This window comes from Mustela putorius, unplaced genomic scaffold, assembly GCF_011764305.1.
Source record: "Mustela putorius furo isolate JIRA1106 unplaced genomic scaffold, ASM1176430v1.1 tig00000281_pilon_pilon_pilon, whole genome shotgun sequence".
NCBI lineage: Eukaryota > Metazoa > Chordata > Mammalia > Carnivora > Mustelidae > Mustela > Mustela putorius.
This window is the reverse complement of record NW_025421343.1, coordinates 19,482,533-19,770,890: the sequence shown is the minus strand read 5'-3', so window position 1 is coordinate 19,770,890 and position 288,358 is coordinate 19,482,533. Positions and strand designations below refer to the sequence as shown.

General features: G+C 41.4%; 2 protein-coding genes, 2 long non-coding RNA genes and 1 other non-coding gene across 14 annotated transcripts; all 5 read left to right on the top strand.

Moving 5' to 3' along the window:
• Window positions 1-20,749: 20,749 nt before the first annotated feature.
• On the top strand, window positions 20,750-31,095 carry PKDCC (protein kinase domain containing, cytoplasmic). The gene is made up of 7 exons (XM_004771002.3): window positions 20,750-21,589; window positions 25,973-26,095; window positions 26,764-27,035; window positions 27,706-27,785; window positions 28,037-28,144; window positions 29,733-29,906; window positions 30,133-31,095. The coding sequence occupies exons 1-7, from the start codon at window positions 20,951-20,953 to the stop codon at window positions 30,216-30,218; spliced, it is 1,482 nt and encodes a 493-aa protein (XP_004771059.2). The 5' UTR covers window positions 20,750-20,950; the 3' UTR covers window positions 30,219-31,095.
• A 5,439-nt stretch (window positions 31,096-36,534) lies between these two features.
• Window positions 36,535-47,418, top strand: LOC101671093. 5 transcript variants are annotated; one of them, XR_001176229.2, is made up of 4 exons: window positions 36,535-36,790; window positions 37,259-37,328; window positions 38,440-38,627; window positions 44,725-47,418. It is a non-coding gene; the product is annotated as an uncharacterized LOC101671093 (long non-coding RNA). The 5 variants fall into 5 exon arrangements; XR_001176230.2 differs by having other exon boundaries at window positions 36,536-36,790; window positions 38,443-38,627; XR_001176227.2 differs by lacking the exon at window positions 37,259-37,328 and having other exon boundaries at window positions 36,559-36,668; window positions 38,443-38,627.
• Window positions 47,419-102,977: 55,559 nt separating this feature from the next.
• LOC123391799 lies at window positions 102,978-116,689 on the top strand. Its single transcript, XR_006606528.1, has 3 exons — window positions 102,978-103,940; window positions 105,856-105,909; window positions 116,423-116,689. It is a non-coding gene; the product is annotated as an uncharacterized LOC123391799 (long non-coding RNA).
• Window positions 116,690-131,490: 14,801 nt separating this feature from the next.
• EML4 (EMAP like 4) lies at window positions 131,491-287,813 on the top strand. 6 transcript variants are annotated; one of them, XM_045079175.1, is made up of 25 exons: window positions 131,491-131,794; window positions 187,508-187,589; window positions 202,733-202,915; window positions 215,085-215,214; window positions 217,204-217,377; window positions 219,280-219,408; window positions 220,111-220,136; window positions 220,327-220,359; window positions 235,251-235,374; window positions 236,628-236,777; window positions 237,710-237,779; window positions 239,102-239,212; window positions 241,019-241,114; window positions 245,195-245,329; window positions 245,440-245,575; window positions 254,853-255,004; window positions 257,081-257,206; window positions 257,292-257,423; window positions 258,131-258,198; window positions 269,982-270,070; window positions 271,729-271,826; window positions 281,098-281,185; window positions 281,746-281,844; window positions 284,321-284,451; window positions 285,069-287,813. In XM_045079175.1, the coding sequence occupies exons 4-25, from the start codon at window positions 215,114-215,116 to the stop codon at window positions 285,540-285,542; spliced, it is 2,742 nt and encodes a 913-aa protein (XP_044935110.1). In that variant the 5' UTR covers window positions 131,491-131,794; window positions 187,508-187,589; window positions 202,733-202,915; window positions 215,085-215,113; the 3' UTR covers window positions 285,543-287,813. The 6 variants fall into 6 exon arrangements, with proteins under 6 accessions (XP_044935110.1, XP_004770975.1, XP_004770977.1 ...); XM_004770918.3 differs by lacking the exon at window positions 187,508-187,589; XM_004770920.3 differs by lacking the exons at window positions 187,508-187,589; window positions 217,204-217,377.
• Window positions 186,020-186,128, top strand: LOC123391826. Its single transcript, XR_006606541.1, has one exon. It is a non-coding gene; the product is annotated as a U6 spliceosomal RNA (small nuclear RNA).
• Window positions 287,814-288,358: the final 545 nt, after the last annotated feature.

The following is a 288,358-nucleotide window of genomic DNA, read 5'->3' as shown; positions in this document are numbered from 1 at the left end:
TGAGCAGGGCTCAGTGCCGCAACCCTGAGATTAGGACCTGAGCCAAAATTCAGGAGTCAGATGCTCACCCGACTGAGCCAGCCAGGTGCCCCCAGAGTAGGTTCTTGGTAAGTGTTAAGGCCAGAAAAGAAAGAGGGAAGGAGATGGAAAGAAAGAACACTTAGCTTCATGCTAAATGCCAGGACAGGCACTACCAAGAGGTAGATGGGCGAACTGGGACACCTGCCAAGCCGTCCTGTGGAGAATAATGCGCTCAGTCTTCTACCATCCCTCAGCATTCTCCCTGGAATTGCCTTCAGGTGCAGGGGAGTGATCACAAGACGTGCTAATCATAAAAGCTGTCACCTGTCAGATGTGTCTCTGTACCAGGCGCTACACTAAGTCCTTTACAAGCATTCCTGCGTTACCTGGCTTAATCCTCACAACATGATGCCCTACGCCGTAGCTGGAGTCATTATCCCCACTTCACACATAAGGTGGCCAGTGTCTTGCTCAAGCTTTCCCAGCTGCTGAGTGATGGAACGAGTATCCAGACCCAGGAAGTGTGACACCAGGGCCCATATGTTTAACTTCTGTCTGAGTCAACACAGCAGTAACTTGAAGAGAACCCAAGTTCTGGGCTGGGAAGCTGGGGAGGCCAAGTAAAGAAGAAAAGAAGAAGGACAGTTCGGTCCCCATAGAGAGGCCTGGTGTTGGAGAGAGAGGGTAGGTCTGTGGGATGGGATAGGCAGAGCATCAGGGCTTCAGATCCCCCACAGGCCTCCCAGAAGCTGAGGGGCTCTGCGACAAAGCCCTACCCAGAGCAGAGGAAATGAGGCTGAGAATCCCCTGAGGGCATTGGGGGAGGGTATCTGGACTTGAGACTTGATTAAACAAGGATCTGGAAATCAGGAAGTTCTGAAGAAGATGTGTCTCTTGAGCTGGCTGTAAACGGACCTGGGGTTGCTTGGCCCTCTAAAGCCACCGTGGGGAGGTCATCAAGGCTGCGCACTGGCCAGGGCCTCATTACTGCACAGGTCCAGTGACATCATCCTTCCTGGGCCTCAAGAGGAGCTGTTTCTACTGGGTCAGCAGGCCTGAAGGGAAGTGGATTTGGTCCCTGTGTCCGCAGGACTCCCTCACCCATCCTGAGTTCCATTCAGCCATCTGTCCCCACTCCACCCCTCTCTCATTCTATATGGCCCCTACTGCCGAATAAACCTTCCTTCCACTGGATTCTTCCACCACCTGAAGAACAAAATTTTACTACTAGGAGATTGGGAGACAGGGCCCTGGGCTGAGGGAGAAAAGATGTGAAAGAGGTGACACAGAGAGAGGTGAGGGGTCCAGCTGGAGCCCAGGCAGGGGCCTCTGATTCTAGAAACTCTGTGGAAACTTGACACCAAGGCCAGGTCCCCAGCCAGGGCGGGGGAGGGAGTAAACCATCTTCCCAGAGCAGGAAGTGAGGGAGAGAGTGAGAGTGAGCTGGGGCAGCGCTCTGTTTTCTTTGGCCTCTGCCAGCCCCAGCCCCCGGAGGGAGAAAGGCAAGGGAGGAGGATGGGGCTGGTGGAAAGATCCAGCCTTTGTATCCTACCTCCTGCCAGAGGTGGAGGCTGGAGGAAGGTGGGGTTTGGGGTGGGAGATGTGCAAGGGAATCCAAAGAACCCTGGACTCAGAGGTCAGTAGGTGAGCATGTGGGGATCAGGGAGGGGTTGGGGGACAGAGCTTACTTACTGTGTTGGAGGGATGGAACTAACCCAGAAGGCCCCAGTGCGTTCCCTACATTTCTCTCCAGCCTTGATCTCGCCAGGGTTCCCAAAAGGCCCTGGCCTTATGTATTGCTCTCTCCACCCAAGAGAGTCTGAGGGGGTTGAGGTCAGCCTGTGAAAACTCTGGGTCTCCGCAGGCCAAGGCACCCCCTCAGGAAGCTGGACTTACTGAGCCCTTCTGTGTCTCCTGAGCACACACTAGGGGGGTAGTCATTCTACTCTTGATAAAAAGGCTTCCATAAGGGCCACTCCATCCCCAACCCAAATTTTCCAGGGACTTTCATCCCAAATATTGTCCTAACCCAAAACTCAATTATAACACCCATCCCCTATGGGGACCCCAAGCCAACCTCAACCCAAACACTATTTAAAATCAATAAATTCAAGCCCACCCTGTATTCTTATCCCAAAGCCTACTGTAGCCCCAGCTCCACATTCTCACCCTGACCTATGTAAATCATAAGCCTCACCCACGCGGAGGAGTCAGTGGTAGGATGGGAATTAACAAACAGTAAGAGTTAACACTCTTTGATGAGGCTGAGTTGAGTTAACACTCTTTGATGAGCATTGATGAGGTACTAGGCACTGTAATAGGCTTTTTCTCTATTGCTGTATTTAATACCAACCCTATGAGTTAAGCATTCCTCTTACTTCCATCTTACAGATAAGAACCCTGAGGCTCAGAAAGATCAGTCTAGTAACCTAGTAGAGTGCCACCAGTCCTGAATGTGACTGGTGGAATCATGGCTCCCATCAGCAAGATTTCACAGGGTGACCTGTGAGAGGGTGACCTGTAGAGCCTCAGCAGAGATGTCCTCTGTCTGCTCGGAGACCATCACGGTTGCTGCAGAAGCCCAAACACACCCTATCAGATGAGATCCAAACGAGGGGCTCTGCTCCAATAGTAAGAGTCGGCTCTCGGGTCACAGAGCCTGGAAAGCCACTGCAGAGAATCATAGCAGGGCTGGGAGGCTTCCAATCCCGGAGAACAAGCCCACACCTGATGAACCCCCAGCAGAATCACTGAAGAATCCACCACGGCCTCCACCCCTCCACTTTGGGAGTGCACTTCCTGATCAGCCAACCCTAACCTGGGCTCAGCTGGTACTCCAATACATCCTGGGAACGTGCCAGGCAGACCACCATTCCAAGTCACAAGGTCCGGAGCCTTGCAGAACACAGTGAGGGGAGTCCTCAATCAGGACCAGGATGGCAACCTTCTAAACAAAGTGGTTTATTCCCACCTCCCCTCACGCACATACACACACACAGACACACACACACAAGCTTGTCCATACTCTTAACATACATTCCCATTCAAGACCCCTCCAGTTACTTTTCTCTGACCCGAACCCTAGTTTTCTCTAGGCCAGTAAGGGAGGTCCACAGGGGTCTACCTCCCACATCCTGGAGGACCTCACTCAGGGGACACTAACCTGCAAAGTTCCCAGAACACTAGCAGCTCCGGGCTAGTCCAGAGGAAATGTACCAGCTCTCTGGAGTCCTCTATTCCTTCCTGAGTCAGGCTTTGTGTCGGGGTTTCTATGGCCAGGGTATTTGTCCAACCACAAAAGACTACATCAAGAATTTTTCAGTACACTGCACCCCATATACACACACACACCCCACCACTTTCCTACAGTCTTGAGAGGGCAACCCAGCCAGGGAACTCTGGACACAAAGAAGCCAGATCAGAGGCTGGCTGGGAGAGCCAGCCTATAGCCCAAGGTGCTCTGGCTTAAAAGCCAGAAGTCCTCTCATGGGTCCTCCTAGCCTATAAATCCAGAACATGTTGGCCACACAAGCCTTGCCCCAAGCATTGCATGTTGACATTACCTGGAGCCTTTCTGAACCAGTCCAGGGACCCCTGTGATAGCCAGAGGTCACCTGTATCCAGTTCTATCTTGATCTCCCACGTCCCCCACCCCACATTTATCTCCCTCCCACATGCAGCAGGAGTGTGCTTTCTCTTCTCCCACCATCCCATTGGCCACTTGGGAGCCATAGCCTGGACTGAGTAGCAATAATAAATATATTAGCTCATGGAGGAGAGGCAAGAGGCATAGATAGAGTAAGACAAGGCGAGGGTTGGGGAGAGGGCCCGGGGAGTAAGGTGTGAGGCCCGGAATGCTCGGAAAGCTATCCCAGCTTTCTCTGCCTGGAACCCAAGAGCCAGGATTCCATGACTGCAGAGAGGTGGGAGCTGAGGCCCTCAAATGAAGTCCATCAGAGCAGCTCCTTCAAGCCTAGTGACATGGGGTCCTCCCCATCTTCCCCTAGAAACTGACAGCATCTGGGGCTGAGAACCCACCCTCCGCAGATCGCCTCCAGATTCCACAGATGCAGATAAAAGTCAATAGAAATAACCAGCTCTGAGAAGGGCAGATGCAGATGTGGCCATCAGAACCCCAGATGTGGCCCAGCCAAGGCTGCTGCCAGGGCTGCTGTGACTGGGAACAGGAATGTCGCCCCAGATGGGGATGGGGTGTGGGGGCAGGGTAAGAGGAGGAGGCAGTGCACAATTCTGAACATTCTAAGCTCCAGGAGGGGTGCGGCTCTGAAGAGGAGAGCGGTCTAGCATCTGACTTCGTGAAAAGGCTCAGCCTGATCCTGGGGAAACTAGATTCCTACAAATGAATACCTGCCTTCATCTATGCAAGATTCCTTATGCTCTCTGCCAAGTCCTGCTGCCCCCACCCTCCAGGCCTCCAGCCACAGAATCAGCTTCACTGGGACCCTTCTCCAGGGGTTACCCTGCAGTTCTCCTTGGGCACCTCCTGCTGTAGGGGGGAGGGCAGTAATGTGCCTCTGCCTCCAGAAAAATGGAGGTGAAATGCCAGTGTCAACCCTGCAGGTCAGCCTCCATCCTAAGCCCCGCTAATACCCAGCATTCCCGGCACCATAAAGATGAAGGGGCCCATGGCCCTCCTCGGGGGCCCCTGTGCATAAACACCCCCAGTGATACGGCTCCCTGCACCATCGCTCATGAGGCCCATTTACTTTCCACTTTGTTCTGAATTTTCATCTCAGGAGGCTTGCAAGTCGCTAACAGCAGGAACTTCCCAGAAGTTGCAGAATATAATCGGTGCATTCTCCGCCTTGCCTCTCTCAGAGCACGCCAGGCAGCTGCCTACCGGTGAGTGGAGGATGTGGGAGGCTGAGGGCGGCCAGCAGAGTCTAGGCGAGAGGAGGCCACGGAGGACCACCTTGACCAGCCTCTGCTTCTGGGTGAGGGTAGCCTACACCCCAGCCAGCCCCAATCCCAGTCCTATTTGTGAAAATAAATTCAGCCCACACTCAACTATTCTGGGAAGATTAGCTATCACAACACAGAACTTCTCTCCTGGGCAGGAAGTTTTCTTTAAATACACCCTGAACCCCTCCCGTTGCAGAATCAACATTGCCTCTGGTCAGGCCTCTGGAAGGGTGGGGGAGGGGCGATGGAGGAAGACAGCTGTCACTGGCCTCTCCTAAGGATCCCAAGCCACACAGGATTGCCAAGTCCCCTAACCATTGCACCTCTCTGGTGCAAATCCTAGGACCAGGTTTCTCAGGGTCACTCTGTCCCTTTGATGATCTCTAGGGGTGGCCTATTCCATTCCCACAGAAAACTAAACTTCTTGTAGTAAAAATCACCCCTTTCTTCAGTCTCCTCCAGAGTCAAAGTAATACCTTCCAAGCACCTACTATGCACTTCACAAAACTTATCACATCGAATTCTATCTTTATAACCCAACAAGTGTGGAAAAATCACCATTTTTTTAAAACACAACCTAACATGGGCACCTGAGTGGCTCGGTTGCTTAAGTGTCTGCCTTCAGCTCAGGTCATGATCCCAAGGTCCCGGGATCGAGCCCCACATCAGGTTCCCTGCTCAGCCGGGAGTCTGCTTCTCCCTCTCCCTCTGCCTGCTGCTCCCTTTGTTTGTGCGGTCTCTCTGTCAAATAAATCAATAAAATCTTGTTAAAAATAAATATGTAAAAATGACATAACAGCCTCAGAGAGGACAAAGAAATTCCGTTGAGGTCACACCAGGACCAGACCAGGGCTGAGTCTTCAACATTTCTCCTCCATGTCCCATTCCACCAGAGAAGACAGGAGTCTGGACGCGGAACAGGCGGGGGAAGTGCTCCAGCTGTGACTCACCTGGCTGCTTTCCCCCACATCTTCCCACAGCCTGGACGGCCTGGACGCGGGACTCCCAGCAGCCGCTGGAGGCCAAGGAGTAGCCGCCATCATTGCTTCTCCCTCTTCCATCAGAGGAGAGGGAAGACATTCTAGAGTTCCACCTGGAACCTAATCTCAGGTGGGTTTAAATCAAGGCAGACTCCTGGGAAGAAAGAAGATGGTGGCCAGTTTTACAAAGAAATGAAATTCTTTGCGCAGAAAGAAGGAAGAAAACCCCAGAGCAGGTTGGGGAAATGGACAGACCACCGTGGGGAGTGGGCTGTGGGGGCGGGGGGAGTGGGGAGCCCCAGGAATGACACGCTCTGTGGGGCTCAGCAGCCATCTGCATTTCTCCCACCCAGAGTTCAGAATCCCAGATCCCGGAGGGGGCTGCAGCAGCCCTCCTCATGCGGTCTACTCCACATTCTTCACATTCTTTACGCTCAATTAAGGAGAAATAATCAGGGGAGCAAGCAAGGCCACGGCAGGGCGGCATCACGTGTGCGGAAACAGCCCCCCTCGGTCCGGCCAGCCCAGACCTCGGATGGAGGGGCCTTAGGGGGATGAGGGAAGCCAGCGGCCAGGACAAGGGTGTCTCTCTGTGCTCCACAGAGACAAGAGAGTGTGGAGGAGATGCGGAGTGGCTGGGATCAGGAGAGAAGAGAGGAGAAGGCCAGGTCAGAACAGAGGGAAGACGTGCAGCCAGGAAGTCCACGGCATCCGTTTCTAAATCACGTTGGTGCTTTACCGACGTCGCAGCATTGTGTCGCCATTACCATCCTCCATCGTCATCAAATGCCCTTAGAGACCCTCTTGGGTGCTTAGAGAGTTCTCACCTTTCTCAGTTTAGTGGCATGTGTTGATTAAGAGAGTCATGGGACTAGCACCTCTCTGAGGAGGTCCAAATATCCCAGCCTGATCTGCAGGGGGATGCCATTCTTTGCCCCAGTGCAACGTGCTTGTCACTTCCTCCCTTTGGACCAAACAGGCCTGAGCATCCAAGCCAATTCCTACTCCCTCTAGACTCTATCCAAGGGCTGCCTCCACCCCTACCCCCAAACCTCAGCCCCACCAAAGCCTTCCCCGACATCCACAGCAGACCCAGAGTCTCCCCTGGGCTCCTTCTTCACCTGGTACCTGTAACCAGGACAGATCTTATACTGTTTTGTAATTTTTAGGTATATATGCCTATATCCTCCACTCCCAGAATGAGTTAACAACTAAATGAGCTATCATTATTTTTTTAAAGATTTTATTTATTTATTTGACAGAGAGATCACAAGTAGGCAGAGAGGCAGGCAGAGAGAGAGAGAGGAGGAAGCAGGCTTCCTGCTGAGCAGAGAGCCCGATGCGGGGCTCGATCTCAGGACCTCGGGACCATGACCCGAGCCGAAGGCAGAGGCCCAACCCACTGAGCCACCAGGCGCCCCAATGAGCTATCATTATTAAATGAGCACGTTTGATGTGCCAGGCACTGTGTTAGTACTTGGTATATGACCTCCTTTAATCCTTTTAACATCCCTAGAGATCATTATCATCATTTTTCCCAATTTACCTATGAGGAAGTCAAGATTTAGAAAGGTTAAGTAACAAATACCTGGTCCAAAGTAACCCAGCTAATAAATCAAGGCAGGGGGTAGGACTTGAACACAGGGTCATAAAATGCCAAAACCCAAAACCCAATTGAACAGAGATGTTTGAGGACAGGCCCCTATCTGGCCTTGCTCAACACTGTACTGCAAACAATAGGTGATGGATACAGGATGAATGGATAGCAGCAGAACTGAGCCAAAAGATCTCTCTTCCTACCTCCTTTTAAAAACGGATCAGATTTGTGAGATGATTAGTTAGACCGAAGACCCACTCCATGCTCTTTCTCAGGTCTACTGTTAGGACCCACCCTGCGGCCACTCTGGGGTCTCAGTCCGTGGTCATAGTCAGAGGTATGGGCCACTTTATTATCAGGGCGGGACTCAGTGTGGGCCTAGCATAGAGGATCAGTCTGGCTGATGTGTGGTGGAGGGAGGTGTGTGTCAGAGGAAGAGAACACCTCTCTGCCAAGCTGACAGGCAGCTGAATAGATAATGGATGGTTCTTGAACCAGAGTGCCTTGCCCTGCACTTATGAGAAGAACTGTGTGGGTGTGTGGGCTAGCGCAGGCTGGAGAGTCCTGGGAACGGGGGTGAGGAGGCGCGCCCCCTAAGTGAGTGCCGTGTAGGCTTTGTGAATCCCACATATGTGGGAGGGTGTGGTGTGGCACATGTGTGTGCTGTGTGTGGTGGGGCGACAGGGGCTGGGTAGGGTGTGGGAGAGATAAGCACACACACCTGTAATAACATTGGCTTCAGACGCTAGGAGAGAAGAAATTCCCCCAACTGTTTTATCAGAGCCGAAGTTCCTAAATTACGTTGTTGTTTTAAATTTGAGCTTCTCTGCCTGCAAACGAGGGGGATCTCAGGTTCACGAGCTTAATGCTTGGCTAGGCCTGGAGCTCCACTTCCCCACCCAACCCGGGTTCCCAGAGCTCCCAGGCCTGAAGAACAAAAGTCTTCTCTCCCAGGGCTTTGAAGTGGAAACACTAACTGCTCCCTTTAATTAGAAAGAAACCCCCTATTGTTCCTGCTTTATTACTGATGGATGAAGACATTGTTGGGGGGGGGGGTTCTGAAGAGCAGGGGTGGGGTGGGGGAGGAGTGGAGGGGACACAAAAATCTCTATTTAGAATAGACAATCTCTACACTCAGCCTCCATGCACCAAGGCAGACCTCTTTGTCCATACAATCAACCAAGACTTTACAGGGCCTCAGCCTTTGATTAGATGTTATGGGAAACGGGCAAGACAGGGTCTCAGCCCTCGAAGAGTTTATAATCTAGGTAAGGGAGGCAGGCAGGGGGACAAGAAATAAAAGAGAATCAGTACTGCACAATATAAAAAAGAAGAAATAAGGATACAAGGAACGGAGAGAAAGTCCCATGAGACAACCTCCTAAGAAACTTCTGGGGGATGGTGGCTAGCGTATGGAGAGAATGCAGAGAACTGACAGTGAGAAGGAGAAGCTAAAGGAGAAGGGGTTCCTACTCCAAGCAGGGTACATGGGTCCGGGCAAAGGCACAGAAGCAGAAACAGGGACAGCTTCTTTGGAGAACCGTATGGAAATGGGTCTCTTGGTAGAGTGGGGTGTGAGCAGGGGGACTATGGGAAATCAGGTGCATAGAGCAGACATAACAGAGGAGTGGAAGACTTTGACAGCCTGTAAGGGAGCAGGGCCTTGATGAGATCATTAGGGATCCATTGAGCTTTCTTGAACAGGGGAGTGGCCTGATAAAAAGTGGGGCCTTTGGGGAGATTAATCTGGCAGCCCCCCATGTAAGCAGGCATGGAGGGGAGGGGAGAAAAGGAGGGGAAGACAGCTGGGGAGCTCCTGAGGAAGCCCAGTAATGATGGCTTAGACGAAGGTGATGGCAGTAGGATCAGGAAAGAAAAGGTGAATCTGGGATAGATTTCAAAGGAAGAAGATGTGTTGACAGAATAGATATAAGAGGATAAAGGAGTGGGATGAGTTAAAGACACCTCTAAGATCTCCAGTCTGGGAGACTAGGAGGGTGGTGGAAGGGGAAGAGGGTAGAAGCCCTCCAGGGAAAGTGTGGGGCCAGAGGAGTTAATAAACAAAACCCCCAGGAGCTTCACGCTCCCTTCTAGAGCCCAGAGATGTCCAGAGCCTGGGCAACAAAAGAACCCTGTTCCCTGACAATGTGAACACCATTAATGAAAACAACAACTTTTATACAAACTTTTTTTCATGCACTTCAAAGTGATTCACACTGGCACCTTATTTGATCCTCAAAACAACCGCAGTCGGTATCATTATCCCCATTTTGCAGATGAAAAAACTGAGGCACAGAAAGACTAAACAACTTTCTCTAAGCCACACAACTAGTTAAGGGCAGAGCTGGAAGCAGAAGCCTTCTGGCTTTCAGCTCAGAACCCCTCCCAGTGCCTGTTGGCAGCCCAGGAGAGGGCGGGGCCTGGAGGGGCAGGTGCCCTGAGTCACTGGGGACAAGGAGTCTGGAGCTCAGAGACAGGGTCCACCCCAGACTTCAACAGCACCTCCAGCCTGCTCCTCACACTCACATAGGGCGTAAGTCGGGAGCCCAGGGTTGGAAATGCCAAGTCTAATCAGACCTCACAAGCCCACAGATGGTTTGAATCAATGTGCTACCTTGATAGGAATAATGAGGAGTCCTGAAGACAGTCTTATGCCAGCTCTATCCGTCTGGACAGAGAACCCTATCTTTCACAAGAATTTCCCCATCCAGGGTCCCATCACCAACCAAGCGGGGCAAATCCTTCAGGAGGATGTCCCCTAGACCCACATCACACCTGCTCCCCGGCCCCCACCAGCAGAACCACCCACAGATTTTCCAAAAATTTTGGCCTCAGGTCTGATTTGACATGCTCTTGACTTCTCGGGCTTTTCTCGAGGCTGAAAATGGTTCCTAGGGAGAAACAGGTGACCACAGGTTACAAGGCCGGGCAGGGATTGTGAGGCAAAATGGTATGGTAGATGGACCTAGAGCCAGAGAAACGAAGAACCAGAAAAATGTCCCACCCACTTCCTGACAGAGTATTCCCAATGTGCACTGATTCATTCAATCAACATGACAGATGTCACGATGACATTTCCTTTGATGGGATACCTGACCTCGGGCACCCAGATCTCATGAAGTTAATCAATCCATAAGGTCACAGACTCCCAGCAACAGAACTAGACCTACAATCTAAAAAAACCTCTCCTCTTACTGTGGGAACCTATCAGAACCAGGACCCCCAGAATGGCAGCAGTGGCCGTTCCCCAGGGAAAGCTCAGGCTTAGGATCTCAATCCCCCGCCCCCAAGGGTGGTCCTGTGGGCAGGGACCTACTTTAATGTAATTTGGTCCTGCTCCACTCCTTGCCTAGCAAAGCTTAATTTGAAGCTTAAAAAACAATGAAGTTAATTTTTGAAAACCTTTCATTGAGTTCCATGAGACCCCTATTAATTTTATTGTTTCAATAAAGCATTTATTTAATTGTCTCCAGAAGGGCCCTGTTAAATGCACAGATGTTACCTGAGTCAGAAGGGAGGGAGCTGGGAGCCTTTTTTCACCCTCTCCCATTAGCACATTAGCAGGATTCTGTTATTGGATTAACTGATTGTCACCTTAAAAGTCACAAAGTAGAGCCCTGATGGGATGAGACACAAGGCAGGTAAATTCTGGGGAGCCATTTGGGTCACAGTTGCAGAAAGCAACAACCCAGGCTCATGGTAAAGAGATTGGGTTTGTTTAAGACAAAAGGAGAGCTTCCCCCCCCTCCCCTGCTGATGAGGAAACACTTGCTCTTTAGCCGCTGCACAAGGTTGATGACCCTGAAAAAAATCAGAGAACAGGGACATCAGTAGATGTATGCTATCCAAACCATAGGAGTTTGAACTCAAGCCTCAGCTTGAGTTGACAGAGGATTGGGGAACATCACTTTCAGTCCTTTCACAATTATTTACTGAATACCTACTACATGTTGCCACGCTACAGCAGTGAACAAAACAGAGCCCCTGCTCTCATGGTGCATACATCCTAATGAGGGAACACACAGACAACAGAAAATATAACAGACATATCTAGATAATTTCAGATGATGAGTGCTCTGAGGACAAAACAGAGTGATTTGTAGGAGTGGTCAGAAGAGGCCTTTGATAAGACATTTGAGCCAAGACCTGACTATAGGGAGAAGGAACCAACCACAGGAAGATCTGAGAGAAGAGCTTTCCGGGCAGAGGGAACAGCAGTGCAAAGATCCTGAGGCTCCATTTTGAGAAGAGCATTATCAAATGACTAAGGAATCAAAGGAGCATTATCTGGGGAGAGACCCAAGAGACCCTCTAGTGTAAAAATATGTCAAGAAATAATCTTAGGACAGAGAGTCCTCATCCGTCTTTGTGTCCCTGGTTATTTGTTTGGTGTCTAGCACACAATAGGTGATCAATAAAAAAAGGATTGAAAGGGAAAGTAATGAGAGGAAGGGTAAGATTGAACATGTAGAGGGAACTTCATTTAGATTATTTTTTTAGTCAACAACCAATTAAAACAGAAAGAGGAGAGAAAAAACAGCTGAGTCTACACACTAGGTCATTTGTTACTGAGCCAAGAAATGCCCAAGGGAAGGGGTATACAACTGCCTCCATCTAGGAGATCAAAATGTAACTGAAGAAACAGTAATAGTAATCACACCTAAAATTATTATAGGCCCTGATTATAGCTTAAGCGATGCTTCTGCAGACATTTCCTGTTTCTCATGAAATAGAAAATAACACTATTACTCAATGTTAATGAATTGTCTATAGGCCCCGGCACCGTACTAAGGGATATACTGGGAACAGAAATCAAACAAGGCCCCACTTTCATAGACTATATAGCCCAGAGTTGACACACTTCAACCAAATGACACAAATGAAAGAAATTACAGTCACAATGAGTGTTGCGGTGAATAGGTACAAAGGACTGCAAGCACCCATACATACTGGGGGTGATCAGGAAAGGCTTCTCTGGGGAGGTGTCTTAGGAGCCAAGCTCTAAGGAAGAGTGGAGTCACTAGGTAAAGAGGGCACACAAGAGTGTTCCAAGCAAGGGGAACAGTACGTGGAAGGAGAGAGCAAGGTGCACATGAGAAGCAGGGGAGGATAAGTGGGTCCTGAGCAGAGACAGGGAGGCAGGGCACAGTGAAGGGGGTAGCGGGAGTGGATAAGGCTCTCATAGGGGGGCGGGGCTCAAGACAACACAGAAGAAAGTTTGCCTTTGGCCTACAGGAAATCAGAAGCCAATGGAGGTTTTAAGGTATCTTCAAAGACTTGAAGGGCTGTCTGGAGAAAGATGGTTTAGATTTATTACGATCAAATAATGTCTTGGTTCCCTGTAAGAGAGTAAGCTGTCCCCATGACAGCGGGGCCCTGGTTGGCTATTTAAATGCCAGGGAGAAGTACTGCCTAGGCAGCACCACTGACTTCAACTTTTTCACCATCAAGGGTCCCTTTTACTCATCCTGCTGCCCCCACAGACTCCAATTTTTTTAAAGTCTATTTCCTAGGATACATTAGCATCACAGAATTCCTCATTTTTCTTAATAAACAACGAATGTCATTCAGCAGGACAGGAAGCCCAATGCACGCAATTCTGGCCACAAGTAAAGAAATTCAATGTTTCCTGGGGTGCCTGGGTAGCTCAGTCAGTTAAACAGCTGCCTTTGGCTCAGATCATGGTCCCGGGATCCTGGGACCGAGACCCGCATCGGATTTCCTGCTCGGCAGGGAGCCTGCTTCTCCCTCTCCGTGCTGCTCTGCCTACTTGTGCTCTCTATCTCTCTGTTAAATAAATAAATAAAATCTTTAAAAGAAAGAAAGAAAGAAATTCAATGTTTCCTTTGGGCAAATTTATCACAAATACGTATAATTTCCTATAGGCTTTCTGAGATATTGACAACAGCTCCCCACTTCCCAGTACACTTACAGACTCTGGGACATCCTTCGGCTCCTGGCTGAGAACTACTCTTCTATGGCCCTACCCAAGGTTTCTTCCAACCAGGGTACCCTGAACCACAAGGTATAGCTTCCTTGTGTTCAAGCATTGGGGAAGCAGCAATAAATGGGAACTAAAACAATCGAAGAAGGGCTTGCTGAAACAAAGAAAGCCTTGAGATGGGCCTTGAAGTATGCACAAGCTTTGGATAGGTAGGGAAAGAGCGTTGTCAGGCAGGAGCAGCAGAATGTTCTCTAAGATTTGGTACAGAAACCAGCCAGGCAGCCCTGTGGAGTCAGGAAGTATCTGTGAATACAAGAATAGAAAAACTCAGTCGCAACTGACTTTAAACGCCAAGCTGAATTATCCTCTAAATGACGGGGAGTCATCAAAGATTTTAGAACAGGAAAATGATGTGTTGGAAGCAATGTTCTTGGCAGATGAATCTGGTGCCCATACATGCTTCGAGGTGGGACGGGAACTTCGAGGGGACCCAATCAACAGACCAGATGTGAGAGGAAGAGCCTGGCCGGAGGAGGATGGCAGCGAGCAAATAAAGGAGCAAATCCAAGAGACATTCTTTTTTAAAGCCCAGGACTTGAATTTGAGTTTAGAAGCAGCAGAGAGACAGTGAGGTGTCTTGGAGCCTGATGGTACAGAAATGAGACAATCACCAGAGGAAGCTCATGGAACTGGGGGAGAAGATAAATGCATGGGCCATCTTAGGGAGTTTTTACCCCATCGTTCATGGTGGCTACCTCTATAAGAGGGGTTGGAAGGGCAGGCAAGGTGGCTTTCCCATCTTATGATATATAATCTCCTTTAATGGAGGGATTTTGTGTAATTTCTACTTCCTTTTTTGTGCTTTTTCAGATTTCTCAAATAATTATTTTAATTTCATACAGACTCCCAGAGTCTCGTTAACCCTTTCACTTGTGATTTTATTCCCTCTCCCCTTGTGGGGAAGGGGAAGGACGGAATGATCCACAGGGTCTGCCGGGGTCTCTGAAAAACACATTGTTGGGGTTCAGTCTCTAGTCCTGAGTCTGTGGGTTTCGCCGTGAGTGAGCGGGGGAGGGCTCTTCAGTGTACCTCTTTCTGCATCTCCCTCCCTCTCTCCTCACCGGCTCAGATAGCATCAGACAGCCGTCTATCCCTGTCAGACAGCAATGCCAGGCTAGGAAAGACTGACCTTGGGATTTTTACAGCTGAGATCAGCCCAGCCCGGCCCAGTCCGGGGACTAAACCAACAGGCAGCAGGACCAAACCTGGAAGAGGACGAGCCTTGCACGCACAGGCATCTGTGTCCAAATCCCGGCTCTGTCACTGGTTACCTCACCTCTCAGTACGTCAATCTTCTCATCTTGAAAATTGGAGATAATAATAGTATTTATTTCCTAGAGGCATTAAGTGGAGCAAAGCATGATGAAAGGCATTTAATAAGCGTGCCCTATCATTAGTATTAATATGAACAATAAAATAATAAAACTTTATGACCAAACTCTGTTGCCTGGAGACAAAGATAACCTTAACACACTTCCATCTTGGTTCCCACTGGTGGCGTGGATTTGCCTCTCCCCATCTCCATGCTGACTGGAATTTCCTTATCCCAAACCGACAACGAACGGAGAGAAAAACCTAAATCGGGGCCCAAGTTGCACGGTGGTCTGCTCTGCCCCTTGAAGATGTGTGTGACATTCGACAGATTCCTTAATCTCATGAGCCCCAATTCCCTCCTGTATAAAACAGGTGTGACCATACTGACTTCACAGTGTGGGTCAAAAAACCAGAAAGTTCCTGGCACACAGCAGGCTTTCGGCTCAAGATGGTTCTCCGTCAGGGTGACCAGACCCTTCCTTGGTGTGAGTCCCTGATGGTATGGAGGGAATCTTCCCAATTACACCGTAAGCTCCTGAGGGCACAAGCAGAACCCAGGTCTCCTGAACAGTAAGGAGCCATCTTCTTCCCAGGCCTCGGTCCCAGCCAGCCTCCTGGGGCAGCCAAGAAGAGGGAGAGGACTGCCAGCCCTCTAGAGGTCCAGAACCAGATGCACAAACTCAACAGCCTCCCTTTCCTCCCCTTTTCTCTCCACTTTCCAAACCGCAGCCCTGAGGTTGCATGAAAAGAACTGGTCCTATCTGACAAGGGCCTAGAAGGAAAGTTGGCCCCATGTACCCTCAGGGTGCATTCGGCTTGGTCAAAGAAGGTATAATGTATCAGATCCAATCACCCAGCTCCTATGCTCCATTCCCATCCCTCTCCGATGCAAAGGCCTCTGGACAAAGGCAAAGGTCTCCCTTCACCACCACCACCACACACACACACACACACACACACACACACACACACCCCGCCCCGCCACCAGAGTCCATCCATCACCCAGTCGTGATCCAATGGTCAACTCTCCATTCACCTACGAGCCTCTCCAGCTGCCCCAGAACAGAGGTCCTGGAGTTCAGCTCTCACAGAATTTCAGTTCTGGGCTGGGTCCAACACGAAGGCAGGCCCCCACCCTTGTTCCTTCACCCAAGTAAGGGCTCTAAAGAGGTACCTCTCAGCCTTCTCTGTTGTTCCCCCTCCCCCACCCTCCACCTCCTCCAATCAAAGGAAGCAGTGTAAGAGGAGGACTCCCATCTCAGCCAATGAGGAAAGGGAGAGAAAGGGAAGCGCGGTGCAGCTATCTGGGCTGGTGGGTGAGGCTGAGCAGGAGGGGAGGATGGAAAAAGAAAGAGTTCTGCCCAGAAGGGAGACTAGAAGGACCCTTGGGACCCCAGACCCAGAGACAACAGTCTGGGCAGTGAGAGCTCTCAGAGGCTACAAAGCCTTAAGTTTGCTAGGGTCCTGGAGGGCCTCACCCACTGACAGGTTCATGGAGTCATAATGGCTCACGTTTGCATCTGGGAACCCACACAGTGGAACCAAGCTCTTTTCCAGAAACGAGTAGAAAGATCTCTCCTGAGTCACAGCTTTCTGTCTCTTTGTCTGACTATCTTTCTCGGGATTTGAGGCTTTGTCTCTATCTCCCTGTATCTGTGTCCTGTTGTCTTATCTTGTCTCTTCTCTTTCTCCCTCTGCCCCCATCTCTGTCTCAGATCGTTTCTTGGGGACTCTGCCTTGGGGCTCCCGCTCTCCAGTGTGTAGGAAACCTGACCTTCATCATCTGTTTTTTATATTTTGGAAAGTCAGCCTCACTTCCTACCTGAGGGAAGTGGGGGGTGGGGGAGCCAGCTGCCTGACTCCACCCCTTTCCCTCCCTCCTCCTCGCCTGAATCCATCCCCTCCCCCAGCTTCTTGCCCCAGAGAGGCCTATCCTGCTCTCAGTCACTTTGGCATCAGTCAGGCCCTGATTCCTTGTCTTCTCCCCACAGCTCACTGTGGGGCCGGCAAGACAGCGAGACCTCTTCTGATCAATTGACCACTGGTTTGCTGATTTGGAAAAAAGTGAAAACTCCAGGCACAATGAAAGCCCAGGAGGCTGAGGGATTACACCAGTGGAAGCCAGAATGGAAGTCAAGTCCTTTCTGCCTCTGGGCAGAGTTACAGCCAACCAGGCAATGTGGTCACAGATGTTTATTTGTTAGATATGACTATGAATTCTAGCAATAGATCACACATACTGAGGGCCTGCCTTGTGCCGGGCACTTTACATGTCTTTGCGTTTCATCATTCAACAACTTCACGTGGTAGGTACCAGAATTTTCTCCCATTTTCTTCATGAGAAAGCTCGACACAGAGAGGTCAACTGTCTTGCCCAAGGTAACTCAGCTACTGAGTTTGAACCCCGGTTTCTCTGACTCCAAGTCCCAAGTTCTTGACTCTACATCAAAGTTTCCAAGATTAGAGAGATGTATTTTGTACATTTCCTTTTAAAGGAAATAAATCCACAGAACTCTGAGGATACGCCGTCAAAGTCCCAGGGACCCAGGCACCACTGTTGCAGAAGTGTTGTAACTCGCTACTTTCTGGGAGGCCTAGAAGAACCAGCTAGCAAAGATACACGCAGTGGCTAGAAGAGAGCACTTCAGGAAGGAGGAGCTGGGAGGGCAACCTGGGAAAACACGGAGAATGGCTGCAAGTCAGGACACAGAGCAGGCACTGGGCTGGGGAAGTCTGGCTCTGAGCGGGGAAATGAAAAGGGTCCAACAGCACTGGAGGGAGGGCTGGGGAACCTCACAGAGGCCCAGCGGTCCAGTTCAGTGTATTCTCCAAGTTTTCAAGCAGGAGCAGAATACTCCAAAAGAGGTGTTTGAGATCCGGGCTGAAGGTTAAAGGGAGACAATGAAGAGGGCTTCTGAGAGGTTGGTATCACAATCCTGGCAGCCTGACAAAACATGCAGTTAGGAGGTATCTAAAAGACATTTCCAGAGAAATCTAGCCTTTCGGAGTCTGAACTCTCTGACTCCTTCCCAAGGATTGCTCTCCAAGTGAGTCTTTGGGTTGGGTAGGGGTGTGGCGGGCAGGAGAAATCAGGAAGACAGGGCCTGTCTGCAGCCCTGAGCCTTCACAAGAGCAGACACTCTGGGTGACTGTGGCCCTGAGCGACCGCTGGAGGAAGACTCTTGTAAAGATGGCATTCAGTGCTCAGAGTTGGACACTGGCCTGAGGAGGAGACTGGCCCTGCCAGGTCTCTGAGAGCAGGGGATCAGGGGGAGGGGGGGCGGAGACACACTATAGGTGCTGAGCTTGAAACAGTATTTTGTGCCTTTTTCAACTCTTTGAAAGGATGGTTCTTCTCCCTGGGTGGCGAAAAAGAAAAAAGAAAAAGAAAAAGCAAACAAGCAGATTTTGGTTAAGAACTCAAGAACTGCCAATTCAGAAATTCTAATCTGTCCAAAAGTGCAATCCCTTTTTTTCAGAGGCCAAAAACCTATTTCCATCAAAGATTGTATATGTCTGTGTGTCTGAGGGCTGGCAGGGAGACAGAGTGGGTGTGAGGAGAGAGCTGAAATGCCTTTGTTCCTGTGTATAGAGCTACTGCTCCATGGGCTTCTACATGTGTGTTGTATGTACGTTTGTGCCTGCTTCTCAGGCCCCTGTGTGCACTGAACTTTCAAACCGTGATAGAAACACTGAAGTTTGGCAAAGATATCATAGGAATAATTATCTAATTTCAGAACATGTTATTATAATACCTACTTGATGTGTAACAAACTTAACAATGTTCGCGTTATATGCACCAACTCTAAGTCAGAGACTCACGATGCCAAGTCTTATCTCAGGGGCTTCTCCAAGATCCTAGAGCAGAGCAGGCCCCAAAGAGAGCTCTTAGGAATATCTCTCCCCCCATCCCCCACCCCCCACTCCATGGTGTCCTCCTGGATGTAGAGGTTTGGCTGGGGAGATAGGAGGAGATGGCTGGAAGAGAGGCAGAGCCTATCTTGGGAGGCAACCCTATTCCTCCCAGAATCCCCAGTCTGCACCAGTAGAAGAGAACAGCCTGAACTGGGAAGAGAACAGCCATTTGGGGGTCACAGAGGCAGAAAGGCTTTCCCTGACTCAGCAGTGGGCGCCAGGGGGGCCTCAGGATCTGCAAGCCTCCCTTCTTCCCCAGGGGCTGGGTTGGATTGAGGCTGTGTGAGGAGAATGTTTGCTGTTTGCTGCTGCTCCCTGTTGACTTTAGCCAGTAGCTCTGTTTACAAACCCAGGTTGGTTTTCCCAGCACAGTTAATTAGAACAAAGACATCTGGTGTGAGGACTGGGGAGGGCATCTGCTCAGAGCATTCCCCCCACCCCCAGCAGCAGTGGGCCAGCAACAGGGCAGAGCAGCTAAACAGGACCAGACCGAACCGACCAAACCCAAGGTTCTCAGGAGAACCATGGCTTTTCTCACTCTGCCTTTCCCATGCTTGCCAAGTTAGACTGGGCCCCAGTGCTCCAGTCTTAGGGGACCCCAAGAGTCAGGGATGGATGCCCCTAAGCCGGTAGAATCGCAGATGGGAGCTCAGAGACTCAGTCCTCTCCTGTGCCCTTCCATGTCCAAAAGAATCAGGCAGAGATTCCTGTCCCCTCTCTCTTCACAGGGATTCCCCATTCTGTAGGAATGCCAGACGTCTTCAGCCCCCTGGAGGAAAATCTCCCCTTTCTGACACCCCCTCACGGAGGTGTCCTTTTGACACCTTCCTGACTCCTCTCCAGCCAATCTCTGACACTGCGGGGAGGAAAGAGATTAACCAGCCTAGAACCAGAGGGTGGCAGGAAGGTGCCCAGGAAGGTGAGACGTTCTGGGTGGACAGTTCCAGGGAGGTGGGAAGTGGAGGGCTGGGATGGGGAGGGGCAGCGGCTTATCTCTCCCAGGAGGGGGGAGCTCACTCCAAACAGCTAATGCACTGGCGTGTGAAAGCCCCTCAATTAGCACTAATGATGCAATCAGGGAGGGAGGAGGAGGGACCAGAAGTTCTGGCGGAGTCAGCAACAACTTACACACAGGGTACACGCTCCCTTCCCCCGCCACAGTGGCCCCTTCAGACACACCAATGCACACACTCCACAGACAGCCCGGACCACGCAAGTCCGTGGGTTACAAATGCACTCTTGCACAAACTACTAGCATGCATATGGTTCGCGATCCGCAGCTCACTGCGGGGACCCCGGGGAAAGGAGCTCGATCCGGGGCTTCAGGGTTAAGGAAAATGAGAAACCAGAAAGACTTGGTGGTTGAGGCTGAATAGGGCATCTTCGATCCTCTGATCCCAGAGTTCCAGACCCACACAGGCTCGCAGGTGCCAGCCTCTCTATGTCCACCTCCCCACATCACCCCCACCCCTTCGCCCCGGGATCCGGGACTGGGGCGAGGAGCCTCCATCCCCAACTCCACCAGAGGGAGGTCCTGGGCTCCCGGAGAGAGCTCTGAAATCCCACGGACCCCTAGCACCCCAGAGCCAGTGGCTCGTCCCCTCCGGAGCCCGTTACCCGCCGGCCTCACCCCTTTATCTTCCCCACCCCGCCCGGCCGGCTCCGTTATCCGCCTCCTGGTCCCGCTCTCCGGCAGCCCCGGCCCCGTTATGCGCCCTCGCGCCGGCACCGGAGCTCCCGCGCGTCGCCGGTCGCCGCCGCCCCCTCCCCCTCTCGCGGCCCGAGCCCGGGGGGGCCCGCGGGCTGGGCAGGGCCGGAGCCGCCTCCGCGCCGCTTCCCAGGCCCGGACGGCCGCGGGAGGAGGTCCCGCTGTCAGTCAGCGGGGAAGGCCGGGCCGGGCGGCCGGAGGGGGCGGCGCCGAGGACGGGCTCGGGCCGGGAGCTGGGAGGTGGAGGCGGAGGGGGCGGGGGCGGGGGCGGCTCCGGGCCTTATAAGCGGCGGGGGCAGGGCGGGAGGGAGGCAAGTGTCAGGCCGATGTGCGGCCCGCGAGGGGCCGGGGTCGGGGCAGCTGGGGCCATGCGCTCGGACTGGGCAGGGGGTCGGAGGGGCGCAGAGCGGAGCCGCCTCGGAGCCTGAGCCTCCCGGGGCCGGGGCCGGGGAGCCGCGCGGGGCCGGCCGGCTGGGGGGAGGGGAGCGATGCGGCGCCGGCGGGCGGCGGTCGCCGCGGGTTTCTGCGCCTCCTTCCTGCTGGGCTCCGTCCTCAACGTGCTCTTCGCACCGGGGTCGGAGCCTCCGCGGCCAGGCCAGTCCCCCGGGCCCTCGCCAGCCCCGGGCCCGGGCCGTCGCGGGGGCCGCGGGGAACTGGCCCGGCAGATCCGAGCGCGCTACGAGGAGGTGCAGCGCTATTCCCGCGGGGGCCCCGGCCCCGGGGCCGGCCGGCCGGAGCGGCGGCGCCTGATGGACCTGGCTCCGGGCGGGCCGGGCCTGCAGCGTCCCCGGCCCCCGCGGGCCCGGCCCCTGCCCGACGGCGCCCCGAGCTGGCCCCCGGCTCCCGGCCCGGGCTCCCCGGGCTCGGGCCCGCGCCTGGGCTGCGCCGCGCTCCGCAACGTGTCCGGCGCCCAGTACGTGGGCTCAGGCTACACCAAGGCCGTGTACCGGGTCCGCCTGCCCGGCGGCGCCGCGGTAGCGCTCAAGGCGGTGGACTTCAGCGGCCACGATCTGGGCAGCTGCGTGCGCGAGTTCGGGGCACGGAGGGGCTGCTACCGGCTGGCGGCCCACAAGCTGCTCAAGGAGATGGTGCTGCTGGAGCGGCTGCGGCACCCCAACGTGCTGCAGGTACGACGGCGGGGGTGAGGGGGTGAGGGTGCTGGCTGGACGTGCCCAGGCCCGGTCACTCTCACTGGAAGGGAACTCTCGGGCATACAGATAAAGAAACAGAGCCTGGGTGACTGTGCTCAGGTTAAGCTGGGGGCAGACCCCTGACCGCAGCCGCTTCCCACCACACTACCCCTACTCCTGAGTGAGCTGGCTCTTTACCTATGGAGGAACTCCTGGGTCTCTCAGCTTACACCCCCATATCCTTTGAAGACAGAGGCCAGGACAGAGGGTCCCAAAACTCGAGGCAGGAATGCGAGTCTTTAGTACTTAGGACCCTGCTTCTGGCTGGAGCTGGGGTGTTGAGCACCAGGGAAATGACCCCAAGCCAAGACACAGAGGTCATCCCTGAGTCAGGATTCCAACTGCAGTGATAGGGCCCCCTTTCTTGATGGAATCTCAACCCCCAACTTCTCTCAACTTCCAGTAGCTTGTCTGGCTTTGCAGATGGGAGGGGACAGCAACAAGGTTGGGAAGGGCCGGAAAGAGACCCTGTATCAGGCTTGATTCCCGGAGAGCATCCCCCATCCCCCATGCAGAAGCCTCTGGAAGGACTAGAGGGAATTGGGTAGTAGGCCAGAAAATGCACAGCCCTTCCCAGAAGTGACCCCGCCATTCTCCAGGCCTTGAAAACAGCCCTTGGATCATTGAGGAAACTTCAGGTTCTTAGCTCAGTGCTCAGAGGACAGACTACATGCCTGAGGGTCTCAGGGTCACATTTTCAGAGCAGATTTAGTCAGTGGCTGGAAGACTGAAAAGGCCAAATGCCCAGGTTCCTACTAAATGGGACTCTGTCTTTCCTGTTCACTGGGGTGCGGAGGGGAGAGATGAGACCCCACCTTGTCCCCTCCAGTCTAAACTAAGAGACTGGGCCTCTCACAGCCCCAGCACTGCCCTAACACACCCACTTCCACCTCTCCCCCAGCTCTCTGTCCTTGAGTCGGCCCTAGGATTAAACAAACTCTTCCCTTTGCACATGTCTGAGCAGACTGAGAGGGGAATCCCTGACTGGTCTTGGCCCGCTGAACAGAGGGTGCGGGCAGACTCCCCAGCAGAGGAACCTGCCAGCAGAACTGACCAGAAATCTGGGAGTCCCTCCCTCCCTTTGTGAAGACTGAGATAGACCCCCCAAGCCTGCCTGGGTATTGCAGAACAAGCCAGAGAGAGGCCAGGGAGCTATTTATATTCCTGCTGACTCCAGGTCTCCCCAGGCTCCCCCCAACTACTGTGGGACACTTGTGACCAGGTCCTAGGCCCTGAGCTGGTGGCAGGAGATCAGCCAGAGCCAACAGTTGCGGGCAGCTATGCCTGGTTGCACAGCTGACATTGTGCCTGGAGCTTCAGGGAGTGAGCGACTGGTTACGTGGCCATTCTCACTGGGAGGATCTTGTTCTCTTCGCTTCCTAGGGGCTCTTGGGAACTTTTTGGCAACCCTGGGGTATCAGCCAGACTCTGAGGCAGTGGAGAAGCAGGACCTTAAGTGTTAGTTAATTGACTCAAGCGTTCCCCCCCCCCCTTAGGACAGGTTTGAGGTTTTGATGTGCTCTCCTGTCTCTTAAGGGATTTCTCCCTCCTTCCCTCCCTCACCCACCCAAGCTTCCTGACCAGCATCTAGTTAACTGCCCCCATGCATCTCACAGAGCGGTCCTCCGCTTTCATGTCAGGCCCCCGCCCGATTCTGAAAGCACCCCCCCCAAATAATATCTTTATCACATAGGTAATACATACATATTACAGCTGAAGAGTTTTTACCCGTTCCCTCACTAGACCAAGACTGGGTCTGTCTGAGGTAGGCTGTGTGACTCTTACTGGGTCACACTAGGGGCAGTTGCCCTAGGGCACAAATGTTAAAAGGTGGGGAGAGTCCCAGGCCTTCCCATCTGGGGAAAGGTAAAAAGCTACCATCAGCGAGAAGAAAGGGTTCCTGAGTGTGACTTTAGGAATTGTTTCAGGGCAATGTTCCTCATGTTTCCTCTGACCGCCAGCTAGGGTCCCTCTGGCCTCTTCTGCAGGGCCGACTCTGCTGCCACAGAAGCCTGCTGTGGGGTCTTCTTGCTCAGGAGGCTGCAGTGAGGTTGTGCGAGGAACTAGAAATAATGTCTTAATACCTCTTACTCATGTAAAATTTCAAAACCATTTGACTGCCGAACCAGGGAGGAGACAAAGAATGCTTCTTAGAGTTCTGGCTCCCCCGGGCCACCTGAGGCCCCGTCCCCATCTCTGGCAACCCCAAAGTTGATTCTGTAAGTTCTAATTGAAAATGTCCAGGTAGATGTCCCACCGTGCACCTCCCAGCACTTTCTCTGGTCTCTGGGGACTGCCTGGGCAAGCTTGCTCTATCCTTCTTCCGTCAGCCCCCCCCTCTCTTTCACACACACACACACACACACACACACACACACTACTCACATGATAGATGCCTCTATAGCCCAGGGTCAAAGGGCAAAAGGGTCTTCCCTCCCCCCAACCTCCACAGTTCCAGGATCTCAGGCCTTAGAGGGGGCCCCATGCCTGCTTGGGCCCAGATTCTGGCCCTGCTAGAGTATATTTCTTCTCCCAAAAGAACAAAAGATGCAACTGAAATGCTCAGCCTCACGCTTCCTGGGGGGGTTAATGGTGTCTTTTTATTTTTTCCTGAGGGGTGTTGATTAATACCTCGTTAACAGCGCATTTAACGACCTCCGGGTGTTTAATAACCTTCAGAAGTTTCCCACAAAGGCTCAGACTCTGGGCAAGAAAATGAGAACCAGGCCCCAGGGCTGCTCCCCTTACCTACCCCCCCCACACACACACCGGGGCCTGGGGCCTCCCTGGGCTGATGCGAGGTGGGGGAGCAGAGACAGAAGGAAGAAGAGAGGGTGGCTGGGACTGTCCCCTGATCCCCCAGTTCACAGCCCCAATGATCTAATGGCGGCCCTGAGCTGGGCCTGCTCTCAGCTGGCTCCAGGAGCTGAAAGGGCACTCCTGGGACGGATGAGGGTCTGTGAGGGCCTGGAGTGGATCTGGGAGGGGTGTGAATGATGGTAAGGAGGGTGACAGTATGCAGGGACATCTAGCCTGTAGGCTTGACTGCCCCCTGCACCGCAACCCCCCCGCCACCCCAGCCCCCATATTGTGCAGCTCTCCCCTCTCCCTCCTGTGGCCTGGACAACTCGGCCTTTGTGTTCCTACCCCACATGGTGTTGGCTGTTTTGAGCAGCATCTGATCCCCGGCCGATGTGCAGTGTGGAGGAAGCAGGGCTCTCTCTGGATGCCAGTTTAGGTGTTAATGACAAAGTCAGGCTGTGCTTCCCAAAAGTCCCTGGCTAACTGAGCTATACCAAGCCCACTCTCCGGCCCTGACCCTTATGAGCATGCCCCCAAAGAACTGATCTTCCCCCAGAAACATCCCTTAACTATTACTGCCATTGGGGGGTATGACCACCCCCACCGACATATGCAAAGAACACCCAAGGCTGTGCTCCTTAGCTGCTTTGTTCTTATAAATGTTTGTTACCAGGCCTCGGGGAGCTTCTTTTTCTGCCCACAAGACCAGAGCTGAGAAAAAAATGAAGTTGCCAAAAGTCGAAATGATAAGGAATAGAGGACAGGGACGCCTGGGTGGCTCAGTTGGTTAAGTGTCCGCCTTTAGCTCAGGTTATATTCCCAAGATCCTGGGATGGAGTCTTGCATCAGGGTCCTTGCTCAGCAGGGAGCCTACTTCTCCCTCTGCCTACCTCTCCTGCTGCTTGGGCTTGCTGTCTTTCTCTCTGACAAATAAATAAATAAAATCTTAAAAAAAAAAAAAGTTGGGGGGATTGAGGACTGGAGCAGGGGAAGAGGTGTAATACCCATTTGCTGGCTTGTTGATTAACAAATGGTATTAGAAAGAACCAGGCTGTGGAATCCAAATGACATAAATTTGAATGCTAGCTCCTGCATTTATTAGCTGTGTGACATTATGCAAATTACGTAACTTCTCTGAGTTAGTTTCCTCACCTGTAAATTGGAGATTAATAATAGTACCTAGTATGTCTGCGTAAGGTTATAAGAATCAGGTTATACGTGTAGGACATTTAACACGGTGCCTGGTACATGGCTGATATGTGGTGTCCAGACCTGCCCATTTACCTGAGTGGCAGGAGGTAAGAGGCAGGTCCATCAGCAGGAGCTATGGCTGCAGGGGCAGAGGGCAGGCTTCCCTGGGCAGTGCTGCTCTTCTCTTCTGGCCAGAGCTGAAGCAACCATCTGGGGATGGGGGTGGGAGGCGGGTAGTGCAGAGGGAGGGGGACCTCTGACAGCCCAGCCCTTCTCTGTCCCCACCCCGACGCTGTGACCTAATGACCTGCCCTGGGCCTCCCCCAGCTCTATGGCTACTGCTACCAGGACAGCGAGGACATCCCGGACACCCTGACCACCATCACAGAGCTGGGTGCCCCTGTGGAGATGATCCAGCTGCTGCAGACTTCCTGGGAGGACCGCTTCCGAGTGAGCAGGAAGGAGGGCTGGGCCCTGGGCTCCTTGCTGGGATGGTTTTCCCTTAGAAGGCCTGTCCTCCAGAGTAGCTTGGACTCCTCCTCAGTCGGAAAAAAGAAGGAAAGATGGAGCAATGCTGACTCGGCTATCAGCCAAAGGGTTAAAAAAAAAAAAAGAAGCAAGACATAGAGGATCCTGGTGTTTTGGTGCTCCTGCTCCCCTTACACACACACACACACACACACACACACACACACTCACACCTGTACACATGTGTGCACGCATGCGCACACGCTCGTAGCCTCGCTCTAAGAGGACCAGTGTCGTAGGACTAGAAAAGACCTTAAGGTCATCTTGACCCTCCCTCTATTTCCACGCACTGGACTAAAACCCGCTCAAGATGCAGCTTCAAGGGAGGAAACCTGGTATCCCCAGACTTCCATGCTGCCTATTTCCTACCACATTACTCTCAGGCTAGGCCTGCCCAGGGTTAATAGAAAATCACTGGCTTGCTCTGTGAGGCCCCTGGCTCTCAGCCCTTAGTAAGCACTGGGGCCTTTAAGAGAAAAGCCAAAACCACCCCCTGCCCCTGCTCCCTGCCCCAAAGGGCTGAGCCCTGGAATCCCCCAGACCCACTCCCGGGAGACAAGCCTATGAGCAGCCTTGTGTCTGCCCCTCAGATCTGCCTGAGCCTGGGCCGGCTCCTTCACCACCTGGCCCACTCCCCCCTGGGCTCGGTCACTCTGCTGGACTTCCGCCCCCGACAGTTTGTGCTGGTGGACGGGGAGCTGAAGGTGACAGATCTGGACGACGCACGCGTGGAGGAGACGCCGTGTGCCAGCAGTGCTGATTGCATCCTGGAGTTTCCAGCCAGGAACTTCAGCCTGCCCTGCTCGGCCCAGGGCTGGTGTGAGGGCATGAATGAGAAGCGCAACCTCTACAATGCCTACAGGTGACCTCCGCCCCCCCCCGACCCCAACCCAGGAAGGCCAGGGAGAAAGAGTGGGCCCCAGGAGGGCATGGCAAGGGGAGAGCCCACATGAGGTTCAGGAAGCCAGCCAGGGTGGGGAGACTTGGCCTTGTCCAATGGAGTGGCAGGGGTGGGGAAAGTCTTCCACCCACTTAAGAAGGGAACTTCAGGCTCCTGACGATGATGCTAAAAATAGTCAGCTCCAAGGAGAATCTGGGGTGGGGGTGGCAGCTGGAGGCCTCTTAAAATAGTGTCAGATTCAGATGTAGGGCTGGTGGGACGGCACTACCTCTTCTTCTCCTGTCCTTCACCTCTGGAAGCTCTTCCCTGGGCCCCAGCTATGGGGCTGTTGTGACAAGGATCAGCTCAGGGGACAGGGTGATACTGGGTGGTGGGGGAGTCCTGGGGACGTATGGGGTAAATAGACCTCAGATTGTAGGGTGGTGTAAAGTTAAGGGGTGGCCTTAGGATGTGCCCTGATCCCCACCCTGAGTCAAAGTGGACTCCTTGTTATGCTCTGGGGCTATGCCTAGGTCGTAGGCCTGAGGGATCAGGCTCCTTGGCCAGAGTACGGTTCTGTCCCAAGTTGGGGCAGAGGAAGGATGTGTCCCCAAGGCCAGAGCACTGAGCCCCTGGTTTCTCTCTGCCCCAGGTTTTTCTTCACATACCTCCTGCCCCACAGTGCCCCACCCTCACTACGGCCCCTGCTGGACAGCATTGTCAACGCCACAGGTGAGCTCTCCGAGCCCCATCTGCATCCCGTCACCCTCCCGCAGCAGGCAGGGGGACAAGAATGACCCAGGACAGTGTATGGCCCAGAAGCCATCATTTCCCAAAGTGGCATTCTGTGGCAAAACCCCTTCCCAGTCCACTGGTCATCTAGGCCCAAGGTCCAGAGGAAGAGTGGGAAAGGCAGCTCGTTCCCAACCTCGGGGAGGGGTAGAAGCCCAGGCACCCACTCATAGCTACACTGTGCTGTGCAGGAGAGCTCAGCTGGGGAGTCGATGAGACGCTGGCCCAGCTGGAGAGGGTGCTGCACCTGTTCCGGAGCGGGCAGTATCTGCAGAACAGCACAGCAGGCCACAGAGCTGGTGAGTGGCTTCTGCAGGGCTCCAGAGGCCCGGAGCTGGGGAATGGGTGGGAGGGCGAGTGACCCCCTTGATTGGGCTAAGTGGCCTGCCCTCCTAAGCTTGACCATTTTTAGCCTCTACTTGGAGGCCTCTCCTCTGAGCCAGAATGACTATAATTTTGCCTTGACCTTGAGGAGGAGTAAGGGGGCACCGACGCCCCTTCTCTAATGGCTCTGGACCCCACTCTGTATTGACTGTGTGACTTTGAGAAGCTTCCCTACACCTTGAGCCTCCCTTTTCGCTCCTGTGAATTGGGTTTAGTATTTCCTGCCTCACAAAATGCTTATGGGGATTCAATGCCAGGCAAAGTGTGTGTGAGCAATTAACTTGGTTCCTGTTACACAGCTGGACTGCAATTTTTGTGTGGGCTTCTCTTTCCCTCCTCGGCCCTTCTGGGGCTAGGAGGGAGGCTGGCGGAGCCTGTGACTCCACTCGGAAACCAGCTGAGGAGCCCAAGAGCTGAGGGAGAATTCGAGCCCCTGCTGTCAGTCCCTCTGCTGAGGCCCTGGGGTTTATCCTGATTGGCAGGGGGGGCCAGGAGTGGGCAGCCTCTGTATTCAAGGAGCTCTGGCCAGTCTTAGGGGTGGGGGAGCCCTCGTTAGCCCTGTAAATAAAGTTTAACGAGGTGAACAATGGCTGGCTCTGTCCCTGAGGATGCCGTTTATGGGGCCATAAATCACAGCCAGCCCTGGACTTTGGTCTAGTCCCTGCTAGAAGAAGGAGGCAGGAGGGCGGGGTGGCCAGAGGCCCAGGGCTTCTGCATTATCAGTCCCGGAGCTGGGGCTCCCCAGGCGGCAGGAAGGACTCAGGTGACCGGCCAGCCACTGAGCAGCTTCCTGACTGAGGAGCTCACACAGCCTCTGAGGGCCCTTTCTGTGTAATGGGAAGAATTTTCCTCCAGCCTCCTCCCCCCAGACACCTGATCTGTGGGGTCCCCAGTGGTCATCTTTGTGTTTCACAGTCATTTGCATCCCTTTTGAGAAATCCCCAACTGCCTGCTCCCAGAGGAGCTTTCCTCATCTCTCTCCCTAGGGCCCGAAGGAAGCGGGACCCAGGGGTGCTCTAAACTCATGCTAAACTCAAGTGTGGTCTGCAGACCAGCAGCGCCAGAAGCTGGTTAGAAATGCCCACCCCCATCCCCACCCCAGACCCCCGAAACCGGGATCTGCAGCTTAGCAAGAATCCCTGGAAATTCACAGGCAACACTGAAGTTTGAGGAGCCTGGCCTTAAATGTAGAGAACGTCCTCCCCTCAAGCTCTGAGTGTGCGTTTATCCCACTCTGCGCCCGCTGTCACGTGCTGTCAGAACCCACTGGGAACCCTTAGATTTGGGAGCTGTGGGTCTCCCAAACCCCGAAGCTGAGCTTTGCCTTTCCTGGGTGCTCAGGCCAGTTCCACAGCGGTAGCTGCCTTCATCTCCACGCGAGGGTGACCGGGCTAGCGCTCAGCTCTCCACTAGGCAATGAGTCTTAGCCATCCCAGGAAGCAGCCCCAGAACCTCCTGCCTGGAAACAGGGTTCTCATTCGTGCTCCATCCCCAAACCCACAGAGTACCAGCGCCTCCCAGACAGCACCATCCTCCAGGAAGACTACCGCTGCTGGCCCTCCTACCACCACGGGAGCTGCCTCCTCTCCGTGTTCAACCTGGCTGAGGCCGTGGATGTCTGCGAGAGCCACGCCCAGTGCCAGGCCTTCGTGGTAACCAACCAGACCACCTGGACAGGTGAGCCCGCGGGAAGGGAAAGGACAACCTGAGGGAGGTGACAGGCGTTCCCTGGAAGAGACTGACAGGTAGTGGTCGCCTGTCAGAAGCCGGCTTTGATGAGAAGGCAAGAAGGTTGGAATGATGAGAGACAAGTCTCCCTGTCCTCTAGGCAGTCCTGTCGGGGAGAGCGGCCCCCACCTCCAGGGAGGGAAACAGCCCTGTTACCTCTCACCTCTGCCTCCAGGTCGGCAGCTGGTATTTTTCAAGACAGGATGGAGCCATGTGGTCCCTGATCCCAACAAGACGGCATATGTGAGGGCCTCAGGCTGACCTTTCTGGGGGCTCAGCTGCCAGCGGACCAGCCCCGCCCGCTGGGCTCGCCTGTGGAGGGAGGGTGTGCCTTGCACTAGCAGCACTGCATGTCGCCTGCAAGCCCCCACCCACCAGCGAGGCTGACATCCCAGACAGTGAGGTAACCAGGACAACGTGCAATAATGCCAAATGTTAAAATGTGAGTTTACCGGTCTAGGTATGGGACTGCTGGCCCCTGGGGCCAGGAATCACAGGAGCCGGGCGGGGGTCTGACTGCCTCTCCAACCCTCTGGGTGGCCAGCAAGGCTTAGGCAGATACCCACACTAGGGGCTTCGGCCCTCGCTGGGACAGTTCTGTGGGCAGCCCCACCACTGTGTTCATAGTGTGAGAATGTAGCCAGGGCTCCTGCTGCTGCTGCTGCTGCTGCTGCTGCTGCATGTCACGATCTGGTGGGGGCTGCGTGGGGACAATCGGTCATGGAGAGTTCTCTCAGCTGAGCTCCGGACAGAAGACTTGATGGGGATGCTCTGGGATGTGTAGGATTCCACACCTGGGGAGGCCGCCTCTGGCCACCCAACCCTGGGGCACCCACAGGCCAGCACAGGGGCAGGGACAGAGGAGCACACAAGGTATGAGCCAAGACATGGGGTCAAGGAGCAGGTTGCTGTTTGAGCCAGGACCTGGGGTGGGGGTGGGGCCGGGGCCTTTTCTGCCTCATTTGCTTTCAGTGAAAGCCACAAAGCAGCCAAAACCAGCCTCTCCCCGCTCCTTGGAGTTTGTATCTCCAGAAGCTTTTGTACTTCTTGTTCATTAAAATGTTTATTTTTGTAAAAAAAAGAAAAGAAAAAAAGAAAAAAAAAGGTCAATCAATTAATAAACAACATTTCACGGCAAGGACGCTTCCCAAGCCAGTTTCTTGGACTGACTGGTCCTCAGTTAATGTCTTTGGTGTTTGTTTGGGGAAGTGGGGGCAGGAGGTTATGGGGGATGACCTCTGGAGGAGTGAAATCTCCATGGCAAACACTGAAGTTGGCAAAATGTGTTGGCAGGCCCTGCTCCCATGGCGCCGCCTCCCTCCATGGCCCTCACATCCATCCGTCCGGATGATCTACAGGAGGGACTTTTATCCCCAAGGACGTTCTTGCTTTAACACACACCAGTTCTTTATATATGGAGCTTTTATCCAAAGGACTAGTATCCTCCTGTGGTATGTCAGCCACGTTGGGGGCCTCTGAGCAACCTATAGTCCGGTCAGCTTTGTCCCATATGGGGCTAGGCCTGGTCATCATCACCACTGCCCACCACAAGCTAACAGGCAATTTGTTTTACTGAGCCTTTCTCTGAACATGAAATATATGGAAAGTATGGAGAAAGGAACGTCTATAGAAAGACCAGTCCCCTCTACCTGGCTTTAGGAGGGAGGGTCTAGCAAGTATGTGGAAGCCCAGAGGAAAAATGAGGACCTAAGTGTTCAAGATCAATCACACTGAGGCCAGAGGGAGCCCAACCTGATACACATTTTCTAAGCTGAATCCTGCATCTTCTCTCCTGTGCCCTTATTCTGCTTCTAGAATATTTTCAAAGCACACGGACCTTTGAGGACTTAAAAAAGAATAGCCAAACTTTAACTCAGAACCTGATTTCTCCTTAACAAATGTGGTTGTTGTAAGCCCTCATGTCCTAGATGGCCCTGCGGTTCTAAGGGATTGAGGAGGCAATCTTAGTTCTGGAATCCTAATCACAGATGCTACTCAGACCCTCCAGGTTGCAACTCCCTACCATGGCCCACACCTACCACATCTTGCCCTTGGCTTCCTGAACTTGGTGACTGTGGGGAGGTCAGAGCCACCACAGCAGCTCACCCCATGACTCAGCCATGCTCACCCCCCTTCAGGCTCCACTCTTCCATGGAGGACCTCTGCTTTGTTCAGCCTCCAGACCCCTTTCCTCAGCTGAATTCACTCGTTACAACATGTGTAGCCTGCCCCATGCCGTCCAGTGTTAGATTTCCACTGCCCTCTGTTGTTCTCCAGCTGCCAACCAGCACATGGGGTCTTGAGGATAGGAGGACCCACATCACTACATTGAGACCAAGGTGGTGTCATGGGACTGGGGCAGGGAAGCCTGCGGGGTCTGTACAGCCCAGAGGGAAGCAAAGACCCTGATTACAGTTAGTAGATAGGCCTATAAGGCCCAGGAAGTGCATGGCTCAGGAAGGAAAGAGAAGGCTGAAGATGAACCCAGAACTGCCTTCTAGGCTCTAGAAGTTTCTAGAAGTGGCCCAAGGAGAGGGGCAGGTTCTGGCCTCAGCAAGGTATAATTGTCAATCCCATTTTACGGACCTGAAAACTGAAGCCTAGATGACAGCTAGTAAGGGATTTGGTAAGCATTCAAATCCCACCCCAACTTCCAAGCCTGTCCCAGAGGGGAGAGTCCCAGCAAGAGCAATCCACGTGAAACTTGGGGAGCCCTTGCTTACTTGGAGTGGGTGACAAACTGAAATGGAGGTCCAGGGGCTCCTGGGTGGCTCGATCAGTTACACATCTGCCTTCAGCTCTGGTCATGATTCTAGTGTCCTGGATTCGAAACCCTCAGGCTCCTTGCTCAGCAGGGAGCCTGCCTCTCCCTCTCCCTCTGCCCCACCCTCGCAACCCCCACAGTCTTTTGCTTTCTCTCACTTGTGCTCTCTCTCTCTCAAATAAAGAAAATCTAAATAAATAAATACATTTTTTTTTTTTAAACGGAGCTCCAGAGCACATTTAACTTTTTCAGAAAGACTTAGGCACAGGCGGCTGAGGTGGATCGCTTCTTCCTCGGCAAGTGAAACTTGCCTCAGAACCTAGAAATCTGGGGACAAAAATGGCCAGTTTCAGTCCTGCTGAGTAGAGAAAAGGGATTAGCAGGAGACCTAACAGAGTGCCCTGAAAAGGAGGGGGACAGTGAGTAAGAAGCCTGAGGCAAAATCATCCCTCCACCCAGATGGCCATTTACCATGTAGCCACCTGTCTCCCTGGAAAACGTTCAGTTCCTGGGTACATCTTGTCCCCTTCCTGTGGAAGCCAGAACCACACCCCCGTCCCCAAAGTCTATGTTCTTTCTGCTCTGCTGCGCAGCCAGTGATCCCCGGGGCCTCGTGTCTGAGAGAAATACACTCAGCCAAATGAAGCCTCAGGTGACATTTCCAGAAGAGGGAAGCCAGAGGTAGGTCCTTCCAAGGGTGGGCAAGTAGGAAACAACAAGAGAGGGGTCACATGGGACTGATCCCCCAAGAGGCTCTGGAGGAATGTGTTTTTTGCTCTCTGTGTCATCTGGGCTGTGACAACTCCCCAAGCCTCCATCTCCTCATCAGCAAATTTCAGATAAATAATATGTGCTTCACAGGAGTGTTATGGGAACCAAATGAAATCATGTAAGTAAACGTCTCCGTCAGTGTCTGCAAACACTCAGTGTTCAGGAAGTACTGGTTGATCTGTCGTTGCTTTGAGTGAGCTGAGCCTTCAGTGTTCACCTGTGACCTGGCCAGGAAGACTGTCCAGGTGGGCTGGGGAGGACTGAAGCACAGCTGGGCTGTCCCCATGCCCCACCTCCAGCACTCCCGATGGGGAGCACTGCGGTTGCTGGGAGGAGGTGGAGCTGGGCTCTCTGGGTCAGTGCCCTGGGAGTTGAGTGTGTGGCAGACAGGAGGAAGAGGATTAACATGAAAGCAGAAAATGGGATTAGGAGGCCTCAGGATAATGTGCCCACCCGCCCGCCATCCATGACAACGGCTTCCTGCTTTCACTCTCTGGCGTCTGGAGCCCAAGCATGTAAAGCTTGGTTGCCCCCTGCTCCCAGGGGCAGAGCCGGCAAAGGACTTGGTAGACTTGAAGCATGAGACTACTCAGTCTGCTAGGAAGAGGGCCAGGCTGCCTTTAGGTGCACTTTCTCATCTAATCCCCATGGCAGCTCTGAAGCAGGGGATGGCCCAGAAGATAAAGAACCAGGATGTTAGCCTCTGAAAACCTGTGTTCCTGCCCCTCTCCCCACTGTCTCACGTGGGAGCACAGGGTCCTCCGGAACCCAGATCAGTGATGTCTCAGAAGTGCACTTCCCTTAGGAAGGATTCCCAGACCGACATACACCTGCCTTTAATAGAAAACCCACAAGGCAATTTAAGGAAACAAGCTCTCCCTCTCTGGCTCATTCCGTAAGATCGAGGGTGTTCCCCAAAGAACTCGACATTTTTAAAGGGCGCCTTTGAGGCCTATCATACAGGACTTCCATTTCCCCTGGTAACTTCTTTGTGAATCCAGGCCAATGCTACACCATCAGGTGGAGAAAGTGCGAGATAAATCCCAACTATGGGAAAGACAGCGACCACACTATTTCCTAAAATTACCTCTCAAGTTCTAGAGGATCCCCAATGACCATATCCAAGAGTTCATTCTCTCACCCCACTCCATAAATCAGAACAAGGCCCCTCTCAGCCTCCTTTTTTAGGACTGTAACCCCTTGTCCTCCTGCCCAGTCCTACCTCACCTCCTACCCTCCATCACTCACCTACCTCTGCTGGCCTCCTCCCAGCTCCAGGGTCTTCTTCTGACGTATAGTGATAAGACCCCCCCATCTCTCATCCAGGGTCCCAACAGGAACAGGAAAGCACACTGAACATAAGATAGATTTATAAACATGTAGATACAGGGGAACCCCGAGGGATAGTGCCATAACTTGGGGCCAGTAGCAGTAGAGCCATTATGAACCCCTCCCAAGGAAAGGGAATATAATCTGTTACCAGAACCCAGAGAACCTAGGAGTCAAGTGACCAAAAAACACAGCCAGGCGGGGTGACCTCACAAGGCGGGAGCCAGATGACTATATTCTCTTGTGTTACTCTCCTCCCCACCCCTCTGCCCCATCCGCATCTCCTGTGGAGCTCTCCACTGGACAAACCCACCTGAAGCCAGAGGGACCTTGATGTGAGGTCCATAACCGTCAGGGAGTCCTCGACAGCCTGCATGCTTATGAGGGCTGTGATCGTCCCCAGGGAGACCAAACTGGGCTCTTGGGACATGAAGAAATCTTAGAAATCCCACTGGCTGGAGGCTCTCCAAAGGTCCACAGTATATAAACAGATACACGGTATATCCAAGCTATTAAAATTTCATGGGATGGTACAATTAGGATAAAAGTATCCACAAAAGGACTTGGTAAGGGAGGGGGCAATCATGAAAATAGGTTAAGCAGCACTGGATTATAGGGACCCAAAACTCTTCCTTGGGCTATCACTGAGAGCTTCTGTCACCCTCAATAGTACAGTTTATACTACTCTTCTCAAAAGTGATATAGACACCAACATACATCTATATGTATTCCATGTGTGATGTATAATAAAATGTATAATGTATAATATGTGCATATACACATATTATATATTATATACATATATATTACATAGGTATATGTATATATAATAAAATGTATAATGTATAATAAAACAATTATGTATGTATAATAAAAACAAAAAAGGTATCATAAAAACAAAGTGTATTTGAGTTATTTTTCATCTAATGCCTTTCTCAACTGGCCCTTGCCTGTGCTAAACATCAGACCACTCACCAGTCTCCCGAGTCTTCTGCAGATTACTTACAGCTTCTGGCTGAGATTTCTCCAGGGGGAGGACATCACTGGCAAGCCAGGCAATTTCAATGTACAGCTCCCCCCTTCTCGAGGGCTCAGGTCACAAAATGTTTCTTAAGTGCTAATCACTGCCATGAATACTGAATTATCAGACATGCCCCTGCCTTTCAGGACCTCACGATGTCACTAGAGATGTCACAAAAACGTCACTAGAGCTGTCACAAGCTCAACGAGGCGAGGGAGGAGCTATGAGGTTAGGGCAAGGAGGCTGATGCGCGCATATGGCTTCAGGAAAGCCGAGCGCCTGATGGTCCCATCTCAAGTCACTAGAGGCAAGTTAACTGGGTTAAATGGGACCTCAGGAGCATCGGTTCCCCCCCACCCCAGAGAAGCCCTACCATTAACACTTCTCCATTCAGAGAGAGGCTTATTTATCCTTACTCCGTATTTCTTATCTCTAAGCCAGTTCCTTATGGTCCCCAGACATTCCTTCCTTCCCATGGCAACTCAACAGGCTCTGGGGTGGAGGCTGTCAGAAGCTTCGTGAAAGTGTAAACAGAGTGTGTCTACTGTTTCCCCCTTCTCCATACACTTACTTGGCCCTTCAAAGGGCTCTAGTAGATTAGGGAGGCACGATTTCTCCTCACCGAAGACAGGCTGCCTTTCCACAGGAGGTGGGACTTGCTCAAGTGCTCCATAATCCCGCCCTGAGAGGTGCTGCCGACTGGCTTGGCATGGGAACAAAACCTAGGCGCCATTTCCCAGAAGCCCCTGGGGCACCCTGAGGCTCTTCTGCACGGAGGAGGCCAGTTGTGAGAAGAGACTCTCCTTTCGTCCTGCCCTTCCGTCAGGTCAGTCTCCTGAATTCCTTGGACACAGACATGTAGGCAAAATGAAAATACAGTGTGCTTGCTTTCCACGACTCAGAGATCTAAGGCGCCGTTAGTCGTCTGAACTCTTGCAGAAGACAGTGGTAAGGTTATCTGTATCACATTTCATTTTATGACGTATCACCTTGTTTACACCCCTCTTTAGGTTGTTTATAGGATATAAAATACCTTTAAACGCTCTGGTCCTGTTTAGCTTTTTTTTTTTTTTTTTCTCCCATCAATAAAAAATTTTAAAGGCAGCTATTGTTCTAAGAAATGACTCTCGTACTTAGGGCACAAAGATGCTTTAATGGGGAAAGACAGTTTGTCTTGTAGCTTGGCCTCCCCTATCGTTGTGAACCAGGCTTTCATGATCTGCGGAGTCTTCTGACTCCATCGTCGAGCTATGTGGCATTTTGCAACTATTAAGAGCAAATGAGTTTCTTCTTTAAACAAGGGCCTCTGCTTAGCACATTTAGTACTATTTGACTTGGGTCTCAAGATAGTGCTATTCCCGGAATGGACTTCACATGCTGAATTTTTTTTTTTAATTACCCACAATCCTATCACAGATGCTGAAATGAACTTTTTTTTCCCTACAACCTCTCCAATGATTTGCCGAGATGAAGAGACTCATGTAAGGTACTTGTGGGTTAGGAATTTCCAGGTTAACTCTTTAATTTGCAAGCTGTTTTTATATATAGATATAGATATAGATATAGATATATCCCATTCATGCTACTTCTGAAACTATATTCTGAGCAAATACTTCAAAATACAAAAAGATCCAAATGCAGGCAGATGTTATTTAGAATAACAAAAAATGCGGATTAGAAAGCAATGGGGTAAAATATGTAAATTACAGTGGTCAATGAAAAAAGCAGGATGCACACCCACATATGAAACTATGGAAAAATGTGTGTGAAAAAAAGACTGAAAGGAATGCACACGATGAAAAATTTTGCAAGGAGGACAATCCAATTAGCATTTTTTTAAACTTTCAAACTTTTCTTGCATGTTGTGATGTTGCTTAATAAAAAAAATTATTTTAATTAGGTAATTGTTTCAGTGGATTAAAGGAGTAGCTCAATCTTTTCACCTAAAGTAGGAGCAAAATCTCTCTTCCATTTTGTTATATAACCTTCGTTTAAATTGGACTTTTGGAAAGTCAGCCCTACTAACTCCCTGATCCATAAAGCGTGCTTGATGGCTTAATACTAGGGTTGAAATCACAAATGACTGTAGAAGCCAGAAGGGAGGAAAGGGAGTTGTGCTGCCTGGTGCCTGAGTGCATAGGTATTTGGGGGACTATGAGGGTTTTTTCTTCTTTTTTTGTTTTTGTTTTTTGTTTGGTGTGTGTGTGATTCTCCTGATTTGCACATTTTCACCTCTCATTCAAATTAAAAAATAAAGATATTTGTGGGCCTTCTAATACATGTCTACAAGCTGGATTCAGCCAGCTGGCAGCCAGTTTGTAACCTTTAGCATAAAACCCTTTTCTGAGGTTACAGCCAGCTGCCTGATCTCTGAGCATTCAGGCACCTGGACCTTCCCCGTGTGCTCCTGCTCACTCTTCTCCAGTGAGCCGTACACCACTTCTGGCTGTTTGATGGGGGTGATGAAGGATAGTAGTCCTCAGAATTCTGAAGGCTTGTGAGCCCATCCCTGGCTGGAAGCCTTTCTCTTGCCAGACCGTGAAAGTCGGTGACATTTGTGATATTAATTTGTTTTTCTGTCTGTCGCTTACACTTAGCAGGCGAGGAGGAGTGGATTCCATGCCATTTGAATATGGCCAGTTTCATCCCAGAGCCCCGTCAGAGCTGTCAGATGGCTGCCAGCCAGACCCAGGCTGCTTCCAGCTTGTCGATCAGACTTGAGGAGTCACTGTGTATATTGTCGTGTCTTCCAAGACGCATTACCAGCTTCAAAGGGTTGACCCAGGTAGGCTCTGCTTCCAGAAGATGGCCCTTTTCCCTGCAGTGACTGCACTGGTTTGCCACACTGTTCTCTCCCTCTTCCCAGGTCCTTGGGTAATTTGACCCCGGACGTGTAGCAAGGGGCAGCTAACTCCTCAGGACTGACCATCATTCCCAGTCCCTCCTGTGCCATGGACCAGCTGGCCCCACAAGGTTCATGTGATGTCCTTGGGAGCTGCCCTGAAAGCCATGGCAAATTGTACCAGCAGGCCCCTCTAGGAGCTCGTGCACTGATTGACTAATTAACCACCCGTCAAGAAACAAAGGAGTCGAGGCTCCGCAAGTAGCCAGCTTTGGCTTACACACAGTGAACCACCCCTTCCTTCCCTATCCAGGACCTGTTGTGGTTACAAAAGCCTCCTATTAGTTCTTGGTTTATTTTGAGCATGGCAGATGCTGCCAGATGTTTACTTGTAACGTGAGGAGAATTACGCTGTTCTTGTGGTTGAGGGGAAAGAAGGGGGAGCTCAGGGCTACGGGCAAAGCTGGCAAACCCCTCCACGGCCCGGCCACCGGGAGCTCCTTCCCTCCCCCTCCAGATGGGAACCAACCCCCACCCCCATTTTTGCCAAGTCAGCAGATCCAGACTATTCCAAGCACGGAGGACCCCGCAGGTTCCAGAACCCAGGCAGCCACACACACAGCCTACCATGTGGGGCACACCTGTGTAACTCAGATCCTGCCTGGGCTCCATGGGCCCTCATGGCACCCTCACAATGGGATTCTTCATCACAGGGGCCCCTTCAAAACAGCTCCCTAATTGGCAACACCAAAAGGCAGAATTTACTCTTGAATGTTTTGGACTATCTGAAAATGACAATTTGGGCAGTTGAGATGATGGTAGGACCCCAAGACTAACCATGGGAGCCCACAAAGCCTGATCCATTTTGCAGCTATAACCCTGTTGCTGGATCCCATCACAGCCTATAGAGTGCAGTAAGACATAGCGGATCTTGTGTTCCTAAGAGGAGCAAAAGCTGGTGGCAGAAGCCAGTGCAAATGCAGATTCTCCCCCACTGGGGGCCAAAGTCTTCCAAAAACAGGACAGGCAATTATTTACAATCCATACCTTTTGAAGGAAAGTTCCTGATCCCGTGTCACCTTGCCACCTTCATCTAGACAAGGAGGATGGTCTATTCATTTGCCTACCCTGTGCTACCCTATGTCCAGTCCATTCTCCTCTCTTCTGTTTCTTGGGTCTTAAGGCTAAAAACGTCCTCTCCTATTTTTTTTCTTCCTGGTGCCCAAAAAACAGAACCAAAAAGGAAAAGTGCCTAATCTTCACTTCATAAATTATGCCCTGTGGGACCTTCACATGGATTCATTCGTATCATGCAGCCTTGGTTTCTTCATCTGTGGGATGGGGACATAATAATCCTTATTTTACAGGGTAGTTGCAAGGTATACATCCAGTGGGTAAATCACTGAGCTTGTCACTTTGTAAGTCCTCAAAAAACATGAGCTGTCGTCACCATTATTGTCTTATACTGTTGGGTTCCACACCTGACCCTCTCCAAGAAGTCCTGAGTAAGGATGCCCATCTCTCTAGAGGTCAAGGTGGCCGGGCCCGTCCAGGCTACCCGAGCAGTGTGTTCAGCCAGATGCAGCTCAGCACACGCAGCAAGATGAGGCCAGCTGGGAGGGCCAGGACCGGACAGGACCACCCATCGGGCTGTGGAAGGTGCTGGCAGGACAGTCTCAGCTGCAGCTGCTGGGCAGCCATCCAGAGTGACAGGCAGAATGCAGTGTGCAAGGGTGTGGAAACACACAGCAGGTGGCAGCCCGGCAACCGTGGGCAGCTGGGGAGGGGAGTGGCAGATCTTCCCACATTTGGTAACAGGGTGTCCCGACCAGCAGATGGGCCACAGCAATGGGCAATTCCAGAGGAGTATTCTGAAATCTAAGCAGGCACGCAGCATCGTGAAGTTCCCTCCACAGATCCCAGCCCTACCAGAAGCTGGATCTAGTGGGGAAGAGGCCAGGGAGAATAAAGCAGGGCCCCAGACAGATTATTGAGACAAGGCTGCAGGCCCAGAAAAAGAAGGGAGAGGGGCATCGCCAGAGGTTGGTCTCCAGGCTTCAGAAGGAGAGAAGACCTGCATGGAGCAGGTCCTACCGTGGTCCAGCCGGACCCCTGACCCCTGACCCCTGAGCCCAGGCCAGGCTCCTCAGTACAGCCTTCAGGGCTGGCCTGAGATTGGGCTCTCCCCACAAGGGGAATGCAGGCGGGAGAAGCTGAAGGTCATCATGGGGCAACTTCTCTCTCTCTCTCTCTTTCTCTGTCCAGCTCCTGCACTGGTTTTCCTGATTCTTGCCCCTTTGTTTGTTGGTTTTCTGTCCCAAATCCTACTTGCTAATGAGGAAGAACCAAAATAGATAGGGTCAGGCTTTTTTTTTTTTTAATAGAAAGCCCAGCTCCCCCGTCATCTGGCAAATGACTTGGCCCCAGGCTTCTGCCATGTACTCAGTGGAGGGAGCTGAGTCATCAACACCGTTGGAGGGAGCTGGACCCCAAACAAGGAAGGAAAGGTCCCCATAGCTCCTGCCTTGGTTTCGGCTCCCATGTGTCTCTTTCTTAGGCCCAGCTAACAACTGCTTCCTCAACTCTGTTCTAGACCCATGTCTTACCAGTGACCCTAAAGACTTTGTCTTAGAGACCAAGTGACCTTGCGAACCATGCTTAAGGTTTGTCTGTGCTGGACTCATATCCCTACAGATACGGAAACCTAATTCGTATTCATCCATGTAGGCTAGACGGCCTCACACTGTGCATCTACATGGGTGCCTGAGCTAACTTTTATACTATTTCTCAACCCACACACATACTCTTAGTCACTAGCTACCAAAGCGTAAAAGCACAAAGAGTGAAAGTGGGCACCAGATGAGAGGACCTCATAAGGGTGGAAAGCAGTCACTGGAGCACACCTCACCCCCACCCCAGTCTCTGTGCGCATCAGCCATACTATGCCTTTCCCTGCCATGGCTGGGCCTCTTCAAACTGAGCCAGGTGGTCCAAGGAGCACTAGGGACCTGGACTTGGTGGAAACCGGCCAACTGCCTTCTCAGTTTGCTCTCAGGATTAGAACATGGTTACTGGTGTGCATAACATTTGGACTCACCTGGAGCTAAGGTTTGTAGACTCCATCCGGAGCCAGGGTCACAGGACCCTTCCTTGCCTCCAGGGATTAGATGACCAGAGATAGATGTTGGAGGAAACATAATCGATACCTAGTGATGAAGAGCTAAGAAGCCATGCAGGGATGATAAGACAATCCAGACAGGAGCAAGGGAGGAAGCCACTTCCACTCTAGGGCCAGAGAAAGAAAGAAAAGTGAGAAAGCCTGTCCAGTGGGAACTGCAACCACAGAGAGAGGGGTCATCTGATAAGAGCTGGAGCCATGAAAAGATCTAGATTCTCCTGAAGACACCAAAGGAAGCAGAGAGAAAGAAATGCCCCACCTTTCCCCCTCCTTCCTTCTTCTCATCTTCTGCCAAGGACCACCCCAACCACCCCAACCCCCGCATTGAATGAACTTCCCTGGAAGCTAAAAGGCAAAGAGACTGGGAAATGTAGATCCTGTAGAGCAGCCCACCAAGGTCAAGGGCAAATAGGCAGTTGACCAGCTAAGAACGATGACTGACCAGGCCTTGGATGGGCCAGTCGCATGTGTCTCTGTTTTAGGGAAATCCTGGAACCGCCTTCCCAGGGAGCAGTGCCCTCCTTAGACCTCCCAGTCTTACAAAGATAGAAATAAATCATTAGCCTCTGATGCCCTGTTAGTGTGTACACACAGAAGGTTATCTTGTACACTCATCACAGCAGGAAGATCCCCCTGGAGGAAACTGGGCAGTGTTTGTAAAGAGGTGGCACCCTCCCTCAGGGGCTGTTTGTCTTTGTGCCCTAATTAGGGGCTGGGCTGGGTCCAGGCCTCTGAGCCATTTCCTACCCTGGGGAAAAAAAAAAGAAAAAAAAAAAAAAGGAATGCCCTGTGCTTTGCTGAATGGTGAGGCATCTGCCTGAGGTCTAAGAGGGAGGTATTGTCCAGGGCACCAGAGAACGCACCATGCTCCCTAGAGGAGACCAGAGAGCTCCCTCTTCTCTTCCCTCCATCGCCTCCCCCAAAATCTAACCACCTTTGGCCCAGCTTCCATCTGGCATCTTCCAGTGACTCAAGATTTTAAGCTTGAGCTGGGCTTTAGGTTCATGTGCCTCTGCGTCTCCCCTTCTCCCTTATCCCCACCCTAGGAGCCGGTCCTCAGATGGAAAGCCCCTCCATGCAAAGCCTTTAACACAAGAGTCCTAGGAATAAGGGTAAGGGGCAAGGCCCAGCCCAGTGGGAAGAGTAAGAGGACATTTCTAAAATTCCTAGAAGAGAAGGAAGGCTTTACCCAACATGGGTTGAGAGTCTAAATATCACCCAAGACAATAAGCAAAATAAGAGGAACCTCCCTGGGATACCTGGGTCTCTCAGTTGGTTAAGCCAATGTCTTCGACTCAGGTCATGATCCCAGAGTCCTGGGATCGAATCCCACATCTGGCTCCTTGCTCAGCAGGGAGCTTGCTTCTCTCTCTGTCTCTGCCTACCTCTCTGCCTGCTTGTGCTCTCTCTTTCTCTCTCTGACAAATACGTAAATAAATAAAATCTTAAAAAGAAAAAAGAAGAAGAAGAAGAACATCCCCAATGCCATCTTGGCCCTCCTTCAGGAACCACAGCCTAATTTCTGCTCAGACATTGTCATTCACTAGCTTCAGTGTTTCCTGTAAGTCTCCTGTCCTCACCTAGTCTGCAAGTTCTCCATGGGCAGGAGCCCCATCTGCAGAGCACAGAGGCCCAGCACAAGCCTACCCCTCACCATGCTGCTCAAATACTTCACAATGTGACTTACACTGGACAAGCTACCTAATTTACAAGGCCTGTTGCAAAATGTAAAGAGGAGCTCCTTGTTAACAATGATTAAAAATTACAAGATGATGACAACAGAGCATTGGACCAAGCACAGGACTCTTCTAAGTGATCCTATGTAGTGGGAGTGGTAGCTTGCCTCCCAAGAGTCCACCATCAATTCCTTACCTCCCTGTTCCTGCATGTCACTCTCGCATTTAGAGGTGGAGTCTAATTCCCTTCTCTTGAACCTGGACTTGACCAATAGAACTCAGTAGAAATGACATTCTTAGACCTGCAAGACCACGTCATAATGCTGGGACCTCTTGAACACTTGCTTTTAGGACACTCCCTCCCTCTTCAGAGCCCAGTCAACATGCTGTGAGAAACTCGAGTCACACGGAGAAGCAATGTGTAAGTCCATGTTCCCTGGCTGAGTCCCAAGTGGACAGCCAGTCGCATGAGTGAACCACCTCAAACGCCCAGCCCCACTGAGCCTTCAGAGAACTGCAGTCCCAGAGACATCTGACTGAAACCAGATGAAAAACCCTCAGTGAGAACCACCCAACCAAGCCCCATCAATTCACAAGAATATGAGCAATTATCATAAATTGTTGCTTTTATAAAAGCTAAGTTTTGTGGTGGTTGGTCATGCAACAATAAATAACTGGGACACGCTCCAAGGAATGGCATTCACTTGGGATACGATGAGAACGGCCTAGGTTGTGTGCCACAACACACTCACCGAGCACACAGCAGGAGCTCAAGAAAGACTGACCGACCACCATTCCTGACCGCCGGTGTGTTGACACCAGACGTGGGAAGCCATGGCCCAGGACGTGCCCTTCCACTGACGGGTGTCCTTTGTCGTGACCTACTGGCCATCTGGTTTCAACCCAACATCCTGGCTGAGGAGGGCTTGGATACTGCTGTCTCCAGGGATTCATGACCACTTCCTCCCACCCCGTTCCTACCCTTCCTATCTCAGGAAATGAAAAGCAATTTTTCCCCAGGGCCTGTTTACCCATAGCAACAGAACAGGATTTCCAAAACCAATCTCACAGCCAGTTCCAATATCTGTCTTCACTGTAATAATAATACAGATGCCGCACCTGCCCCCAGATTCCATTTTCTGCTCTTACGTTGGTTTTTTTTTTTTTTTTTTATTTGTTTCTCTAGGCTCTTCAAACATCTGATTACACTTCATGCTTCAGATGAAAAGTTGTGAAGATGAAAGATTATCAGACTTTGTAATTTTCATCAGCCATCCTCTCTGCTCAGCAGTTTCTCACAACCCTCATTCTCTCTCTCCTCGCCCTCTGCCTCCCGTGAGTTCCTCTCGTGCCCAGTGAGTTCCTCTCCCAGTTGTGGGTCATACTGGCCTCTCCCCTGAAACCTATCATAGGCAGCAGCCCAAGGAGGATACCAAGTCAGCATGTGGCTCGAGACTGAATGAAAGTTGCTGTCTGGCTCGGGCTGGGATCCCTTCTGTGTCAGCTGGACACAACAGAGTCTGGGACCCCAGGCTAACATGACACTCCCTCTCTGTGAGGCCCCCGATCACATGGCCCCGCTTCTTAGGACACCAACTCCTCCAAAATTCATCCTTCCCTGAAATGGGCTGACAGTGCAGGCAAAACTAAATGACCAGAGACCCGAGGCACAGAGACAGGGACACGTAACCACAGTGGGGTCCTAAGTCAGAGTCTCCCACCAACTGCTCGAGAAAAACAAAAGGTTCTGTGAAACCCAGGCCATGCTTCGTCCACACAGCCTCATGCTTATTTTCATTTTGGGAATATAAATTGCCACCTTGGAGATCTCATTTGCAAGATGGGTCCCCAAATGATTTTCATTGACTACATTACTTGCAGGTAGCCTCTGAGCTACCATGTGGGTGGTGGACTCAGGACCAACTACTAAAACATAGCAGGAAACATTCTGGAGGTAATGACCAACGGGTTTCCTCCCAGAGCTCCCTGCTGCCCCCACACCCCACACTCAATCCCAACTAAACAGGCAAGTAGCTTCTGCCGCAAGGGAAGGATGTGATAGGGAGAAAAGGAAAAATACAAGCTTTGATGTCTGGGCAAGATTAAAATATTTAGGAGGAACATCTTGAGTGAGAGCAAAGCATCTCTCCACCCTTCCTCTACACTCCCCAAAAATAAACAGTGAAGATTCCTCTGAGACAGTGAGAAGAAGGAAAGATGATGAAAATGGAGAACGGAGAGACTTATGGGCCCCTGGAGTCTGCTTCAGATTCTCTCTCTGTCTCCCTCTGCCCCTCCCACTTGTTCTCTGTCTCTCTCAGATAAATAAAATCTTTAGGGGAAAAAAAAACCTGGACTCAGACCTGGCCTTCCTGCTAAGCCTTCTCTCAGAGCATGGCTCTCCCAAATAAAGAAGCTACTCTTCCTTCGGTGTTACAACTGCAACCTTCCCTTCTCTCTGTCAGCCCTGGATTACATAGCATTGTGATTCTTGACTAACAACAGGTCTGTATCTGCTGTTGGACGGAGCAGCTTGGGATGGGGGCCCAAGTTCTCCTTACTTTGGCATGCCTTGTAATCAGCACATAACAGGCACTAAATTAATGCTTTTGTAGTTAAACTGAATTGTCCACCCAATTCTCTTTCTAAAATTAAGAACAGAAATCCTCATTGAGGCACCTCCAGAACAAAGGAGATGGTCCTAAAGCAAGTAAGAAAAACACAATTGGATAAACCATCATCAGGTCTCACCTATTCCCATTCACGGCTTAATTTTTCCCACAGCAGCAGCTCTGAACCTTCTCACTTTGATCCTTCTCACCTCCGCCACCCTCCTTGGGCCTGTCTTACCCCTGAGTCCTTCATTCTGAGCTCGGGCCAGCATCTCTTCTCTTCTCTTACTGAGAAAAAGAAGAATGTCAGATACGAATGCCCTCAGATTTTCAATGATTGGCAAAAGGTAGAGGGGCAGAGGGAAACACACACGACCTGGGTGAGAATAGTAAAATCTTATCGGAGTGCAATTTGGTGATGTGAATCAAAATTTCACAGAAACTTTGACCGAAGATAGTCAACTTTTATAACTTTATTCTAAAGAAAGTATTGAACAAGTGCACCAAAAGGTCCACAAAGTTGTTCTGTATGGTGTTGTCTCTAAAACACATGCACCTGGGGGTGCCTGGGTGGCTCCATTGGTTAAGGGCCCAACTCGTGATTTTGGCTCAGGTCGTGATCTCAGGGTTTTGAGATCGAGCCTGCTTAAGATTCCCTCTTTCCCTCTGCCCTCTGCCTCTCTCCCTCTTAAAAAAATAACAACAACAACAACAATAATAATAACAAATTTTTAAATGAAAACCAAAACGCACTCTCCTAGCCTTGTTTTTTTACCATTTTGCTTTCTGGGCTTCAGCTACTCAGGCTTTTAGCTTCTCTTCCTCCTTTCCCTTTCTCTAAAATCTCGAAAGTCCCCACATCCCACTCTAAAGTCTCCTCCGTGTCTCTTAGCCTGTCCAATTGCTTCAGCCTGGCTCAGACACTCCCTAAACCACCTATAGAATATCAAACCAGCCACCTTGAAGACAGAGCATCCTTGTGAAGTGCACACAAAGTAAGGCTTGTGAAGGACCACTCCAGAGGTGAGAAAACAGTGGCTTACGGGTGCTTGCCAACACCTGGCTTCTGAGTTTCTCTGACTCTTCTTATGGCTGCACCACTCTGCCTGGTAAGGGCAAAACCTGTTTCTCCTAGTTCATCTGCAACAGACTGGAATTTTTCAAAAGGGATTTTAATTCTCTTTGTGGGTTGGTTGGTTTGTTTGCATGCTTTAAAGAAGAAGGGAGATAAAATTTGATATATGGAACATTAAAAAAAAAAAGAGAGAGTTTGCATGTTTCCTATCTTAAAATAATGTCCATCTGGCAAGAGATCTCTTCCCTGGTCAAGATCACCATACTCCCAAGCCCTTGCTCCCTGTCCTCAGTCCTGCGTGCAACCCCACAGCACAGCTCACCTCTCCTTCCCATTGGAGCCAAGGGGGTGACAAGCTGGACATTGAGTGAAATGGAAACCACATCTTCCCTTGTGGTTTTTGTTCCATGTAACACTGTATTTTATTGTAGATTTGTATCTTTGAAAACATGATCCCTGAACATGTTAGAAATGTTTTTCAACAATACCAGAACATGCGTAGTGAAAAGACCTGCTCCACTTCATCCCTGACCCAGACACCCAGCTCCCCTGCCCTGGGGCAGACACTGTCCACTGGTGAGCGTAAATACAGATTCATAAGTTATGGTGCACTCTACCCCTTGCATTTTTCACTGAACGTATCTCAGAAATTATTCCATAGCATACAAATAGATAGGCCTTATTATTCTTGCCAGTCTTATGGATGTACCATAATCCATACACCAAGTTCTCTACTGATGGATAGGTAGCTTGTTCCCAGTCTTTTGCTCTTATGAACATGGCACCATAAACATCTCTGTATGTTTCCCTTTGTACATCCCTTTGTACAAATGTCCCCTCAGAAAAATGTTAGAAATGAAATGTCTAGGTCAAAGCAATTGTGTATTTAAAATTTTGATAGATATTACCAAATTGCCTCCTAAATTATTGTTTCCAGTTCATACTTCTACCAACAACACGGGAGTGTTAGCTCCCTCCCAGTTTTCCCAATCATCCACCCAACTTTTTTTATCTGATATATAAAGAATGATGTTCTGTTATACTTCCATTTAGAGTTTCTTTTAGAATAGATGATATTGAGCAAGAAGTGTAGCATAAGTTTCAGACGACAAACTCTGGTCCTTGACTGCTCGGGTTCAAATCCCAAATGAATCATTTATTAATCGAGTAACTTTGGCAATTTGCTGAACATGTGTTTTTGGTTCCTCATCAAAAAATGGGACTCAGGGGTGCCTGGGTGGCTCAGTGGGTTAAAGCCTCTGCCTTCGGCTCAGGTCGTGATCTCAGAGTCCTGGGATCGAGCCCCGCATCGGGCTCTCTGCTCGTCAGGGAGTCTGTTTATCCTTCTGCCTCCGCCTGCCATTCTGTCTGTCTGTGCTCGCTCTCTTTCTCTCTGACAAATAAATAAAATCTTTAAAAATAAATTAATTAATTAATTAAAATAATTAAATAAAAAAATTTTTAAATGGGATTTATGATAATAATATATTCTTCATATAGTTATTGTGAAAGGTATAAGTAAATATAAAACTATATAAATGTTAATATAATTATATTTTCATATGTTTAATGACCATTGTATCTTTTCCTGTGAAATGTCTGTTAATATCCTTTGTGCATTTTTCCATTGTTTGGGGTTTTTTTTATTTCTAAAAGGTCTTTGTATATATTTAGGAGATTAACCCTCTGTTATATGTCTGGCAAATATTTTTCCCGGTTTTTCCTTGCCTTTGACTTTATTTATGGCATTTTTTAAATTTCCAAATTTTATGTAGTTAAATATATCAACCTTTGCTTTTATGACTTTTGAACTTTAAGCTGTGCTCCAGAAATCTCACAGTTCTTAAAGTAAGAATGAACGGCGCTAGAACGACTTCCTGTTTTTACTCCCTGCCTTCCCTCCCCTTGCTTTCTCCCTGCGCTATGACTGAGCCGAGGTTATCTCCTAACACCTCCTCAGTGGCTTTTCCACATTCAGTCTCTCCCTCTTCCATCTATAGTCAAGAGTATGTCCAATCAAGGCACAGCCCTGCTCAACAGTGTTCAATCACTCCCCATTACCACATGAGTTAAGAACAAGCTTCTCATTAGAAGAATCTACCTAGATGATACCAACTTACGTTGCCAGCTGCCGCTTCCCCTAAATGTCTCCTGCCCTCCAGTCTGACTCCACTTTTCTACATTCCCCTAATAGTCTTCCCCTCCTCCCTGATTTTCATCACACTCTTTCATCTTTGTAAAGCCTCTGCCCATCTCTGCCTACCAAAATCCTCTTCATCTTTCAAAACTCCTCCCAAACACCCCCTCCCCATAAAGTCTTCACTGGTCCCCAACAATCAGATGTGAGTTTTTCTTCCCTTGCACAGTCAAAGGTACCTTCTTTGTTCTTTTCCTGAGATGTGCTTCTCAATCTGTCCTAAATAAACCAAGAACTCTAGGGGAAACATGAGCTGTAGTTCATTCATCCCTGCATTTGCCCATTTCTTTAACCTTTTGTTGAAATAAACCATAGACACAAGTAAACAGATTGATGGGGGGCAGGGTGGGACAGTGACAGGGGAGAGTGGGGGATAACCAAGGAGTTACTGTTCTCTGGCTAAACCACCAGAGATACTCAAGCAGCTGGGCTGGAGGCTGCTGGAGCTGACTTCCCCTGTTAGGTCTCCCCCCCTGTGTCAGATGCTAGGTGTTGGTTAATCTTTCAGGTGCAAGTAAAAGGATACCTTTAAACAAAAAGGGGACTTACAGGGTGGAAGTCTCTCTCCTCTCTCTCTCCACCCTCAGCCCCACTGTGTATCGGCTCCATTACTGGAGAGGCTGTCCTCTATGCTATGGATGCAGGATGCTGGCGACAGCTCTTGTGGTCTATGATACTTGCACATCCTCTCAAATTCAAGTCCGAAGAGAAGGGGTCTCTGCCTCCTTCCTAGCAGCTCCAGCAGAGGTCTCATCGCCATTCTCTTTCTTTTAAAGGGTTAGATGTCCACATAGAGCCAATCACTATAACCACAGCAATGTATTGCCGTGATAGGTAGGGCTTGAACACATCTCTGCTCTGGGAGCCAAGGATTGAGTGGATTCTAGGAGCCCCCCGCCCGGCATGGGATGCATCCTGAAATCACTCCACAGGAGGAAATTGACATAATGTTACCAAAAGAAGGAAGAACAGATGATGCTATTGACCAAAACCACCCAGTAACCACCGTGCAGAATGCAGAGCGCTGCTGCCCTCTTGGGAGAGGGGGATGGGCCTGAAGCCTCAACCCTGAGCCCTTTCTCTCCTGCCTGCCACTCTCCCCTGCCCTGTAGGCAATGCGTCTAGCTTCCAAACACAACAAGGCCCTCCAAGGTTTGCGGCTTAGCCGCAGGACCAGTGTGAACAGATCCTAACCAAACCCCAGACCAGGCGATGGCTGGCGTGGTCCAGCCGGCTCCAAGTTATTAGAACCAGGAGTCCCAGCTCCAGTCCCAAGAGTTGTACGATTGTTTATCTTTGTTGGGGAAAAACTGCAGCCAGAGCCATAAATCACTGCCCAGCTGGATGGCTTCGCTGAAATGTTTGTTTAAACAATGAAATCTCCTGACGGACTGAAAGTAGAGGATGGAGAACCCCGTCCTTCTCAGGCCTAGCCTTGCAAGCTGGAGCCTGAGGCCTGTAAGAGGGACTCAAAAATTGGTTCCCTACCCCCCACTCCTCACCCCTCCCACCCCCAATATCAGCACTAAAGAATGAAGGCACAGCCTAGCTAATCTGAAACAGCAGATAATGCAAAAGCCATGTCTATCAATCTTTGAAATGCAATCTCTAGAGTGGTTTGCATTGGACGTGCCTTCGTGCCTTCCTAATGCAAGTAGCGTTGCTTGGCTAATGTGCGCTAAGAGGCGCTTAAGGGGTGGTCTCTGGGACACAGCAGGGAGCACGGGAGATGTGGCTCTGCCCAGACCACTGGGAGGTGTGGGCAGATGCCTTCTGCTCTCTGGACCTTGGTCTTCTCGCTTGTTACATGACAGAGTTACACTTGGTCTTTACATTTTCTTCCAGCTCTCACTTGCTAAGTAAAGCAACCCTGTGTTTACATTCCCCAAAGAAACACTAGATAAACAGGAGGGGGCGGGGAAGGGGGAGTGGGGTGGGGGGGGGAGAGGAAGGTGTCCAACTGGATGGCTCCCTGAAGCCACTTTCAGCTCTGGGGTGCTCCCTTCTTTGCTCTGTGGCCCTTCAGAGAAGGAGAGAAGGTGAAGCCTCAGACTAGGAGAAGCCTCAGACTAGGAGCGTCCTCAGCAGACCCATCCTCAGGGCCTGGGGCCCTCTGGAGGTAAAACGGTCATTCATGGGTGTGGGTGACATAGACCAAGTCAGCCTGCAGGACTGGGCCAGTGCCCCAGCAGTACCTAGCTTGTGGAGGGAGGGTGCCCTTCCTGCCTGATGGGGCCTGATGGGGGCAGGGGAGCAGCTTCCTTCACAGCCCCCTCCTTTAGAAAGAAGGCAGCAGAGTCCTGAGCCTTTCCAGTCTGGGGCCTGAGACCCTGGTTCTGTGATAAGAGCCATGTCAGGGCTGTGATAGACTATGTGAGGTAGGGTATGGGACCATCTGGTCTGGGGCTTGCCAAATATTTTCAAGAACATATTATCTGTCCCATACTGTGGGAGGCTTTGAGATGCCAAGCTGAGTAAGACCAGGGTCTTTGAGGGTTTGTGAGGAAGGATACCAAAGGGACGAGTGGTGGGATTTACAAGGCTCATGGTGGAGATTGGAAAAGAATCGATAAGGGACGTGTTAAGGGTTGAGGGGTGTGGGTGTAAGCGGTAAATAGTGCCTCTTAATTGCTGTGGAGTCCATGATGGGATTTTATGATGGGATGTTGTTGGGGGGGTCCGTAAACTATAAACTGAAAATATGAAGACGTACGCGCCGGTGGGGGTAACAGGGTATGTGAAGGGGTGAGTGAATAGGGTCCATGATGGGTCATTTACAGAACAGCCTTCTTTCCCAGCAGCCCTCATGAGATCAAATTTTTCCTCTTAATGTGGTCTCAGTAACACTTTTTATTTATCATTACAACACTTACTATCATTGAAAGGACTTCATTGTTTTTGCAATTATTTGCTTAATTCCTGTTCTCCCTTACTAGGCTCTGAGAGCCGCAGAAGGGGTAGCCTCATGGGCTCTTCACTTCTGTACCCCGCCTTCCCCCCCCCCCCCACACATAGCAAGTCCGCAGTAAATGTGGTCGGACAAACAACTCTGTGATAGTCAGAGTGGCCAAGCCCTTCCCCAAATTCTTCAGGGCAGCTGGATGTCCTCAGAGTAAGTAACAATTTTGTGTCCCGAATCAGATGACTTTGGTTCTGTTTGAAGGGAGGTGTTGTCATCTTGTGGCCAAAAGGGAGAAATACACTGAGAGGAGGCCGCCATCCTTCCCAATTCAGCCCCTGTTTGTAAAGGGCCGGCTGCCAGCAGCCACCCCTCAGCTTGTGGTCCAGCCCCCAGCCACACAGAAATCAGCCCCAGCTTTCCACTCTGCCTGCGGAATGGAGCGAGAAGAGGCTGGGAAATGGAGATCATGAGACCCAGCGCTGGACTGCCCCTTCATCAGTCCACTGACCCTCCATCAAATCTAAGGGGTGTTCACATCATGGTTACCCAGCCCTATGACTGCTTCCAGCTGGGCTCAGCCCCACTCCTCCCTAACTCTGGACTCAGCCATTCATCCTTGAAAGCAACTAGTCCAGGGAAAGGGGACACATGCAAACATCCTTGATGAAAATTTGAAATGATAATTTCTCAATCATCTGAGGTTTCACTTGAGACTTCGACCAAAACAGATACAGAAACAGGATGGCTTTGGTGGGGGGGTGGATATTTTAATTAGGACTCAGTCGCCATCATGTAGAGCAAAGATGCTGCTTTTTTTTTTTTTTTTTTTTTTTGAAACTGGACTGACCCGCTATGGGCAGTAGTAGGGCTGCTAGTAATACGTCATTTCTATGACTTCTCCTTGACAGATGAGTGCCTTCCTCTGCACTAACTCTCTTCCTCCCCTTCCTCTCCTCTGCCCTGCCCTTAAAACCAAACATCCCTTGGCCAACATTATCATGGTGCCCAGAATTTTTTTTTAAGACTTTATTTATTTATTTGTCAGAGAGAGAGCGCGCACGTGGGCGAGCGAGTGCATGAGTGGGGGGAGGGGCGGAGGAAGAAGCAAGCGTCGTGGTGAGCAGGGAGCCCGTGAGACTTGATCCCAGGACCCTGAGATCATGACCCGAGCTGAAGGCAGGCACTTTCCTGACTGAGCCACCCAGGCATCCCATGCCCAGACTTTTTTTTTTAAGTTTAACATTCAAACCAAGTTTATAAGACAGAGAAAACGGAACTGTACCTGCAACATAAAGGATTAGTTGCTTTACAGTGTGAATGACTGCAGTTTCATTCATTCAACAAATATTTGTTGCACACGTACTTGCACTAAGTCCTACTACAAATACTAGAAGAATGAGATTAACTAGGCAGCTCCCCAAGGGAGCTTAGATTCTAAGGGAACATCCTTTAACTATACAATTTTTACCATGGAGTTCCTCATCCTCAGTAATAAACTGAGGTAATGATTTCCTGTTTGCTACCTCACAAGGCAAGATGCATATGAAATATTAAGAGAGAATTGTAAAAGGATTGGTTCACAGAAACATAGCCACGCTATAAATTGAGTTAATAATCATACTTGTATGTGCTTTGTACTTGTCCTTCTATATTTCCATGGAACATGTTTTGTTTTCCTTACTGCAGTTGGGTGAAGGAAAGTGGCAGTGCCCCCCAAAACCATCCCATATGAGCAGGCCAACTGAGCACAAACAGTGCATTCACTAAGCAAACCCTAGTGTGTGTCCCTTTGCCACTCTCCTCTGGCCCCTAACTCATTCTGTATGGGAATGCTGAAGCTGTCATGGCCAAGAGTGTTCCCCTAAGGACACTTAGTGCCTCTAGTTCCTCTAAAGACACCCGAGTGTCATTTGTCGGAATGCTGCTCCCCAGTGGACAGCTTGCAAGTAATGAAAGACCTCCTTCTGCTCCCACAGTACCTCCCCCTGCTGGAGCCCAGGGGGCCCTGAGACAGCACTGCTCCAACGCTGCGTTCTCCCCAAGGTGGGGAAAATCTCCCCCACTATGCTTGGTTCTTTGCGTTAATTTTCCAACGGGTGGCCTGGTTCTTTCCATTTCACTACAGACCCCTCTGTTCCATAACTTTAAAATGCTCCCCAAGGGCAAAGTTGAAGGGCATATAATACAACCCACTAATGCCTCAACAATTTTAAAGACTTGAAATTGTACAAAGCACGTTCTCTGGCCAAACTTGAGTTAAACGAGAAATTAATTTTTTTTAAAAAAGATACCTGGAAAACCCCTAAATACAGTCTGTACATTGTCTGATGGGAGTATTAACTAAGTCGTTAGAGCTCTTCTCTACTGTGCCTCATGGAAGTCCTTCGGAGCGTCTGCGCAGCTTACTAATGCTTTTGCCCAGTAGGTGGCAGACTAGGGCCCACAGGACAAATCTGACACTTGGGCAGTTTTGCTCTGGACCGAAAGCTAGGAATGGCTTTTACAATGATAAAGGATTGTGAAGAAGGAATAGAGGAGGGAAGAGGAGGGAAGAGGAGGGGGGGGAGGGGGGGGAGGACGAGAACAAGGAGGAAGAGGAGGACGAGCCGGATGAACAGCCGCAACCTAGAATAGTCTAAAATATTTGCCAAGCCCTCCTTTAACCTCCTAAAATAAGCTGAGAAGTGTTTTCTCTCCTATCTTCTGTAAAAGTCTGTCACACATTGGTATTATTTTTTACTTTACCTGGTTCACCAGAAAAGCCTGGAGTTGGACTATTCTTTGTGGGAAGGTTTGAATTATAAATGCAATTTCATGTTTTATTTTGTAAGGGCCTATTCAGCCAGAGCAGCCCTACCCTGGCTGAACTGCCATTTTGCTGTAAATGGCAAAATGACCTTGCCCCCCACCCGCCCATGGGAACTTACTTAAAAAGCAAGTCCGGGAAACCAGTCCCATGTAACAAAGTCCAAGTACAAGGGTGGGTCAGGCCAGGTGGAGGTGTTCAATCAGTGGGGGCGCATACTGTCTCCCTAGCTACCAAGGAGTATGGGCCCCCGCCCTTTGGGAGCCTTTTGACGCCAATCTTAACCAAGGTGTGATAGGCTAAATCAAATGTCTACTAGGGTAAATTGTAATTCAGTTGGTCGCCTAGCATCACTGTGGAGTTTCCTGTGTGTGTTACAATCTCATTTGCCACCTGTGTGTGGCCAGGCCCAACCACATGGCCTTTGCTCTTAATCTGGAAAGCAGGGAGGGGTCGTCCTCTCTGGAGGGGCAGCCCCAACCGGTCTGTTTGACTGTTGGTCTGATTCCTGATGCTTGGTGCGAAATAAAGCTTTGCTTGACCTTTGCTTTGTATCAGTCTCGCTCCATTAATCACGGACCCATCATTGGGGCACCCAATTTTGGGTGACCCAACAATTTCTATTCATGTTTTTATCTCTCTGTCAGTTTGATAATTCACCCCTCTCTGTTGAAGTTTCCATCCGCTATCATTTTCCTTCAATTTGGAGGATTTCTTTTAACATTTCACATTGCACATTATGCCAGTGTTGAGTTCTAGCAACCTTGAGGGATTTTTGTTTTGTTTTAAGATTTTATTTATTTATTTGACAGAGAGATCACAAGTAGACAGAGAGGCAGGCAGAGACAGAGAGGGGGAAGCAGGCTCCCTGCAGAGCAGAGAGCCCGATGCGGGCTCCATCCCAGGACCCTGGGATCATGATCTGAGCTGAAGGCAGAGGCTTTAACCTACTGAGCCACCCAGGTGCCCCTTTTTGTTTTGTTTTAAAAAAGAAAAAAAAAATTTTTAAGAGAAAAAGAACAGGAGCAGGGGAGGTGCAGAGAGGAAAAAAGCAGACCCTTCATGAGCAGGGAGCTGGATATGGAGCTTGATGTCAGAAGCCCAATATCATGACCTGAGCCAAAGGCAGATGCTTAATTGATTGAGCCACCCAGGTGCTTTTGTTTTGTTTTGCCTGAAAATGCCTTTATTTTCATTTCACTTGAAGGATTTTGAATGACCTTTTCATTTTGGAGGATATTTTTTTCTGGATAGGGAATTCCAGATAGACATCTTTCTTATAGAACTTGAAAAATATAATTCTTCTCTCTTCTGGCTTTCACTCCTTCTGATGAGAATTCAATGTTCATTCCTACCTTGGTTTCTGTATATCATGTATCTTTTTCTTCTTGCTGCTTTTATGATTTTTCTCTTCATGATTAGATCGTAGCAATGATATGATGTGTCTTGGTGTGGTTTTCTTTGTGTCTATATAGCTTGGGGTTTGGTGAAATTCTTTGATATTTAAATTTTTAGCTTCCATCAAATTTGGACATTTTCCAGGTATTTTTTTCTAATATGTTTCTGCCACATTCACTCTTTTCTCTCTTTCTGGAATTCTAACTACGTATGTATTAGACTCCTGATCTTATCCCACAGGACAGAGTCTCTGGGGGCTTCAGACAGGAAAGTTGCCATGCTTGCCCATTCATAGATATTTTCTTCTGCAATTCCTAACTTATGTGCTGTTGAGTCCATTTAGTGAATTTTTCCCTCTGGGTATTGTATTTTTTGGTTGTAGAAAATTTAATACTTTGGTTCATTTTTAGATTTTCTATTAATCTTCTCATCATATTCATGTTTTCCTTTAAATCCCTGAACATCTTGGGGCGCCTGGGTGGTTCAGTGGGTTAAGCCTCTGCCTTTGGCTCAGGTCATGATCTCAGGGTCCTGGGATCCAGCCCTACATCAGGCTCCCTACCCAGCGAGGAGCCTGCTTCCCCCTCTCTCTCTTCCTGCCTCTCTGCCTACTTGTGATCTCTGTCTGTCAAATAAATAAATAAAATCTTTATTTTAAAAAATCCCTGAACATGGGTGCCTGGGTGGCTCAGTGGGTTAAGCCTCTGCCTTCGGCTCGGGTCAAGATCCCAGGGTCCTGGGATCGAGCCCCGCATTGGGCTCTCTGCTCAGCTGGGAGCCTGCTTCCCCCTCTCTCTCTCTGTCTGCCTCTCTGCCTACTTGTGATCTCTGTCTGTCAAATAAATAAATAAAACCTTTTCAAAAAAAATCTCTGAACATCTTTATAATAGTTCTCTTAATAGTTCTTTGTAATAGTTCTTATAATAGTTCTTTGTATGCTCATTCAATAATCTTTGCCATTTATAGATCTAGTTCTCATCACTGATTTTCTCTTAGATACAGGTAATGTTTTCCTTCCTCTTTGCATGCTAGTAAGTTTTTATTGGATGCGGCTGGACAATGTGAATGTTACATCATTGAGTGGCTGAATTTTGTTCTTTCTTTGAAGATTAATGAGACGGGGGTGGAGCAGATAGTTGACTTACTTAAAGATCATCTAAAAGCTTTCAAGGCTTGTCTTTGTGCTTTGTTACCGTGGGTCTAGAGCAGTATTCTAAATCAGGTATAATTTTCCCCCAGCCCTATCTCCAGCATATTGGCAATGTCTAGAAACATTTTTGGTTGTCACAACCAGGAAAGTGCTACTGGCTTCTAATAGATGCCAGAGATGCCGCTCAATATTATACAGTACACAGGAAAGCCTCCCCAAACAAGAATTATCCTTCCCCAGAATATCAATGGTACCAAGCATGAAAAACCCTAATCTGGATTACCTTTACTCTAGGGCCATTGTTAACCCAGCGACTAAGATATCTACTGAAAGCTTCAGATAGTCAATGTCTCTCCACACTCCGTTCTGGCTGGCTCCCAACCTGATGTGAGCTCTGGACACTGTTCTGCTTACAGCTTCCTGGTGGTAGTTTTTCCCGTAGTTGGCCCTTGCCTGACTTAGGAGAGACTTTGCCCACACATGCACAGCTTAGTATTTAGCCAAAACTCAAGAGAACTCTATGTGAATGGCTAGCGTTCTCTCTCTGCATAGCTTCCTCCTTGCTAGTACTCTGTCCTACAAGCTCCTGCTGCCTCAACCTCCTGGACCTCTAATCTGGCATTTCAATTCAGCGAGCCCTGCAGTCTCTGTGTGGGTAGCACCCCCCATCCCTGTGCTGGATCTGTAAAGGGTGCCAGGCAGAGAGGCTCGACCCAGGCAGAAAGCCTCAGTGATCAAAGTGTTCTCCATGCATATCTCCTCTTTCTGCACATGTTGCAGGCCAAGGCACTGACTTCTTCGTTCCTGACCATCTTTCAAACGTGTTGGTACAATGAACAGCCTTGACAATTAAAGATAGTGTCTCCCTGTGGAGCAAAGGGCAGGTTTGTGTATTATCCAGCGTTATAAAGATAATGCCTCCCTGCAAGGCAAAGGTCAAATAAACTTACTGCCCATTAAAAATGATTCTGGTTCCCTAAGCTCAGTGTTCCTCTTCTGTGATGTAACCCACTGCCCTTGCATGTGTCACCTGGACCTCTTCACATCACCCTGTGAGAACTGAGACTCAAGAAAGTAGTGCAAATGTAGACGCTCTGGCCACTGCTATTGCTGTGACTAATAAAGTCTTTTTTTCTTGGACCTCAGAGTCTTGCGTCTTCTGCCAGCATCCATGAAAGAGCAGCAACTAACTTGTTAGCTTGTAAGTAGAATCTCAGCCTCCTTCGCAGTTCTTAACATACCTATTATACACTAAGCACTATGATGGGCTCTGATCACAAGTGAACCACACACGAAAAAGTCCTAATCTGCCCTTCTGCAATGTATCGTCTGGAGCAACAAAGATTTTAAAAGACAAGCATACTTTTCAAAAGGCAATAAGCATTTAAAAAATCAGAAAGTTACAAGAGAATGACGGGGAGGGGGTTAAATGAAATGATTTAGGGAGGCCTCTCTGAACAAGAGATAATGAAACTGAGCCTGAAGGATGAAAGGAACAAGTGGGCATAGGATGAGCAGAAAAAGAGCTTTCCAGGCAGAAGGAACAGCAACCACAAAAGTCTCCTGAAGCAGAGCAGAGTTTGGCACATCTGAAGAAATGAAAGAAAACCAACACAGAGAAAGCATAGTAAGCCATACACATGCGTGGTGGTGTTAGGTGAGGATGGAAAAAAAAGTCAGGCTCTGAATCAGAGGTTCTAACCCCTGACTCTACTTCGGCATCTACTTTAAGAATTTATAAAATTGTCCATGTCCCAGACCTCATCCCATATGAATTAAGTCAGAATGTGTAAAATGGAGCTCAGCCACTGATCACTTTAAAAATACTCCTGGAGGAGCCTGGGTGGCTCAGTGGGTTAAGCCTCTGCCTTGGCTCAGGTCATGATCTCAGGGTCCTGGGATCGAGCCCCACATCTGGCTCTCTGCTCTGTGGAGAGCCTGCTTCCCCCTCCCTCTCTCTACCTGCCTCTCTGCCTACCTGTGATCTCTGTCTGTCAAATAAATAAATAAACTTTTTAAAAATACTCCTAGGTAATTCTAATGTGAGGACGGGGTTGAGGACCACAGATCTGGACCCTGCAGATCTTTGTAGAAGTTTGGGTTTTATTGAGGAATTTGGGTTTGTGTCAAAGAGTAATAAAAAGCCACTGAAGGGATTTAAGCATAGGACAGACATTTGATTTGAATTATTTTTAAAAAGATCTCTTGGGCGCCTGGGTGGCTCAGTGGTTAAGCCGCTGCCTTCGGCTCAGGTCATGATCTCAGGGTCCTGGGATCGAGTCCCGCATCGGGCTCTCTGCTCAGCAGGGAGCCTGCTTCCTCCTCTCTCTCTCTCTGCCTGCCTCTCTGCCTACTTGTGATTTCTCTCTGTCAAATAAATAAATAAAATCTTTAAAAAAAATAAAAAAGATCTCTGGCTGCTGTGAGAAAAATAGATTAAAGAAAATCAGTAGTGGGAGCAAGGAGCTAAATGGGGAAGTTAATGAAATTGACCAGGCAAGAGGATAGAGCCTTGGGCTAGGGGATGGCCACGAAAAGAATATTGGAAATACTGGAATCCAGGCCAGGTAAGTAAAATGGGGCCAGAACATGAGTGCTGTGCCTCAGGGCCTTTGTAGATGTTGCTCCTTCTGCCTGGAAAGTTTTTTCCCTTGTTAACCCTATGTCTCCTCATCATTTAGGCTCAGTCTAAAAAATACTAGGTTGGGATGCCTAGCTGGCTCAGTCAGAAGAGCATGTGACTCCTAATCTCAGGGTAATAAGTTTGAGCCCCACGTTGGGGGCAGAGATTACTGAAAATAAATAAATAAAATTTAAAATTTTTTTTAATTTTTAAAAATTAAAAAATACCAGTTTAAGGAAATTTTACTTAATCCTATGGGTATTGGAGGAAGGGAAAGGTATTAAAAATCATGAATTAGGATTGCATCCAGATGAGCATAACAAAAAACATGACTTGCAATGGCTTAAACAGAGGTTTATTATATATTTTTAAAGATTTTATTTATTTATTTGACAGAGAGAAATCACAAGTAGGCAGAGAGGCAGGGCCTGGGAAGCAGGTTCCTCCATGAGCACAGAGCCTGATATGGAACTTGATCCCGGAACTCTGAGTTCATGACCTGAGCCAAAGGCAGAGACTTAACCCAGTGAGCCACCTAGGCGCCCCTATTATACTTTCTTCATATAAACAAGGAAGTGGCAGCATTTGTTCAGCTACTTGGCGAGGTCAAGAGCTTGGTTTCTCCCGCATGGTTGCAAAGTGGCTGCTGCAGCTCCTTTGTAACCACATTCAAAGCAGTAAGGAGGGAGGTCAAGAGGCACCAACCACAATTATCTCTTTTTTTTTTTTTAAGATTTTATTTATTTATTTGACAGAGAGATCACAAGTAGGCAGAGAGGCAGGCAGAGAGAGAGAGAAAGAGAGAGAGAGAGGAGGAAGCAGGCTCCCCGCTGAGCAGAGAGCCCGACATGGGACTTCATCCCAGGACCCTGAGATCGTGACCTGAGCCGAAGGCAGCGGCTCAACCCACTGAGCCACCCAGGCGTCCCCACAATTATCTCTTTTAACAGGCAATGACAAACATTCCCAGAAACCACTTCCACTCATTTTTCACTGGTTATAACTGTGACTCCGTTACCTGAAGGGAGAGTAGAAAAGAAGGGATTTGGGTTGGGTTTTTTTCCCCCAGATTTTAGCATGCAAGGCAACAAGAACAGTTGAGTTTAGTTCTTGAGCTAAAGAATAATATCCTCAAAGAGGTGTTTTAGGAAGTACAGTTTGGGGACCAAGGAAAAGTGGAAAATAAAGAACTAGAAATGGAAAGGAGTGAAAAGGTTCTTGCTGTTAGCAAGTGGGATTAAGATCTGGATTAGAGGGCGCCTGGGTGGCTCAGTGGGTTAAGCCGCTGCCTTCGGCTCAGGTCATGATCTCAGAGTCCTGGGATCGAGTTCCGCATCGGGCTCTCTGCTCAGCAGAGAGCCTGCTTCCCTCTCTCTCTCTCTGCCTGCCTCTCCATCTACTTGTGATTTCTCTCTGTCAAATAAATAAATAAAATCTTTAAAAAAAAAAAGATCTGGATTAGAATCAAGACAGCAGAAATAATAAAGGGCTTCATGTAAACAGTGTGCTTACTCACAGCTATAGGCATAGGTACATGTGTTTCTGTGCTATCACGTAAATGTTTATTATTTCTGCAAGGATAAAGAAATATATGGAAATAGATGTTCATTTCTGTTTATTACCTTTGCCTTTCTCCGTGTCTATGTATCATTTATTCATTCATTCATTCAACAAATAAGTACTGAGCCTCAACTTTGTACAAAGTCATATACCAGGCACTACAGGGGGACACAAACACGAGTCAAGCACAAGTCAAGTGCCCTCAAGGAGTTTACAGACTAGAAAAGGAGAAACACATGTCCCCATAGCTAAAATGCAAGTCAGTGAAGTGATAAATATCATAAAATTATGAAAGTCCAGACAAGAAAATCACTGCCTTAGCTAGAGAGGTAAGGCGGGGGAGGATGGCATTTGAACTTGGCCTTAAAGAATTAGTTGGGGGTGGGAGGAGAAGGAATGTAATGACAACAGAGCACTCGTAGCCAATTGGCTAGAAAGGGCGATGAATAATAAGCCTGAAAGAACTCTGATCTGAAGAATTTGGATTTTATTTTGTAGACTACCAAGTACTGTTGATCCTCAAATGACACAGGTTTGAACTGTGCAGGTCCAGTTACTGGTGGATTATTTTTTTTAAGATTTTATTTATTTATTTGACAGAGAGAGATCACAAGTAGGCAGAGAGGCAGGCAGAGAGAGAGGAAGAAGCAGGATCCCCACTGAGCAGAGAGCCCGATGCAGGACTCGATCCCAGGACCCTGAGACCATAACCTGAGCAGAAGGCAGAGGCTTTAACCCACTGAGCCACCCAGGCGCCCCATCCGGTGGATTTTTTTCTATAAGTACAGTACAGTATGGTAAGTGTATTTTCTCTTCTTCAGTTTTCTTAGTAACATTTTTCTTTTCTGTAGCTTATTTTATTATAAGAATACAATATATATACATATAATAAAACCAAATATGTGTTCATTGACCATTAATGTTAATGGTAAAACTTCCAGTCAACAATAGGCTATTAGTAAGTTAAGATTTTAGGGAGTCAAAAATAATAGGCAGATTTTCAACTATGTGGGGGTAGGAGCCCCTGACCACCCCCCAACCCCACCCTGTGGGGTTCAAAAGTCAACTGTATTGAGTGGAGTCTTACCAAGGGTTAAGTACTGTGCCAGATCCTGAATTTCTACCTGTGATTATATGTCTATGTTTCCATACATATCTGTTTGTGAACACATAGTGTTTTAGGTATGTACACAGCTGTGTTGCTCTCTGTTTTAATAGCACATTTCTTTGAGCCGACCTTTACACCTAACCCTGTCTACGTGTTTATGTGTGGCCAGCAGATGGCGCCATAAAATCATAATTAGCGAGGACCTTTCTGCTTCTTCTAGCCAAGTGGTATCTCAGACCCCATTAAGCTGTGCATGACGGATCCCAGGCCCTTCTAGGGCCTTTATCTGTTTCCATCATTAGCATTATTCACCATTGTGTTCCCATGTCTACTATGGAATCTGGCAAACTGAAATAATAAATATGTATGGAATGAATCGATGAAATGCTAACATGCTCCATGGAGATACGGGCGATGGGGGGGCGGGGGGGGGGGGGGGGGAGCCAGGGAAAGCAGGGAAGTACAGAGAAAGTGGTGGGCGTTTCAGGCTCATAGAAGTCACAGAGGGGCCCAGAGGGGGATTCATGATAAAACAGTAAACTCAGCCATTGTTGTCACCCCCAAGACTTCCCCTCATAATGTGGCTTCTGATTCTGATTCTTCCCTTCTGCTTTTTTGAGTGCCCAGTGAGTACTAGGACCTGCGGGAAATACCACCTCTGCTCTAGGCATTCACAATTTAGGAAGATAAAGTTTTTCTTTAAAAAACACAACAGCCAGGGGCACCTGGCTGGCTCAGTCAATGGAGCCTATTCTTGATTTCAGGATCGAGACTTTAAGCCCCACGTTGAGTGGAGCGCTCACTTAAAAAAACACAACCACCACTGCCTGTTGCTGAGAAAATTCCTTCCCATCGCATGCACGTGAGAAGTGCTCTGTTAAGGAGAGAGCCCCAGAGCCAACTGGGTCTATTCAGAGATCTTTTGACCCAGAGACCTCTGCCCAGTGCCCCTCTGGGCCCCAATACCCCCTCCCAGATTCCTCTCTATCCTGGCTGCTTCAGGAAACTGTCTCTCCCCCAGACCTGGGCTACCCCAAGGGCTTGCCCTTTTCAAGGACTCCTACTCCAGCCATTTCTTGTATCACTCCTTTGTACCCACATTTGCCCTATGTTCTTGGTACCTGACATGCCTGCACTTTCTCCTGCACCTTTGCTCATGCATGACCTTCCCCACCCAGGAAGGTCCTCTGTCCCCATCTCTACACCGCAAATCCCCACTTGCCTTGCAAGGCCCTCCCTAAAGTCAGCTTCCTCCTAAGGCTTTTATACTCTGCCTCAACCTAATGTGGCCTCTCCTTCCTCTCTTGGCAATAGTTATTGTCAGCTTCATTCTCTGAATGCTCTCTTATGTGAATCCCAGTTCCTTTGATTCAGGTCTAAGATCTGTAATGGAAAAGCTGTCTTTGATTCAATTGATACCTAGCAACTGGTTTGACATGTAGCAGGTCTTCAATCAGTGCAGAGGAGGTGAGACAGGTCAAGGTGTTTCCTGTCCTTCAGTGCTATGAAATACAGGATCAAGGAACTGTGAGCTCTAAGAGAAACACAATATGAATGCTCTTTCCACAAGGAGATGAAAGTAACACCGAGTATCTATTAGGTGCCTTCTGGCCCCGACCCCGTGCTCATCAGGCTCCTGGCCTCCTCAATCCTCAAGGACACACCACTTTAAAAAGATCTCCCCTTCTTCCCTCTGCCATGCCTATCTCCCTTTCCCTTCCTTCCTCGATGGTTCCATAAAACCCTAGGGCTCCTGCCCACAGAACCCTGGGCAGAAAATAGAAGGCCTTAGAGAAACACCCCCTTCTGAGCATGGAGATGAGGAAGTGATCATCAGAGGTCACTGTCTTGGTCAGTTCCTGTTTCTGGAGCAAAGATGCCAAAATCTGTTCCTTTTTCTTGTGAAAAATTGTAGGGGTTTTGACTTCCAAAATTCCCAGAACCAACACTGTCACAGTGAGCTGTCCGTGTTTCTGTCTGCCTGTGTCTGTATGAAGGGTCTGCCAAGGCTTTCTCAGCCTGCTCCTCATGGATGAGTGTCCGGGGCAGCCTTGGAAATGAAACCTCATATCCTACCCCTCCCCGGTTCTGTGCCACCCACCGGGGACTGCCTGAGGCTCCTGTTTCCTCCCAGGGACTTAAAGGAAGTCCTTCCCCACCCCTTTGTCTGGCTTCTCAGAAACCCCTGGAGAGGGTGGAAATCTAAGCTGGTAACTTGGAATCAGAAGTGAGGGGGTCGGTTTGGGAAACTCTGTCCCTGCCCTGCTTCCAGGCTTGAAGCCATCCCAATCCGGGGGCAAGTCAAGTCACCATCGTCGCTGCTGCCAGCCTTGGGCCAGGACATCACCTCTGTGCTCTAGATCTCTGAAAAGGTGGACAGCACCGCTCAATGTGGAAGCAGAGAAATGAGGAGGGCCAGCGTGGGCAGTATTGGATGGAGATAGGGAAGGGTGGGAGACAGACACATGTTCTTCTCAACAAAGCCAAGCCCAGAGGCTAAAGCCAGGGTAAGAAAGAGTGAGAGGGCGCCTGGTTGGGATCAGGCATCAGAGGGCTTCCTGCTCCCCGGGGAGCCTGCTTCTCCCACTCCCTCTGGCCCTCCCCCTCTTCACGTGCTCTCTCTCTCTCAAATAAATAAATAAAATCCTTCTGAAAGAAGACTGAGAATGGGCATGAGGATAAAGGTTTGGATCCTCTTATGAGGGTCAAAGTGGTTTAGGGTAAGTAATGCTGTCAGGTCCTCTGGACTAGGCCCACCTGGCAGTTGCAGATCAGAGAGGACAGAATGGGGGCTGGGGGGCGGCTAGATAGTAGGTTCCCTCTCTCTCTATACGTGCAGGGAGCAAAGATTAAGCCTTCTATCAGGATCCTTATCTGGACTGCTTTTCCTTTGATCTCTGTTTCTGTCCGTACCTGTGCACCCAATTCCTTCCTCCTTCTCTCATTCAATCATTCACTCACTCATTAAACAAACATTTAAAGTGTCTTTCCTGTAAGGCAAGCACCAAAAAGATAAGATTCGCTCAGTCTTCCACCTTGTGGAGCCACTGTCTAACTGGGAAGATCTATTTATTAACAAACTGATCTCCCTCCAGTGTGAAAGGTGAAACAAGACAGGCAGCGGAGGCAGATTGAGGGAGGTGAATAGAGTGGAGAGTCAAGGAAGAATTCACAAAGATATATGTGAGCTGAAAGCCCAAGTGGGACTCACCAGCCAGAGAAAGGAAGTGTGGATCTTCGGGGAGAGTGTATTAAGTGCACAAGTGGGGGAGGGGGGTGAGTTACCAGTAAGGCGGGAGGGGGGGGGCAATGCCATTCCTGAGTCAACCAGCCCCTGCTCAAGCCCCTAGGGGCTATCGTCTTAGCAGAGGTTACCTGGACCCCAACCTAAGGTCCTCCATCCAAATTCTCCCCTCCCCCCAATTACGTTTTGGTCCTGTCCAGGGGAAGCACAGGAGATTTTCCAGGCTAGGCTGACCCTAAGAATGACTCCACACTCTGGAACCGTCTGCCCCTCATTACTCGGGCCAATTCAGTACGCAAGCTGTTTCTTCTAACCGTGCACGCCGCCCCCCAACTTCTCACCCTATACCATCCAGCGGCCTGCCTGCTCCCTTCAAGCCAACTGCTGCCTTGCTCCCAAGGCCGGTAGTAAAGAAAGGCCCGCGCAGCAAAGCCACAGAAGGTCAGGGCCTACAAGATTGGGAGATACCAGGCCAGGACCTTCCCAAAGTGTAAGCTGGGACTTGCAGAGGTCTCAAGGCCGCGGAGAGCTTTAGCATGTCCCTCAGCAGGGACCCGCGCCGGCTCTGTGTGGTGCGCGCTGCGAGTCACCCCCCCCCCAGGCTGGGGGCTCGATGCCTGATTAATATGGGGTGCAGCAGTCCTCCCTGCATGGCCACCCAAGACAACCTGAGTCGGGGACACGTTGAGGGGACAGGAGGCTGGGCCGGCCCCGTGCCCCTTCTCGAGCTCCGGGAGCGCTCCCCGGAGAGAGACCTCCGCCCGGGCCAGGGCTGGGGGCTAGGCTGCCCGCCGCAGCCTCCCGCCTCCCTACCCCCACCCCCGCCCCCCGCCGGCGCCCCGCAGCGCCTGCGCACGCTCCCTCGGGCGCCCGCCCCGCCCGCCCCTGGCCCGAGCGAGGCGCCGCGGGAGGAATTCCAGCCATTTCCTCTGCGCCGCACGGTATGTGGCCTGCTCGCTGCCCGACCGCAGCGCGGCCGGGAGGCGGGGGCCGGGCGGCGCGGGCCAGTCACCAGGCGCGTCTGGCAGCTGCCCGGGCCTCGCTGCCTGGCTCGGGATTCCCGGCCAGCCGCCCCTGGTCCCGGGCCACCAAACCGGCCTTTCCAGCAGCCCGGGCCTGCGCTGCGCCCCCCGGCCTCGGCTCCTCCCCGCGCGGCCGCCGCCTCTGCCGCCGCCGCCTTCTCCCCTGCCTCGCGCGGCCCCCCTGCCGCCTCCGGTGTCCCTCGCTGCGCCCCCTCCCCGGCCGCCGTCGACCCTTGGGAGTCCCTCAGAACCCGAGTTTGAAACTGAAGTTCGCACTTGCTGCGTCACCTTCGGGCAAGTCCCTTAGACTTTCTAAGCCTCAGTTTTGCCATCTGTGAAATGGTGACCGTAACAATAGCGCACCCTCCTTTGTGCCGCCCTGGGGTTAAATGAGGAAAACGACGTGCTCGATAAACGTCCACGAGGTTTTGTTTCTCTAGGTACCGCTACTGCCCTTCGCTTTCGTAGATCTTCTTATCCAGCCGGCCGCGGCCTCTTCTCCAGTCTAATTTGCACTCAGGGCCAGCTTCACAGGTAGGCACGGTAGATGGCTGCTCCCTCATATAGGTACAGAATGCCCGAAGGTCCAAAGGTAGACAACTTCCTATGGATAATTTGCCCTCTGGGTTCTTGCGAAACGTAAAAGACAGCAATTTACATTTTTAAAATATTTTTTTAAACTTATTTTTTTGACAGAGATCACAAGTAGGCAGAGAGGCAGGCTGGCGGAAGGGAGGGGCAGGCTCCCCGCTAAGCAGAGAGCCCGTGGGGGGCTCGATCCCAAGACCCTGAGATCATGTCCCGAGCCAAAGGCAGAGGCTTAACCCACTGAGGCACCCAGGCGCCCCAGCAATTTACATTTTTATTATTATTACTATTTTTTTAATGTAGTCTGAGAGCAGCCAGACACATACTGGTTAGGGAAAGATGAAGATGAGGAGCTGGAGGATGGGGCTGCAAACTTGGACTCCGGTTTTGCTGTTCTGGAACTGAGAGGATGGGCCACCACGCGCTCTCTGGGCTCCTCTTTCAAAGTGCAGATCCCCAGAGAGGGAGAACATTCTTTCAGGCTTTAACCCTTTGGAGGAAGAGCGAGGAAACAGCCACAGCCCCAGGCAACTGAGAGGATGGCGTTCACTTCCCCCACCGCCTACACCTGCCTCACCCAGGCCCACAGCTGCCATAAATAAAACAATAGGTGGTGTCGGAAAGCCCCGGGTTTAGCCAAGCCTGACCACCGCCTGCTCTGCAGACACAGCACAGGAAAGAGCCATTCTGCCTCGGTGTTCCCCCAGACAGCCCCTCGTTCTGATTTTATAACTTTCATTCCAGCCAGAGTCCCAAGGCCAAGAATCAGCCCTCGCAGCAAGATGTGCCCCCTCATTCCCCGCACATGCTGCAGCCCCAGACTACATAAATCCAGGTAGAGACAGATCCAGAAACACAGGTGTTATAAATATCCTACTCCAGCCAGGAGACCAAGCTATCGGGCAGCCTCCTTCCCACCCATCCTTCTGTGAACCTGGCACTTTCAGCTACTGCCTTGCTGCAGGCTGATGTCCCAGGGTGGGAGGGGTGCACATCATCTGTATCTGAAGCCTGTTTCCGCTTTCTGTCTCTAACACCCCTCCCCCGCTCCCCAGCCTAAGGGTTTTTCCCTCTACTCAGGATCTTTTCCCTAACTCCAAAGGTAAGCACTTCCTGTCTCCCCTGAGGCCAGTCTTCAAGAAAGGCTGACTTCTCTTTCAAGATGGATGAGATGCTGCCTTTGGCTGGAAAGCAACAACCTCAAGCAGATTTTACAATTTACAGTTTGATTCTAAATTTTCGGTAGCACTTTTTGTTTGTGGGGGGAAGAAACAGGCTGGAGGCAGAGTAGGTCTAAAAGAGGGGAAAGAAGAGGCTAGGAGCCTGTGCAACAAGGGGATAAAGTCCCACTAGAATAGAGAATTGCTTTCCCCACAGGCTGGTTCCCAGGAGTTCAGTGGGATGTTCTAAGCTAGTCTCCTGGGTCTGGGACTCTGAGGGATGCAGCTCACTGAAACAGCCTGTTGGGCAGCAAGAGACTCCACTGGGGGGAAAGTTACTAAAGTTCTACCACATAAGGCTAAGGGACTCAGACATACACACAAAAAAATGTCCCCAGGAAACTCAGAGACCCAATGGCTTGAAGATGATGCGTGAAACAGACTTTAAATGTCACCGTAAAAAAGAAACTTGAACTAGATAACTCCCCATGTTAATGCATAGTAGGCAATCCTTCTAAAAATGTGGTCACATTCCTCTCCCACTGTGGGAGCACACTCTTCAGTCACTGTTCCAAAGAAGCACTTTGCCAGCTCTAGCGCAACAATTCCTATTTAGAAGGTACTGTCAACTCTCCATGTTAAAGCGGAGGAAGCAGATACCCGGCCAACACCAGAGAGGTTTGAATCCAGGGATCTGACTCCAGTGTTCATGACTTGAACTTCTGCTGTGGGATAACCAACTCTGATGGTCTCTGACCAGAAATGGAAACAGCTCTGCCGCAGTCTTTAACTGCCTTTCACAGTGAGGAAGATGTTCCTGCGACACTCACCCATCCCTAGCAGACCTGAGTGATTGCAGCCTCATTGAACTTGGTGGCTCTCCTGAGTGGCCCAGGCAACCAACTCTAAGTAAGACCTTGGTGTATAAAGGAGCAAACTGTCCATACGAGCAGGATTCTAAGTGGACTGGCTACAAGTCACCCAGATCAGGGTCAGCCCTGGACCAGCCCTTCCTATGTGATTTCAGGACCACATGGAGGCCCAAGTGGCCTTTTTAATAAAATTCAACCATAAGAGAATGAGATGTTTGCTTAAATTTGTACAGGTTACTGGTATCTCACTTTGGGCAGTGGCCCCAAGATATATTTAGTCTGGCTTCCCTAGCATTTTGTTTTTAAGTTGAGTTAATGACCAAACATTTAAAATTGGATGATTGCACAGAGATATCTAGGTTTTTAAAGCTTTTCTTTCCAATCTGAAGATCTGGTTGCACTAACAAGTGCTCTGTCTTCTACCACAGTCCCAACTGTCCCATCTTGTCTTCCCCTCTATCGCCTGCTCCATTGGCTTTGGAATTTGCTGGTCCTCATCTCCTTCACTGAAGTACAAATATTCACTAAAGAGGTGATCATTGAACCTGCCTAGTCACACACCAGTATGGACATTGTACCATACTTAGAGTGTTAGGGAGATTAATTGTGATAAACTAAGGTGAAGATAGGAGAGAAAGCGGGGCTCCCTCCAGACAAGGCATCAGGTCATACCAGAGCAGAGCAGAGATTTCTAGGGTCTTAGCGGACCACAAGATGAGAAATTGGTGTTCAAACAGCTGTTGTGGATGTGTAACAAAAACATCACCTGTTTCCCAGGAGCTCATCCTTTCTCCTAACTCAGCAAACACCAAGTTTTTATTAGCAACCTGGGCTGCCTTCCCTGATCCTCCTTCTGGAAGTGCCTTGGGTAATGTCCAGAAGCAAACCCTGGAGATGATTAGAGGGCCGCCGATTCAGGCTGTGAGTGAGCCCAAAGGAATGGATCTGGCTTTTGACCAGGAGAGAGCTAAGCCCAGAAGAGGAGCTGAATGAAGATGAGGACCAAGTGATTAACTGGGGCCTGGGCAGCCAGGGACTGAAGCACGATCTCATTCACCAAGATGGTGAGCAGATGTGTTCTCTGAAACGTGTACCACATGAGGGAAAACCATCTTCCCTCAATTGGGAAGCTCTTCTTGCCAAAGCAATTTATTGTGCAGGCAGAGAGGGGAAGAGGCTTCATATGGAGATGTGGGAATTGATGACATAGCTTTAGGTGGACTGACAGAACTTGAGGCTGTCCTGCCCTTCCCCAAATGCCCACCTGGGAGGTTGGCAGCTCCGTGACTATTTGAACTCAGACCTGTTTGGGGGCAGCAGCCCTCGTGACAAGTGTCCACAGAGCCCTGGCTGTATGCTCAGGGAGGGGGAGAGTGGTGGATGTGATGAAGTACTTTTAGGACTTTTAGAGAAAAAGGAAGTTCTGGAATCAGATGGAAAAGTCTATCCGATTTCTTTCAAAACCACTGGACAACATGGCAGTCAGAATTGTCGTAACTCCTGGGTGCAGCCTTTGGAGAAGGTGAAAAATTACAGAGGGCGGAGGTGATTGCCAGGCTGGGTCAGGGGCACACTCTATTCAGAGATCTTCCCTAGCCTTCCTCCATCATCTGGAGCCCCTGAAATCATTCCTGAACCCTAGCACTCAGTCTTGCCACCATCATCCACTTTCCATCCAACAGCACTAATCTCATTGCGTCCTTGTACCTGTTTGTGTCAATTCTACAATTTTCCTGGCTCCCAAGTCACCTTGTCTCCAGGCTTCTGATCCCCATGAGGCTCTGTCTTTTCCCTATTCTCTGGCTACCTTCTACCCTCCTTAACTCCTGAAACTCTTCCTCCATGACCTCTAGAGTTCATAATCTGTCTTGGGGCACACGTGTGGCTTAGGCAGCTGCCTTCAGCTGAGGTCATGATCCCAGGAGCCTGGGATTAAGCCCGTGTTGGGCTCCCTGCTCAGCAGGAAGCCTGCTTCTCTCTCTGCTCCTGCCTCCTGCTCTGCTGTCACTCTCTCAAATAAATAAATAAAATCTTAAAAAACAAACCAAAAAAATCGGAACATGACTGTCTTCTCCTGACCCCCAGGGATCATGTTTCAATTTATTCTAGATCCTGGTTCATTGTCACTCTTCCCCTCACTGTCTTAACTATTGGTGATTGCCATACACACGCAGAAGACCCTTCCAACACCCAGGCCACTCAGTCCCATATCACCTTTCCTCTAATAATTTTCCCTCCATGATTATGATTATGATTGTTGTGATTACCCACAATTGCAACCCCTCTATCATCTTGGTTTCACACAGCCCACTCACTGACCCCAGCCTTCTGCCCTTCAGCTCATTTCCTTGCCTGATTCCAACCATCTTTGATCCCACCAGAACCTCCACAATCTGTTGAGCCCACTAGCCTTTGCTGTGGTCCACGCCTGTGATGTTCTTACTCCCCTCTTGACCTCGTGTAAATTTCTGATCAGTCTTTTAATTATACCCCCACCCCCTCTTTCTTCTACACACTCTCAATTCTTTGCCTCCTTTCTCTGTCATACTCACCTGGCCTGACGATGGACCCAGTGAAATCCAACTCTGACTACTCCACATCGGCAGCTGAATATGGCTTGAGAAAAACACAGCCACAGAGCTCCATCTCACTTTAAGTCCCTGCTAATGGCACTTCAGTGGGTTCCCAGTGCTGCCCGGTGGTCATACCTATATTTCCCTGATCTGTTCACTCACTTGGGCTCCTAGATGACAGTTCCATCCTTTCTTTTCTTAAATCCTGAACACTTCCTTCCCAACCTCACTCTCAGCTACTAATTGGATTCTTTTTCCAATGGATAAATAGAAGCAACCAGAAGAGAACTCTGCAGATTCCCACCATCACATCTCACCTATTCAAGGACGTTATTTCAGCAACTCTTCCTTTTCTCTCCTACATCAAACTCTCTCTCACCACTGGACCATTTCCATGAGTACACAAGCATGCCATTGTTTCTCCCAAATCTTAAAAAACAACAAGGTCTTTTAATGGCCATATTTCCCTTGGCAGCCTCTGTTTCATGTGTTTGCTCCCCTGTAGAGCAAACTCCTCAAAAAATCCTCTGCACTTGCTGTGTCCAATTCATCTCCTCGAATTTTCTCTTAAACCACCCCCAAGTCAGGCTTATAGCCTCACCACTCCCCAGAAATTGTTCTTGTCAAATTTACCATGACTTACATGTCAACTAGATCCAGCGGTCAATTCTCAGTTCTCATTGTTTAATAGCAGCTGGTAGAGTTGACCACATTTGTCTTGGTACACTTTCTTCACTGGGCTTCAAGGACACCACACTCTGTTGGTTTTCCTCCTACTTTACTACTCCTACCTTCTTGGCCTCTTTTTCTGGTCCTGCCTCTTTTGTCTGATCTCCGCATGTTGACATACCCAGGGCTCAGACCTCAGTCCTCTTTCTACTTTTACTCATCCACCTCTTTTGTTCTCATAGAAGTATGTGGTTTTAAATACCATCTATATGGCTATGACCCACATTTATGTCTCTAGGCCAGACCTCTTCTCTGAACTCTAAACCCATATTTCCAACTGTCTGCTCCGTATCTCCAAGCTTAGGATGTCCAAAACGGATCTCATGAGTTTCTTCCTCAAACTTGATCTGCCTGCAGACCTTCCCATCACAATTGATGGCAACTCTCCTGTTTCAGGTGCTCAGACCCAAAAGTGAGTCACTCTGGACTCCTGTCTTCCTATTACATAAACATGAGATCTGACAGGAATTAATTCTGTCTTTGAAGTACATCTGAATCCACATCTCATCTCCATCATTGCTGCCGAACGGTCCAAGTCACCATCATTTGTCACCTGTATTACTACTGTAGCTACCTGTCAAGTCTCCCTGCTTTTACTCTCACCTTCAACACAGAAGCCAGACTTACCTCTTTAAAACATACCTTAGATCATAGCACTTCTCTAATCAAAACCGTCCAGTGACACCCCCTCCGTTTCTTTTAGGATAATTCTTCAGTAACTAATTCCCTATTTCTCAGTATTAATTCCCTATTTATCCCAGTGTAAAAATCAAAATCTCTACAATGGCCAGAAGAGTCCTGCATCATCTGTCCACCAGTCCGCTCACCCCTTCCCTCTCTGTCTTTCTCTCCTGATTCTCTCGTCTTCCCTCATTCTGGGAGTCCAGCCTCCTTGCTGTTCCTGTTTCCTGATGCACGAGGCATGTTTCCACATGGAGGTCTCTGCTCTAGCTCCACCCTCAACCTGAACACTCCTGCCCCAGAAATCTACCTGATGGACGTTCTCACTCCTTCAATCTTGGTATCTTACCCTTTCAATGAGTTCCACCCTAACCATCCTTGAATACTGAAATTTGCCCTTTCCCCTATATCCTGACACTCTTGGTCACCCTTAACCTGCACAATCCTGGGGGGGTTTTGGTCCCCGTGGCACTTAATACCTTCTAGCATACTGTGTAATTTACATCTGTTATGTCTATTATCCATCTCCCTCCCCCAAAACACACAGGAATCTTTGTCTGTTTTGTTCACAAATATATCCCACATGCTCAGAATATGCCTCACACATGGTAGGGAGACTATATAATTATATATACATATATACATATATGTATATATATATATATATATATATATATATATATATATATAATGAATGAAAAGAATCCAAACAGAGGGGAACTTATTTCCTCGGGCATCAGAAATGACTAGCCCAGGAACAAAGAAGAGAATGGAACTAGTGAGAGCAACTGGACCTGACTAGCAACACGTGAGGAATGAGTGAAGTCAGTCAAGTTGCAGTTGAAATGAACAGCCAAGCTGCATGCTTATAATTACAATATAGAGAGAGAGAGAGAGAGATCTCCCACGTGATAGGGAATAAAGTGACTTTATTTACTTAGCACATGCAGAGTACATGCAGCCCTGGGCCAATGACACTGACTTAGCCAATTGCCATTCGTGGATAGTTGCTTTTTAGCTGCCTTCCCAGCCTCATGTGAGCCCTTTACGCAGTTTGACAGATGTCAGAAGTAGTAAAGGCAAAAAGAGAGGATCCTGTGATTGAGGTCTTAGGAACAGAAACTCCTCTCTCTTCTTCTGTTCTCCTAAGTCCCTTTGTTGAGGATCCTGCAGTATCAGACGTTTCTCAGGCGTTCTCCAGGCCCATTTCACCAGAATTCTACAATCATTGGATGCAGATGGGTTCCCAGTTCTGCGTGTCTGGCCCCCACCGTCCACTGTTAACACAGGCCTTCTGGAGGCCATTCCTTCCTTTCCCTCAGGGATCGCAGCCTCGAGGCTGACTGCCAACATATCCTTTCTCCAGAGATGCCAGTGTTATGCAAGGAGCCTGTGCACTCAGGATAAACCAAGTCAAATGAGGCTTCTAAGGTCCTCCAGACTATTTGGTTACAAACACTAGAATTTCAGCCATGAAATTCCATGGGGCTTGAGGCCAGAGTAGGGTCTGGGGCAGGAGGCTTTCCCTGTCCTAGAGAGATAAAGAATTTCAGAAGCCTTTACAGTCTTGAGACTTCACCTCAAAACATACCTAAAGCACCCCCAAGCATCGCTTAGTTTCCAAAAGACTGTGGGCAGAGGCTCTAGAGGATGTCTCTTGACCAGAGATGATAACAAGACCCCAAGGCACAGGAGATACTCAAACCACAGAGCAGCGCCTCTTGCAAAACAGGGGCACACTCAGCTGCACCTTTTATCACGTAAAATATATGTGCATTGACGGAGGCCACCTGGTGCTAAGAGAGTGGCCAGTAGGCATTGAAATAGGGTACGCCTGTGTCATTTTCTCCATGGAATTCTTCCATTCTTGAGGAATGCATTCATGTTTGTGTAACCCAAGTACAGTGGGGAACCCTGTGTTGCTCAGGGGAGAGCACAAAAACACAATAGAAGAAACAGCACTCCTGTAGAGAAATGTAATTTAAGGCAGTTAAAATATTTACTCAGTCTCATGAGAATAAGTCAAAGGGGTTAAGTGTATTCTCAGTAGACAGACCAACCTCTCTTTTTTCCATTCAGAGCTGCCCCATTTTTTCCCTCTTCACTCTCCCAAAACTCACCGCACACCCTCCCACACCCCCTGCACCTTCTTCTTCTTCTTCTTCTTCTCTCTCTCTCTCTCTCTCTCTCTCACACACACACACACACACACACACAGCTCTTGATGCTTTTGCTCTTTCCCCGCTTCCCTGGATCTTTTCGTTTCTCCATTTCCAACATAAGGGTTTCTGGCTTGCTCAGGCTGCTTCCAAGACTTAACTCTTTCTGGTTATTATTCTGATCAGCACAATGATCATTATTCTGATCATTCCAGCTCAGAGCAGCTGAGCTGGAATCCTAGGCAGTGGTAGGTACCCGTACTCTTGTGGATATATTGTGTGATCCTATGCCTCTCCTCCATGTCTCTTTTTAGCCCCCAGGAGGGGGTTCTAACATCCACATCTGTCAGTAATTTATTTCTAGGAGAAAAGAGAATGAAACAGGGAGGAAGGAATAAAAGGAATCAGAACATGGCTGGGGAAGGAAAGAGGCAGAGGTTATTTGATCTCTCTATATTTGAATGCTGACCCTGAACAGTATCTAGATTATCAGTGGATTCTGAGACATTCCTGTATTAGCCCAACGCCTAGCAAAAAAGAATGCTGGCCACAGCCAACAAGGGGTTAAGGCACAAAGTTAAAATAGAATTCTCTGAGCTTCTGGACCTGACTTAAAATGTTCAATGTGAAAGCAAGTGCTGGGGAAAGAAAGAAAACATGGAGTTGCATTTTGGATAATTTTTTTTCCTGATTACAGAAGTCATATATGTTTAATGTAGAAAACCAGAAAAATACAAGAAGGGATTAAAAAAAAAATTTGTGATCTCACCACCCAGATAGAACCAGTTATAACATGTTAGTTCACCTTCCCAATGCTGTTTCAATGCCTAAATATTCTTTTAAATCAAATTATAAAAACAGTGTGATGCTTTTTTGGGAATTGTTTTCTCATATAACAATATATCCTAAATATCTCCCAAAGTCATTAAATATTCTTCAACAGTATGATTTGTTAAAGCTATTTATGCTTTGTGCTATGAAGGGGCTCTGTAGAGTCTGGTGTGCAAGAGCATGTAGGCTGTTTCTGAGTGTGGAATTTTAATTGTGGCAAGGTTATCTTGCACAACCCCTGTTTCCAGGCTTGCTTACAAGCAGGTAAGGATCCCTTTAACATCCTACACCCAAGAGAACCTTGCCCTGGCAGAAGTAACTCTTCAAAAGCATTCTGCTGTCCTTGTGTTCCTCAGAGAAAGCCTGGTGTGGGGATCCTTACCTGCACCTGCCAATACTACACCATTCACGAGCAGATGGAGAGAAAACATTGGTCATTCTCTCAGGGAGCTGGCCCAGATCTTTCGGTGCATTTTTGCTAATCCTAACCTGGATAGTATAGAAGAAAAGATGTGATCTCCGCCTTCCAGACACTTGTAGTCTTCTTGGATTGGTAAACATATAATTATGAAGGATTGAGGCAGAGAGCCAAGACTGTGTCGGACTAAAGGCTACCTCTGGTTCCGATCACAAGGGCTTTAGGAGGTGAGGAAAGTATAGGCACAACATGGACTTGGGTGGTTTGAGAAAGCTCCGCAGTGCTGATGAAGCTTGGAGGTGGAGTGGACCAGCCTCCCACACCGAGGGCCACTGGGCCAGAGGTGCAGAGGAGAAGCACAGAAAGTGAGCTGGGGTGTCTGGCTGCCGCTGAGGGAGAAAAGGCTGATCAAACCAGGTAACTCATGTGTGGGGCGGTTAAACAGAGAGCCAAAAAGCTCTGCAGGCATTTCCCCTTGCACTGCCAGCGTTATACTAAGAAAGGAAACATGAAATCAAACAAATTCAAACTGGGTTTTGTTTTTGTTTTTGTTTTTTCTGCTGGTCAGTGGTGGAGATGATTTATAAGCAGAATGTCTCAAAGCCTTTAATATCCTGATGTCCATGGCAGAGTCAAGAGAGGGGACCCGGACTTCCCAAGAGTCTTTAGCCATTGAACTGTTTTTGTCATGAACATCTCCTCTAGTGTTTCTTGAAGCAAAATTAGGGGCTAGTGAGCCAGACTTTTGAGCTGGAAAGCAACACATGGGGGAAAGACAAAGTTTTAGACCAATCTCTTGGTAGAATATAAGGTGAACAGGAGAACAGAGTCTGGATTCAGACAGTACACTTAGATGGTCGGATCAAGATTCAACGTAAGCAGGGAAGGTTGAAGAATATTGGGGTAAAGAATGGAGAACAAAACATTGCTTGTATGCAAAGTCTTTTGTTGGATTCTGGGGGGATACAGAAGTGTCCATCCCGGGATCTTACAGGAGTTTGAGTATTAATCAGGATTTTGATTACAAGGGACAGAAACCAACTTGGGCCAGCACAAGTAAAAGGGGCGTATTCTTAGAGACATAGAAATGCTTCACCAAGAACCAGATGCATGTACTGGAAAGCTGGCAAAAAGTTCCCTGTCTGTCTGGTCTCAGCTTCTCTGTGTGTCTGCTTCATGTTCTTTATATTCTGTCTCTCTCCTCTTCTCCCTCCTCTTCCCTCCTTGCTCTCCTTTGTGGAAGATAATGGCTTTCCTCCCTGAGTTTGCATGTCCGTGGCAGAGTCAAGAGTGGCATGTTACACTAACTTTGCATGTAGTGGTTCCAGACACATAGGAAAACTAACTGTCCATCCCTTCTCCCCAGTTTCAGATTTCCCGTAGAAAGAATCTTTTTGATCCAGCTTGGGACTCACACTCTGACCAGGAGGATTTTAAAATAGAAACATGGGGCACCTGGGTGGTTCAGTCGGTTAAGCCGCTGCCTTCAGCTCGGGTCATGATCTCAGGGTCCTGGGATCGAGTCCCACATTGGGCTTCTTGCTCAGTGGGGATCCTGCTTCTCTCTCTCTGCCTCTGCCTGCCACTCTGCCTGCTTGTGCTCTCTTCTCTCTCTCTCTCTCTGACAAATAAATAAATAAAATTTAAAAAATAAAATAAAAGAGAAACATGATTGCAGGAGACTTCCCCAGAGTGGAGAAAATTAGTATAGAGGCCTCTTACCAGGGAAAGGTGTTGTGTGGGGTGGTACTGTTACCTTTACTGGAAGAGTTGAGCTGGAACAGGCTACCGTTGAATGGATGAATGACCGTGAAGCCTTGAAGCAGCTTCATTAAAGAATGCGTGTCCTTGTCCCTTTCCCAAACTCCTTCAGCTCCCAAGTCCTGAAGGTCTATGGATGAGGGAAGCTGGAGACCACAGTAGGTAAGAGCACATGTGCTGGGGTTAAATTGTCTGTATTTTGGGTCCCGGTCTTGAGGATTCGAGCAAGTTGTATAACCCACCTGAGCCTCAGGTTTCTCACCTGTAGAATGGGTATCACGAGAATTAAATACTTGATGTGTGTAAAGTGCTTAGCGTAATACCTTCAATGATGTAAGCAACATAATTTTTTATGAAAACTAACTGGGGCTGAAATGTTGTCAAGAAAACCAAATATCTTTGATAGACTGGGAAAGGAAAGATGAATTGGCAAGGCAAGTCGGTCCGCTTCGTTCTCCAGATATCCCCACATGCGTGGCCTGTGGGATGGGGGTTGAGGGGAGAATAATAAGGCACAGAGATCTTGTGGCGCCGTTGGGGACTTCAGAGGTCACAAGTCATTTGGGCCAGTCACACTTCCTTTTGTTCCTAGAGATTTAATATTTAACTGCCTATTAAATGATCGTGATTTGGAGGAGAGAAGACAAGAAAAAGAATTGCTTTCAGCTGGCCCTTGTCTTTAAATAACCCGGGTACAACATCTTTTAAACACAAAGGAGACCATGTGTAAAACATTAGTTAAACTCAGATATAAATCTAATCTTTGACCAGTCCAGAGCTAATCAATATGCTTTCCTACTCTCTTTGAACTTTGAGTTTGCTGGCAACAACAAAAATCCCAAACCCCATCCAAAACCATCGTCCAGACAGCCCCGCTCCTCTGCTCTCCTCCCTCATGTCCCGTCTTGTTGACAGAGCTACTCCCGTTACCACATTCATTCCAGTGGTGATTCAAATTCTTCTGCAGAAATGGACTTGAAAGACAGAAAATTGCTCTTGTAATCAGCAAATAAGGAATCCTGGACAAGGAATACAGAGCCATGAGTATGGATTTACTCTTCGCTTTTACAGATGTATTTTTCTCCATTACTTTCATTGAAAATTAAGATGAACTTATTTAAATAGCAAGGTAAACTGAGATGGAAAATTACCCATAATAAGAATTTCAATGAAAATCTAGACTGGCCTGGTTTTAAGCACATCAAGGACACTTGGTTTAAATTGCAAATTCACATATATTTGAAATGTGTTTGTTTAATGTGTCAGTTTTAGGCACAACTAAACGACTCTGTTCCTTTCCAAAAAATCAAGAATTTGCTTTGGAAAAAAAGTCATGTGGCTTGATGTACAAAGCAGAGGGGGAAGAAAGTAAGTAGTGGGTGAGAAAGACCCACCCAAGGGCTGCAGCCAGGTTCCCTAAGAAGATTCATGACCAGGCCTCAACACCGTCCTGCAATTCGTTCCAACAGATTTTACTATAACTCTAAATCATCAGAAGCAACTGCTGCTGTTACCAGAACTGTCTTTGCATCAACAAGAGGAAAGTTCAGGATATGCAATATAATCCTCTCACTATCTAAGAGAGAAACCAGCCCATTTGTCATAAGAACTGAAAACATCAGCTATGTAGCATACTACACATTCAAGTTTCATACCTCAATATTATATATCCTTTGTTTAAAAAAAAAGAAAAAGGTAGGGGGAGAGGAGCCCACACAGGGGTGCTTGGAAGCATCAATGATAAAATGCCTTCAGTTGGTTAACTATAACATACAAAAATCATTCAACCTATGGGGCGCCTGGGTGGCTCAGTGGATTAAAGCCTCTGCCTTTGGCTCGGGTCATAATCTCAGGGTCCTGGGATCGAGTCCCACATTGAGCTCTCTGCTCCGCGGCGAGCCTGCTCCACCCCGCCACCTCTGCCTGCCTCTCTGTCTACTTGTGATCTCTGTCTGTCAAATAAATAAATAAAATCTTAAAAAAAAAAAAAAAAAAAGCCGGGGCGCCTGGGTGGCTCAGTGGGTTAATGCCTCTGCCTTCAGCTCAGATCATGATCTTAGGGTCCCGGGATCTAGCCCCGCATCGGGCTCTCTGCTCAGCAGGGAGCCTGCCTCCCCCCCCACTCTGCTTCCTTGTGATTTGTCTGTCAAATAAATAAATAAAATCTTTAAAAAAAAAAGCCATTCTATCTATTGTAAATCCTCTCAGAAAAAGGTAAGAAAATTCAATCAACAACATTTTGAAAATCTTCTGAGATATTCACAACAAATGCATCCTTGCTCTCACCAGATGTATAAACATTTATACATCTGGGGGGGTTTCATAACTGCGAGCATGTCATCAAACGCAGTGCTAATACTTTGTTTCTCCCTTTGACTTGAATGACCTCTTCCCATTAGGATCATTATTGCTTCATACTGTACTAGGGATGAGAGGACTTTGAAAGGTCATTCGTCTTGCAACCCAACTAGTAGCATGGCATGACGAGGGAGACGCTGGTTAGAAATGCAGAATCTTGAGTTCATCCTTGTCTTACTGACTCAGAATCTGCAATTTTAAAAAGATTTTATTTATTTATTTGACACCGAGAGAAAGATCACAAGTAGGCAGAGAGACAAGCAGAGGGAGAGAGGGAAGCAGGCTCCCTGCTGAGCAGAGAGCCCGATGCCGGGCTCTATCCCAGAGTCTCTATCCCCAAGACCATGACCTGAGGCGAAAGCAGAGGCTTAACCCACTGAGCCACCCAGGTGCCCCCAGAATCTGCATTTTGACAGGACCACCAGGTGTTGAAGGTCAAAATAGGCTACTGTAATCGTGCCCCTGCCTCTAAGCAAACTGGGAACAGTGGACAGACTGGTCTCATTCAGCCAATTTCAAGTCTTTATAGTTTGTCCTATTTGAGTTATTGAGAGGAAAGGGGAAATATACTTATTTAGGGAAGTCTTGCATAGCATAACAAAGCAACTTTTTCAATACATTCAAGTGTCTATTCTTGGAAGCCCTGCAGATGAAGTTAAAGAAAAGAGAAGCAAAAACGGATTGGGTTCAAGAAACAACCTCTAATAAAGTAAGGGTATTTCAGAAGCTGAGTCTCTGTAAGGGATGGGAGAAGCAACTTCATCAAACCACCAGTTCCAAAACTATCTCTGCACTATGGGTGATTTATAGCCCTGAACGTTTAAAGGCTTGAGTCTCTTGCTGTATTTCATTTCAGATTAGTAATTTTTATCTAGTACTTCCTTACAGCTTAAGATGAAGGCTCTGTAAATACTAAAACGAGTCTATCTGGTGATTTGTATGCTTGTTCTGTAGCTATCCTGTAGGTTTCAGATTTGTAGCTGGCTGAATCCGGAAAACAAAAAACTGTGTGGGTAAATGGTAGTCCAACCCCTAAGCCAAAGGCTGAAGACTAAGGGTAGTTATACATGTGTTCCAGGGGTCCTCAAACAGCTGCACATTAGTCACCTGGATCACTTATTTTTTAAAAAGCTTTCTTGAGGTGTAAATATTGTATAATAAGTTGCACATACTTATTTTTTTTAAGTTGCACATACTTAAAGTGTGTAATTGGGTAAATTTTGATATATGTTATATACCTATCACCACAATCAAGCTAATCACCCCTAAAATTCTTGTGTCCGTTGATAATCCCTCCCTTTATCCAGCAACAACTTACTTTCTTGCCACTGTCCGTGAGTTTGCATTTTCTAGAATTTTACAGAAATGGAACCCTACCTTTTTTTTTGTCTGCCTTCTTTCATGCAGTGTAATTATTGTGAGATCCATCCATGTTGTTGCATGTTTTAAAAGCAAGACCTTTTTATTGCTGAGAGATATTCCATTGTACGGGCATGCTACATTTTGTCTAACCATTCACCCCGAAGGATGTTTGTGTTGTTTCCAGTTTTAAATAATTATGAATGGCACTGCTATAAACTTTACTGTACAGGTGCGAATATATAAGTTTTAACTTCCCCAGGTTAATGCCTAGAAGTAGGTGTGGCAAGCATACATTTAACTACATTTAAAATAAGCTGCCGAACTGTTTCTCAAAGTGGTTGTACCCTTGTTCACTGCTTGTTCACTAGAAATGTCTAAGAATTCCAGTTGTTCCACATCCTCTCCTGCATTTGATACTGTCAGCATTTTTTATTTTTGGCATTCTAATAGATATGTAATGGTATCTCCATTATGGTATTTGTTTTCACTTCCCTGATGACTACTGATGTTGAGAATATTTTCATGTGTGTATTTGTCAGCTGTATTTCTTCTTTGGGGGACTCTCAAATCTTTTCCTTATTTTTTTTAACAAGACTTCACACTCAGTGTGGATCTTGAACTCATGACCCTGAGATTAAGTCACATGCTCTACTGACTGAGCCAGCCATACTCCTCCTCTTTTTTTAATAGTACATTTTGTTTTGTTTATTTAATTGTTGGGTTTTAAGAGTTCTTTATATATTTTGTATACAAGCCCTTTGTTAGATATATAACTGACAAATGTTTTCTCCCAATCCTTTTGTTCCCTTAGCAATGTCTTTCAAAGAGAAGTTCTTAATTTTGATGAAGTCAAATTTATTAATTTTGTTTTGTGGATTCTGCTTTTTGTGATATATCTGAGAAATCTTTACCTAACCAAAAGGTCACAAAGATTTTGTGCCATATTTTTTTCCAGAAGTTTTATAATTTCAATTTTATATTAGGCCCATGATCCACCTTGAATTAATTTTTATATGTGATGCAAGGTTTGGAATGATGTTTCCTTTTTTGCTTATGGATATCCAATAGCTGCCATGCCATTTATTAAAAAGACTGGTCTTTCTATTTAATTGCTTTTGCACCTTTTTTGAAAGTCAATAGGCCATATATTTATGGATGTATTCTAAATTCTCTACTCTTTTTTTTTATACATTCCATAGAATTTTCTAGATAGATAATCATCTTATCTGATAATAAAGACAGTTTACTACTTCTTGTCCAATCTGGATTCCTTTTTTTTTTTTTCTTGTCTTATTAAACTAGCTAGAAGCAGTACAATGTTAAATAGAAGTAAGGATAGTAGACAAGCCTGCTTTGTTCCTGGTTTTAGAGGAAAAGCAGTCAGTCTTTCCCATTAAGTATGATGTTAACTTTATGTTTTTCCTAGATGCTCTTTCTCAAGTTGAGAAGTTCCCTACTTTGCTGAGAGTTGCTTTTTAAAAAATCAGAAATGGGGGTGCCTGGGTGCCTCAGTGGGTTAAGCCTTTGCCTTTGGCTCAGGTCATGATCTCAGGGTCCTGGGATTGAGCTCTGCTCTGCTCTGCAGGGTGCCTGCTTCCCCCTCTCTCTCTGCATGCCTCTCTGCCTACTTGTGATCTCTGTCTGTCAAATAAATAAAATCTTTAATCAGAAATGGATCTTAGATTCTGTCAAATCCTTTTTCTGGTTCTACTGAGATAGTCATATGGTTTTTCTTTTAATTATATGCAACTGTAAGATATTCGTATGTTAATATGGTAAATTAAATTGATTAAGATCATTAAGTTTGAGACCTTCCTTCTTTTCTAATATAAGTGTTTGGTTTGTTAAATTTCCCTGTAAATCTATGTCTTGGCTGAATCTTAACAAATTTTGATATGTTGTGTTTCTATTTAGTTCTAAATATCTCCTAATTTGCCTTTTGATTTCTTCTTTGACTCATGGATTACTTATGGATATTTCCCAGATATTTTTTTGTTATTACTCTCTAGATTAATTCCACTGTGGCCAAAGACCATACTTTGTCTCATTTCAATATTTTTAAAATTCTTAAAGCTTATCTTGGGGCGCCTGGGTGGCTCAGTGAGTTAAAGCCTCTGCCTTCAGCTCAGGTCATGATACCAGGGTCCTGGGATCGAGCCCTGCATCGGGCTCTCTGTTCAGCAGGGAGCCTGCTTCCCTTCCTCTCTCTCTGCCTGCCTCTCTACCTACTTGTGATCTCTGTCTGTCAAATAAATAAATAAATAAATATCTTTTAAAAATAAAAAATAAAAAAATAAAATTCTTAAAGCTTATCTTATAGCCTAGGATATGGTCTATCTTGGAAAATTTTCTGTGAGCACTTGAAAAAAATGTGCATTCTGATGTTATTAAGTGGAATGTTCTTAGAATATCAAGTAAGTCAAATTGGTTGATAGTATTGTTCAAGTCTCTCATATCCTTACTGTTTTTCTGTGTACTTGTTTTATCAACTATTGAGACAGGGTATTAAAACCTTTAATTATAACTGTGGATTTGTTTCTTTCTCCTCTACACTTATAAATATATCACTGCCAAGTCCACATATGATACCAGTTAATTCAGAATCCCTGGGGGGAGTGTGTTTCAGGCATCAGTATTTTTTTCAAATCTCTGAATGATTCCGATATGCCACCAACTTTGAGAACCCACTGCCTATGCAGTCCGCATTATGGATTCAACAGATTCTCAAATGCATTGCCTTATTTAAAACCTTTGAGGTAGGCATTATTCATTCCCATTTTGAAAATAAAATTAAGCTGGGGCAGCTGAGTAGCTGAGTCCGTTAAGCCTCCGACTCTTGATTTCTGCTCAGGTCATGATCTCTCAGTCGTGGGATGGAGGCCTGCATCAAGCTCGGTCCTAAGCCTGGAGACTACTCAGGATTCTCTTTCTCCTCTTCCTTTGCCTCACCCTCATGGTCACACTCCCTCACGCATGTGTGCGCTTACTTTCTCTTTCTCTCTCTCAAAAAAACCCCCAAAAAACAAAAACAGGAAACAAAAAAAAAATGAAATTAAGTCTTGGATACTTGTCCAAGATGACACAGTTGATCAGAGAGCCTAGCTAAGATTTAAACCCAGGTTTCCTAACTCAAAGTTGATTGCTTTGACCTACTTGTGTTTTTTCTGTGAGTTATGTTTATTGACTTGAATTCTATCTGTATTTCTATTCTGTCCCTCTAATACAATCTTCTGGGTTGTGGGCAGGAGCCATGTCTAAGCCAAAGCTTGTAATTCACTGGACCTACCACAGTGTCTGTACTCTGGAAATGATTCTAAGGTTTTTCTTTTTCCTCTTGAAATATCTAAGTATCTGGGGTCATCTGACCACAAAGTAGTCATCAATCTGCATTTTTCATGGTCCATCCAGAACCTAAGGTTTAAACCAGGCTGTAATTAACCCTGACATATGGGCTCTTCTCCAAAAACCTTCTCAGGCTGCAGATTATCAGCCTGCTTCACTCCATTAATACATGACATTGGCTGCCAGGTTTTGCCCAAAGTCACCCATACGAGTTTGAGGCAAGATTGTAAGGGCAGGTTGGGGTGGATGCATCTCTTACGTGTAAAGGCTATTTGTTCGAGTACTTCCAAGTGCTGGTACACTATTATTAATTATGTTGGCCAAGAATTAATATTTAAAATTAGGAATGATTTGAATCATTCCTCCAGGTGACTTGCTCAGCTGCCCCCAGAGAAAGGATCAATCAAAAAAAAAAAAAAAAGACCATTAATGTTTTAGAGACAAAGTGCATTCCAGAGAGATAAAGAGAAAGACTAATGAGATAGACAAAGACTAAAGCAGTTTGGTGTGCTTTCTCTCTCTTGTTCATAGGTACGTCAGCTTCAATATAGACTAATGAATCAATATGAGTTAGTTCTTTCTCATAAATATTTAACTATGCAAATCTTTTCCCCCCAACCTGCCTTCTTGGACCTTTGTTCTATGTCTGTTATCTTAGGTCCCCTTACCTGACTTCTGTTGTTATCACTAAGTCACATTCTGAGTTCAAGACTTGGTAGTTGCTAATATGACTTCTTCTATGTTCTGAATGTTTTCTCAGTTGTTGCCCCAAGCAAAAGACAACCACAACAAGTGGGGGAACTTGGGGATTTTTTTTAAAGGATCATTTGTTACCCAGTCTACAACACTAAAGGTATTTAAAAAAAAAACTTAACTTGTTTTTTCCACCACTTTCTCTTCTCGCAAATTTCTTTCCAGTCTTTATTCATATAGAGAACCTCATGATTCATATAATTCCTGTGTCCTACTTTCTTATCTAACGTCACTTAAACACTTTTCATTGTCCTTGTATAGTCTTCCTAATTTTCATTTTTTTGTGGCTGCATGCTTTCCCATAGATACACCACAATTTGTTCAACCATTTTCCTGCTGCCGTGCCTCAAGTTTTTTCCAGTTTTCACCATTGTAAGTGATAACCCAGTATCTAAGTACATATAAAGATTTCCTCTCTTCTTCTTTTGATTGATTTCCTTTGTAGAAGTTTCTAGGGTTGCTATTGCTATGTGGAAAGGTTTGAATGATTTTAAAAGGTGATGGGTTCTTAAAAAGACAGTACCACCAGGTTCATAGCCCATGCCATGTCTTGATTTATAAAATTAATTATAACATGGAAGCACCAAGATACTTCCTAAAGTATCATTTACTTCAGTCTTATCCCACAGAGTGGTGCAACTAATAGAAGATGAATGTATCTGCATTAGCTTATTCCCTACTCCACTGAAGCCTACTAAAAATAAATAAATAAATAAAAATAAATAAATTCTTCCCACATCTTAAGTGATGACCTTGGCAATAAGTCCTAAGAAATTCCACAACAAAACCATGGGGCAAATCAAAGATGCACCTCCCATGATAAACCCTAGAAATGAAATGAAGACATACAGTGTGTGTGGCAGGAGGGCCGTGGGGAGGGGATGCAGGTCAGATATGATTGGAACGCCAGTGTCCCAGTTGTCCCCTGCACACTGGTCTCGGGGAGCTGGGTCAAGGCAGCCAAGTTGAAAGCCAAACACAGACAGCAGCTGTTGAGAATGTAAAGTTTCTGGCCAGAGTGGGTAGGGAGCTGGGTGTGGTTGCCCAAAGGCCAATTTCCACCCCACCCTACAGGCCCAGGGACGGCAGGAGAGGAGACAACTTCCCATGCTGCATTCCAGTCCTCCTCTCTGGGCTTAGTGGGAACATCTCTGAGAATGCTGGAGAGTGACTGCCAACTGCCTGTTGCACCACACACCTCCCTCAACATCATCAGCCCTGGAAGACACCGAGGTTCTGAGAATGCCACGTCCAGAGAGCCAGGATACAGGACTGACCTGCAACTACCACACAGTCCCAGCTGTAGCCCTGGCATCAAATACAGGTAAATCCCACGGACAGACCAACGGAAACTTAAGGGAGCGTCTGATCTTTCCTACATTGCACAAGGAAGGGCTGAGCTGCACTGGCCACACCATCCCCTTCAACTGTTTCCCAGAATGTTTGCTGGGAACCCCTGCAGGCTGCATCTTGGAGCAGAGAATCTTTGTGATGCATTTCAACATCACTTTCCTTGGAAACCCTGACTGTTCCACTCTCCAGAAATAATCCATCAGATTTTTCTCTTTGTTGAAGTCATACTGTGAAAACTCCCATAATCAAATTCCCCATTTAGGACCCTTGCTGATATTATGTAACAAGGAGTCACAAAGTCGAGGGGAAAACAGTGGGTCAAACACTGACATCTTTTTTTTCCTCTTTTACCTTTTTTTTTTTTTTTTAAGATTTTATTTATTTGGGAGAGAGAGAGAGAGCATGAGCAGGGGATGGGGCAGAGAGCGAGGGAGAAGCAGACTCCCCGCCCTGAGCAGGGAGTCTGATGCAGGGTTCAATCCCAGGACTCCAGGATCATGACCTGAGCAGAAGGCAGCCACCCAACCAACTGAGCCACCTCTTTTAACTTTATAATCATGAAAAATTTCAAATGCACACAAAGCAAGAGAGAATGGAATAGTAAACCACCATGTCCCCACCGCCCCATCTCCAAATATGCCAGTCTTTTTTTAAAAGATTTTATTTATTTATTTGACACAGAGACACATCAAGAAAGGGAACAGAAGCAGGAGGAGTGGGAGAGGGAGAAGCAGGCCTCCTGCTGAGCAGGGAGCCTGATGCCGGCGTTAATGCCAGAACCCTGGAATCACGACCTGATCCCAAGGCAGACGCTTAAGGACTGAGCCACCCAGGGGCCCCCAAATGTGCCAGTCTTGCTTCATCCGTCACCCCGCTCCCCTCCTATACCCCCACAAATATGCATATTTTTCTTTTTTTTTAAACAGGAATTTTTAAAAGTCCCAGATGCAGCATCATAAATACTTCAGCATATATCTCTAACCAACAAGAACTTTGTTTTGTTTTGTTTTTAATTTTATTTATTAATTTAAAATTTTTTTTTTAATTTTTTATAAGATTTCATTTATTTATTTGACAGAGATCACAAGTAGGCAGAGAGGCAGGCAGAGAGAGAGAGGAGGAAGCAGGCTCCCCGCCGAGCAGAGAGCCCGATGCGGGACTCGATCCCAGGACCCTGAGATCATGACCCGAGCTGAAGGGCCTAACCCACTGAGCCACCCAGGCGCCCCTTTATTTATTAATTTGACAGAGAGAGAGAGACAGGGAGAGAGGGAACACAGCAGGCGTATTAGGAAAGGGAGAAGGAGGCTTCCAGTGGAGCCCACATGGGCCTCAATCCCAGGATTCTGGCTGGGATCATGACCTGAGCCGAAGGCAGACACTTAATGACTGAGCCACCCAGGCACCCAGGACTTTGTTTTTTGACATCACCTCTGCACCAGTATTTATTTAGGAACTATTGATATGTGTTAGGCATTGAGTATTTGGTGCAAGATATTACAGTAAGATTCTTTACAGTTTGTTTTGTGAAATCTCAGCTCAGCAGAGAAACACCTTGGAAATTCACAAGCTCCCCAGGAGAAAGAAATGTCCTGGCCTGGAGAACATTACTATTTGCATTTTACTCATGAAGAAAACTGCTCAGCCAACTCAGGGTAAGCTATGGAGAGGCTGCAGTCCAGGAGATGGCAAAGCTTGGAACAAGAGGCTTGTCAGAGCCTGACTTGCTCCATCCCTCCTGGATATTCAGGGTGTTAGAAGGGCATTGCTTCCTCATCTGAAAACTGGTTTGTTGTTTTTTTTTTTTTTTAACCACCTGACACCTACCACTTGAATTTACATTGTCAAGATAGAAACACCCAGGCTTCTTGAAAAGGAACATCTTAAAAAAGAACAGAAGAGTTCCGACAAATCCACTTGACTTATCAGGCGTGTATGCGTCAAGAGCACAGGGAAAATGTCGCTTCACGCAAAAGCAATCTCAGTATAAGTATTTCCGTTTACTATATGCTGTTCCTTCAAGATTCTGCACCTAATCTGTATATCTATATTCAGGAGAGTTAGGCAGGGTAGCTACATTGGGTTGGCTTACCTCAGTAAAGATGGAGACTGCCTAAGCCTAGCCTTGGGAGGAGTCTTTGACTCAAGGACAAACTGATAAACCCACACTCAGTCACGAAGAAGATCCCACACTGGCTTTGGGCTTCTGCCTGCCACCAGGCATCCTAACTGAAGTCTCCTATAATTGAAACCCCAGGTCAGCCAGCATAGGAAAGCAGCGTGCTGCTGAATTTTCTGTTGTTAATGCCCTCCTCCAGCTCACATCACTTGATGCCATTTGCTGCCACAGCATCTGTCTCGGACTCTGATTGTCCCAGTTTGGACAGGATACCCTCTCCAGATCCAGGCAACTATGGCTGGAGATTGGAAGAAGTCATACAAAGGAGCTGCGGGGAGCTATAGTTGTGGGTGAGGGCTGTGCACAGGGAATGGGATGAATTTTGTAACCCGAGCCAGCACTGTACATAATGCCCACTAGAAACTGAGCTGTTCTCACATGGTTTGATAAATGTTCCCTCCATCTGGACCACCCTTCAGAAGCCTGAAGTATGTGACTCGCCTGAAGGTGACTATGCCACCTTCACTTTTTTCAGGTCTCTGCACAATCCCCATTATCAGAGAGGCCTTCCCTACCACCTACATGCGATAACACACGTCTGCTGCCACTAGCAACCCCTTTATTCTGCTTTGTTTTTCCTCATCACAATGTGACACATATTTAATTTTTCGTCTGTTTTGGTCACTACTCTATCCCCTCCACTTAGAACAGTGCCAGGTATAAACCAAGGGCTCAACACATTTATGCTTAATGAGCAATCTCCTCAAGAACAAGAAGGTCTTGTCTTCTTCTCCTCCTCCTCCTCCCCCTCCCCCCTCCTTCTCCTTCTTCTACCCTCTTCACCACCCCCTCCTCCTCCTTCATTTTTGGTAGTAACCTCTACACCCAAGATCGAGCTCAAACTCCCAACCCTGAGATCAAGAGCTGCATGCTCCCTGGACCAAGCCTGCCAGGTGCCCCCAATCTCATCCCCTACTACTACCACATCCAACTCACCTGAGCAGGCACTGATTATGGACACTCTTTTGCTGAAGAGGAGCTCCATAGGAAATCCATGGAGAGATACAGATGAGCTTTACAGAACTAATACCCTGAAAACCTAGCTGTTCTAATAGGAATGTCTAATTCCTAAATCTGTATTCTCTGTGACTATCTTCTGTAGAGCTTGCAACCACCAACTCATACTTTGTTCTTGCCCTTTGGGGTCCACGTGAAGCTTTCCAATGGCTTGACTCTAACAAACTTTCAAGCATGTATGCTTTAAGGATAATATAGCCCTCTCAGAGCAACGCCACTGAAAGGTGTTCCTTCAACAACAGAAGGATTTATTACTTTCTTCCCCCACAGAAAAACCACAATAATATTTCCAACTTGACTATAGCAGCGAGTTCCAAGTTTCATTAAAGAACTGGCCAGATGCTTCCTCCTAGCTTGTGTGGGAAGAAGTTAAGATAAAGAGCATTTGAAACTCTACCTCGGCACACCTGCCTCATACCTTATTCCCTTCTGATAGGTCTTCTTCCTGCTTCCCCCAGGTCGGGGATATAGACCTGCTTCCCCAGGCACCTGGGGCTCCGGAAGCCCCCTGACCCTTCTCCATCTGGTATTAATAACAGATGGCTCTTATTGAATTACACACCTGCTATAAACCAGACAATGCACCTTACAAATTGTCTCAAATCCTTAACCCCCAAAGTGGAAAAGGGCTGTCTGGACAGGCCCTATAACCTTGACTTTTTCTTTTTCTGCCTTTGTTACCAAGAATCGCTTTCTTCCAGTGTATTTGCAGAAAGGGAGTTGGTCTCTCAGCTCCAAAGCCGGTCCAGGCTACAGCCTGTTCCTCTGCTCTCACCTCCTAAATTCCACATTCGGCCAAGGTCTCTGTTTGCTCTAGTGTGAGTCCTAGCCTCTCCTCTGAGGCTGCCATGCTCCTTCAATGTGACCCTGACAGTGGCCTCAGGGGTGTAGTAGACAGATCGTGGCCCCCCAAGAATGCCCATATCCTGGATCCTGGGGATGTGTTGCCTTACATGGCAAAGGACTTTGCCGATGTGATTAAGTGAAGGACCTTGAGATGGGGAGATTATCTTGGGGAACATGGTGTAATCACAAGAGTCCTTACAAGGGAAAGAGGGAGGCAGGAGAGTAAAAGTCAGAAAAGGAGAGATGGTGAGGGAAGAAGTCAGAGGGATGCAGGCATTCTTTAGGAGCTTAAAGGGGTAAGAAAACAGATTCCAGCCTAGAGTCTCCAAAAGGAACACAGACTGCCAACACCTTGGTTTTAGGCCTTCTTACCTCCGGACGGGTAAGATGATAAATCCGCCGTGGTTTAAAGCCACTAAGTTTGTGGTAATTTGTTACACCCGCAACAGAAAATAATTCAAGGGGCAATGCAGGGAAACCGCACTTGGCTTTGTTGTCTTATATACACATGTATAAACCACTACACTGCAAGTTTGGGGATAAGTACAAGGTGGGGAAGGTGAATATTAAACATGATTGTTCCCAAAGCCCAACTGAACCCTTCACAGGGTCCCTTCAATCATCTCCCATTTCCTAGCACTGCTCACCAGTCCAAGGCCCACCCTCATTTTCTTTTCCTCCGTAAGCCCACTGTTCCCTTCTCCATGGTGAAAGTCATTGACTCAGCAAACATTTACTGAGTACCTACCATGTCCCAGGCACTGTTCTAGATGCTGGGAATAGAACTGTGAACACAACAGAAAATAACACAAGCTATCACAGGGCTTACGTTTTAATGCAACCCTCATGATATTCCCACCCAACAAGGTTCACGCAACCCTTAGCCTCTACCCCAAATATGATCATCTGTAAGATACAAATAACCCACAACAATATATTTCTCAACATCTGAGTTACTGCCATGTAGTTAGTTGATTCCCAGAATAATCCCTGGTTCTTGTTCTCTTCCAGGTCCCTCGGCCAACACAAAGTCAAGGTACCTCTCCTTATTCTTTCTGTGGTCTTCTGATCTCCTGCAAGGAACTCTTAGATCACACAAACACACAACCCAAAGACAAATCATCAGTCTCAGTCTAAAGCCGTGTTATGGAGGCTGCCTTCCTAAAGGTAACATATGTTGCCCAATTAAATAAAGACATGGCTTTACTTTTGTTGTACAGAGCAGCTCCAACTCCCCCCTTCTCGGCCTCCACCTGTAGACTGTGCCTACCTGTGCACCAGAAACACCACCTGTTACTGTGCCTTTCTAAAAGGAAAGACCTTCAATGGTTACCATCACCCCCTGCTTCCCAGAGAACCCGTAGAAGCTTGATAAATGGGCTTATCTGATACACTGAACCATGTGAAATTCCTACCCAGGGCTTCCTCTCCTAACAGATTTCACTAGGAAGTGAATCTGTGCCCTGTGGTCCCCATCCATAGCAAACCCTGGAGAGTTAATGAGACTTTTCTTCTTTTAGTTCTAGAAGGAACCCCCAAGGCTAAGTACATTTTAATCACTTAAAATGATCCTCCCCTCCTCTCTTATAGTCTTTTTTTAAACAAGTAATACACAGGCACCATCAGGCAAATACTTTTGATTAAAGCAATTTTCTGGGCATTAAGAATTGCAGAAGGAGGGGCGCCTGGGTGGCTCAGTGGGTTAAGCCTCTACCTTCAGCTCTGGTCATGATCCCAGGGGCCTGGGATCGAGTCCCGCATGGGGCTCTCTGCTCTCTGTCTGTCTCTCTGCCTATTTGTGATCTCTCTCTCTGTCAAATAAATAAATAAAATCTTTAAAAAAAAAAAAGAAAAGAAAAAAAAAGAATTGCAGAAGGAAAGATTGTCAGATACTGATTCCCATTAAGCTTACCACCATTAGCTTCATAATGCTGGCTGTGGAATAATTATTGCTATTTAAATAATAATACATTGATTATGTGTTTACTTGGTGCCAGGGACTTTAGTAAGTTGCATTAGCTTGTTAGTCCACACCAGTGAGTCACCTCACCTGTCCACAATTCACAGGTGAGAAAATGGAGGTCAGGAAGGGTGACGAAAGTCACACAACCAGCTGGTGGCCAAGCCAGGGCTCCCACACAGGCTTTCTGCTGCTCAGACCCTGACCACTATAGGATACTTCTGTGCCATGCTTTAATAACTGGGAGGCTATCCAGGGTGGTACCTTCCCATTACAGTGGAAAACTTCCAAGTGAAGATAATAAAGGAGGAAAGGAAAGACAGGTTTCATGAGCCAATACGATCACCCTGAGAATTAAAGATAGATAAGAAGAAACCTTAAGCCAGGAACAAGAAATGCTTTGTAAATTACAACCAACTGAGCAATGGTTAGTTGGAACACTTGTGGTTTAGAGTCAACCGTGGTGTCGGGACTGGTGGCAGCGTTTGTTTTGAAAGTGTCAAGGACTGCCACCTCCATTTAGATGCCTTTAATAAATGAGAGTCTAAAATACTCTAAAGAGAATCCCAGCAGAGATCAGAAGCCAAAAATCCTTGGCTTCCAAATAACGGGGGCTGCCTCTTCCCAAGTTACCATGCACAGAAGCAAAACTTGGCGAAGTCTGAAACAGAGGATTTTGGTCTAGTTCCTACCATTGCTTCCACAGAAGGAAAAAAAGCAAACCACTGGGTTCTATCCACTGCAACTCCTAAGGACCCAGATCTTACCAGGTGCTACTCGGAAGAGGATCCCACCCTGCCCTCTGCCCAGGGAAATCGGCCCTTCCGGAGGCAGCTTTTAAAGGCTTAAGTACAGGGTGGGATTCTTCGACCCCTATTTATTTTCTGCAGAGTTCTGTTTCTTGGGGAACTTTCCCCACATACAATCGCACTGCTACTCTGACACCATTTTCATTGAGTAATTCATGGTGATGTCACGCCAGCCAGGCACTAGGGAAAGCCCTGCTTTTATGGGTTGGCTCTTAATTTAGGAATTTTTATTTTCTGACTTCCCTCCCTTTTTTGCTGGACTCCACCACTTTTGAGCAGGATGCCTGAGTGGTGAAGTGTTGCCTGCTTTTGAGAAAAGGAATTCCTGCTTGTTGAGAGGCGAATGATTGAGTGAAGGCAAAATGTGCGTCCTGTAATAGTACATTTTAATTGGAGAGTTGGCAAGAGAGGAAGGATGTGTGGGCCCGCTGTGGGCTCTGGGCTCATGATGGGGTTCACTGGGCTGAGCCCAAAAGGTGGGCTGGGGATTCACAACCGCTCCCTGGTGCCATCATCCTGTGGACCTGAGGAGCCAGCCGGCTCCCCCTGGCACCTGGGCAACCACGTCTAACCCCCATCCCCGCCTCCCTTCCTCACCTCTCTGCTGTTCCGTGCAGGGAGCCGAGCCGGCAAAGGCACCGGCTAGCTTGGCAAACCTCGCCTGTAAAAACCTAATCCAAACAGCATGTCCGCTGAGCTCAGCGGGGTGACTCATGCGCAGTGATGTGTGAGGCCAGCGAGCAGAGATTAGGATCTGGCCCGCCCGCCAGCCTGCCCTGCACTTCCTTTGATCAGCTCTGATGGTTTTTAATTCTGCAGAAGCAGCTTCCTGCCAGCGGCAAACACTTCTTGGTGGAGGCTGGAGTTGTGTCGCTGCTGACCTACATGTCAGAGGAGAGGCGAGGCCGGTGTGTGTATGTGATAGCGCAGGGACACCCTGGGCTCACAGCCCCCCCATCGCCCCCCCACCCCGGGAGCCCAGAGGGGAGCCTCTCTCTCTCTCTCTCTCTCTCTCTCTCTCTCGAAGGTGCCCAGGGAGACATCAGACGCTGGCTCCTTAGCCAGCACGCGCGTGAGGAGCCGGGGCTCTTCAACCTGATGCTGGCATTGGTTAAGTCACCCGGTAGTGAAGGAAAGTGGGACTCTCTCTAGGGGATTTTTTTTTTCTTTTATGTAAACTGGGGCATCTCTAAGGACAGTGTCTGGCACAAAATGGAGCACTCTCTGGGTTCTTCAAAAGTTCTTTTTTTCACATCTGTTTTGCTCGACATGGAACACATTTGGAGTATATTACTCTCTTGAACTTTTTTTGTCCCCAGCTTGAGTGGAATGGGTTTGCCTCTGGACTCTTCCAGATCCCCTCAATGACCGATGCCCAGCAGAGCACCTGAAGCCAGGGTCTCATTCTCTCTCCTGCTCAATCTTGCTCTCTCTTTTCTCTCTCTTTTCTCAGAAATTACATGAATGATTCTCCACCTTGGCTACCTTGGTGGTTAGCCACTCCCTAGGGAGTGGGAGGGGGGTTAAAAAAAAACCCTATGCCCCAGCTCCACCCCAGAATAAGTCACTCAAGAGTCTCTTGAGGGTAGGACCAGACATCAGCCATGTCTAAAGCTCTCCATTGTGCAGGCTAACTTGGGAATCATTGAAATTTTAGGGTCTCGTGGCATCAACCACCTAAGGCTGGCATCAACCAGCCCTAAGAATGGTTCTTATCTCCCCATCTGTCCTCCCTACCACCATTCAGTTTGAGGGCCTTCTGGAGTCTGGTGTGTACTTTGACCACGTTAAGGTAAAATGGTATCTGGTTATGCAAAATATTGGATGTAATTTTGAATCATGTGTATTCCATAACTGATTCCAAATAATCTTTGCCCCATAGATTCTTCTCATTTAATACAAGCATTTGTGTAATCCTTTTAAAGAGATGTTATCTGGTTGGGATAACTAGTCTGCATATTAAGAATTTGTTCATCTAATTAAATATACCTACCATCCCACTGAGACTTAGAACAGAGAATGAACGTGGGAACTGAAACGCAGAATAGCCGAGTCTCACAGGAAAGAAACAGGAGATGGTTCAGCAAACAGAGCAATGATCAACCCAGTTCGAATTTCCGGGAGGCAGGTTTAGTATGAGCTGGTGACAGGCTGTGAGTAGGGCTTCCAGATAAAATAAGGACCTTTAGTTAAATTTGAATTTCGATAAGTGACAGATAATGCAATATTAGGGACATACTTATACTAAAAAAATCATTTGTTGTTTATCTGAAAATCAAATTTAACTGGGAGTCCTCCATTTTGTTTGCAAATCGGGAAATCCTAGTTGAGGATGGCAGGTTCCTAAAGAGGAGACTCTTGGGCATTTGAGGGAGTGGTAGGTCTTACCTGGGTGGCTACTACCCTCCAGGAGGCATAGGGAAAGCATGCAGACACATGGGGCTCTCCCAATGACTGGGGATTGCTACTGGCATCTAGTGGGTGTGAACCAGGGTGCCAAACATCCTGCAGTAGGCAGAATAGTTCCAACGGACGATTGTCCCATCTAAAACGCCAATGGCACCCAGACCAGTGCCACCTATTTCACCATTTTACTAAGAACTGACCCTATCACCTTCACATAGTTGCTCCCTAGAAAGCAGTGCACTGGCCACTCAGAGAAGTTCAGAGAGTGCCCCCCAGGAAAGACCCATCCAAACAAAGTCCCGGGTACTTGTCCCAAAGCCTCTTTGAGTCCAACCCAAACATAAAGTGGGTCAAGGAAATGAATCCAGGCCTTCAAAGCTTACAATAAGTACTGCCTCCTTCAGGAAGTCTTCCTTGACCACTCCAATCTTCACTGATCTGTCTCCTCAACCCCGAAAACCTTTATTCTTCTAATTTAGTACTTGAACATATTCTTGTAGTGGTTTTTTGTGTTCTGGCCTGTGAGTTAGTCTCTCTAACTAGCCTGGGGACATCAGAAAAGTGAGGTCAAATTCTGGTGACTTCGATCATGTTACTGATTTGTTGGTTGGCTTTGTTGTTTATTATACTTTGCTTCTTTTAAAAACTCTGATGTAGCTGCAATTAAATGTACAAAAAAGTGAGGCGATTAAAGGAAAGATAAAAAGGAAGACAAGAAACCACACAGAGGAAAGAGAAGAGCAGGAACCGGAGATAAAAATAATTTTATAAATGGATATTAAATTTAAGTCTGGGCTCCCTGACAGTCAAAGCAAAAAGGGAAACAAAATTGGTTACATCACTCTTATAGTCTGATAAAAAGGAAGCAATATCCGCTCACGAGGAAATGTAATGTCTTTCCTCATGCTAAAAGCTAAGTGAAATTTATCAGACTCTGAGAAACATAATGAATAATGTCTTCACTTGAATTTTCAGAAAATACAAAAAATGTGGGGTTTTTTTCCCCTTATCTCTTATGTTTCCTTTGTAAGAAATTTGGGACTATACTAATGAACCTTGGCTAGTGAAGGTGTTTTTATAAGGAGCTAAGCTATTATAGTCTAAATGTACTCATTTCCAGTGGTCTGATTAATAAAGGGGCACTGAGAAGTTTTCAACTGCCCAGAGCTTTTATAAAGCCTTTATGTGTGGCTCCCCTATGTAGCTTCTGACAGCCTTAAGGAAAAGGTGGGGATGCTGTAGAAATTAGGCTTCTGTCGGTGATAGAGGAAAGATGGCTGGGAACAGCTACTTTTTACTTCCCACGTGACCTTCCTCCAGGCGAGCTAGAATCAGACTGTGGGAATTACCCACCCTGCCTAGAAGGTACTTCCCAGCCACAACCCCAGGAAAAGGATAAAGGAAAACAGTGTGTCACAAGGGCCCACCCCCGGGTAGGATCCTGGGAATGGCTTGAGACCTTGCCTGACCACGTGTATCATCCTTTAATGAGTGCTTCATTTGGGGATTAGTTTACCGCTCTTTAAAGCCAAGGAACAAATAATTTAGATGACTCAAAAACGAGTTTCCTTTTTTTGGTTTTATTTGGTGTTGGTTTTTTTTTTTCTTCTTCTTTTTTACTGACTCCCTCAATGGGTGGAAGATTAAAACAAACAAAAAATAAACCATAGATTAAACTCCACCCCACCATCCCCCTAGCTGCACAACATCAGGGAGAGGAAACTGTGGCCTGGGGCTTTGAAGGCTTGCTGATTAACACACATGTCCCCCCCTCCCTACCACCGGCCCCATCTCAGACGCACCAGTCCTTGTGCTTGGTGGCTAATGGTGACAAAACCAAGATGAATCACCATATGTCAAGATCGGTAGATTATTGAAAGACGAGGTAGCAGGTCTGGGATGAGAGATCAAAGCCAATCAAAGCCAAAGGTAAAACTCTCTGACCTAGGTTTTGGTCTTTTGTTTTTAGATAGTGGCAGCTTCGATTTGCTTCCCACTGGCCCAAAAAGGTTGGCTGGAGCAGGCAGAGCTAATCCAGGTGCAGGTGCAGGGGCTGCTTGAGCCATCAGGAAGCTTCCCAGCTGCTCTGTCCCCTCTACCCACTGTAGGGAGAGAGGTAGTCAGGGAGAAGTCGTTCCCTGCTTCCTTGAGAGGAGGTCAACTCTTTGTGCTGGCCTTGCTTCCTAAAGGGCTTGTTCTCAGGCCAGTGGATACTATCCTGCCCTTAGTGCTAGAAGGTGTGTGCTGGACTCATTTCCAACTCTCTGGTTGGCCAGCAGTGTTGATCCAGGTACCCCCTCCATTTGGGATTAGAGGAAGAGGGGTTAACTGGGGTCATTTTTGGCTCCCCAGCATCTGAACTCCTCTCCAAAGCTTAGGACACTTACCTCCTCATGAATCTTAGTACCCTAAGAAAGAGCCCCAAAGGCCAGATGCTTTCTTCTCTAGTATCCTTTGGACATGGACACACAGTGGGACTTGGCCAACCAGGTGCTCCTGCTTCAGATGGAATCAGAAGTGAACCTGCACCGGGACGTCCAGGTGGCTCAGTCAGTTAACTATCTGCCTTCAGCTCAGGTCATGATCCCAGGATCCAAATATCCAGCCCTGTGGCAGGCTCCCTGCCACCTCCCCACCAACCTCCACTCATGGACAACCTCTCCCTCTCTCAAATAAATAAATAAAAATCTTAAAAAGAAGAAGTAGTAGTTGTTGTTGTTACTGGTACCAACAAACAGGGATAGGGAAGAATCCCTTCTGGGGGATGCTGCAGGGTAACAGAAGTGTCCAGGCTCCCAGGGCAGTGGTGCCCATGGTGGTGTCCGGTGTCCAGGGCTGAGGGTGGTGGCAGCACTGGGCGGCAGCTGCCTTGGTATCCTCATGGTATCCTGTGACTGTGCCTATGGCCTGAGGTGTGATCCTGAGTTCCTGGGCCCTGTGTCTTCTGAGGCTGTTTCTCCAGCCTTCTCCGTGATTCCGTGAGCTACTCGATAGCCTTTCAACAAATTCCGTTTCCACTTAGATCAGTCAGAGTTGGTTTCTGTTGCTTGCAACTGAGAACCCTAACTCCGTCCAACTACAACTGGTTTCAGTCAATCGTTTGCAGATGCTTTTTTTTTTTTTTTTTTCCTTCACTGCCTGCATTCTTCATGTCTTTGCCCTCCTGGCAATTCCACAAGTAATCCAGAAAAGGAGGAATAAGCATGCAGAGAATTTGACCGCAGCTGGGAAGTGAGCCAAGAGAACTCTGAAGAACGTGAATATTAGATCTCTCATTTTGTCAGGTGGGGTGGATGCGGGATTAAGGAGACAGAAGGCTGTGGGCTGTCCATCATATTTTATTTTTCAACCCAATTCGGTTTTACAGTGATTAACCATGGCACTTAAAAATCCCATGAGGGTATGGACAAAGCCTGTCTTGTTTTCCCTAGTACCCAGTTCATACTGGATACTTAGTACATAGTGGCAAAGGGGTGATGATGGAAGTCTCAGGAAGAGAATTCAGGGAAGGGAAGCTTAATATATCCTTGTTGCCTCTTTAAAAAAAGAATTGTCTCGGCTCTGTGGGAGCTGAAGATTAAGGCCTGTGTGTCGAGCCAACACTGCAGATATGTGATTGTGTTGACTGAAGAGCAGGAGCCTGGAGCTTCAGCCATCAGACTGTCAAAGACAGAGACAACACACTCCCAGGAAGGCTGAGCCTGACTTGGGTCTGGACCAGATAGAATGCCTGTCTGTTTCTTCTTTGGAAGGGAGCCCCAAGAGTGTGCCTGCAAAGCTGAACTAAGATGGTTCTCCGAAAAGCATTTTGAATCAATTTCAAATGTGTTGACAGTACATGGTTGAAACCCCAGAACTGGGTTGGGGGTAGGTAAAGTTAGTTTGAATCTAGAAAACCAAGGTCAGGTTTCTGTGTGAGCTACCTTAACTGTGTAAGACCCTCGGTCTGTCTGTTGTAGTAAGCTGGTTTTAAGTGACCTTGGCATTTGGATTTGGGTCCACGGGACGCATTTGCTACAAATTAACTGACATTGATTCTAATTCTTGTCTGTGGCATTAACCAATGAAACCTTACCTCAGGTAAGTCTCTTCACTAACTTAGTCTAAGCTTTCATTTCCCAATTTCAAAGTCCCTGGTTTTAAAATAGAGGGTTTGGACCATCTCATTCACCCATTTCCTATCTAAAATATGACCTTTCTCTTATTTTCCCTAAGGACAAGAGTCATGTGTTCTTCTTCAATTTGCCCTTCCGTTCAAGCACAGATCTGGACACGGCAGGCACAGACAGCCTGCAGTATGGCTGTGTTCCAGAAAGGCCTAGGCCAAGACTGCTCTAAGAACTTTCTCAAGCCAGGACCTAGGGCCAGCGGTGATAAAGTTAGAAGAGGAAAAGCACTGGCATCCTTTGATCTATAACTGGTTACAGAACCTTCTAAACCGCTCGTAGCGCTCAGGTTGGCTCTGAAGCTGGACACCCACCCCACGTGGAGCCCAGGCTCATCTTTGCGTTCACACTGAACAGTAGAAGACTGCAAAAGTCAATGCTTCCAATACAGCCTGGGACTGGTGGAGGACAGAACTGTGAAATATCCTACACATGTGTATATCTGTTAAAGCTGGGTTCTAGAACTTGGTTTCAACATGCGGAATCCGGGGTGACTGACTCTGTCTGCCCGGCGAGGGTGCTGCAGTGTTTTCCATCCTGGTCTTAGAATGGTTAAGTCAGCAGGGACAGCAGACAGGATGGTCATCTTACTTCTTCTGTTCCCTTCCAGGGAACAGGCAAGCGAACTGCTGGGGGGAAACAGAGAAGGGGGCAGGAAAACAAGTAGGTCCCAGCATGGGGGTAGCAAGGAGGAGAGAGAACAGCAACAGACATGGGAGCTCAGCTGCCAGCAAAGATCTGAGGCGCTACATTGCTCCGAGGAGGGGAGGCAAGCCTTTCCGAATCCAGGCGCCCCAACATGATTGTGAAAGCCGCACCCATGGGCCCACAGACAGCCAACACTGCTGTAGAACCAGTGAGACACCTTGGGAAGCTGCTCAGGTTTCTGGAGACATCTCTGTAAAAGGTGTGCCCTTTGTCCCCGGTGGATGCTTGGAACCCCAGTGGGAGGCGATCCCGGAGCTGCCACCAGAGCTGAAAATTCCCTTTTTTTTTTAAAGGCAAAGTTAATTTCAGAAATTTTGTTCTCAATTTTGTTCTAGGGCTCCGAGCCAATTCCTTCTTTCCCAGTGGCGGCCAGCCGGCAGGGCAGACTGAGCAGGCGCAAAGAGCTTTGATGTCAACAGAGGTAGGCAGGGCAGGCCCCAGTGGAAAACTGTGAAGTCAGCAGAGTTATCTCCGGCACTCCGCCCTTCCCCCTTGCTTCCCCTTTCTCCACCCATTTCCCCCCTCAGCTTCCAGCTTCTCATTTCCCAGGGGACCCTGGAACATATGAAAACCCACCCCTCCAAAGATAGGAGGGGGCCAGCTCATGGCTCCAGCTATCAAAGTCTGCCCCCCCCCGCCCCCCGCCGCGTCTAAAACAAACAAAGGCGCGCATTCCATACATTTCCTAAGGAAGGAGAGTGAATACAGAAACCTTGTCCTTTGTGCTCTCCTGGTGAAACCCCAAGAGCCTGGGGCCTCCAGTTTGAAGCTGTCTTCGTGCCTCCTGGGACTTTAAAAGGAATCAGAAGTGCCTCAAACCAATACATCTGCTTGGTTTATGGCTCAAATGTAAACCACAAATTATAAAATGATAAATCGCTGTTCGAATCTCTTCCAGGAAAGACTATGTTGTCAAGATTAAGTTACAGCCTCATGGCCGTATGAGTGAGTCTCGCTGCTGACTAACTCTCTCACTCATTTTCCTGCTGGAAATGTTTTTTTTTCTTCTTGAACTTTCACTGTTTCTGAACACTTTAAACAAAGAAAATGACCAAAGGCAGGAAAAACATCGGGGACTTCTCAACCCATGGAGCCTTTTACAGGCTTTATTATGTAACGGCTACTTTCGTTTTGTGAGCACCAAAGGAAGTTGAGGAAATCTCTTTCTTGAGCGCTTAACTTCCAGAGAACGGTGAGACATGGCTTCACGTGGGCAGTGACCCTCACTTCAGACTCTCGTCGGAATGTGGAGTGTGCGGTAAATCAAAGCCGCCTTAAGGAATCTGGGCCTTAAAGTATCTGTTCCGTGATTTGAGCAGGATTGCAACATGAGTTACTGTATTTCGCCCCCATGAAAATCAATTCTTTAGAATTCTCTCACAGGGCCTGGTCTAGCGACAGAGGAGTGTGACAAGTAACGAGGCCCCATGCAGGCTTTCCCATAAGGATGCTCCTCTCCGCCAGAGCTTTGGCAGGCCAAAGGAGGAGCCATGAGGTCCTTGATTGAGAGACCCTCACGTGCCTGGCTGTGGGTCTGTCACCCTGACTTCATTTCGAGGACCTGAGGCTGCAGGAAGCAACCCAGCCATCATGTTTCTCCAGCACAGTGCCTTTGGTGATACAACCCTGACCTGGTTTCTCCAAGGCCACTCAAGGCCTGAGGACCATCAGACCGTTAGTCAGAATCAGGGCAACCTTTCCTCCTAAGTTCCTTCTGATTTATTTTATACCTCAGCCCCTTCAGTTTCTTTCTTGGGGTCCCCAGGCCTTTACGTGGCAGCTCTTGTCTCTCTCTTCCTTGGGGTCCCCAGGTCCTCATGGCGGTTTTCACTTTCTGACACGATTCCACAGTATCGCCCACACCAGTGCCTCCAGTCCCCACCCTGGAGCTCCTCTTGTCTGCTTTTCCTGAAGTCGGTCTGCTGTCATTACTCCTGCTTTTTCTGGGACACTTCAAGTTGTGGAGAGAGGTTTTATTTGTGTATGTGTGTGTGTGTGTGTGTGTGTGGTTTTTTTTTTTTTTTTTTTTTTTCATTTTTTTCCCCCCTGTGATTATAGCTCTTTCTTCCAATTTTGACTAGTCTGGCGTCTCTCTGATTATAGCTCATTAGGACTCCTGAAGCTAGAAGGCACTTTTTGGTTTTTTTTTTTCAGGCTGCCTTGTTTTTATTTTTTTAAATAACATGCATTATAACTTATTTTTGCAGGGCAGTATAAAGATGAATGCAGTAATAGTCATGAGCCCCACAGTCCAGACTACTCCCAACAGCATTAAAAATAATAAACACAGAAGTCGTGAATGTGTGGGAAGAAAATAAAAACAATTTTTAAAAAGTGTAAAAGGAAGAATAAAAACTTCTCATTCTGCCTGAGTCCCTCCCCCAAATATAACCACTATTACTACTTTTTTGTTTATTCTTTTTTTTTTTTTAAGATTTTATTTATTTATTTGACAGACAGAGATCACAGGCAGGCAGAGAGGCAAGCAGAGAGAGAGGAGGAAGAAGGCTCCCCGCTGAGCAGAGAGCCCTAGGCGGAGCTTGATCCCAGGACCCGGGGACCACGACCCGAGCCAAAGGCAGAGGCTTTAACCCACTGAGCCACCCAGGCGCCCCAATTTTTTGTTTATTCTTGGTACTACGCATTGATTTATGTCCTTTAACAAAATTTTATGTAAAAGCGGTCTTACTATACTTATTCTGCATTTTGCTTTTTTCACCCAAAAAGCTACCTTAGAGATCTTTCCACATGTGCACTGCAGATTTACTCCCTTCTTTTAATGTCTGCAGAGTCTTTGCAAGAAGAGAATGTGAATTCCAAATAAGCGGCCCTCAACGTAATTCCTGCCCCCTTTCTGTCCCTTTACTCCTTCTACTCCCTGAGGACTAACAAGCTTGGAAGTACAACTTAGACATGCTGGGTTCAGCTCTGCCCTTTCTGCTTAGCACCAAGCTGCCTGTAGGGAGTGTGCCTTCTGCTGCCGCAGAAGTAGGCAGAACTGGGTCAACAGATGCTTGGTTGGGGTTTCAGTGGTGTGAAATGTGTCTCTCATTTAGGTACCACATCCAACTTTGTCTCTTATCGGCATTATTAGGCCTTCGTCTGCCAGTCCTTAGTTTTATTTCTCAATTTATTCAGAGCTGGAGCAGGGAAGAGGGCTGCCATTTATTGGGCCAAACTAGGATCCCCAAATATTGTTCCTTATATAGATATATCAGAATGTATCTGATCAGTTTTCTAATGACGAATGTTTAGGTCATACCAGTTGATGGCTTAAACAGACATCGGTGACATCTTTATGCATATACCTGGGTGTACTTTTTGCAAGCACATCGATGGGCAAATTCCTTATACTACAAGTGCTAGGTCAATGGCATGTGCCTTTGTGTCCCAAATAAAGATGGGAGAAAAGGCCTCCCTGGAAAGGAGGTACCAAGATAATAAACTAATAATCATAATGTAATAATTAACACGGAGTTGTTTCTTGTTGTATGCCAGATTCTGTGCTAAGCACTTTGTATATGCTAATGTTTTTGATCTTTGTAACGACCTTTATGACATAGTGACAATTATTCATTTAATTTTACAGTTGAAGATCCGGAGATCAAAACTGTTCAATAATTCGCCCAAAGTCACAAAACTGGTAAGCAGTGGAGATGGTGTCCATGTCCTTGTTTGGGTGATTGCAGAGCCTGTACCTCTGACCATCTGACTAAAGGTGTTCCCCATGGCATAGAGTGGGTGGTAGCCTGGGCAAGCCCTTGCACATGGGTGAGGACCATTGGTTCAGGGTTCAGCTCACACATGTATACATATATGGTAGAGTGACCGAGAGTACAGAATCTGCAGCCAGACTCTGTGGGTTCAAATCCCAGCTTGGCCTCTTACCAGCTGTGTGATAAGTACCTAGCTTTCCTCATCTGGAAAATGGAGATTTTTTTTTTTTTTTGGAGATTTTTAAGAGAATTAAGTTATTCAATATCTGTCAAGCACTGAGAACACAGCCTGGTACAGAGTAAGGCCTTCATAATTGTTTGAGGGTATTTTTGTTTCTGTTTTTAAAATTTTTATTTATTATTCAAATTTAAATTTAATTAATTCACATATAAGGTATTATTGGTTTCAGAGGTAGAGGTCAGTGATTCATCAGTCTTTTTTTTTTTTTTTTGAGATTTTTATTTATTTATTTATTTGACAGAGAAATCACAAGTAGGCAGAGAGAGGGGGAAGCAGGCTCCCTGCCAAGCAGAGAGCCTGAGGCAGGGCTCGATCCCAGGACCCTAAGACCAGGGCCTGAGCCGAAGGCAGAGGCTTAACCCACTAAACCACCCAGGCACCCCAATTCATATAATTGAATATATATATATATATATATATATATATATATATAATATAGGTCATACCTATATTCAATAGGGGAAGCAGGCTCACTGCTGAGCAGAGAGCCCGCTGCAGGGCTCAATCCCAGGCCCCTGAGATCATGACCGAAGGCAGAGGCTTAACCCACTGCGCCACCCAGGCGCCCCTAATATTCCATTGTATATATATATATATATATATCACATCTTCCTTATCCATTCATCTGTTGATGGACATTTGGGCTCTTTCCATAGTTTGGGTATTATGGACATTGCTGCTATAAACGTTGGGGTACATATTGTTAAGTAAAATAAGTTCATTTATTTTTTCATTTATTTTACAATTAGTTTTTACTTCCAAAAGCAGTATATGAATTCACATTTGTGTTACACTAAATAAGTCAAATAAAATACAAGTAAATATATAATGAAAAGTGAAAGTCCCCCTTCTCCTTAATCATCTGCCTCCACCTGACCCCTTTCAGTCCTACTTCTCTCTTTAGGGGTTCATGGTTAGTGTCTATGCTTCCAGACTTTGTTTTATTTTGTTTTTCATATGTATTTATCTTTATATGTATATAGTTTTATTTGTGTGCTTATGCTATTGGAAGAGTAATTTACCATAGTGATTGATAAATGGACACTGAAACAAAACCATCTGAATTCAAATCCCAGCTCATTTACCTACCAGCGGGGTGACCTTAGACAAATTACATAACCTCTCTGGGACTCAGTTATTTCATAATCTCCACAATGGGGAAAAAGCCAGTACCTTCCTTATATGGAGATGAGATGAATTAATATATACAAAGATTTTTGGAAAAGATTTACTATCTATTTTAGAGAGAGTGTGTGTGCACAGGGGTGGGGGCAAAGGGAGAGGGAGGGAAAGTCTGAGATAGACATTGTGCTGAGCACAGAGCCCAGTAGGGGGGCTCTATCTCATGACCCTGAGATCACAACCTGGGCCAAATCTAAGAGTCATACACTTCACTGACTGAACCACCCAGACGCCCTATATATACAAAACTTTTAAAACAATGCCTGATGCATAGAAAATCCTCAAGAAGTGCTAGATCCCTTAATTATTCCTACGTATGGTGTATGGGGACTTCTCTCTCCCCTGACGATACGTCTTAGGGATTATTCCACAGCAGGATACACAGATATACCTCATTTTAAAATTGGTTAGTACAATGTCTCCTGGTACAACCACAATGTTTAGATCTGTTCTAACTTGGGTTGTTTCTAGCATGCAGCCTTTTCTCATCTGAAAATACAGAGTCCTGGAGCCAATCAACACTAGCTTCGCCAGCCATCAGTATATTTTACTTCTTCTACTTAAGAAATATGTACAGTGCTTACTAACTAACTGTTACACAATGCCTTCATCACCTTCAAAATGTTAACTCATTTAACAATCATTGTGATGCTTCTGAAGTAGGGTTACTTAATCCCCATACTACAGATTGGGAAATTGAGGCACAGAGAGGTTAAGTACTTTACCCAAGACTGCAGGGCTAGGAAAAGAAGGGCTAGGATTCCAAGTCACGCAGTCTGGCTCCCAAGTTCATACTCTTGACCTCTCTGTCCACATTCTGCACCTCTCTTCTTGGTTCTAAAATCCGCAGCATCACTCCAGGAAGACCCTGAGCCTCATCTTGTCACATTTTCATCCATATCGTGAATGGGAATCCAGCCTCTTTGGAATATACTTAAGAACGTACAAGTACTCTGAAAGAGCAACCTGATTGCTACATCAGTGAGACTCCTTAAACTACTAAGAGCCAGCCTTACTAAGGACTGTTTGGATTATAGGCAGCCAGCCATTGAGAAACCCTTCAAGTGATGATACCAGCACCCGCCTTCAGAGGCCCCACATCTGGGCTCTTGACTCCCCCTCTCTGTGCCATGCTGGCCCGCTGAGCAAACTCACAATGCAGGTCAGCAGACAGCCTTAAAATAAATAAATATGTTTGTGTTGTGTCCAGTTATGGAACAGTGTGTATCCAATTGGGGAGTGCAAAACTCATGCAAATAATCTTTTCTTTTTCCAATTCCTGCTGCACACGAGTCTTTCACAACTGACTTGACCAACTCAAATTCCTAAAATGCTGAGGTTCAGAAAGTCCAATCAAAAGTTTGCTAGTAGGGGCGCCTGGGTGGCTCAGTGGGTTAAGCCGCTGCCTTCGGCTCAGGTCATGATCTCAGGGTCCTGGGATCGAGTTCCGAATCAGGCTCTCTGCTCAGCAGGGAGCCTGCTTCCTTCTCTCTCTCTCTCTCTCTGCCTGCCTCTCAGTGTACTTGTAATTTCTCTCTGTCAAATAAATAAATAAAATCTTTAAAAAAAAAAAAAGTTTGCTAGTAAAAAATGAAACCCTGCCTTCTCTGTCCTCCATCTCTACCCCATGCCTACCCTCAAGCTACTTTAGCTTTTAGTCATGTGGCTACTCAATGCCTTTTTCCTTAAAGATATGGGTCAGATATTTCTTTTGGAGTATGTCCAGACAATCTGGAAAACCCATGCTTTATATTAGCTACAGGAAGAATATTAAAAAAAAAAAAAAAAACACAGACAAGGAACAAGAAATAAAATTAGGGCAGACAATGGGCCTGCCCTTTTTAGAAATCAAGATTTTCCAAATGGTTTTTTTTTTTAAATTTTGACTTTGTTAAGGAAAAAATAGGTAGATGTACACTCAAAATTTAATATTCTAAAAAGAACTTATTATATTTATTTATTTATTTATTTATTAAAGATTTTATTAATTTATTTGACAGAGAGACAGGGATCACAAGTAGGCAGAGAGGCCAGCAGACGGAGAGGAAGGGAAGCAGGCTCTTTGCTGAGCAGAGAGCCTGATGTGGGGCTCCATCCCAGGACCCTGGGATCATGACCTGAGCCAAAGGCAGAGGCTTTAACCCACTGAGCCACCCAGGTGCCCCAAAAGAACTTATTTTAATGATAACAGTTTAAGTTTTCATTTCAAAAGTTATTTATTGCTCATTCTAACATACGAAAGCCTACATTTACCTTTTATAAATAAACTTCTTTCTCTGGGTCTGTCCTTATAGAAAGAAGGTACTTCAGGCCAGTTTTCTACCCATCCCAGTGCTTAAGTTTGGCTCTAGGAGCTTTCTGTTCTGTTCCAGCTGTGACATGTTGAAAGTAGACCTGACAATTGCAGACAGCTTGCTATACTCTTTGCGCCTTGGCTGTGGCTGTAGCCCACACTGTTTTAGGAAGTAGGGTAGAAGATAGAATGAGAATGGTGGGGCGGGAGCTCTAATGGGAATAGGAAACAGGGTCTTCTCAGGGACTCTTTTCTACTCCTTTACTCTTCACACCATACAAGGGAACAGAATGTCTCTATCACCCATCCCTAATTCAGTTCCTTTCACAGGGAGGTACTTGAACCTCAAGATGGGACCATGGCTTTATCTTACCCTTAATTACAATGCAAAAAGCTGGAGATTGAATGCAAGAAACTGTATCCTGGCAGAACTGCTAAGACCAAAGACAGAAATGTATTGAAAAAGAAGTGACCCATTTTCATTAATTATTAAAAATATCAAACCACATCCAAAGAGATCAATCGCCATGCCCTTCTATACCAGTATCATCTAGTGGAAACTGCTCTAACCCCTAGTCCCTACCAAAGAAAAAGATAGGTCCAACAGTCTTGTTTTATACTATGTGATCCAGCTTTCTGTTCTCACTGGTGATTGGATAAGAGGTGGGCAACTGATTCAAGGAGCATCGATCCACAGATTGGCTAGATTCCCTTGACCCATAGCCAGGTATGAAAAGCGATGCTTTTTCCTAGAGGAGGCATGTAAACAAAGAGAGACATTAGTAGTTAGTAGCAGGGCAGGGCAGAAAGGAGTTTGGCTGTCCTATATTTCTAATGATGAAAGGCTATGAACGCTTAGGGATTTCTGTGGGTGAGGTCTGTGCTGCCCACCCCACCAAACTGAGAACTAGCTTCTACCACTGGTTTCCCCGAAGCCAGCCCATTCTGGTTCCTGATTTTAGGTTACTGAAAACTTGCATTATCTTATCATGTATTTTTCTTAACATGCTTGAGCTAACTGGAATGAGTGCCTGATACTTGTAGCCAGAAAAAAGCCAAACTAAAAAACTATTTAAAAAGGCGGGCAAACAGAGCCAAAATAAAGGGGATGGAAGAATCAGGAAGGCCTAAACCAGAAGCAACAGAAGTAGGTGACTTTGTTAAGGCTCTTGAGGTTATAAATAATATTATTGAAACTAACTCAAGTTGATGAAAGAAGAGGGGAAAAAGGAATTCCTGTATTTGTGTGAAGGATACTGAAGGGCAGCTAAAATTTCTAAAAACTAGTGTCATTCCTCAAAATGTTAATCCATAAGACTGTTGCCATATGAGCCAGTAGTTCCACGTCTATGAAAAGGAATGTGTGCACAAAAATGTGTACACCAGTGTTCCCAGCAGCATTATTCAGAATAGGCAATGAGTGGAAACAACTCAAATGCCCACCCACTGATGAATCCATGCAATAGAATATTATTTAGTCATAAAAAGAAATGGAACTTGACACATGCTACAACATGGATGAGCCTTGAATAAGTGAAAAGAGCTTGACACAAAAGGCCATATCCCGTATGATTCCATTTATGTTCAATGGTTAGAATAGGCAAATCCATAGAGACAGAAAGTAGCGTAGTAGTTGCTAGGCACTGTGTGGAGTGGGAAATGGAGTGACTGCTAATAGGCCTGGAGTTTCTTTTCTTTTCTTTTCTTCTTTTCTTTTTTTTAAAGATTTTATTTTTAAGTGATCTCTATGCCCATCATGGGACTCGAGCCCATGACCCTAAGATTAAAAGTCGACTGCTTCACCAACTGAGCCAGCCAGGTGGCCCTGGAGTTTCTTTCTTTTCTTTTTTTTTTTTTTTTTTTTTTTTTTAAAGATTTTATTTATTTATTTGAGAGAGAGACAGTGAGAGAGAGCATGACTGAGGAGAAGGTCAGAGGGAGAAGCAGACTCCCCATAGAGCTGGGAGCCCGATGCGGGACTCCATACCAGGACTCCAGGATCATGACCTGAGCCGAAGTCAGTCGTCCTACCAACTGAGCCACCCAGGCGTCCTGGCCCTCGAGTTTCTTTTGCAGGGATAAAAATGCTATGGAATTAGATAGTGATGATGGTTGCACTACTCTGACTATACTAAAAAACCACTCAATTGCATAGTTTAAAAGGCTTAATTTTATGGGATGTGAATTAAAGCTCAATAAAACTGTTATTACAAAAATTACGTATGTACCAAATCGAACAAAGCAAAACAAAAAAAGGAGCGTCACAAAGTAGAAAGCCAGAAACCATACAATTCTCTCTCTCTCTCCCTTTCACTGTCATCTCTGCTTCCATATGAACACCTGCTTCATTCTTGTCTCTCTACAAATTGGTTTTCTTAGCTTTTTCATGGATATAGAGGACAGACTATGAACTCTATAGTTCAAAACTTGTGTGTTGTGACAGAGACTAACTAGATGATCACATATCCATTTTCTTTTCTTTCTAGGCATAAGACTGGACTACATTTCCCAGTATTCTTTGCAGTTAGCTGAGGTCATGTGATGAGTTACAGCCTTTAGAATGTGGACAGAAGGAATGCATGTGATTTTCAGGCCCTACCAACAGAAAAACCTACTCTGCACTCCTTGATCCTCTCCCTCTTCCTTTGACTACAGCCTTAGAGAATAGTTGAACCACTAGATGGAACGGGCCTCTGTACTTGATAAAATTGCGGAGCATAGCATTTCCCCATCTCCATCAACCCACATTGAACTGTGATATTATGGAGAAATAAACTAAAGCTACTGAAATCTGGGCATGGGTTGCTGTAGTAGTTAACTTCTTCTGAGTCTATATGTCCTCTGGATAAGAGACTATCCCAGATTGACTGCCTCTCAACTTCAATTTGAAATCTCTGAGTAAGAAAATTGTATTGGCCTGATGTGAGTCAGGTGATCTCCTAGTTCAATCAACTGAAGCTAGAGCATGAGGTCACAGCACATAAATATAGTCCCCAGGGGGCCTACTCGTGGAAGTGAGCAGCCCTTCTTAGAGAAAAGATGCCTATTGTCATAGTTAAGTAGGAGGGGTTGGTATGACCCATGGAGACGAAGATGCAATGCCTAGAGTAGCCTTTTCGTTTCCCTCCCCAACACATTCAGAGATAGAGACATGGAGATAAATACAGATACAGATCTAGATAATATAGATATATTCTGGTTCCTAATTTTGAAAGTAAAGTTCCTTTTGGACAATTTGAAAAAATAAAATTCAAGTCACCATTTTCTTTTCTCCTATCCTTTCTAGGTTTCTCTTTCTCCCATCCTGTGAAGCAATACAATAGAGTAGCAGAAGGTGGCTAACTCTCTAGATTGAGACTACCTAGGTATAGCCCCGCTTCACCACTTTCTGGTTCTGTGTCTTTGAGCAAATTATTTAACAGCTCTCTCTCTTAATTTCTCCACCTACGTGGTGATATCAATATATCAATGATATGGGATATCATCGATAGCACTTGATGTAAAAAAGTCTCAGGAAGATCAATGAGTTCATATCTGCTTAGTGCTTAGTGTAGTACCTGGTACATAGCGAGAACTTGTTTATTGTTTGTAGTGTGCATTTGAAACTGCATTCCAAATTTTAAAAAAATGTTTCTTGAACTTTCTAAGGTTGGAAGGTGGACTTCAACTTTTTTTTTTTTTTTTAAGATTTTATTTATTTACTTGACAGAGAGAGATCACAAGTAGGCAGAGAGGCAGGCAGAGAGAGACGGGGGAAGCAGGCTCGATGTGGGGCTCGATTCCAGGACCCTGGGATCATGACCTGCATTGAAGGCAGAAGCTTTAATCCACTGAGCCACCCAGGTGCCCCTGGACTTTATCTTTAAGTAACAACTGTTTCTATGTTCTTGAGGCCCCAAAGGAGTGGCAATAGTTGTTCTTGGAGACACCCTGAGCCAATGGAGTAATCCAAATGCAGATATTTTAGGTGGAGATGCTGAGGTTTCTGTTGAATAACACAAAAAGCCATGGGGCGCCTGGGTAGGGCAGTCAGTTAAGCGTCTAACTTTGTCTCAGGTCTCAGGTCATGATCTCAAGGTCCTAGGATTGAGCCTTGAATTGGGCTCCCTGCTCAGCAAGGAGTCTGTTTCTCCCTCTGCAGCTCTCCACCCCTAGCTCATGTGCTCTCTCTCCCTCTCAAATGATAAAATCTTTAACACACACACACACACACACACACACACACACACACACACACACACACACACAGCCATTTCTTACTGGGGGCAGGTATACCTCTGTCTGGATTGTTGCAATGTTTTGTGTCCTCTTTTGATAGTCAGAAATAAGAAGTTGGAGGGGTGCCCAGGTGGCTCAGTCAATTAAGCATCCAACTTTTGATTTCAGCTCAGGTCATGATGTTGGGCTTGTGGAATCAAGCCCCCATCAGGCTCCGTGCTGGACATGCAGTCTGCTTAAGTTTCTCTCTCTCCTTTCTTCTCTCCCCAGCTTGTGTAATCTCTTAAAAATCAAAAACCTGAAATCTCAAAACTACTATTCTTTTTTCACTAAAATCAAATACAATATTGAAGTGTTCTATGATGTTTTAAAATAAATGACTATGAGAATCTGCTATCAAGAATGTATTTTAGAGTTGCTTCATTGGTTCAGTCAGTAGGGCCTGCAGCTCTTGACCTTGGGGTTGTGACTTTGAGCCCTATGTTGGGTGTAGATAATGCTTTTTAAAAAATGTATTTTATTTGGTAACAAAAATGCCAGACAAATTACCAAAGGAACAGAGTATACTCAGTTTTGAAGAAATCCAATAAAGTTTGTCAAAATCAGTCTCTGCATTCAGTGTGGAGTCTGGTTGTCCCTCTCCCTACCCGCCTCCCCTCAAATAAATAAGTAAATAAAATTTTTTTAAAAAATAAAAATTAGGGGGGGGCGCCTGGGTGGCTCAGTGGGTTAAGCCTCTGCCTTCAGCTCAGGTCATGATCCCTGGGTCCTGGGATCGAGCCCCGCATCGGGCTCTCTGCTCAGCAGGAAACCTGCTTCCTCCTCTCTCTCTCTCTGCCTGCCTCTCTGCCTACTTGTGACCTCTGTCTGTCAAGTAAATAAAATCTTTAAAAAATAATAAAATTTTATTAAAAGAAATAAGAAATTGGCTTAGTCAGTTAAATGTCAGTGCCCGGGTGGCTCAGTCAGTTAAATGTCTGCCTTCAGCTTATTTCATGATCCCAGGGTCCTGGTATCAAGCCCTGAGTTGGGCTCCAGGCTCAGCAGGGAGTCTGCTTCTCCATGTCCTCCCTATTTGTGCTCTCTGTCTTTGTCTGTCTGTCTGTGTCTGTCAAATAAATAAATAAAATGTTTCAAAAAAGAAAAAAGAAGTGGGGGCCCCAAGACTTGGGTCAAGTGTACCAGGGGAGAGCCCCAACCAGGAGGGTGGGGAAGCTCCAGGCATGGCAAGCTGAGAGCTAAGGGGAGGGACTGCCCAGAGGGAACCCCAGGAAAGGGTTCTACAAGGGAACTTTAGAGGCAGTGATATCCGATATCTACTTTTAAGTTTTCTTTCTTTGCACTGTAATTCCCTTATGTAATCCTCAAGACTTCACAGAGTTTGTTGAAATTGCAGCCTTATGTCAGATGTATCTTGGGTAATAGGAAGAAGGTTTTCACATTTCACGGTAAGGTAGATTGTCGAGTGACAGCCTGCTGGAAAAGCCATTATGAGAAGTCCAGGGGTGATTGGGGGCAGAGTCCTAGAGCACGTGACCAGTGGAAACCAGCAGAGATGGAATATATAAAACTTTCTGGAGATTCTCAGAAATACGTGGAGAGAGGACTGGACTTTCTGCAGTCCTACATAATGAAGAGTAAATCAGGATACATGAAGAGAAGCCAATCTAATAAGGTTGGAAAAAATAGAAAAAAATATTTATATATAACAAATGTGTATTGTGTGTATGCATGTATGTGTACTATCTATCTATATAGTATACTATATATCTATATATCTACACTGGGTTTGTAATACATACTTTTTCACTTTTTATCATGAGGTTTTCTTAGTATCCTTAAATATTATTCAAGTAAATAATAAGTATATAATGAATAATGGCCTCTTAGTACCTTTCCATGCTTTATTTAACTAATTCCAATTACTGGATTTTTTTTTAGTTTTTCACTTTTGTAAATAGCACTTCAGTGAACATTCTTATGTAGTCTTTTTGCATATTAAAAAAATTAATTCTGTGGCACCTGAGTGCTCAGTTGGTTAAGTGTCTGACTGTTGATCTCAGCTCAGGTCTTGATCTCAGGGTTGTGAGTTCAAGTTCCGCATTGGGCTCCATGCTGGGAGTTGAGCCTACTTAAAAAATATACAAATATTTCTTACAATAAGTTCTCAGAACTGTATTTTCTGTGGTAAATGGTATGAATGATTTTAGGCTTTTGATAGAGACTGACAAATTGCCCACTGGAAACATCATACCCAGAAGGACTCCATAACCATCATGCCCCCATACCCTCAGAATTATAGGAGTGTCCATTTCACTATATCCTCCTGGGCTAACTTGCACATTCAGGGGATTTGCTGTGCTCATTTAAAGATGCTGAACATGACAGACAAAGACACAAGAAGGCATTCCCTTGTTACCAAGGCATTTCACCAAGAAAATATGTCTCAATTTCCATGTCAGAAGATTTGCCTTTCTTTACCTTCACAATAGTCTTTCTTTCGCAGGGTTGGCTGTGAGGAAACATCAATATTCCTTACAGAGAGAACTCACCGGATTCCTTAAAGGGAGCTTATTCTTCATTCTCCCCTTTCTACTTTGAGGACAATGTGAAATAATCCATCTTCTGGTGACATGATTGAGGGAAAATGCTGTGTCCAGTTCTCTCAAGTCCACCCCTGTAGGTATTCTGGCTCTAGGTAAATGCCTACTAGGTCTCACCTCATATACTTAGAGTGACCAAGACTTTAGATATCATTATGGGGAACACTGGTTGGAAATGGGACTGGGGCATGGAGATCACTTAAGGACCAGACTGATTTAGATAAATTGATTTAGATAAATGTTGTCCATGAGAACATGAAGAGTTTCAGGGAGGATCTGATGTCATAGCTTTGAGAGAAGCATCACAAGTGATATACTCCCACCAACTCTCCTGGCTCTCCCTTCAGTGCACCCCTCAATCCAAGGATAACCATGAGCAGCTCAGAGTTCCCGGCACCCCAGGTGGACAGGAATGGGTAGGGCACCGTCTACGAGGGAACATCTACCCTGTTGGAGACTCTGATCCCAAATAGCGAAGTGTGGGTCAAAGAAGACATCTAAGCAAAAGCTGTTCAATTTCTCTGACTTCATGAATTCATGGACAGTAGCGCTCAGAAGCACACTAGAACTCTGTTCTGCCCTTTAAACACTTGACACCACAACTCCTCCAGTGAGCAGATAGGAAAACTAAGCAAGAAGTTTAGTTGTATCTCCTGAATTGTAATCAAATCATAAATGAACCTGGGCTAGTACTCAGAATGCTGTACATTGTCTTTTTTTGTTTTTGTTTTTGTTTTTAAGATTTTATTTATTTATTTGACAGAGAGGGAAATCACAAGTAGGCAGAGAGGCAGGCAAAGAGAGAAAGGGAAGCAGGCTCGCTGCTGAGCAGAGAGCCCGAGGCAGGGCTCGATCCCAGGACCCTGGGATCATGACCCGAGCCGAAGGCAGAGGCACCCCCACTGAGCCACCCAGGCACCCCCACTACCTTTTTTTTTTTTTTTTAATTATTTATTTGACAGAGAGATCACAAGCAGGCAGAGAGGCAGAGAGAGGAGGAAGAAGGCTCCCGGCTGAGCAGAGAGCCCGATGCAGGGCTCAATCCCAGGACCCTGAGGTCATGACCTGAGCTGAAAGCAGAAGCTTAACCCACTGAGCCACCCAGGCGCCCCTGCCTTTTGTTTTTAACAGCACTGTTGCTCACTACCAGAGTAATGCATGTGCATTGTAGCAATAGAAAAAAAGTACAAAGAATAAAATAAAAAATCACCCAGAATCCCAGAATTCAGACATTATCACAGTTAACATTCTTGTGGATATTTTTTCACTCTTTTGCCCATAGATGTGTAAATATACCGGTCATCTCTTTTATAATCCTAAGGTCATACAGGATTATTTTGTAATCTCCTCTTTTCTTGTAGCAGGTTGTTTCTTATTTTGCACCACTAAAAAATAAAATTGTGAGGAGACTTCTTGGTAGATACCTCGATACCTGTGATGATTTGCTTTGGGCTCCTTCCTAGAAGTGAAGATGCTGAGTTCAAGGTAAATCACATTTTAGGGTTTTTGGTAAATACTACTAATATGCTCTCCAGAAATGTTAACCATCTTACACATCTATTAGTGGTATATAAGACTACCTGTTTTCCTGCCTCTTCATCTATGCTGAATAGTATTTTTTTTTTTAATTTCCCAATTTAGTTTCTGGCAAATGGTATCTCTTTATTTTAATTTGCACATGTCAAATATTCTTGCCCTTATACAGAATTATTGGTGATTTGTATTTCTCCCTCCGTGAAATGCCTGCTCCTGTCCTTAGTTTTGCCTCTGTTGCTTGACCTGCAGTTGGGCCAAATTGGTGAGCCTGGTTTTGTGCCAATCCCTGGACGACTGAGACTGGCAACTGCTCCACACTGACAATAAGATGGCTTCCCCACACCGTTGGCCCTGGGAAGCTCTCTGGGGGTGTTTCCACAGGAATGACTTCTTGCTTTGGTGTGAGAGTAACCCACCTTATGCCATGGACTGTGTGTACCTGGGTCACATCTAGCTACACACAGGCTGGTGCAAAAATGCTGCCATTTTGAAATGAAAGTTTTAGGTCTGAAGGACTCTCCTATTCATTCATAGACTACCATAGACTCTCATTTTCATTCGTTGACTATCAGATTCATAGATCCTCCCAAAACTTCAGTCTTCCCAGTTTACATGGAGGGGATATGACTATGGAGGCCTAATCTAGAAATGAACATTCAATTATGAGCAGGCTCCAGGGGCACCTGGGTGGCTCAGTCAGTTAAGCGGCTGCCTTTGGCTCAGGTCATGATCTCAGGGATCCTGGGATCGAGCCCCACATTGGGCTCTCTGCTCAATGGGGAGCCTGTTTCCTCCTCTCTCTCTGCCTGCCTCTTTGCCTACTTGTGATCTCTGTCTGTCAAATAAATAAATAAATAAAATCTTAAAAAAAAAAAAAAAAAAAAGAGCTGGCTCCAGGGACCCAAGAATGAAGAACCCCTGTGCTGGGAAGACATTAATGATGACCATCACTGGCCTACGCAACTGAAAATGCTCCTCTATTACAGACAATTCATACCTTGGTGAAGCACACAGTGGGGGCAAAGCCACCTTTAGACTAGGAGGAGGATGAGGAAAGATCCGAAAAGCTTCCTGGCCACCTGCATGGGGGCCCACATGCACACGTACTCATGCATTCTGTGTGCATGCACATGCACATGAAATTACCAAGAAAAGAAATGAAAAGGAATGACATGATCAAAAACAAATAATCCACTTTATGTTTCTCCCTTTCTCCAAAAATAATTTCTGACTGCCTAAAGGCAAATTAATACAGTAACACTCCTCTGATGGACCTACAATAGGCACTCAAAGGCTACCTCCCTAAAGCCTGCAGGCAAAAAGGAAACTGCTTCTTAAGTACATTGCAAAGCCTTTATGGGCTTTAATTGTGCCCATGAAGGACCATAAACTAGGGGTGGGAAACCTCCAGGCCTTTAATCTTCTTAATATAGCCCAAGCGTTTCATTGTGCTTAAATACCATTTAGACTTCTTACACTTCTGGTTACAATTTTTTATTTTTTTATTATTCTTTTATTTGTTAATATTTTATTTTTTGTACGTAATCTCTACACCCAACATAGGGCTTGAACTTAAAACCCCTAGATCAGGAGTTGCATGATCACTGACTGAGCCAGCCAAGCACCCCTGCAATTTATTTTTTAAACTTCTATTTTTATTTATTTACTTATTTACTTACTTATTTATTGAGAATGAGTGAGAGAGAGAGAGCAGTGGGGGAGAGGCAAAGGGACAGGGGGAGAGGAGACTCTTAAGCAGGCTCTACTCCCAGTGTAGAGCCTGAAGGGGAATTCGATCCCACAACTCTGAGGTCATGATCTGAGCAGAAATCAGGAGGTGGGTGCTCAACTGACTGAACCACCCAGGTGCCCTTATTTTTTTTTTTAATACCTGTTCTTTACTCATAGACTTCTGACATCTGGAGAGAGAAAACTTTAAAATAAAATAAATCTTACATTTTATGTTTATTGTTATTTAGAGGCCATTTTACCTGTAGGTTTTTACAAGATTTCTTTATAATGTTTTGATACTATATTTGGTCATTTGGTTACTAGATTTAAATTTTGGTGTTTTCAGGGATCATAAGGTAGTGAGTGTCTAAAAATGTGCAATTGCTGTATCATCTGATCGTATACCTGAAATTAAGTTTCTAGTTAATCAGGCTTAGTTTTATCAGGTCATCGGCAACAGCTTGCTGAGAGTCTACTGTGGTATGAAAATAAATATGGATGAATAATATTGGACTTACCTCTGAGTAGGACATACATTAGTCTAAGAAATATTATTTTCTGAGGATAGTAAGAAATGAACATGGGTGAGGAATTGTTATCTAAGGAATGGTCATTCTATTAGCTTACAGTACAAACAGAGCGAATAGTGGAGTAAGGGGGATAGTAGTGTGGGGTGGGGAGGAAGCATCTAGTAGGTAACTACCGGAAAGTCTAGGAAATCAAGTTCTCCAGCTGAAGGAGGAAGGAGGAGAGAAGACTTAGTAAGGTACCCCCAACTCTAGAAATGTGCCCCATTACCATTCTTCAGCTCAAGTTAATCTTCTGCTTCTGCTCTTCTTTGTTCACTCAACAGGTATTTATTGAGCACTTTCCATATGCAGGCGCTTTTTCTAGGAGCTGGAAATAACAACAGTGAAAAAGACAGACAAAATCCTGCCAAACTTCTTTAAACGATGACCTGTGTTTTCTTCTTCTGCATTCACAACACCCTTTAAGTCTTCACCCCCCGTTACGACCTGATATCCTCTCCCACCATCATGATAAAACAGTTCTCTAAAGACCAGTGGCCTTTTAATCACTGTATATAGTGCCCCTTTCTCAGTTCTCCTCTTCCTTGGACACTAGTATTTAATATCACCTGATTTTCATCATTTCCCAAAGTCTTGGCTCCTTTGCATTCTGTGATCTGGCACTAGGTTGTTTTTGTTTTTGTTTCTGATCCTTTTTTTTTTTTTTTTATTTTTAAAAAATTTTTTATTCATGAGAGACAGAGAGAGAAGCAGGCTCCCTACGGAGGTGGGAGCTTGAACTCAGGACTCGATCCCTGCACCCTGGGATCAGGACCTGAGCCAAAGGAAGACACTTAACCAACTGAGCCACCCAGGTGCACCACTATGGCACTAGTTTGAATTTGCTTCCTACAACTGTTACTGCTTCTTCCCTGACTCATTCTCTTGCCTCCTGAGTAAATATTGGTGGTCCCTCAAGTCCTACACTCTGCTTATTTTTTTTTCTCTCTCTCTCAAATCTTTTCCCTTGATGACTTCTCATGGCTTACATCTTTGACTCTATTTAGAAATACCCTAAATCTATCTTCCCGGCCCCAGCCCTCTCCTAAACTGTAGTCCCACATTTCAAACTGTGTGCTGGAGGCTTCCATCTGAGCATGATGCTAGCATAATATGTTTAAAAGTGTTTGTGCCACTCAGTGTTCTCAACCGCTAACAACAGAAACCCACTCTGGCTAAGTCACACAGAAAATGAATTCACTGGGAGGATATCAGGTGGCTCACTGGGTAGACAGGGAAGCCAGAGGACCAAGCATGGAAAACGGGCAGGAACCCAGGCAGTCTAGGGCACAGAAGGCACAGCCAAATTCACCCCACAGGAGGAGTCTGTTGAGGACGCTGCCCTGGAGCTGGCTGTCCCCGCATCTTCCCCCCTCCCCCACTGTCAGCGCTGGACTTCAATTCTCAACCTAACTTCCAGTGTGGTACCTAACTGCTGGTTTTTGTGTTATCCCCCTCCCTCCAATTTAAAAAGCTGAGCTGGAGCTTCCAATTGGTCTAAGTCATGACAAAAATGACCTCTAATTCCCTTCAGCTTCCCACAGAAGGAAAGGAATTCTGATGCAGGCCAGTGAAATATGGCAACTAATCACCATATTTTATTTGATGTAATCACCTCATTTCTTGAAGTTGCCCTTTGCATTTAATGCTGACATCATGGTCTCTATCACTAGGAACTGCACCGCAGACTCTCCTTTACCCTTTCCTCTCCCTTAGCTTTTGAGGCAGTCATCCAGGTCTGTGAGGGTTTTGTTTACTGTTCATTCCTGTGCTGTTTCCCTTCACACTCTTTTCTTCTTTGACCTTTCTGCAGAGACACCCCCCCCACCCCCACCACCAGCTCTGCAATAGCTTCCTAATTGCATTCCCCACTTTCAGTGCCTCCTCTAGGTTATCCATCCACAAGTTAATTTTTCTGTGACAACATTTTGATCATATCGCTTGCTGCTAAAACTACATTGTTGATAGATGTCTCAGCCTGGCGTTCAAGGATCTCTAAAGGAGAATCCCAAAGAGACTAAGAGGCAAACTGGTGCACTGAAAAGAACTTGACCCTCAGCTGCAGACAGACATGGGTTCAAACCCTGATTTCCCCACACTCTAATTGTATACTTCTGAGGCTCATTTTTTTTGGTCTGAAAAGTGGGGGTAATAAAATATATCTCTGAGGGCATTTGTAAGTCAGCTCTTTGAAAGTCAGAACAGTGTTGCTATAATATGCATTTCCATTGCAACATCAACTTACAGATGCTTATAATGGACAATATTCAATTACAAACCTGTCTGATTCAAAACCTTGAATAAGGTGGTCATTAATGTGGTTTTAACACAGGCAGGTTGGGATCAGCATTCTACATGTTTTGGGGGCTGGCAATCTAATCATCATTTAAAGCATTGTTCCTGATTTCAAACAACTGACTTACAAATGACCTTTTGAAAATATTTTATTTGCAAGTAAAGGGCTTCCTGTGTTATTAATTTTGAGAGTTGAATTTCCCTGATTGGCTGCTTTCCACCATAACATTGCTATTTTAAAGTATTTTCCAGCAGAATTTCAATTTTATGAGAGGCTGCTATGAATTCCTTGTGGGGAAAAAGTGTATAGTTATGGTGGACAGATAAAAATTATTAGTTATCATGTCTAAGATTTGCCCAACGTCCAGTAAATGTGGTGAAGCTGTAGCACATAGAAAGACATTTTGAAGCTGGTTCCACAATCTCCAGCCCCACCTCATGGCATAAATCCTAGGTTGGCATTAGAAAAACTTAATTCCTCAGTCCATACTGGGTCTCTTCTTTGCGTATCATGAGTGGCACCAACAGAACTATCAACATTAGCTTGTGTCCACATTCATTCACCCCTCATGCATCTACCCAGCAACTCCCCCTAAGTGAGGCATGTTTGGTGATCCCCACAGGATAGATTCATTCACACAAGCTCTTGCCAAGAATTTACAAGACTGTTAATTGCTTGATTCTTTTCTGAGGTCAGTAAGTCTGGAAAGTCTTAGGTGAAAGATAACAATCATGCCAAACTTGGGAGAACAATTATTTAATAAGCATGATATTTTAAACCAGTCTCTACAGATACAATTTGTGGGTGAGAGTGTGCAACTTATTTTTTTTTTGGTTTTTATATCATTAATGGTTTTAAAAAATTAAAATAAATTTATGATATTAAAATAATATAAAAGCAAAATTCCCTGTACCTCTCTCTACCCTTGTCTTCCCCCTCTCAGTTTTACTTCCTAGAGGCAATTACTTTTTTTTTCTTTTTTTTTAAAGATTTTATTTATTTATTTGACAGAGAGAAATCACAAGTAGATGGAGAGGCAGGCAGAGAGAGAGAGAGAGAGAGAGAGAGGGAAGCAGGCTCCCTGCTGAGCAGAGAGCCCGATGCAGGACTCGATCCCAGGACCCTGAGATCATGACCCGAGCCGAAGGCAGTGGCTTAACCCACCGAGCCACCCAGGCGCCCCGGCAATTACTTTTGAACACTTTGGGGTATATCCTCCCATGCTTTGTTTTTTTCTCTTGCAATCACTTTAGTTAGACCTAGGCATTCTTTATGGTTAGAAGCTAGAACAAACCTACCATTTAGCATCTTACAGATTTTGGAGCTCTTTCATACACTGCTTATGTTAAACATGTAATTAAAAAAAAGAATCCCCCCCCAAAAAAAACCCATTTCAGTTTTGTTCTCTCACACATAAGCTCATGTGGACAATCTAAAAAATTCCATTAATATAGGGTTTAGTCTTTAAAAAACATTAAGGCAACAAAATAAAAGGAGTGGAAAGCCCAACATACCTAAGAAAATCTAAAAACAAACAAAACAAAAAACACTTCATTATTCTTTTTTTTTTTTAAAGATTTTTTTTTTTTTATTTTTTATTTACATGACAGAACACAAGTAGGCAGAGAGGCAGGCAGAGAGAGAGGAGGAAGCAGGCTCCCCACTGAGCAGAGAGCCCGATGCGGGACTCGATCCCAGGACCCTGAGATCATGACCTGAGCCGAAGGCAGCGGCCCAACCCACTGAGCCACCTAGGCGCCCAACACTTCATTATTCTTGACTGACACTTTTTTCCTCCCGAAAGTTGTTTTATTGCAAACCCATAAATACAACACCAATATGAAATCACTTAAGTAACTGATCTTCTCTAACCACTAAAAGGATGTCTTTTTGCCTTGGCATCAAACAACTATGAAATAATGTTGCAAGAGTATGGCGATAGGGCGGAAAATCTGGGCTGGGACTTTTGACAATTTAAGGAACCAAGTAGAATCTTCTTCTCCTTGGGAATGTGACTTTTGGTCAAGAACAGACCGGTAAAAACAGCACCACTTAAACACCTCAGTTTTAACATTTATTACTTTGTAAAAATCTTTTTTTTCTGTTCCTTTTCTCCACTTGACATCAGAAAAAGTTTTAAATGTCATGAAATTGATTTGGCTGTATATGGAGTTACGGCATACAAAAGCAAAGGGAAATGAAAAACCCAGAGGACACAGAAAACCCTAAATAAACCCTCAAGTTTGGTCTCGGGGGTTTACAGATCACGAGAAACGTCATCCCAACCCCCATGCAATGTGACTCATTGAAGAGCTGATGGATGCATACCAACGATACAACATATTCTTGATGGACCCAGACAGAAAAAGTAGAGAAGCCAGAAACAGTTTATAATTACCTTGAAGGGTCATCTAGCTAATGAGAGCAAAACAAAGAAATCAGTGTAAGAATTTTTTATTTTCCTTCAAAACTCAGGTCAAGGCTTTGACAATAGATGTTGTGTGTCTTTAAAACTATTCTGAAACTGGGACACCTGGGTGGCTCAGTCAGTTTAGTATCTGACTTTGGCTCAGGTCTTGATCTGGCCCAGTTCATAATCCCAGGATCCTGGGATCTAGTCCTGCATCAGGCTCCTTGTTCAGCGGGGAGCCGCCTTCTTCTCCCACTGCCTGCCATTCCCCCTGCTTGTGCTCTCTCTCTCTCTCTCTCTCTGACAAATAAATAAATAAAATCTTGGGGGGGTGGATAAAAAGCATTCTGAAACTTGTCCCACCATAAACCATTTCGACAGTTAGGGGAAGGTAACGATGCACAGAGTCAAGATTCTACGTTTAAAGAGAATGTTTTAAGCTTGTATTATTTGATATAGCTATACTTAGCCTTTTGCAATAATTGAACTCTTGGAAAATGTGTGTATTTTACATTTACCTGAATTAAATTGCACTTAAGGGGCTCAAGGTGAGGTCTAGGGGGAGTTCTGTACTGAAGATAATCTAAAGATAAATCCTTGAAGAATCTAAATAACTACCTAGTAATTGGTAATTGTATAGTACATTTGGACTTTTATGTGTGTTTGATGGTAACGTACAGTTATGTTTTCATTTTGAGTGATTAATGTTAAATTTTCCACTTTATTATGGCATTATTAAACAGTTTGTCAGATCTAATTTGATAAATATAAAGCAGAAAAATTAATACTGGTTGCTTTAAAATAGGGGGATACTGGTTGTTGAATAATGTATTCAGATTGACTTGTTTTCAGAGTTCTTCTATGTTTGTCCAATATTAACAAATATTTATTGACCAGCTTCTCTGTAATAAACATTGAGTATACAATGGTTTAAGCAAACACAGGCACCATATAAGCCCACTTATAATAGTAATAGCTGCTAATACTTACTGAGTACTTAGAACATAATGGGCCCTGTTCTAAGGGGTTTACATTTACTATCTCATTGCATCCTTGCAGTAACTCTCAGAAGTAGAAATGGTATCATCTTCATTTTACAGAGGAAGAAACTGAGGCACAGAGACAGTGTTACACAGCCACTAAGTGGTAGCACCGGGGTTTGAATCTAAGCAGTATGATCTGGGAGCCTGCAGTCTTAACCACTGGGATGTACTACCTCTCCCACATTCTAAAAGACCTCTCTGTTGTATACAATATAATGGGTGAGACACATTGAATAATTATTCAATAATCATTTATTATTTATAATTAATTAATTAATTAATCAGTAATTTATTTTCAAGAAAATAAAAAAACTAGAACTCTGATAAGAGCTATGAAGACAAGTATGGCAGGAACTATTTGGCTACTTGTCACTAAAATGTTTCTCTTTTCCTTCTGGTTACAAAGTTTGGCTGTACGTCCTAACCTCCCTTGCAGTTGAGTGCAGTTTTGTAACTAAAATGTGGCCCATGGATTATGGATAAAAGTGATGGGTACACTTCTATGTCTGAAACATAACAGCTTCCTAATTGGTCCTCTGTGTTCTCCCACTACTACCCCTATTTGCTAGCTGAAAAGAGTGGAATTCAAGATAGAAGCTGGGATCCTTGAATGACTTCATGGAGCCAAGTCCCTTGATGATCTGCATTGGAATCTGATAGAAGCGAAAACATTTTATTATACTAAGCTAACTGAAATTTGGGGACTGTTTGTGATAGCATCTAGCTTGTCTTGACTAACACTAAAAAAGAAACCTTTAAGTCGAATGCTGCTCTAAGGAAAAAAGAAATAAAACATATAATCTTGAATTCATAGTGGGTTAGAGATGGTGTGAAAACAAATATTGGAGGTTGAATTACTCCAGAGACTTGCCATGGCATGGCAAAAGATTTGCTATAACTGTTGCTTATGCAGCCTGGAAGGTAGTACACTATGTGCCTAGTAAGCCTATCACTCTAGAGGAAGTTTTTGAAAAGAGTATAATAATATGTGTTGGCTACTATTTGCTAACCTTAGTAAAGCATTGCAGGAAAGAGAAAAACTCAAGAAAGAATTGACTGCTTTGGAAACAGAAATAAAAGAGAATTAGAGAAGTCTAGAAATTTGGAAGCTAAAAGATTAGAAAGCTGACTACTTCTAGATAGGAAACAAAATATTAAATACCTTTGAGTAATGAAGATCCATTTAGATCCAGACTACAACGATCTGACTAAGAGCGTGGTCTTCTCATCCAAATCTAATGGCTTGAATTAGTCCCCTATTAAATTCAGGGAGAGAAAGGAGATGGAGAAGGAAAGCAAAGACAAAAATCACGCATAAGAATTATGTGTAGGAAAGAAGTACATGTGTGGTTATTGGCACATATTGCTGACTCGAAGCAAATGGATCAGAAACCTACCAAGTTTTTGAGGGAATCATGTTCTCAAAGAAATTCTTTGATTATTTGAGTTGGAAATAACCTTTGATCTCATATTTGTACCAGTATGGAATGAGCTGAACAGGCTATAAGGAAGGTATGTTTCTCAACAAGCTCTCATAGACTAGCAAAGCCAGGGGCAATGGAGTACAACGGACGAGGAAATTCCTTGGAAGGAAAATTAAGATTTAAGCAAAGAACTTTCCTTGCCTTTCATAATGCTTATCCCAGCATTCTGGTTATAGAAACATTGTGCTTATCCCAGGATTCCAGAATTGCTGTGGAAGAATAATTGCTATATTACTCCTGCTAGTTGTCCTTTTTCTGCACCAGCATTTATTTCATTTTTCCTGTCTTTGCCCTTTTCATATATATATATATATATGTATATATATATATATATAATTTTTTTTAAGATTTTATTTATTTATTTGACAGAGAGAAATCACAAGTAGATGGAGAGGCAGGCAGAGAGAGAGAGAGAGGGAAGCAGACTCCCTGCTGAGCAGAGAGCCCGATGCGGGACTCGATCCCAGGACCCCGAGATCATGACCTGAGCCGAAGGCAGCGGCTTAACCCACTGAGCCACCCAGGCGCCCAATATATATATGATTTTTGATTGTCCTCACTACTCAGGATGAACATAGGGGTTACTTGAGAAAAAAAAAAGTAAGTGAGAGATACCTAAGAGGCTCAGTGGGTTAAGCATTCAACTCTTGATTTTGGGTCAGATCTTGTCGTCATGGGATCGAGCCATGTGCCATGGGATCGAGCCCAAGCTGGGCATGGAGCCTGCTTAATATTCTCTCTCTGTCCCTCTTTGCACTTGAGCATGCTCTCTTTCTCTCTCTCTTTCTTTAAAAAAGTAACTGAAACAGAAGCAGATTAATCATGAAGTTAATGAAACTTCCTAGAGTTTCTTCCAAGACTCTTCTAGAGCCTCTTCCAAGACTAGAAAACTGTATCTTTCCACTTTAATCTCCCCTTTGTCACATTTCCCCTTATGTCAGGTGGTGTTGGAGTGGCTTTGGATATTTTAGGTATCTAGCTAACAGAAAGCTGAGTTGGGGATACATTTAATTTCAGGCTTAATGAGATACTTAGGAGTTACAATCACATTTAATGAACTATTGCTGGCTGTCTTTGTCTAGTAATAAATTCCAGGAAAATTCCTATGGGCCACTGCACTGACTCACCCAGCATCCTCTCATGAAAGTGGTAGGATTAGGGCTCACAATATACTATGAACATATGGGTAGCACTGAAAAATTGTGTGGTCTTATGGGAGAAATAAAGTTTGAAACATAAAAAGCCAGAATCTAGACTAGGAAAAATTCTTCTAATCATTATACATATGATACATATTTGGTTGTTAATGATGTCAAACAAAATAGAAGTTTTATCAGGAATATACTCAGTAATTCAGTATGTATAATTTAAAATTCACCATACATTTTCTTGTCTTTTTTTTTTAAATGGGAATCATGTGAAATAGAATTAATCAGAATTACTGCAGTAGCACTACGGATAGCTGTACTACTATGTGCAAAGTGGTTCTTTTATGCATTCCAACTATATTCCACTAATAAAGACAAATTTGATCAAATGCTAGAGGAAAAACTAAGTTATCTTTTTATCCTCTCTATTAAAACGTTATTTAAAAACCACTGTCATGGGGCACCTGGTTGGCTCAGGAGGTTGGGCAACTGCCTTCGCCTCAGGTCATGATCCCTAAGTCCTGGGATCGAGTCCTACATCAGGTTCCCTGCTCAGTGGGGAGCCTGCCTCTCCCTCACCCCCCCCTGCTTGTGCATGCGCGCTCTCTCTCTCTCTCTCTCAAATAAATAAAATATTTTTTAAAAATAACAAAAATTAAAACTATTCTCATATTCATAACACTGACCTTATAGGCTTGATGTAACATTAGAATGGAGTTAGGATAAAACACCTGGATATTAAAACCTGTCATATGGCAGGATCCCAGTAAAATATTATCTATTAAGAAAAAAAGAATCAGGGGCGCCTGGGTGGCTCAGTGGTTTAAGCCGCTGCCTTCAGTTCGGGTCATGATCTCGGGGTCCTGGGATAGAGTTCCGCATCGGGCTCTCTGCTCGGCGGGGAGCCTGCTTCCCTCTCACTCTCTCTGCCTGCCACTCTGCCTACCTGTGATCTCTCTCTGTCAAATCAATGAATAAAATCTTTAACAAAAAAGTGTAATCTGTTGTGATTTATTTTCTGTGTCTAAATAAATACTCCATTTAACCTAATCTTCAGAAGATTTCCACAAATAGAAAAATTTCAGGCCCCTCAAAGTGTGGATCCTTCTCTGAATTTAAAAATATATATATACATGTATGTACATACATATATATATATGTATTGTAGTATATCAATGGAAGTTCTTATTCTTTTAATTGACCTAAAGCAGAGAGTGCTGTATGCAGACACAGAAGAGCAGCTGTCAGAATTAAGGCCTTCTCAAACATTAAGTGGTTAGACTTTATAGAAACTTACAGATATAAAAATGTCCATAGTAGGGGAAACTTGGGGTAAATAAGTTTGAAACAGGAGGAAATTTTGGACACCATTTAGTCTGTAACCTCAATTTATCTTGGCTGCCTTACAGCTTGTCTCCACATGATATGCTATTCAGAAGACACACAGGTCTGATATCCAAAAAAGATATGAAAAGTAATTTAGATTTTTACGGGAGATTTCTAAAGAGGCACTGGGGGAGGGGGGGGAGAATTTTACTGCAAGACAGCAACGAAATGTTTTACAACCCTTTTAACTATATAATTCTAAGTCCCTCTCATTATGATAGTTGCTAACCTCCTATTTCTCTTCTCCCTTCTCCAGTCTGTTCCTTTCTCTCGCAACTTGTCTAGAATGGCTCTAATTCTTCCATAACTCAGGTCTTAATTATTGCATACATCAATTTAGTCCATGAGCACCTTACAGTTCTCCTCTTAATTACTCTGATTCACACAACCAAGTCCCAAGAAGAACTTTGGAAATCACTGGACACCCCTTTAGAAGGAGGGAGAATAGGGGTAAGTGGGGGAGGGAGGACGAAGATGAAGTTAGTGTTTATATGTAATGTTTTGGTTACAAGTCCCGTCCTTCCATCTGCAAATGGGCAAAGTTGAGTCCCAAATAAGTTTAGTGACTTGACGCTCATCTACGTAGTCACATGGAATTGGGCTGAGAGCTCAGCCTTACTTCATTAAAACTCTACGTTATAGCTCACTAATAGGCAATCTAATTATATGCCCTATAAGAGATTGCTTTACATCTCTGGTGGAAAGAACACCAGGGGGAGTAAAGAAGCCTGAGTTCTAGCTCTGCTTCTACCAGGCTCCATGACCTTGGGCAGGTCAGGTCCTTTCTAAGGTTGTGTTCTCCGTGAAGAGGAGGCAAGATGAACTCTTGGGTCTTGCCCAGCACTAACATTCCTTGCTTCCAGTCTGTTTTGAGTTCTGAGGCTATGGCAGTGGTGGCCTTTAGTTAGGAAGACTCACCCCCATATATCCTCTACGAGGGTAGAGGGAGACCCGGGGAAAAGGGAGTCCTCTCACTTGGTTGCCTCTGTGTGTCCTTGTAGGACACAGGCGGTGACCATCTTCTATTGGGGGGCGGGGTAGATTCTGGACTTGGGTTCCAATGGGACTCTGCAGGCTTCCTAGGGGCTATGAGAGAGAATCCCTCGACGCTCCTAAGGATCTCAGGCCAGACGCCAACCCTCATCACGACCGGTTCCTCACCAGCTTCAAAAACCAAACCCCCAGGCCCTCGGCCGAACTACTGCGCAAGCGCAGCCACCAGTCCGGCTCGAGGCCGCCGGATCCCGAAGCCCAAGCAAGGTGAGAGGGAAGGGTCGGCAAGCCCCCGCCTCCATGTTGTCACGTGGGAGGCGGAGTCGGAAGCGTGACGGCGTGCGCGGGGGCGGTGCTACCGCTGCGCGCGGGCGCGGGGGCGGGGCGCGGCGCGGCGTTCGCGGCTGCTGCCTGGGAGGGAGGCCGGGCAGGCGGCGGAGCGGCGCGGCTCTGTACCTGACGGGGAAGTGGCCCGGGCGGCTGTGACTGACTGCCCCGGGTCAGACGGACGGTCGGATCACAGAGGCGGGGGGTAGGAACCGAGCCGGGCGATTTCGAGAGCGAGCGCGTCAGGCTCAGCGTCGGCCACTCTGTCGGTCCGCTGAATGAAGTGCCCGCCCCGCTGAGCCCGGAGCCCGGCGCTTTCCCCGCAAGATGGACGGTTTCGCCGGCAGCCTCGGTGAGTACGGCTGGGGAGCCCTCCGTATTCTCCGCGGGGTGGGAGCCTTGTTCTCTCCACATACAGCCCAGGCCCTGCTCTCCACCCTGCCCCTGGGGATGGTAGTAGTTCCACTGCACATGTTCCCCTCGAGGCTGCCGCCCCTCTGCTGGCTCCAGTGGATTCAGAACCCCTCCCCCCATGCCCAGTCCTCGGCAAGACCCTCCCTTCCTCCCAGCGTCCCCTTCAGTGCAGGGCCCTCCTTCCCGCAAAGTGGAAACCCCCTCTCTCAGAGAGGCCCCCCTACTAGCTGGTACATCCCTTTCCATACACTCACGGCTCCCCCCACAGACCTACCTTCACGGTTGGGGCACCCGTTTCTGAAACCTTGACCCCTTCAGGGCACAACATTCCTCCCCCTTTCCACATACTGAGCTCTCTTTGAGAGTAGGGGCACCCCTTACCCACGCAGAGGGTCTCTTTATAGGGTAGGAACCCCCACTCCCTCTTTAGAAAGAGGGCACCCCCCGCCCGTCTTCACTTTAAATTTGGAGACTTCTTTTAAGTGTATCTCAACGTGTCTGACAACTTCCCTTCTCTCCTTCCACTTCTCTGAACATTTTGCGGTGGTGGAGAGAACTAGAAGCGCCGAAGCATCATTTGCTTAACACAGGAATAGAAGAGGTGTATCTGTGTTGGGGGACCCTCTTTATAAAAGAAGAGCGAAAGCAGAAGTATTCTGTGGCTCTTCGAGCATGCTGGGGAGAAGTAATTCTGCCCAGTGGATCCATTGGAAAGGGGGCCTCTGTCAGGGAAAGAAAGGATTCTCCATTTTTGGAGTATGTTGTCTTTGTGGAATGGAAGAGGTTATTAAGTAGGCTTCAGTATCCTTTCAGTGCTCCTTTTCAGCAGAATAAAAGTAGTGTATTTTGTAACTGGCGAAGGGAACCAGAACAAGAGGCTGGTACTCAGCGCCCTATAATCAGTGTCTGGAATTACTGTTCTTTGAGGCTATTGGAATCTGGTTACTCTAAAGATTGAGCTCAACTGTTATGACGGTGAGAGAAGCAGTTTCTGCTGTGGCTGATTCTGCAGTTAGGGGATAACCTGTTGCTGGATTTGTATTTTCAGTAGTTTACATGGAGGTAGTTGGTATTCAGACACCTTTCTTGGTAATAAATCCCTGGTTGATTAATGTTCACGGATCAGTGCATGATCTGGCCATAGGCCACCCATTATTCAGCCATATTGGGATTAGGTGAATTTTTAAAAATCTGAAGTCAAAAAGTTAGTTGAAGAGCAATGGACCCATTGTAGGTATTAAATAGTAAAAACTATAGTTTTGGCTCTGACCCTCTGTGGGAAGAAAAGAAAAACACACATTAGAGAGCTTTGAGAGTGGAAATCCTAAAATAGGAGACAACAGAGTGTTACTCTTTCCTCCCAAGGGCACCTGTTGTCCATTATCTAACCTTTGATGTCTTCTAATTCCTTACATAGGTTGTTTCATTCTTGGCTCCTTTTAAAGAGGCATCAGGTTTTTTTTTTTTTTTACTGCTTTTCTTTTTCTTCTTCTTGCCTCATGCCTGTATTTATTTGCTAATCACAGTGGACTGAAAGACTTGTCCTATATGTTTCCACAAAGAGGTGATCATATATTAGGGCAGAAACTTAGTATATTGGGAGACGCGAGACTGAGTTACTACATTGTTGGATCCTCAGCATTTAGGAATGGTGGGAGCACTACTCAAAGTAGAAATCAGCTTTTCTTTCCTGTTGATTCCACGGACTTCTGGAAGGCTTACCAAGGCTTCATTTTCTCTAAGTGTTTTGAGAGAACCTTTAAAACCACCAATTGGTGGGACGTTAGTTTATTTTGAAATAGTAGATACACCTTATTAAATGACTTTGTCCCTTTTTATTCAGTTCACGAGGCGACTGATAGCAATTGAAAGATGAAGATGAATTGCTGAGGGGGGTCCGCTTTTCATAAAGAGTGTTATAGCTGACCCTAACATTCGGGGTTTTTGTTTGTTTGTTTGTATTCATTTGATGGCATCCTTGAGTGGGTAAGACTTTCCTTTAGATAAGGTAGGTGTTCATCAGCTGCAAGGGAGATGCCTGTTTCTAAAGAGAGGAACCTGTGTCAGCAGAGAGGGAAAGAAATGGTTCCTGGTAGTATTTCTGGAGCTGCTTCTGATGAAGACAGTTTTCAGCAGGAGCTCTGTGCTTTCTCTTTCTGTCCCCCTTGTAAGAGTAAAACTAGGCCCCATCTTAATCGAAACCTCTAAGGGGTGGGGGAGGGGAAACGCTGGTATATTTTACTGGTAGTCTTTAAACAGCTTTACTTAGCTTTTGCCAGATTGCTTATTTCTGTTCCCTGCAGTTCATTAGTTTTAGAGCTTAAAGTTACACTGATCTTTATTTTGTCATAAGAGAGCTATGGATGTAAAGGCAAGCACTTGTATTCTAGAAGGTTTTTAAAAAATTTTTTTTTAACGAAGCAAGAATTTAAAATATGTGAAGTTCATCTGGGGTCACAAGTATTGAAAGCATTTATTTATTCTCAAGGAAGTATACATGTGTATCTCCTTTTGTATATCAGGTGGGTTCTTGAAAAAAATGTGAGGAAACTTAATTTATATAAGCAGAAAAGTTAAGTGCTTTATAAACAGAATGATTCTAGAGATGCTGATTGAGGGAATTTTATGCCGGATCATTTTGTAAAGTGGAAAACTTAAAATTCTAACTGTATCCTTGATTAGGGAGTGTTGGATAAGGAAAACACTATGCATTTTATAAGATGTCTAAATTAAAGTTTCGTGTATTGGATTTTGAAATCATTGAGAGCAATGTTAGGTGATTGGTTATGTTCTGTGTGCCACATTGAAATTATATACCTGTTGTATTACTTTTGTTTTACATAAAAACATCTAAAGGATGCTTTTAATCTCTGCCGCTGATTAATTTTAGGCAGGTTGGCTGGCAGGTGCTTGTACTGTGGAATTTCCCTTAGGCATAGTATCTTTTAGTTCACAGATTATGGTAATTTAAAAAGGCAGCGCTTTGGAAACATTTAAAAAAAAAAATTTGTGGGAGAGTACCCTAAACAGTCAGTCTTCATAGCCTGCCTTCAGATCGCTGCACACGCGTGCACGCGCGTGCACACACACACACACACATTTCATCCTTAGTCTTTTTACCATCTCTTTTTCATAATAAAGGTTTTAACTTTGAGACATTTGTCTTGAAATTAGCCTAGAGGTTAGTCAGTGCTTATACTTTAGAGAAAGCATACAGTTAACAATATCAGTGTTAACTTCTGCTCCAAAGGTTATTTAAAAAATGAAACTCGAAAATAAAATTTGTAATGAATGAATTGTAGGGTTATTATCTATAAGAAATCTAACATTTTGGTCCAGGGTATATGAACAAACAAAATGGAAGTGGTGTACTTCCATTTGGGAAATATTTTAAGAAAATAATATTTCTTAAAAGATTTATTTTAAAGGGTGGGGAAAGAGGGAGAAGATTTTTCAGGTTCACTTCCTGTTGAGTACTAGACTGGTCAGGGACGTTGGGCTTGATTCCACAACCCATGAGATTCTGACTGGAGGTGAATAAAACCAAGAGTTGGACACCAAACCAACTGAGCCACCAGGTGTTCCAAGAAAAGTCTTTTTTTTTTTTTTTTAAGATTTTATTTATTTGACAGAGAGAGTGAGAGAGGGGGAACATCAGTAGGGGGAGAGAGAGGGAAAGAATCGGGCTTCTCACTGAGCCCCTAGGGAGCCAGATCCAGGTCTCCATCCCAGGACTCTGGGATCATGAGCAGAGCAAAGGCAGATACTTAAGGACTGAGCCACCAATCCTCCCTGAGAACAGTCTTTTTTTTTTTTTTTTTTTAAAGAGATTTTATTTACTTATTTTACAGAGATCACAAGTAGGCAGAGAGGTAGGCAGAGAGAGGTGAAGAAGGAGGCTCCCCGCCAAGCAGAGAGCCTGATGGAGGACTTGATCCCAGGACCCTGGGATCATGACCCGAGCCAAAGGCAGAGGCTTTTAACCCACTGAGCCACCCAGGCACCGGAGAACAGTCTTTTTAACATCCCAATATCAGAACTATGATTTCTCATCTCATACTCTTTTCTTCTTTCTCTCTTTCTTTCTTTCTTAAGATTTATTCATTTGAGAGAGACAGAAAGAGCACAGAGGGAGAGTGAGAAGCTGACTCTCAGCTGAGCAGGAAGCCCCATGTGGGACTCAATCCCAGGATCCTGGGATCGTGGCCTGAGCCCAAGGCGGATACTCAACCATCTAAGCCACCCAGGCGCCCCTCTCATATACTTTCTTAAAGAAACAATGCAGTATATGTTTTTTAAGTATTAATCTAGTCTTAAGCATTCTTTATTCACATGAAAATGTTTCTCATACAGTATTATTTAGGTAATTTTTTCTTTTAATTTATTAGTAGTTTCTTTGAAGGGCTTAAGATAGGTTTCAGTTATACAACCAGACATGAGAAGTAACTCTTTTTTTTTTTTTTTTAAAGATTTTATTTATTTATTTGACAGAGAGAGAGATCACAAATAGGCAGAGAGACAGACAGAGAGAGAGATGAGGAGAAGCAGGCTCCCTGCTGAGTAGAGAGCCCAATGCGGGACTCGATCCCAGGCCCCTGGGATCATGACCTGAGCCAAAGGCAGAGGCCTAACCCACCGAGCCACCCAGGCGCCCCATGAGAAGTAACTCTTATGTGGTTACTACAACATCTATGACATGAATTAGAGTATTTTTTTAGCATGTATATGGATTAGTACCTACTTTGTGACCAGTACTGTGCTTGGTTCTTAAGGGAAGGACAAATATAAGACATGCTTCTTGTCCTTTAGGAATTTACTGTCTGGTTTTAAATAGATATCCAGAGATGTTTAAGCATAAATGAAGTACGAGAAATGGGACTAGTGGAGAGAAACACCATTTAGAACCCTGTGCTATGTATAAAGCATGTAGCTTATGAGAGGGAACATTTGGAGATTGCTAAATTTACCTCTGAAGAGCCTGGCTTTTTAAAATAATGAAATAGTTTACTTAGCAAACTTATGTTTAAGTAACATGTGGGAAAAGTACTGTCTTAACTTTATGCATAGGAGTCCATTTCTATAACATGTGAAACTTCAATATTCATAAGAAATTTGGGAAGAACATTTTGATTTTGAAATAGATTCTAAGGCTTTTAATAAGTTTGTAATCTACTTCTTTGACTATTACCTCAGTATGGGAGATTCCAGGTAATTAGTATATTTCTGTGTCTGTGTCTGATCTCTTGTCCTGTAGTTTTAGCTCTCTCTAAGGCCTTAATCTGCATGTTTCAAGCTTTATCTCATTTAATCTTTACACTAAGCTTGGGAGAGAAGGAATTGTTCTTCTATAGATGAAGAACATAAGGTTCAGAGAGTTTGATTTTTTTTTTTTTAAGACTTTCTGAATCCAGAGTTTTCTTTCTGCTTTCTTCTTTTTTTGATGGGAGGCCTGATTTGTTAGATTTGTAGCCAGTGAAAAACAATACAAAAGAAGAAAGAAAGAAAAATGATCTTTTCTGTAGCTCATCTGTATGCATGTTAACATGTTGGTATATTTTTTAGTCTTTTTCTGTGCCTAATTTTTTACATAGTTAAAATCATACACTGTAGTTAAAACGTTGTATTCTAGTTGTTGTTTTGGATGCCAATCTTTTTTTTTTCCATTTGAACTCACATTTTGTGATGGTGTTCAGTGTTCTTTTCCGTACCTACTACTGACTCTTCATGATCCATTCATAAACCTAACGTATCTGAATCTGAACTCTTCTCTAAATCAGCTGTTTTTCCTTATTTTCCACTGTCTGTTTCATCCAGCCTTGAAACATCAGAACCATGTTTGATTCCTTCCCATTTTTGCCTATCACTTAAGCATCTCTTCTTGGACTTTTCAGTTCTTGTTACCTTTCTCATCCCTTAATTTCCTTTTCTGCCATTATAGTTCAAATACTTATTATTTCATTTTTGGATTATTGCATACCGTAAGGAATTTCCGCCTAATTTATTTTATATGGGGGTGGGTGTGGCCTTCAGGTTAATATTCCTAAAGTGGCACTTTGAGTATGCCATTCCTTCTTTCAGCTTCATTGACTTGACTGAATTCAAACACCTTAGCCTTGTTTTCAGGGTCCTCCATTATCTCCTTCTTTACAAGTTCTGGCCAAAATGACCTGTTTCTTGTTCCCCACGTGTTGTTGGCATTTTCTCATCCTTGTGACTATTCTCAGTACCCTTTAAGGCCCAACTCAAGTATTGTTGCCTTTCTAAACACCCTTCCTTATTTGTTCCCTTTCATTCCCAGCCCAAAGTATTGAACTTTTAACCTAAGAGGATTCCTAGGGCACCTGTCACAGAATCTTTCTTCTTATAAGGTAGAAATAATTATGACAGGTCTTAAAAATATTATTAGTCTTATTTCTCCCACCAAATTGTAAACTCATTGAAGGCTGACTCTCTAATGTGTCTTTAAAATCTCACAGCACAACATTGGAGATTTTATGGTCCAGTAAAATTTGGGGACAAAAATAGGAGACCAGTATATAATCAACAACTTATAACCTTCCCTTTCACCATTGTTTCATAAAAGAAAGAGCTTTGAAGATTAAATAATTACTGTACACAATCTGTGAAGAGTCCTTTAAAAAAATCACTCATAATGTTCTTATTTTTCTCTTTTTACCTGGAATGAGTGAAAACTGTCCCAGACTTTGTTGGGAATGTGGTAAAGAATTCCATGCCAGGTTCTAGGGTAGTGTTTTTCAAATGTCGGCCTTATGCATGACTTATTATTATGAATTTAGAAATTATTTGGGGTCAAGATCAACATAAAAAGGGAAAGAAGGATTATTAAGTTTCAGTGTGCTTCACATGATACTGCTTCAAGAAACTTTTAATTTCAGTTCCATATGTTTGCCTTAGGTTGCAGTGTAAAGTTTATTTCTTACTGTGGATTGCAGTCAGGTGAAATACACACTCTTAGTGGCTGATCCCAATCCTTGAGAAACTAGGTGGGAAGGTTGACATCCACAGGAAAAGTGGATGAACAGTCAGAAATAGTTAAATTGTGTGCTCTGTTTTTGAAGGATCTGAATATAATGATTGGAATATAGTTAATAGCAGTACAAATATATTGATAGTTTTAGAATCAGTATAATTTAGACGAACTCAGTATGTAGAAGTATAGTTTCGTAAAACTGGTAGGGTAGGGTATATTTTTTACTTTGTGAAAGTGTTGTTCTTTTGTTTGTTTGTTTGTTTTTGTTTTTACTTTTTAGCTTTCCTGATGAAGCTGTCTTGTGTCTTAACTGGTTCTTCACCTCATTAACTATTTGAAATCTATCCAGTCTTTAAGGCATGGCTCAGTACATTTGTTTTTTCTGGAAGCTCTGCCTGATTATTCTAGTCTTGTACTCAAACCATTGTATTGTGGTGCTCCTAAAGTAGAGGAGGCCGAGTGCTTACACCTGAGGGATCTGGGAGTATAGCCAAAAGTTGGAGTCTGTTTAACTTAAAAATTCATATGATTATTTTGCAACCATTCTAGTAAGGAATGGTCCAGATAGGAATCATTGATAGATACTGAATCTAGGGATATTTTGATGAGGAACAGGTTGTTAGCATAGTCTTAAATATCTCCCCATATATTGCTCTTTAGTTTCAAAGAGGTAAAAAGAAGAAAGAAAGAAGGAAAGAAAGAAAAGTAACCTTATAAAGTGATGAAATCAGATACCTTGAGTATATGATCAAAATAAATAGCACTAGTGGACATTGTGTGCTTCTGAATGTAATGCCCTGAGAAGAACATATCATTTGTGTAGTACTCCAGCCGGGAATGGGTAACCTGAATCTAGTAATGAGGGAACATTGACTTGGGGAACATCCTATTTTTTTTTTAAATGGTGGGAAGACTATCTTTTTTTTTCTTTTTTTTTTTTTTAATAAATGTTAATGTTATAAAGACACAGGCTGTGGAATATTCCAGATTAGGGGAGAATAGAGAGACATGACAACTACTTGATGTGATCCTAGACTGTATCTTATATTAGAAAGGAAAATGCTATTAGAGGGTAGTATTGGATTATTTGGCAAAATTAGAATATGGATGTAGATTGGATAAAAGTGTTGCATCAGTGTTAAATTTACTGAAGATGATAACTATCCTTAGGTTATGTGAGGGAATATTTTTCTTAGGAAAAACACTGAAGTTTTTTAGAGATAAAGGGCCATGGTATATATGTTACTCTCAAATGGTTCAGAAAAAATGATGTAATGTGTACGTGTACATACATATTTGTATGCATATGTACTTAGCTGTGTATATGTATATACATATAGGGAGGAGGAATATACGTATAGGAGGGAGGCTGCTCATGGGCAAGTAAAGCAAATGAGTAAATTGTTAACAATAGGTGAATTTGGTAAAAGCTGTATGGGTATTTTTTTATACTATTCTTGTTCTTACAGCTTTCTGTAAGTTTGAGATTATTTTTAAAAAATCATGAACTTTGCATTAAACTCCATAATGTAGCTTTTTAAAAGTAAAGAAATGGCTCCTCTCTCTGACAATTTCAGGCAAACTCATGGATAAAACTGTAGCTTAAGAATATGTTCCATGTATACCATGTGGTTTCCTTTTATCCCTCGGTCTCAGTTTGAGAAACATGCCTCTGAGCTTGAGCCAGCTGTGGTTCAGATTTAGCCGACAGACATGTTTTGTTTGGCCCTTTTGAGTGTTTTAAAAATTGGGAAATTTTGCATAAAAATCTGGATCTCTGGAATGATCTTTCCCCGGTGGGCTTGCATTCCAGATGATCTATATACTCACTAGGTGTTGTGTGAGATAAGCAGTCTCAGTCCTTACCTTATACCTACCTTGTTTCAGGTATTTATTTGCCTGACCTCTGTAGGCATATGTTTGCAGCCCTTATGTAACCCAAGAGGTAGTGGTGGGGTGTCTGTGTTCTTTGTACCTGTACGATTTGATTTGAGAATTAAGTTGTTGAACTGATTCCCTGTCACCTTCTGCTTCTTTTTTTTTTTTTTTTAAGATTTTATTTATTTATTTGACACAGAGAGAGAGAGATCACAAGTAGGCAGAGAGAGGGGGGGGGGAAGCAGGCTCCTCGCTGAGCAGAGAGCCCAATGCGGGGCTTGATCCCAGGACCCCAAGATCATGACCTGAGCCAAAGGCAGAGCCCCAACCCCCTGAGCGACCCAGGCGCCCCTCCCTGTCACCTTCTAATGTTGTAGTGTGTATATCTGATATACACACTATATGATCTCCAACATATGATCTCCAACATAACCATACTACAACCAAGAAAACAAGGAAATTAATATTGATACCTTATTGCCCATTGAGATTTTGTTAATTGTCTTAATAATGTCTTTGATAGAAAAAAGATCCAGCTCAGAATCAAGTGTTGGATTTAGTTGTCATGTCTCTTAGTCTCCTTCAGTCTGGACTAGTTCCCTAGTCTTTCTTTGGGTTTTATGACCTTGATACAAGATTACAGGCCAGTTGTTTTGTAGAATGTCCCTTAATTTGATGTTTCCTCCTGATTCAGTTCATGTATCCTTCGCACAAATGCCACAGAGGTAGTGTGTTTTGTCTCATTGCATCCTCTTCTGTGGTGCATGACTTTATTTTGTCCCAATACTAGTAATGTCCACTTTGATCATTTTTTCTGTTAGTTGCTTTGAAACTTTGTAAATATTTTGTTCCTCATCGGACTTTCAGTTTATTGATTTATTTATATCTTTATGAACTCAAATATCCTGTTTTTTTTTCAATGGGCTGTTAGCCATTACTATTTATTTTGATGCTCAAATTGGCCCCATTTTGGCTAGAGGATGCCCATCCATGCTAGCTTCTGCATTCTTTTGTTATATTCCCATCATTCTTTGAGGACTTTCTTGCTTTTTGACACAGTGAAATGATTTGGACATACAGTTCAGCCCATAATACATGAATATGTATTTTATATAATTTTAAGTAGGGTTCAGATGAGAGTTTGAATTAAGTCATTTTAAGTTAACATTTTTTTTATGGTTCTTTACTAGTTTATAACTGCATAATACTTTATCTTACACTTAAAAATGGTGTTAAACCAGGGACTAGATCATTAATGTAAATTACTTTGAAGACATATTTTTCAGTGGGAAGTTATTCAAGATTATATTCATTACTTTTCTTTTTCTGTGTTTAAACAATCAGCAGTTATCTTGGGGTAAGGTACCGTTAGGTGCTGTGTGTGTTAGGGAGGTTGGGTAAAAGAAAATATTTAAGCAGCAAAATCAACCATGTTTTTTTCCACTTACAAAATTATGCTCATCTTTCCTTCTCAGCAAGTATAAATATAAACTTTAATGCATTGTATTCCATTATTTGGACATCTGGTTTCCTTAAGCTGTGTATATAGAACATAATTTAACTTATTCTTGATCACCAGTGGTGGTTATTATGAGTGTTGGACACGGTTCTTTTATAACACAGTGATGCCTTCAAGAGCTTTTTGTGTAGGGCTGTTCGCTCCATACACTAAATGACTACGTAATTATAACTGTCTTCCTTGCTGTTGCTTGTCACCTAGTGTCAGTGTGCTTCACCCTTTCCTTTCTCTCTATTTTATCATTTACAAAATCTCACCCATAACATTAGAGTTTATATCTCTTCTTTCATTATTAGACCTTAAATTTGTCCATAATTTCTTTTTTTCTTTTTCAATTTTAAATTTTTTTGTCCATAATTTCTTTTTTTTCAAATTTAATTTTTGTTTTTAAAGATTTATTTATTTGAGAGAGAGACAGACAGAGGGGGGTAGGGAGAGGGAGAAGCAGACTCCCCACTGAGCTGGGAGCCTGACCTGGGGCTCAGTCCCAGGACCAGAGATCATGACCAGAGCCAAAGGGAGATGTTTAACCATCTGAGCAACCCAGGTGCCCCTGTCTGTAATTTCTTTTTTTTTTTTTTAATTATAATTTTTTAAAAAATATTTTATTTATTTATTTGACAGAAAGATCACAAGTGGACAGGGAGGCAGGCAGAGAGAGAGGGGGAAGCAATGTGGGGCTCCATTCCAGGACCCTGGGATCATGACCTGAGGCAAAGGCAGAGGCTTCAACCCACTGAGCTACCCAGCCCCCCCCCCCATAATTTTTTAATATCAGATAGTCAGTCAGATATCTTGATTGTCTTTACAGTGGTTTGTTTAAATCAGCATTTAATCAAGATCCAAACATTGCATTTAGTTGCTGTGTCTCTTCTAAGTCTTTTGATACGTGTATTTCCCTTCCCTTTCCTTTTTGCAATTTGTTGAAAAACCAGAGTTTTTGTTCTGTAGAGTTTAATACAAGTGCTAAGTGTATCATTTGGTGTTTTTTGAAACATGTTTCTTTGTCTTTTGTATATGCTTTAAATTGGAAGTTTTGGATTTTTGTATATTTTATGTATTTCAGTATGTTGCCATTACTTTTTTTATGCTCATATTTTCCCATCATCATTCTGTGGAAGCATCTTCAGATTGACTCCGGAGTCCTGATTCTAGTGGTCTTTGCTGGCTTCCTTGCTTTCTGATGGACTTAAAAAAAAATTTTTTTTAAACACTTCCTGTTGCAGTTTCCGCAGTCAGCAGCTATTTCTCTAAACCTCATTCCTTGAGGCACGAAATGGTACTCTTAAGCTCTAGAGGGACCCATTGTTACTGGATTGGTTACTGTTTCTAGTCTAGTCTTTCTTTTGATTTCCGATTTTAAATCTGTTGTGGTCTGGGAAGCCAGATGATGACGCTCCTTTGATTTACAAGTAAGAATTGGTTTGACTTTCATAAAAAGAGGAATCCGGAGATCAAGGCCTATCTCTATCTAAATTGTATGGTGTAGCATCTACAGGGACAGGATCATACCTAATAAATATCATTAATGTTAGTGATATGTGAGTAACAGGATACCAGATGTGCCTCAGAGGAAGATAATAGATTTCTGAATGAGGACCTTAATAACATGTGTGAGCTTTTTAGTTCCCAAACTTGATGATATATATATGTTTTAAATTATAGACTGCTGATACTCCTCCTATTTTCTTTTGTTAAGATTATCTTTTGTTTTTTGTGGTTTTTTTGGTTTAAGATAAATCTCTGTACTAGTGAGATGTTGGTATATTATGGAGTCAAATTATGCTGTACTTTTCATATTCCATAAGAATGCCCTTTTTCCTTTTTATTATTTTTTTAAGATTTTATTTATTTAACACGAGCGAGAGAAGGAGTATAAGCAGGGGAAGTGGCAGAGGAGAGGGAGAAGCAGGCTTCCTGCTGAGCAGGATGTGGGGCTTGATCCCAGGAACCTGGAATCATGAACTGAGCAAGGCAGCTGGATAATGACTGAGCCACCCAGGCACCCCACTTTTTCCTTTCTAAATTTTTTTTTCAGAGAATGCACTTTTTCTGCCTTTCCAAAATTGATGACTTCCTAAAGTTGAGATGACTTCCTGTTTTAAAACAAAACTAATTAGTGTTGACATCTTACATTTTTTCCTTAAACTGTCTTTTGCTCTTGCACCCTGGTCTTGAGATGACTACCTTATACTAATCTTTAAGTGACCGTAGAATGCTGATGTTTTAAGTGCCACGTCAGAGCAAATGAAAAAATTTGTTTGCAGTTTTCTTTGAGCCATTTGTTCCAGAAAAGTCTCATAACTGAAATCTGTTGATGAGTGAGTTGGAGGTTGTTTTTTTTTTTTTTTTTTTTTTTAAACTTTGAGGGATATCCTGTTTTCAGTTTAGTTGAGGCATAGCCTTTGATTTTTCTTTGACTGTTTTGAGTACCTCTTGGCATTCATTTTATTTCTTTAGTCTCCCCAATTATAATTAGTGTGGGTGTGTTTTTGGCATGAACAATTTCTGAAATTTTATGATCTAGTGTTGTGGATTACTTGAGGTAAATTATTGGGAAACAAAATTTGGGGTAAAGCGAGATGATTGGGAAAGTAATTAACATTTGATTTCTTGAAATTCTTATTTGTGATGAAATTTAATGATTATATGCACATTGAAACACACACTGTGAAACTCCTTATTTTGGTTCATTAGTATATACTATAGTGGCTAAGGGTATGTACGGGTTAGTGTCTCATACATATAGACCACTTATTTTTTTGTGTGTTTGTTTCCTGGTTACAAACACGTTCACTAAGTTCATAGATTTTGATTAGCTTCTTTGGATCACACTTCGGCTAAGTGCATTGGAAAATTGGTGAATGAGACACTTGAAATCCCTGCTCTCATGAAGCTTTTAATTCTATGGGGGATTCAGGAAATATTTACTGAATGCTTGGTATGTGCTCAGCATTCTTCCAGCTATAAACAGAGCCCTTATGGAGCTTATAATATAGTGTAGGCTTTTAAAATACAAAGTAATAAGAATTGTGATTAAGTATGGGAAGCTTTGGAAAAATGGAGGGCTGTCTTAAGCCTCCACCATCCAGCCTTTTTTTGGTTTTTGTTTTTCCAGATGTATGTCTTTGTTCAGGGTGTAAGCAGGAAAATAGAGGTCAGGACACAGTGGCCCTACCAGCTCTTGGAAACTGCTTACAGGAATGATATTTGTTCCCCACTCCCCCCATATACCTGAGAAAATGACAAACAGGAGAGATAACTTTGGTTGCAATTTTCAGCATATACTGCTGTTTTCAGCTCTGCTCTCCCGGTGTCATCCTAATTTAAGACAGTTGAATTCTATGACTTGTGCATGCTCTGTCACCTGTGAAAGCAGCAGTTTTCTAAGATATTTGCTTTTTCCATATCTTTGCTGGAATGTGAGTCCTGTGATTAAGTGTAAAATCTTCTGTATACTTGCTTTTAGGAAATAGTCTGTGATGGACATTTCAAGAAATTTGGTTCATTTAAATAACTTTTTGAAAAGGGGGTAGCAAGGCAAAGGCACTAACATTTATTCAGCTGTGATTTCAGGAACAATGTCAGACACAATACATAAATTAATAACTTTCTAAAGGACCCAAACATCTTAATTTCAGCTTTAAAAATATCCTCAAAAAAATACCCTCAAGTGTAACTCTTCAGTAGATTGAATAAAATGGAACCTGTTATTAAAACCTTTACTTGAGGATGATGATTATAGTAATATCTGTGACAGTTTTTTGGTGACTGAAATTAATTACAGCTCCCAAAATGAAAATCTAATAATCAGCAAATATTTTTTCAGCAATGCCTACATGCCGGGAATTGTTTTCATACTGGGAATATGTCAGTAAACAAAAGAAACAAAAATCAATACTCTATTGGAGTTTTTATTATAGTGAGGGGAGATAGATGATAAGCAGATTTCATTATTCACTGTAGGATATCAATGACTCCTGTGTAAGCATTGATGTCTGCATTGTCAATTATTATTATTATTATTATTTTTTAAAGGTTTTATTTGTTTATTTGACAGAGAGAGGTCACAAGCAGGCAGAGAGAGAGAGAAGGGGAAGCAGGCTCCCTGCCAAGCAGAGAGCCCGATGCGGGGCTCGATCCCAGGACCCTGGGATCATGACCCAAGCTGAAGGCAGAGGCTTAACCCACTGAGCCACCCAGGCACCCCTGCATTGTCAATTATAAGCACACTATCCTTTCTTCATGGAATAGATGGTGATATGACCTGTGTGGGGTTTAGTTGTGTCACATAAGCTTAGAGAAAAGTAATCTTGGGAATGTAAAACGGATTGGTAAAATATTGACAACTGTGCTAATGCTACTTTCTTATCCTACATCTTAGTCACTGCATCTGATTTTATGATAGATTTTGGAAGATATATACTTTCTTAGATGTTCATTCTCAGATTCTTAATTTATATTTTTATTTCATCATTCATACTTAAGATTTTATTATTTTTTTTTTAGTATTTGAACATGTATTCTTTGCAGTTTTAATATTTTTTCTTGTGGAAGAATTTTATTGTATTTATATAAAATTTTTTTTTACCAGGTTAATTACTATACATTTATCTGTTTATCAGCCTAGATTCAGGACTCCTGTTCAATTACTAAGGAGAATTCCCAGGATGCAGCAGAGATCTCCAAACAGCTGTTTGTGGGTGGCAGTGATGGTGGAGGCAAACAGTGGGTTGTGTGATCAGCATGAGGTCATGTCTTTCACCTTGTGGCCCTCTTTCTTTCCGGACTTTAATACCTACTTTGGTACTTAGAGCATTTTGAGCTATTTGCTGTGCTCTGAACAGTTGTTTAATAGTAGCACCTATAAGATGATATTAGATGTTTTGTGGATGAAACAAAGGTATGACTCTGTCATGGCAACAACAAAGAAGTTTTTTCAGTAGTTTGAAAACCACTGATGTGGTTTTAAGTGTTCTGGCCCACTTTAGGCAATTGTTTTAATGTCTAGAAATGAATGTTTTAGCTTTTGATCTTTTCCTATTCTTATTTAACTTCCATATGGCCACCAAATTATTCTTTGAATATATCAACATTTTGTATTTTCCAGCTCAAAACTTTTTATAATTTCCGGTTTCTAGAGATAAACTAATATGGCTTGATATCCAGCCTTCCCCATGATCTGGCTCCAACTTTTCTATGGATCCATTCAGTGTCCCTTTTTTTGCTGTAGGATATTGACAGATTTACCATATACCCTAAGGAAAATGAGGGAATTTGAAAACCAACAGATAAGATAAAGATACATTCCTGTCAGTTGTATGAGAGAGTGTCTTTAGGCACTTGAGAGTAAGGTTTTAAAAATTGTTCTCTTCCCTTGCTTATTAATAGGTTCCTACCTCTCCTCACTGACATTTTGTGTAACCTTGGATAAGCCAGTCTGCTATTTAATCAAGACTTTATTGGACTCCTTCAGAACTGAGTGTACTCTGTTCCTTTGGGAATTTATATGACATTTTTGTTACCAAATAAAATACATTTTTTAAAAGTAATCTCTACTTTTTAAAAAAAAAAGTAATCCCCCCTAGTGTGGGGCTCAAACTCAAAACCCTGAAATCTAGAGTTGCATGCCCTATAGTCTGAGCCAACCAGGTGATTCTAAAATACACTCCTGATAGCAAATTCTCACGGTCATTTTTTAAAAGCATCACAAAATACCCATTATCATATCTTGATTTTAGTGAAAAAGAATAATAGTTTTGTCAGTTTTTATTTATTTATTTATTTATTTATTTTTAAAGAGATAGAGCAAGCTGGGGGAAGAGGCAGAAGGGGAAAGACAGAGAGGGGGAACTTCAAGTTAGGCCCCACACCCAGCACGGAGGCTGATGGAGGCTTGATCTCATGACCCTGAGATCACAACCTGAGCCAAAACCAAGAGTCAGATGCTTAACTGTCATTCTGGTGGCTTGAGATTTTTTTTTTTTAAATCAGCTTTATTGAACTATGCTTTACTATAATAAAATATGCTAATTTCAAGTGCACAGTAGGCCTTGAAATTTTTATGTAGTTGGGTATCCATTGCAATAGTCGAGATACAGAACATTTCCATTACCCCAGAAAGTTTTCTCATACTTCTTTGCAGTAGTACTTTCTACCCCCAGTTACTGGCAACCACCGATCTACTTTCTATCACTGTATTATCTTTTCTAGAATTTTGTCTATCTGTAACCTTACAATCTGTGGTCTTTGGGCTTTTCACTTAGCAAAATGCTTTTGAGATTGTTCCATGTTGTATGTTTCAGTAATTTGTTCCTTTTTATTGCCAAATAACACTTTATTGTATGAATATATCACCAATTAGTCTATCCATTCACCAGATGATGGGCATTTCATTTGTTACCAGTTTTGGGCTATTACGGATAAAGTTGCTATGAACATTTTAAGTATGTATCTCCCCATTGCCCCTGCAACCACAAATCTCCTTTCCACTAATCTACTTTATGGATTTCCATATATGGTTCTCATTTTTTGAAAATTGAGTTGTCTTTGCAGGTATTTTTGTCCAGACTGTGGTGGAACTTTTATTTACTTAACAGTGTCTTTTGAAGAGTGAAAGGTTTTTATTTGTTGAAATCCAACTTATCAGTTTATTTTCATGAAGCTCAATTTATCATTTTTTTCTTTTTTATAATATATGTGCTTTTTTTTTTTTTTTTTTTTTTTTTTTTTTTTTTGGGTCCTATTCCTAAAAAAGTTTTGTTTAATCCAGGGCCACAAAGATTCTAAAAACTCTTTATTTCCTCTACTCATGACACTTCTGACACCAGATGTGTGGGTTCTCCATACCAGGCAGTTCTGACATTAATTGCCTGGCGTTTAGTGCAGATCCTACAGGTTAAGGGTTTAGTTCCACAAGATTGCTTCCCATGTCAGATTCCAGTTGCAAGTTTGGGCCTCAAGTACTTTTCATCAGTTATAAATGGATGATTCCCATGTTGCCCTCCTTGGGTTTAGCAGTTTGCTAGAATGATGCGCAGAACTCAGGAAAACACTTTACTTAGACCATTATTGTTTTTTTTTTTTTTATAAAGATACAACTCAGAACTATTTAAATGGAAGAGATGCATCATACAAGGTATGTGGGAAGAAGTGTGGAGCTCCCCTGCCGTCTCTGGGAGTGTCACCCTCCCAACAATTTGATGTACTCATCAATGTGGAAGCTCTTTGAACCCCATCACTTAGAGTTCTTACATAGAATATATATATATTTTTTAAAGATTTTATTTATTTATTTGACAGGCAGAGATCACAAGTGGGCAGAGAGGCAGGCAGAGAGAGAGGAGGAAGCAGGCTCCCTGCTAAGCAGAGAGTCTGATGTGGGGCTCGATCCCAGGACCCTGGGATCATGACCCGAGCTGAAGGCAGAGGCTTTAACCCACTGAGCCACCCAGGCGCCCCCTTACATAGAATATTTGAATACCATTTAGGTTCATTACATAGGCATGATTGATTAAATCATTGACCAGTGGTGACAGGTCAACCTCCAGGCCTTCTCCCCTCCCCAAAGGTTAAGAGGGAGGGGCTGAAAGTTCCAGCTTTCTAATCACCTGGTTGATTCCTCTGGTAATCAGCACCCGTTCTCCAAAGTTACCCCTTCAGGATAAACTCTGGTATGGTTGAAAAGTTCTCTTTTCACCCTACCACTTAGAAAATTCTAGGAGTTTTAGGAGTTCTGTGCTAGAACTGGAGGCAGAAATCAAACAACAATTTCTTTTTAAGATTTTATATATTTATTTGACAGAGACACAGTGGGAGAGGGAACACAAGCAGGGGAAGTGGGAGAGGGAGAAGCAGGCTTTCCACCAAGCAGGGAGCCAGATGAGGTTTTGATCACAGGGCCCTAGGATCATGACCTGAGTGAAGGCAGATGCTTAACAACTGAGCTACCAAGGCTCCCCATAAATAAATATTTCTTAGTCACAGTTTCTTTCCTGTTATTTTCTTCTTGAAGTTTATTGTTTTAGCTTTTATTTTTAAGTCTGTGATCCCTTGAGAATTAATTTTTGCGTATAGAATGAGGTGAGATTTGTACATTGATACTTCTTTGTTCTGGCACCATTTATTGAAAAGATTTACCTTTGTTAATTAATTTGCCTTGGTGCACTTTTTCTGAAAAGCAATAGACCACTTGTGTCGCTCTATTCTGGACTCTGTATTTTGTTCCATAGATTGCTATGTTTATCATTAAGGAAATAACACACTGTCTTGATTACTCTAACTGTATAGCAAAGATTTCAGTAAAATTCTCTTCTACATTTGAAAAACAGGGCAGAGGAAATTAAAGCTTTGTAGACAAAAATGATATGTTTCAATGATTATTTGTATTTCAGTTGTTAATATTTTATATTTCTATTTGAGTTTATTTTTTAAAATTACTTTTTTTTTAAAGATTTTTTTTATTCATTTATTTGACAGACAGAGATCACAAGTAGGCAGAGAGGCAGGCAGAGAGAGGAGGAAGCAGGCTCCCTGCCGAGAAGAGAGCCGGATGTGGGGCTCAATCCCAGGACCCTGAGATCATGACCTGAGCCAAAGGCAGAGGCCTAAACCACTGAGCCACCCAGGCGCCCCCTTAAAATTACTTTCAAGAATGTGATCTTTTTAAAAAAAAAAAACAACTTTTTCTTTAAAGATTTTTGGGGGGGGGGGCGGACATTACAAGTAGGCAGAGAGAAAGAGGAGGAAGCAGGCTCCCTGCTGTGAGAGCGGGGGGGGGGAGGGGGCGTGGTGTGGGGGGGTGCTGCTCTAGGTGGGGCTCCATTCCAGGACCCTGGAGTCTGACCGGAGCTGAAGGCAGAGGCTTTAACCCACTGAGACACCCAGGTGCCCCAAGAATATGATCTTTTGATTCACTAAGAATCTTAGGAGTTAGAGTAGGTATTAATATCTTTATTTTTATAAATGAGGAAGCTGTAAGATTTAAGAAGGTTAGTTTGAGATCATACAGTTGGTGTGTTGAAGCAAGTTTTATGCCTTCAAAAATCCAGTATACCACAGTACTTCCATTTGCTCCTATTCTCTTGAGTATTAGAGAATGAGTGCTTTATGAAAAATTCAGTCATTAAATTTCATTTAATTATAGAGGTATAAGAGAAGACTTAGTCCATTTTCTTGGTCACCAATACCACAAGACAGATTAAAAAATAAAAATTGGACTTCAGGGGCACCTGGGTGGCTCACTTTGGTTAAGTGTCTGCCTTCAGCTCAGGTCATTATCCCTGGGTCCTGGGATTGAGCCCTGCTTCGGGCTCCCCACTTACTTCTCCCTCTGTGTTTTGTGCTCTTTCTCTCTCTCTCTCTCTCTGTGTCAAATAAATAAATAAAATCTTTTTTAAAAAATTGGGCTTTATTTTTTTCTGTGGTGTGTTTTATAAATGGAATCAGTATTTGTGGGTTTTTTTTTCTTATTTATTTATTTGACAGGGAGTGTGTGCATAAGCCAGGGGAGAGAGACAGAGAGAGAGGAGAAGCCGACTCCTCACTGAGCAGGGAGCCCAATATGGGGCTCGAATGAGGAATCTGTGATCATGACCTAAGCCGAAGCCAGACGCTTAACCAACTGAAACACCCAAGTACCCCGAAATTCATAGTTTCATTTTAAATTTAGAAATACAGGAAAGGGGGCATCTGGGTGGCTCAGTGGGCTAAGCCTCTGCCTTCAGCTCAAGTCGTGATCTTAGGGTCCTGGGATGGAGCCCTGCGTTGGGCTCTCTGCTTAGCAGGGAGTCTGCTTCCTCTCCACCCCACCTGCCTCTCTGCCTAATTGTGATCTCTCTTTCTCTGTCCAATAAATAAATAAAATCTTAAAAAAGAAATACAGGAAAGAAGCAACAGGATTTGTCAAATGAAAGCTGATAGATTCCTCTTAAAAGAACTCTTCCTGTTAGGAAATGAGTAAGTTACAGGAATGAAAGGTACAGCATAGGGAATATAATCCTAAATAAGTAAGTCAATAAGTGGGGTGGGGGGAGAGAAAGAAAGAACTGCTTGGAGAATTGAGATATTCTTGCCAAAATGAGAACAAGAATAGTAAAACTTAAATTTTAGATTGAGTATGTGTGAGTTACCTATATTTTCTTCTGTTGTCAAACTTTATTACCTTAAGTCTCTTCCTTCTAGACCCCTACAACCTCAGATCTTAGGGGATTTTTGAAGGAGTACTGGTGAAAGATGTTGACAACTGGGGTTTGGGTGGTAGCGGTGAAAGAAGTGGTAGCATTTGGAATATATTTTGAAGAGCCAATGGGTCTGCTGATGGATGGGTGGTAAAGGATGAAGAGAAGGGATGAATCATGGTTAACTAACTCCTAGTTTTTTAGTGTTGGTGATCATTTGGTGGTGGTGTTTACTTGGTGTGGGAAAATTGGATAAACAAATTGGGAAATAAATATATATTTATATAATTGGGAGGGCTGTACAACAGAGGAAGGGAAATCAGAAGCTATTACAGCCTGTTTTCAAGTTTTGGTTTTTTTTTTTTTTTTTTAAGTTTTGTTTTGTTTTCATAGAAAGTATTATCACATCTCAGACTGGAAAGATAGAGGCAAGGTGAAATTACTTAAGATCCTACCTTCTTAACACAATCATTTTAAGTGTTTTGGTGTGTATGTTTACTCTGTTGCATAGGAGTTGGCAAACTTTCTGTAAAAGCAACTATTTAACTCTGTTGTAGCATGAAAGCAGCCATGGATAATATAACAAATGGGTGTGTTCCTGTTCCAATAAAACTTTATGGACACTGTACTGAAACTTGAATTTCATTTATTCACATACTGCAGAATGTGCTGCTCTTGATGTTTCCCCCCCAAACATTAAAAAATGTAAAAAACCATTCTTAGCTCACAGGTTGTACAAAAAACAGACCGGACTTGGCTGTCCAGCCATTATCTGTTAACCCCTAAACTTATGCATTTGTTTTGTGATTGCAGTCATATGTTGAGTTTTATTATCTACTTTTTCTACTTAATATATGTATAAATGTGCACAATTTGAGTCTTATTTAGGGGCACCTGGTTGGCTCAGTCGGTTGAGCATCTGCCTTGGGCTCAGGTCCTTGATCCTAGGGTGCTCGGTTTGAGACCCGCATCTCTGCTCAGCAGAGAGCTTGATTCTCCCTCTCCCTCTGCCTGCTTTTCCCCCTGCTTATGCTCTCTCTCTCTTTCTCTCTGTCAAATAAATAAATAAAATCTTTTATTGTTTTATTTAAACTTAAATAAAGCTAAAATTATTATATTTGTTGAATATCTGAATAAATCCTGGTAAACCAAGAGTTTACAAAGTGGCTTTCTTTATATTTATTATTTCTTTTTTTTTTTTTTGGAGATTTTATTTATTTATTTATTTAAAGATTTTATTTATTTATTTGACAGACAGAGGTCCCAAGTAGGCAGAGAAGCAGGCAGAGAGAGAGAGAGAGGAGGAAGCAGGTTCCCTGCTGCACAGAGAGCCCTATGTGGGGCTTGATCCCAGGACCCTGAGATCATGACCTGAGCAGAAGGCAGAGGCTTTAACCCGCTGAACCACCCAGGCGCCCCATATTTATTATTTCTTACACTAACTGTATCCATAATTGAAGGTAGACACATGTAATAATTGGAGTTTTCTCTTCCATTTTTTTATACATGCAGGCTTTGTTCTTTGAAATAAGCCTTTTTCATAAGCAAGGGTCATCCCTGTAGTTCTGGAACCACATTCTCAGAGTTTCTTTACCTTAGCACTAGTTTGAAAAATCCAAAGAAAAGACTGGTCCTGCTCACATCCAGTTTTTAATCCCATAACTACTCATTGGGTGTAGGAAGGGCAAGGCCATCATGTAGGAAGGTAACAGTTTTCACTTGGAACCACTGTTTAATATAATATGAGGGGAATTGAGTAGTTTCTCAAATGAGGGGAAAGGGTGGAACACACATGGCCACTTGGGGGAGTTATGAGTTGGACAAGCAATGCCAAATGGAATCTATTTACAGTCATTTAATTTATGGATTTACTGTTGGATCTTTTTATTTACCTATTTGTATCACATTCACTTCTCTTTTCCTTCACTCTAGTTTTCATTGCCACTTGTTTGTTTTATCACCATCTCAAACTGAGTTTTGAAAGTCCCAACTGAGTGTCTCTTTCCCAAGAGTCTAGGTCTTATACCTCAGTGGAAATTACTCTGTTTTCTTAAGAAATCTGTGATTGACTTCTGACCACTTCCAGTACTTCTAATACTAATAATGCTTTTAAGGCAAAGATCTTGGTCCTCTCTTGTCACTTTTATAACAACATGAAGGGTAGGATGAGAAATAAGGAAACCTCACATATTAAAATATAAGTGTATTTTTCTGGAGTAATTGGCTTCTACAAGAATTCAAATGCCTAGAAAGTGGTTGCCGTTGTCTCAGTGTTTTCAAAATAGTTGGTTCCACCATCGTTTTCAGTTTTTTTCAGTCATTATCTGAAGACCCCGAGATTATTTTTATTTATTTATTTATTTGACAGAGAAGAAAGAGGCCACAAGTAGGCAGAGCAGCAGGCAGAGAGAGGGAGAAGCAGGCTCCCCACCAAGCAGAGAGCCGGATGCGGGGCTTGATCCCAGAACCCTGAGATCATGACCTGAGCCAAAGGCAGAGGCTCAACCCACCAAGCCACCCAGGCACTCTGACCCTGAGATTCTTGGTACATGTGTAAAAAACACTCAGGATTTTGCTAATCTGGAGAAGTGAGAGGTGAAACACAATGGTAGTAAAATTGCTTAGCAGGCTTCAAGACTGTGGAGAGCATAGCTAAGAAGCTTGGAGAATTGACATGTTTTCCTCTTTGGCTTCATTATCTAAACTTTAGTCTTTTTTTTCTTTTTTTTCTTTTTTTAAGATTTTATTTATTTGACACATGCAGATCACAGGCAGGCAGAGAGGCAGGCAGGGGGGGGTGGGAAGCAGGGTCCCTGCTGAGCAGAGAACCCGATGCAGGGCTGGGTCCCAGCACTCTGGGATCATAACCTGAGCCTAAGGCAGAGGCTTTAACCCACTGAGCCACCCAGGCGCCCTAAACTTTAGTCTTCATCATGAGCTACATCACAGCATGCTTCATAATAAATACCACATAATGTGCACATAACTTACTAAAGAAAAAATAAAAGATTTCGGGATGAAGAATAAAAAGAGGAAAAGTATTTTAGAGTTATGTCTGTTGTGTAATTGTTTAGACTGAGAGTGGAAAGATTTCTTAGGAAAGAAATTGCTCTTGCAACTTATTTCTTAAGCCCAAACGTTAATCTACTGCTATCGTAAGCACGAAAATGATTCAGTTTCTCAAGTTCTTTCATCTCTGAGATTTCTTAAAGGGTCATTGTTGATATACTTTGTTTTCATTTTTTTCACTTTTGTTATTTGTTAAGAGCCATTATACACATTGTTCTTTTTAATGTGTTTAATGTGTTGATCTTTATTGTCAAATTTTTGTAGAATTTCCCTATTACCATTTTCAAGGCAATTCATGTGCTCATTTTTTTTTTAAAGATTTTATTTATTTATCAGGGGGTGGGGGAGGAGAGAGCGAGCACAGGCAGACGGAATGGCAGGCAGAGGGAGAAGCAGGCTCCCTGCTGAGCAAGGAGCCCGATGTGGGACTCCCAGGACGCTGGGATCATGACCTGAGCCAAAGGCAGCCACTTAACCAACTGAGCCACCCAGGTGTCCCTCATGTGCTCATTTTAAATCATATTTATAATGCTTTATTTTTATATCCTCTATAAATGCACCCATAGAGATGGTTATCACAAACTTTTCGAATGTGAATGGTTTATTTGAAACTGGAATATCTTGGGGTGCCTGGGTGGCTCAGTGGGTTAAAGCCTCTGCCTTCAGCTCAGGTCTTGATCCCAGGATCCTGGGATTGAGCCCCACATCGGGCTCTCTGCTCAGCAGGGAGCCTGCTTCCTCCTCTCTCTCTGCCTGCCTCTCTGCCTACTTGTGATCTGTCTGTCAAATAAATAAATAAAATCTTAAAACAAAAAAAAAAACCTGTAATATCCTGCAGTCTATGAAGAAAATCAAGTCCTTTGAAATGAGATTAGACAAAAATATACGTGTATGTTTTTCACCTCACATTTTTTCAATTGGATTATTTATATCTTTATTGTTTGTTGAACTTAAGTGCAATGAATATAAATCCTTTGTCAGCTGCATATACCCTTAATATTTTCCTTCAGGTTGCAGCTTGCCCAGTTTTCTTAAGGATGTCTTTTGGTTAGTAGGAATTTCTAAAATTTTGTTGAAGTCTAATTTATCTTTTGTTTTCTGTGGCTGGTGCTTTTACTTGTACGTTGTTTCAGATTGATTTTTGTATTGGGTATGAGACAAGGATTACAGTTCCTATTTTTCCTTACAAACAATAACAAACATCACTGTTGGTTTAAGACTTTGCTTTACTTCCCAATTAAGTTTTGAATATTACATAATAAAATAATTAGTTCTCCAAGTAGTTACATGGTTAGGTAGCTCGTTGGTTATTGAAACTGTGCTTCTGAGGTCAGACTTCTAGGTTCATTCCTTTAGGATCCTGCTAACTTAGCCTTGTTTTGTGGCTGCCCTAATTTAGCCAGGTTTTCCTAACCTGCATTAGGTGTTTGGTAGATTTGGTAGATTGTTCTGAAGTAAGAAGATATAGGATAACTCCGTTGTGCTAATATCTAAAACATTAGAGCATGTGCCCTATGTGATAATTTACCCATTTAATTTTGTGAAAGACAATACATTATTACATTTTTAAAAGGATACAGTGTTCATAGTAATATGGTGCCTAACAAGTCATGCTCAGTTTTTATGACTTACTAAAATAAACAGAAATACATAAATTGTAGTAAACATTAGGAAGTAATTTTCCAGAGTTTTGCGGAAAGTGAGTAATGTAGATATGACACTATGAAGCCCATTTGTTAGTTTTGTGGGTAAATTATGAGAATTATAAAAATTTAAGACAGGAAGATTTTAAATGTAGTTCTACATATGTTTGTGTCAGTACGTAGTCATATTGCATGGACACAGCCATTTCTGAGATACTAGCATTGAACATGAGTTATCTTTCAAGAGGCTGAATTTGCAATATATTACTCTGGTAGGATTTGTGCCAGCCTTTGGTTAATCATTATCTTGTTGATTATGTTTGGTTCAAGATGATTCATTTTTCAAAGGGTTTTATTGCAACAGTATACATTTACTACAGGAAGCCTGGACGGAAATGGAGCATTAGGTCATTGGAGATTTTTTTCCCTCCAATCTTTATTGCACCAGTGTTATTAAAGTTAATTATTTTTCAGTAACTGAATTCTCTGTAGAACCTAGTATTCTATTAACCAAACTTTATAGGAGCAGTTACTCCTTTTTCATGGCAGACAAGTGTATCTTTGAAGATTGTTTAACTCTTGGTGATACTCCATGCCATATGTTGACTACGTTTAGATGGAATATTTTCCTTAAGTTGAATATAGTAATTGAGAATTTCAGAATCAAGATATTTGATACTGAACTCTTTGCTCCTCCCCCCGCTCATACTCTTTCTCTCTCAAATAAATAAAATCTCTTTTTTAAAAAAAGAGTAAATTATATCTTTTTAACTTACTAGAAAAATTACCAATGGTGAAGGCAACCCAAAATAGATAAACATAGGCAATAAAATCTCTAGTCCTCTTTGTCAGCAGGTGATAACAGTTCTGTTTGTGAAGATATATTTAAGATCTCAATTTAACCAAATAATGTTTTTTAAAAAGTGCAAAGTCAGGGCGTCTGGGTGGCTTAGTCAGGTAGGCATCCAGCTTTTGATTTTGACTCAGGTCAGGATCTTGGTGTTGTGAGATTGAACCCTGCATTGGGCTCTGTGCTGGGCATGGAGCCTGTTGGGATTCTCTTTCCCTCAGCCTTCCCCAACTCTAAAAGATTTTACAAAGAAATAAAATGAAAAACAAAAAACAAAAACACAAACCCAGTAGACTTTAGAAAGGAAGGTGAGTAGTGTAACCTCAACATAAATTGTAGATCTTTTCAATAAATTAGTAATTTTAAATCTCTTAGATATATACTTTTGGGGGGGCTCCTGGGTGGGTCATCAGTTAAGCATCTGCCTTTGGCTCAGGTCATGATCTCCAGGTCCTGGGATCAAGCCCCAGGTCTAGCTCCCTGCTCAGTGGGGAGTCTGCTTCTTTCTCTCCCACTCTCTCTCTCAATAAATAAAATCTTTATAAAAAAAAATACCTGGGGGGTGCCTGGGTGGCTCAGTGGGTTAAGCCTCTGCCTTCGGCCCAGGTCATGGTCTCAGGTCCTGGGATCAAGCCCCGCGTCAGGCTCTCTGCTCAACGGAGCCTGCTTCCCTCTCTCTCTCTGCCTACCTCTCTGTGTACTTGTGATCTCTCTCTCAGTCAAATAAACAAATAAATCTTTAAAAAAAAATACTTGGGAAATATATTTTAGTAGTGCATATTTCATCTTAAAAAACAAAGATTTGAAAGTAATCATTTACTGACACTTCAGAAGAAACCAGTGAACACAGAATAGTGACTAAATGTGAGTTAAGCCTAATTAAGTGTATCATTAGCTCTTGACAGAGATTACAGTTCTGGAAATCATACAAGATGTGCCTATCCCCACCCCCAAGCCAGGATTTGTAAAATGGAATTAAAGGAATAATATATGTGCTTATAATTTGAATATATGTAGTTATAATAGGATAGTGGTTAAGACTCTGGGCTCTAGAGTCATAGTGCCTGAGTGTAAATTCTGGCTCCCACAATTAATCGTTTCTGTCCTTGGACAGATTATGTAATGTTCTGTGCCTCATTTGTAAAATGAGGATAGAACTTATATCTAGTTCATAGGGTGGTTGTGAGGACTAAATTAGGTTATTAGTGATTTTAGTGGAACTATGGAGATCAGTTTTCTGTGGGACAGGTGGTGAGTAGAAAATGAAAATGTCAAAACAGCAACTGTAGCTTATTCCTACCAGAGTTTTCTTCAGGGAGGTAGAGGGGGGTCTGACATAAAATTGAGCATGAATTTTTTTGAATTGATAGAAATGTGAATGTGTATATGCTCAGAAGAAGTGAACAGTGGGTAGGTGAGATGTGAGACGAGTAGGACATGTATAATGGACACAAGAACTACATAGCACTGAGAAAAGATGAGTATTTAACCAACGAAATAGCTGTTTCATGGAGTTTGGAGAAAAGGAGGCAAGGATGCCAGTTTTGAGAGGAGTCGTCTATCTGAAGTCTGCTCTTTCCTTTTTGAAAGAGGATGTGAGGACGCATTCTGAAAGTATGAGAAGTGGTGGAGTTGGAAACTGGAAGAGAATTCTGAAGATCTGAAATAGCTGCTGCGCCTAATGGGAGTGGGAGTTTACTTGGGAAATGGACTCAGATGAGTTTGATGACTGAGGATTTTGTGGTGGCCTCTGTGGTGTGTATCCCCTCTATGTCTCCTCTCTGCAGTGTGCTGGTATTGGGAAGATAAAACTTTAGAGAGAGGGAGAAATGGTGTGAAAGGAACCAGGGACCAAAAATTGAAGGTAATGTAGTGAGAGTGGTTGAAGGGGATGTATTTTGGGTACCTGGGCTGGATGGGGAAAGAACTGAAGCCAAGACAAGGCTTATAATTAGGGAAAAGATGGAGGAGCACAATACCAAAGTTTCCATGAGGCTAGAGAGTAAAGTGTGTGGGGGATAAAAAGTGAAAGAGCTGAAGGATAAGAACTGGTGGTTGTAGGTCAAAGTAATGAATTTTATTTCAGATGCATAACTGTTCTGGGTGATAAGGGCTAGAGGGGTCACACAGGTAAATTATTTGAGTGAATATTGGAGATAAAGACCATTGTATTTGGATATCTTCTCTTTAAGGAGGAGAGCAGCTTTAGGATGTTCAGATGGATCTGAAAGTCAGGTTGATGATGACCAAAATGGCAAGGAAGATAGTAAAACAGGCATTAAAATTCTGTATAAATTGGGGAGTGACTGGGAAGTTGGTTGATGATAATAATGAAGGTTAGGTAGAGCCTAATTACAAGTAAAAGAGAAAGGTTGTAACAGGAGATTTCTGGAGTAATCAAATGTGTGCCATGATAGGAAGAAGATAAATTGCTGGTATCTTCTAGTCTGTTGTATGAGAGTTACAGAGAAAGATGGGCGGAGTGAAGTCCTATTAAGGGCACTGGGGAAGTTTACAAAAGCAGCAGCATCACAAAGGATGTAGTGAAAAGCATTGGAAAGGAGAGTAACCTTTCAGGGGAGAGGATGGGTGGGACAGAAGGAACCATGCTTATGGAGATCTAAGGTCTGTCATTTACTAGTCACATGGTGAATGTGTTAGGGAAACAGTAGTTATCTAAGTGTATTTGTGGAAGCAGGGAAGGAGACTGCTTTCTACGAGATAAGAGATAATGATAACGATTACAGGGATCGTCATTTATGTCAGTCTAAAAAACAATTTGGACAGGGTGTCATTTCTTAATGGTATGAAAAATGGCTGGGTAAATAAAGTTACTAATAACTAAATAAAGTTACTAATAAAGTAACTAATAAATAAAGTTACTAATTTAAAATAGAAATATAGTATTGTGTAGAGATGAATAAGGAGTTTTTGAAGGTCATTACTTATGGCGTTGCTCTACACTTAGCTAGAAATAGTAATCTTTTGTGAATTCACTGTAAATGCTTATATAGGTAAATGTTAATTTGTGGCTGTCAAATTTAATTTCTTCATTCAGATATGTATTTTATTTATATGAGCGCAAGCGAGAGCAAGCTTGATGGGGGCAGAGGAGGGAGAAGACTTCTTGCTGAACAGGAAGCCCTCCACAGAGCTTGATCTAAGGACCCTGAGGTCATGACATGAGCCTAAGGCAGATGCTTAACCTACTAGGCCCCCAGGCACCCTTCAAATATGTATTCTTATTCTTATTTACTGGTCATCAGGATCAAACAATTTTGATTTGATTTGAAACAAAAAATTTTTTTGTTTGCGTTTTCTCAGATGAAAAGATAGTTTCAGAAATTGTGGCTCTAATTTAGACTCATTTTCTTTGTAGAGACAATAATCCTCAAGTTCAGCAGGTTGGCTCTAAATATCATAACATTTCTAAATTCATACCTAAAGGATTGTTTTAAATCTTCTTTGGCATTTTTAGTGTTTTTGCAGACACTCATATAATAATATTGACATGCCTTTTGTTGAATCTTTGTTGGAGAAAATAGCATATAAGGCAAAGGACTGAAATTTTCAGTGCTTAGCAGGGAAGTATAGAGGAAGCAGGCAGGAAATGATGGCCCACCCACAAACTACCACTGCATCCTTTAGTCCAGGTCTTTGCCACCTCCCCTATTCTCCATGGATTGCCTGCTGTGTTCTCCTAGGGATGGCTCAGATGAATGAAGTGAATTGAATCCTCAAAATGTTGACTGTAATAGTAACATGGCAGTGGTATAGTATAAGTCAAGTTTGGAAGACCACGGTCTTTAGAGTTATGACTTGTTTAAAAATTTGAAGTCCATGTAAATTTCCTTTTAAGTGAAGGATACCTGTATTCTAATTTCCATCATTAGAGCAGAATTTCTGAAGATTTTATGATCTGTGCTAATTCAGGTGGTTTTTCTTGACTACATGCTAGCTAGGAATTTTAACTAAAGGCATTTCCATCAAAATGTAGAGATTTGGGGCACCTGGTGGCTCAGTTGGTTGCACATCTGACTTTTGATTTCAGGTCTTAGTCTTGGGGTTGTCAATTCAAGCCCTACGTTGGGCTCCATGCTGGGCATGGAGCCTACTTAAAAAAGTGTGGTGATTTAGTTGAATGAAAACAGAATTCTGGTAACTAACATTTATTGAGCACAAGTCTGTATCAGTTTCTGTTCCCAGTCTTTACATGTATTGACTCATTTCATTCTCAGAATAAGGTTTATGAAAGAGTATTATTGTCCCATTTTATAGATGAGGAAACTAAGGCTTGGGTTGAATAGCTTGCTCAAGGCCACACAGCTGGGTTCAGTGTATGTCCACTTGGTTTATGAAGTTGAATTTGTGACTATTAAACCTTTAAGAACTTAAAATTAAGTTATAAGTATGATATAACTCTTTCCATAAATATCATTTAAAGGGAAATTTATTTTTTTCTTCATAGTCCAGTAGACATAATTTTTCTTTGATAGTCCTTTTTGTTTACCATAGGATCCGAAATGAAAGCATTTTGAATCTGTATTATATACATTACAGTTTTTATGAACTTGAATAAATTTGGCTTGTCATCATTAAGCAAACCAAATGTCTTAACATAGCCGTAACTAAAGTGACTATAACACAGTTCACTTGAACATTATGTAGATTTTATTTGTAGTATAAGGAATGGTATCATTTCCTATAGAAACAGTTGTATAGGGTAGCCATAAAGTCTGGAATCACAGATTAATATTGTAAATCATTTTAATCTGTATTTGTTTCCAGAATTTATAGCTACCCTGTATTTTATAAAGGCCTTTTCTACATGTTTTTGTAGACTTTTATTTCCTGGAGCTAAAGAAGGAAAAAAATCAGAAAAGGAATAGGTGCTATACTTTTGTGCTGTGTATATGTATATGATAAGAAGAAGGCCTGGACCCCAGCAGTTTGATAGGGAGAGATTCCCTTGCAACTTTACGATAATGAGAATAATAAAAATAAAATAACGTCAGGGCACCTGGGTGGCTCAGTCCTTAAGCATCTGCATTTGGCTCAGGTCATGATCCCAGGATCCTGGGATTGAGCCTTGTTAGACTCCCTGCTCAGCAGGGATCCTGCTTCTCCTTCTCCCTTTGCTCCTGCTTGTGTTCCCTCTCTAGCTGTCTCTCTCTGTCAATAAATAAATAAAATGTTTAAAAATATATGAAATAGGGACGCCTGGGTGGCTCAGTTGGTTAAGCAGCTGCCTTCGGCTCAGGTCATGATCCCAGTGTCCTGGGATCTAGTCCCACATCGGGTTCCTTGCTTGGCAGGGAGTCTGCTTCTCCCTCTGCCTCTGCCTGTGTTCGCTCTCTTTCCCTCTCTCTCTCTCTGACAAATAAATAAAAAATCTTTAAAAATATATATATATGAAATAACATCACCTAATATTTAGTGCTTCCTACTTATTAGGTGTAGTGCTAAGCACTTTGCATGTGTTTATCCTTTTTAATCCTTGCAACAGTTTTCTATTACTGTCTGTCTTTAAAAAATTTGGAAATTGGAGTTGTAGAGCCATTTAATCACTAGACAAGCTTTGTTACTAGAGGCATAAGTTGGTCGGATTTCAGTGCCTAAGGCTTTAATCTCTAGTCTGCTGTGCTGTGTGGCAGGTATTAGCAAACTTTTTCTGTAAGGGGCCAGACAGTAAATATTTTAGGCTTTGTGGGACACATGGTCTCTGGCAGAATTACTCCACTCTGCTGATTTTATAAAGCAGCCACACAGTACCTAGAAGATTGGGTAGAGCTATGTTCTGGTAAAACTTTATTTATGGACACAGCTTTATATAATTTTTGTGGGTCCTTAAGAATTCTTCTTTGAATTTGTTTTTCAGCTATTTAAAATTGTAAAAAATAATTCTTAGTTTGCTGCCCTACAAAAACAGGTGATTGGATTGGATTCAGCTCCTGGGCAGTAGTTTGCTACCCCTATTCAATGGCTTGCTGTAATTGTTCTTTTCCCCACCGAGGATAACAGAAATGGGAAATTTTTCTAATGATTCTTTACAGTAAATTAGTATTGTTAGGTACGGTTACAAGTTAACAATGAATCTAGGTAAATTTTTTTTGAGCAGATATTCATGAAATGCCAAGATTATGAGAGCCTTTAATATTATAATTCTTCCCATTACCACACCATATGCTATTAGAAATTATAAATATTCAAACAGAATGCGGTTTCATTCTGTAATCATGAAAAAAAAAATAATCCCTTTGATTGTAGGCCTTTTTTTCTGTGTATTAGGTGCTGAGGTAATTTGATTCCCTGCTAAGGGTGTTGGAAATATAATGAAGGGTTCTCAAAAAAAGGTGATTCACATAGCATTTACAAAATTGACATCTTAGATAACAATTTGTCATTTATAAACTTGACCTTGTAGAATGAGTTTAGTGTTGTTTGGCTTATGTGTAACAAAAAATACTTCCAGATGTGATCACTGATATATGATTCTGAATTAAAACACTTAATGAAAACTTGCAGTGTTGACAAATCAACACTAACAAAATAAAGATCTGTTTCATACAGTGAAGCTTATCAGCAAATGTTTACATTTTAATATTTTGTGAAGAGAAGACATACACTAAAACTATAATAATTTGTTTGACCAATACCTATTATAGGTGTCAGTGGTATTGAATTAAACAGTCCTTTTTAGGGACCAAATGGTTGGTGCTGAGTCTGCTTCCCCAGCTTGTCTAATCCCAAATAAGCATTTATTTTTTAAATTTTTTTATTTTTAAAAGATTTTATTTATTTGTTAGGGAGAGAGCGGAAGCACAGGCAGACAGAGTCGCAGGCTAGAGGCAGAGGGAGAAGCAGGCTCCCTGACGAGCAAGGAGCCTGATGTGGGACTCAATCCCAGGACGCTTAACCAACTGAACCATCCAGGCGTCCTCCAAATAAGCATTTAATAAATGTTTGGCATTAAATTCTGTGTGGGGGGCGCCTGGATGGCTCAGTGGGTTAAAGCCTCTGCCTTCAGCTCAGGTCATGATCCCAGGATCCTGGGAGAGCTCAGCGGGGAGCCTGCTTCCCCCTCTCTCTCTCTGCCTACTTGTGATCTGTCAAGTCAATAAATAAAATCTTTATAAATGAATAAATAAATAAATAAATTCTATGTAGTATGCCCTGAATCAGCAGGGATTTCAAATGCAGGAAGCAAAAGATCTGTTAGCACAAAAGCAAAGGTTCTTTTTAGGAATTGTCAAGTTTAGTGAATCAGTCAGATTCTAGACAGAAATGTAGAAATTATTTGTATTAATAATATGTCAGAATCATTTAGTGGTTGGCTATTGCCTGTAGTATGAAATCTGATTTTCTTTAGGGTAGGATTCAAAGCTCTCCATAATTTGGCTCCAGCCTTCCTTTCTGGCCCCGATTTTCATTCTCCATTGTTAACAGACTGTATAATCAATCTCTATTACTCATTCATTTATTTACAAATATTCTACTTTGGAATGTTCTTTCTCTTTTCTGTCTAGCCAGGCTTTACTTAGATTTCAGGACCTGAATCTATTCTAATGCCTTTTCTTTCAGTGGGACCATGCTTGTCCATCCTGATCTTTTGTCTCTTTAAATTCCTAGCACTTTTTTGCCTGTCGCTCTTTTGATAGCTATTCTTGTTCTTCTTTATGACATTTTTTATTAAAAAAAAAATGTATTTGCTTTTGTCACCTCAGCTCAGTGGAAAATTCCTTCAGAATAGAGACCATATCTTGTACTTGTTTTTGATATGTCTTAGAATGTGGGATAAAAGTAAAAACTTCATGAATTCTGTGTTTGTGCATATGGTAATTTTTTCTAAAATGCATTACTTCTCCTTTCTTTTTCCCTTTAGCTTTTATTCTGCAACAATTTCAGATATATAGAAAAGAACTCCTGAATATTCTTTATTCTCATGGTTGTTAATGTTATGCCATGTATGCTCTTTTGTTCTTTCTCTACATAGATATTTTTCCTACTGAACCATTTGAAAGGAAGTTGCAAATACATCCCTAAGTACCTCATTGTGCATTTCCTAAAAATAAGGGCATTCACTTACACACCTATAGTATAGCGATCAAAATTGGGAAATAAACATTACTATATTATTTTTAAATCTGTAGACATTATTAAAATTTCACCAGTTTATTCCATATAGCATTTTTTTCCTGTTCCAATTCAAGATCATGCACTGCATTTAAGTTTATTTATTTATTTTTTTAAGATTGTATTTATTCATTTGAGAGACAGAAACAGCGATTGGGGGGCAGGGAGAGAAGGAGAGCACAAGCCCGGGGAAAGGCAGAGGGAGAGGAGAAGCAGATTCCCCACTGAGCAGGGAGCCTGATGTGGGGCTCAATCCCAGGACCTGGAGATCATGAGAGCCAAAGGCAGATGCTTAACCATCTGAGCCACCCAGGCGCCCCTAAGTTTTTGTTTCTTTAGTCTTCTTGCTTTCCTTAATCTTGAACTGAACCATTCCTGAGTCCTCTTTTTTTTTCTTCCTTTTATGGCATTAACATTTTTGAGGATTTATTTTGTAGGATGTCTGTCAACGTGGCTTTGTCTGATTCTTCATCATGATTAGATTTAGGAAATGTAGTCTTGGCGCATATACTGAGTGATGTGTCCTTAGAGTGCATGATATAAGAAGCACATGGTAGGTGTTTGTTCCGTTATTTGTCATGGTTTCTCTGATCATTTGAGTAAAGTGGTTCTTTTTCTTAATAGAGCCTAAGGGCTTGCCGATGGTGGAGCTGTTTAATATAAGAAACAGTTGAGGGTATTACCTGCGTTAACTTGAGGGATATCAACTTCTGTTTAATTTGGCAAATAATAAAATTTGAATCCTCACAGTGAATTGTAATAGTCACTGGTGAGTTTGAATAGAACAGTGATCAAGACAGGCCTGGGCATTTATCCAAACACATACTAACAATTACTATAAAGTTATAATAATTAAAAAAGTGTGGTGTTGGGCGCCTGGGTGGCTCAGTGGGTTAAGCCGCTGCCTTCGGCTCAGGTCATGATCTCAGGGTCCTGGGATCGAGTCCCGCATCGGGCTCTCTGCTCAGCGGGGAGCCTGCTTCCTCCTCTCTCTCTGCCTGCCTCTCTGCCTACTTGTGATCTCTCTCTGTCGAATAAATAAAAATAAAATCTTAAAAAAAAAAAAAGTGTGGTGTTGGCAGTTGAATAAACACGGAAATATTTTTAAAAAGAACAGACTCAAATATATAAAGTATTTGGCTTATGATGAAGGTTATATTTTGAACTAATGGGAAGAGGATGGATTAGTTAATGAATTATGTTTGGGAAAAATAGAACCATTATTTATCACATTTAGTTGCAGAAACTTAGGATCTTTTCTAGCTAGTTTGAGCAGAAAGAATTTATTACATGGTACTAAATGACAGAATCACTAAGATGATTTGGGGGGAAAAAAGAACTGTAGGCTGTACTCCCAGGAATTAAAAAAAAAAATAAGGAAAAGAAAAGACAAGGCAGGCCAAGGTTCAAATTACAAAGCTACCATTTATTAGTTATGTAATCTTTGGCTTAACCTCTTTTTGGTTAATTTATACATCTGTAATATGCAGATAATTTAAATACCATTTTTGTAGGTAAAAATCAGTTGTATATTGGCAGTTTCATATGGTTTTATATAATTCTAAATTTGTGAAGATTAAATCAGGCTACCCGTAGCACTGAATAAATGTTCATACACATTAGCTATATGTTTATTGCTATTTTTCAGTATGGTTATGTAAAAATAATGTAAACACATGATTATTGATCACATTCTAAAAAGAAATAACTATTTTTGAGTTGGGGTATGTAACACTTCCTGATAATATCACGTATAATATACATGATTTGTGAAATTTTTATATGAGTAATAGTCACACATAACCAACACTTTAAAAATATATGTAACTAAATATATGTATAAACATACAACCTCGAAATACATAATAATATAAAAATATCAGGTATAACTAATTTTCACATAAGTAATGTTTAAAATACAATTATCTCAAGGGTGATTGAAATGTATTAGGGTTGTTTGCTTCTGCATGGAAAGATCTTGGACCCTATGCTCTTTGACATTTTGTTCTTTTGAAAAATAGTTGTTTTCTTATTGGTCAGATCTTGTTTACTGTAGCTTCACCTGAATCACTTTTTAATTTATTGCTTTCCATTTTCTCTGAATTGGAAAAACATTACTTTGGTTAGTACACAGTTCTAATCAAGGGCTGGAGGAACCTTCCTGAAATTAAGTGATTTTTGAATTTAGTACTTTATGGTTTAAGTTTTGACTATGACAGGTTCTTTTTTGGTCATTTTCTAGTTACTGACTCAGTTCTGATTGGTTGAAGTTGAAAAATGAGTTCTCTCAGTTTGACACAATATATAAAACAAATTGTAAATTCACCTTTGCTTTCCTGATGACTTACTCATTTTCTAGTTATTCTGTGTTTTAGGCAATCATATATTATCTTGTTTGCAGGAGGCTTTTCCCTAACTTAAATGTTGCAATACCAATTTGTAATAGAGAGTCCTTTGGAAATGAGTTTTGACAGCTTCTGAAGTGAGATAGTAGTATGCAAGAGCCTGCTATGTGATGGCAATTCAGATTTTCTGGTTCATCTCTTCAGTGGACAGATAAAAATTAATTTGTTTACCACTTTGGTTTTTGATCCATGTTTGTATTTATTCCATTATTCTTCTCACTCACCTTGGGAGGGAGATCTTATTTTATCTTCTGAATAGAAAGTTTATGATTTAAGAATATAAAGGTTAGTAAATGACAGAGTGGAGATTCAGATTTTGAGGTAAACATTCATTTTTATACTTGTTTTGAAGCGTAAGTAGTTTTGTCTCACATCATTTGGAACCAAGGGTTTTTTGAGGTACTGATTTCTATAATAAAAGAACTAAGATTTCTATGTAAGATTTTGTATTTGGATTGTTAAATGTTCTTTTTACAATATATTTGTTTTGGAAGGCTATTTCCTTTCTCTTTTCCCCCCACTTTTTATTATAAAGCTAAAACATAACACACACACACACACAGAGAAATGTATAGCTTAGTAAATTATTATGAAGTGGGCGCCCCTGTAATCTCAATCCAGAACAAGAAATAGAACTTTGTTAGCCACTCCAGAAGCTCCTACATAATGCCTGTCCCAGTCACAGTCTCATCCCTCCAAAATGATCCATCCTGACTTTGTAGTTGAGTAGTTCTTTGTCTTCAGGGGATAGGTTTCAAGACTCCCAGTGGATGCCTGAAACCACGAATAGTACCAAACCATGTATATGCTATGTTTTTTTCTTGTATACACATACCTATGATATGTGACTAATAGGCGGGTAGCATGTGTATAGCATGGATATGCTGGTTGAAGGAATGATTCTCATTCCTGGCTGGTCCAAGTGAGGCAGTCTGAGATTTCATCAGGCTACTCAGAATGGCACATAATTTAAAACTTATGAATTGTTTATTTCTGGAATGTTCCATTTAGTATTTCAGATCGTGGTTGACTGTAGTAACTGAAACTTCAGATAAGAGGGAAACTACTGTAATCACTTCCTTTTCCCCCCCCGCTATGGTTTTATCCCCTAAGTGTCTGTTCCCAGGCACTAGAGTTTAATCTTACTTCTTTTTCTTAATTACTTAAAATACTTCTTTATTATGATATGATTGTAAAAAGAGAAATTACAATAATAAAATATCACTAATATGATATTAAAAGCAGTTATTTGGAAATTCAAGGCTCTCCATAGGTAAAAACATGAAGCAATTTTAGACACTTACACTCACTTTTTATGTGTCTCTTTTCTTTTATACAAATACTGCAGAGCAGAATAGTACTTAACTTTCCTTCAACACCCATCTCTCTCTCTTTTTTTTAAGATTTTATTTATTTATTTGACAGAGAGAGAGAGCACAGCAGGGGAAGCAGCAGGCAATGGAAGAGGAAGAGGGAGAAGCAGGCTTGCAGAGCAGGGAGCCTGATGTGGGGCTCATGGGATCATGACCTGAGCCAAGGCAGACGCTTAATGACTGAGCCACCCAGGCGCCCCACCCATCTTTTTCTCCAAAAGAATGTGTTATATTCCTTTTTGCAATGATTGACATTTGTATAGGGCTATATAATTAATAAAGCAGTTATTCATGATCTCATTAAATCCTCACAACACTCTTGTGATGTAGGTATATTCTTTCCATTTTAGGGATGATGTAATGAATTGATTGGACCTTGTGAAAGTCTTGTGAGCCTTTTCCAAAATGTTTCTTCATAAGTGTTTGTTTTCTAAACTTCAGTCATTTGAGTACTACCGTCATGATTTTTCCCATTCTCCTGCAAACTGTACTATTTTATTTAATAATTTAGAATGACCTTTTTAACTAATAGGCTATTAGTTTTTAATTTACAGAAAATTGAGTAGTACAAGAGTTCCCATGTTTCCCCTTCACTCCCTCAGAGCTCTTCCCATTATTAACATATCAGTATGATACACTTGTTAAAATTAACAGTCAATATTGGTATATTATTACTAACTAAAGTCCATAGTTTATCAGATTTCTTTAGTTTTTATCTAACGTCCTTTTTCTGTTCCAGGATCCCACCCAGTTATCATATGTACTTAGGCTCTTCTTGGCTCTAACAGTTTCTCAGTTTTTTCTTGTTTTTGATGACCTTGACAGTTTTGAAGAGTAGTGGTTAGGTATGTCATAGGTTGTCCCTATTTGGAATTTGTCTGATGTTTTTCATGATTAGACTGAGGTTATGGATTGGGAGAGGAAGGCCCAAAGACAAAGTACCATTTTCATAACATCATATGTAGTTACATATACATATATATTGGGTGCACATTATGTATATAGTAGTAACATGATAACTTGATACGTTGTAACTTGATATTGACCCCAGTCACCTGGCTGAAGTAATACTTCTCAGACTTCTCTACTGTGAAATTACTCCTCTCCACCCACACTCCTCTCCATCCTCCACTTGGAAGGAAGTCATTATGCACACTTAAGGAATGGGGAGTTATGCTCCACCTCTTTGAAGGCAGTGTGTCTGCATAATTTACGTGGAATTCTTCACAGGAGATTTATCTGTTCTCCCCCATTACTTAATATATTCAGTCATTTATATCAGTGTGGATTTGTGGGTATTTGTCTCATAATTTGGGTTACAATACAATACTACTTAATTTTGTTGCTTAGATTGTTCCACCTTTGGCCATTGGGAGCTCTTTCAGTTGGTTTCTGTGTCCTTTTGACATAGCCCTATCACTTTTTTTGAGAACTTCTTTACTTTCTAGCACTTTAAGATGATCTAGTTTTTAGACAAGTTTATTTTAAAATAAGATTTTATATCATTCAGTAGATAGAAAGTCATGTTAAGGAGAATTCTTAGGTTTATCTTAAAAATCAGTTATGTTTAAATATTGGGACAGTGTTAGGTATTAAAAAACTCAGACTTTCTCCTTGAAGTAATTAAAAGGAGGCCATGTAAACTTCTGTCTTTCATAACCTAATGTACTTCATACATTAGAGCATGCTGCTTTTTTCATAACTACAGTATAACTTTTTTAGTATTCACTTCAACATTTATTGGGATGTCTATAATGTGCTTGGTGTACCTACCATAGTACATACTGAGGGAGATTGAAAAGTATGAAATAGTGTCTATCATGAAGAGGCTTACAGTCAGATTTGGTCAACAGTCTATAAGAACATGAAAAAAAAAGTCAGTAATATACCATTGGATATTAAGTACTGCCATGATGGAGGTAAGGCTTATGAGAGTTAAGGAAGGAAAAAGTTCAGTGTTCAATAAAAGTAAGAGCTTCTTTGAGGTGAGACCTGTAGTGGGGTCCTGAAGGTGGTGAAGTCGTTTCAGACCACAAAGTGAACTGAGTCAGCATTACCTGCAGAACAGTGAGGAAGTTGGCTTTGGTGGAGTCTTGCATCGATATTAACTGGAATAGTTTGAAAGTATCAGAACCAATGGATAAATGTCCTTTGACTTTTGTAATAAAGTTTACAGTCCCTTCTTTATATATGACGTGCATGAAGGTGTTTTAATTTTGACAGGTCTAGCAAATAGGGGTGCCTGGGTGGCTCAATTGGTTAAGCATCTGCCTTTGGCTCTGAGGTCATGATCCCAGGGTCCTGAGATTGAACCCTGCATCTCAGCATTGCTGAGCAGGGAGCCTGCTTCTCCCACAATGCCACCCCCACCCTGCCCGCTTGTGCTCTCTCTCTCGCTATCTCTCTCTCAAATAAATAAAAGCGGTTTTCCTTTTAAACATTTTATTTATTTATTTGACAGACAGAGATGACAAGTAGGCAGAGAGGCAGGCAGAGAGAGAGAGGAGGAAGCAGGCTCCCTGCTGAGCAAAGAGCCCGACACGGGGCTCCGTCCCAGGAGCCTGAGATCATGACCTGAGCCGAAGGCAGAGGCTTTAACCCACTGAGCCACCCAGGCGCCCCAATAAAAGCATTTTTTAAAAATGTGCAAATAAAAATGTTATTAGGTATTTCCAAGTATATATAACCATTCCAAGAAGGTTATATACTTCCTTATTGAAACTATGAAATTTAAGTTACAAATAGATGCTTCAAGTTAATGATGCTTTAGTTAATTTAACTTACTGTCTCCTTTAGTTAATTTATTTAATTTAGTTAATTAATTAACTTACTGTCTCCCTGTTCTCTTGAAACTTGCCTTGCTGTCTTTACTGGAAGAAAAGAATAGTTTGATCATTTTATTAGCATGAAAAAAATTCTAGAAGCATTTTAAAAGAAAAGATGGATAAGGGTGATTGATAATTTAATACTGTCTAAATTTTTAGTTTTATGACAGATGTGAGAATTGAACTTTTAAATTCATATTTTACAATTAGAAAGTACTTATCCTTTTCTTTTTAAAAAATTTTATTTATTTATTTAACACAGAGAGAGAAAGAGATCACAGGTAGGCAGAGAGAAAGGCAGAGGCGGGGGGGGGGGAAGAAGACTTCCCGCTGAGCAGAGAGCCCGATGGGGGCTCGATTCCAGAACCCTGAGATCATGACCTGAGCCGAAGGCAGAGGCTTAACCCACTGAGCCACCCAGGTGCCCCATATTTTCTTAAAACTACTATAAAATTAAGGGTATTGATGACTTTAGATCACCAATTTAAGGTTCTCTCACACAATTATAAGCTGAATATGTAGGATTTTTAATATTCTATGAACATTTATCAAGCGCCTATTTTGTGTATAGTCACAGACTTTGGTGGGTTTTTGTTTGTTTTTGTTTTTAGATTTTATTTATTTTATTTGACAGAGAGAGAGATCACAAGTAGACAGAGGCAGGCAGAGATAGAGGGGGAAGCAGGCTCCCCGCTGAGCAGTGGGCCCAATGCGGGGCTCGATCCCAGGACACTGAGATCATGACCTGAGCCGAAGGCAGCGGCTTAATCCACTGAGCCACCCAGACCCCCCTGTTTTTGTTTTTTTTGCCTACATCAAGTATCGCGTTAAGTGGTAGGTAACACACACAAATTTGTGATCCGTGAATTTTTTCCAAATGAGTCCATGAAAACCAAACTGTAGAGGCTTATAACATTTTCTCTTCTTAGGTTGAGTTCCTTCTCTATTACCTCTTTATTAAAACAGCAACTTAGGTGGGAATCACAGATCATTAACAGAATGTCAAACAGTAGATTCAGTATAAACTAAATAGCAAAAATTATATCTAACACATTTACTCTTCTATAAATATTGTCCAATGTGTAAAAAAAATAATGGTTTAAGAAATGGTCTGCTATTTATTACTTAGTTGAGTTTTTAATATATGCTGGGGTTTATATATTTGAATAACTAGGCAGAGATATTCTTATGTAGGCTTTTCCTTTATCTTTTTATTCTTGCCTGCTAAGCCTAGAGTTTAGATTGGGGGTGGAGGGGCAGTGCAGGGAGAGATAGAATCCCAAGCAAGTTCCAGGCTCAGTAGCCCAGAGCTTGACAAGGGACTCAGTCTCAAGACCCCGAGATCATGACCTGAGCTGAGTTGGATGCTTAACTGACTGGTACCCCTAGAGTTCTTTTTTATTTTTCAGTTTATTGAGAATGGATCAGTTTTTTAAAATGAAGGTTTGGACTAAATAGTTACTGTTCAAGATTCCTCATTAATTCTGTTTTTTAAAAAATACCCAAAATTTAGTGGCTTAAAACAACAATCATGTTGTTCTGTCTTGCCAATACTGTGGGTCAGAAATTTGGGTAGAGCTTTAATAAGGCAGTTCTTCTCCATAATGTCACTTGGTGATACTCAACTAGAAGGTCAGACAGTTTTATTTACATGTCTGGTAGATTTCTGGAAGACTGACAGGCTGGGCTTAGCTGGGACTGTCAAACTGAGCACGTATATGTGGCCTCTCCAGCATGTTGGTTTAGAGTGGTTAAATTTCTAAAATGGCAGTTTAGTACTTCTAAAGAAAGAAACCAGAGTCTTCGAATCTGCAAGACTTATTAATATCTAGTCTTGAAAGTTCTACAACATTTGTTGTTTGAAAGCAAGACATGGAGCCAGACCAGATTCAAAGGAGAGAGCTACTCCAGGCCATGAATACTGCAGGGGATGGCATGGGGATGGGGGGGTGGGCAACTTTGTAGAATAGCCACACTATAGGATCTAAAAATCTGTAACTTCACACAGTATATATAAAATTTAATTTTTTAAAACAACAGTATTAAAATCATATAATTTAAGCTGATTTTTCATAAAACTCAGCTACTGTAATATTTTTATTTCCTTATAAAGCTTCCAGAGTACTCTGCAATTTATCTTTTCCTCGAGAATTTTGTCTACCTCAGGTAGTTTTTCTGTTTTATTAAGAAAAAGGTTTACTCTACAGAAAAGATGAAAGAACAGTGAACACCTATGTATCCATCACTTAGATTCTGTAATTAACATTTTCCTATAGTTAGGTTATCCCATCTTTATTTATCAATATGTCTTATTTTCTGATGAGTTCAAAAGTAAGTTGCAGGGACTCCTGGGTGGCTCTGTCAGTTAAGCCTCTGCCTTCAGCTCAGGTCATGATCCCAGGACCCTGGGATCAAGCCCCACATTGGGGCTCCCTGCTTAGCAGGGAATCTACTTCTCCTTCTTCCTTTGCCCCTCCCCCCTGCTCATGCTCACTCACTCTCTCTCAAATTAATTAAGTAAAGTTCTTTTTTTTAAAAACTAAGTTGCAGATAATCAGATACAGATTTAAATTATTTCTCCTTCTGATCCTTTTACTTTGGAGGATAATCAGAAAATATAAAGAATGTCTATTATTGTATCTTCTCTCTGAAAACGTACCTGTTGGGAACTTTTCAACCTGCTTTGTCACATATCCAGCCAAACTTTGGCTATAGTCTCAGATCTTTAGAGGAAAAGAGAAATCTTTTATTTTTTTTAATTATAAAGATTTTTAAAAAAATTTATTTATTTGACAGATAGAGATCACAAGTAGGCAGAGAAGCAGGCAGAGAGAGGGGGGAAGAAGGCTCCCCGTTGAGCAGAGAACCTGATGTGGGGCTTGATCCTGGACCCTGGGACCATGACCTGAGCCGAAGGCAGAAGCCTTAACCCACTGAGCCACCCAGGCACCCCCCCCCGCCCCCGCTTTTTTAAATTATAAAAACAATCATCCACAATTCCAGCGTAAGTATAACCGTTAATATGTTTCCTGTTCTTTTTCCATTTCATATATTTTTATACTTGCTAGTATATATAGTTTGCCAAGATTTTCAAAAATATGTGCAGTATTTAGATTATAATAATTAACTATTAATTAATTGGTTTGTTTTTGGACCACTGTTTTTAGCCATGCCATATTGGACAACTAAGTTGTTTTCCAACTAAGGAAAGCTATTGAACCCAGTGACATGTTATTACTTATGCCTGAAATTGGCCGTATTTAAAGTTTATCCCACCCTGCTAATATAACCTTAAGAGTTGAAATTGATGAAACTGAAGAGAAGTTGGAAGGAATAAAAAACTGACTTTAGTTCTGCATCAGGAATAGATAGAGGAAAAACTGTAGTTTCAGCTTTGATGAAACATTTTTGTCATGTAAATTTTCATTTTTACCACCAGCATTCTGACAGGTATTCTGTGACTTGGGTTGAGTAAATTTCTTATTTATGGTTTACCTGCAATTTTAAGCATATTATAAACCTTTGATATCAAGTACAAGGACTAGATATGTGTATTTACTCTGAATTTTACTCCTGTTTGTTGTGGAACTTCTGTGAACTCTAAGAAGCAATATGCAGTACATTACCACTTGGTAATACAATGTATACTTATGTATGTGGTATTTTTAACTTTTTCTCCTAGCTTTAGCATAATTAGCTAATTAGATAGGCTAGTTCAAACAAATTGAATTCTGTAATTGTAGGGATACAGTCTTACAGAAGATAGTTTTTTGAGTCCTCCTACACTGATACGAGATTCTACTGAACCCATCAAGGCAGTTGAGTGTATTGTTTTATTCGATTTTTTAGAGAAAGCAGTTCTTGATTGTCAAGATTCATTCTAACTAGAATTAACCTTTTCTTTCTCTCTCTCTCTCTCTGTGTATGTATGTATGTATGTATGTATGTATATATATATATATATATATATATATACACACATACGAACAAACTTATCTAACCTGCATTCTTCATTTAATACATGGAGTATATTTCATCTTGTTTGGCCCTCTGTGGGAGCAGATGGTTACTATTTTTCATGTAGTAACTATAGATACTTGAAAGCTAACATTTGTCTTTTAGGCTTCACTGTGCTTGAATTAAGTTATTTACATAATACAGACCTAAACAGAGCTTTCTGCTCATGAAAAAAAAAAAAAAAAGCTCTCTGGGGAGTCTTAAAATATAGTTCTGTATGTTTGGTCGTGTTTGTGTGTGCATATATACATTGTCTTAATTATCAGTTAGGTATTGCTTGACCTTCATTGTTGGGAATATATACCCAAGTATCAGATGTACCAACAAATATTATGGCCAAATGAAATGAAAAAATGGTCTGGGTTTGATTTGAATTTTGAATATGTAGAGTTACTTTGGGAAAGACCTGGGAAATTTTATCTGGGGTCTGTTTATCCCATTTTTTGGAAAATTACTAGAATGTTAGGTTGATCGTGGGATTACTTTATGGGTCTAAGATCTGAAGTGATCCAGATTATACCATCTTCTATATAGTGGGCTTCAGGACATCCCATGTATTCTACACTTGAGATTACTACTTGTAATCTCAAGTAGTAATCCTCCTCATAAATGGTTGAAGAGAATTGGTCTGAAGAGAATAGAAGGCTGGAGAAAAGGAGAATTATATTTGTCCCATCATATTTACTTTGGTGTCAGCCTTTCATACTTGGTTCCTATTCAGACAGCACAGTAAAATTCCATACTAGAAGTACATGGGTGGTTCTTTAAATTTTGGGGATGCTTTATTTGACAGTAAGAATATTTGAGTTTTGGATTTCAATTTATGGGATGGTAATGATTTCTTCTTTTTCTTTTCAAAGTCAAAGAAAAATTTTAATAGAGATATAATACATTTGGGTAATGTTTGTTATATGTATTCCTAAAAATTTACTGAGACATATTTGCCTAGTTTATCAGTGACATCTAAACAATGATGGCTCTTGACAGTGAGGAACTCACAATAAACTTAGAAGGGTGAATTCTGAAGCTAAGAATAAGTTTAGTTGTAGATCTTGAATTGATTAATTATATGAAGTGCCCCTTTTCATAAGAAAATAGATGAAAACCTTTTGGGGCACCTGGGTGGCTCAGTCATTAAGCGTCTGCCTTAGGCCCAGGTCATGATTGATCCCAGGGTCCTGGGATTGAGCCCGCCCCACATTGGGCTCCCTGCTCTAGTGGGAAGCCTGCTTCTCCCTCTCCCACTCCCCCTTCTTGTGTTCCCTCTCTTGCTGTGTCTCTTTCTGTCAAATAAGTAAATTAAAAAAGAAAAGAAAAGAAATAGATGAATATCTTTTGAAAAGGCCTTCTATAAAAATCTCCAAGTTCTGCAAACCTTTAACCTGTTTTAGTTTTTGTATTTGATTTTTCTCTTAACTTTTCACGAATTAAAAAATGATAGATTGCATTTAACATAAAGTTTTTTTAAAAATCATATGTATGTTTATGTGTTTGGGGTTTTGTTTTGCTTTGATACAGGAGCATTTGAAATTTCTTTGTGGCCAGGGGGAGCTGCTTCAAAATTTCTATATAAGAAGGGCTTAGGGGTGGCAATTTGTGTGTGGTTTGGGGGTGGGTGAGGGATGTTTTGAAGCTATGTTTTGAAGCTGTTTTTCAGTGATCGCAGTATTTTCCCTTATGCGGTATATTATAGGTCATTCAGAGCAGCAAAATTGTCTAAAAATCTTATTAATATATGCATTTGTCACACAGAATTGAAAAAATATCCGTTGTCCATATCAAATATATATAGTTAATTGAAAAAAAATTGCTTTTTGGGTATCTTGAATAAAGAGGCTGATTTGATTGAGATAAGGAATGGGGAGGATAAAGCCATCCATTAGCTCTACCACTGGCAGAAAGATATTTTATCCCTTTACTTATATTGCCACTGCCTTATTTAGGCTACCATTACGTCTGATCTGCACAGTTCTAACCTCTTAGCTATTTCTTAGCTTCTAGTCTGATCTTTCAGCAGTTTCCTTTGCCTTAAGTTCATCCCTCCATTTAGCCACCAGGGTATGAGCTACTTAAATTGCCCATTTGATCTGGCCATTTCCCTGCTGCCCTCGAAGGGGTCTTCATAGTGCAATGTGTAAGATGATTTATTGGTGGTGCAGTGCATGAAAAAATACTGGAATTTTTGTATTTACTTTTTAAATGAAATGAAAGAAATTATGTCTTACCAACATTGAATAAAATGATTAAAATGTTCCCTCAGTCTGTCAGTCAGCTATCACCTAAGGTGGATTGGGAGTTCCCAATTTACAGTGGGCCTCTTTCATTCATTCTGCATGTGCTGCATTATATTAGCATTACCTGTACCCTGTTAAGTGTGCTTGCTTATTATATTATCTGATTCTCACAAAATAGATAGGTGACTTAACAAAGAATTCTTTGAAGAAACCAGAGTTATGTTAATAAACAAAGGAGAAGAGAAAATGGCACAGCAAATCTTTTATTTTAGGCTCAAGCTCAAACATTACAGGTTTAAAATTAGTGATCTCTTCAGGTCTGATAAGAAATCATCTCCCCCAAATCAAAATTACTTAGAAGACTTGTTTGAAATGTTTGAATCTTTCTCTAAAAATATATATATTATGATTTAAAATATTAACCAAAATCTTTTTAGTTACCAAAACAAAAAAGTTTGTCAAGTCTTAATAATATTCACCACTCTAGACCTGCCTAAAATTCAAATATTAATAAGCATCTTGGTGATTAAATCCCACTTGGAAAATGAGGCAATATATGGGAATGTGTGAAAGTAATAAAAAATTATAACCACAAGATTAAAATACTTGGTTCACTTGGAAGATATAAGTAAGTATGCTATTTTCAGTTATTTTCCAGCACACAGACACACAACAGACTAGTGAAAGTATGAAGCAATTGCTGTTATTAGGAAGATATCTAAGGTATTCATTTTTATCCATACTTTTCAAATTTCTATTTTTTACATAGGATTTGTAATGTTCGTAACTAGCACAACAGTATATGTATTATATATATATATAGAGAGAGAGAGAGAGAGAGACATGAGCTTTACATTTAAAAACCTTTTAGGGGCACCTAGGTGATGTAGTTGGTTGAGCATCTGACTCTTGGTTCCTGCTTGGGCAGTGATCTTAGGTCATGGGAACAAGCGCCCCATCAGAATTTGCGTTCAGCAGAGTCTGATTGTCCCCCCCACCCCCCGCCAAGCTTGTTCTTGTTCTCTCTCTCTCAAAAATAAACTAAATACAGTCTTAAATTAAAAAACAAATGTTTTTTAAAGTCATTTTATTGCCATATAACCCATGTAATCATAAGCCAGGTCAAGAGAGCGAACATACCCAACACCCTAGAAGAGCCCCTTTCCTATGCTCCCAATTATTACCCCTCTCACATTTCCAAAAATAACTGCTATCTTGATTTTTTTAAAAGATTTTTATTTATTTATTTATTTGATAGAGAGAGAAAGATTACAAGTAGGCAGAAGGCAGGCAGAGAGAGGGGAAAGCAGGCTCCCTGCTGAGCAGAGAGCCCGATGTGGGGATCGAGCCCAGGACCCTGAGATCATGAGCTGAAGGCAGAGGCTTAACCCACTGAGCCACCCAGGCGCCCCTGCTATCTTAATTTTTGACAATATTGTATAGTTGTATGTGTTTTTGTACTTTATATAAGTAGAATCATAAAGCACATATTCTTTTGTGCCTGGTTTCCTTTGCTCAGTATTGAGATTCACCCATGTTTTATGTAGCATGGTTGATTCAGTGTCATTGCTGAATGATATGTTGTTATATAAATATGCCACAATTTATTTGTTCTCATATTGATGGATTTGGTTTGTTTCTACTGTCTGACTGTTAAAACTGCTCTGATTCCTGTACATATCTTTTGGTACATGTCTGTACGTATTTCTGTTGAGTGTAATCTTAATTGGAATTGCTGAGTTGTAGGGAATGTGTTTATCCCACTTTAATAAATAATGACAGGTAGTTTTCCATAGTAGCTGTATAGTATATGGTTCACAAGGAGTTCTAAGATTTCATGTTGTTCAACATCTTTGCCAACTAAGCTATCCAATGAATATGTAGTGTATTTATTGTGTTTTCAGATTGCATTTTCTTGATTACTAATAAGATTGAGCACCTTTTCATATATTGGCCAGTTGAATATCCTCTTTTGTAGAAAGTTCCTTTTCAGGTCTTTTACTCATTTTTGTATGTGACTGTCTTTTCCTAATTGATTTATAACTATTATTTGTATATTCAGCATATGAATTCTTTTATTCGTTATGTTCCAACTACTTTCTCCTACTCCAGCTTGCCTTTTCACTTTTAATGGTATCTTTTTATGAGTACACATTCTCAGTTGTAAGATTGGTCCCACTATTAATCTTTTCCTTTATCAGTAGTGATTTCTGTATTTTGTTAAAGTATCTTCTAAAAGCTTTATGGTTTTGTCTTTCATATTTACATCTGTAGTCCTCCTGGAATTAATTTTTGTATATACTGTGAGGAAAGTGTCAAGTTTCATTTTCCAGCATATATGGAGATCCACTTGACCCAGCGTTATTTACTGGCATGAGTCTTGTTTCCCTGGATCTCTAAAGTACTGCCTTTGGTCTGTATGTGAGTGTGTTTATTTTTTGGATTCTCTTTCCAGTTCCATGGTTCTTAATTGTCTATCTTTGTCTTAATTACTATAGTTTCATCGTAAGTCTCTTGATACCTAGTAGGGCGAGTATGCCTACCTTTTTCCTCTTGTTCAAGAGGGTTTTACTTATTCTTGACTTTTTATTTTTCTGTATAAGTTAGAATAAAGGTACCACATTCCATGCAATGAACGCATTTATGCATACTCACACACAAAGTGTTGGAATTTTTTCCATATTGCATTCAGTCAGGGTGAAAGTGGTTTATTTTCATTGAGTCTTCAATCTGTGAACACAGTATATTTACCTAATTACTTAGGTCCTTAATTTTTCCTAACAACATTTGCTAGTTTTATGGGCAGACATCTTGAACATTGCTTTGTCATTTTTATTACAGGGGTGTGTGTGTGTGTATTATATGTATTATATATATATATGTGTATATATATATATATATATATAATTTAGTGCTCTTATAATGATCTTTTAAAGTCATTTTTTTCCCCCTTTTTTGTTGCTAGGGTAGTTTAATATAGTTGATTTTGTGTGCTGGTCTATATCCATCAACCTTGTGCTCTCTATTCTAATCAGCTGTCTATATATTCTGGGGGTTTTTATATACATAATCATATTGTCTGTGAATGATAGTTTTATTTCTTTTTAATCTTTATTTATCTTGTCTTACTGAACTGAGCAGGATGGCAGTATAAAATAAAAGTTGTGAGAATAGATATCCTTGTTTATTTTGTTCCTTATCTGAAAAGGAAAGCTTTCAGTATTTCAACATTGAATATGATGGAGTAGTTTTAAAATTTTTGGTATATGCCTGTTGCACTTACTATGGCTACATAATCCATTAAAAATTTAATGGCATAAAGCAACCATTTATTATGGTCATAGTTCTGTGGATTAGGAATTTAGATAGGTCACACCGTTGGAACACTTGTCTCTGCTCTGTGTTGTCTGAAGCCTTGACTGCAAGATGCAAAGGCGTAGGGAAGGAACCATCTGAAGGCTCATTTCCTCGTATGTCTGGTTGTTGATGCTGGCTATTTGCAGGGAGCCTCCTTTCCTGTCTATCTGAATCCTTCCAGGTGGTATACCATATGGGCTAGTATGAGCTGCTTCACAGCATGGTAGCTGGTTTCTCCTAAAGCGAGCATTCCCAAGACAGAGAAAGCCAGGTAGAAGCTGTATCCTTTTTACAGCCTCATCTCAGAAGTCATAAAAGCATTTCTTTTGCCATATTTGGGTTGGAGTAGTTACAGATCCCACCCAGATACAAGAGAAGGGAATGCAGACTCTTCTTTAGGGTGAAAGGAGTATCTGTCAGTCATTGTAAGAACAACATATATATGTTAATGTATGTGTGTGTCTAGCTAGCAAGAGTGAGAGACACAGAAAATATGATCTGTTATAGTGCCTTTTTAAATCGGATAAAGAATGTTCCCTTCTATTTAGTGTTTTTGTTTTGATGGATATTAAATTTCATGAAATGCTTTCTCTCTGCTGAACTGAATGATTTTACTTTCTCTTAAGTGATAAATTTCTTTGATTTCAATAAATTCAACTTGATTTATCTTTCTCATATGTTAATGCTTTTGGTTTGCTTTTTTTTTTTGCATTTTTAAAAAAAAGATTTTATTTATTTATTATTTGATGGACAGAGATGACAAGCAGGCAGAGAGGAGGGGAAGCAGGCTCCCTGCTGAGCAGAGAGCCCGATGTGGGGCTCGATCTCAGGACCCTGAGATAATGACCTGAGCCAAAGTCAGAGGCTTAACCCACTGAGCCACCCAGGCGCCCTTTTTTTTTTGCATTTTAAAAATTTTTGCATTATTTTTTATTTTTGCATTATTTTTGCATTAACCTACCATATACCTAATATAGTGTTGGGTATATGGTAGAAGCTTGGAAAATAATCTTTTTTTCTGTGTCTCAGTTCCTTATTCAACAATATCAAATCCTTTGAATACAACATGTTACTGACTTATTAAAAAATATTCCTTATTGTGGAAATAGGAAAGGTTTTCTGAAGATGTAAACATACCTGTCCTCGCCTAGAACTCTGACTAGTCCCTTACTTTCTCTCTGAAGTATGTTTCTATTCTTCATTGTAGATCTGTATCATATCTATCTGCTTGAGGACCATCACTATAGATAAGCAAAGATCTCGAATCAAAAAGTACCATGAGGGACACCTGGGTGACTCAGTCGGTTAAGCCATTGCGTTCAGCTCAGGTCATGATCCCAGGGTTCTGGGATCAAGTCCTGCATCGGGCTCCTTGTCCAGCAAGGAGCCTGCTTCTCTCTCTACCTCTGCCTGCCACTCTGCCTACTTGTGCTTGCTCGCTTTCTCTCCCTCTCTCTCCCTCTCTCTCACAAATAAATAAATAATCTTTAAAAAAAAAAATCTTATGGGACGCCTGGGTGGCTCAGTTGGTTGGACGACTGCCTTCGGCTCAGGTCATGATCCCGGAGTCCTGGGATCGAGTCCCACATCGGGCTCTCAGCTCCATGGGGAGTCTGCTTCTCCCTCTGACCTTCTCCTCGCTCATGCTCTCTCTCACTGTCTCTCTCTCAAATAAGTAAATAAAATCTTAAAAAAAAAAAATCTTAAAAAATAAAGTACCATGAAATGCTGAATTCTCCCAATTTGGCACTAAATAAAAATTTAAAGTTATCTTCCTTATTTTCTCCTTCTTATTCTCTTTCTGTAACCATGGAGAAATAGAGTTATAAAATTAATGCACCACTGATTATGGAGAAGACTGTCTCTGCCTTACTAATAAAAATTACTTTTGTCAGTAAAACTTTCCTATCCTTTGAGAAGATGTACCTTAATATTTAATAAATCTCATTGGATTATTCTTTCAGGTAGTTTATTAATGTACACTTACCTTCAAAATATATAAAAGTTCCCATGCCAACATTTGGTATTGCCAGAATTTATAGTTTTTGTTTATTTAAGGGATATGAAATCATAGCTTGTGATTTTAATTTATACTTTCTTTAAAAATATATTTATTTTGAGAGAGAGCATGTACACATGAGTGAGGCTGGGGCAGAGGGGCAAGGGCAGAGGAAAGAGAATTCCAAGCAGCATGGAGCCAGCGCAGGACTCTGTCTCACAGTCCCAAGAGATCATGATCTGAGTCAAATCAAGAATGGGGCATTTAACCGAGTCACCCAGGTGCCCCTTAACTTGTATTTTTTTTTTAAGATTTTTTATTTATTTATTTGACAGAGAGAGAGAGAGATCATAAGAAGGCAGAGAGGCAGGTGGGGTGGGGGCAGGGAAGCAGATTCCCTGCTGAGCAGAGAGCCGGACGCGGGCCTAGATCCCAGGACCCTGGGATCCTGACCCGAGCCAAAAGCAGAGACTTAACCCCCTGAGCCACTCAGGTGCCCTTAACTTGTATTTTTAATTGCTAGTAACGTTGATCCATCCTCCCTCATTCCCTACAAAGAAGCTTGCTTATTCATCATCTTTACATTTTTCAGGTCGACATCTTTTCTTACTGGTATTTATATACTTCTTGTGTGTGTTGCAGTATCTTTTTCCAAGTTGTGCCTTTAAAAATTCTTCCTTTTTGAAGTGGGAAGAACTAAATTGAATTTGTGTCCTTGGAATTTAACATAGTGCCTGACAAAGTGGTCAATCATTCAGTAAAAAGTAGAATGAATAAATATTTTGCAGCAAGCTAAAAATTTGGTGTTTTTAAAGCAATGATGCTACCTACTTTTAAAAATAGACTAAAAGTATCATATACTTAGAGCTTATTTAGATTTTAATACGTAGCTTACAATCATATCGTTTGGGTTAATTTTATTATTTAGAAGTTATATTTTTGCCTAATGGTTTATAGGTTTATATAGCTGTCTAGTTGCATTGCTTTAGAAAAATTCTCATCGGTATTTTTTTCAAATTGCTTGTTCCACAGACCGAACTTTCATTTTTCCCCCTCCCATTAAAAATTGACTGACTTCCTTTTTTGGGGTCCCACTATTTTCTGTATAAATCTGTCAGGGCAAGTGTTATATTATACTTTATTGTATTTGTTTACATTTCTTGCTCCCCCATTCTTCCATGCTTTTTAGGTTTGGAGACCATCTTATTCAAATGCCAAAACAAATAGCATATAATTAGAAGTTCACTAAATGTTAGAAGTGATTATCAAATAAATAATATATATATGTATTTTAAGATTTTATTTATTTGACACAGAAAGAGATCACAAGTAGGCAGAGAGGCAGGCAGAGAGAGGGGGAATCAGGCTCCCCGCTCAACAGAGAGCCTGATGTGGGGCTCGACCCCCAGGACCCTGAGATCAGGACCTGTGCCGAAGGCAGAGACCGAACCCACTGAGCCACCCAGGCACCCCTAAATAATATGTATCTTTGTGTTGTTTTGAATATTTTCTGCTAATTAAAACTTAGTCTTTTTAACTTTCTGTTGATGAAATGGAACTGGGTGAATTAGTGATTAGTGAAATAATGTAACATCTCTTTTATTGACTTTTCAGAGACTTTCAAGTAAATCTTTACTGCTTAGGTACCTGACACTGCAAATCTTACTGATCATTAAGAATTTAAGCATTATAGTACTCGCTTCAGCAGCACATATAGTATTAAAATTGGAATAGTACAGAGAAGATTAGCATGGCCCCTGTGAAGGGTGACATGCAGATTCGTGAAGCATTCCATAAAAGAAGAAAGGGAGAGAGAGAGAGAGAAAGAAAGAATTTAGGCAGTCTAGGTGTGGGTTTACCAGGCCTTTATTTTTGAATATTACTAATGATTTTAGTAATAGCTGACATTTATAAGACTCACTATTTTGCTATCATTTTTAAATGCTTTTTAATGATTTAGCTAATTCTGTGTGGTTTTCTATGTTAGGTGCTCTTAGTCTCATTTTAAAGACGAAGAGACTGAGGTGTGGAGAAGTTAAGAAATTTGACCAGAGTTGTACAGTTAGTAAATGGTGAAGCCAGTGTTTGAATCCGGTTAGTCTAAATCCAGTTCTATCTATCTATATACTTTTTAAGATTTTAAAATCTTAAAATCTCAAGCTAGGGTGGGGGACAAAGGGAGAGGGAGAAACAGATTTCCTGCTGAGCGTGGAGCCCAATGAGGATTTCAGTCCCAGGACCCTGAACTTGAGATCATGACCTGAGCCACCCAGGCACCCCCAACCCTATATTCTTAACCATTATTTGCATATTAAATTTAAGTTTTTAGTTACATATGAACTTCATATGCCAAGAACAATATTGTTAATGAAGATTTAGATGGAGAATTGTTTTAAAATAATATTTTATTTATTTATTTGACAGAGAGAGAGAGAGATCACAAGTAGGCAGAGGCAGGCAGAGACAAGGGGGGAACAAGGCTCCCCACTGAGCAGAGAGCCTGATTCGGGGCTCAATCCAGGACCCTTAGATCATGACCTGAGCTGAAGGCAGAGGCTTAACCACACTGAGCCACTCAAGTGTCCCAGATGGAGAATATTTTTCCTAAAGCAAGACAGATATAATATTTTCTGCCAAGGGCTGATGATTTATCAGGAGGCATAGGTGGCAGGGGGAAGAGGGAGAAAGAAAATGTGAATGAGTGAGTTCAGGACTAAATACACAAAGAAACACTGAGTTAGTCTGAGTATTCAGGGAGGGAAATCAAGTAGGTTTTGTTTTGTTTTATGAGAGATATAGACATTTTAGCTTATTTACTCATAAAAGGAAAATTCTAGTGAAATAAGGTTGTCTGGAGTCCTGGGTTGAGGCCTTGCAGTGCATAAATATCTAACCTCTTGATTGGGCTAAATCTCTAAAACTATGAGAGCAGTAACAAAAATATTTGGGGTATATTGTTTTTATATATATTTGTTTGGGGTATATTGTGGCAAAGAGGGGAAGAAAGGCAGGGAAAGAGAGCAAGACAGAGAATCTCCAAAGTCAGCTACAAAAGAGGAAAAGGGGGATAGTCAGAGAAAGAAGAAACCAAAAGGAGAAATATTTAGAGTAATGAGAGATAACCCGTCTTTTCTCTCATTTCTATCATTTTCAGTCATTGACCAAGATTGTTTCTTCCAGATTCTCTTCCCAGCCCCATGAATCTTCTCAGGTGGGGATTCTGTTCTTCTAAAGCATCCCCAATACTCTGCATGTCACTAAGGTAAAAGAGGTTTCTTTCTCACCCCTTGTTTTATCCTGTCTTCGCTGCTGATTCTACATTGTGTTGACAATAAATCAACCAGTATTTGGAGGGTTACCACTGCTTGTGGTGCTTTACAGGTGTAGAGGGAAATAAAAAAGAAATAGCTTCTCCCATAGAGGACTTTGCAGTCTAGTTAGGAATATAGAATGTAACTTTATTAAAAGATATTAACAATATCCTGTGCTGTGATGTATCAGATGGTGTAAACTTTCCATACTCAGCTCTACATCTCTTTAACCAGCTCTTTCCAGCAAGTGACCTTTTCTACTTTATTAGATTAAAACTGTAGGTATAGAGCAAACATCTGTGCCTGCTTTCATCTTCTTCCCTTCCTTCTTAGATAAAACAGTGGTCCCTTTTTAAGGCTCATTCTTTGGGCTGTATTTTCTTTTTCTTTTTTAAGGTTTTATTTATTTAAGTGGGGCATCTGGGTGGCTCAGTGGGTTAAGCTTCTGACTCTTGATCTCAGCACAGGTCTTGATCTCAGTCATGAGTTCAACCCTACATTGGGCTCCACTTTTTTTTTTTTTCTTTGAAGATTTTATTTATTATTTTGACAGAACAGAAGCAGGCAGAGAGAGAGGGAGGAAGCAGGCTCCCTGCTGAGCAGAGAGCCCGATGCAGAGCTCAATCCCAGGACCCTGAGATCATGACCTGAGCTGAAGGCAGAGGCTTAAGCCACTGAGCCACCCAGGCGCCCCTGGGCTCCACTTTTTAAAAAAAAAAAAAAGATTTTTCTTTTCCTTTTTTTTTTTTTTTTAAGATTTTACTTATTTGACACACAGAGAAAGAGTGACAGAAGGAATACAAGCAGGGGGGAAATGGGAGAGGGAGAAGCAGGCTTCCTGCCAAGCAGAGAGCCTGATTCAGGGCTCCATCCCAAGCCAAAGGCTAAATGGCTGCCAGTAGTGCAGTTGGTGGCTTATAGAGTAGCTCTATTTTCAACTTTATGAGTAACCTCCATACTGTTTTCCAGAGTGGCTGCACCAGCTTGCGTTCCCACCAGCAGTGTAAGAGGGTTCCCCTTTCTCTGCATCCTCACCAACATCTGTCAGTTCCTGACATGTTAATTTTAGCCATTCTGACTGGTGTGAGGTGGTATCTCATTGTGGTTTTGATTTGTATTTCCCTGATTTCAACTGATGTTGAGCATTTTTTCTTGTGTCTCTGGGCCATTTTTATGTCATCTTTGGAGAAATGTCTGTTCATGTATGACTACCTTCCTGACAGTTTTTATCCTGTATTCTCTGTAGGTTTCTTTTTCTCTGGCTGCACATAAAATCCTTGGCCCTATTTTCTTATCACTCCAAATCTCAATCCTTAGAACTCTAGCTAGCAATTATATTCTAATATAGTTCCCAAATGTATACCTCGTAGTTTAGGCCTCTTTTTTTTCTTAAATAAGATTTATTTATTTTAGAAAGAAAGAAAGGGTGAACAGGGCGAGGGGCAAGAGGGGAGAGAGAATCCTCAGACTCTCCACTGAGTGCGGCGCCCATGCAGTGCTTGATCCCAGGATCCTGAGATTACAACCTAAGCCGAAATCAGGAGTCGGTTGCTTAACAGACTAAGCCACCCAAGAACCCCTTGAGACCTCTATCTTAAGACCAGGATCTAGTTATACTTTTGTTACAGCGACCTCAAACTCAGACCCTGAAGTCAAACCTCCAAAACCTGCTCATCATTCTACTTGCCCATTCCCCATCTTGTTGCTTTTACTTTAATCCCTATCTCACATTTACTCTTTTGTCCAATTAGAACCATAGAGATCATCCTATTTTTATTTTATATTTTATTTTTTTAAAAAGATTTTATTTATTTATTTGATAGAGCTCACAACTAGGCGCAGAGAGAGAGGAGGAAGCAGGCTCACCGCAGAGCAGAGAGCTCTATGTGGGGCTCGATCCTAGGACCTTGGGATCATGACCCAAGCCGAAGGCAGAGGCTTTAACCCACTGAGCCACACCCAGGTCCCTCTTTATTTTATTTTTAAAAAGATTTTTATTTATTTATTTGAGAGAGAGTGTGTGAGCCAGGTGAGAGGCAGAGAGAATCCCAAGCAGACTCTGTGCTGAGTGTGGAGTCAAACAGGAGGCTTGATCCCAGAACCCTGAAATCATGACCTGAGCCAAAATCAAGAGTCAGCACTCAACTGATTGAACCACCCAGGCACCCAGGATTATCCTATTTTTTAATCTCCCATCTAATCAAGGACCATATTCCATCAATTCTCTGTCTTTCTTAAATCTGTCCTTTCATTTCTAATTTCTAGTGGGAAGGTTTCTGGTAAAACTTTTATTTGTCTCAGCATCTTGAAAATATTCTTTGTATACTTGAATGAATGAATAGGCTATTGGAAAAGATACTTGACTGTAATAATAAAGAGAGAAGATTATTCTTGAGCATAGAAACTAAACTGAGATTAGAAAGTATTCTTTCTGGCCTCCAATGAGATTTTGATTTGAGAAGAAAGGAAAGCCAAGGTGTATAATCTACAAATTAGTAGTGATCTGCAAGTGGGAGTTGGTGAAAAGAAGCCCCATACACTGTGATGTGTAAGAGGAGCCTTTTGGTATTGTATTAGAAAGCACTTGGTTACAGAACTTCGTACAGCTCCTCTAATATTAGGAGACTGTGAACTATCTTTTAATTGTGCTACATGTATTGTAAAGAAGAGTAGTTGACAACTTGGTTATAAAACTAGTCTTAGGTTTGTCTGGAGATTGAAGAAAAATGTAACAAAAATTCTGCCACAGTCTTTCAGGGGTCTTTGCAAGAATTTGAACTCCTTTCTAGTTTGTGCCAGGCATACCACCTTTCTTTTGTATCATTATATTTCTCATTCTGTCTGCTTTTATTCTGCCGATGTGATCTGTCCTAAATGTCCTTTGCTTCACACACATTGCACACTCCCTGACCCACTTGACTCCTGTTAATCTTTCACACTGCTCCTATATTTTGATGAATCTGTACCAGTTATTATTTGAAAGAGAAGTACTTTCCCAAGCCTCACTTGAGGAAACACTCCTTTGATGGCTCCCACTTTTTTCCATAAAGGCTTTTTGAAAATGTTAAATCTGGATTATTTTGCTTTGTTTTTCCATCTTTTATAAGCTTTTCTGTTTATCCTTGACTCAGTCTTTGTAGTACAGTTCATAATGTTCAATTTGGTTTAGGCTTTATCCGTTTCACAGTATTTTTTGGGTGTTTGTGTTTATACCAGTCATGTTGTTTCTGTTTTACTTTGGGTTGATTTAAATTTCCTTTTCTCAATTATAAATATATAGCTTAAAACCAACAAATTGAAGAGATAAACCTCCAGTAGCTTAGTTTTGACACTTACCTCCATGAATTTGTTCTTTGATTAGCTTTAGAAGTAATTATCAAAAGAATAAATACATACCGCATTCATTAACTTTCATTTGGTGTTGCATAATTTTGTAAGACAGAGTAAAGATATTTATAATTTGAATTCCTTTGTACATTTACGTTATTCTAAGCCTGAGCAGTTTAAAATTGGAGTATCCAGCCAGTTGATTATTATAGGTTACTTTTTAGTGCACTTGTATTATTTTACAGTAATTTGGAAAATTAGTGAACTATGAAAAATATTCTCATTGTTAATTCATCTTAGTTTAGTGAAATGGTTATAATGAATCAGCCATGTTTTAACACTTAAGTTTCAAAACACTAAAGTTTCATTGAGAAGTGAAAATTCTTGTAATTTCTTTACAGTTCAAGTGGATTTTATTTTATTCAAAACAAAAAGGAAAAAAGAAAATGTGACTTGCCACTTGGCACACACATTGTTTATTTTATTTCCTAGTAGAGAAAATATTCACTTTGGGGGTTTTAACTCTGTTGTTTATAGAAACTCTTAGTATGTTTTATTTCAGAAGGCAAAAACTGAGTTTTGTATTTGAAGCAATGGTATCTTATCCTTAATTAAAGGAAGATAAGAAAAATAGTTATCTGAGAACAATGAAAGGATTATAGTGAATATTCATGTCGTGTATTAATTCATGTGTTTCTGTCTGTGCCTGGAGTTTAACCACTCCCAAAGCAGCCCAAGTTTTTGTTTGTATCTTCACCCCCTTTTGGCTGCATGCTCTCTTCTTCACTGTCTTTGTCTCACTTTATAAAGAAGTAGAAAACTTTTCTCTACTTAAGAGAGCAAAGGGGCAGAAGAGCTATCTTAAGAAGTTTTTATTTGTGCCAACATAGACATGCTTTGTGTTGGGCCATCTGGACCAGGAGGATTTCCTCAGAATGTAAAGTATGTTGTGAGATTTAGAGAGCTGGGATTTGCTCTGGACCTGTCTGGGAAGGCAGCAGAAAACGTAGACTGAACTGGGTTATATTGCTTGTAACATAGCGGGCAAGAATGGAAGACAGTTTGCCTGGTCTTGCTTCAGTGTATGTTTCCTCCACACTTAGGAACTTCTGCACTGGTAACGTATCTTTCCTTTCCTGGGAATTCAGACCTGACTCATAGATTTTACTCATGACAAAAGAAGTATGAGGATTTAGGAATGACTATAGATCAGTTCTCTTTTTTCCTGCCTCCTCTCTTTAAATGTATGTGTTAATAGTGGCATAAATATTTGCCTACATAACCTTCATAAAGTATTTAAGACTGAACCCACTGTATAAACAAATATATTTGCCCTCCTATTGTGAGGGCAGAGTAGGCTTTGCTCAACTTGTTCTTTCCCTGCCTCCCCCCACCTCCGGAAAGGATGGCCATTATATTATTCTTGAGGGAAAAAAATTAAAACAGCAGCTTTTAATGGAAAATAATCCAAAAATGCCTCTCTAAAATAATAGCAAATCATAAATTGTGTAATTAAGCTTGATGTTTGCTTCTATGAAGTCTAACCAAAAAATTTCATCAGAAGCAGAATTATCTGTTTTTAATTCTTCATGTTAAATTAAGTAAAAAGTTTGGAGAGGGGAGCCATTTTAATTGTGAATGAATCCTGGTGATACAGTGAAGTAAAGCCCTTCCTTGGGACCAGCTACCATGCTCAGAGTACTGCAGCAAAAATGTTTTTCATTTTTTTACTTAACACAGTTTTCTTTTAATTTATGCTAATAGATGACTTTTTAGTAAGACTGTATTACAATGAAAAAAACCCACAGTTTTAAAAATGCAAAATAAGTCAACAACATTATTTGTGTTATTTTATTGAAGGCGAACTCTCATTTTCATATAATATTGTTAACTGGAAGTAATTAATATTGTCATTTACTAACAAAATAAATTAGCCAAGCTTTTAATAGTCGAAATGCCATCTTATTAAAACCTGTTGGAGAGAAAAGTGTGATTTTTGGAAGTAGATTGTGATAAATAGGAAACTTTGTTTCCTGCATAAATAAATCTTCCTAATGGCCGCTGTGTTTTTCTGAATATATTCTTTGGTTTATTTCCACAAATAAATTTTAGCTATTGTAGAATCCGTAGTGCTTGATTCTTGACTGTAGTCCTTAAATATTTCTGTCTTTATAAGTAATATTTGAAGACAACAATTCCAATTGAGAACAAAACAAAAAAATAATTTAAGTCATTTAAATCCCTTCTGGGGGCGCCTGCCTGGGTGGCTCAGTGGGTTAAGCCGCTGCCTTCGGCTCAGGTCATGATCTCAGGGTCCTGGGATCGAGTCCCGTATCGGGCTCTCTGCTCAGCGGGGAGCCTGCTTCCTCATCTCTCTATCTCTCTGCCTACTTGTGATCTCTCTCTGTCAAATAAATAAATAAACTCTTTAAAAATAATAAATCAATCAATAAATAATAAATAAATAAATAAATCCCTTCTGATAGGGGTGCCTGGGTAGCTCAGTGGGTTAAAGCCTCTGCCTTCGGCTCAGGTCATGATCTCAGGGTTCTGGGATCGAGCCCCACATCAGGTTCTCTGCTCAGGAGGGAGCCTGCTTCTTCCTCTCTCTCTGCCTGCCTCTCTGCCTACTTGTGATCTCTGTCAAATAATAAATAAAAATCTTTAAAAAAAAAAATCCCTTCTGATAGAAATTTACTAACGTAGTATGTCATTTTTAATTGTTTTGTGTTTTGAAGAAATCATGTTTAAAGACCAGGTCTTTCAAATATATCGATTTTTTTTCTTTTATTAGCATGAGACTATTCTTTTTGAACATCACTATATTCATACTTTTACAAAATGCTTTCATTCACTATGCATAAAAATCTACAAATAACCAAATTTGCATTGAAAATTTACAAAATAGGTTTATATCACAGCCTAAATTAGCTTTGCTTTTTTTTAACTGATAAAATAATTTAAATTCTATTTATACAGAATTTTCTGTATATCTGCAGAAAATCCATCTAAAAGAGTAAGGTAGCAAAAAATCCTCATAAATCCTGCTTCTCAGTGATATACCTATAGTCTCTTATGTACGTGTATACCTATGGATATACAGCTCTACACAGAATATACTATAATTGTTTGCCTTGTAATTTTTTTCTCTTCACAGTATGTTGTCACTCTTAGTAAACTTGTTTATGGTTGCAAATATACATCATTCTTTTTAAGAGCTATGTGGTATACCATAGTGCAACCATTTATTTAAACAAAGTTGCCTACTGGTAGTCCTTTAAGCTAGTGCCAAATAATTTTTTAAGCTACTGACAGTGCATGGTATTGTTACTGTTTTCTCATGTTTCTTCATTCTTACTACCTCCTGTAATCTAATCTGCATTATCTTCCTACCCAATAAGGCCTGCCAATGTCTTAACAGAAGTGCTTTAGCAAAGGAAATCAGAGTTTTGTTCTTTGGAGAGTATTGTGTATTGAAAAGTATACTTTTCTGAAATGGGCTATTTTTCTCCCCAAAGATTTATAGGTAACAGCTAAGAGTCCTACCGTTAGCTCTCAAAGCTATCATAAAAACCATCTGATTTTAGTTGTTTTTAAGACATAAGACCTCATTTTTTCAGAAGTACATGCCTACTTTTTATCTGTTTCTGAGTTTAATTTGCAAAGATTGGTTTCATTGTTTTCTAGAAAATGAAGTGAGGAACCTAACTATGATATCCTCATCCCCAGAGTTCTTTTCAGAAGAGGAAAAAAAAAAGAAGAAGAAGAAGAGAAAACCACTTGACTCCCCCTACCCCCCACCAAAGTGTAACACAATATATGTTTTGATTGTTTTTATGACACAGATGTTATATTATCTGTGGATTCCTCCTTGTACTATCCCTTGCCCTATATCATCAGAAGTAACTGTTGTCATGAATTTTGTTTTTATTACTCTATTGCTTTATAATTTCATTCTAAATGATATAATATTTACTTTTTGTCTGACTTGCTTTTGATACTTACCAGTATATTCCTGAGATTCATACATGATGTTGCACATGGCCATAGTTTACCACTCTAATATGCTGTCGAATGTTTGTATCACAGTTTATTTACCCATTTTATAGTTGATGAACATTTAGGTTTTTCCCAGTTTGTTTCTTATTTGAACTATACTGTTGTAAACATTCTTGAACATGTCTCTTGGTGTATGAGTGCAGGAGCAGGGATTGGGAATACCTGGCTGACAAGCTCTTTTGTAAATAAAGTTTTATTGGGACATAGCCATACCCAGTCATTTACATATTCATCTATAGCTGTTTATGTATTTCAGAGGCAGATCTGAGTAGTTCCTGCAGAGGCTGTATGGTCTGCAAAGCCTAGAATGTTTACTGTATAGCTCTGTAGACAACATTTGCTAGCCCTGCCGTAGGGTAGGATATATACATTGAGGAGTGGAATTGCTGGGTCATAAGATGAGTGCATCTTTAGTTTTATCAGGTGATTCCATAGTTGGGTTTTCCCCTCAAAGTCACTGAAAGCAGGTGTACCTACCTCCTGCCATAATGTATGAGTTCACATTACTCCGTATCCTTGGGAACACTTGATATTGTCATGTTTTCAATGTTTTGCCAGTTTGGTGAGTATAGAACAGTATTTAATATGGTTTTAATTTTCTTAAATAAATAATGAGGTGATTGAGCCTTATTTTGTATGTTAATTGGCCATTTGTTCCTTTTCCTTTGAGATGCATAGTCAAGGTCTTTACTGTAGGATTTTATGTCGTATCGATTTTTAGGAATTATTCAAGATACTAATCTTTTACCAATTACAGATGTTAAAACTATCTTTTTCCAGTTTTTAAATTGTTTTTTCTCTTTACTGTGTCTTAGTAAGCATATGTACTGAATTCTAATGTAGATAAGTATCAGTCTTTACTTCTATGGTAATCCTTTCTGTGTCTCATTTAGGATCCTCCCTTCTACTTCCATGATATGAAGATATTCTCTCTTTCTTTCTGGAGGTTTTATAATTTTGCTTTAAATTCTTTAATCTACTTGGATTTGATTTTTGTGTATGGTGGAGATAGAGACTTCAAAATATACTTAATTTTAATGAATTTATAAATTTTAGTTTAACTTGGGAAGTTGAGCAATTATTTCTTCACTTCCGCCCTCCCCCCCATCTAGAACCCTGTTCTCACTTTTCCTCTGGGGCTCCAATGACACTAATATTAGGCTTGAGGCTGCCTTGTTTTTTCCTTTCTGTTTAGATTGTATAAATCATACATAATGTATATGTATGTAATATACATATCTAATAAAACATTTTTTTCAATAATATAAGTCCTAATTTCATAGATTATTTTCTCTTTTTATAAACAGTTCAAAAAGCTTAGTTATCCAAGAGTCCATAATATAGGAAATTAGATTGGGAATGAGTGTTGTTATAGACAGGCATACTTAATCCTGACTACAAAGAGGGAAGCAGAAAAGGTAGCAAGAAAGACTAGAAATTTGAAAATGTAGTACTTTCAATTACTTAATTAGAAATATAGTAGTCTCTAGGTCATCATTCTATCATAATGCTTACAGCACAAAATAATTAATATTCTCAAGGAAGATTGAGTCATCTAAAAGTGGCTAAATTATGACTGTATGCCCTTGTTAGGAAAGCAAGAAAGTATTTTATTTTAGAAAGATTTACACAAAATCATTGGCACTGAAAAGGTGCTAGAATTTATAGGCCTGTCTTATTCTGATGTGATGCTGCATCGCCAACTTTTGGATATTTAGAATAAAATATACTTACCTCTGGAAAAGTAATACATTTAACAGCTCAGAAGCCAAATTAACTAATTCATTATAGTAAAAGCATAATGAACAGTTGTTGTTGTAGGTCTAAATTCTAGTATGGAATATTGACGTTTACTTAGTTACGTATAACTTTGGTTGCAGCTCTAATAAAAGAGACTTAATTATGTCGATAAATAGAGTAAGCTAATGGACCTTCTTTCTCTCTCCATTCACCTCCCTCAACCGCTGACCCCACAGTGGTTTAACAATCCTTGAGAGTTCATTTGTAGTTCATATTTTATTTTTTTTTTAAGATTTTTATTTATTTATTTGATAGAGAGAGATCACAAGTAGGCAGAGAGGCAGGCAGAGAGAGAGCGGGAAGCAGGCTCCCTGCCGAGCAGAGAGCCCGATGTGGGGCTCGATCCCAGGACCCTGAGATCATGACCCAAGCCAAAGGCAGAGGCTTAAACCACTGAGCCACCCAGGCGCCCCTGTAGTTCATATTTTAGCTTTCAAGGCTAGAAACTGTTTTGAGAAGAAGCAAAGACATGAGAGACTACTGTGATACAAGGAAAAAGAGCTAATATGCTTGGATTAGGAAAGGGAGTGTAAAAAGCTCCCACAGGGGTCCCTAGGTGGCTCAGTAAATTAAGCATACTATTCTGGAGTTCGCTTCAGGTCATGATCTCAGGGTTGGGAGATTAGCCGGCTGCTGGGCATGGCGCCTGCTGAAGATTCTGTCCCCTCCTTCTGCCCTTCCCTCCTCTTCATCTTTTCTCCCCCCACCCCTTTTCTCTCCAAGAAAAAGAAAAGTCCAAAGGCTCCCAGAAAGTAGATATATATTCTATTTACTGAACAGATATATTTTGTGACCAAGAGTGTAATGCATTAGAGATTGGGTGAGGAAAAAAAAAAAGTTTTCAAAGTAGAACAGCGATAGATTCTAGAGAGTCATCTGAGGGAGGAACTCTAACCCCTTTGCTGTGTGACCAGGAATAACTCGCTTGATTACCCAGAGTCCTAGTTTATTTATCTATAAAATGGCAGGAGGAGTTTTTGGTCTTTAAGATAGTCTTTTCTAGCCTTAGTAATCAATGGATGCAAATTTAAGTTAACTGCCTTATATTCTAGCTTTGTGTTGTTTTTTTTTTTTTTTTTTTAAATAAAATTGGAACACTGTATCTGGAGGAAACTTGGTTTAAGAAATCAAGCTTTGAATTTTAACTTAAGATTAAGTAACATATAATACATTTTTATGGTGAATTTCAGATAATATGGAAGTACATGAAAAGAAAAGATTACTTTTTACTCCAGTCTTTCTAATCTCACTTTCTTAGAAACAATGCAATCACCGATTTGATGTATACCCTCCTAGACTTTTTTTCTGTATGTACATTATTAACATATTTAAATAGCTTGCTTTTTTTTTTTTTTAAGAAGTATGTTGGCACATGTGTGTATTTGAATATATTATTCAGTATGTATTGTTTTGCAGTTTGGTTACTTGACTTAAGTTGTCTTGTAGAGCTCTCAGTTTTTAGTTTATATACCTACCTCATTGTTTTTAACTTTCTACGATGTGAATGTATCATAGCTTACTAACCAAATCCATGGACTTTAGGTCATTTCCAGTTTTGTGGCAGTAGTAAACAGTGTAGTAAAGAACATCACTATACAAGATAGAAACTCAATGAACCCTCACTGTACGGCTCTACTGTGTATTATCTTATCTAACAACCTCAAGCCTAAGATAAGTACTAATTAGCATGAAGAAATTACACATGAGGAAACCAGTCACAGAGCTGCCAAGTAGCAAACAGATTTTACGGAAGCCGTTTAACAGCAGGGTTCTTGAATTGTTCTTCCATTGCTTTTGTTGGATTCCCAAAGAGATTCTTGCTCCTGAAAAGGTGAAGAGCCAAGATTTTAGATAGGAAGGGGCTATAGAATTTTGGAGTTATAAGGAACTATGGGGATCAACTGCTGTGTTCCTTTGTATCTCCACTGCTGCTGACCCTGTAATAGATCATCAGAGGGGGAAGGTTGAGAGTGCAAGAAGGAGCACCGTGATAATGTTTATGCTAATATAGTGGACATACTTGTCTTGGACAAACTGAGACACCCAGACACCCTAACCCTATCCCAGGCCACCATTACCTTTCACATGGGTTACTACAGTAGCCTCCTGCCTGGTCTTATATTTACTCTTACTCTTTTCCAGCCCATTCTCCCACAGAAACAAAAACTACCTTTTCAAAACAAAAACCTGATTATGTCACTTAATAGTTTAAACTCCTTTAGTACTTTGTGGGGGAAAAAAGGTTTTTGGTCCTCCTGTGATTATTAAAGAATGCAGCATGAAATAGAGTAAAGAGCACTTAAATTTAAGTCAAGAGTCATGTGTTTGAGTCTCGGGTATCAGTACTGATTTGGTGACCTTGGGCAAGAAGCTGTTTAACTTCCCAAGCTATTTCCTTAAATATAAAATATAGATAGTGTGAGGAGGGGGGTATGGTAATAAGTATGAAAGGTATAGTATAAATGCAGGACATTGTTAATAGTTAACCTTGTATTTATTTTGCCCTTTGAAAAATTGTCCTTGTGTCTTACCACAGTATCTAGCGGGTTGTGGTAGGATTTTTATAAGCTGAACCACCTTTCATGTAACTATCCAAGTTTCATGTAATAAAAACCTCAGTCATTGGAGCACCTGGGTGGCGTAGTTGGTTAAGCATCTGGCTCTTGGTTTGAGCTGAGGTCATTATCTCTGGGTCACGAGATTGAGATTGAGCTTTGCATTAGGCTCCACACTCAGCAGGGAGTCTGCCTCCCCTCTCATTCTGCCCCCCCTCTCATTCTGCCCCCTCCACCTTTCCCCTGCTTGTGCTTGCTCTCTCTCTCTCTCTCTCTGAAATAAATCTTCTGAAAAAATTTAAAAAGTAAAAAATAGGTTTAGGAAAGTTAAGTGACTTGACCAAAGTAAAAACAGTAACCATGCCAGTAGTAAAATGCAGGGCTATAACCTTGGCATTATAGTCTGATAATCTTTCCAGCAAGCTCTGTTACCTTCCCAAAGTAATTAAGAAGATCATGTGTTTATAAAAATCACATATTTTATTTGTGATTGTAATTTTTTTTTAAGTTTTTATTTATTTGAGATAGAGCGAGAGAGAGCGAGCACATACAAGGTGGAGGGACAGAGGGAGAGGGAGAAGCAGACTTCCTGCTAAGCACAGAGCCAAATGTGGAGCTCGGTCCCATTATCCCAAGATCATGACCCCAACAGAAGGCAGACTTCCATCTGGCTTAGCCACTCAGACTCCCTTCTGACTGTAATTTAAATATATAACTCATCCTTCAGAAATTGAGAATAGTGTAGAATGACATGCCCATATAATTTACTGACTTCATCAGGACTTCTGGGTTATAAGAAATGGTTTGCAAAAAAGTTATATAATTAGCTAGGAGGAGTATTATTAGAGCATCTCTGAGAATTGAAGGTCCAGGACTTCAGAGATTAGAACTAGATCTCAGCGCAGTCAGAGCTCTATCACTAATGGCTCTAGGTCTTTGTCCTTATAGGTAGCAAACCACGAAGAGAGGTGAGCCACAATTTCCTTTTGGGGAAACTTGGGAGGATTCCATTTGACCTCTCTCATATCTCACAACCACTCCTGTAGGTAATTAGTTTAAACCATATGAAATTGCTGATAGTCATATTTTTTACCAACTAAAGCCATTTTGTATGGTCCAACCTATTAATAGTGTAGAGTGGTAGAGGGGATAACGAGTCATCATTGATGGCCCTAATGGGACTTAAGAAAATGGTGGAGTTCCACAAAAAGAGAAGAGCTGCTGTACTTCCCACTAGAAGGAGGAATATACGAAAGCATTCGGGGCAGACAAAAGTAATAGTGACATAAGAATGCCTTGGTGGCTTGGTTGGTTAAGCATCTGACTCTTGGTTTTGGCTCAGTCATGAGCTCAGAGTCATGAGATTGAGCTCCATGTCAGGTTCTACACTCAGCATGGAGTCAGCTTGGGATTCTTCCTCTCGCTTTGCTCGCCCCATCCCTGCGCCCTTCCCTATACTCTCCCCCTCCCCAAATAAGTAAGTCTTAAAAAAGTAATAATAGTGACATAATACAACACAGCTTACAAAGAGTGTGGCTCAGCTAGACTTTAGCTGGGCTACTATGGAAACAAAAAAGACCTCAAATATTAAAATTTCTAAAGTTCAAAATGGAATTGTTCTTACTTAAGCAACAGAGAGTTTGACAGAATGGTATTTTATGTAAAAAATGCACCCAAAGCTCTCAAATTATAACTTTTTTTAAAGGCACTTATCAAGTAATCAACTTTATTATAATGTACAAATTTACTTGAAACTTTAACAGAAGTGTTAAAACTTCCAGCAGCAATTTTGCATTTGTCCACTTCTTTCAAATAATAACTTTTGTACTCTTCTGTTGTATCTTAACATTTATTAGATATCAGATGTGTCCTAGGCAGCTACATCATAACCTGCTTAAAGATGAAGTAATTGAAGTTCAGAGAAGTAAAATAATTTGCCTGAGATTATACAACTAGTTGTTAAAGTCTAAATTGAAGATCATTTTTCTTCTATATCAATACTTCTCAAAGATTGTCTTGAAACAATTCTAAAGGCAGAAGAGAGTACATATGTACGCTTGAGAGATTTGTAGGCATATATGATCTTAAATGTGAATATTGTTTACTGATCCATAATAAATGGTGATAGCTTTGTTTTTTAAATGCTAAAGTTTTTTTTTTTCCTTTTAATTCTAAGTTAAATTGTCTTTTTAAGAAGATGGAGCACATTATCTCAATATGAGAAAAATGGCACACTATGTCTTATTGTGTGAATGCCTATTCCAGTTTATGTCACTCTGGTCCAGAGTGACATATGTAAGAATGTAAGAATTCTTATGTAAGAATCTGAATTCCCCTCTGAATTCTCTTGCTTGTAGTGAATTAGCCAACAATTGAATTTTTTATATTTTTAGGTTCTGACTGACCCAACAGTGTATTCTAAAGTTACATAGCTTTGGAAGTGGTTTGTAATTGCTATGTAGCTATGTAATTGCTATGTAACTAAACTTTATTTAGTCTTTTTGTTGTTGTTGTTGTTACATACCTAAAGCAACTAAATATTAGCTGGGTACTCTACAGAAACAACAATTTTTTTCCCCCCAAGAGGTTGGCACATTAGTGGGTAAGAAAGAACAGCAAGAATATATAGCAGTATTTTGTGACACTTTGGGAGTACAATAATAAAGACTGAAATAAAGAGTGTTTTCTGATCATTGATACTGAAGGTGAATGGCTCCCAATCTGATACATAAAGCAAAACTGAAGTGATTTGTACTCCTTTTTTATTTTCATGATGTGGTGATTAACAAGGATGTTTTGGCTGGGTGCTTGGGTGGTTCAGTTCGTTGAGCGTCTCACTCTTGGGTTCAACCCAGGTCATGACCTCATGGGTCATGAGATCTAGCCCTGATTCGGGCTCCATGTTCAGCAAGGAGCTTGCTCGAAGATTCTCTCCCTTTGCCCTCCTCACCCCCGCTTGCTGGTGCAGGCTTGCTTTCAAATAAATCTTAAAAAAAAAAAAAAAAAATGCTTTGGATAGTTTACTGTCTTACAAGTTTTCAGAAGTCTCCAAAGTGATACATTTAGAGAATGTTTTGACGAAAAAACCAGTTAAGGTGATAGTATAGTAATAGGGAAAATTTGATCATGGGGAAGATTTTCACAATTTTAATTATGTGTCAGATGTATTAACTTTTACTATTTTTAATTCATTCAAATAGCTGTGAAAATATTTGCAGAAGTTAATCTGTAAAAATGGTGGGTTCCCACGGATATTTGTCTTTTGTAAGACTCACATAAATAGATCTTATTTGTTATTAAATTCTTTCTTAAACAGTTCATTCTAAAATATCCTTATTTTCTTCATTTTGTAGATGATAGTATTTCTGCCGCAAGTACATCTGATGTTCAGGATCGCCTCTCAGCTCTTGAGTTACGAGTTCAGCAACAAGAAGATGAAATCACTGTGCTAAAGGCAGCTTTGGCTGATGTATTGAGGCGTCTTGCAATCTCTGAAGATCATGTAGCCTCAGTGAAAAAATCAGTTCCAAGTAAAGGTAATTGTTAAAGTAGGAAGAATCTTGCTTTTTGCAGCACCTTCTTTGTAGTAATATATAAAACTTGTGTATTTTATCAGTGACATTGAAATTGGGAGTATAAACTATATTTCTCTTCTGGATTAACTGACTGTAGTTTTTTGTTTCCTTTTTTTTTATTCCTAAGAAATTCTGAAAGTATAGTATTTATTATTTTAAATGGGAGTTTTTTGGTAATACCACTGATTGTACTTGAAGGCTTTCATAGTATTTGGGTGAATTTAGTATATTCCAATTAGATAACGAATTTACTGAGGGCAGGAACTGAATCTTCTTTTTGTATCTCCGATAGGAATTAACATTGTGTCTTGAATATAGCATGTACTTTTTGAGTCAGTCAGAAATTATAAAAATCATCATAATTTAAGTAGCCTTATTCCAGGCCTTAAGTGGTCATTAGTGAGCAGAATCCTGAGGAACTTAAGCTCTGAGACTCATTACCGATGCCAATACAATATTAATTTTAACTTAAAGATACTGAGGTTTTTTGCAGGTTGAGAGAAAGTCACTAGGATGCTGTTACTCTGAGTTTGGAGCAGATATCCTGTGGCCTTTCCCTTCCTCCAACCACCTAGAAAGAATTTTAAATTCTTTCATGTTACTCAAGCAATTGTTTCTATTATTTCATATTTTTCCTGATTTTTTTTCATAGAGTGGGCAGACATAGGCATAATTCTCTATTTTGGCAGGGCGAAAACTGAGGCTATTTATGAAATCTGTTTCTGAATATGAGTTTGCGGTATATATGGTGTGGAGATAGACACATATAGATAGCTGAATTGCAGGGCTAGTGTTCATGCTAATCTTGGCTAGCAGTAAGAATTTGGGTATATTTAGCTTGTGGATAATAGTTTAAGCCTTAGAAAGAGGATATAAAATGGAACAAGGTTCCTGATTGTTGTGTTGGGAGCAAAGTATTTCAGCAAAGAAAGAGTGATTCATATTGTCAGATGCTACAGAGAGATTGAATAAAACAAAGACTGAGAATTGACCATTGGATTTGGCAGTTGCATGATTACTAGAAACAACAAGCAATTGCAGTGGAGTGATAGTATTGCAAATCAAATTACAGTTTTTTGAGAAGCAGCAGTTGAGAATTGTGGTACTGGGAGTAGCAACTGTAGCCACACTTTCAAAAAATTTGCCTGGGAGGGGAAGATGATAGTAGCTAGAGGAAGTTGCTAATTGGAAGTCAGCTTTAATGTATTTATTTATTTTTTTAAGATGTTATAGACTTGAGCACAAAGATATGCTAAGGACAGAAAGGCAGAAAAGATTTTAGTGGGGGTGTCACTAGGTGGTAGTAATTGATGAGGCTAGTTTCCTGAGAGTTTGAGTAAGTATCCTAGAGTAGGTAAGAAACTACTGGCCTTGGAAGACTACCTCTGCTATAGACTGGAAAGAGATAAAACTGAATGGGGCTACTAAATATTCACGTTGTTAGGGCTGGAACTTTTCATTCTGTATCAGTCTTCTTCAGGAGAAAATGATGCTCTTCAAGAAGGTAAAATTGTTCCTGGGTGGTCAAAAGGATGAGTTGGAATGATGAGAGAATGAAAGACCATAGACATTAAGAAAAAGATGCTGAGTCACCTTGAATGCATTGAGGTGGTTCATTCTGCCTGGCTTTGTGGTTCCCTTTTCTTTAACTTATTTTTAATTTTTACTGTTGAAGTATATCGTTGACATATAATGTTATTAGTTTCAGGTGTACGTTTTCAACAGTATCATGATTTAACAATTCTGGTTGGTTGTGTTTTTGTTTTGTTTTGTTTTGTTTTTTAAGATTTTATTTCTTTATTTGAGAGAAAGAGAGAGCACAAGCAGGGGGAGCGGCAGGTAGAGAGGAGGCAGGCTCCCTGCTCAGCAGGAAGCCCAATGTGGGACTCCATCCCAGGACCCTGGGATCATGACCTTAGCCTGAAGGCAGATGCTTAACCAAGTAAGCCACCCAGGCATCCCTCAACAATTTCGTTTCTACTCAGAGCCACCGTGATAAGTGTTGTCACGTGATGTCACCATACATTATAACATTAGTGACTATATTCCCTGTGCTGTACTTTCAGTAAATGAATGGATAAAGAGGATGTGGTATACATACACAGCATGATTCCCATTCTTAGATCTCCCACGCTCAAAGACACTAGGCCTAAGTAGTTAATAGTGAAGAGTTAGTAAAAGGGGATGGACTTACACAATCTGAAGAGAAACCAGGGGCACCTCTGTGGCTCAGTTGTTGAGTGTCTGCCTTTGGCTCAGGTCATGATCTCAGGGTCCTGGGGTCAAACTGCATCACACTGCCTGCTCCGCGGGAAGTCTACTCCCTCTCCCACTCCCCCCGCTTGTGTTCTCTCTCTCGCTGTGTCTTTGTCAAATAAATGAATAAAATCTTAAAAAAAAAAAATAGTGGAGAGTTAGAGAGGTGGCTGGATTGATCTTCTCCACTAGTGGTTATTAAGATAAATGTGTCAGTGATGAGGGATGATAAGTTTGGCAAAAGACTTAATAGAAACCACTTGGGCTAATAATGTTACATTGCAGTCTTTAAATTTTTTTGAGAACCAGCTTTGAGGACTGCCAAGATCAAGCCAGACAAAACTTTATTTGGTTATAGATTGATTTTAATAAAGGATTCTGGAGTTGTTAGAGTAGAATGGGGAGCCAGATCAGTTAATGTATGTGGACTTTACAGGGAGGATAAACTTGGAGTAGGGAAAGAACATGCTTACAATCTATAACTGCTGTTACGTACCCTCAGCTTCTGATTCTGTATAAGCATTTTAATTCTGAAAGAGAAAATGATGCGGTGTTTGGTTATTATCACAATATTTTTGAAAGTTTATTTTAATAGTTCATATTAGTTTTAAAAATTTAAGAATTTATTATGTTTAACAGCATGTTGTAATTTTATGATGAGAAAAATCTAAACATTTTTGTCTGATTTTCTTTTTTTTTTTTTTTTTAATTTACCAAGGTATTTCCGTAAAAAAATATTTATAGAGAAATTTAAAGACTGCTTTTAAAATAATTTGGTAGGCTGGGGCTCGCGGGTGGCTCAGTCAGTTAAGCATCTGTCTTCAGGCACAGGTCATGATCCCAGGGTCCTGATATCGAGCCCCACATCAGGCTCCCTGCCCCTCTGCCTGTCGCTCCCCCCTGCTTGTGCTCTCCCTGCCAAATAAATGAATAAAATCTCAAATAAATAAATAAATAATTTGGAAGGCGATGGTAGTTTGTATATACACCCATTACTTATCACTTAACCTATTTCAATGTCATAAAATACAAATACAGCTAAATATCTGTAGTTCGTATTCTCTAGGAACATACTTTTTGTATGTTACTCTTTCTGGTGGTTTTTTTTTTTCAGTTGTCCTTAGACTTAGTTCTTTGTCTCTGAAGTGATTTTGGGATCAGTTTTATTTAAGGCTCTTTAGTTGAGATTTACCCAGTTCTGGAGTTACAGAACCACCTGTAGCTGCTACTTTGGAACTCTTTTCCACCATATACTACTAACTCTTAATTCTTTTAAATTATTAATTAGATACAGAGCTTCTTTCCATTGATTCTACTTCATAAGTTTACTATGACAGCTGTTCTTAGAATGTGCCAATATGGTTATATTCTGAAATGGTGTCCACTAGCGATTATTCTTTAAGTTACTTCATTACTTTAGGCACAGCGTTACTTTGAACGCTACTTTAGCGTTACTTTGAAACGCTATCCATATAATAGATTAATGGGAAAGTTGATTATATAATAATTTGGGGAAATATTATTTTAGAGATGAGCATAATTCATTGTGAAGAATTAATTGCTCTAGTTCCCTTTATTGGAGAAATTTCCCTGACCAGTTATATTTTCTGAGATTGATATTTAGAGATCAAGAGAAATACATTTATTTAATATATATTTATATATATATTTAATATATATATTTAAATTTATATACATTTTAAATATATTTATTTAAATATAGTAAATATATTTAAATTTTTCTAATTTATTATTAGAAATTCTAAATAGTTTTATTTTGGAATTTAAATATAGTACACAGTAGAAATAATTGGAAAAATTATTAGGTGATTCTTCATTATTGATGTTTGTATATAACCTAATAGATCAGCTGTCAGGTTTTTTGGTTTGTTTGTTTGTTTTTATTTTTTATTTTTTAATTTTAGAGAGCAGAGTGAGGAGCATAGGGAGAGGGAGAAGCTCAGATTCTTTGCCAAGCATAGAGGCTGACATGGGGCTTGAAACCACAACCCTGGGATCATAGCCTGATCAAGAGTCAGAGGGTTAACTAAGTGACCCACCAAGGTGCCCCGGTCAGCTGTCAGTTTTAATATTAAACAGGATTAATATATTAATGATATAAACATTTGGAATAAACGTTTTAAAATAAAATACTTTTTTAAAAAATGAAATTATTTTGTGGGTATTTTTTATTTTTTTCTTTATTGAAAAGGTAATTTCCAATACTATGGAAAATTTTATGTGAGTTTTTTTAGTCCTCTGTGAAATTAGAATTTATCATACTCACTTTCATGTAAAATACTGACAGGACAATAATCACTATCATCTTCTTAAGATAGCTACATTTTCTAGAGGATTTTTCTTGAGGAGTAAGGCTAAACCCCCATGGATAATTTTAAGTGTGGAACCTTTTTGCAAAGCTGTGGTTAAAAGCACAGGTCAACTTCCTTATTGATGAAGTCAACTAGTTTTGCAGATGGTAGTGATATGGGCAGAGGGCATGATTTCACTTTAGATGTGACTAAAACTAAATGTTAATAGTGTGTATGCTTATGGCTTAATGACATTCTGCTGTGTTACTTCATAGTAGTATTGCCATTCAGTAAATGCCAAAATCAGATATACACCTAACTAGTCATTTCAGTATTTTTAGTTCTCTTCTTTTAGTTTATCCTCTCCCATGTGCCAGCAGTATTAAAGCTAAGCCCTATTTTTTCTTGAATATGTTATGCTAGATGCTTATCTGAGGTAGAAAGTTTTCCTAACAGTTTTTAGGTAGCCAGTCATTTAATTTTCTCATATACCTTCTTTTCTGTGGAGAATTTTTTCCTTTTGACGGCATGTGTTCATAATATATGCAGCAGTTGCCACTGAGTTCCTGCCAAAAGAAAAAAAAAAATTACCTGTACTTTGGAACAAACGGGAAGGCCCAGGGAACACTTAGGCAGTATTAACTGCCAGGAAGACAAATTATGTCACAGCTGGTGCCTGGGAAACCCATTAAGACCTCTTGGGGTGACCAAATGAATGTAATTTGAGAATACAGTGACATTATGTGAAGACAAGCTGTTAGTACACAATGGTATACAAGCAAAGGAATCAAATTTATCTGAAGGTGGGAATCAGTCATCTTAAACCAGGAAACTGTTGGTAAGCCAAAAGTATCAAGCATTGCAAATGCTACTTGAGAAATGAGAGAACCCTGAGGAAAAATTGAAATGTGGAGGGTGTCAGTTTTCTAAAAGAAAACAATCCTAATTATATAGAATCTGGGATAGCAGATAGGCACTAGTTTTGTATCATTGCCTCTTACTTCAAATAACATTTGGGAGAAGACAGGGTTGTCATAATTTTGCTGTAAATGCTGTTGATAAATAAATTACACTGATCAGGTTGAAAGGTGTGAATTTCCCTTATAGGCCCTTGGGCTAAAATGGCTGGTAATTGTAGAGGGAAATGGGAGAGTGTTTTATCATTTGACAACAGATCAGACTTCTGAGATGTTCCATCCTGGGCTCAGACTCCTAACCCTGAGCTCAAGACCTGAGCTGAGATCAAGAGTCAGACGCTTAACCGACTGAGCCACCCAGGAGTCCTCAGCTCAAAACATACTTTTTAAAAAAAATTAGTGGTCATTAGGAATTAAAAAGGACTAAAGTGCACCTTCCTGTGAGACAAAAGGAAAGGAGCTTGAGTATGAGGAGAATGGAAGAGGTCTGCAGTTGGAACTATGGGCATGTGATAGAGAATCTGAGATAAATACAAGATTTTGAATATCAGCTAGAGTTCTTCCTCCATGGACCACCTTTACCCTTCTCCTGATCAAAAATGTTCCCATTATTTATAAAGCTCAAACTAGTTCCTGAAAATATTTCCATTTATTGTCTCTTCTTGGAATTATTTAAAAGTTTTTTGTGTGTCTGTTTTGGTATGTATATTTGATGTTTCTGCTAGATTGTAAACTCTTTGAAGGCAGAACAGTTTAGTTTCTTACTTTAGTAAGTTTCTTACTATAGTAAGTAAGTTTCTTAACATAGTTTCTTACTAATTCTTGGGATAACTCGGTAAGTACTTGTTAAATTGAATGTGGGAAGAAGGAAGTTTTAGGGGTGCCTGGGTGGCTCAGATGGTTAAGCGTATGCCTTCTGCTAAGGTCATGATCCCAGAGTGCTGGGATCAAACCCCATGTCTGGCTCTGCTCAGCAGGGAGTTTGCTTCTCCCTCTGCCTCTTCCCCTTCTCTGCTTGTGCTTTCCCTCTCAAATAAGTAAAATTTTAAAAGAAGAAGAAGAAGAAAGTCTTAGAAGCAGGAAATGGTGGTTTAAAAAAAAAAAACACGCTTTAGAGAGAGTTACTGGGATAGATGTAGGAACAAGAGGATCTTATAGATGAGGGTAGCCAGGATCTGAGATTTTGAGATTTTGAAGATTTTATTTATTTATTTGCAGGGAGAGGAGCAGGAAAGAATTCCAAGCAGATTCCATGCTGAGCATGGAGCCCTATCTGGAGCTCAGTCTCATAACCCTGAAATCATGACCTGAGCCAAAACTAAGAGTCAGATACTTAACCAACTGACCCACGGGGTGCCCTTAGATTGTGAGATTTTGAATATGTAGTAGTTTCTAGTGATAACTTTTCTGTGTGAGTCGAGAGCATAGTGAAGTTCAGAAGTATTTAGGAATTGTCAGGCTAAGTTACCAGAAAGGTCATATGCTTGGGTTTGTCATCAGGAATATAAACTATATGATTAGTATCCTCATGTCATAAAAATTATTGCTACCTTTTTAACTGGCATTATGATGATTTGTACTGTGATTAAAACCAAATTAATACCTTCCTGGTTTATAGACTTTTAGCCTAAGTTTCTGGGTTGCTGCTCAGAATTAGAACTACTTTTACTTTTGTGCCTTTGGTTACTAGAGGTTACTGTTGCTTCCAGTCTTGTAGGCTAATCTTTGAGATTACAGCTCAGATTTTACAATACCCAAGCCCTGGAAGAGAGGGGGTGTGTGTGTGTGTGTGTGTGTGTGTGTGTAGCTAACGGTGCATTCCAGTCATGGATTTGTGTTTAACAGCAGTAATCATTTTTATGTTCCATTCTTCTGGGTCCTGATTTTCAAAGAATACACTTTAGACCTCTCAGTTGAAAAACAAGCATTCACTCACAGTTTCTTTTTGTTTTTTGCCTCTGCTTTACTTAAGGCATTGCCTCTACCTTAGGAGATCTTTCACTCTTTCATCCAAATACTAAGGGGTCCCAGTACCAAGAGCTACTCAAATCAAACTATAGGATTGAAAGAGATCACGAAAATCTTCTTTTGGCCTTTTCTTGCTATTTTTACTGAAATCTGGGGACCTTGATGATTTAGTACTATTATCTACTTAGAATGTCCTTTCCCCATACTCTCCCTGGTAAATTCCTATCTGTTATCCTGGCACAGCTTGAAATGTCACTCTACATTTGGCAGAATTCTTTCTACTTACTATTCCTTCTGCCTGGACTCAAATTTTCGTTTCACTGCCTACTACAGTAGAACCCTGAGTATATTAATAATTTCTCTAATTTCTTCAGCAGTAAAATTGGGATGATAATAGTAAATCCCTGCTAGGATTATGCTTAAAATCAAAGGATATACTACTTGTAAAGTACCTACGACAGTGCCTAGCATGTAGCAACCATTTGGTTATTAATATTACTCTGTACCATATACTGTATGTCAGTGTCTGTTTCCTTCATCTTTTCACTGTACACAGCACTGTTTCAAGTTCTGGAGATTAAAGAAATAAAAAACACTACCTTGCCCCCAAAGGACCTCAGATAAACTGAGATGACAGGTCAGTATTACAAAATTATAAGTAATTGGTATTAAAAAGGTAGATTTAGGGTGCTGTGGGAGCACCTAGAATAAAATACTTAAACTGGGTTTGAAAGTTTCTTGCCAAGAGATTACATCAGCACTCACCTACCTTCATGATTTTTCACAGCCACTACTTATCAGTGCCATTTCCCAAATTGTTCCCAGATCTGGACTTCAGCACTTCAGAATTGTCTATCTACTTACTAGATTTCTCTGCTTGTGTGTTATCCTTCAGAATTCGTAAATGTAAAATGTCTCCAAACAGAATTCCTTATTCTTTAAAGTCTTAAACATTTCTTAAAACTGATTCCTCCTCTGCATTCATACTACCAGGCTCTTATTTCAGGTTCCCATCATCTTATGCTTGGACCACTGCCCTGAAATCTGCTCTTCACATAGCCACTAGAGGGTTTTCTCTAAAATGTAAATTGAACTAACTACTTTTTTAAGCTCAAAACCTTTTAGTGGTCTCTATTCTCTTTAGATAGTCTCCATGATCTGACTGCTGCTTACCTGTGCCATCTGAACTCTGCTCCCTCTTGTTCTACATTCTCACCATACAAAGAGCTTTTTGTCTGCCTCCTCCCTTCCATGCACATAAACACCCCACTTAGCTATTACATTCTTTCTGTTTCTTTACACATACTAGAATAAGATCCAAGTATCTTATCACCTACATTTTACCTGGCTTAACAGTTTGTTGTGCATTTCTTTTAGGGAATCTTTCTTGAGCTCTGTATTCTTAATCATCTTTACAGAGTTATGTGTCTTAGTACTTCTGTGATATTCTGATTACCACATATTTACATTGCCAGTATGATTCTCTTGCAAGATTTTGAATGCCTTGATGCCAGTAACTGCCTTTTACTCTTTTGTAAAACACTTTGTTTCATCAGGGAGTCAGCTTGGATATTCTCTCTCCCTCCGTCCCTCCCCGTTTGAGCACTCTCACTCTTTTTCTTTCTTTCAAAGAAATAAATCTGGGAGTCAGAGGGAGATCTAAGCAGGAGAAGAAGATACAGCAAGTGAGAGTGAGAAAAAATGGTCAGAGAGCTAAGGAGAAATTCAGGCAAAGGCAGTGTCCTAGAAACTAAGGACATTGTCCTTGACTGAGTGATCAGCAGTATTTGATGCTGAAGGAACGTTGAGCAAGATTAGTACTGGAAAGTAGCCATTGAATTTAGTGACAAAGAACTAAGGTCACCATTTGGCAAGAAAAATGTCTATGAAATGGTTAGATGATAGCCAGATTGCAGAAGGTTAAGGTGCATTCCTACCAGAAATACACAAGGGTTCCATTTTCTTCGCAACCTTTTTAACATTTGCATTTTTGGGGTTTTTGGTTTTGATGTAATAGCAATAATGTAATGGGCCTACAGCTGTGGTACCATACCCAATGGGTGTGATTGATCTCCTTTTTGAAATGAGGTTTGGGACATTGAAAGAGCATAGAAAGTGGATTGCAGACTATATGTTTGTTTGTTTGTTTGTTTTTACATAATGGTTAATGGGGTTTTTTGGGTGTGTAACAAAAAGTTAAAAAAAAAATTGTATTTCACAACCAGCTGTTGATATAGCAAAAGCAGTGCTCAGAGGAAAATCTGTAGCTGTAAATGCCTATGCTGAAACAGGTCTCAAATCAGAAACCTGACTTTAAAGAAATAGAAAAAGAAAAGTACTAAACCCAAAGCCATGCTAGCAGAGGGAAAGAAAAATAAAGATTAGAGATAAATGAAGTAGAAAACAGATAAACAATAGAGCCAGTGTAACCAAATGTTGGTTTTTTAAAAGATGAACAAACATGACAAGCTTTTATGTCGAATGAAAAAGAAGGTTTAAATACTAAAATCAGAAATGAATGTGGGGACCTTTCAGAAATAAAAGGATTGTAAGAGAGCATTGTGAACAACTTCTATCATTGTCTTATTGAAAAATGAGCAAAGGACTTGATAATTCTCTAAAGAATTATACAAATAGCCAACAAACTCAGTGAGATTCTCATTAGGGAAATGCAAATCAAAACTACAGTGAAATGGCACTTAACATTATTAACTGAGCACTTTATTATATTAAGTTTAGCTATAATTTTAAAAAAATGCAGGCGACCTAGATGACTCAGTCAAGTAAGTATCTGACTCTTGATTTTGACTCAAGTCATGATCTCAGGGTGGTAAGATAGAGCCCCATTGGAGGCTCCACATTCAGTGGGGCATGTACTTGAGATTCTCTCCCTCTCCTTTTCCCTCTGCTTCCCCTCCCAAGATAAATACCTGTTTTTATAAAATGAATATAGCAAGTGTTGGTAAGGATGTGGTGAAATAAGAATCCGTTAGGCATTGCTGGTGGGATTATAAATGAACAGCTGCTGTGTTAATGGTTCCTCATTAAGTAATACATAAAATAACCATGTGACCCAGTGGTTCTACTCCTTAGTTCTATACCCAGTAGAATTGAAAACAGATGTTTGAATGAAAACTTGTAAGCAAATGTTTATGGTAGCACAATTCACATAAACCTAAAGACTGAAACAATCCAGGTGTCCCTTAATAGATAAACAAGATGTGGTATATTCATACAGTGGAATATTACTCAGCCATAAAAAGTAATAAAGTACTCATACACATGCTGCCACATGGATGAACCTCAAAAACATTGTGCCAAGTAAAATAAGCCAGACACAAAAGAGCACATATTGTATGATTCCATGTGTAGAAGTATTCAGAATAGGCAGATATATAGAGGAAATACAAATTAATGGTTGACATGGGCTGAGGGGAAGAAGGAGAGAATGGGGAGTGACTGTTCATTGAATAGAGGGTGTCTGGGGTAATCAGAATGTTCTGCAATCCAATATGGCTTCACAACATTGTGACTATACTAAATGCCACTGAACTGTGTACCTTTTTAAATGCTTAAAATGGTCAGCTTTGTTATAAGCATTTTACCACAATTTAAAAAAAAAAAAAAGCTGTCAATATAACAAGGAGTCACTTGTTTGGCAGTCTAGCAGTAAATCTGATGACCAATGGTATTAGCATAATTTGGAAGTTATTGTACATTCTTATAAATAAAAATTTTCCTGGGAAATTTCAAAAAGTAAATACAGGGACTCCTGGGTGGCTCAGTTGGTTAAGCAGCTGCCTTCGGCTCAGGTCATGATCCCAGTGTCCTGGGATCGAGTCCCACGTCGGGCTCCTTGCTCAGCGGGGAGCCTGCTTCTCCCTCTGCCTGCTATTCTGTCTGCCTGTGCTCTCTCTCTCCCCCTCTCTCTCTTGATAAATAAATAAAATCTTTAAAAAAAAAAAAAGTAAATACAATAGATATCTCCATCTTCCTTTCTTCTGAATTACTTGGTTAGAGATTAGGTCTAGGAATCTCCATATTAAGGAAACATTATAGATGATTGTAATACAGGTTGGCAAGTGAAATAACTGTCAGATTTAACATTTATGGTTCTAGAATTTCTTTTTCTTTTTCTTTTTTTTTAAGATTTTGTTTATTTGACACAGAGATTGCAGGTAGGCAGAGAGGCAGACAGAGAGAGAGGGGAAAGCAGGCTCCCCACTGCACAGAGAGCCCAATGCGGGGCTCGATTCCAGGACCCTGAGATCATGACCTGAGACAAAGGCAGAGGCTTAACCCACTGAGCCACCCAGGCGCCCCTGTGGTTCTAGAATTTCTAAATAATTTGATTTCAGTAGAGCTGAAATTTCTGAAAATCAGTGATGTAGAAATTTGTGATTTACTTTGCATCATGTGTTTTAAAGCTGTTGTGTGTAGAGGGCAAACCATTTCGCTAGAGAGTAAGTCTAGCTGCAGTGTGGTAATTTAGCATGGCCTTTTTATAGGTCTGTTTTGATAAGATTAAGTTTAGAGACATTAATATTGTATGCTGCATACCAGAGGGAGCACTTTGCTTACTTAGTTCTAAGACTAATGGACTTAATTTTTTAAACTTCCAATTTTTGAGGAGTATTTTAAAATTTGATGTAAAAATTTTTTCTTAACCACTTTTAGGCCCTCCAGGCCTTCGAGAAGCTATTTCTATGTCCTGTATAACCAACGGGAGTGGTGCAAACAGAAAGCCAAGCCACACCAGCTCTGTTGCAATTGCAAGAAAGGAAACTCTTTCATCTGCTGCTAAAAGGTATCCATTTATAATAAGGGAAAGAAAAGCTAACGTAAAATTGTCTGAAAGTGATAATTCATTCTACTTTGGAAAACAAATGAAATAGAGCTGTATGGAATTAAAGTGAGCATGTCCTTTGAGTTCTTTAACTATGAATGTAGATACCCAGCCTATACTCGGTTTACATTCATGTATTTATCAAGTTGTGTGAAGAAGCTTTGCATTCTTACTAAATGTATTTTTGTTCCTGGTTTTGTTTTGTTTTGATAAACATTTGTTGATGAGATATGAATCACTGTATTTAATTATATAAGCAAATTTTCTGTAGCAAGCAGTGCATTTGTGATACAGCAATTTTTAAAGGAGAAATAGAATCTTTGGTATATAAGTGGGAGGCTGAACACGATTATAACTTTTATTCCTTAACCATGACTATAAAATTACAGTGTAATTCAAAATATTGATATTTTTGAGGTACATACTTTTAAAAACTGAATAATAAATAGGCATTTGGGGCCTAGTCTGAAGTCAAGGTATCAGAACTGAATCAGACTGAATGTCATTTTAAAAATTATATTTTTGGGGCGCCTGGTGACTCAGTAGGTTAAGCGTCTGACTTGGTTTCAACTCAGGTCATCATCTTATGGGACAAGGGATGGAGCCCCTTATTGGGGGGTCTCCTGAGCTCAGCGGGGAATCTGCTTGAGCTTCTCTCCTTCTGCCCTCTCCCCCCCCATGTATATGTGTGCACCCTCTCTCTTAATTTAAAAATTATATTTTAGTATTTTTAACTTTTACTGTGTGATAAATTGTATTTACTATGTATGTTTGTTTAAAATGTTCTTAAACATACTTCCTTGTAGATTATGCACCTTATAGTCAAATTATAAAATGTCCTTTGATTAAGAACTGTAGACAGTTCATAGTTTTCTGCCTTTTCAACCATGGAATTCAAATCTTGATTCCATCTGGTTTATAATATTGTCAAAAATGTGCAGTATAAGGACTCTTATCCAGTAATTAGGAATGGCAAATGCTTCATAAATTAAGATCAGAAGTGCAGAATCACAAGAATTTATATGTAAATATCTTAAATATTTAACTCCAAATATATTCACATAGATTTGTCAATTTTTTAATGAAAGGCTGAGGTTCCCACCCTCTTTCTGATTGTGTGTCTGGTTAGATTCCTTGTTGACTATCTTGCATAAAGTACAGCCATCAATTATTTTTTTTATTACTTTCAATTTTAAGACAAATAAATTTAAAACTCTGGCAGAACAAGAGTTTTTAGAACCCATTTCTTTTTCTTTTTCCTTAACTTTGTTTAATTGTCTCACCTACGTAAAATTTAATGGCATTTTTTTTTTTTAGTAATTCTATTTTATGGAATCTCCCAGAGCATTCAACTTAGTTTTCATGGAAATAAAAGTTCTCTTTTCTACATGTATTTTGTAAGTTTTTTGGGTACTTAATTAATTTACGTAATTAAAATAATCAGTACAACTGGCATAAACAGGTTCTGGGTTGGTGGGAGGATACCTACAATTCCTGGTAAATTTAAAACTCAACTGGCAGGAGGAGAAATACACAGAAGAAATGGGAACCAGAATAATCTACTAAACATAGGGTTTTCTATGTCTTGATATATATATACAGTATGTTTTACAGAGGTAATGGAAAGTGTCACTGATGCTCTGATTTGGGTAAGTTGAAGTCAGTTAAGAGAGCTGCTGTTGTTCCCCAAAATACACCAAGATGGCAAAATGCATTGGGCCATTTTGGTCTCCAAACAATCTTCATAGGGTATATTGCCTTAAAATTCTTATAAATTCTTTACTGAAGATTTTAATAGCTTCCAGAATTTTCAAAGAAATATTTTCATCATTAAATGAAAACGCTGTAAATTGTATTAGTTGTTTGATTTAGTATTTTGAATTCCATCGTTTGAAATATCTTTTTTTTTGTTTAAATATGTGTTGTTCCATGTTATACTTTATTTTACAGTGGTACAGAAAAAAAGAAAGAAAAACCACAAGGACAGAGAGAAAAAAAAGAGGAATCTCATTCTAATGATCAAAGTCCACAAATTCGAGCATCACCTTCTCCCCAGCCCTCTTCACAGCCTCTCCAAATACACAGACAAACTCAAGAAAGCAAGAATTCTGCTCCCACCAAAAGGTTTTAACTGTCCCTGAGTACAGAGCTAGGGAATGGTTGTAATGATACCTAAATTCTGTGACTTGAGAAAAGCTATTCTATCCATGGATTCCAAGAGAAAAGCCTGGTGGCTTCCCCCTCACCACCACTTCTTTGTTGCTAAAATCTCTATTTTAGCACTTTGGAAAAGAAATATTTAAGGTCAAAATTTCTCAGTTAAAACTGGAAAAAAGAAAATCTCAGTTACAAACAGTTTGGTGAATGGAAGACTGTTATTAATAACCTGCTTTAATACCAGACAACATTTTTATAATAAAATTACCAAAATTTATCTAAGCTATGCATAAATTTATAACCATGGACAGAAAATTGCCATTTGTAATTATCCTCATCATATTTTGGCATCATTACAACCTTGAACTTTTAAGGGCCCTTCACAAATGGCTCTTCATTGTGACTGCATCACAGTTTCAGTTTTGGGTTTTGGGAGGATAAGTTCTTGCTTGAGTAGAGAAATAAATCCATTTCACCGGTCTTTTCTATGCTAAAGGCTTGCTTGAGGGCTTCTCTCTGTGTCTGTAATAATTAATATTTTAAAGCTATGAGAGGGGGAGAAGGGAGAAACATTCTAACATTGTGTGTGAACCTAAATTAGGGATCTAAACCTGCATGCTGGGAGTTCAGTGCTACACCTGTCTTGTAATCAGATATTTAGACCAACTGAAAATGAAATTTTCATTTCATTTATAGCATACCTGCTATAGAAATGCTGATTCAGGCTTTATGGTTAGGTATAGATATATTTTATTCATATACTTCTGCTTGGAAATCTCAGGAAAGTTTAAACCATTCCCAGAACTAACTAGGATTTTAGTAAAATGACAGCCATTCCTCAAAGATTTATAATATATTTTTATTTGCTCAATTTAATGTTCTGCCTCAAATCCCTAATAGAAATTTGGGAAAACAAACATTCTCCATTTGATTGATGCATGTTTAACTTGTAAAAAATGATTTGTCTGTGTGTCTCACGCAGATTCTTACGCTGTCTAAATGGTTTGTAATTATTTTTGCCTGGTCTCGAGTTTTTCTTGGATATAATTTATTAATGTTATGTAACTTTGGATTGTGTGTGGTTAAAGGTGGCTTTTTTATAATCAATCTCTTTAAGATTCTGATTTGACTTGGTATCTTCTTTGTCCCAGATCTTTTTTTTCAGCTTCTTAAGGTCTCCTGGAAATGCGCTTGCCATTCTAAATTGCTCTTTGGATATACTATTGCAAGAAGTGTTGGAGACTGGATGAGTGGTAGGATAGTTAGCAATGCAGCTGAAAAATTATAAGTCAGTAATTTCATTTATACATATATGGAATCATTGTTGATAATACAGCACTCTTGTGTTAAGTCATGTTTATTTCTGATCATGGGTAGAAATTATCTTTAAAGGATGTCACAAGAGTTTTACCTTTAATCCCACATTTTACTTAGACAGTGTCATTTGTACCATATATAATCTAATTACACAAGAATATAAAAGATGAAAATAGCAGCTTTGTAATAACTCTAAAAAAAGTACAGGTTTTTTCACAATCTCACAATTTCACAAATTATGAGAAGTATTTTACTCTAGGATTTAAGCATATGTGTTTTTTTCTATCAACAAAAAGCACAGATTTATTTTTTAATCAAATAATATTTCTTCTAGTGAATCTTCTGAATAATAGTGAACATTATTAACAGATTTGCTCATTGCCTTAACTCCTTCACTCATCCAGACAGAACCTTTCAACTAATCCTTCCTTCTCTTTTCTGGATTAGCTTTAAGGAAATGTTTTGCTGCTTTTATGTTCTATTTAAGCTGTCAATTACATGTCATTGCTACCCATAGAATTTTTCTCTAAGAAATTAATATGTTTCTTCCAGCATAAAACGACCACCAACAGCTGAAAAGTCACATAATTCATGGGAAAATTCAGATGAGAGTCGTAATAAATTATTGAGAGCAGTTTCAACGTCAAAATTAATATCAAAAGTTATAAAAAATACAGACAAGTAGGTATTATACTTTCTTAGTTATATCTGAAAATTAATAATTCTGTGACTGTCATGCTTGCATGGATAATTATATGCCCGCTTTGGATCAATTTCTAAAAAATCTATATTATAATTTATCCTTTTTTTTGTTCTAAGTCAGTTTTTTCTTTTAATTAAGTGTCCAAAAAAAAGGAAAGCTATCCTCCTGTTAATGTTCCCCACTCAAATAATAGATCTCTATAATCCCCTAAGATTTCAGTGATTTTTTGTAAGTTCTGTCTCTGCTTTCACTGTTCAGGTGATCTTACGGAATATTCATTGTTTTCTAAAACAGTATATGTTAGAGGGCGCCTGGGTGGCTCTGTCAGTTAAGCGTCTGCCTTCGGCTCAGGTCATGATCCCAGGTCTCCAAGATCAAGCCCTGCATCGGGCTCCCTACTCAATTGGGAGTGTGTTTCTCCCTCTCCCTCTGCCCTTCCTCCCCACTCAGCGACAGAAAGCTCTGTCGCTTTCTCGATAAATAAAATCTTTTTTAAAAGATACATATATTAATAGTTGAGACCAGTGACAAACTTTTAAAAATACCCATGTCCGAATTTCACTTCGAAAGATTTATCTTGGGTGTGGCCTAGACATTGAAGCTTTTATAATTTCTTGAGGTGATTCTTATGATAAGCAAAATAAAATTATAACATAAATATCTTTGAATTTTTTCTGTAGGCATAAAGATGTCATCATCAACCAAGGTAAATTAAAAATCCTTTAAAAAAAAACTTTCTATATCAGTTAAATTTTTGCTAATTTTTAAGCATATTGTCTTGTTTTATTCACTGTACTTTATTAGCTCATAATAATCAAAGAGAAGTTCATTTATTATAGTCATTTAAGAAAATGCCCAGTTTTTATTATAAGATGTGTCATTTTTGTCTCAACCAGCAAAAATGTCAACCCGTGAAAAAAACAACCAAGGTAAGAATAAGCTACACAGTTGGTCGCCTTCTAAGTTAATTTCTTACTGGATCTCTTATTTGGCTTTTCATTATTTATACTATCTGACTTCCTCTTAATATAAGAAATAGGATAATTTGGACCACTGAACCCAGCTATTTTCCTAAAAATCCATTTTATTTCTGTGAGCTCTGAAGATTCATGGTCAGCAGTAGAGATAAATATGTCATTACGAAGAGGTATAAAATAGTAAAGAGAATTTCCCCCTTTTTAAAAAACAATAAAAGTTGCACTGAGAAAAGCCATTTAAAAGATTGATAAAATTTAACTTAATTTCCTCTCTTGCCAACTTCATTGCAAATAATCACTCGTTTCTTGAAACTAAGACTGAAAATATAATGAGTCTAGCAAACCCATTTCCTCTTAGATTTTTCTTTTATATTAATTGTAATTTCTGGCTACTTGCTGTTGTTGGCTTGTTCTGACCAAAAAAGGAGAACAGACTTTATATAATGTGTACTTAATTTAATTGCAAAGTAGGTAAGTTCTATTTCATCAGTTTTACATTCTCCTTGGATTGCTTGCAAATTTAATGGAAGCATGCTGTTCTAAATGAAAGCATGTCCTTTCTGTGCATGCTTTTTATAGCTCATTTCTATGTGTCAAAGTTATCTTTATTTTCCGGGTTATTAGATACAGTGTGGTTAAAATTTTTGTTAGAGATTAGCTTGATTGCTATGGATTTTTACTTTTTTAAATTCTATTAAGAAAAATATTTATTTGTAATCTCCTTTGGATCATTTGTTTTTACATAGGAATTTTAAATGAAGTTGATTTTTGCTGTCATTCTTCTATAGTTATGTCAGACCATCTCCCTTTTTTATAGTTAAGCATATAACTTACCTAATGGTTGAAAGGGAAAAATGAAATTTTATTTATAAAGACAATTATTATATATCAAACACTTTTTAAAAATAGAGATAGCGATAAATAGTGGAAAAAGCTTGGATAGAGAGTCTCTGTCTAGAATTTGGTCCTGACTCTTCTGCATAATAGCCTTGGGACCTAGGCAAAATGACAGTGTCTCTGAGATAGTTTTCTAATCTGAGAATAGTACATATAAAACTTAGTTCATATGACTGCTGAAGTATGAAATAATGTATATGAAAGCACTTTAAGGTGCCTGGGTGGCTCAGTCAGTTAAGTGTCTGCCTTCAGCTCAGGTCATAATCCCCAGGTCCTGGGATCGAGCCCCACTTTGGGCTCTATGCTAAGTGGGGAGACTGCTTCTCTCTCTCCCTCTGCCCCTCCCCCTCCACTCATGCTCACTTTCTTTCAAATAAATAAATTTTAAAAATTTTTTAAGATTTTATTTATTTATTTGAGAGAGAGCATAGGCGTGAGGAGGGGCAGAAGGAGAGGGAGAAGCAGGCTCCCCTCTGAGCAGAGAGCCTGACTTGGACCTCAGTTGTAGAACCCAGGGATCATGATCTGCCCAAAGGCAGATGCTTAACCAACTGAGCCACCCAAGTGCCCCATAAATAAAGTCTTTTTTAAAATTATTTTAAGAAAAGCACTTGAAAATAGAGAACACTGTAAAACTGTAAAATGGTGCTATTATTATTACATATTTTGCTAAAGAGCTCAAGTTTTGTAAGATCCTTGTACAGCTGCCTGCCACTTTCTCGTGTTGTGATATGTTCTTTGGAAGGAAAGAGGAACTTAAGATTAGTAGATAATGAGTGTTTTGTGTTGGTGACAGTTTTCAAACTCATTTAGGTAAGCAGACAAAAGTATTTAAGAGGGAAGGATTTTGCTACAGAAGCATCACTAAAGCAGGGGTTTAGCCAATATCTAGGAAGAAGGACTGAATGAAAAGCTGGAAAAAGTTATAGGAAAATAAATTCTGTTAAAAGAATTTTAACTCAGAAAGGTTGTCCCACGTGTTAGAATTTAATAATATCAAGTGTTGCTTGCATGAAGCCTTATTTTTGGAATATGAGTCTATTATTTTTCCAGTTTAACCTGCTATATTCTGTCTGGATATAGACTCTGTCATTAGAGTGTACCCTCATAGAAAACTCTTTTGTGTTTCAGCTTGTGAGGTAGTTGAGACTTGGTAGATGGGTTCTAGATGGTTTAAGAGATGAGATAGGTAGAGAGTATGGGAGATCAGGAACAATGAGATCTATCTATGAAGAATAGCTTGAGTAACTTGGTAAAATGGGGAACATTTGAGGTGGAGGAGGTGTGTGGAAAAGAGTAAGAATTTCGATTTTTCAGCTTCTATAAGACTTAATTCACTTGTAGAGAAGTGTAGTACACAACGTAGTATCAGTGTTTAAACATGTATTTTGGAGTCCAGAGACCAGTTCCACCATTTACTTAGCTGTGTAACCTCGAGCAGGTTATTTTACCATAAGTCTTCATTTTCTTATTATTGAGACAATCATAAATCCTCACAGAGTTAATATAAAAATTAAAGATAAAATATAGTACCTGGGGGCCACCTGGGTGGCTAAGTGGATTAAAGCCTCTGCCTTTAGCTCAGGTCATGATCCCAGGGTCCTGGGATCGAACCCCACATCGGGCTGTGCACTCAGCGGGGAGCCTGCTTCCTCCTCTCTCTCTGCCTGCTTCCTCTTCTCTCTCTGCCTGCTTCTCTGCCTACTTGGGATCTTTCTCTGTAAAATAAATAAATAAAATCTTAAAAAAAAAATGTAGTACCTGGGACATAGTACCCAAATAAAATTTAATTATTGATATATGTGAATCTGACAGTAAAATTTTGCACTCAGACTTGTGGAGTAAGATGAAAAGATAACTGTTAAATAGATTATCTTTATTTAATATAAGTTGTAGATATATTTTTCAAGTTTGTATTTGTTTTGCATGGCATATTTTACACCACATTTTCTTATACTCTAGTTATTAATCCAAACATCATTTTTGGACAATCTTTTAAAAATATGATTTATTAATTTCTTTAGCTCTTTTTTGACAATGACCAGTATGACTTGCTCCAAGCCATCTGCTTTGATTTGGGAAGAAGACTATTTACATTTGGTACATTTAGGTGAGTGGTAGCAGAAAAAGCTTGGCCTGAAGGGCCTGTATCCTTCAGCCACAGCAGAGTACAAGAAGAGCTATAAAACTGCATATTTTGATCAATACTTAGGTAGAAGGAGAGAACTGTAGTTGAAAGCAAGAGGAGGTGGAGTGAAATGTGTTGTACACAGGACAGTCTGAGGCTAGGTACGGAAGAAAGGACAGCTTATATCACCAAAAAGAGACTCTTACTGAGTTCAGTCTTTACCTACACTCAGATACTGAAACAGAAATCTCATTTCATCACTTTTCTCCCTAGTTCTTTTGGATTCTTCTCCGACTGCAAGAGAAAGACTTAGCACATCAGGTTAAACTGTGAATAAGTTTTCTTATAGGGTTATTCATTATTAGATGTAGTGGTTAGGTTCTAATATAGTACTATTCATTTGAGAAGTTACTGATCAAGTTTTTGGAGCTAACTTTGGGGACTATAAGCACCTTTTATAAAATTATCTGTTGTAAAAAATAGGTAGCTCTCTGACAGATTTTATAATAAAATTAGTATACAGTTTATAAACTCATGCTTAGGGTAATCAAGTAGATTACATTTTTTTAATATGGAAAATAAGTGTCATCTGTCCTCCTTTCTAGAGGAGAACCTGAATGTCTTCAAATTATTGCATGTTACTGGGTTTTTTCCCAAACTTAAATAATCTTAAATCCTTTTCTCTTGTGGCATCTTGTAGCATTCTTTAGAATTAGTACATAGTTAATTAGTCTGGTCATGTTGAGAGCCTGAATGACTCAGACCGCCACTGCTTAATTGAGGAAAAATCATCAGTCCTCAAATAGCACTCTTGCTTCCTTTCGCAGTGTTGCCTCATGGCTCTAATCTTAGATGCATTCATGCTTAACTACTAGATCAATGCAAGAACTATAGGTGTGTTTAGATGAGAGAGCAGTAATTATAATATTTTAAAGAATTGAGAAGTGTCTCATGATAGATAGCTGTCTAAAAATGACTGTAGGTGAAAAATACTTTAAAAGTCATTAAAAGTCATTTTGAAATACATGCTATGTAAAACATGGAAGTAATTTGGTGTAGCCAAAACAGTTGTTAAAATAATCTGAAAATACTAAACTTGTTTACAAAATTGGAGAAAGGGGAAAAAAACCTGACTAATCTTGTTATTTTTTTGACAGCCGTTATTTTTCTGATGTTTATTATTCTTTATCAGATACACATTTTGAACATCCACTCTTCATAACAAATATTTATTGAGTGCTTATTTTGTCAGGCCCTGCTCTTAAGCACTTGGGGATATAGCAGTGACAGTCTGCACTCTGTGGAACTTATATTCTACATAATAAGAAAAAAATAATATTTAATGTGTCAGGAGGTAATATATATTGAGAAAGAATGAGAAGAGTAGAGAATTGCTATTTTACATAGAGTGGTTAGGGAAGACATTTCTGATAAAGTGACATTGAACCACCTACAGGACATGAGTGAAATATATGGATATCTGGAGAAAAGAACTTCATGAACAGAGAAAACTGAAAGTACACAAGCCGTGAGGTGACAGCTTTCTTGCTGTGTTAAGGGACAGCAAAGAGGTTATTGATTATAGTGTATATACAATTTTCTATTTGTTAATCATTTCATTTATTAAATACAGATTCATTCTAAGTAACAGAAGCTTCATTAGGCACCTCACTTAGGAAGGGGAAGTAAAGTGTTATGGCAGAAAGAGTCCAAGAATAAGAAGTTGAGACATAGTTAGGGGTGAAATGACCTGTACCACACAAAGTTTAAAGAACCAGAATCCTCAATAACTGAAATTATGAGCATGAGTTAGGAATTTGCCAAAGGAAGTTATAGGGAGAAAAAGTATTGTTCATCTGGGAATAAAGTTTTCCCTATGATTCTGAGACCTTGGACCTCAGTTTCCTCACATACATAAGGCTTAGACTAGATGTCACGAAGAGTCTCTCTTAATAAATTTTTAAAACCCTTTCCTGCAGCAAATAGAAAATGGAAGACAGCTCTCCATACCTTAACTAACTTGCTTTTAATTTACGTCTTTTGTTCATGCCATGTGTTGTTTTCTGTCCTGTTGGCTTCAGGCATGTTTCGTCCAAACCTGATCGCACCTCTGTAAACTGAGCATCATCATATCTGAAAGAACAGCTAGAGTTTGTCTATAAGAATATAAAGGGTAGCAGTGATCTACTGACACTGTCTCTGTTGTGTTACCTACTGGGAGGGAGTATATACCTGCTAAGAAGGTATGCAGTTTGAAACAAACTAAAAAAGCCAAAAGCCTTTAACTGAGCTATAGATAGAATTTATCCCTGTTGTTACTAAGATGGTATCCAAAACTTTGCAGTTCCCAAATTTAGGAAGAAGTATGCTAGCTTTAAGTCTGTTCTAGTGTGAACGGGCAGAAAAGGCAGGAAACTGGGTATTATACTTCCAAAAAATATACTCACTTCAGAAATTTAGATACTGAATCATTTTAAATGTGCAACATAAACATTCCTTATATCCCTATGAGTCTGGACTTTGTCCATGAATTCTCTGTATTTTAAAATGAAACTGATAGGGTTTCTCTTTGGGAAATTTCCTTTTTTTTTTTTTTTTTTTTTTGGTAAGTCCTATGAAGCCGAGATTTCTTATTTCTTGATGTTGTTGTTAGCAGTCTTCTAGATTAAAATATGGTTAAAGGCTGTCCCATTATTATTATTTTTTTAAAATGTAAACAATAGCAACTTTTAAGAATATGTGTTCCTGGGGCACCTGAGTGGCTCAGTGGGTTAAGCCTCTGCTTTCAGCTCAGATCATGATCTCAGGGTCCTGGGATCGAGCTTCACATGGAGCTATCTGCTGAGCAGAGAGCCTGCTTTCCCTTCTCTCTCGCCTGCCTCTCTGCCTACTTGTGATCTCTGTCAAGTAAATAAAGAAAATCTCAAAAAAAAAAAGAATATGAGTTCCTGGCATCCTCTTTTTCTTATCTTCAGTTAACAAAAAAGTCCAGCCTGTCCCCTTTGGACATGGAGAATATGACATTTCATAACAGAACATCCTTATCTTGTGCATATTTATTTTATTCTGGTTAAAGACTTCATCTGTACTGTATTTTCACAAGCCACAGGCATAAGCTTTTTAAAAAAATCTAAACTGGAAAAATGCAATTAACCAGAAAAATCTCCATTCCTCAAGCTTGCCAGTTAAATGAGTTAGCATAGTAAAAAATCCACTCTGTCCAGAAATGGCAAGTAGACTTTGTATGTGTTTCTTACTCTGTCATTTGTTACTGTTTTCCTGAAGCACTTAGAAAAGAATTCTGAAACTTGTGATTAGGCTTAGCAGAAAAGAGGTGGTATCAGTGATATATACTAAGGCTGCAGAAAGAACCATAGCAAATCACTTGCCATGTTCCTAAACTGTGCAATTGGTTTTCCAAGGAACAGTTTTACCAAAAATATTGTTGATTATTTACTTTAATAAAGCTTTTAATTTTCAAAAGACTGAAATATTTTAATATTTCTAAAAATATGTACAAATAATATAGCAAGCACATGTGTACTAAAGACCCAGATTTATTTAATCTTTACATTTTGCTTTAACTCAGGTTGTTTTTAAATAAAACATAGGGTACCTGGGTAGTGCAGTTGGTTAAGTGTCCGACTTGTAGTTTTGACTCTTAGTTTGGGCTCAAGTCATGTTCTCAGGGTCTTGAGATTGAACCCTGCATCGGGCTCCACAGCTCCACACCACATCTGCTTGTGATTCTTTCTCCCTCTGCCCCTCCCCCTTGTGCTTGTTGTCTCTCTCAGATAAATCTTTAATTAATTAATTAATTAATTAAACATTAAAAGTAAAGGTGAAGCCTCTCTTTAATTAGAATTTCATATATAGGGTTTTATTGCTCCCTTGTGACCTGCTAGTTCTCTTTCTATTACAGTTAATTGAAAAAGAGGGGTGCCTCGTGGCTCAGTTGGTTAAGCATCCATCTTGATTTCAGCTTAGGTCATAACATCAAGCCCTGTGTCTGGCACTTCGCTCAGCGTAGAGTCTGCTTGTCCCTTTTCCTCTGCTCCTCCCCTCCCCTCACGTGCGCTCTCTTTCTCTCTGAAATAAATAAAATCTTTTAAAAAAGAAAAAGAGCTAGAGGTAGGGCATCTGGGTGGCTCAGTTGATTGAACTTTGGACTCTTGGTTTCGGCTTACCCCTTGATCTCATGGGTCTAGCCCCCCTCCCACCCCCCACCCCCCGCTTTAGGTCCCCACCTTGGCCTCCATGCTCAGTGAGGCATCTGCTTGAAGAGTTGCTCCCTTTGCCCCTCCCACCACTTGTGCTCGTGCTCTCCCTCTCTAAAATAAACAACTCTTGGGGCACCTGGGTGGCTCAGTGGGTTGGGGCCTCTGCTTTCGGCTCGGGTCATGATCCCAGGGTCCTGGGATTGAGCCCCGAATCATGCTCTCTGCTCAGCAGGAAGCCTGCTTCCTCCTCTCTCTCTCTCTGTGTGATCTATCAAATAAATAAATAAACCTTAAAATAAATAACTCTTTTTTTAAAAAAGAGCTGGAGTTTGCTCTAGCTGAAGTTTCTCTTTTGAATTTATTTTAAAAAAATTAAATCCAACTTGATATATTCAGGTAAAATTTTAAAAAACCTCTAACTTAGTGCTTAAAATAACTTTTCCTGGGGATATAAGTGAGTTGAGTGATTTGAGGCAGTTTTTAAAATACAACCATAACAGCCATATTTTACTTAATTCAGAAAGGTTTTCAGCAATATCGCAACAAGTCTTTTAGAAGTTATATGTGTCTCATTGTTGGACTAGACTTTGTTCCCATCTTTTCCCAAAGAAAACCTTTTTTAGGATGAGTAAAAATAATCCAGAATGCTTAAGCAAATGCCCATATCTGATTATCTTGAAGTGATTTGATGGCAGAGTTGTAAACAAAATAACAAAGAGAAATTTGATTAAAGGAGATTTAGATTCAGGAAAGTAACTTCAGGTGGGCTTATTACTGTCATTTAAGAGTTGATTAGCAGTTACCTAAGACTTGGTTATAACTCTGTGTAAGCTCCTAAGGGACTAGGTTTACTTCTTTTATACCTTGGTGTTGTGTACCCTCACCTCCACCCCCCAGCCCTGCCCCTATGTAATTAAGAATTCAGTAAAACTTACCAGCCAGTAGAAATCTTCCTACAGAACCAAGAAAATTAAGGTAGCATTTTACTACTCGGTCATATTTTTCAGACCTGGGTTCTTGTCCTAGCAAGTAAAACTATGTACTATTTGGCAAGCACCCCAACTAAGAATTTTTTAATCTGCAAGATAGGGTTAGATTATATCCTTCTAAATTTACACCCCCTTTTTTATTTGGGGATCTACATTTTATCTATTTTTATAGCTAGACCTTTGGAAAGGGGTGAAATTTAGACTTTATTGTACAAATCAAGTTACTTATTCGAAGTCCAAAGATTCTTACAGATTACATTGTTTCATTGGATTTTGAAATATTAAATTATTATTACGTATAACTTGATCATTAGGACTTGAAATCTTTTGAGAATTTATTTTTATGAAAAGATTTTAGCCTACCTAAAATGCTCTTTGTCACTTTGTACTACAAAATTAAAGTCAGTATTTCTAACCTTCTGTTTAATCTCCTGTTCTTGGGCTCCATGGTTTTGGGGAATGGAACTGGTAAAAGCTCAAACTAAATTAAAATTCTCCAATTTCCTGTTTGATGGAACTAGATAGCATCACACTCCACTGCATTATTGTTACATATAAAATTTAAATTCCAATTTTCAGCGAGTTGCGAGGGCTCTTTAGTTGTAAAGATTGTAAAATATAAATAAAAGTGGATATCTAAAGTGGAAACTTTTGGGGAGAAAGATGTGTTAAACTTTAAGGATTCTAGACGTTCAGAAGGTTTTCTATAGGCAGTACCCATTATACAAATTAGTATAGTCATAATCCAAAACCCTAAAGCTCTGCTGTTGCCTTTGAAAGCCTTTAGGTTGTTTGTTTGTTTACTCTCCAAAAGGGAGAAAGCTGTGGGGAAAAAAGCACTAGAGGAACTGATCTTACTTAAAGCAGAGTATGCCGGGTACTAACTTCTTTCTCCACTTTACCTTTCTTTGGGGTACGTTTCTTTGGGATACCTGTCTAAGTTGGTAGAGCATGTAGCTCTTGATCTTGGGGTCTGAGTTCAAGGCCCATGTTGGGGATAGAGTTTACTTAAATAAGTAACTTTAGTTAACTAGTTATTTATATCTATTGGAATAATTTCAGCAATAGTGCTTTTCTCAGAACACCTTAGACAACTGTCCCAAAAAATTTGGATTAAGGAGTATGAAGGTCATTTTGCAGTTTGGAGCACTTTGCAGGATAGGGCAGCCTAGGGGAGATGCTAAAGTGGAAGATTGAATTAACAAGAGTAGACCAAAGGAGAAGTACCAGCAGTGAGAAGGACAAAGGAAGGAAAGTATTAACATCAAGTGTTTCAAATTTCTGCCTAGGGGCTCAGCCTAGGGTAGCTCAGCCTGTTAAGCATCTGACTCTTGTGGTTCAGGTCCTGGTCATGAGCTCGGTGGGTGGTGGGATCAAGCCATGCTTCGGGCTCAGAGCTCCGCGTGGAGTCTGCTTGAGCTTTTCTCTCCCTCGCCCTCTGCTTTTCTTGTTTGCGCAAGCTCGCCTCTCCCTCTCTCTCAAAAAAAAATGGGGGGAACTGGGTGGCTCAGTGGGTTAAAGCCTCTGTTTTCAGCTCATGTCATGATCTCAGGGTCCTGGTATCGAGCCCCACATCGAGCTCTCCGCTCAGCAGGGAGCCTGCTCCCCTACCGCCTCTGCCTGCCTCTCTGCCTAATTGCGATCTCTGTCAAACAAATAAATAAATCTTTAAAAAAAAAAATAGTAAAAGAAAATTAAATATTTCTGCCTAGCATTCACTCTTCCCAAAGATAATAGAACAGAAATATCTTCTTTGCCTTTTGTACTTTCTGATTTTCTACACTTGGGGTACAAAGCACAAGCTTCTATTTGGATTATAAGTAAGCTGTATTGTCTAGTAATTGGACTTTTGAGGACCTTAGTAGTGTCTGAATAGTACTATCCAATAGAAATATAATATATAACACATGTGTCATTTAAAATGTTCTAGTAGCCACATTTTAAAAAGTAAAAAGAAACAAGTAAGATTAAGCTTAATATATTTAGCCCATTATATCCAGAATATCATTTCAGTGTGTGATCAGTACAAAAAAGTCGTTGACGTATTTTCCCTTTTTTTCATACTAAGAGTTAAAAATCTGTATTGTACAATTATAGCATATCTCAATTCAGACTAGCCACATTCTAAGTGTTCAGAACCAGTGGCTATTGTTTTGAATGCTGCAGATCTAAAACATAGTTTTAGAATAAAAATGTTTCACAAGTTCTAAATCATAAACAATTTTAGAACACAGTCTATAAACTCAGTTGACCTCTCTGAGCCTTGGTTTCCCCTTCTCTAAAAGTAGAGGGTTGGACTAGGTAAAGTCTCAAATTTCTAAGAGTTCCAATATTATATGTGTCTAGAGAAACAAACTAATGGTATTTTGGTATTGATTGTAGTATTTTTATCAATAGCATCTCACAGAATTTCTTCTTTTATAGTTAAGCTGTCATTGATTAGATTTATTTAGGGGTACTGGGTGCCTCAGTTGATTAAGTGTCCAACTCTTAATTTTGGCCCAGGTCATGATCTTAGGGCTGTGACCATGCTGGGCATGGAGCCTGCTTGAGATTCTCCTTCTCTCTCCACCCCTCCTCCCTTCCTCCCTCTTTAAAAAAAATTTTTTTTTTATTGGCATAAACTTGAAAGTGGTAAAGCTGGAGTTCAAACCAAGGTCTGACTTGATCACAAATCTTGTATTCTGTCCACTATACTGTATAGCCTCCCACTCAGTCCAAGGAATTTTCACAGTGCCAAGTAAGAAATAAAACGTTGAGATTAATTACATTTCACTAAAAAGCAGCTTCATTGCTGAATAATGAAAAGCACTATACTGTGTTTACTAATTATCATGATAGTTTAGTAATTTCTTTTCCTCTGCTTGTTGTTCTGGAGCACCAGAAAAATATAACTGATCTCATAATCTTCCTTGGTCCCATGGACCATCCCTTCTTGACTTTCGTGGTACTGTAGTTTTACAGTGAGAAAGGCTAGAAGGTAGCATTGGGGTAAAACAGATAAATGGACTGTAAAATCCTTCTTAAGGTCAAGAAGTCTGACAGTCTCAAGAGCAAGTTTGCAGTGAGAATATATACTCAACAGTGGTTGAGGAGAAAAGAGACTCTTCTTTGACTGTATTTTGTCTGATTCCCAAGGTAAAGACTGTATTCTTTATTAAAAACAAAACAAAACACAACAGTTCACAGACTGTGGTATGCAGGCCAAAGGTTATGTTTTCACATGGTATTTCCCCCTTTTTTTCCCCACACGGATTAGATATTTAAGAATTGGGAGATATAACAATAAACTATAGATTTCCCATTTCTCTTTTTTAAAAATGGGAATATCTAGCAACACCAGACCCACATGTTTCATGGACTTAAAGTAGCTACTGCCTCCCTGACGAGCATGGGGTGTGCCAGTGGTCCCAGTCCCAATCAGTCATCCTGTATTCTTTTACTGCTCTCATTTGCATTTTCTGTGTGGGCCAGTAGGTAAGTCAATTTATGACCCCTGTTTTAAAGTGTACATGATAGGAGCATCTGGATGGCTCAGTCAGTGAAGCACCTGCCTTAGGCTCTGGTCATGTAGGTCCCCTGCTGAACGGGAAGCCTGCTTCTCCCTCTCCCTTCCCCTTTCTCCTACCCCTCACCATGTGCTCTCTTTCTCTCTCTGCTCTCTCTCACTCCCAAGTAAATTCTTTTTTAAAAAAGTGCACATGACAGAAAGAGAATTCTGTCTTGCCTATACATACTCTTCTGTGGACAGTCAGTTTAAAGATTATGAAGAGATATTATAGTGTGTTAAATCACATATTGTAAGCAGTTCCTAGACAAGGTCCAGAATGGTACAAATCATTCTCAAAGGGAAGGGAATAAATACTTGTTGAGGACCTCATATTACCCCTTACAGTGTGACGTCTTATTCAGTGAGTCATAATTGCAGGTGGTAAGTAGCTATTGTCATTTTGTGTATTAGGAAACCTAGGCTGGAGTCACATAGCTAATCATTAGTAAAGCTGGAATTTACATCTTGATCAGTCTTTTCCCAAAAGCTCATGTTCTTTCCACTATAATGGATTGCTTCCCTCAATCTCAGGAATTATTCATGGTTCCTAGCTTATGTATTTGTCCCTCAACATATGTACTGCCAGCTTCCAGGGAGAGAAAACATTTTCATCCTGACATGCTTTGCCATTTTTATATTAGAAAAGTTGACAAGCACTAGATAGTTTCTTTAGAAAGCACTAGATAGTTGCTTTTACTTAGTTGCTTGTGCTGCTAAGGGTAAAGAATAATTGACAGAGGAAGCAATACAGTATTCTGAGCTGTCTCTGTTAGCAAAGGAGAACTTTTGTTTTCTTTGATAACGCTGTTCCTAAATCCGTTCCTTTGGCTGGACATCTAATCTCAACTAAGTGGTAGAAACATCTGCTAATAGTTTTATTTTTTTATCCAGAAAACATTTATGGCACACGCCTTTGATCAAAGATCCTGCGGGAAATTCCAATGGACAGGATATCTGCCTCTAAGAATTTATATATACATTTTTAAAGATTTTATTTTCAAGTAATCTCTACACCAGTGTGGGGTTCAAATTTACAACCCCAAGATCGAGAGTCACATGTTCTACTATTAAGCCAACCAGGGACCCCAAGAATTTATATTCTTTTTTTTTTTTTAATTTTTTATTTTTAAGAATTTATATTCTTTAAAAAAAAAAAAACTCCGAGGGAAACTTTATAACAAACTGATGATGATAAGAAAGTAAACTATACCAAAAAAAGGACAAGGAGGTGCCGATAAAGATGATTGCAAAAAATAAATAGTTGCAGCTGGTAATCATTTAGTTCTCATCAAGTCCAGCAATGGTAAAAATCATCAGGAAGCAGAGCCCACTCTTAGGTTCAGAAGTAATAAAGACCTGTATCATGTGGTGTGAAAACTGTGGCGTGGGAAGTCTTAGCCTGTTCTTAGATCTAACCGTGAGGCCAAACACAAGTGAGTAATAATAATAAAAATAACTTGAACTTCTCACCCATAATAAGCACAAATACTTGCATACATTCATCAAGTAATTTATCTTTCCTTCTTCCATGGTTCTCATTATAAAAACTATTGAATTATTATATATTCTTATTCTTGGTAGCTTAGGTCATTATTAAAGGCCCTAGAGTTGTATCAGCCTATGGTTGATCTCCACATTTTCAGTCTCTTTCTGCTGTTTTTTCATATCCTGCCAAACAAGTTCGTAATTGCTGGACACATGCTATCCTTTAGTACTCAGGTCCCTTACTTTCTCCTTCCTGTTTAGGTTTTCTTGTGGCCATTTTACCATCACTGTCACCATCTACTAAACTTAGCTATATGTTGGTCATTGGGACGCTGGGATGGAGAATGGGTGTTGTTTTTTGGTTTTTGTTTTCAAGAGATAGTCTCATCTGTTCAGGGAAGTTTTGTTTTATAAAAGGTACACAATAAATATTGATTTTAGACTTTAGCATCTTTAGTTTTAGATTGTTTCAGATCTTATAAACAACTATTGCTTTACGTAAATAAGAGCTATTTTGGAACCTATACTGCTAATTTAAAAAAAAAAATTTCCTAGCACTGTCTTAAAAACTGTTAGTGTATTGTAATTTAATTAAATTGTTTAGACCCGGGGCACCTGAGTGGTTCAGTCACTTAAGCATCTCCTTTGGCTCAGGTCATGATCCTAGAGTCCTGGGATCAAGCCCTGCATTGGGCTCTTTGCTTGGCGGGAAGGTCTCCCCCTACCCCGGCTGGTGTTTCCTTTCTCACTGTGTCTCTGTCGAATAAATAAATAAAATATTTTAAAAAATAGTTTAGACCCAACTCTGATTGTTGGCACAGTCGTGAAGTGAGGGAAGTTGGTCTTCTTTTCCTTCTAGCTGTACTCACTATATGTGGCAGAGCTCTTGTTCTCTCTCCACATCCTGACTTATGATGCTGTATGACTCCTCTCCTCATGGTGTAGTCTCAGGCTGTGATTTTTGTATGTCTCATTAAACATCAGTAGGTTGGTGCGTGTGGGCGGCGCAATCGGTTAAACATCTGCCTTCAGCTCAGTTCACGATCCCAACGTTCCAGGATCAAGTCCTGCATTGGGCTCTCTGCTCAGCAGGGAACATGCTTCTCTCTCTGCCCCTACCTGCACTCGTGCTTGCTTGTATGCTTGTTCACTCTCTCTCTCTCTCTCTCTCTCTCAAAAAATAAAATCTTTTTTTAAAAAAATCAGTAGATTGATGAAGTATTGTGGTAGACATGATTGTTGTCTGCCCTGATAATCTGTTTCTTATTTTCAACTGTTAGGAAAACTTTCATTAAAATTTTTTTTCCCATTTTCTACCTCAGCTTTCCTGGCCTTCTTGTTTAGTTTAGTTTAGTTTAGTTTAATTGTGAAATAGTTATTCTCATTTAAGGAAATGACCAGTAGTTTTTCCTGCAATGTTTAGACAAGGTCTTTATATAAAAATAATTATGTATAATAAGAATAGAACTATGAACTAGCTATTTTTTGTCTTGTTCTTCCTATATCACCATAGTAATCCACTTTTCTATGATTATTCAGAAAATTGACTTAACTTTTGTCTTGTGTTTCAACAGAAGGAGAATATGTTAAAATGTTTATGCGAGGTCGGCCAATTACAATGTTCATTCCTTCTGATGTTGAAAACTATGATGACATCAGAACAGAACTGCCTCCTGAGAAGCTGAAACTGGAGTGGGTGTATCCTTCTCTACTGTGACAGCAACTTTGTTTGCTTTGTCTTTAGTTTAAGAAAAATTCATTTACCTAACCTCTATCACAATTATCTTTATACAAAAAAAATAATAAATGTAATATCACAACCACTTGAGAAAGTAAAGAGATGTTACTTCTCATCTTTCACATATTATATATATTTTGCTCTTAGCAATTTAAAACCACCCAAATTCATATCTTTGGATAGGACAAGCAGTACTGTATGAACATCGTGGCAGCTACTTGTAGTGTGGTAGAGAAGGCATTGGACTGGAATGGGAAGACTAGTGTTTGAGTCTCAGCTCTGCCACCCCCAATGAACCTTACTTCCCATATAAAAAGAGGTTAATAACTCCTACTTTACTGAGCTGTTGTAAGAATTAAATAAGGAAACATCAGTTAAGCATTTTATAACTTGCGAAATAATGTAAATTATTTTATTACAAGCTCAAATTAATATGATTGATGCTAATTCCAGAATTAACTTCTCAGCCAGACTTTGTAAAAAAATGACTATATAAAAGAGCTCCCTTAATTTCACTTAGAAATTTTTCTCTTAGAACCTTTGAGAAACTTCATGAAGCAGAATGGAGCTAGTAGTTTGAACGCTGTTTTCTGCCTCCATGCTCCTCTACACTCTTTCTCCTACCCTTTCATTCATTCCCTCGTTTCTGTAGAAATTACCTTGGGAAAACTCACCAATCCTATAATTCTGTACAACTTTTTAATAAACACTCTGCCTGCTGAACTGTGCCTGGCTGTCTTACTCATTATTTAGGTCAAGCACAAATGTCATTTTCTCAGTGCTTCTTTTGATGCCTCTCCTCACTTTTCTCTCCATTTAAATTAGGTGTTCCTTCTATACTTTCTCCTGGGATACTGTTACTTTTCTTTCCACAATTTCTAATGATATTTTTGGTTTTTGTTTTAGTCATCTTTGAGAGAGCATAATCTACAGGGACACAGGCCTCTGTTTTGTTCAGAACTGTATGTTCAGTCTGTGCCTGACACATGTTAGGAACTCAATATGTATTTGTCTGGGGAATGAGGAAACTAGGATTTATGCACGTTAAAAACTCGGGATTGCACCTTGGATAGTGGCAGAATTTGAGTTTCCTAGCTCTGATGCATTCCTGTTTTCTTTATACTTTTCTCATGCCCCTTGGTATCCATGAAAAGCTTGTTAGTTTACACCTTAAAAATTGTGTTTATTAAAAACCTTGACTTTTGTGTTTAAGATACGGTTATCGAGGAAAGGACTGTCGTGCTAATGTTTACCTTCTTCCTACCGGAGAAATAGTGTATTTCATAGCATCAGTAGTAGTACTGTTTAATTATGAGGAGAGAACTCAGCGACACTACCTGGGTCACACAGACTGTGTGAAATGGTTGGTATCATTGAACACTTGTCTTTTTTTTCTTTGTCATTTTTGCATTTCTTCTTAATTTTGGTTTTTTCAGAAATGGTTTCTTGTGGAGAGCTCAGATGTTAAGGATATTAAAGGCATTCTGTACGATATATTTGAAAAGTGGCATTTTAATATGAGGAAGTTGTAGTGGAACTTTTAAAGCACTTTGTTTCTTATGATTTAAATTGATACTCTTCTGGAAAGTAATGAGCAATACATACTAAGAACAAAAAATTTACATTCTCAATGAGCTTATCCCTTGGTTTCAAAATGTATAAAGAGTCTAGATATAGACAGGAAGACATCTTTTTAAAAATTTTATTGGTCTCATGTTTATCATGAAAAATGGGGGCATATATGCTGCACTATTTTCAGTTTGTTCTTAAGAGTTTCTTGCTCCATATTTGACTTCTAAGAGTTCAGCATTAAGAACTCTTAATTTTAAAAGTTTGGAGGTATTATGTTTACTGTGTTCCTTTGTGTAGAAATGATGGAAGAACTGTTCAGTCAATAATAATGCGTAAGGATACAGCGAATGGGGAAAATGCTGTCGTTGTAATAGGTTACATTTGTACCGTGCAGTACTGCATCTTCAGTAGGATAAAACCATCTGACCTCATGCACGTGTGCAAGATTAGAAAGGAACTTGAACAGATGAAGACAGTTTAAGTTATCCTGCCACAGATGTAAATTTACTGCTCCGTTAATTTGTCTGTTTTAGTTGACCAAAGGAAGAAAAAGTATGGTCAAAACTTAGGTGGTTGATTTGCTAAAGAAAATCAGATAAGTCACGGTGAGAATTTTTTAATGATTAAAAACTGAAAAATGTTTGACAGATGTTGTTACTAAGGCATATTTCAGCTTTTTCACATTTTCCATATTTAAAATTGTTGTTAATAATGCTGTTTTAGCCTTGCTGTACATCCTGACAAAATTAGGATCGCAACTGGACAGATAGCTGGAGTGGATAAAGATGGAAGGGTGAGTTCTGTTCTGCATGCTGTACCAGTGATGTTGCCATTAGAATGGAATTGACTATAATTTTAACCATGGCTTGCTTATTTCATTCTTTTAAATGCTGCTAAGGGATCTCTAGCATAAGAGGGAAAAAATAGTAGAATGTAAGAACATCCCAAAAAACAAAAGAGAATCATACTACTTAAATATTTCTCTAAAAGGAAATACTCTCCCTAAGGGGACTATTTACTTGTAAAATTGGGAGAACTCAGAAGCTTCTTACTTTTTTTTTTTAACTTAGTGTAATTTATCAGTGTTTGCCAAAAGATAGTAAAATTTCACTACATTGATGGATTTGATTTTATGTGTGACTGGAACTGATAACACTTTAAAAATTTCAGTTCCTACTCAATATTATTAAGTTGGTTTACGTAATAAATCCCTTACTTGTAAGGATCAACAGAGAGTATTATCGATGACTGATTAACATGTGTGTCTGACTGTACCCATGACATTCTCTGGCTTGAGTTTATTTAAAGAAAAGGAGTTAGAATGGTTATATTGGATGAGTCTGAGTCCCCTTCTGGTTTCAAATTCTATTTAAGAATTGTTTGTTTAGCAATTTATTGGACACTGGTTAGGAAAAAAAGGTATTATATTCCCGGAATTAAGGTAATGTTAAAAGCAAAGTATCCAGAGCAAATTTGCCTGGGTTAGAATTCTAACTCTGCCTTTTAATAACTGTATAACTTTGGGGGCGCCTGGGTGGCTCAGTTGGTTAAAGCCTCTGCCTTTGGATCAGGTCATGATCCCAGGGTCCTGAGATCGAGCCCCACATCAGGCTCTCTGCTCAGCAGGGAGCCTGCTTCCCTTCCTCTCTCTTGCCTGCCTCTCTGCCTACTTGTGATCTCTGTCAAATAAATAAATAAAATCTTAAAAAAAAAAAAAAAACCTGTATAATTTTGGGCAAGTTATTCAAATCTCTTTATCTCCATTTCCTAATCTGTTAAATGGTGATTATTGTAGTACATATTTCATGGGACTGTGAGGATTAAATGAATTAATACATGTACTTAGAATAGTTTACAGCATAGTAAATACTAAATCATTTTCTGCTATTATTATTATCATTTGTTATTTTCTTATGTTCATAGTATGAGAAGAAAATACCTCCTCAAGATTCTTTGGGGTCATGTCTAATGTAGTAGCTGGTTTATATTAGATGTTTTTCCATCCCTACTGCTTTTTAGAGATGGCAGACAGTTTTGTTTGGTAGCAGTATTTATTTGCACCCACTGAATACCAAATAGTCTTGCTGTCTTATGTTTTTCCCCTTGTCTTTGCAGCCTCTGCAACCCCATGTCAGAGTGTGGGATTCAGTTAGTTTATCCACACTGCAAATTATTGGACTTGGGACCTTTGAGCGGGGAGTAGGATGCCTGGATTTTTCAAAAGCAGTAAGTAACAATTTTTAAAGAAGTAAGCAAGCAGTGCAAAAAGCAGAAAAGAAAATAAGCTCAGTATATGTGTGTGTTCACAGAAAGTGCTAACTCTGAATTGTTAGCTATTGCTTAGCAGTGGCCAGCATTTTAACCTAGGTACTAAAGTATTTGGTTTAAATGGGATACAGGTTGTTATACTTAATTATACTTTTGTTCTGTCTGAAATAGGATTCCTATAGTAACAGGAAATGGTTAGAGGAATATATATATAGCATGGTATAATTGAAATAAGCAGTAGGATGTGCTTTTGCTTCAGCTTGAATCATGGAAATATATTTTATTTAGAAAATTCAGAAATGAAAGTTGGCCAATTCCACACAAATACTGGCTTTTCTTGAGGTCATGTTGGAGCAAATGAAATAATCAGAGCTTTGTGGGGCCATGATCCTGAAGTCCGAGGATCAAGTCCCACATTGGGCTCCCTGCTCAGTCGGGAATCTGTTTCTCGCTCTAACTTTCCCCCTTCTCATGCTCTCTCTCATTCTCTTTCAAATAAATAAATAAAATCTTTATTATCCATTGAAACATTCTATTTATTCTTGAATTATATACAATTGTTATAGAGTATACAGGAGATCTACACTTTAGGATCCATGATTTTAAGTTTCAAATACACATCTCCAGATTTTATTGGCCCTCACTCATACTTTAGGATATATGTATGTATTCATACCTCTTCAGTTCCTAGCTCTTAGCAGGTTTATTATGGATTATGGGAGTTTTGTGGGACATGGAGGCAGAAAGGACATTTTTAGAACGGAAAGATAAATTTGGGTGGACATAGGACCTTCACTAGCTTTGAAGGTACTGAAGGTCCAGAGGTCCTGTGAGATAAGAATTGTGAGACGGGTGATAAATGGGCTGAAGGACTTATATTCCCCTTTTCACCCCTAAATTTCTGTAGCAGGAACTGTTGTCATTTTGTTGATATCATTATTATAGTGTTAAGACTATCTTGGATTGTCTCATACTCTTAACTTTTCCTAGTTTAGGTAATTGTTCTAATACAGGCTAAAAGAAAGATAAAAACAAGAGAGCAAGCTCTGTCCTTCATCATTACCTCTTACGTTTCTCCACGGTATTTCTTTCTCCCATATATGTCATTAGGCATATATTGCAAATGCTACTGGAAAACAAATACTTTTTAATATCTACATTTTTTTTTCTTAAACTGGGAGACTTAAATTATGTGAATGAAAATGGTTTCAGAAAGATAGAAAAGAGAGGCGCCTGAATGGCTCAGTCAGTTAAGTGTTTGACTCTTGATTCAGCTCAGGTCATAATCTCAGGCATTGGGCTCTACATCTAAGTGGTGAATCTGCTTGAGATTGTCTCATCCATCTCACTTGGCCCCTCCCTACCCATGTTCTTTCTCTCAAATAAATAAATAAATAAATCTTTAAAAAAAGAACTTTTTAAAGGATAATAAAATAATTATTTATCCCATTTATTCGTGTTAATGTAAGTCAGCTATATCATGGAAACTAAATTGCTATCTCTGAATAACAGAAGTAACTAGATAGCAAGTAGAAACTAACCTGGGGAAAAAATTAAAAGTAGAAAATATTTTTTAAGGAGTCTTCATTATATTTCTAAAAAGAATACAGTCAGGAAAGAGTATAATCATTTTCTTTGAAGGAGCTGTGTGTTTAAAGGATTTGGGATTATCTTAATGTTGGCAGTTTTAATAAAACGGTATTTCTTCTTAGAAAGTCAAACTTAACTGAAAATTTTAAATGCCTTTATTTGGCTTTTCTTTAGGATTCAGGTGTTCATTTATGTGTTATCGATGACTCCAATGAGCATATGCTTACTGTATGGGATTGGCAGAAAAAATCAAAAGGAGCAGAAATAAAGGTAAATCAAAAGAAGTTTTAATTATTATTTTTTAGAATACATTATTTGTTTTGCTGATCTTTGGAAGTATATTGCATATCCTTAAGTTGTAAAAGCATACCAACTGACCGTATCCATTTGATTTATTGATTGCCATCATTCTAATGATACTAAGAATATCATTATTAATCTATTTTTTTTAAACAACACTTATTTATGGTCTGTAGTTTCTGTGATAGTATCTATAGATCCTGAGGTCAATTTTTAAACTATTCTTAAGATAAAATAGTCAAGTACCTTCAACCAAATTCCAGTGATATTTCAGACACATTGTGCTACTGAAATGCCAAAGTAGATGGTTATCTCATCTCAGAATTAACTCTAAATACTCAACCTAGTTTCCTTAACAAAATTTGTTACTTCATTCAGTCTTTAAAGTTTTAAAACCCTAAGGAAAAAATTCATCCTAGGAATATGACTCACGTAACTAAAAAGCATATGTAACAGTAAGTTTTTTGGTCTTGATTACATATATGGGGTTGTTACATAAAATGCTACAGCATGTATAATTGTTGTAGAATAGGATTGATCCCTTTGTGTGGATCAGTCTATAACTTGTAAGAGAAGAATATAAGCTTAACATTGCAGCTATGTTCATATGGGTAGAAATGGCCTCCCTCTCACAGGCTTTCAGAGAGATTCAGAGTGACAGGATGACTATAAAAAGCCTATGACATATTTGCTGTACTCTTAAATAACATCACATTCCTCTTTAGTTGTGTGCGCTCTCTCCCTCTCAACAATTTTGTTTGGTATAAGCTTCAGGCTTTCAGCTTGTTGGTCAAAAAGAGATTCTTTTAAATAGTGTAAGTTAATCTTTTAAAAGAAACGGTAGATTGATTATGCTTGAAAAGAATATGACATGTCAGGAAGCCTCAAACCTTGAAAAATACAAATGAGGATGTAGATTGTCTTTCAGCCATAAAAGTAATTTAACATTGAAACATGAGGATGTTATACGGAAGTGAAATGGGTGTGATCCTTTGTAGTAAAGGCTACCAGATGAAGTGTTGTGGTTTTCCTCCTGCTGGTCTGATCTTCCAAGACCTTAAATGTTGGTATTCTTCAGAGTTGTATCCCATGTCCTCCATTGGTATCATGTATGCTCTTACGTCCTTAATTACTGTCTGCTGTGTCCCATATCAATTAACTCTAACCGTGATCTCTGTCCCACACTTAAACCTATATTTTTTGTTGCCTGCTAGGCATCTTTATTTGAATGTCCTATCCTGTAAATCAAAATCAACATTTCCCATTCTGCACTAGTCATCTTCCTTAGCCCTCAACCTGTTTCACCTCCCACTACACTTCACCTACTTGTGAAAGCTAGAAACTTTTTCCCCCTTGCTTGTCACACCGAAGTTCCTTGTATCCCAGATGTCTGTATTAGAGCTCTTCCCAGTGCAGGTGACTGCAAAACAACTTAAAGATGAAGAGAATTTATTGATTCATGGTTAAGGAGAAAAAACACATCTAGAAAAGTTCAGAGGGGAATTTTGTCTCAGGAATGACTTGATTCAGGGACTGCATCACTGATTCTCTTCTCTCTCCTCCTTTTCTTTTGTGTTGACCTTACTCTCTCCCACTGTAGATGAGCTCTATTTTTTGCGTAAGTCACAGAAATTTGGAGAGTTGGTACATAGATAGTTCATCTATATACATTTAAAATTCAACAAGGCAACTTTAAGACCTATTGACAGGAATTAAAGAAGACATAAATACATGAAGGAATATATAATAATCATGGATAGAAGAAAATATAAGGATATTACTTCTGCTCAACATAGTCAGAATCCCAGCATGATTTTAACAAAAGTTGACAAGCTGAGTATGTGTGGAAATATGAAGCGATAAAAGTAGACAAAAATAACAAGTTTGATGTGTGAAGTAACTGGAACTCTAATACACTGTTGTATGTTGAACACAGAAATCAACACAGCCATTTTTGGAAAATGGCATTGCCTTTTAAAGTTGAACATATACACGTGTATAACCTCTGCCCTCCTATTCCACTCTTAGGTATAAACCCAACAGAAGTATATCCATGTGTTGACCAAAAGACAACTAATCAAAAATAATGGTAGCCCCACAAAACGAAGTTACCCAAATGCCAATCAGTAGGAGAATGGATAATGGGATCTTTACATACAAAGGAATACAGTACAGCAATGAGAATGAACAAATTACAATATATGCACCAATATGAACTGAATCTCACAAATGTAGATAAAATGGGGTCAGATACAAAGGAGTACATTCTGTATGATTCCATTTAAATAAAACAAAGTAGGGACGCCTGAGTGGCTCAGTTGGTTGGACGACTGCCTTCGGCTCAGGTCATGATCCCGGAGTCCCGGGATCGAGTCCCGCATCGGGCTCCCAGCTGCATGGGGAGTCTGCTTCTCCCTCTGACCTTCTCCTCGCTCATGCTCTCTCTCACTGTCTCTCTCTCAAATAAATAAATAAAATCTTTAAAATAAATAAATAAATAAATAAAACAAAGTAATCTATGTTGCTATAAAAAGGATCATAGTTACTTGAGCAGACATAGGGGATAGTGTCTAGAAAAGGTATCTAAGTTTTTAGGTATCTGGTATGTTAGAAATTGTTCTTTTTCTTGTTCTAGATGCTGTACAGAGGTGTGTTCAGTTTGTGAAAATTTTCAAGCTATGTACTTAGGATTCAAGTTCTTTTCTGTACATATAATTTGATAAAATTAATGTAATTGATAAAATTGATAAAAATTAATGTAAATTGATAAAATTAATAAAAATTAAGTAAAGTATTCTAGGGTCAAAGTAAATTTTAAAGATGATGTTAATAACAAAACAAAAATTAGTCATCTCTAGAAGAGATTAATTCATTGACATGAAGTTCTTAAAGTTAAAAAATGGACATTAAGGGGGCACCTGGGTAGCTCAGTCAGTAGTAGTTTTGGCTCAGGTGATGATCTCATGGGCCATCATGGGTCTCATGGTCACAGGATGGAGCCCTTGTTGGAGTCTGCTTGAAGAGTCTGTCCACCTACCCCTTCCCCTACCTTTGTATGCACTCATGTGCTTTGTCTCTGTAAAATAAATCTGGGGTGCCTGGGTGGCTCAGCTGGTTAAGCCTTAGGCTCAGGCCAGGATCCTAGAGTGCCAGGATTGAGTCCCGAATAAGGCAGCCTGCTCAGAAGGGAGTCTACTTCTCCCTCTGACCTATCCCCTTCTCATGTTCTCTCTCTCTAGCTCTCTCATTCTCTCAAATAAATAAATAAAATCTTTTTTAAAAATAATAAATCTTTCTTAAAAATGGATATTAATATTCACCCTACAAGTAAACAACAGCTAACAATAAACAGCTGTGCAAGCAAACTGTTAAGTTTGAATAGGTGCTTTTGCCAGAAAACATTTGATAATTCAGTAATTTCAGTGAAAAAAATATATTTGTAATTCCTTTGTGGCTTTCATGCCTTTTTTCTTCTACCGTCTCATTCTAGTTCTTTTAAACTTAACTCCTATCCTTTTTTGTCTTTTTTGAGGAAAGAGCATAAAACATCTTAGTTTTTTGTTTCTCCATTACTCTCTAGATATCAGTAGTGACCATTCTGCATCTACTTTATAAACCCTCAGCCTGATAATGAATCTCTAAATCAGTAATATTTTCTTGGTCAATAGTAATAGTACCAAGAAAGAGAAGACTTTTTTTTCCCCTGTCAAAATGACTGTCTGTCTTTATGATAGAATGTACATGGCTCTTGCATTTGCTAGTTTTAGTGTACTTTTACCTGAATGTATAAAAAATTAAAAGAAAAACTAATTTGTATGTCTTTTTAGTGCAGTTATTATATATAAATAACATAAAAGATGATACAGTAGTATGAGGACATCAAATTCAAATCATTCGAAAAATCTATTAAAATTTTTCAGGAAAGTTGGTCTTTGAAGAAAAGGTGTTTTCTCAAAATGTTTCCCAGTCTTTGGTTGTCAGTAGCTGTAATTGGTATTTGATGGAGATAAAGATATATATTCATCTAAAGCTTTATTTCTCTATCCACAGACAACAAATGAAGTTGTTTTGGCTGTGGAGTTCCATCCAACAGATGCAAATACCATAATAACCTGTGGTAAATCTCATATCTTTTTCTGGACCTGGAGTGGCAATTCACTAACAAGAAAACAGGGAATTTTTGGGGTAAGGATCAGAATGTTGCAAGTTCATTTTAAAACTTTGATTTTTTTAATTGTTGAGTAAACAAACATTATGCCAAAGGAAAACTGAAAATTCTCGTCGTTTCATTGTAGAAATATGAAAAGCCAAAATTTGTGCAGTGTTTAGCATTCTTGGGGAATGGAGATGTTCTTACTGGAGACTCTGGTGGAGTCATACTTATATGGAGCAAAACTACTGTAGAACCCACCCCCGGGAAAGGGCCTAAAGGTATAGTATTCCCACATCAAAGTCCTCACTTTAAATGCAATTAAATTCCTTACAGTTATTCACTGAACATGTATAACCTACATTTGACTATACCCAGACTTTCCTTTTAGGAGGTTAATACAAAGTAGAGATGATAACAGTTATATGTTAATTTAAGCAGTGTAAAGATGAGGAGAGAAATCGTCCTGATCATTAGTGTTTTGTGAAGCCATCACAGAAGAAATGATATGTAAGCTACACCATAAAGAATGTACAAGACTTAAAAAAGATATGGAACCTTGATCCCAGTTTAGGGAAACAGTGCAAGTGAAGGCAGAAGGGTGGGTATGAATGTGAGGCATCCAGGATGTGAATCAGTTTGTAGAAGTTAACAGAGACAAGAGCTAGCCAATTTGAAGGAAATTCCATTTTATTTTATTTTATTTTATCTTTAAGATTTTATTTATTTTACAGAGAGCACAAGCAGAGCGAGCAGGAGAGGGAGAAGCAGGCTCCCCAGTGAGTAGGGAGCCCAATATGGGGTTTGATCCCAGGACCCTGGGATCATGACCTGAGCCAAAGGTAGTCTCTTAACTGACTGAGCCACCCAGGTACCACAGAAAATGTGTTTTTAAAAATTGTAGTGTTTTATAATTCCTACTGTCAGTTTAATATATACTAAGTAATGGATAATTTAAGTAGGGATTAAGATGCAGAGTTTTTTGAGTTATACACAAGAATCCTTTAAACTGGTTGTTGAGCTCACCACAGTAGAAGAGTTAAGAGGCCAGGGGTCCTTAATCCCCCAGTTAGATAACCAAAAAAGACCCTCCAAGGATTACAGAAGTGAAATTTAAAAAGAAAAAAGTTAACTCCCTCCCTGAAGAAGGGAGGAGAGTTTCCAGGATTATCAGTGCTGTGGAGAAGTCAAGAATAAAAACCAAGAATCGACCATTAGTAATTTGCAATATCAATAGAACAATAAGGCCCCCAAACATCTAAGTATAGTGCGGCCAGTCTCAAAATGGAGAATTTTGAGAATCCAAGATGAAAATGGGATGGGAAGTAGAGAGTTACTAGTGTCAGTAGTCTCTCTAAAGTTGCCTACAGCCTGAAAGTAAAATGGGAATTGCCGGTAAAGAAGAGGAGGCTAAAGAGAGATGAGAATACCTAGACTGGGCATATGAGGAAGAATTGTCCTTGAAGAAGAGCAAGAGCCTCCATCTTACTCTGAGACTGGAGCCTTAGGAGCTCAGATACCTTATGTGGGTAAATGGGGAGTAGGGGGAGGGTCTTGCAGGATGACACTGATTTCAGTAAAGGCAACTCTCTTAAAGACTTGAAGTTTTTATTTTTAATGTATTGAAGAAGATTAGTAATGTAATAAAACATCACATAATCAGACTGTTAATTTAGAGTTCTACTTGTTGGAATTGGGATCCTCCTGAAACTTTTGTCTTATCTGTGGATATTGGACTTACAATAAATGAATAATAAAACCAAAACCTTATAAACTTAGAGGTATTATTTTCTAAATAATTAGTTATTAAAACTATCCTTACTGATTCTCAAGCCTGTTTCCAAAGATCTTAACAGCTGATGATTAGGAGTTATTTATAGTATTGTAAAAAAGAATGATAATCCTAATTACCACATTTGTGGCACATCTCTTACCTTTCTCCTCCCTTTTTCCCAACATAGCAACAGACTAGAGGGTTCAGTCTCCCTTGAGCTGGGTCTGAGAATTTCTGTGAAGACAATGTGCATGTCCATGTTATAAAAATGGAAGAGAGGAGGGGAAAAGAATAAACTCATAGTTTGGTCCCCTTCTTTTTCTTACTGTAGCCCATCTTCCCAGTCCTTGTAGTGGGCCTTGGCATTTCTTTATCTTTACCTCAAATTGGTTGTCCTCAGAAATATAAATACCTTTTTTTTTTTTTAAAAAAAGAATTTATTTGAGAGAAAGAGCGCTTATGAGAGACCACAAGCAGGGAGAGTGGCAGAAGGACAGGGACAGGGAGAGGGAAAAGCAGGCTCCCTGCTGAGCAGGCAGGCCAGTGCAGGGGCTCCATGCCAGGATCCTGGGATCATGACTTGAGCCGAAGGCACATGCTTAACCAACTGAGCCATTCAGGTGCTGCAGTACATACATATATTTTTAAGTCCCATTTGCACCCAAACGCACAATCCACTTTGCCCTTTGCAATGATAGATGAAAAAATTAAAGGAACGGCACTGAAAATAGCCTTTTTTTCAACCCCGTTTTTCTTTACTGTTTAAGAAAAATAAAGCTGAAATAATATCCAGAGTACCATGCTTCCTTCAAAGTAGAAGGTTATGAGAGAAGAATTAGAAACCTTGTTCTAAGATCAGTGGGCTGGGAACAGAAAGAGATTCTTTATTAGCAGCAACAGGTTGTAGCAGCAGAAAGAAAACTAGCTAAACCAATCAGACTCTTGAGAATCCACAAGAAAAGTGGTGGAGGTTGACAGGGAACCAGCGTGGCGTTCCTGAGACATTCCCTCTGGGGAGTGGCAGAGCAGCACATACATCCTGGTTTCTCTAATTCATTCACCTCACCTTAAACACACTGAAACAACTCCCTTTGTCTCCCTGGAGTCTCTGCATTAAATTAGACTGTGGAAATCACCACAAATAACTTGTGAATAAGGGAATCCTTGTTTCTCTGCTGAGAAAGAAAGCCCTAATTTACATGTCTGTCTTCCCCAGTAGACTTTCCCGGGACTAACACAATATCTGACATTTGGTACTAGCTGTTTAAAGATTATTTGTTAAACATTTCGTTAAGGGAATGACTTTAATCTTAACTTTGGGTGTTAGTGTAGGAATAAAAGTTGAGTGGTACTGATGAAAACTGTTTTCATGAAAATGTGGAATTTGTAGCCTTATAGATTTCTTACGATTGTGCAGATTTTTATACTGTTATTTTGGGGATATATTCTACAGCAGTGTTTTCTATATCCATTCAGCTGAATTCCCAAGTTTGGTGGGTGAATTGGATAGAAATTAATTCTTTAGTTGTATTACCAATGATCCTGATCTCAATCACTGGCCATGCATCCTTTAGCTTCTTTTGTCTTGTTTAGGTTCAAAATTCACAAGAAGGATGGCAGTGGATTGAGGATTCTTTTTTTTTTTTTTTTTTTTTTTAAATTTTATTTATTTATTTATTTATTTGATAGTGATCGCAAGTAGGCAGAGAGAGTGGAGGAAGCAAGCTCCCCGCTGAGCAGAGAGCCGGATGTGGGGCTCAGTCCCAGGACCCTGAGACCATGACCTGAGCTGAAGGCAGAGGCGTAACCCACTCAGCCACCCAGGTGTCCCTGGATTAAGGATTCTTAAGAAAAAAGAACAGTGATACTATCAATTACCTTTCCCACTCATCTCTATTTTCTTTTTCCTGGACTCATTTGCTCAGTATTAGAAATACGAGGAACAGCATTGTCTACCATTGTCTGCCAAAACAGTGACTTAAATTGTTGACATATTATCCTCCAACACTAAGCAGAATTTGGGTGTAAATGTACCCTTCATTAGCCTTAATGCATGCTGAGATGGGAGGCAGGGAGAGGTCTTTATTTCATTTTTTTTTGTCTAAAAAACTTGTGGCTTTGCCTTTGTGCCAAGAAAATCTGCATGTGAACATACAGGAAATAGGAAATCTAATCTTTGTGAACTGTTGAGTACATGAAATGGACTGTGTTGTACTCTGCTATGATCCTGTTATGGGCAAACTTCCTAAGAATTTTGTTTCTTTCTGTACATTTCAGTGTTTCTGTTTGATGAATGTAGTGAAATAAATGTATAAGCTTAGATCAGAACACTCAAAGTTTCCATTTTTAAATTCTTGCCCAAAATTACAATAGATTGACCCGTTTTGCATATTCCCTAATATGTATTTCTGCATCCGTGGCTGGAAGCCTTTTCAACCAAAAATACTGTGATAACATATCTGATAGAGGGACATTTTTGGATGGCAGAAGTATTATTTCATAAGTGATTCATAAAGAATACAGCATAATGATATGATATATGTATGTTTGCCAAATGATTACCACAAATCTTTAGGATTTACTCTCAGGATCGTTCAGTATACAATATAGTATTGTTCATTACAGTCACTGTACTGTACATTATTACATCCCCAGAAGTTGTTTATCTTATAACTGGATATTTCTTCCTTTTGACCATTGTCACCTATTTCCCCCACCACCACCTCTGACAACCACCAGTCTGTTCTGTTTGTTCATTTTTTTAGATTTTACTTGTGAGATCATATGGCATTTGTTTTTCTGTGTCTGACTTATTTCACTTAGCATAATACCCTCAGGGTTCATCCATGTTGTTACAAATGACAGGATTTCCTTCTTTTTTTATTCCATTGTTTAAATGTGTATATTATTACATTTTCTTTATTAGTTCATCTGATGGTCAACACTTAGGTTGTTCCAGCATTATCTGTTATCCTGTGAGTACAAGGTACTTATTTCTTACCTATATGAGGAAGTTCAGATTTTTCTTTTATGAAGTAATTCATAAGTTTTAAGTGGGGGGATTATAAGTTGAGAATATCACAAGATCATTAAATTTCCATTATTCTTAACTCTGCCAAATTCCTTTAAGGGACTAAGAAACACCATTTTAAATTCAAGGATAATTATTTTTCTCGGTAGGTATTTCAAACATGACTTAAATTGGAATGTCAGAAATATAGGCTTATGAGAAAGAAATCTTTGACTGATGGTTTGTTTTGTTGGTAAATACTATCTAAAGGGAACTTTGTTTAAATTTGAACATGTTTAAATTTGAAACACAGAAATTTTATCTCAATATTAGGTCCTCAGGAAATAAAGGTCATAGGGTAGGAAGTTTGGGAGTAGAAATGTCATGGAGCTGATACTACTAGATATTTTTATTCTTGATGGAGCATTTGTGTCTCAGATTTATTTTCGGCTTTCTAACATTCCATCATTCTAGGAAGATCTTAAGTGTTTAATAAGGTTGTCTTATCTGGAAGTATGGAAGACTGAATTTAAAACAGAAAAACTATTGCACTTTTCTACATTTTCGTGGAGTCCATGAAAGTCCACATTTCTGCTTTTTGTAATTTCTTGGTTCCATCGTACTTTCAGACTCTCTTGTTGACTGTGCATTAGAAAGTAAGGCGAGTGTCTGGATGGCTCAGTTGGTTAAGCGTCCAACTCTTGATCTCAGCTTAGGTCTTCATCTGAGGGTCAAGAGTTTGAGCCCTACACTGGGCTCCACTCTGGGCGTGGAGCCTACCTAAGAGAAAAAGATTCACATCTCTCATATGTCTTTTCTCTCATGATTGATAATTGGCTGTCTGTCGTATTGGACACAGTTGTGGTATTCAGTGTTTAAAGTATTTTTAGGTGATAAATGTTGATGTGACCTGAGGCTGTTGATGTGAATAGCAAGTTTGTTGGAGTTCTGCTCCCAGCTCTGCACATTCGAGCAAGCTCTACTCCAAATCAGGCAAGCACTTTCCTTTCTCCCTACCAAATATACCCATCTCTTAAATATCTGTACCACTAGCTCCCTCACACTGAGTAATTTTTAGATTCTGCTGTAGCATTCTTTTTTCAAGGATACCAAGGCCCTACAAATTTCAGTTAATTTTTTAAATATAATGGTAGCTCAAATAAATATGTAAAAGTGAACAATGTCAGTGACAGCTTTATTGAGATGCAGTTCACAGACCAAAAATTCACCCTTTTAAAATATACAATAAAGTGATTTTTAGTACATTCACAGAGTTATATACCTATCACTACTGCCTAATTTCTAAACATTTTATCACCCCCAGAATAAACTCTGGGCCCCTTAGCAATCATTTCCCATTTCTCCCTCCCTTCAGCCTCTAGCAACCATTTGTCTACTTTTGATCTCTGTGGAGATCTCTGTTTTGGACATTTCGTGTAAACTGAATCATACAATATATGGTCCTTTGTGACTGGCTTCTTTTATTGGAACCTTAGTGTTTTCAAGGTTCATCCATGTTGTGGCATGTATCAGTATCTCAATTCCTTTTTATGGCTAAATAATATTACATATTATGAACATATCATATTTTGGTATCCATTCTTCCATTGATGAACAATTTTAGAAAGTGAATTTTTTTTTCAGTTTTATTGAGATAAAACTGGCATATAATTTTGTATACACTTAAGGTATATAACATAATAATTTGATTTGATGTATGTTTATATTGCAAAATGATGACCACAGTAAGTTTTGTTTATATCCATCACCTCATATAGTTAGAGAATTTTTTTCCCAAAGATTTTATTTATTTATTTGACAGAGAGAGATCACAAGTAGGCAGATAGGCAGGCTGAGAGAGAAGGGGAAGCAGGCTCTCTGCTGAACAGAGAGCCTGATGCGGGGCTCAATCCCAGGATGCTGAGATCATGACCTGAGCCAAAGGCAGAGGCTTAACCCACTGAGCCACTCAGGCACCCCCAGATTTTTCTTTTGATGAAAACTTTTTTAAGACCTACTCTCTTAGCAGCTTAATTTTCAGATTTATAATACAGCATTGTTAACTGTAGTCACCATGCTGTGCGTTTAATTCCAAGAACTTTTTTATCTTATAACTAGAAGTCTGAACCTTTTAACCCCCTTCACCCATTTCTCTCAGTGAGTAAATTTTAAACCTATAATTTTTTTTTATTATTCCAAGTGATTTAAGATCTTATTTACTTCGGCCTTTTTTTTTTTTTTTTTAAGATTTATTTATTTGAGGGGTGCCTGGGTGGCTCAGTGGGTTAAGCCGCTGCCTTCGCCTCAGGTCATGATCTCAGGGTCCTGGGATCGAGTCCTACATCAGGCTCTCTGCTCAGCAGGGAGCCTGCTTCCCTCTCTCTCTCTCTCTGCCTGCCTCTCCGACTACTTGTGATTTCTCTCTGTCAAATAAATAAATAAAATCTTTAAAAAAAAAAAAAGATTTATTTATTTGACAACAAGAGAGGGAACACAGCAGGGGGAGAGGGCGAAGCAGGCTTCCTGCCAAGCAAGGAGACCGATGGAGGGCTCAATCCCAGGACTCTGGGATCATGATCTGAGCCGAAGGCTGATGCTTAGCGACTGAGCCACCCAGGCACCCCACTTTGGCCATATTTAAACAAGGTGCTACCTTCCCATTTTTAACCTAGTGACTGATTCTACAAGGTATTTTCCAAAGAGCTTTTACTCTTGCTCTTCCAGCCTCACTAGCCAGATAAAGAGGTTCACTGAAGTAAGGTATCATGAATACCAAAGAAGGAGTTCTCAGGAAATGAAGTGGTTATAGTTTTTGTACTAAAATCTTTCCCTTGCCCTTAAGAAAGAGGGTCTGATGGGTGCCTGGCTGCCTCTTTCAGAGCATGAAACTCCTGATCTCGGGGTCATGCATCTAAGCCCATGTTGGATGTGGAGCCTACTAAATAAATAAATAATATAAAGGAAAAAAGAGTATATACATACATAGCTGACCCTTGAACAAGATGGGTTTGAATTGCATGTGTCTACTCATATGCAGATTTTTTACAGTACTGTAAATGTATTTTTTTTTTTAAGATTTTATGCATTTGAGAGAGAAAAAGCACAAGGGCAGGGGATGGGGGGAAGTGGCAGAAGGAGAAGGAGAGGTGAACTCCCCGCTAAGCAGGGAGCCTATTGTGGGGCTCAACCCCAGGACCAAGAGTGAAACTTAGCCAATTTGAGCAATCTGGGTGCCCCTCTTACAATTTTCTTAATAATATTTTCTCTAGGGATGCCTGGGTGGTTCAGTCCATTGAGCAACTGCCTTTGGCTCAGGTCATGATCTTGGATTCCTGGGATCGAGTCCCACATCTGGGATCGCGTCCCACATCGGGGCTCCTTGGTTTACCACAGAGTCTGCTTCTCCTTCTGCCTGCTGCTCTCCCTTCTTGTGCTTTCTCTCTCTCTCTATGACAAGTAAATAAGTAAAATCTCTAAAAAATAATATTTTATCCTCTAGCTTTATTGGAAGAATATATATTTAATACATACAGCTTACAAAATATGTTAATCAACTATTGTTATTATTGGTAAGGCTTTCTGTCAACAGTAGGCTATTAGTAGTAAGTTTAGGGGGAGTCTAAAGCTATACACAGATTTTTGACTGTGCAGGGAGTTGGTACACCTAACCCCTGTATTGTTCAGTGGTCAGTTGTGTGTGTGTGTGTGACGTGTGCATGTGTATGTATATTGTTTTTTTAATGTCTACGTGGACTTTACTAAAAATATATTTTTATGGGCCTGCCTTGTTCCTTCCTGGGTAAAGTGCTATGGACATATAAGAAACCTGGGCTGTCATTCAGCCATCACATTGGTTCAGCCAGACCAGTTTTTAATACTTCTGTAGTTGATCAAAAGCCACTGTTCTAGGCTACTAGTGCCCATTTCCACCTCCGTACCTTTCCCAGTCCTCCATTTTTTAGCAAACAAAAGGGGCAGTCATTGGCAGAGCAGAGGGCCTCCACATGAACAGTGGTTATTTATTTATTTTTTATATTTTATTTATTTATTTGCCAGAGAGAGAGATAGAGCACAAGCAGGGGGAGAAGCAGAGAGCCTGACTAGGGGCTCAATCCCAGGACCCTGGGATGACCTGAGCCGAAGGCAGATACTTAACTGACTGAGCCACCCAGGTGTCCCAGCAGTGGTTATTAAATGTTAAATATTATGACTGTTACCTCAATAGGAAATGAAGACTTTTTGGAAAGCTTAAGGGAACATTGAAGACTTGTGTCCTCAGCTCTAAAATCAGAAGAGTAATACCTACCCTGCCTACCATGTAGGATGATTATAAGGGATAGTAAGTTCTTTTTTTTTTTTTTTAAGATTTTATTTATTTATTTGACAGAGAGAGATCACAGTAGACAGAGAGGCAGGCAGAGAGAGAGAGAGGGAGGGAAGCAGGCTCCCCGCTGAGCAGAGAGCCCGATGCGGGACTCGATCCCAGGACCCTGAGATCATGACCTGAGCCGAAGGCAGCGGCTCAACCCACTGAGCCACCCAGATGCCCCAGGGATAGTAAGTTCTGAAGCTAATGTATCCTCTGTTGTCTGTGGAATTATATCTTTCTGTAAGAATTATTTTGAAATGTTTTCAGAGTAACTGAATATCGATATAAATGCAAAAGGAGGACCTTTTGATTCTTCAGTCTGTAATTAAAATTTTCTTCCAAAAAGACACTAAAGTGATGGAAAATATCACTGGTGTTTTTTTTTTTTTTCTCTCATCTTATTAGGTGTTTATCAGATCAGCAAGCAAATCAAAGCTCATGATGGCAGTGTATTTACACTTTGTCAAATGAGAAATGGGATGTTATTAACTGGAGGTGGGAAAGACAGAAAAATAATTCTGTGGGATCATGATCTGAATCCTGAAAGAGAAATAGAGGTAAGGATGAAAACGAAACATGAAAATTTTAACATGTTAAGTTTTCTAAGTGCTTGTCTTTCATCCCATAATAAGTTAACACACTTTCCTGGGAAACTGATGCACACTTTTTTTTTTCTCAAAATTTTTTTGAATTTTTTAATAAACATAAAATGTATTATTAGCCCCGGGGTGCAGGTCTGTGAATCGCCAGGTTTACACACTGCACAGCACTCACCATAGCACATACCCTCCCCAATGTCCATAACCCTACCCCCTCCCTACCCCCCCCCGCCCCCGCCCCTGCCACCCTCAGTTTGTTTTGTGAGATTAAGAGTCTCTTACGGTTTCTCTCCCTCCTGATCCCATCTTGTTTCATTTATTCTTTTCCTAACTGGTGCATATTTTTATCATTTCATTCTCTCAGAAAAAGAAAAAGAAAGGAAAAAGGACCATTTATTAAACAAAATAATTGGAAAGAATAAATATACATATATATTATATATTGGCAGACTATGTAGTTTTTGTTTATTTCTGAGATTATCTTTTACTGATCTAAAAATATAACCATGCACACTTTAAAATTCAGCAAACATTCATCAGATACAGTATCCACCTCTAAGGTATAAAAAATAACCAGTTTGATTTTAAAACTTGAAAATAATCTTTTAAACAGTGGGCTTAATGATAATCGCTCTCTGTGTATATGTCTGCTTCATATCCTGCATCAAGTGTATCCACAACACCTGACAAGTATTCTGTGCTTGTGGGGAGTTTGCTACTTGCATTGAGGTCTCTGGAAGTAAAATGGTTAATAATAGCATTCTCTAGGTCAGTGATTCTCAAAACAAGGGCAAATTTCACAGTTTAGTATTGCTTCTTCTTCTTCTTCTTCTTTTTTTTTTTTTTTTTGGTGATTTAAATTTTGGATTTATGCTGTTGTCAACACATAATGTGTTTTCCAGACAAAATCTTTTCTTTTTTTTTTTTTTTTTTTTTTTAGATTTTTTAAATTTATTATTTATTTGTCAGAGAGAGAGCGAGGGAGAGCGAGCACAGGCAGACAGAGTGGAAGGCAGAGTCAGAGGGAGAAGCAGGCTCCCTGTGGAGCAAGGAGCCCGATGTGGGACTCGATCCCAGGATGCTGGGATCATGTCCTGAGCAGCTGCTTAACCAACTGAGCCACCCAGGCGTCCCCAGACAAAATCTTTTCTTAAAAAAGAGGGTCCCAACAGTATAGTGCTCTTGGGTTTTATTTCCAAGAAGACAGACAAGAAGTTGAAAGAGTCACTTTATCACAACCTTAGGTTCATAATGAAAATGCCACTTCCTAACTATTTCTTTTATTCACAGATAACTTTTATATCCTTTGTAATCAAAAGCTGCACCATCTGTTCATCTCCTTTGCCATTTCTAACATCAGTTTGGATTACCTTTGGGCTTTAATTATTTGTGCTTTGAGGAGTCGCTTTGGGTCCTCCTTCATAAAGAAGAATTGCATTATTTCAGAGTCATTGCTTGGGCTTATTATCTTATTAATACACTATTCACTGAGGGTATAACGTGTAGTGCATTAAATGAGATTGATCTCCCAAGGAGTCCTATGAAAGATAGTTATAACACTTTGTAATATATTGCTTTTTAGTTAACAAATAAATCTTCCTTGTGTTATTCTTACATTTTTATCCTTACAACAATCAAGAATAGGTAGAGTATATATAATTATTTCCCCATATTATAGATAAATTTGTCTTCAGCTAAATGATGTAACCCAAATAACAACCAGTAAAAAACAAAACCAGACCACATTTTTATGTGGTCTAATAGAACTTTTTCCCCTACACCTAACTGAACTCTTGAAATCATATAAAATATAAATTAAATTGACTAAAGCAAAGAATGTTGATAATGCATTATAACTTCTGTATAATAAAATGTAATTGAGTAAATAAACTTCCTAGTATAATATTAACCTGTGACTTTCAGATTTGGAATTCTGCCATTTATTATCCCATAGTTGCTTACAGCTGTAAATGCAGTCTTCGGGTAGTAATTAATACATGTTATGTGTAGGGTGACTATAAATTTATTTTTTAGGTTCCTGATCATTATGGAACAATCAGAGCTGTAGCAGAAGGAAAGGCAGATCAATTTTTGGTAGGCACATCACGAAATTTCATTTTGCGGGGAACATTTAATGATGGCTTCCAAATAGAAGTACAGGTAAGATGTATGATCTTAACCATTAACTGAATATTTTTTATGATGCCCTCTGTTTCTTATAACAATGGATCTTATTTCATTTCAGGGTCATACAGATGAGCTTTGGGGTCTTGCCACACATCCCTTCAAAGATTTGCTCTTGACATGTGCTCAGGACAGACAGGTGTGCATGTGGAACTCAGTGGAACACAGGCTAGAATGGACCAGGCTCGTAGATGTGAGTAAAGCAAAATGTGATCATAATCCCCCCACGAAAACTGCCTAAACCGGCATTTGGGAGCAGCAAAGGAAAAAGGACTCAGCATTGGTTAAAACCAAGTGTGTAGTTTAGTAAAGTGGATGAGGTAAGGGGAGAATGTTTAGTCGCGAAGTGTACATATATCCATTTTGAAGAAGCAAATTAGGGCAAAAGCTCAATTTTTCCGTTTCAGTAGAAAAAAAAAAAGATTTGACCTATTTGTGGAGGATTGTTACAGAAATGTTTGGGCCTCTGGTGGTGTTGCAGTTGGAATCAGTAAGCGCTGCTCACTAACAGACTCTACTGTCTTCTTTTGGAGTTGATCTCTTACTGTATTTCCTCCCTACCCGACCCAGACATCAGCCTTTTCTAGCCCAAAGGTGTATACACGTTCTTTGCAGACTAAAGAACTGTATACATGTTTGTCGTTATTATCCTTATTGTTCCACTGCCGAGCCAAAAGCTGGCTGTCCTTTTCCCTTGCCACTTTGCCAACATACCCCTTCCTGCTCTGAAATTCTTTTTCCTCTCATATCAATGTGATATTTTTCACTGGCTACGAGAAAGTTGATCAGAACTCCATGTTAATATGAAACCAATTATTTTCAAATGTTTTTGCCACTATTCCCATAGATCTAGGGAGACTTTCACATGTACTCCCCAACAGCTGTCTGTCTCTCTTCTAGGAACCAGGACACTGTGCAGATTTTCATCCAAGTGGCACAGTGGTGGCCATAGGAACGCACTCAGGCAGGTAGGGTCTTGAAGGGAAATGTGAGCTGAGTAATCTGAAGTGGTGGGATGTTTAATCTTTATTCAAGAATGTTCTCAATCTGATTTAGAGGACTAATCTTTTTAAGTGGCACACGAATATGCTTGTTGCTCTCATCTGTTATGTAGCCTCATTCATTTGTTCAGTGATTATTTCTTGAGCACCTGCCATTTGTTAGGCCCTACTGTGGGCATTCAGGCTACATCAGCGTGCAGAACAAAAATCCCTGCCCATGGGGAGCCCACATTTTTAGTGTGTGGGTGGAAACAGGATAAAAAATAAATATTCTAACTAAGTTAGAAAATGTTTAAAGCCATGAGGGTGGTGGGGGTGGGACACTGAGCCAGAGGGTTTGGGAGGGTGTGCAGTTGTAAAAGAAAAGAGTGATTAGGATAGGCTTCTTGAACCCTCCTTTGTAGAATTTTTTATGGTGTCAGAAAGTTTCTCTCCTCATTTTCTTTTAGGGAAGGGAACTGAAACTGAAATAACCCAGTCGAGCTTTTATAAATCATTTTTTCTTTAGCCTTTGTCATCCTTTTCTTTTAATGTTACACAGATAGGTTATAAAGGTATATTTTCTGAAATTGTTACTAATTACTTGTCTTTACAGACCTTATACAGTACCTTTCTAAGGTTATTAAGTAACACATATTTATTATCTGTATTTTTAATAGAGTTCTTTTTATTGCCTCTGATAGGAAATAGACTTCATCCATAAATAATTTATTAAAGAGGCAGAAGGAAAATATGAAGTAAATTTCCAAAAGTTAAACCTGTAGAAAATGTGGAGTGCTGATTTCTGATGAGGTGAAACTATTGTGAACACAATATAAACACTTTTGTTTATATGACAGATATTTCAAATCAGTTCATTTAAATCTTAATTTAGTTATTTGGAGTTTTTTAATAACAAGTATTTCCTTTGGTTGTTGGATGCAAAAGAACACCTCTAGAAAATCGAAACACTCAAGTTCCTTCTATACAGCATTACAAAATCTAGAATCATGAAGGGATGCCTGGGGGCTCAGTCATTTAAGCATCTACTCTTGAGCTCAGCTCAGGTCTTAATCTCAGGGTTGAGTTCCAGCCCTGTGTTGGACTCCACACTGGATGTGGAGCCTACTTTTTAAAAAAATGATGAAAAAAACAGGTCTCTAGTGATAAACTTTGAAACATGGATGCTATTAGATTGAGTCTAAAAGAGAATTTTAGAATTAGACTGCTAGGGAGGGAGAGAGTAATTGGTGAAAACTTGGAAATATTGACAGTGTTACTATCTCAGATTTCTCCAAAATGCATGTTGTTATTAGATTATTACTTCAACTTAGGTGTATGTCAGGTCACTTTGTAGGATTTGAAGGGAATTATTTTCTCTTTTACAAAAAATGTGTTAAGCACATTAAAAGCAACCTGAACTAAAGTATTAAACTTGTTTCCAGAAAGCCACAAATGAGTTCACTTCAGTCTGTTTTTGTGTAGGTGAGCAAATACCACAAATGCTGAGGTTAAGACTAGTTATTTTTATTTATCTCTTTATTTATATATATTTATTTATTTATAAATATGTATTATATATTTTTATTTATATAGCTTATTAGTTATTTTTATGTATTTCTTTAAACTTTAATAAGAGTGCAACAAAATATTCATTGATCTCTCCATTGCACAGACAGAAAACCAAGACCCATAGAGCTTACCACTTGTGATTGAGCTAGGATTTGAACTCAGATTCTATATGGTTCCAAAGCTGATCGATTACTTTCCACTACTCCATTAATAGTCTTTGACATGTGCTTATGGTGTTGGTAGCATTACTTAGAAATATTGTAAGGAAAGTTTACCTTTGAAGGTTAAATCACTGCTGACATACTTTAGAAACATTTACTATATATACAAAGGAATGAAACACTGAATAGAGTGCAAGGGCTAGAGGGATTTGGATCATTAAGACACACCGCTTCATTCAGTGAAGCTGGGGTGTGTGTGTGTGTGTGTGTGTGTGTGTGTGTGTGTTTGCACGTGTGCATGTAGCTGCAAAGTCATAATGAATAAGCTTAGAATGAAAAGTCACTCACTCAGTTAATAGGACTTAAAGCCAGTCGTTTCCTCTTGGAGTTGTGAGTAGGAAACACCTTATAAGTGAGAGTGATGTGATAACTAAATACAAAGTGATGGACCTTAGAACCGAGGGGAGATGTAGTTATCCATGTTCATTCTATCCATTATTCCTGTCTTTGGTTTCGCATCTGGTTAGATTGTATTGATTGTTAGAGAACTTTCTCATTTATTTTTATTTTTTACATGGGTTTGTGAATACCTGGTTTGTAGTGTCTGAAACTGAAAATTCCTCAGTGTAGCCATTCAGATATATTATCACTGACCGCTCATTGTAAAAAAAAAAGTCACACTTAGAACAAGGAAATTTTTTTTTTTAAAATATAGTGCAACACATGTCCAAATTGTGCATGATCTAGAAAAGGTGACTAGCAAAATGTTTAAAGATCTTTTTATGTCCAAATCTAGAAATGTATTTCTTGGAATCAAGAAGTAAACACAAGTATAAATTGTCACAATGATAAATAAAATTGTCATTTAAAATAATGTATCACTACTATAATTTCTAAGGGAAAGAAACATATAGCCCTAAGAAACATATAGTTAAGAACGTAGTTCTTAACATGCCGATCCTCACATAATAAAAGATTCTTTTTAACAGCTTTATTGAGATATATACTGGAAGTTATTCATTTGAAGTATATAATTAAGTAGTTTTTAGTAAGTTCACAAGCTTTATCCCAAGCTAATTTCAGAATATTTTCATTAACACACACAAAAAAACCCTATACGCATTGGTAGTCGCTCTTCATTACCCTCACCCATTTCCCCAAGCCCTGGGCAACTGGTCTTTCTGTTTCTGTAGATTTGCCTATTCTAGAAATTTCATATAAATAGACTCTTATAATAAGTGATCTTTTGTGACTAGCTTCTTTGACCTAACTTTCATATACACGTTTTTGCGAGGACATGTTTTCAACTCTTCCTGAGCATATACCAAGGAGTAGACTTGCTGAGCTCTTGATAATCAAATTGTTTTCCACAATAGCTACATTTTACAACTCCACCAGCAAAGTATAAGGGATCCAATTCCCCCACATGTTCACCAGCACTTGTCATTGTCTGTATTTTGAGTATAGCCATCCTAGTGAATGTGAAATGCTTTTTCATTGTAGTTTTGAGTTGCATTTTTTTGATGGTGAATGATGTTATCTCTTAACACTTGGATAGCCTTTTTAGGAAATGTCTATTCAATCCTATGCCCATCTTTGAACTGGTTTTGTCTTTTTATTGTTGAGTTGTAAGGATTCTTCATGGATTCTGGATGTAGTACCTTATCAGATATGATTTGCACAGTATCACAACCTTGATTATTGTAGCTTTGTGGTAAATTTTGAAATTGGGAAATGTGAGTCCTCCAATCTCCAGCTTTGCCCTTTTTGAGGTTGTTTTGAATATCCAGGATCCTTTAAATTTCCACATGAATTTTAAGATTAATTTTGGCAGTTTCTATGAAGAAGCCAGCTGGCATTTTGATAGGTTTTTTTTTTTTTTTTTTTTTTGGTTTTTTTTTTTTTTTAGTTAAATCAATTTGGGGAATGTCAGTATCTTAACAGTATTAAGTCTTTCAATTTATGAACAGGAAATGTTTTTTCCATTTATTTACATCTTCAGTTTCTTTCAAAAATGTTTCTAGTTTTTACATTTTTATTCCAGTTAGTTAACATACAGTGTAATAATTGTTTCAGACGTACAGTTCAGTGATTCAGCACTTCCGTATAACACTCAGCCCTCGTTACAAGTGTATTCCTTAATTCACCCCCCATCTGCCTCCCCCTTGTAAAGCAGTTTGTTCTCTAGAGTTTATTGGTTTGATCCCCTCTCTTTTTTCCCTTTGTTCATTTGTTTTGCCTTTTCTTTTTAAAGATTTATTTATTTACTTGAGAGAGAGAGAGTGAGCTCGCACTCACACGCACAACCCAGGGGAGAAGCAAAGGAAAGGGAGAAACCCAAGCCACCTCCCCACGTGGGACTGATCCCACAACCCCAAAATTATAACCTCAGCAGAGATCAAGAGTCAGAATTTTATTTTTTAAAGATTTTACTTATTTATTTATTTGAGAGAGAGACTATGAGATGGAGGAGGGTCAGAGAGAGAAGCAGACTTTCCACTGAGCAGGGAGCCCGACTTGGGACTTGATCATGGGACTTAATCATGGGACTGTGGGATCATGACCTACGATGAAGGCAGTCTCTTAACCGACTGAGCCACCCAGGAGCCCTGCTGTTTTGTTTCTTAAATTGACATGTGAGCCTAGGTGGCTTAGTGGGTTAAAGCCTCTACCTTCGGCTCAGGTCATGATCCTGAGACCATGGGTCCTGGGATCAAGCCCTGCATCAGGCTCTCTGCTCGGTGGGGAGCCTGCCTGCCTCTGCCTACTTGTGATCTCTGTCTGTCAAATAAATAAATAAAATCTTTTAAAAAAATAAATTGACATGTGAGTTAAATCATATGGTATTTATCTTACCTGATTGATATATTTCACCTAGCATAATACTCCCTAGCTCCACCCATGTTGTTGAAAAACGAGATTTCCATCTTTTTATGGCTAAGTAATATTCCTGTGTGTGTATCATATCTTCTTTACCCATTCATCAATCAGTGGACACTTGGGCTGTTTCCATAATTTGGCTATTGTAGATAATGCTGCTGTAAACATTGGAGTGCATGTGTCCTTTTGAATTAGTATTTTTGTATTCTTTGGGTAAACACCTAGTAATGCAATTGCTGGATCATAGGGTAGTTCTTATTAAATTTTTGAGGAATCTCCATACCGTTTTCCAGAGTGTCTGCCCCAGTTTGCAGTTCCAGTAACAGTTTAAAGAATTTCCTTTTCTCCATACTTTACCAACACCTGTTCTTACGTTGTTGATTTTAGCCATTCTGACAGGTGTAAAGTGATAATTCATTATGGTTTTGCTTTGTATTTCCCCAATGATCTGTAATGTTGAGCATCTTTTCATGCATCTGTTGACCATATATAATGTCAGTCTTTGGAAAAATTTATGCCCATTTTTAAAGTGGATTATTCACTTTTTTTTTTTAATCAGATATGTCATTTGCAGGTATCTTCTCCATTTCAAAGGCTGTCTTTTAGTTTTGTTGATTGTTTCCTTTGCTGTGCAAAAGCTTATTTTTATGAAGTCCCACTAGTTTATTTTTGCTTTTGTTTCTCTTGGCCTCAGGAGACACATCTAGAAAGAAATTGCTATGGCTTATGTCAGAGGTTACTGCCTGTGTTCTCTAGGATTTTTATGATTTCAGGTCTCATATTTCAGTCTTCAACCCACTTTGAATTAATTTTTGTGTTTGGAGTAAGAAAGTGGTCCAGTTTCTTTCTTCTGCATGCAGCTGTCCAGGTTTCTGACCATTTGTTGAAGAGACTTACCCATTGGGTAGCCTTTCCTGCTTTGTCAAGGATTAATTGACCATTGTGTTGTAGGTTCATTTCTGAGTTTTCTGTTCTATCCCATTAATCTGTATGTCTGATTTTGTGCCAGTATCATACCATGATCACTACTACTTTGTAATTTAACTTGAAGTTGGGAATTATGATGCCTCCAGCTTTCCTTTTCAAGCTGCTTTTACTTTTTAGGGTGCAAATTTGCACATCTGTTGAATTTGTACCTAAGTATTTCATTCTCCTGATACCATTTTAAATGAAATTGAGAAAACAGTTTCATTTTCAGAATATTTATTGTTATTGTATATAAATATAACTGCTTCTCCTCTGATCTTGTATCCTGCAACTTTGCTAATAAGCTCATTTCTCCTAATAGTTTTTTAGTGGACTCCTTAGGATTTTCTGTAGGCAGAAAGACTATGTAATCTACAAATTGTTTTCTTTCCAATCGGAATGATTTTTTTTTCTTGTCTAATTGTCCTAATTAGAAGAACGTCAAGTACAGTAGTTAATAGTGGCAAGAGTGGTCATCCTTATCTTATTCTCTATCTTAGAAGGAAAGCCTTTCACTACTAAGTATAATGTTATTTATAGGTTTTTCATAGATGCTGCTTATCATGTTGAAGAATTTTCCTTCTAAGTTTGTTGAGAATTTTTAATCTTGAAAGAGTTTTAGATTTTGTCACATCCAATCCTTTCTTGGTCTATTGAGATAACATTTTTTGTCCTTTATTAATACAGAATAGTGCTGTTTTTAAGATGTTAACCTTGTGTTCTTGAGGTAAATCCTACTTGGTCGTGGTATTATATGTTTTATATGTTGCCAGGTTCAGTTTGTTCATATTTTGTTGAAGATATTTGCACCCCTGGGCCTCCTGGGTGGCTCAGTCCTTCTGCCTTCAACTCAGATCAGGATCCTGGGATTGAGCCCCATATGAGGCTCCCTGCTCTTTGGGAAGCCTACTTCTCCCTCCCACTCCCCCTGCTTGTGTTCCCTCTCTCGCTGTGTCTCTAATAATAGATTTATAAAATCTATTTAATAAATAATAAAAATAAAATCCCTTAAAAAATGATTTTTTGCATCTATATTCATAAAGGATATTGGTCTATAGTTTTCGTGTGATGCCTTTGCCTCGTGTTGGAATTAGGTAATAAGCATATAAATGGATAAAAGTTAGTACGTACTAGTATTGTTAATCATTAGTTACCAAAATCTTAGATCTAACAAATCAGTAACTATAAATCATATAATTAATAAATTACACTTAGGCACCATAACCTCACGTGTGATTTTCAAATATAACATTCTCTCGTTTTTTTTTTTTTTTTTTTTTTTTTTTTAAAGATTTTATTTAATACAATTAAAATCACAAGTAGTCGGATACAGTGTGCGGGACTACCAGTTTTATGTGTACAACCCCTTAATAATACAATTAACATACAGTGTTATTTTTAATAATTCTGTATATTACTTGGTGCTCATCAAGAGAACTGTACTCTTGATCTTGTTTATCCTTTTTACCCCATCCCTCTGGAAATCACCAGTCCTCTATACCTCTGTATTTAAGAGTCTGTTTATTTGTGTGTGTTTTTGGTTTTTTTTTTTTTTCTTTGTTTCTTAAATTCTCCATGAGCGAACTCATGGTATTTGTCTTTCTCTGATTGACTTACTTCACTTAGCATTATGTCCTCTAGATCCATCCATGTTGTTGCAAATAGCAAGATCTCTTACCTTTTTTATGGCAGATTAATATTCCATTGTATATTTACCATATCATCTTGTTTTTTAAAATTTAGGCTTCTTGATGGGATTTGAAGTTTTTCATAAAGATATGTGTAAACCTGAACTGCTATGAATTTGAAAGTTTATAATCTCTGAATTGTTAAAAATACATCATGCTTGATTTTTCCAAGACCCCAGTTGATCATCCTTCCCCTTCAAATTTCTTGAAACCAGTTTCCCTAAAGGCACTTAATCTATATAGCACCCCCAGACCTCAGAGGAACCACAGATATATTTACCATCCCATCAGGATACTAGGTCTATATCATCTCAGAATTCTCTAAGCACCTTACACAAAACTTTACTCTGGTCTTGTCTGGACCCAGTTCTGTTTTCAAGCCAACAGAGTTTTTGCCATTTTATAGGCTGGTAAATGGAGTTTAGACACCTGAAATTAGAGAAATCAGTGGGCTGGAAGTGATGATGAGAATAAAAAGCAAGATTAATGTTGGAAATTGTTTCAAAGAAAGAAATCCATCAAATCGAGTCAGTATATGGAACATACTATATATAATATATATATATGGATAGAAAGGGTAGTGGACAGACCGAGAGAGGTGACTTCAAAAAAGATCCCAAAGTTTCTGGTCTGCAGTGATGGTGACAGCTTTGACAAGGAAGCAGGCTGGGGAAGTGAGCCTGGTGAGTAAGTAAAGAATTTAGTTGTTGACATGGAATCATAAAATCCTAGACCTGGAGAGAGTCAAGTGATAAGGCTCAACTCCACAATTTTGATGGTGACGGTCACTTAAGCAAACCAACAGTGTAGCTAAAATACTATTGACTATAAAATTCTGAGTCTAAGAAATGCTCCTGCTGTTCAAAAGGAGCAGTAATCAAAGACATATTAGCATTAGCTGAGACTTTTCTTTGACATAATTAGAAGAGAAAGCTTCTAATTAGAAAAGAATAGCTTTTTCTCTCTGTAATTTGGTGTTAACTTGGCCCATGGGTACTTCTGAGTTCATTTCCCATTGTGCACAGTGTCTTTGAACTCCATCAGCATGAATCTCCCTGAGTTCTGTCCTGTTACAAGTCCAGTTCTGAGTCACTCTTCAGATGCTGATTGAGTTCCAGCAACTTGTAAAGCACTGAACTAGATGCCATGGGTAGCACAAAGAAGTTATGAGACTTGGTCCCAACCCTAAGTAGATCGTAACCTAATTAGATACTACGTAAAGGGTAAAGAACATATCCTATTATAGTGTAATAGTACTTGAGTAAACAGGCACTAATGCTTAAAGATCAACAGAGAAATTACAGTGAGTGTGAGGTAATTACAGTGAGTGTGAGGTCAGAAAATGCTTCACAGGGGAGGGATTGGTCCTGCCTTGAAGTTCTTGGATCTTGAAGAAGCAGTGAAGAGTCAGGAGTTCATATTAAGCAGGAGGAATAGATTGAGCAAATGTGGGAAACTATGAGCTAACTGAATTAGCACATTACTAAATTCTTCTTGATACCTAAACAGTGGAATCCAAACTTGTTAGCCTGGCCTTGAAAAGCTCATTAAAAATCTTTCTGTCACCACTCCAGCTAGAATGGTCAAGTTGCCTTCCTTCATATATATGCCAACCTTTTTTGTAGTTTCTTGTCTACTGCTCACTACCTGTTTATTTCTTGCCACATTTGATGTGACGAAATCCTAGACCACTCATCTCCTCTGTGATTACTCCCTGCTCCGAGACTTCATAATCCTTATAACTTGTGTAATTCATATTACTTTGAACTGTTTACCACTTTATGAACTCACTCCTTCTCCCCAGTTAGATTATAAATTCTTCTGCCTCCTTGGCTAACTCCTTTTTTCTCTTTGGATCCTTAATGTATCTCAGAGGCCTAGGAAGAGCACTTTCTATGGAATCATACCCTTCTCTTGTGTGATATTAGTGAAAAGCACAAGGGCCAGAAGCTCTGATATATAATTAAAGAACTAGAAAAAGTAGGCAGGTTTATTTTTTGGAGGGTTTTCTTTTTTATAGCTACCATTTCTTATCAGTCAACAATTCAGAGTTTCGGGTTTCTACATGTTACACCAACAGATATTCTAGGGTTTGTTGTGGATTTTGTTTTGTTTACTGCTTTTTAAGGGAATTTCCAGAAAGAGAAAATTATTTGTCATTTTCCCAGGAAGATTAAATTGACTTGGAAACAGTTTTAAAACAGTAGTTTGGGGTCGGGGGAACAGTAGTTGGGGCTCTCCTGATAAAAAATGGTAATTTTTCAAATGCCTAAGATAATAAAGTTTCCATAAATTCATTAAAAACTTGACATCTGATACCTACAGAGTGGCACTGTACCTCGTTGTTCTTTAGGTCTGTCTAATCATTCTGGGTTGGAATATTTTGTACCCTTAATTCTGAAAAGGCAGTTCACTTGGCATCAGCTTTGGTATTTCTTGCCTCAGAGGAGTTTAACAATGTTAGCCATAAAAATTGATTAATAAATTACATTCTCAGAAGAAACGTATAATCTACGGGTACTCTCCAGTTGTAGTAAATATACACCTTGTGAAATGGAAAAATCACTAGACATACAGCATGGAGCTTCTTAGTGCCAGCTTCCTGATGTTGGTCTTAACTCAGGTATTCACATAGAAGCGCTTTCTCTTACCAGCATAGAACACAGAATTTATGAATTGGCTAGCTACCTAGAAGTTTCAACCCATAGCTCACAAGTTACTAAAATTCATTCTTGAGTATTTTAAATTAGAGAGGGATTTCACTGGTAGATAGTAAGAGTCAGCATTTTTTAGTCTTTCATCTTCTACCTTGCATGCACTAAGGCATGTTAAGTGACAGCGCTAAACTTTTTAAATTCTTTCATGCCCTTTTCTCTCTCCTAAATAGTATTTCTTTTAATCTGAAGGGGAAATGATCTTTTTCCAGGTATTAGTTTTAAAGCTTCAAAATTACAAGAACTGTCATTATGATTTCTTCATTGGCTTATTTTAGTGGTTGATTTTTTTCCCATCTTAAAAACAAAACTTGCTAGTCTTGTCCTGTTCTCTTCACATCAGACAATTCTTCCCTGAGGGTGCCCAGGTGGTTCAGTCGTTAAGCATCTGCCTTCGACTCAGGTCATGATCCCAGAGTCCTGTGATCAAGCCCCGTATCGGGCTCCCTTCTCAGTGGGGAGCCTCCTTCTCCCTCTCCATCTCCCTTGGCTTCTGTTCCCTCTCTCGCTTTGTCTCTCTCTGTCAAATAAATAAAATCTTTTAAAAATAATAATTCTTCCTAAAACTTGGCTTCTGTCATGTTCAAGACTTACCTTACATTTGTTTATTCATTCTCCAAATACTTAACTTAATACCTAACTCTAAAGTCCTCCAAGCAGCTATGTATGCTCTTTATAACCTGCCTTCCTCTCATTTATCCAGTCTCTAGTTGTCTTCAGTTGCCATTCTTTGCTTTATACCTCATATGTTGCCATGCTTTTTCTGAAGCACCATCCTTCCCTTCAAATGCCCTTAAAAAAAAAAAAAAAAAAAAAGGATTTATTTATTTTAGAGCAAATGAGCATGGGGTGAGGGGCAGTGGGCAAAGGGAGAGGGAGATAGTGTTAAGCATACTCCACACTGAGCAGGGTACCCAGTGCAGGGCTCCATCTCTTAACCCTGAGATCAGGACTTGAGCCAAAACCAGGAGTCCAAGGCTTAACCCACTGCACCACCCAGGCACCTCTTCAAGTGCTCTTGTAAAAAGATTGGATACGTCATTTATTATGTAGTTAAATTTAACCATTATTTTACCTCTCAAAAGGCTGTTCACATTTTGACTTCTGTAAATGTGAACAAGAAACCTTTGAAAGAATTCAGAGCACTTTGTGCATGTGGAGGTATTGGAGAGGCAGAGCGCCCCCTGCTGGTTCCTTTGAAATCACACTAAATAAAGAGCCCTCTGCTTTCCCCTCCGACATTCATACTGTCTATGCTCCTTCCCATCTCCATAGCTATGCAGCTGTTCCTCCTTCTGCTACTGAACCGCCTATTCCCTCAGTGTTGAGCTCAACCTATCCTACGTCCTTACTAAAGGTTTTTCTGTGTCTTCTATTGTTCATTTCCCTTTTATAACCGTCTCTATTGTATATGGTCACCATCAGTGAAATTGGCTCTTAATTGTCCTTTGTTTCAATTGACTTATTTCTTTTTCCCCATCTCTGGTTTAATCTTCAAAAACACTGATCCTATCATCTTAACTTTCTGTTTAGATGCTACCTAGCAAAGAAACCCAGTGGGCATTTAATGATTACCTAAATAGAAATGAGAACGTGCCTAGGTCCATAAATATACACATTGTATTTAGCACCATTTTGCAGAATTTATCCTTCAGTGGATGTTGGAAACGTGATATTTAAAGGCATTATTAGAATTTCATTGAAATTTTCTAAAAGGGAGAAAAAGTCAGCAATCTTTTTTTTTTAAGTACTAATATCTGAAGAAAACTTTGATTTTTACTTCTTAACAGGTGGTTTGTTCTGGATGCAGAAACCAGAGATCTAGTTTCTATCCACACAGATGGGAATGAACAGCTCTCCGTGGTGCGCTACTCAGTAGGTAGGCGGATTTACCCCCATCCTGGCACTCACGGCATTTCTCTGTCAGTGCATATTTTCACTTCCACTAAAACGGACTACTTTTTTCTTTACTCTCTAAACTTGTTAACTATTGAATATGTTTCCCCCAAAATCAGATTAAATTCTGTTGCGGGAAACTGCAAAAGGTCTTCTAAAGTTAAACAACATTCTAAATCATCAAGCAAATTTAGAATGAACTGTTACAACTGCATTTGCAGTTGAAAGCAGAATACAGTCAAATCCCACTTTGGGGGAATTACACATACTTGGGATTTTGAATAGGTATTGGGCCGAATGTTACATCTATTTAGCAATCTTTTTTGTATGTAAGAAGATATAAATTATAGTAATATTCAAAATACACACTATTAGAGGCTGTTCAAGTTCTTTAAAATCTAGTTGTATTACTGGCTACGTCATGATTTTGTAAGATAAAATACTCAGCAACTCATAAGAATTTTATAAATTCAGTTAGCCTTGTTTGAATAATTCTTTATACTTTATTCAGAATGTTCATTATGTTTCTATAATATTCCCATTCCCTTTTCCTGTTATTAATATGTTTCCATTCATGTTATTTTTCCATGGAGTTAGTGTAAATGACATTTGCTTATATTTGAAAATATATTCCAGTCCTTTAGATCAGTGTGGGATTCAGAGGCTCTTTTTTATTGCTTCTGAGTTGTTTAAAAGGAAGTGCAGAATACTGTTCGCTGAGTTAAACATGGAAGGAAGAATATTTGCTCAGGCTATAAGCCTGACGAGTTATCTTAAAGCAGAAAAGGTTTTCTGTTTGGCTTGGCTTTTTTAGTGTTGTCTTAGCAAATTGCTACAAATGTAGCAATTAAAATCCAAAGATCAGTTGGACTTTATTGACCGTCTGTTCTGTGGTAAGAACAATAGAAGAGACCATAAAAGAAGAGAACATAGTCCCTTCCCAAGCTGGAGAGTCATGTGTGCTCAGCTGAAATGAGCAGTTGAACACTCAGCTCATGAGTGCTATGTACTTAGACCCATAAGAGCTCGTTAACTTCCCTGGAGCCAGTGTTTAACTAACTAGGAGGAGATGACCCCGGAGTCCCCGACCTTTGAGTATCTCCAAGAAATGACTGGACTGGATGGCCATGTTTTTCAAGTGTGCTTAGTGATGGAAGGATTCATTCATCAAATACCAAATAAGAAAAGACAAATATCATATGATCTCACTGATAGGAGCAATTTGAGAAACAAGACAGAGGATCATAGGGGAAGGAAGGGGAAAATGAAACAAGACGAAACCAGAGAGGGAGACAAACCATAAGAGACTCTTAATTTCAGGAAACATACTGGAGGGGAGGGGAGTGGGAAGGATGGGGTTGCTGGGTGATGGACGCTGGGGAGGGTATGTGCTATGGTGAGTGCTGTGAATTGTGTAAGACTGATGAATCACAGACCTGTACCCCTGAAATAAATAATACATTATATGTTAAGAAATCTTTAAAAAGTAATTTTTTTTTAGTTTGCCTCAAAAAAAATGCAAAATAACAGTTAAATTGGTGAGATTTAACATTTGTAAAATATCATTCATTTAGTACAGGTCCAATAAAATAGCAGCTTAGTACATTTCCCTAGTTAACATTTTTTCCTGTCTCATTCTAGATGGCACCCTCCTGGCTGTAGGATCTCATGACAACTTTATTTACCTCTATGTAGTCTCAGAAAATGGAAGAAAATATAGCAGACATGGAAAGTGCACTGTAAGTATTGAAGTAAAGTAAATTCAGCTGTAAAATTGTTGGAAAATTTTACTTGTGATAAGAAGTTAGACATTGATGTATCCATTGTTTTACTATCCTTAACTGCTTTAAACTTTAATCTCTTTGAAAACAGATTTACTTTAACAGCAGAATATTGCAGTTCCCTGTGTGATTTAGAAGTGTTTCTTCTTTTGATGGGAGTTTAATATCTGTCTGTTTCTGACTAGTTTTAAGGCAGTGTCTTAAATCAAAGCTGTTTCCATAGGAAACGCTTAGAATAACACTTTTTGAAAATTGATGAGTCAGAAATGAAGGGGTATCTCACTTTTAATCCCAGTGTCCCACATTCCTGTCCACCGCCAACACCCTGCAGTCTCCGGTATCACCTCTTTTACCACTAAAGTAAAATAATTTATATGGAGATCTGTCTGCATTAAGAGTTAAGAGAAGCATATTTCCTTGAATTTGTTCTTTTTTTTTCCTTCTTGAATTTGTTCTGATTGACTTTGTTATCATTGTAAGGTAAACGATTCAGTTCTGCAGACGTGCTGAGTACACCTTATGGCAAGCATTCTGCTAACTTAAGAAATGTTCTAGACACCAGTAATATATGTAAGATTTATTCCTTGTCCTCAAAAAGTATACATTTTAGGTGAGGCAGGACCAGGAAGGCAGGCAGTATAGCATCGTGGTTAAGAGCACCGACTTGGGATCAGACTACCTGGATTTGAATTCTTATTTCACCAATTCTAAGCTAGTGTGACCTTGGGAAGTTACTTACATCTGTTTCAGTTTTTTCATCTATAAAATGAGGATAAGAGCAGTTTCTGCTTCACTGGATTAAAATAAATTAATGCATATAAAATACTTTGAATAGTGCTTGGCAAATAATAGGTACTCAATATGTGTTGACTATTATTTTTATAAAAAATGAAGTAGCTTGGGGCGCCTGGGTGGCTCAGTGGTTTGGGCTGCTGCCTTCGGCTCGGGTCATGATCTCAGGGTCCTGGGATCGAGCCCCACATCGGGCTCCCTGCTCCGCAGGAAGCCTGCCTCCCTCTCTCTCTCTCTCTCTCTCTCTCTCTGCCTGCCTCTTTGCCTACTTGTGATCTCTGTCTGTCAAATAAATAAATAAAATCTTAAAAAAAAAAAAATGAAGTAGCTTGGTGTGTATGTTAGGAAAGGTAGAAAATTACTTGATGAAATAGTGGTTAGTGGCGGCACATATCACAAAATGGTTTTAGGGGGATAAATAAAAGACTTAATTTTTAGAAACATACATAAGTGAAACCCAGGCCATTTACTATTCAAAGAGACTTGTTTATATACTTTGTGCACACACATGTGTACATGCACACATATATTTTGTACCATAGGCTAAAACCAGCCTATAAAATGATCTACAGGCAACATCAAAGTTTTAGAATTTATCCAGAATATTTTTTTGCTTTGATAACCGTTATGAATCATTACCCATTAATTTATTGAAATGTCTTTTAATTGATTATCATGATATTTGTGATCTAAAATAGTACAGTAATGCTTCATTGTAACCACATGAGCAAATGAAATGTTCCACTGAAAAAAATTTTCAAGTTACTATAGTTTACCCGACCAGGCACCAAGTTTTTCTTAATTTTTCACTCCAACCTTTTAAAAAAAGTTCATATCTTAATAAATAAGAGTATATCAATTAAAGTATAATCTTGTAGAATCACAAAATTTCATAGGTAGCTCTGTAGCACACACTTGGCTCAGCTCTTATTTTACTGATGTAGAGACTGATTTTCAGACAAGATAAAGGCCTTGTCTTTGGTCACATCTTGATGTGACAAATCCAGGGCTGACCCCTTCTTTTAGTAGAGCAGACTTTCCAGTGTAATGTTAAATGCCTCAGATTTTTCTGTGTGTATCTCATTGTCTTGTGCTCTTATGGTACAACTGATCCAGAAAGGAAACAGCAGTGAATGTCACTAGATAATGAGAATGACTTTGGAAGTGTTGAGAAATGGCAAGCTTATCAATTGCATGAGACTTGGCCTTCTCCAATTAAGCAGCTTTTATCTTTAAAGCATTTGAAAGTATTATTTTGAGATATCCTTAGGAACTGTTAAAGTTGATAGTACTGTTGGAGGCTATAATGAAAGGCTCAGCTACTCTGCTTTTCTAATTATCGAATGTTCTGTGCTCTGCTTCCTGCTGTCACTTCTCCTTGCTGTCTGCTTCTACCAGCTGGTCTTACAGTTTCATGTTAACTGCTTTTATCTCTTGTCTGCTAGGGTCTAGGACAGACAGAATGGAGCTAATGCTAGTTTTGCTGCTTACTAGATTGAGATTTTAGGCAAGTTAATTAACTTCTTTGAATCTCAATTTTATTCTCTTATAATTGGGCATTATAACAGTTCCTACTATATAGCATTGTTGTGAAGACTGGGAACTACTCTCAGAGTTGCAAATACAAATGCTCTATTTTATTTCTAGTACTAGTACTAGTCAGTATCTAAGTAACCACCATAGTTTAGAACTTTAGAGAATCTCCCTTTAATAAGTTAACCAAGGAGTTGGAGCCTGTCCCTCTTTGTGACATCATTTTATGTGCAAATGTCAGTTGAGGAGATGACTGGTACCCAAGAAAACTAAACAAGTGAGGCATGCTTGACGAAGTTACTGTGGGCCAAGGCCTCGCTCACAGTCATAAGCTGAGAAACAAAACAAGATCCATTTTAGAGAAATGGACTCACATCATGCAAGTTCTCCAAAACTGTCTTATAAAATACCGATTTCTAAAAGCTAACTGGTAAGGGACTGAATCTTAGTTTCTTCTGGCCAATCAGGTTTTCTCTCTATAAGCAACCCTCAGGAAACCAACAGAATGCTAGTTTATTCATTTAAAATAAGGTATGTAAATGCCATGGGGACAGAACATGCCCATCCTCCAGCCAGTACTTCCCTTCAGGCAAAAATACGCATGTGAAACCAGAGTATAATCAGGAGGTGGGCAGCCTTGGCACCTACATCCCCAGAAGTCAGTAGCTACCCCTGGAACTGGTCTTCAGGTCCCTCTGTCCTAGACATTAGGTGGGAACTGTCCACGTTTGCCTCTGTGACTCCTTGGTGACCACCCACCTGAATGACACTTCTTTGGACAGATTCATATGTGCAGTCAGGTTGTAGCCTATCCTTGCTGGCCTTGGACCTATGATGACACTTACTTCTTAACCTTTTTCTGCTCTTACACTATGTTAATTGTAAAGTTAACTCTCGGAGGTTCCTGGGGGACTTCTATTGCAGTTTCTGTAAACACACAAAACTTGCTCTTCCAGTCATTGAATTTACTTGCTCTTATGTAGCAACCTCAGACACCTCAAGTTTATTTACTACACATCATCCCAGGCCTTCTCTTGGAAGAAACCCCAGTGATCTTCCAAGAAGTAATCTCCTCATGAACCTGACCTCTCTGGGCAGGCTGAGGGATGGAGAGGAAGAGAGAATGGAGTCATCCCTCTATACTGTTTGTCTGTGGCAGCCTTTCATTTTCTCTTCTATGACCTGTCTCTGTCCTCAGACTTCCCGGGTTTGCCCCTGGGAGCACTGCTTACGGGCTCCCCCTAGGTGCTCTGCACTCCCTCCAGCACACACCCCAAGCTGGCTCTACCAGATCTGTGGCATTTTCTGCCTGGTAATTAGACCATATAATTTAAAATAACCTTTTTTCTTTCTTTTACTTTCCATGAAAACATCCATCTTCTTAGTGTTTAGTACATATTAGAAAAAGTGGTTTGCTTAAACTGTAGGATTCAGGGGTTCATGGCTGTATCACATATTGACTATAGCAGTTTGATTCAGTTCTTTTTGAGAGCGTGTGCGCACTTGCACGAACTTGCTCACACGGGCTGCAGTCAGTGGGGGCAGGGCCCGCGGGAGAGGGAATCTCAAGCAGACTCCATGCTGAGCATAGAGTGGGGCTTGATCACGTGACTATGAGATCATGAACCGAGCTGAAACCAGGACCCTGACACCTAAGCGATATAGAAAAGTTTATTTAAAAAAAACAAAAAGGCTTTGGGTTCTGGAACTCTTTTTAACTTGTCTCCTGCAAAGCCTTAAGGTTGTGAGTGGGGCTAAGCTGGGCTGGTATGGATATGATTTTCTTTGCTTTGCACACTGGGCATTTCTTATAATATTTAATGTGTAAGAAATATCTTACAGCTAAAAAGAATTTGAAGACCACTGGTTGGTTATCTGAAATTCCTTGAGGAATGTGAGTTGAGGATTGTGAAGTTTTACAATCTTGTTGCTTTCCACACAGTTTCTTTATCTCAGCTGTGCTATTTTGAAATGTACTGAAAAAGTCCTTAGTTACTTATAAATTCCTTTTCTTAAAGTGCTACTCTGAAATTACTTTCTGCTCATCTTCAGTGTTAGAGAAATGATTAAAAGATAAGCATGAATTAAATGCTGTGCTCTCTGACCTGGGCTTAAACTCTGGCTCCACCATTTCTTTATGAAGTTAAGAAACCTCTCTGTCCCCTGGACTTGTTCTCTGCTAAGTGGGCACCCTCCTGCAGGCTGTTGGGAGACCCAGAGTTGACCGTGGATACACTGTGCAGAGAATGTTCTCTGCTCAGTATTGGATGCCAGCAGCAGCAGCACTGTACTCGGTAACTAGATGAGCCCCGGGCTGTGCTTGGGCGTGTTTTTCAGCATTGAATATGAATCTGTGAAAGTTCAAGAAGAGTTTTCTAATTATGGATAATTGTGTATTTTCCTTGAAAGAGTTTAAATGTTCTGATTAACCTACTTGCAGTAGGATTAAGATGATTTTATTCTACACCCAATTGCCAACATACTGGCTTTCTGCTTGATTCGAATTCCTATATTCCTTTTAACACTGCTGCTCTGAGATGGTAACATAGGAAATGAAATATATTGGAGTTGCAGTGATGCACTGTTTCAGAGTCTGTTAGGATAGGAAAGAAGTGCTGGTAAAAGTAAGTGTCCTTTTTGCCAGGAGTTTGGTAATTGAAAATATACATCAAAGAAGAAAAAAGTCTAAAACTGTCTGCTTAGAAATCTCTAAGAAACTAATCCATAAAACTTACCAGTATTTCAGTAAGGCATTAGGATTCATTGTTACTGTAACAGGATATATGCAGTACCTGGTGACTTAAAAAAAATGAGGGGTGTGTTCTCATTTAAGCAGAAGTCATCAGAGCCTCAAAATCTTTCTTTATATTCTGTCATTCTCTGGTTATCAGATCCTCGTTCCAGGAGGAAAGGATTAGACTGGGGAAAGGTACTTCTCCTCCTAAGTCCATTCTCTAAAAGTTTCCCTGGAAGCCCCACCCAGTGGTTTCTGGCACCCTAGCTGCAGAAGGGGTTGGGAAATCAGTGTTTCAGCTCCATCCTTCAGGGAAGGGGGCGGAATGTGGCTTGACTTAGACAGCTGTTCAGGACACTGAAGAACAGCTTTCCCTGGGGGAACCCATCCTGCTAAGTTGGAAGAGAATGCAGCTCTTGACCTCAGGTTGTTGAGTTAGAGCTCCACATGGCCTGTAGAGATTACTTAAATAAAAAAATATATATCTATTTAAAAAAAAAAAGAACAGCTTTCCCTTGAACCAGCAAAAGAGCATCAGAAACATGATGGGACGGGGGGCACCTGGATGGCTCAGTCGGGTAAGTGGTTAAGTGTCTAGAAGTGTCTGCCTTCTGGCTTGGGTCATGATCCGGGGGTCCTGGGATGAGCCCCAAGTGAGGCGCCCTGCTCACCGGGAAACCCACTTCTCCCTCTGCCTCTCCCTCCCCCTGCTTTTGCGCATGCTCTCCCTCTCTTTCTCGAATAAATCAATAAATTTTTTTTAAAAAGAAATGCAATTGCGGGGGGGAATATCCTGTTCTCAAAAGCAACAAAAACAAAAAGATGTTTTGAGAATAAATCTAGCAAGTAAAGCACAGGAAATATGGTTGAAAAAAAAGAACCGAAAAAATAGAGACATAATGTGTTTTTAGATTAAAAGACTTGATAAAAATATCCGTTCTCTACAAATTCCTCTCCAAACTTGATGCCATCTTACTTAAGTTTTCAGCATTGATAAAGTGGTTCTAAAGTTCTGAAGTTTCTGAAGTTTTCCACATCCCACAAAACTATCAAAACTAGGCAGATAGACTAATTGAACAGATCAGATGTCTGTTTATATGGAAATCTAGATAACAAAAGAGGTATTTCAAATCTGTGGAGTACAAATGGAATGTTCTCTACCTGCATTTTCCAGCATCGCAGCTACTAACCAGAACTTTCTGTTCATGAAACTAAGTACAATCCAGTTCCATTTCAAGTACTCAGAAGCCACAGGTGGCTAGTTGCTGCTGCACTGGACTGTGTACATACACAACACTTTAATTACTACAGAAAGTTCTACTGGACAGCACTGCTCTAGATGGTGGGGGGAGTCACCTGAATGCCTCCTTAGGGAAAATGCTAGATCCCTAACTCTAGGCCTAGCTACTTTTTAAAAAACTCTTCATGTAATTTTAATATATAACCAGTGTTGCAACTCACTGATTTAGATGATCCTCTCGGTGACAAAGATTTAGCTAAAATACTTCTCATTTTTTTTTCAGAGTAGTATTTTTGGGCTTCATCTGTTTACTATGATTACTTAATAATAGTAGTGAAAGTGCTAGCTTAGAGTACTTTACTGTTTCTTTTCAAGGAAGTATAATAGATTTATAGTGTCTAGATTTAACTGTGTCTCGTGCCCTTGGGGTGGAATGTGAGGCTACCTTCCCTCATGCAGTGCACGTACCTTCCGTGGCCTGTGAGCTGGGCAGGGCAAGGACGCTCTAGGGTGCTGTCTGGGAAGGTAACATTATAGACCCCAGTTACATTTAATCTTCTCTTTGCTTATATATTGGAATCCATACCAGGGAAAAAATACTCAGTTCGTTTTTCCAGTATAAATTGGTAACTTCCCCAAAGTCTTTTCTGTATTGGGTACTTTTTCTACTCAGGCTCTCCCCCCCTTTTTTTTAAAGATTTATTTATTTGTTTGACAGAAATCACAAGTAGGCAGAGAGGGGTAAGTCTTTTCTGTATTGGGTAGGCAGAGAGAGGGGAAAGCAGGCTCCTGGCTAAGCAGAGAGCCCGATGCGGGGCTTGATCCCAGGACCCTGAGATCATGACCTGAGCCGAAGACCGAGGCTTTCACCCACTGAGCCATCCAGGAGCCCCTCAGGGGCCCTTTTTGAGAATACTTTATACTTATTTACCTTCTAAATATGTGCTGTGTCCAATACAGATGGAACTACATGAATATTATGTGTACAGTGCTTCTGATGCTCCTCTAAATAATGTTATTAAGCCTTTTCACAGAGTCCCAGATGATATTTTTAAATATTTCTACATTAGTATGAATGCTTCTTGGAGGACAGCACTTTGCCTAGTTAATCTGTTAATATCCTTCATGCACGTAGCCAGCAGTTTTCTTCTCTGAGAGGCATGGCTTAGTCTAATGCCGGAGCCAGGCATCATGCATACAATGAAAAGGATTTGTGTGAACCTTATCCTCCTGCCAGATTCAGAAAATATCCAGTAACCATATGTGTCCTTCTGGTTTTGAAACTTGATTTCTTGTGAAGTTGGTTGGTCTCCATTTTGCTTAGCAAGTGATTCCCAACTTTTTTTCCAGTATACCTCCTAAACTCGGGATTTCAGGCACTTCACAGTTCTCAAATTCACAGCATTTAAATGTATTTAAATGTGTAAATATATTTGTCATATAGCACTGTGAGGGAGATCATAGCTCCAGAGAGGTGTCGTTAGACTTCAGAAGGATAATGGAGTAATTAGAAGACTATGCGAATTGGGGCGCCTGGGTGGCTCAGTAGGTTAAAGCCTCTGCCTTCGGCTCAGGTCATGATCCCAGGGTCTGGGATCGAGCCCTCCATCGGGCTCTCTGCTCGGCAGGGAGCCTGCTTCCCTCTCTCTCTGCCTGTCTCTCTGCCTACTTGTGATCTCTGTCTGTCAAATAAATTTTTAAAAAAATTTAAGAATAAAAAAGAATACTATGTGAATCATTAGAAACTGCATCTAATGTACTTTGAGTTTCTTAATTTAAAAAAATACGTGCAGAAAGCTAGTAGTTCAAAAAGTACAAAAGAAAGTAAATATGCTTTACCGCAGACTATAGGAAATAAAAGTGCTTTTGAGTCTCATTGTGCCACCATTAAGACTTGTGATTTATCTTAGAAATCCTCAAATGCTTATATAGAAAAGCAACAAAATACAGCATTTAATAGTTTTTTTTGTCTTAATTCCCACAGTGTTAGTAAAAATTAGACCAGAAAAAGATCATGTCTCCTGTTTAAGGAATGTTTTAATGAGTCAGATGGTCATATTGGATCCAGCTGTTTGAAAGAGTACATATTGGGTGACTTTTCCCCAGAAATAGTCTTTGGAGATAAGAGTTTTTCTAGGAGACCTCCCCATGCCCATGTATCTGTGCCACATTCCCCAGCTCTGGGGCTCTACCGTGGGTGCTAAGCAGCAGCCCAGGAAAGCTGTGCTCTCTGTGACCAACCTGGAACCCTTACTTCATTCTTGAAAACTAAGTCCTTCTAAAGGGGACATCAGTGATTTGAAAAAAGGCCCAACGGTAGGTGATCAGTGAAGTGTCCTTTAAGGCACAAACCTGTGAGACTCCTCTTGGAAGTCTGACACAGGTAGTAGGTGCTCGTTGCTGCTGTCTGGTTGGAAAGGCCAGCAAGATACTCCCAAGTTCCAGGTGCTCAGTGTGTCCCACTGTAGTGAGATCCCTTTTTCGTTCCAAAGTTGTTTTGTTTTTGTTAAGATTTTATTTATTTTAGAGAGAGAATGCCAGAGCAAGGGAGGGAACAGAGGGAGAGGGACAAGCAGACTCCACACTGAGCAGAGCCCGACGCAGGGCTTGATCCCATGACTCTGACATTGTGACCTGAGCAAAATCAAGAGTTGGCTGAGCCACCTTTCGCCCCCATTCCAGAGTTCTCCTAGAACTCTTAGTGTATCTCTCGGTATCTTTGCATACCTGCGCCTTCAGTTCCCAGCAAGATAGGGTGAAAAAGAACTAGAGATCTTCTGTGAGCTCAAGTCAGTTCTAAACGCTATGATGCTCCTCTGTACACATTAGGAATTCCAGATGAATGGCTTCTCAGAAAACCTGTTGGCTACTAAACTCTTGATTGTTCAGAACGCTAAATGCTTTCTAATAGTTGATCTTTTATTTCCTAGGGACATTCCAGCTATATCACACACCTTGACTGGTCCCCAGACAACAAGTATATTATGTCCAACTCAGGAGACTATGAGATACTGTACTGTAAGTACAAATGATTACATCCAGCTGAGACAGGTCTGTCCAGGGCGCAAAGGAACCGGCTGTGCAGAATGTGAATTGTGCAGAGAGTGCGTGCTGGCTCTCTGACTTGACAGTATGTTACTCTGAGCTAAAGAGTGAAAATCTCAAATGTAGTTCACTTCTCTGAGAAAGTAACAAATTAATTTACATATGTAGACATGTAGTCCTAAGAAATTACTCAGGGCGATGGCTACTCTAACCCACTGAGCCACCCAGGTGCCCCGAGATTGCTGCTCTCATATGGCTTTGTATTTAAGTTTTCCTGGAGAGAGGAAAGAGTATATACATGGGCACTTACGCTTTTTAAAGAAAGAACAATTTCAGTGGGGAACAGTTTTATAATTTTATAAACCCTGTTAAAGGGAACACTATTTTTCCTTTTTAAATGTGTCTTAGTGTTTTTCAGTGTATGGATTTCAGTGTATGGATTACAAACAAACATAGCTAGTTTGAATCAAGGTACATTTTCAAATACATTTATACAGGCACTATGACTATATTTCCTGTTTCTGAATTTAAAGGGGACATTACACATGGCTGCAAACTAATCAGGAATCGATCTGATTGTAAGGACACGGATTGGACAACCTATACCTGCGTACTAGGCTTTCAAGTCTTTGGTAAGAACATGACACCTGATGAGAAAAGATGGTTTGTGGGTGTTCTTGTACATAGTAATTACTTGCTTAAATTTCTAAATAAAAAAAGAGTCTGTGTGTGTTCTTCAGTGTTATTGCTATTAATGTCAGATTCGAGAAATCGAGTGTATTAGGATCAAACTAATATGAAGTTCTCTGCAAAATCCACCAGACTTTTGGTCCTTAATACAAAAAATACTTGAAATAAGTATACATAATAGCACAGATTGCCTTCCCATTTTTTTCCTCCACGTGAAAACTGAAGTATTTTAATTTGTAAAAGCATTTTTAAAATAGCTTGAGCATAACACATAATTTCACCTTCTTAAAGAGAACAGTACAGTGGTCTTAGAACTGTAGTGTGGCCATCGTCACTGTCTAATTTGAGAACATTTTCATCATCCCAGTAAGAAACCTTCTACCCACAGGCAGTCCCTCCCTACCCCTCCCCACCCCGGTACCCACCAGCCACTAATCTACTGTCTTTCTCTAATAATTTGCCTATTCTGGACTTTCATGTAGAGTGTTTTTAAGACCCATCCACACTGTAGCATGTGTCAGCACTTTCTTTTATGGCTGAGTGAGAGCCCTTGTACGCATATTGTATGCACGCACCACATTTTGTTTATCCGCCTTCAGGTGACGAGACACTTGGGTTGTTTCTGCTTTTCAGTTAATACAAATAATGCTGCTTTGAACAAGTATGTTCAAGGTTTTCTATAGACATGTGTTCATTTCCCTTGAAATATACCTAGGAGCGGAATTCCAGAGCCCAGTGGTAACCTTGTGTTTAACCTTATGAAGAACTGCCAGACTGTTTGCCAAAGTGGCTGCTCTATTTACATTCCCACTAGCGGGACGTCCCAGGATTCTGGTTCCCCGCTTGTCAGCAGTTCTTACTCTCTAGCATGTGAATGTCCAGGTGTCCCAGCACCATCTGTCGAAATATAAAGGCATTTTTGGGAGATGTTATTTAAAGATAAAATTTGGAAATCAGGGGCGCCTGGGTGGCTCAGTGGGTTAAGCCGCTGCCTTCAGCTCAGGTCATGATCTCAGGGTCCTGAGATTGAGTCCCGCATCGGGCTCTCTGCTCAGCAGGGAGCCTGCTTCCCTCTCTCTCTCTCTCTGCCTGCCTCTCCATCTACTTGTGATTTCTCTCTGTCAAATAAATAAATAAAATCTTTAAAAAAAAAAAAAAATTTGGAAATCATTCCGAATCTCATGTTTTAGATATTTCTCAAAATCTTTTCCTGTGACCGTTTTCTAAGCTCTTCCCAATCTGGGGGTACCCTTCTGAAGAAGTTATAAGACAAATGGAAAAATTAAGATAATAAAGCCTTGTCTGCGAAGTACCAAAAAGAGATGTCCTACTCAGTAGTTAGACTACTGGATACGAAGGGGACATCAATACCTAAAGCAGTGTTCAGAATATTAATACTTTTCCCTTTAACAACATCTCTGCCTTCTGACAGTTGTGCTCTCTCTTCCAGCCTGATCGTAGATCAGAACAGTTCTTTTCGCGGTGTACATGAGGAAAATAATCCATTATAGGTCCCTGTGCTAAACGCAACTGCTGTAGAGACAGAGGAGAGTACTGGGCTGACAAGAAATTAAAAACTAACTCTAACTCGTCCGTATACAATTAATTATTCTGGGTGAAGCTGAGACAGTATCCAATAGCTAGTAATATTTATTTAAGAGATGTCAGTTAAGAAATGTTTCGATGTGTTTTAGCGAATTTACCAAAAACTAACTTGTTCTCTAGAATAGCACGGAACCACAGGAGGCCAGCATCTCAGCCCTTCTGTATTCCATAATTTCCATCTAGTCTTAATAGTGTTTTGTGCTAATTATGTTGAACGTGATCACCAGTGCCTCATGATTCAGAATAATTAAATTTGTTATGTCTCTGGATATAAATAATAGTTGCATGAAAATTCTGTGGGATAGCATGGGAGAGTAGTGGGTGGCCTGTGCATTTCCATTAAGATAAAGAATTTTGGAGGTTTTCTTTGAAGAGCCTGCCTGCAGAGAACAGCAGAGAAAGAGTGTACATTTCACACGGCTTCCCCAGAGTCTGCTGGGAAGAACTAAAGCTGTACCTTTGTGTTCCTGCACTTTGCTGTACGAGTAAACAGAATTTCCCCTCCGACTAGAAACTTTAAAAAGGAAGAGCTTATTTGCGGAGTGGAGTTAAGCTAAAACTATTTGTTAGCACCACCTGCTGGTTACTAGTGAGTATTTCTGTGTCTTTAAATTTTCCATCTTGAGGCTGTTTTCACTGAATTTTATTAGATTTTTAGGTAAAACTTCATCCTTTGACGCATTGAACCACTAAGAAATTTGTAAGGGAAATGTTAGCAGCTAAGTTTAAGATTCTAAAATTAAATAAACCCCCGTGGCATCGCAGTTGTATTTTAGACTCATTTTTCCACACCCTCGTGTTGCCGTATCAAAGGTGTCTGGCCAGAAGGATCCGATGGGACCGATATCAATGCACTGGTGCGATCCCACAACAGGAAGGTGATCGCTGTTGCTGATGACTTCTGCAAAGTTCATCTGTTCCAGTATCCCTGCTCCAAAGCAAAGGTAAAATCAATTTATTAAAAACGAGTGTTGGAGGGCTTTTTGTTTGGGGATATTTTTGTGTTGCTGGTGAGAAGAGATGCGTGGTTACTCCTCACTGAGATGCCGAGGGGCCCGGGGCGGGGGGCAGCACCAGGCCGGTGCTGCTTGTTTACTCCTTCACAATTAAGGTCCAGAAACCGTTAGAGAAGACAGCAGATGTTTTATTATTTTTAGTTTATCAGTAATTTATTGGTAGATATTTAAATGTCTCCTAAACCTACTAAAATATTTTGCTACGCATACATCAACATTATGAAGCTCCTGGAGCCATTTCCTAAATCACCTTCCGTCATCCCACTCAGTAGATTCTCCCCTCCCCGGCTCAGCAGAACGTCGTTAACCTAACAGACTATTTATTACGTTATTTTTGGAAATAATATGGTCTGACTATATGGATGTATGTATGATACTCTGTTTCTCCCATTGAAATGAGTATTAAAAGGAAATGACTTTTAACTCCATTCCTCAGACGTGCTGACTCTGGCTGGGGTCTGAATTACGTCCCTTACCTGGTAGCTTCCATTGCTGTAAACAGGCATGTAAAGAGTGAGTTTAATTTTCCCGTCTCTCTCTTCCAGGCTCCCAGTCACAAGTACAGTGCCCACAGCAGCCATGTCACCAATGTCAGTTTTACTCATAATGACAGTCACCTGATTTCAACTGGTGGAAAAGACATGAGCATCATTCAGTGGAAACTTGTAGAAAAGTTATCTTTGCCTCAAAATGAGATTATAGCCGATGGTACTCCAACCAAAGCCCCCATGTCTTCCATTGAAAGTGTCCCACAGTCTGATACTCCCACACCACCTCCTTCCCAGCCCTTCAATGAGACGGCTGAAGAAGAAAGTAGAATAAGCAATTCTCCCACACTTCTGGAGAACAGCCTGGAACAGACTGTGGCGCCCAGTGAGGACCACGTCGAGGAGCAGAGTGAAGGGGGCAGTGAAGACCTCGGTGAGCCCGTGTATGAGGAGCCGTCCCCGGAGGGCGGCAAGGAGCGGAGTGAGGCCACTCTTCCCGAGCACCAGCAAGACCCCTCAGGCCTGTCTTAACCGCAGGGCTTCAGTGCGACTCTCTCTGCTCCTGCAGCTGCGTGTGATCTCGGGACAGTTCAGGTAACAGGCCGGGAGTGAGGCTCATCGCTCTCGCAGCTCTGCGTTTCCACAGGATCTGTTTTCAGTAGTCTTACCTGCCGTCTCTCAAGAGCCGCCGGCGGCCCCGCTGAAGGCTGGCTTTGCTGTGTGTTGAGAATGAACCAAACTTAACAGCAGGAAAGACTGAAACATTGTCTCAGAAATTACCCGCGTACATAAGTGGTATGATGTAAATACTGGAAACAAAGACAGCGGTTGTATGGATTTAAAATAAACCCCTTGTTATCTGAACAAGTTTTCTTCAGGAACAACCAGTGGCATCACAAACACTGTTACTCATCTGCTGGCTCAGACTGTGCTACTTTGTTTTTCCCCAGATGCAGAAATAATCAGAAGAAAAAAAAAAAATGCTCTCTTACTGAGATATTCTCCCACCCCAAATGTCTAGTGGAAGTTTTTTACAAAAACTCCAGTATTGCCCCGAGTAGTGGGGTTGCCTTGAGTCCCTGCGCCGTATCCTTCCACGAGCACTAGCTGTCCAGATGCGCCTGCCTCATCTGCCGCCTGGTGCTGCCCTTTTCTGAGTCGTTGCAAGGAACAGTCCCTTCCTTTCTTGTGTGCAAATCTTATCTTAGAACTAAGAAAGCAGTGGTTTGTTAAAGAGCTTTTAATGTATATTAAACCATTAATACTCAGAAATAATGGATTCCTCCAAGGATTCCTTTACTGGCCAAAACATTTTTCAATGTTTGGCATTCAAGTGAATGGAAGAAGAAAAACCGCATGCCTATAAAACTCAACTGTAAGAATTACTTGGCTAATTTTAGCTTAGCCTTCCTCATAATTTGTTCCTTTGATAATAGGAGAAATATAAATACAATAAGTTTGAATTGGTGCTTGAAATTCATCAGTTTAGTTTGTAGTTTTTATACAGATTATATTGAGGGGGTAAGACTGAAAATTACAAATTCTTTTCTATGGAAGTATGAATAACAGTCACAGTAATTTTTTATAAATTGCATACTTAACAGACTTGCTATATATGGTAATTTTTCTCTGGTAGAGTTGCTGTAAGCCTTGCAGTTCTGATGTGGCTTCCTCTGCTATTTTGGGCAATGCATGTCTTGTGCATTGGATAGTTTTGTTTTGTTTCTTGTCAAAAGACTGTTTTTTCTTAAGTACATGTTTTCTACTATAATTACCGACAAATATGCATTTCCTATATATTTGTTTATACATTGATTATAAAAAAAACCTTTGGATTTATTTTTTAACTTGCTGAATTTTTGTTGTTGTTGTTGTTAGATCATGTTTAGAAACTTTGAATGAGTTCAGAAGTCTTAAGTATGCAAGTGTTTACGTGATTGTGCCATTCCAAAGTGCATCAGAACTGTCATTCCCTTCTAGTACCTTCTCAGGAGTAATGCAAATCAGGTATTTCATCATCATTTGGTAATTAATGTACAAACTCCAGTGAACTCCCAAGGACACTCACATTTATATTCACATGTTGTATGTAAGGGTGCGGGTATGTGTGAAGGGGTGAGTGTAGACACTCTGTGTGTATCTCTATAGGAAGATATACGCCACATTGAAAATACTCAGTGTATATCTCTATGTGTATAGGTATATGTCCATGTATATCTCTTTCCTTTTGTTTACAGTTTTTCAAGGAAAAAAAACCTCAAAGTAGTTCTCTTCAGAAGGAGAGAGAGAGATTCCAAGCAATCCATCTTTTTTCAGTATGTTCTATACATAATTTTCAGAGAGCATCAATAATATCAGGCCAGCACGTGTTACTCCCTGCGAGAAGAATACTGAGAAGAACAAGCAGTCCTAGAAGAAGAAGCATTTCTTTAAGCACCTGGGCAATACAGCTCTCCGTAACCAGCAGGGAGTTTATTGAGGGACACCGGTCACCTCTGGGGTTGCTGTGTACAATGAGATTTATACTCGGGATACTCTTGGGTGGAAGTTTCACAAGACACTACTAACGCGCAGAAAGCGTCCCAGCTCTCTATTGCTGGCAACTACTGTTTAATGGTCAATTAAATCTGTGATAATGGTTGCAAGTGGGTGGGATTATGAAATTGTAGATGTTTTTAGGAAAACTTGTGAATGAAAATGAATCCAAGTATTTCATGTGAAGATGTTGAGCCATTTCTATCATGCATTCCTGTCTCATGGCAGAAAATTTTGAAGATTATAAAATAAAATGATCAAAATGTTTCAGGTGTCTTGACTCCTCGTTTATACGGCTCGTTTCCATGACTGTCCGTTATCAAAAGACACGGCTGACGCTGGGGATACCCCTATTCTGGTCAGAACGAGCCCCACCTCATAATGTTAGAGGAAATGACTTCTGATTATGCTTCCACTTACTGGGGGGGTAGCTTCCTTTTAATTTATTTCATGTCTACACTTTATCTAATGTTTAACGTGGGGTGATCTTGGTGACCCTGGTTACCTGCCAGCCTCCTGGCGCGCGGCAGGGCCCTGAGCTCCCTCTCCCCGTGGCCTCTCTCTCCCCGCGCTGCTTCGGGACACAGCCTCTGCGCCACAACCAGAAATTGGCCGCTACAAATTTTTCTTTCTGAAAAAACAGGTTGGGAACATTCCATACCTTAGTTTTTAAAAGCATGGAAATGAGGTTTTCTTTGTTACCTGATTCATCGTTGGTGACTAGGAGTGTATGTTCCCAGCCACTCCCAACACACTAGCCTCGGAGAGGCTGCCTTGGGGCAGGAATTAATCTACCAATTCGGAGACAAATG

Coding starts and splice junctions, on each gene's coding strand:
- PKDCC (XM_004771002.3), top strand. CDS start 20,951: ATGCGGCGCCGGCGGGCGGCGGTCGCCGCGGGTTTCTGCGCCTCCTTC. Junction 26,096..26,763: donor CCTGGGAGGACCGCTTCCGA/GTGAGCAGGAAG, acceptor TCTGCCCCTCAG/ATCTGCCTGAGCCTGGGCCG. Junction 27,786..28,036: donor CAGCATTGTCAACGCCACAG/GTGAGCTCTCCG, acceptor TGTGCTGTGCAG/GAGAGCTCAGCTGGGGAGTC.
- EML4 (XM_004770918.3), top strand. CDS start 131,770: ATGGACGGTTTCGCCGGCAGCCTCG. Junction 257,424..258,130: donor AATGGACCAGGCTCGTAGAT/GTGAGTAAAGCA, acceptor TCTCTCTTCTAG/GAACCAGGACACTGTGCAGA. Junction 281,186..281,745: donor AGACTATGAGATACTGTACT/GTAAGTACAAAT, acceptor CTGAATTTAAAG/GGGACATTACACATGGCTGC.